The sequence below is a fragment of the Phocoena sinus genome, chromosome 4 (genome assembly GCF_008692025.1).
Source record: "Phocoena sinus isolate mPhoSin1 chromosome 4, mPhoSin1.pri, whole genome shotgun sequence".
Lineage (NCBI taxonomy): Eukaryota > Metazoa > Chordata > Mammalia > Artiodactyla > Phocoenidae > Phocoena > Phocoena sinus.
The window spans coordinates 54,663,422-54,951,779 of NC_045766.1; the positions used below are offsets into that span (position 1 = coordinate 54,663,422).

The 288,358-nt window shown below is 38.4% G+C and overlaps 1 protein-coding gene and 1 pseudogene across 7 annotated transcripts; both read right to left on the minus strand.

The window, feature by feature from the left end:
* Positions 1–34,115: 34,115 nt before the first annotated feature.
* Positions 34,116–222,902, minus strand: TBL1XR1 (TBL1X receptor 1). Of its 7 annotated transcripts, none has more exons than XM_032629510.1 (16): positions 222,469–222,902; positions 126,072–126,146; positions 76,621–76,723; positions 64,708–64,853; positions 62,366–62,588; positions 61,496–61,628; positions 60,990–61,131; positions 58,285–58,348; positions 58,088–58,185; positions 56,793–56,853; positions 47,583–47,704; positions 47,365–47,439; positions 43,731–43,858; positions 42,969–43,134; positions 39,888–39,989; positions 34,116–39,011 (listed from the first exon to the last, which is right to left on the minus strand). In XM_032629510.1, the coding sequence occupies exons 3-16, from the start codon at positions 76,676–76,678 to the stop codon at positions 38,985–38,987; spliced, it is 1,545 nt and encodes a 514-aa protein (XP_032485401.1). In that variant the 5' UTR covers positions 76,679–76,723; positions 126,072–126,146; positions 222,469–222,902; the 3' UTR covers positions 34,116–38,984. The 7 variants fall into 7 exon arrangements, with proteins under 7 accessions (XP_032485401.1, XP_032485402.1, XP_032485403.1 ...); XM_032629511.1 differs by lacking the exon at positions 222,469–222,902 and adding an exon at positions 221,681–221,807; XM_032629512.1 differs by lacking the exon at positions 222,469–222,902 and adding an exon at positions 125,436–125,504.
* On the minus strand, positions 95,691–100,645 carry LOC116752748 (annotated as a pseudogene).
* Positions 222,903–288,358: the final 65,456 nt, after the last annotated feature.

Sequence of the window (288,358 nt, forward strand, 5' to 3'; positions counted from 1 at the left end):
ACTGTACAGCATGCTTCTTTAGCTACCTATTGAACCCTCAGTAGATAATGTGAGGCTGTTCAAGTAGTTGCTGGATGTTATTCTCCTATTATACAATATCTGTTGAATGTCTATTGTAAGCAGCATAATAGAACACCTTCGACTTCCATTTCTAGGCCAGATGAGAAGACACAGAATCCACACAGGGAAAGATTCCTGCCATTTAGTGAAATGAAAATATGAGATAAAGCTAAGTGCAATCAGATTTCTAATGAGTCATTCAACACTGTGGTGGGGAAGCTTCAGAAAAGTGACATTTGATCAGGTTCTAGGAGGATAGGGGTTTGGGGAAGCAGAGATGAGAGAAAACAGCCTCAAATGTAGAGAAATTAACTTGTGAAGAATATCAGGAGGAGTAAAACAGAACAAGACACCATGTTGCACCCGGGGATGGACACGATTTTGGTTTGCTGCGGAGAAGTTACATATCGGTGAGCAGTGGGAAATGAGGCTATGAAAGCAGATGGGGCCAGGCTCTGGAATGATCGCACCTCTATCAAGTTTGAACACTACCCCGATGGTGATGGGACAGGAAAGGCAGAGTGAGACAGAGACCAGTTAGAAAACCAAACGTAAGACACTTTAAATAATATGAGTAGATGTATAGTTGTCCTACTCAAACTTAGAGGTACTTCCTTACATTGTAGGGGAGAAAAACTGTTCTTTTTCCTTCTAACCTTTTGAGGAGGGTTCTGGGCTGAGCAGTCTAACCAAAGACAGATTAACAAGAGAAAAGCACACAGATGTGTTTAATGTAAGTTTTAGGTGACATGAGAATCTTCATAAGGAAATGAAGACCTGAAGAAGCAGCTACACCTGTGTTGTTCTGTGGTTTAATGAAGAGTGTAAAGCTGTGGGAAAACGTGTTGGGACAAAAGGCTATGAGCTAAGGATGATAAACTGGGGGAAAGAGCAAGGCCTGTTCATTCAGGTTCCTCTGGGCATCCCTCATCTTGGAGATAGAATGCTTTTTTCCTGCAGGTACAGTGAGTGTGCCTCTCCAGTGAGGGTCTTCTGACCTGTTTCAGGGGAGACAAGGGAGGTCAGAGAGTCCTTCCAGCACCTCCCATTTCTCAAATTCCTTCAGCTTGAAACTTCAAATGCTAAGGTGCCAAAATTTGGTGTAGCACATTCGGAACCATGTCAATACCATCAGGATTCTTTTTTTTTTAGTATCTTTATTGGAGTGTAATTGCTTTACAATGGTGTCTTAGTTTCTGCTGTATAACAAAGTGAATCAGTTATACATACACATATGTTCCCATATCTCTTCCCTCTTGCGTCTCCCTCCCTCCCACCCTCCTTATCCCACCCCTCCAGGCCGTCACAAAGCACCGAGCTGATCTCCCTGTGCTATGTGGCTGCTTCCCACTAGCTATCTATTTTACGTTTGGTAGTGTATATATATATATGTCCATGCCACTCTCTCACTTCATCCGAGCTTATGCTTCCCCCTCCCCATATCCTCAAGTCCATTCTCTACCTCTGTGTCTTTATTCCTGTCCTGCCTCTAGGTTCTTCAGATCCATTTTTTTTTCTTAGATTCCATATATACGTGTTACCATACGGTATTTGTTTTTGGCTTTCTGACTTACTTCACTCTGTACGTCAGTCTCTAGGTCCATCCACCTCACTACTAATAACTCAGTTTCGTTTCCTCTTATGGCTGAGTAATGTTCCATTGTATACATGTGCCACATCTTTATCCATTTATCTGTCGGTGGACACTTAGGTTGCTTCCATGCCCTGGCTGTTGTAAATAGACCTGCAATGAACATTGTGGTACATGACTCTTTGAATTATGGTTTTCTCAGGGTATATGCCCTGGAGTGGGATTGTTAGGTCATATGGTAGTTCTACTTTTAAGTTTTTAAGGAAACTCCATACTGTTCTCCATAGTGGCTGTATCAATTTACATTCCCACCAACAGTGCAAAAGGGTTCCCTTTTCTCCACACCCTCTCCAGCATTTATTGTTTGTAGATATTTTGATGATGGCCACTCTGACTGGTGTGAGGTGATACCTCATTGTAGTTTTGATTTGCATTTCTCTAATAATTAGTGATGTTGAGCAACCTTTCGTGTGTTTGTTAACTCTGTATGTCTTCTTTAGAGAAATGTCTGTTTAGACCTTCTGACGATTTTTGGATTGGGTTGTTTGTTTAATATTGAGCTGCATGAGCTGCTTGTATATTTTGGAGATTAATCCTTTGTCAGTTGTTTCATTTGCAAATATTTTCTCCCATTCTGAGAGTTGTCTTTTCAGCTTGTTTATGGTTTCCATTGCTGTTCAAAAACTTTTAAGTTTTATTAGGCCTCATTTGTTTATTTTTGTTTTTATTTCCATTTCTCTAGAAGGTGGGTCAAAAAGGATCTTGCTGTGATTTATGTCATAGAGTGTTCTGCCTATCTTTTCCTATAAGAGTTTTATAGTGTGTGACTTAACATTTAGTTCTTTAATCCATTTTGAGTTTATTTTTGTGTATGGTGTTAGGGAGTGCTCTAATTTCATCCTTTTACATGTAGCTGTCCAGTATATCCAGCACCACTTATTAAAGAGGTTGTCTTTTCTTCATTGTATATTCTTGCCTCCTTTATCAAAGATAAGGTGACCATATGTGCGTGGGTTTATCTCTGGGCTTTCTATCCTGTTCCATTGATCTATATTTCTGTTTTTGTGCCAGTACCATATTGTCTTGATTACTATAGCTTTGTAGTATACTCTAAAGTCAGGGAGCCTGATTCCTCCAGTTCTATTTTTCTTTCTCAAGATTGCTTTGAGTATTCGGGGTCTTTTGTATTTCCATACAAATTGTGCACTTTTTTGTTCTACTTATGTGAAAAATGCCATTGGTAGTTTGATAGGGATTGCATTGGATCTGTAGATTGCTTTGGGTAGTAGAGTCACTTTCACATAGTTGATTCTTCCAATCCAAGAACATGGTATATCTCTCCATCTATTTATATTATCTTTAATTTCTTTCATCAGTGTCTTATAGTGTGCTGCATACAGGTCTTTTGTCTCCTTAGGTAGGTTTATTCCTTGGTATTTTAGTTTTTTGTTACAATGGTAAATGGGAGTGTTTCCTTAAATTCTTATTCAGATTCTTCATTGTTAGTGTATAGGAATGCAAGAGATTTCTATGCATTAATTTTGTATTCTGCTACTTTACCAAATTCATTGATTAGCTCTAGTAGTTTTCTGGGAGCATCTTTGGGATTCTCTATGTATGGTATCATGTCATCTGCAAACAGTGACAGTTGTACTCCTCTTCCGATTTGGATTCATTGTATTTCTTTTTCTTCTCTGATTGCTGTGCCTAAAACTTCCAGAACTGTGTTGAATAATAGTGGTGAGAGTGGGCAACCTTGTCTTGTTCCTGATCTTACAGGAAATGGTTTCAGTTTCTCACCATTGAAAATGATGTTGGCTGTGGGTTTGTTATATATGAGCTTTATTACGTTGAAGTAAGTTCCCTCTATGCCTACTTTCTGGAGGGTTTTTATTATAAATTGGTGTTGAATTTTGTCAAAAGCCTTTTCTGCATCGATTGAGATGATCATATGGTTTTTATCCTTCAGTTTGTTAATATGGTTTATCACATTGATTGGTTTGCGTATATTGAAGAATCCTTGCATTCCTGGGATAAACCGCATTTGATCATGGTGTTTGATCCTTTTAATGTGCTTTGGATTCTGTTTGCTAGTATTTTTGTGAGGATTTTGCATCTATGTTCATCAGGGATATTGGCCTGTAGTTTTCTCTTTTTGTGCCATCTTTATCTGGTTTTAGTATCAGGGTGATGGTGGCCTTGTAGAATGAGTTTGGGAGTGTCCTCCCTCTGCTATATTTTGGAAGAGTTTGAGAAGGATAGGTGTTAGGTGTTTTCTAAATGTTTGATAGAATTCGCCTGTGAAGCCATCTGGTCGTGGGCTTTTATTTGTTGCAAGATTTTTAATCACAGTTTCCATTTCAGTGCTTGTGATTGGTGTATTTATATTTTCTCTTTTTTCTGGGTTCAGTCTCGGAAGGTTGTGCTTTTCTAAGACTTTGTCCATTTCTTCCAGGTTGTCCATTTTATTGACATATAGTTGTTTGTAGTAATCTCTCATGATTCTTTGTATTTCTGCAGTGTCAGTTGTTACTTCTCCTTTTTCACTTCTAATTCTGTTGGTTTGAGTCTTCTCCCTTTTTCTCTTGATGAGTCTGGCTAATGGCTTATCAATTTTGTTCACCTTCTCAAAGAACCAGCTTTTAGTTTTATTGATCTTTGCTATAGATTCCTTCATTTCTTTCTCATTTATTTCTGATCTGATCTTTATGATTTCTTTCCTTCTGCTAACTTTCGGGCTTTTTTTTGTTCTTCTTTCTCTAATCGCTTTAGGTGTAAGGTTAGGTTGTTTATTTGAGATGTTTCTTGTTTCTTAAGGTAGGACTGTATTGCTATAAACTTCCCTCTTAGAACTGCTTTTGTGGCATCCCATAGGTTTTGTGTTGTCATGTTTTCGTTGTCATTTATTTCTATGTATTTTTTAATTTCTTCAATGCTCTCTTGGTTATTTAGTAGTGTATTGTTTAGTCTCCATGTGTTTCTATTTTCTACAGATTTTTTCCTGTACTTGATATCTAGTCTCATTGTGTTGTGGTTGGAAAAGGTACTTGATACGATTTCAATTTTCTTATATTTACCAAGGCTTGATTTGTGACCCAAGATATGATCTATCCTGGAGAATGTTCCATAAGCACTTGAGAAGAAAGTGTATTCTGTTGTTTTTGGATGGAGTGTCCTATAAATATCAATTAAGTCCATCTAGTTTAATGTATTATTTAAAGGTTGTGTTTCCTTATTTATGTTCATTTTGGATGATCTGTCCATTGGTGAAACTGGGGTGTTAGAGTCCCCTGCTATATTGTGTTACTGTTGATTTCCCCTTTAATGGCTGTTAGCATTTGTCTTATGTATTGAGTTGCTCCTATTTTGGATGCACAAATATTTGCAATTGTTATATCTTCTTCTTGGATTGATCCCTTGATCATTATGTAGTGTCCTTCTTTGTCTCTTGTAATAGTCTTTGTTTTAAAGTCTATTTTGTCTGATATGAGAATTGCTACTCCAGCTTTCTTTTGATTTCCATTTGCATGGAATATCTTTTTCCATTCCCTCACTTTCAGTCTGTATGTGTCCCTAGGTCTGAAGTGGGTCTCTTGTAGACAGCATATATATGGGTCCTGTTTTTGTGTCCATTCAGCCAGTCTATGTCTTTTGGTTGGAGCATTTAAGCCATTTACATTTAAGGTATTATCAGTATGTAGGTTCCTACTGCCATTTTCTTAATTGTTTTGGGTTTGTTTTTGCAGGTCTTTTCCTTCTCTTGTGTTTCCTGCCTAGAGAAGTTCCTTTAGCATTTGTTGTAAAGCTGGTTTGATGGTGCTGAATTCTCTTAGCTTTTGCTTGTCTGTAAAGGTTTTAATTTCTCTGTCAAATCTGAATGAGATCCTTGCTGGGTAATCTTGGTTGTAGGTTTTTCCCTTTCATCACTTTAAATATGTCCTGTCACTCCCTTCTGGCTTGCAGAGTTTCTGCTGAAAGATCAGCTGTTAACCTTATGGGGGATTCCCTTGTATGTTATTTGTTGCTTTCCCCTTGCTGCTTTTAATATTTTTTCTTTGTATTTAATTTTTGATAGTTTGATTAATGTGTCTTGGTGTGTTTCTCCTTGGATTTATCCTGTATGGGACTCTCTGAACTTCCTGGACTTGTTTGACTATTTCCTTTCCCATATTAGGGAATTTTCAACTGTAATCTCTTCAAATATTTTCTCAGTCCTTTTTTATCCCTCTTCATCTTCCGGGATCCGTATTATTAGAATGTTGGTGTATTTAATGTTGTCCCAGAGGTCTCTGAGACTGTCCTCAAGTCTTTTCATTCTTTTTTCTTTATTCTGCTCTGCGGTAGTTATTTCCACTATTTTATCTTCCAGGCCACTTATCCGTTCTTCTGCCTCAGTTATTCTGCTATTGATTCCTTCTAGCAAATTTTTAATTTCACTTATTGTGTTGTTCATCATTGTTTGTTTGCTCTTTCGTTCTTCTAGGTCCGTGTTAAACGTTCCTTGTATGTTCTCCATTCTATTCTCATGATTTTGGATCATCTTTACTATCATTATTCTGAATTCTTTTTCAGGTAGACTGCCTATTTTCTCTTCATTTTTTGGACTGGTGGATTTTTGCCTTGCTCCTTCATCTGTTGTGTATTTCTCTGTCTTCTCATTTTTTTTAACTTATTGTGTTTGGGGTCTCCTTTTTGCAGACTGCAGATTTGTAGTTCCCATTGTTTTTGGTGTCTGCCCCCAGTGGGTAACGTTGGTTCAGTGGGTTGTGTTGGCTTCCTGGTGGAGGGGACTGGTGCCTGTGTTCTGATGTTTGAGGCTGGATCTTGTCTTTCTGGTGGGAAGGACCACATCCAGTGGTGTGTTTTGGGGTGTCTGTCAACTTACTCTAATTTTAGGCAGCCTCTCTGCTAATGGGTGGAGTTGTGTTCCTGTCTTGCTAGTTGTTTGGCATGGAGTATCCATCACTGGAGCTTGCTGGTTGTTGCATGGAGCTGGGTATTAGCGTTGAGATGGAGATCTCTGGGAGAGCTTTCACCGTTTGGTATTACGTGGAGCCTGGAGGTCTCTGGTGGACCAATGTCCTGAACTCGGCTCTCCCACCTCAGAGGCTCAGGCCTGACACCCAGTCGGAGCACCAAGACCCTGTCAGCCACACGGCTTAGAAGAAAAGGGAGAGAAACAAAGAAAGAAAGAAAATTTAAAAAATAAAATAAAGTTAATAAGTAAAATGAAATTATTAAAATTAAAAAATATTATTAGAAACATTTTAAAGTAATAAAAAAAAGAAAGAAAGAAGAGAGCAACCAAATCAAAAAACAAATCCACCAAGGATAACAAGCACTAAAAACTATACTAAAAAAAACACAAAAAACAAAAACACGGACAGACAGAACCCTGGAGAAATGGTAAAAGCAAAGCTATACAGACAAAAATCACACAAAGAAGCATACACATACACACTCAGAAAAAGAGAAAAAGGAAAAAATATATACCTATATATGAAAAAAAAAAAGGAAGAGAGCAACCAAACCAATAAACAAATTTACCAATGATAATAAGCTCTGAATACTAAACTAAGATAAACATAAAGCCAGAAACAAATTAGGTGCAGAAAGCAAACCCCAAGTCTACAGTTGCCCCCAAAGTCCACTGCCTCAATTTTGGGATGATTCATTATCTATTCAGTTGTTCCCTGGATGCAGGGTACCTCAAGTTGATTGTGGAGATTTAATCCATTGCTCCTGAGGCTGCTGGGAGAGATTTCCCTTTCTCTTCTTTGTTTGCACAGCTCCCAGGGTTCAGCTTTGGATTTGGACCCGGCTCTGCATGTAGGTTGCCTGAGGGTGTCTGTTCCTGCTCAGACAGGATGGGGGGCTCCAGCTCACTCAGGCTGGGGGCGGAGGGAGGGGTACGGAGTGCGGGCGAGCCTGCGGTGGCAGAGGGTGGCATGACATTGCACCAGCCTGAGGTGCGCTGTGTGTTCTCCTGGGAAAGTTCTCCCTGATCATGGGACCCTGGCAGTGGCGGGCTGCTCAGGCTCCCAGGAGGGGAGGTGTGGATAGTGACTTGTGCTTGCACACAGGCTTCTTGGTGGCTGCACCAGCAGCCTTAGCGTTTCATGCCCGTCTCTGGTGTTCACACTGACAGCCACGGCTCGTGCCCTTCTCTGAAGCTCGTTTAGGCGGTGCTCTGAATCTCCTCTCCTCACGCACCGCGAAACAATGGTATCTTGACTCTTAGGCAGTTCCAGACTTTTTCCCAGACTCCCTCCAGGTTAGCTGTGGCTCACTAGCCCCCTTCAGGCTGTGTTCACGCAGCCAACCCCAGTCCTCTCCGTGGGATCTGACCTCCGAAGCCCGAGCCTCAGATCCCAGCCCCCACCCGCCCCGGCGGCTGAGCAGACAAGCCTCTCGGGCTGGCGAGTGCCGGTCGGCCCTGATCCTCTGTGCGGCAATCTCTCCGCTTTGACCACCGCACCCCTGTTGCTGTGCTCTCCTCCGGGGCTCCGAAGCCTTCCCCCTCCGCCACCTGCAGTCTCCGCCTGCAAAGGGGCTTCTAGTGTGTGGAAACCTTTCCTCCTTCACAGCTCCCTCCCACTGGTGCAGGTCCCGTCCCTATCCTTTTGTCTCTGTGTATTCTTTGTTCTTTTGCCCTACCCAGGTACGTGGGGAGTTTCTTGCCTTTTGGGAGGTCTGAGGTCTTCTGCCAGCGTTCAGTAGGTGTTCTGTAGGAGTTGTTCCACGTGTAGATGTATTTCTGATGTATTTGTGGGAATGTGATCTCCACATCTTACTCCTCTGCCATCTTGAAGGTTGCTCAGGATTTTATAGTATAAAATTATTTCCCAAATGTCAGTTCTTCTGTAAACATAGGCAAATTTCCAACAGTAGGGTTTTTGTTTTTATGCTGCAACTTTCTGGGGGAACTCTGGGATTTGATCCTTTACAATTAATATGAGACACACAGACACCTTCTAGAAAACATGCCCATTTTTAAATATTGGAAGTTAGGAAAAAGACTGTAAAATAAAGAGTGTATATGTATATATATATAAAACAATCACTTAGCTGTACAGTAGTAATTAACACATTGTAAATCAACTATACTTCAGTTAAAAGTAAATAAATATTGGAAGTTTAAGTAATATGATGTCAGCAAATTAAAATTTCTCAGTTAAAACATAAGTACCTATCAGGTGCCAAGCACAATGTTGGGCTCTGGGGCAGTAAAAACAAAACTAATGGGGCCCCTACACTGAGAGAGCTTCCATCCAGCAGGCAAACGACCCTGACAGAAGAAATCATTAGCAGGGCCATTAGTGCCATGACACACCAAGTACTGTGTGCTGCCAAATGTATACAAGGGCATCCAACCCCAACTGACAGGTCAGAGAAGTTGTCTGAAGGAAGCTGGATGTGTTTACATCACCATTAAAACAAATCACTACAAACTGGGTGGCTGAAAACACAAAAATGTATTCTCTCACAGTTCCAGAGGCCAGAAGTCCGAAATCAGTCTCACTGGGCTGAAATCAAGGTGTCAGCATCACTGCATTCCCTGTAGAGCCTCTAAAGGAAAACCCCGTCCCTGCTTCTTCCAGCTTGTGGTGGCTGCCAGCAGTCCTTGGCCTGTGGTCACATCACTCCATCTTCCCCCTCCATAGTCACACTGCCTTCCCCTCTTCTGTATCCAATCTCCTTCTGCCTGCCACTTATAAGGATACATGTATTGGCATTTTGTACTCACCTGGAGGATCCAGGATCGTCTTCCCATCTCAATATCCTTAATCATTTCTGCAAAGTTCTGTGTTCTTGTCATATAAGGTAATATCCACAAGTACCAAGGGTTAGGACATGGATGTCTTTTGGGGAGTCACTTTTTGGCCTACCACATAAGGTGCTTTTCTGGTAGGGCTTCAAAGATAATTAAAATTTAGCCTCTCTCTCTCTCTCTCTCTTTCCCTCTCTCATAGTAGTCCTAGAGGCTTGGTTTGAGTTAAGACACCTATATTTACAGAACACTTAACTGAGGTTAGGTGCATAGTATGTGAAAACTTGTAAATCCACTGCTTTAAACTAAACGTTTGTGTCTCCCCAAAATGCATATGTTGAAACCTAATCCCCAATGAGATGGTATTTGGCAGTGGGACCTTTGGGAGGTGATTAGGTCATGAAGGTAGAATCCTCATGAATGGGATTAGTGCCCTTATAAAAGAGACCCCAGACAATGCACAATTGTCTTGCAGCTTCCACCATGGGTGGACACAGCAAGAAGATGGTCATCTGTGAACCAGGAAGCAGGCCCTCACAAGACACTGGGTCTGCCAGCATCCTGACTTTGGATATCTCAGCCTCCAAAACTGTGAGAAATAAATGTTGTTTAAGTCACCCTGTCTATGGTATTTTTGTTATAGCAGCTGGAACAGACTAAGATAGCCACCTAGCCAGTATAAAAAGGAAACCCATGGGCTTAAATTATTGGTTCAATCCTCTGCTTAGGCAGGACCACAAAGCAAACACAACGAGGAGTGACAATCAAGATCACAGTGGTTCCAGACCCTTAAGCTGCTCCACCACAGTCACTGGGCTCTCACTCTTTTACCACCCAGGGGACTCGATAATTTAATATTCACCTCCACACAAGCATGCCCTGAAAACTCTATTTTCTAGCCAAGCTTTTACAATTATGAGGCCTGATGCTACCTCTTCCCATGTCCTCAACATTTTTCTCAGGCTTTGTAAATTTGAATCTTGTCTAATGAGTTTACATACTTCTTTTTACTGCACAATCTGAATTCAGATCCATCTTTCTGGCTTTTGATAGGAAACATGTTTGTCATCAATGTATCTTGTTTCCACTAAATACAAGATTCACTGTGGCAATTATCCAAAGCCATAATCAGCTGAAGTGGCAGCGAAGTGTTTAAGTTAAAATAGGAAAGTTGTAGAGTTTCATTAATACGCACATAAACACGATACAAATGCCTCCCCAGGAAATGCCATGCCTCAGACAGCTGCCAGAGCGAGACTGCATATATGAACAAATGAGCTACATTAAGTGATAATAACATTTTCTAAAGAAAAAAAAGGAACTTTGTATGCTGTAATATTGAACTTGATAATTAAAAACAACAAAACATATAATTTAAGAAATAAAAACTTTTAAATTCATGTATTTATTGCTGTTTATTTTCTCCTTTCTGGAAAACAGTAAAATAATGATACTAAAAAAAGAATGTGTGGAAAAAATATCCTTTTCCCCTAATACAAATTGAAATTATTCCATATCTTGATTTGTAATGGGGACATTTTTAATTTTTTTACAGAAAAGGTAAATCAACATATGCATAGTCTTTAGGAAGAGAGTTTTGGCTTGATTTCCTTCTCTCCATTATTTTTAATACCCCAATTTGGATATATGCTTTGTCCAAATAGATTAGCCTGGTGTGGGGATATTTAAAGGATCTTGGAGAAGGTAACAAGGGACATGAGCAGCCCCAAAATAAATGCTGGAGTAAAAGTAGTGAAATAATTCTGATAGTGTGTGATAAATTCTAGGATTTGGGTAAGTATAGGGTATGTTTTAATTGTACATTGTACTTAGCCTATGTCTCTATGCTCAGCAGTGAACAGCATACAGCTGTGGCTGGGTAATGTTTGGGGATATTAAGGGCTTTTTCTCCCCTCTGTTTTTTTTCTCTGCATTCAGCCTTCAGATAGGTAGTCAGGTGTGTACTCATTGCCTCAGAGGAGGATCCTTTGTTTTCCAAAAGACTTAAACCTGTCAGAGAATTTCCAGAGTTTACTAAGGATAAAAAGTAAAACAGAATGTCCAAGCTTAAATCGCTGGTGTTGGAGAAAGAGTGAGGGAGGAGGATAGGACGTCCCTCCAGATCTGCAGGAGCCCATCCTGGGCTGGAGGTGAAGAGATAGAGGGAAGTTCCTTGGTGACGGGAGCAGACACCCTTGCCCTGTTCCTCGGTGATGCAGGCGGAGTCAGCAGTGTGGAATGTCAAGGCGAGGAAGACCACGTCAGCCTTGCAAGGCTCCCATGTCCCTGGGGAGCATGTGAGGAGCAGGGAGAAGCTGGACCAGAAGGGACCGGAGAGGCAGGCACAGTGAGCACCTCCAGAACAGCCTGTGAGTACCAAGTGCCAAGGACTGCATGGTCCTCCTCATGCTTTGGATCCTGGAACTGTAGCTCAACCCTGGGCAGGGGACAGATTCTGGAAGCAAGTTCTGAAAAGATCTGAGCTTAAATTTTTCCTCTAGTTTGGTGGATACGGAGCGTGAAGCCAGACGCGAAGTTGAGTATTAGAAAATAAAGTCTTAGTGTACGTTAGTTGGGGGACAATATTCATACTTACTACATAATGAGACCTAAACAATGATTAGATTGATCAATTATTTAATTACTACAGTGAAAGCATATGGGAGAGACAACCAGCGAGGAGTGTGGCTTTCCTAGAAATTGATGTCAAGAGGTGGTCTGAAAGCTACTGAAGGCAGAAGTGGGGGTGAAGATGACATCCAAAGGAGAAAAAACAACAAAGGACCAAAGAACAAGCCTTGAGATAAAAAGACGGAACTCCTTTCACTGTGGCTGAAGCATAATCTATATGGGAAAGGGGGTGACCCTGGAGATGTGAACTCTGGCCAGATCCCCATAAGGCAATGAAAGGCCATTGGAAAGAATATGGATATTATCCTGAGGCCAGTGATGAGCTCTGCGCCTGTGCTAAACCTCTGCTGGCCCAGATTTCAGGGACATTTCAGAACATGGGCCCCACCCTCACCTTGGCTGGGACGTGAGGGTGACCTATAGCCTGGCTCTGACCTCATGGCCCCCAGCTTGGCCTGAGCTCGCAGCCCCGGGCCCACCCTCCCTTCACCTCCCCATCCCACCCCACTCCTGCCCCTGCACCCCAGCCCAGCCCCAGCTGAGGCCACCTTCCACTTGCTCTGGTCTCTAACCTCACTACTCTTGGGAAGACACTGGCACCCTGATAAAAGGGAAGCCCAGGAACTCCACACAGGTTACAGCACTCACTGCCCACAGGCTGGGGAGAGGGACCCTTTCAAACCGCCGTCATACACACCCAGGGGGACCACTTCACTTTAGGAAGGCTTGATCCTGCCCTCCTTTCCCAAAAACAGCCAGTGGGGTTTCAGCCAGTCTGCCATGGAAGGACCAAGGAGGCCCAGTAGGAACTTTAATTGCATCTCTGCAATTTTGAAGCAACAGCTGATTCAGTTGTCCATCCTCTTCTAAAGCAGGCATCTCTTTTATGGAAAGAAGGAAACAAACATTTATCTGCTCCTGTTGGCATTAAGCACTTCATATATACGTCATGCCGTTGAATCCTTACAGCAGCCCTAAAAGGTATTATTATCCCAACATTGTACGTGGGAGAAAAGGGAGCATTCAACAAATGAAGGAACTTGCTGAAGTTACACAGCTGGGAAGAGGTTATCTGCACTGCAAAACCAGAGGTAACGCAAAAGCAAAATGCAGACCCTTGCACTGAAGGACATTGTCTCCGTAAAGCGGAACTCAGAAGAGCCCTGGTCTTTAGATTCAGGGCCGCTATGACGGTTCTTCTTCAGAGAAAGGTGCAGCTGCTCCTCTCTGAGGGAGGGGCCATTCCTTCCTGTGTAAGGCTTTATGGCACGCTACAGGATGTCAGCACTAACACACATAGTGTCACCCAGTCACTGTGACAGCACTCTATCTTTTCCCCAGCGTCTCCAGGGGACAGTACAAGAGCTCCTCCTCTTGAAACTCACTCCAGTAAAAATGAAAAGGAGACAGAGGAAAAGATTCTGAGTTGATTGCTGCTCGAGTATCAGAATCAGTATGTTTTTAAACAGATCTTCCTTATAATCATTCAACCGGCACTGACCTCCATATTTGTGGATACTGAAATTCACCATTGTTGTGCAGGCTTTTTGGGGTGACCCCAGGAAAAGGAAATGCTAACAGTGTCCCAACAACGGGGAGCTCTAGGGTACGGGGGAAGGACCTCAGACAGCTGTCCCCGTGTCACTACGACTACCACCACCACATTAACTCATCATAAGGCCAAATGTTAAGATGCCTCCTAACATGTGTCAGTCCATTAGGGTCATGGTCACTTGGCCCAACACCTGAGCACCCTTATAAGCAGGGTGATGTTAATGGAAAAACTTCATTTGGACATGAATCAGTTCTTCTTTCCTAAGTGGTTCTGTACATAACCAGATAGGTGATGCCGATTATTTCCACTATATAGATTAAAAGAAAAAAAAAGCAACAACACAGAATTTTAAAGACCACACGATTTGCCTGAGGTTATTCAAATCATTACTTTCAGAACCAGGTTTCTACTATAACACCACAGTCTCAGGGAATAATTAATTGGAGGAAATATTAACCAGGACCAAATATTACTATGTGGCTCTTTCTCACTGATTCAACTTATGAAGCAACAAAACATTACTACGTATACCACAGGTCTAGCCCCTGCTCTCTAGAATTCATGTTCTGTCTTGTATCATTACCTCGATGTTTATTAACAGCTGTTATATATTTACTTTCCCCTGTTAAACTTTGGATAGGCCACTCACCCTCTGCTGGCCTCAGTCCTTCCATCTATTAAAAAAAACAAAAAACAAAACCAAAACCAAAAAAAAAACAGCAGTTACATTTAAAGGTTATCTCTATATTCCTTCCGAATTCTGAAATTCCTGTGTCAAGATAGAGTGTAACCTGTCATCTTAATCTTCTCAACAAAACACTTCTAATTTTTTTTTTTTTTTGCAGTACGTGGGCCTCTCACTGTTGTGGCCTCTTTCGCTGCAGAGCACAGGCTCCGGATGCGCAGGCTCAGCGGCCATGGCTCACGGGCCCAGCTGCTCCGCGGCATGTGGGATCTTCCTGGACCAGGGCACGACCCCACGTCCCCTGCATCGGCAGGCGGACTCTCAACCACTGCGCCACCAGGGAAGCCCTAACACTTCTAATTTTTTAACACTAACTCTTCTTAGGTCTTTAAACTCAATCTTGACGCTCCACGTAGGTTCAAATACTTATGCAAAATGTATTTTTAATTTCATCCTTAATGTATTGTCATTATTTTGTAATTTACCGTTCTCAATGTCTTAGTAAATGCACAGAGAAGCTACTAATGGAGACTGGTTTGAAGTCCCAGAAGTAATTAGGTTAACCTATCTTGATGATAACCATGCTTCACTTTTTTCCCATTATCAAAGTTTTTAAGAAGTTGGCTAAATGACTTTGAATAAGTGAAAGCTAGGGGTAATAAATGGAGACTGACAATAACAAAGTTTGATAGGAACACAAAATTCTGCTGAATTTGCATAACAGTAACCCCTAGAAAGTATAACCTAGTGAATACATCGACTGATCCAAATTAATTAAACATTAGTTTCAGAAACAAAACCATTAGGTACGCGCATACATATTTTAAAAAAGGTAAGCACTGCTATAATCCCAGAACCTTTGTCCTCCCCTGAGAAATAACAATATTTAGCATCTGCAGAGTGTGCCGAAACTTTGTATGATTTTTGGTTAATCCTCAGAGCAACCCTGTTAAATCCGCGCTGTGGTTCTCATGTTGCAAATGAGGGAGCGGTTTCTGAGAGGTTAGGTGAAATGCACAAGGCTCCACTCACTCACACCCAGACTCTCCTTCCTGTCTGCTCCATTCAAAGACCACAGCCCTGTAAACTGGTGGAGAGCTGGCCGAGCCGAGGCCCTCAGTTGGTGCAAGTGTGAACAGCTGATTGATCAGACAGGAAATCTCTACCGCGTGAAAATAGCAAACATTAGATCTCACTAATGACTAATCATGAGTTGCCACGTTTATTTCATTTATTCTTTCCTTCATGCAACTAAGAAGAGTTTTGAGTACCAACCACGTGCCACGTCCTCTCCTGTATGTGAGTGATACAAACTTAGTCCAAATGACCGATTCTTTCAATTATTCGGGCTGTCATTCATTCAAAACATGTGGTAGGTTCTGGAAATATAAAATGAAAAAGAATGGTCCTTGGTAGGGAGGAGCTTGTGGTTTTTATAATGGCTGCTTCCACAGTCGTCAGACTACTGTATGTAATGGGCCAGCATTCAAATGTTTCACTAAGAAGCACCTGTCTCCAGGCAGCACCTTCTTCACGAACTTACTTCCTTAGTACAGAGTGATGATGATGCAAGGATGCTCAAATCATTCCATTCAGATTTACTGAGATGTTTTCTATTTTCCCTCAGTTAAATCTGAGTATTCAAAAAGTAATCTTCATGCTAAAGAACTCTAATTTCATTTGGGAACACAGTATTGAAAGTGAAGCAACATCGTTTCAGGCTACTTGTCTAAAATGCTGTCATAACCTGTCAAGAAGCAATTTTAAAGAATTTCTTTTAAGGGAAAGTAAGGAATTTGTAAAAATGTTATCAAATTTCAAGAGACTTTAGAGCAGAAATTTTTAAGCTAGGTGAGATTAAAACCTTCCTGGATCTTTCTGACGACAACTGTTTACCGAAAATGTGTCAAAACCAACTGATGGCCACAGTATAATTTACATTTGGACTTTTATGATATTCTGCAGTTGAAGATTTTTAAGTAAGCTTCATTTGTCTTAGGATCGCTAAGAGAGATACACATTAAAAAAAAACAACAAACTCATCTTTACTCTTTCTCAACTCAGCTGAACGCGGAAACGGTTTACTTTGTGAACTCAGGCAGAATAAATGACTTTCAGGTAAATTAACTACAAAGCACCAGGCAGGAATGCCATTCGACAAAATTATAAACAGTAGAATTTTTAAAAACAAAACTTAATTTCTGACTCTGAGCCACCTTCCAGTCTACCCCACTCCACAGGGTCAAAGAAAAAAGTACCCTAGTACTTTATGAAGTTCTCACCACGCTCCTCTGGGTGGTACTACAGTTCCAGGCCCCTAGGATACGCCGAAGCATGGGGAGAGATGTGATTTTCAGATAATCCTTTGTTGGGGCAAAAGATGAGCACTTTTCCTTAAGTTTATAGTCTCTTTAGACCTAGAGATTCTCTGCTCCTTCTAGGCTCTTCTTGGACAGAAGATGGAAATCTGCTTGGCCACACAGATCCCATGTGCCTAGACATAGCTTAGTGCCAGTCCTCTCAGGATAACGTGGACCACACAGTAGTGTTGTCTGGAAGCAGGAAATGGTCCTCTCTGCTCTTGGAACACACAGACCTTTCATTCTTTTCGTCTCTCTCTCTCTCCCCCACCCTCCATACTCTTACTATGACTCCAAATCCACTAAGTTCTCCTAAGAGAACTCAGAAAGACTTGGAGAAAACTTGTTTTCTGCGCTGCTGTATACTTTCCCTGAGGCAATGAACACAGAGCTAGCTGTCTGCTGGAACCAAAGAAAGAGGTGGACATAGCTTAGTACGTCTAAATATTATCCAAAAATAACAATAGCTGCTTAGCAGCAGTAAGAGTGATTTCTAACCCTCTATTTAACATTTCATCTTCGTTAAAATATTTTTTTTAAGAGATACAGTGGGGTGTGGTAGGCAGAGTAATGACACCCAAAACATGTCCACATCCAAATCCCCAGAACCAGTGATGACAGTCTGCCACATGGCAAAGAGGAATTAAGGTTGCAGTCAGAATCAAAGCTGCTTATCAGCTGACTTTAGAATAGAGAGATTACCCTGGATTTTTCAAGTAGACCCAATGTAAATAAAGGGTCCTTTAAAAGTGGCAGATGAAACTTCTGGTTTCCAGTCCCATGTGTAAGGAGTTTGGAAGTTACTGCTCTGTCCTAACAAGTAAAAAGCTGAACAGACTGAAAGAACAGCTCTTCTTGGGCCCGTAAGAGAGAAGAGGAGACAGGTAAAATGTTTCCCTCCAAGATGGAGAGACAGACAGGATGAATAAGGTCATCACAGTTTACGGAAGCAGACACAAAGGAACAGAAACAGCCAGGGGATCCAGTGCCAGGGTAGGAAAACCTGAACTGTAATTGATGAATTGCTGGAGACTCAGTGAGGATAAGTTTGAGGTTTAAAAACTCCAGGGGGACCCAGTCATAGGGGACCTCCCCCCCGCACTTCTGTGTTTCATCTGAAGGAGCTCAACTAGGTTCTCACAGTAAAAATCTGAGAAAAACTCCCTTGTGCTGCTGGCAGTGGGAGGGGAAAAGGAACCATTTTGAAATACGCCAGAGCACTCTGTGCTTCTTAACAAGGCCTGCCCTCAGGAGAAACTAGTTAACCGGAGCCTAACCTTCTGCGGGGGGGAAATACCCAACTCAAGTCAGCTCTAGCCAACCTGTCCCACCTAAGTGGGGAGGAAAAAACTGAAAAACGCTTGTGAAGTTCACAGTCCAGAGAGACATGCTCATTAGAAGTCTGAGACCTAATCACAGGGTTATAGAACACTTCCTCTCCTCCCACACTTCACCCACGTTACTAAAGGCCTGTTTAGAGCAGTTCCTTTCACCCAGCACATCATGTCTGGCTATGAAGAAAAAAATCAAGGCATACTAAAAGGCAAAAAACACAATCTGAAGAGATAGAGCAAGCATCACATTCAGACATGGAGGGATTTTGGAACTGTCAGACTTGAGAATTTAAAGTAACTATGATTAAAATGGTAAGGAGTCTAATAGATAAAGTAGACAATATGCAAAGACAGGTAATATAAGGAGAGATGACAGAGATTCTCAAAAAGAAACAAAAAGACACGCTGGAGATCTAAAACACTGTAACAGAAATAAAGAATGTCTTTGATAGACTTAGTAGACTGGACATGCCCGAGGAAAGAGTCTCTGAGCTTGAAGGTATCTCAGTAAAAGTAAAAACCTACAAAACTGAAAAGCAAAGAGAACAAAGAATGAAAAAAAACAGAATATCCAAGGACTGTAGGACAACCACAAAAAGTGTAACATACATGTAATGGGAGCATCCGAGGAAGAAAGGTAGAAAGAAATAGAAGAAATATTTGAACCAATAATGACTGAGAGCTCCTCAAACTAGTATCAGACACCAAACCACAGATTCAGGAAATTCAGAAAACATGAAGCATAATAAATACAAATAAAACAAAACCAAACCAAAATCAAAACTGAAAAAAATCCTACATCTAGGTATATAATTTTCAAACAAGAGAAAATCAAAGATAAAGAAAAAATCCTGGGAGAAGCCAGAGGAAAATCACACCTTACCTACATAGGAAGAAAGGCAAGAATTAAATGCAACTTCTCAGAAACCATGCAAACAAGAAGAAAGTGGAATGAAATAGTTAGTGCTGAGAGAAAAAAAAAGACCCTAGAATTCTGTACCCTGCAAAATAATTTTTCAAAAGTGAAGTAGAAATAAAGACTTTGTCAGACAAACAAAATTTGAGGGATTTTGTTGCCAATAGACTTGACTTGCAAGAAATGTTTAAAAAAGTTATTTGGAGACAAGGAAAATGATATAGGTCAGAAATTCAGATTTACATAAAGAAAGGAAGAGTCTCAGAAAAGTGAAGGTCAAATAAAAACTTTTATTTTTCTTATTTTTAATTGGTGTAACAGATGTTAGTTCAAAATAACAGCAACAGTGTATTCAACTATATACACTTACATATATCATACATGCATACGCGCACACACACGCATGTGCGCACACATACACACACACACACAGAGTTGACCCTTAACATGGTTTTGAACTGCACAGGTCCACTTATACGTGGATTTTTTTTTTTTTTACTAAATAGATAATATGGTACTACATGATCTGAAGTTGGTTGAATCTGCAGACACAGAACCTCAGTTACGGAGGGCCAACTATAAAGTTATACATGGATTTTTAACTGTACAGAGGTCAGCACCCCTATCCCCTTTGTTGTTCAAGGGTCAACAGTGTGTGTATGTATGTCTAATGTATATATGCTTATATATAAGTAAAATGAATTACAGGAATGATACAAGGGACGGAAGGGAGGAATTAGGATTATTTTGTTCATGCCTGTAAACTGAGTAGTATAGTGTTATTTGAGGGTGGACTTGAATTTGTTGTACATGTATATTGCAAACTCCAGGGCAATCACTAAAAAAAAAAATTTTTTTAAGAAAAAAAGTACAGTTATCTCCCAGTATCTGCGAGAGATTTGTTCCAGGACCCGCTGAAGATACCAAAAATCCAAGGATGCTCAAGTCTCTCTTATAAAATGGTATAGTATTTGCATATAACCTATGCATATCCTCCTATATACTTTAAATTATTTCTAAATTACTTATCATACCAAATACCACGGAAATGCTACGTAAATGTTTGCCAGCACACAGCAAATTCAAGTTTTGCTTTTTGGAACTTTCTGGAATCTCTTTTTGAATAATTTTGACCCGAAGTTGGTTGAATCCTTGAATGTGAAAACCTTGGATAAGGAAGGGTGACTGTATAACTGATACGCTAATTAAAACTACAAAAGGCAAAATAGGAGTGGAAGACAAAAGTAGGAACAAAGACCAGTAACAGTAATGAATATGGTAGATAATCATCCAACTATATCAATAATCACTTTGAATGTTAAGGGTCTAAATGCACCAATTAAAAGACAGATTTTATATAAGCAACAAAAGCAAAAATAAACAAGTGGTACTACATCAAACTAAAAAGTTCTGCACAGCAAATGAAACAATCAGCAAAATGAAAAGGCAACTTATGGAATGGGAGAACATATTTGTAAACCATAATATCCAGTAAGGGATTAAATCCCCAATATGTAAGGAATATCAATAGCAAAAAAGAAAATAAAGTAATTTAAAAATGGGCAAAGGACTTGAACAGACATTTCTCCAAAGATGTACAAATGGCTAATGGGTATATGAAAAGATGCTCAGCATCACTAACCATCAAGGGAGTGCATATCAAAATCATGAGCTATCACTTCACACCTGTTAGGATGGCTATTATCAAAAAGTCAAAAAAATTAAAAATAGAAGTACCATATGATCCAGCAATTCCATTTCTGGATATATATCCAAGGGAAATAAGATCACTACCTCAAAAAGGTATTTGCACTCCCATGTTCATTGCTGCATTATTCACAGTAGCCAAGATATGGAAACGAGTGTCTGTTAATAGACAAACGAATAAAGAATATGTAATATATATTATATTTATGTGATCTCACTTATATATGGAATTTAAAAAATAATAAAGTCAAACTCATAGTAACAGAGAGTAGAATGATATTTACCAGGGGCTGGGGGATGGGGGGAAGGGGAAAAGTTGGTCAAAGGGTACATACTGGGACTTCCCTGGTGGTGCAGTGGCTGGGAGTCTGCCTGCCGATGCAGGGGACACGGGTTCGGGCCCTCGTCTGGGAAGATCCCACATGCCGCGGAGCACCTGGGCCCGTGTGCCACAACTACTGAGCCCACGTGCCACAACTACTGGAGCCCACATACCTAGAGCCTGTGCTCCACAGCAAGAGAAGCCACCACAATGAGAAGCCCCCGCAACACAACTAAGAGTAGCCCCTGCTCCCCGCAACTAGAGAAAGCCCATGCACAGCAACAAAGACCCAATGCAGCCGAAATAAATAAATAAAATAAATAATTTAAAAAAAAAAAAAAAGGGTACATACTTTCAGTTATAAAATGAATAAGTTCTGGAGATTTAATGTACAGCACGGTGATTATAGTTAATAATAATGTATTATATTTGAAATTTGCTAAGAGAGTAGATTTAAAGTGTTCTCACTACATATTCGGAAAAAGGTAACTGTCAAGTGATGGATAGATTAATTAGCTTGATCGTGGTAAATATTTCACAATGTACACACATATCAAAACATCACATATACCTTAAACATACACAATTTTTATTTGTCAGCAATACTTCCATAAAGCTGGGGGAAAATGAGAGATTGTCAGAGTGGATCAAAAAACAAGACCCAACTATATGTTGTCTACAAGAAAACCATTTTAATTATAAAGACATATAGATTAAAAGTAAGTGGATGGAGAAAAATATACCATGCTCACACTAATCAAAAGATAGCAGGAGTGGGCTGCCCTGGTGGCGCAGTTGTTGCGAGTCCGCCTGCTGATGCAGGAGACACGGGTTCGTGCCCCGGTCCGGGAGGATCCCACATGCCGCGGAGCGGCTGGGCCCGTGAGCCATGGCTGCTGAGCCTGCACGTCCGGAGCCTGTGCTCCACAACGGGAGAGGCCACAGCAGTGAGAGGCCCGCATACCGCAAAAAAAAAAAAAAAAAAAAAAACATAGCAGGGGTAACTATATTAACTTCAGACAAAGCAGACTTCAAAGCAAGGAAAGTTACCAGGAATAAAGAAGGGCATTACATAATAATAAAGGGGTCAATCTTTCAAGAATACATAACAATCCTTAACATGCATATGTCTAACAAGAGAGCATCAAACTATGTGAAGCAAAAACTGATAGAATTACAAGGAGAAACAGATGAATCTATTACCGTAGTTGGGCAAGTCCACACCTCCTCTTTCAGAAACGGACTCCACAACACCATCAAGCAACTAGATGTATAAACAACATCTGTAGAAAACTTCATCCAACAGCAGAATACACATTCTTCTCAAGCTCACATGGTACAGCCACTTTGGAAGACAGTTTGGTGGTGTATTACTAAACTAAATGTACCGTTACCATATGATTCAGTAATCACACTCTTTGGTATTTACCTAACGGATTTGAAAACATATGTCTATACAAAAATCTGCATATGAGTGTTTATAGCAGCCTTATTAATAACTGCCAAATTTGAAAGCAACCAAGATGGCTTTCAGCAGATGAATGGTTAATCTGTGGTACAGGGGCTTCCCTGGTAGCACAGTGGTTAAGAACCCTCCTGCCAATGCAGGGGACACGGGTTTGAGCCCTGCTCCGGGAAGATCCCACATGCTGCGGAGCAACTAAGCCCGTGTGTCACAACTACTGAGCCTACGCTCTAGAGCCCACGAGCCACAACTACTGAGTCCACGTGCTGCAACTACTGAAGTCCGCATGCCTAGAGCCCATGCTCCGCAAAAGGAGAAGCCACCGCAATGAGAAGCCCGTGCACCGCAATAAAGAGTAGCCCCTGCTCACCGCAACTAGAGAAAGCCCGCACACCGCAACAAAGACCCAACACAGCCAAATATAAAAATAAATTAATTAATTCTAAAAAATCTGTGGTATATCAATACAATGCAATTTTAGCACTAAAAAGAAATGAGCTATAAAGCCATGAAAAGATACGGAGGAAACTTAAATACATATTACTAAGTAAAAGAAGACTATGTGAAAAGGCTACTACATACCATGATTCCAACTATATGACATTCTTAGATACAACAACAAATAATAAGTGCTTAAAAAGTGATACAGTAGACACCATCAAAATTAAGAATATGTGCTTTTAGAAAGACACTGTTAAAGGAAAAAAAAAGTATCTGATAAAAGACTCATATCCAGGATATAAAAAACTATCAAAGCTCAAAAAAAAAAGGAAACGAGCATCCCAATGAAAAAATGGGCCAGCTTTGAACAGACACTGCCATAGAAGATATATGGCTGGCAAATAAGCACATGAAAAGATAGTCACTAGGGAAATGCAAGTTAAAACCACACTGAGATACCATTGCACAATTATTAGAATGGCTTTTCAAAAAAGCTTAATGGTTACAAATGCTGACATGGATGTGGAGCACCAAGAACTCATTCAATTGTGGTGGGAATAAAAAAGTGGTACAGCCACTTGGCAAAAACAGTTGACTGTTTCTTCCCACTTCTATGCATTTACCCAAGTGATTTGAAAACTTCTGTTTACACTAAAATCTGTATGTAAGTGTTTATAGCATCTTTAGCCACAATCACCAAAAACTGAAAACAACCAAAATGTCCAATGGGTGAATGAATTATAAAGCTGTGGTACATCCATACAATGGAACATTAGTCAGCAATTGAAAGGAATAAACTATTGATCTAACAAAATGGATGAATCACATATGCATTTAAAAATTTGAGAGAGGGCAGCCTTAAAAGGCTGCATGTATTACTGCATTTACATCACATTCTGAAAAAGGCCAAAACTACAGGTATGGAAAACAGATCAGTGATTGCTTGAAGGCTGAGGGAGGCGAGGGCAGTTGACTACAAAGTAGCTGTCCAGGGAAGTTTCAGGGTAATGGAACTGTTTCTCTGTGGTATTTTGGTGGTTGGTATATAAATGACTATGCATTTAACAAAACCCATATTTTATACCGTAAAAAGTGCATTTTACTGCATGCAAATTAAGAAATAGTTCAAGTAGGATGTCAGTATGAAATCCAGGCTGAAAAATAACTTCAATTATATTACAAATGCATAACTTCACTGAAGGGGTGGGAAAAAAAGGAACTTAACCTAACTTTGGATAACACTGCTTTGACTAGACACTGTAAATGTAAAGAATTGTACGAAACAACATTGTATTATGGCTCAGAAAATTTTTTTTACACAGGGGCACAGTTTAGTAATTCTGAAACTATATGTAGACTAGGGTTAAAGCAATATGCAAATAAATTATAGATAATGAGAGGCAGGTTACAGAGTGAAGTGACATGTAGGCAAGGGGGAAAACTAGAAGGAACCCAAGTGGTACTAGAAGAAAGTCAGATGTCAGTATAAACTCACATTTATTTTAATGCATGTAAAGTTAGAGAAATAAATCAAGATATATAAGTATACATGGGTTAACACACATCCATGTATTTGTGTACTAGCTCTGAGGGGGACTTAGAAGCAGCGACAGTAACAATGAAAACACCTACAGCCTAAATACCATTCTCCAGTAAAAGAAAACTGAGCTCTTTGAAGAAATGGCTTTTTCTATGGTGGGGGCAGGGAAAATACTAGATGAATCTGGGCAAACTTGAAGTGTCAAAAAGTAATAAAGTGCTTATAAAAAAAAAAAAGTGCTGGGGCATGTTGAAAGAGCACAGAAGCCGACCTGAAAGACCTCTCAATGGCCAAATAAGGACTGATGTGATCATCAAAATAGATAATGACAGCATTGGATTCTAACCTGAAGAATAAAATAAATATCTGCAAGTCAATACCAGTTGAGCAGTAAAGGATTAACCTTGCCTAAAGAGATTTGGCCTTTGCCTCTAGCTCCTGGGAGGTAATTTATAAGCTCTTCAGCGTCCTGCCTGATAAGAGTGTCTTTGTTGACCTGGAGGCATTGGGCCATGCCAGATGATCTATGCTAACAATGTGATTTATGGTTAGGGTGGGGGAGGAGGGGCTTGGGCCAGACAGTTATCAGCTCAGCCTTCAAAGGGGCTGGAAACTAAGGTCAACCACATGGGTGGTCAACTACGTGTTTGTGACCCAGCCACCGAGTAAGATCTGGACCACTGAAATCCAGCAGGACCCTGTGGGACTCCTGGGCATGGAAGCCTTTCTGTTCCCCGTCTCTGGTTTGTAGGTAACAGGCTTCAGCCTCCATGACCTTCCCTGAGTTCTAAAAGGCAGGTTCAAAGGGTTGTTAATCGAGGAAGGGAGGGGATGCGGAGGCAAGGAAGGCGCAGTCAAGCCAGGCTTGGGGCAGGATCCTGGTTCTGCCTCAAGGGATACACATGATAGTATCTTTGAGCTCTTCTGCAGCACGAAACCCCCCAACAAATGGAAGATGTCAGCATTCTTCATTGCAGAGAAGCTGATCACCAGGAGACCACCTGAGGCCAGATTAAAGGGGTGCAGGCCCTGCACGCACCCTGATCCTTATCAGCAACCCCGCCCTTGAACCATGGCTATAAAACTCCTCACCAAATCCTCCCGGGTTGGGACACAGTTTTTGAGGGCACGAGCCTGCTGTGTCCCGCTTTGTCCAGCAAAGCAATAAAACTATTCTCTTCTACTTCACCCCAAACTCTTGTCTCCAAGATTCAATTCGGCACCAGTGCACAGAGGCCGAGTTTTCGGCATTAACACCAGGGCTTGGACAAGTTTTCCTGGTTGGCGATACTCCATGCATGTTGCCACACATCTTTGCTGGGAGAAGATAACCTGAGAATGGTTGGGGTCAGGACAGGGATGGCTGAGAGGGATTCCCAAGGGGCAAAAGCAAACTTTGAAGGGGACAGATAGGTCCATTTTTTAAGTGTGATTATGTCACAGGTATATACATAGGTAGAAACACGTAAACCTGCACAATTTAAATATGTACTTTGGGGCTTCTGTGGTGGCGCAGTGGATAAGAATCCGCCTGCCAACGCAGGGGACACGGATTCAATCCCTGATCCGGAAAGGTCTCACATGCCGCGGAGCAGCTAAGCCCATGAGCCACAACTACTGAAGCCTGTGCGCCTAGAGCCCATGTTCCGCAACAAGAGAAGCCACCACAAGGAGAAGCCCACGCACAGCCACGAAGAGTAGCCCCTGCTCGCTGCAACTAAAGAAAGCCCGCACGCAGCAACGAAGACCCAACGCAGCCAAAAATAAAATTAAATCTTTAAAAATAAACAAATAAATATGTACTTTATGTCAATTAGAGCTCGATAAAGCTGTTCTGAAAAAGGACATGGAAAGACGTTTTAATATACTAAATGAAATAAAATTAAGCCACAGAATAACAAGTACAGCATAATCCCCTTTATGTTGAAACAAACCATTGGTTTATGTTTATAAACACGTAGGAAAGTGTCTAGAATATTATGTAGCTAACAGAGGCTACTATAGGAGAGAATGCCCAGGTGGGTCAGAGGTAGGGGTAAAAGAGTGAGTATGCTACAATAACAAACAACTCCAAAATCTCAGTAACCTGAAATAACAATTCATCTTTCTTACTCATGTGATGCGTCCCATGGAGGTCAGCAGGACGCCCTATTCTTCACTGAAATGGCAGAAAGGCCTATATTTAGCAGTACCTAAGCATCCTGCTTAAAGCTAGATAAAATTTACACTTGTGATTTTTCTCCTTATTTACACATATACCTCAACACTTTTTCTTAAAGATTTTCTACAATGAGCGCACATTACTACCATAAGGAAAAAAACAATTACGTAAATCAAAAGGTCTATGTCTGAAAAATGAAGGTGACCAAACACACAGAAGTAGAGTGCTATTTTGACCTTGATTCATGTTTCAAAATTGAAGTCTAAGTGAGATATATTGAAATCAAGGCAAAAGAAAGCGACATGTGAAATGCTACTCCTTTAGAACCTTGGTTCTTAATATTGATGCCATTTCCGATGTTTTTCTATAAATAATAGATCACAAAACGGATGTTTGGCACAGAGTTGCATTTAAAAGTGCATTCTCCAATTTTTGACAATGCCCCCCGCCCCCGCCAAAAAAAATTTAGTGGCGACTAAGGGCAAGACAGAAAAAAACACAGGCGAAGTAACACAAGGGAACTGATTACACAGACACACAGCCATCATCATCATCATGCAACTAGGCTGCATACAAAAAACAATTACGTATTTAAAAATGTACCATCATAACAAAATGCAACTGTAAATAACAGCTTGTTCAATAACTACTTCCACATTCATGTCCATAATAGTAGTGCTTCTGTAAATCTAATTACCACTAATTATTTTCAACAAATGATCCTGTCAAACAAATGTTTTCTCTGGCATGTTTATAACGGTAAAAATAGCAACAATAGTAATCATGCCATGTATATAAAAGCCTAATTTATGCCAGCCACTGTGCTAAACAAGTTACAAGACTGCTAATCCTTAAAACTACCTTGAAAGCAAGATATCTTACATGGATATTTCTCAGACATAAGAAATTGATGCTCAGATATAAAGAAACTTGTTCCAGCTCACATCCATAGGAAAAAGGTAATGCTTTTTTTCACTACAGTATGTGACCTTCTCATTTTCACAATTTACTCTCTGTGAGTGCCTTCCATCCCTTATCTCTCGAATTCATCAAACAGCTATTTCCCCCAGGCACTATCCTAGGTTCTGGGAATCCAGAGAGAAATACAATAGATAGGCTTTGCCCTTGGGGAACTCAGTTTAGTAGAGGCAGCCTAGGAAGCCATTCTATAACCAGAGCTGTGGACAGGGCACTGAGAGTGGCAGGGGCACCTACCCCAGAGCAGAAGTAGAGGCAGAAGGAAGGCGGTAGGCAACGGCCAGTCTTCCGAGAAGCACTTGGCTTGACTGAACCTGATAATTAGGAATTAGGCAAGGGAGAAGGCATTCCAGGTATAGGAATTACATGACTATATAGGGGAGAAGAAACCTTACAGGAGGTGCATCTATTTCAGTATGGCTAGATGACTGAATCCAAGAGACACAGCTGCCTCAGCCACCTAACTTCACGTTGCTAAACCGACCCTGCTCCCCTGCCCCGCCCCACACTTAGCCTCTATTCCACAGTCCCCTTCCCAGGCACTGCCGCGTATTCTCATTGACAGCTCTGAGCAACCATAATCTTCTAACCCATCTGACAAGCTCTTTCACGGCGGCAGAACTTCCACCATCTCCCAGGAAGCATGAACGCCAGGCATACTTAAGCCAGTTATCACCCTTGCCTTTAACCTGGGTCACGACGGTTCCTTCCAGACACATGGAAACCTTTCCAGTCTCCAGAAACCTGAGGTTTCTCACAAGTGCTACTCACTCTGTCCCAGGCATATCCTGACTAGAGGACCCCATGTCCTGGAAGTTCTTGGGAGTGCTAACCCTCTGGCAAGGTGTGAACTGTTGAAAGCTCCTTGACCCTGCTAGTCTCAATCACCACCTAAGACATCCTCTTCCCCAGGCCTGTTGAGCACATGGAGAAAAAGCACACAAGGGCATGTAGACTGGTGCCACTGGATAGTCATGATTGCTAACTTCAGCTGGGTCTGCCGCAAGGCTCAGCAAAATATCATGAAAAGGAAAAACAGACTCAACATTTTAATAAGGTTTTTGGAAGTAAAGAAAAACGTGACTGTGGGCTTACTGTGTTAACTAGGTTTTGCTGGGTTCCAGAACAGATTCAGAAGGGAGCAATACCTAGGCATATCCTGAGAAGTTACAGAATTTCAAGGACAAGGAATTCTCAGGAATCCAGGGGGAAAAAAATTACCTGAGACAAAAGCCACGGTGGTCTCGCACTTCAGCACAGCAGCGGTGATTGCCAGAAGACAGGCGAGTAGCACAGTGTGGTTCTCTAGGTTTCCTGTGCATTAGAAACTTCTGGAAACACAGATTGAGGATCCTCACTCTGCATGCAATCTGATTTAGCGGGTCCTGGGTGAAATACCACTTATTCTCACGTTGGGAGTTCTTGACTTCCACTTTAATGCTGATCAACTGAGATTTAAGAAAATGCGATGCAAGAATAATAGTATACTCTATCAAGTATTCATTTTTGTGTAGGACAGTACAGCAAGAGCCTCAAATGCACAAGGATTCAAGGAAGACAGAACTCACTAGGACTAAACGAAGATGAAATCCAACTAAATCCAACAACTAAAAACTGGGTCCAAATAAACTCAGGAACAAAGAAGCCACGGTCTCAAAGTGAGTGCTGAACTTACTGAGATATAAAACTGAATATAAACAGATGTGTATACAGAAGACAATACAAATCACATACATCTCAACATAAAGGTATAGGAGCTTCTGCTCCTCGCATCATCCTGGCACCCTCCGTCAGCACCACCACCAGAGGACAATAATGGTTATACTTTTCCTCATGCCTAACTATGAGCTGGGCATGGTGCTCAAAACTACATGCATCATCTCCTTTAATCCTTACAACCCAAGACAGGTGACTGTCATTTTCCAGTTTACAGGTAAGGACATAGGCAGAGAGAGGGTATCTTGCCCATGGTCTCCCAGTTGATGGTCAGAGCCTGAGATATTGGGATATTATTAAGTTTAGCAGGATTACTGTGTTTATTGAGAACCCTTTAATACAATACCCTAAAATTTTACCACTCCATGTCTTATCAGTAAGCTGTGTTTTAGAGTCCCTTTGGGGACCTCTACCCCTATCATGAACAGCAACTGTTATGGTGTCCCAACATACGCTGCTAGTCTCAAGGACTTCAGGATAGGCATGGGGAGGGGGAAAGTGGTACAAGGTCCTCTAGTTTGACTTCAGACCCTACAGTAATTCTCAAACCTTCATGTGCATGCAATTTACTTGGGTGTGTGTGGTGGGGGGAACCTTGTAACACTGCAGCTTCAGATTCATTAGGTCCTGGGGTGGGGCTTGGGACGACTTCTAACAAGTTTCCAGGTGAGGCCTATGGGCTACAGTTTTGAGTAGCAAAACCCTAAACCACAAACCTCAAAGCAGCCTCCCTCTAGAGCTGAATGGGTTGATACAAGTACAGCTCCTGTAGCTATTAAAAAAGAGGTACTTTGACTCATATACTGTTTGTGTGTAACTGCCTTTGGAAACCTGGTTAGGGGTGAGGTTTGAGACACAGATTGGCACACATTTCCAACATTTATGAGTTCCTGACTGTAACAGCAGTAACAGCAGTAACAGCAAAAATATGCCTATCACCTTTAACGAGTGAAAATCATAACAGAGCTCTTGAGGTGAGAAGAGATGAAGTGCCTAATTTCTCTGGCTTTCCAGGTAAGGAATCAATGGACACTGTTTTAAGTAATAAGTGGAGGTAAATACATACTATTTAAAATTTTAATAGCAGCATTAGAAGACTGACATAAAACAAGTAATTACACGTGCAACGTGGGTCACAGAGAGGGCCGTACTGGGACATACGTAGCCAGATGAGCTCACCTAGTCTAAGGGGCCAACAACCCAAACTGTTAGAAACCCCTTGCCATTTAGAAACAGTACCTCAAATTAAGCTGAACCTTTTAAAATTTCCAGTGTTTAGTAGTTTTTGACTTAGAAAAACAGCTTCAACCTAATTCCCTATTACAGCATTCAATTACAATACTTCACAAAGGCAGAGCCTATCTTTTCCTGCTCACCATTTGTACCACTATTGTAGTGGGAAAGGCACTTCCTGGGACATACTCGATTTTCAACAAATAAATATGTGCTGAAAAAGTAACAAAAGAAGACCCAAGACTCGAGAAGGTAAAATGTATAACGACAGAACTTTTTTTAAGTCCTATAATAAAGACATGCCTGCCATTCTAGCACATGGACTAGGAACTTGGCTCCCAGCATTATTAGTATATGTCACTAAATATTCTGGTAGTTCTGTAACTTTATAATTGGATTTAACCTACGTATCTTGCTCCGGGGCAGAAATACTCTTCCATGTTTAAACAAAGTCTTACTCATATCTTGAACATTTAATGACTAGTAACACAGGCTTAAAACATTAGTGGTTTTCTGCTAACTCCTGCCACGTGATTGTCCTTTATTGGTCTAAATTATTTTCTCTCTTGTTCCTGTATGTACACTGAGTAAACATCCAGAGCATTTTCCCCAAGAAATCGCCCTTCCACAGATTCCCAGGTGACTCTTTTCAAAATAACATATTCAGTTAATGCCAGAAAATGGGTGGGTAGCAAGTTTTATAGATTCTTTGAAAATGCCTATTAACCAGGAGTGTACATCAGAATCAACTGTCGAGTTTGCCCTACTGATTTGTTTACTGCATCACTGTTTGTAATAGGAAACAGTGAAGAAGTAAATATACATTATAGGGGGCTAACTAAAGTACGGTATACAATACAACCATTAAAAATCAAAATAAAGGTAGCATATAGTATGCTTTACACAAGCAGGCATGGTTCCCTAAGGGCTTTATATACGTTAACAATTTTAATCCTCATAACCAATCTGTGAGGTAGGTACTATTGCTAGCCCCATTTTACACATGGGAAAGCCAGGACAGTAACTCCTTAGGTCAAACAACTTAAGAGTGGAGCTGGGATTCAACACAGACAGTCAGGTAGTATTCATGCCCTAAATCTCTATGGTAGACTCCACATCTACAGCAGAGGGGTGTATATACACGGATGGCACAAAAGGCCCTGACCGGTTCAGCGAAAAAGCTAGTTTCTCAAATCCGTGAATATTACAACCCTGTTTTGTTCTTTACGCATGTATTAAAAATGTCTGGAAGGACACATAGCAAAGTGGTAACTGTGTAACCACAGAAGAACTGGTTGGATATTTGCAAACGGGAATTTTTCAATTTCTTTGTGAGTGGGTACTTATGACTATCATCTATGGCACACAAACATTAAAAAAAGGCACACACACCTAGTGCTATCAATATCAGCGAGTAGGTTAAGGTAGGGCCAGGCATATTACTTTAAAAAGGGTTTTAAGGGACTCTAAGTCAACATTGTTTTTAAAAATGTAAAATTTACTTACCTCTAATTTAGTCTTGATTATAGTAAGACTTCATTTATTTCAACACACTTGTCCAACTTCAAACTTGTTTATTTCAACCATTTCACGGGAGACATTCAAAAACATACCACACAGCTATAGTTTTATGTCATATTAAACTCAACTTGAGTTATCTGATGACTCTGGGCCTTCAGTATGACCCACGCCAGACGTGTAGGTCGCCATTCCTTGTCCTGAGGTATTCTGTTCCTCAGGTACCCGAGTTGGAAAATCAGACAATTCACCTGGTCAAGTAGTGTATATAAATTAAGTCAGTAAAAGCTTTTGTGGAGGAGGACCTGACAATATGCAGAGTTTTCAAAACCCCCTAAATTTGAATGTGTGAGATTCTGGAAGCTGATGTTTTCAAATGTCTGATCTCAGACTGAGTTCAGCGTGACTGGATTTTTAATGTAAGAAGAGTTGACTACTTGAGGTATCCATGCAGTGTTTAAATCCCTCCACAGCAGTCCAGGAGCCCTCCGACCTATGATTTTGGTATTTCTGGTAGTGCAGTAACTCTTAAAGCAGCCCATTCTGACACTCGATTGTATAACGTATTAAGATGGCTTGTTTTTTAACAGAATTGTGGTATATTTTTCCGTGTAGATTACACCCCACTGGTCCTAGTTCTTGAAGTGTGAATTGTTTGCACAATTGATCACACAAACCCAACAACCAAGAAACGTTAATAATTGTCTTCTTACTTTACTAAACACTTTGTGTTTAATATATTTTAAATTATAAAGAAATTACAAGGAACTCCTAAAAAAATTTAATACAAAAATATTACAAGTTAGGACAAGTAAGCATTGAGATATATGACATTTGAAGAGAAGAAACATGCAGAAAAAGTAGCATAGGGTTAACATTTCATTGTTGACAGAGCTTTGGTACAGCAGAGAAAAGCACCGTAAAACTACTGTCCATAGTGTCTTTTCCTCCACTGCATTTGCAAGCGTATATACTAGGGAAACAGTAAACTTTAATTTGACCTGCTATGTATTATAATAGGTAAGAAATCTGATCTACTGTAAAGTGTAAGAACTAGGAAATTTCAAATAACCCCTTCTGCACTTGTTTTACCTCAAACTTAGACAGATTATAAGCCTTAGCTGTCCAACACTTTCGGAAAAAGTGTAAAATGCAGAACGGTATTAACAATTTATGCCATGCAATAAAAGTTAACCCTTTGAAAATGAAAGGCTGCCAGAAAGTTCTAGTAACTGAAGTAGCTTATCATTTAATAAAACGTGACAAGGCTATATGCCCATAAGTAGTTTATACTTAAGGTAATGGAAGGGAAATGTAGAAGACCTGGAGATTACAAGTTTTTAAAAAAACAAAAAATTAAAAAATATGCTCAATGATTCTTTAAAAAAGTCTCTAGGTAACTCTACAGGAGTTGGGATTAATTAAAACTGGAAGGTGCCTAGTATCTTTCCTCACAGCTTATAAGGTTTGTTAGCAACATAAGCCACTAGCTAAGGAAAAAAAATTTTAAATTATAATAGGTTTCCATGAAGAAAAAAGGGCATTAAGGATGTTGAGCACACCCTGTCCTAAAAATCTTCAACAACATGTACACATTGTTTTGTGCTCAAATGGACTCTAAGCAAATGAATCTGTCTCTGTTTATGTGAAACAATGTCTTCTAAGTACAACGTTGATTTTTTAAAATAATTCAAAAGTTAATTGTTATTCCTTAGCTGATTAAATGCTCTATTAGTCTTTAATAAAAATAGTAAGTAATCCCTTCATTTAAAAAATCTTATCTCCTACGAGAAGTAATAAAATAGTAAAATTTGTAATTTTATCTATGGGCTTACTTTAAAGTGTCTATCTTGTAAAACAATATATTTATGAAATACAGTGGTTTGGGTTCTGATGGCAGTTGTTACAACTGGTAACACCAGTATGGGAGAAGAGACATGCTATATGTTATGAAGGCTAAGTCAGAGCAAAAAAGTTTATTCTACAAAAGAACACTGGAGGAGTAATTGCAATAAAATGTAAACAAGAAATTGTAAACAAGAAATAGCATCCCTCTCCCTTTACTTGACTAGTAAATAGTCTATACAAACTACATAGATATCAAAGGTTTTATATATGTACACAGCCAACATAATATCAAAATATATTTTATTCTGGACCTCTTTCAGATCTGATTCAAATTACAGTTGTCAAAGCAATACAATGCAAAGGGAAACTGCAACAACAACAACAACAAAAAATGTGCCTAGAAAGGAGAAAAGGGTCATTGGGGACAAATCATTGTGATGTGGAACCAAAATACATCATAAGTGTAATTAACATGGTCCAGGACAGCATAGAACATCTATATCAGTCTTCCTTACACAATAATCATGAAAACTGAACAATAAAGTTCTTTAACATGTACAAAAAACTGTCATGGGCTGGTTTACACTTGTACAACAGTTTTAAAGTTAACTGGATAACTAAAGAAATGATGCAGACATTTTAATCCAGTGCTATAAGTAGGCTCACAGAATTAGACCCAAAGGATTTGTAAAAATCAAAATTAGAACATTATAGCTACAATGTCAAAGTCAGGAAAGAAGAAAATTACTTCTGTATTTAGGGATTACAGAGCTACAGAATGCAGTCTGTCTGTTTTTGTTTTTAATGAGATGGAAAAGTACATTAGACTAGATACAACATGCAGAATGTTTTCTTGAACTTATCCAGAAACTCCAAAGAAAACATCATGAAACAGCTTACTAGAAAAAAAAAATATGCCCTAGTTATTCACCCTGCTTCAACACTGTCAACGTAAAGGCGGAAATAAAGAATGCTATTAATACTTCAGAACTACTGATATAAGACATCAAATTTCTAAATCAGTGTATTAAAAAAGTGAACACTTTCTCTTTTTTTTGCTCTCTCTTCTACATTTAGTTAGAATCACGTTTTTTTTTAAAAAAAAAAAAACTGATAATGAATGTGACGCGTCAGAGCTATTACAGGAAGGAGTAATTCATAACTTCCCTAACTCCCCTTCCATCCCTGCTGATTCAGAAGAAAACAAACAAACAAACAAACAAAAAACCAACCAGGGTCTCTTGTAGATTTGCTGCTATTCCCCAAAATGTTGGCATTTGCTGCCATGCCACAATGTTGGTCCACTGAAATAGGATTTCTGTGGAAACTGTCAACAGTAATTCACCAAATGCAAGTACCGTCCTTAGCATGTGAGAATAAATGCGGGTTCTATAGAAATGTACAATGTGCTTAAGAAAATGAGAACTGTTTGAAAAGAGTAAATAGCACTGCATTTGAGATTTATTTTTTCTACTTATCTAGTAAAACTTAACATTTTTGCTGACATAAGAATGGTCACTTGTGATTCCTTTAAACAGCAAAAATGCATACTCCTCTTCGGGCCTCTACTCAATAATAGTTTACATTACTCTTAACAAAATCATTCTACATAAACAGATAGCTCCTTAAAAATAGTACTCTCTCATTAAATCTAATTTGACAGAAATAAGTTTAAGGAAAAAAGGAGTGCTTTATAAGTTAAGTGAAAAAGTACAAATCTTTGGCCTTTCTCTTGACATTTTTATATGTCAAAAAGCAAAAAACCTTCATGTAATTCAATCTAATGATTACTTTTTGCACCATAATTTGTTTTTTACACCACAAAAGGAGGCACTTTCAGTATCTGTAAAAGGTGTTTAATCCTAAAACATACTTACCTAGAGAATAACTAATTAAAACAGAATTCAATACACTCTAAGACCTATTAGGAAATTAAAAGTTAACCACTTCTAAAAGTCACTTGAAAGTCAGTGATGGTACCTGATCAATGACAGGAAATTGGGAATGGAACAAATACTAAGAACTTAGGGGATTTCCTACATGGAGAAGAAAAAAGATATTCCCTTACGATGTTTAAGAGTGACAGCTGCTCTTTCCTTATTCTATTTTAATCAATGAGTATTCTATTCATTCAAGTTTTCCTTTCTATTTTTCCTTATAAGTTTCTTACAGTAGCCTATACAACAATGATATATAATGAATACCACAGAAAATCTACTGGAATCAGTAGATCTTCAGATAAGTTCTTAGAGAGAAAAAAAAAAGGAAGGAAAAATAAGCAAGAACCTCAAAAATAGAACTTTTACAGGCTGTGAAACTTGGTCTCTTATAATCATGTTACTGCTCAAATTAGAGGCAATCTTGTTTATGTCTACTGGAGCAGCATCGTGGCACATCAGCAGGCAATGATGACGGTGAGAACAGCAGCAAAAAGAAATAACTGTATGCTCACAAAGAACCCAAGCCTACAAAATGGATACCTTTCTGATAGTTTATACTTAAAAGACCCAAGACTTCAGGATAATAAAGCTCTGTATTTATAATCTTTTATATGTCCTATTGTGGCTATTATGCTTAAGTAAAATAGCTAAAGATAAAAAAAAACAACAACAACGACAAAAAAACCCCCCAAAAACAGAGAAGATGACAACACCATAAACATGTAGCTGTCTATTTTGGCAGCTATACCGCAGAACTTCATGACTATCTTTTAATCAGCTGGGGAAAAAAAGTCAATAACTGTATGCAAATGAATAAACTGTCCATATCAAAATACAAAAAGTACTATCAATAATCACCTCTGACTTTCAGATTTAAATTCAGTGCAATTGACAAATGCATCGCTAAAGGAAAATGCAGCTTAAACATACTCAAAACATTTGTGTCTATTCCTGGGAGCACATTTAAAAATTATTGCACAGATTTTTAAAATTTTATTTACTTTTTTAAAACAACAACAGAGGTCAACCACAGATGTGGACCTCCAGCAATAAAAGCAGGATTTCAAGTGCCAGATACTCAGCGTATTAGGTTTCCTACGTAAGTCACAGGGTAATAGTTCTAAATATCTATAATGTGATCGAAAACCCTAAAAACAGCTGGCACAAAACCATCATGAATGACTGCCTCTCTGGATGTAAATTTTAAAAAATATTATTACAGTATCATAGTCCCCACTAACAACAACTGGGGTACACATAAAACAATGTATTGTGAAATTAAGTGTATTTATTCTCTTTACCAATAGCAAATGCTATCCTACCTTAGTAAAACCAAGACTTGCTTCAATCAATGCTGTTTTGTAAAAATAGCAAAACAACAAATGCTGAAAATCAAAGCTGCATTACTTGGGTTAAATCAGTTTCTACTTAAACTTAAAACATAGGTTAAAATTTTAGCAGTAAAAGCTTCAAAATAATTAGTGACAGTGTTATAAATTTGCCAAGCTTGATAATAAATGATATTCCTTAATTAAAATCTTTGAGACATAAATTTGACAACTCTTCTCTTCAAAATCGACACTTCTGGATTATTACATTAATCATGACAAACCCTGTTAATCACACATATAAACATAGCCCCATGCTATCATTTGTAGATTCTGTATATTTTAGCTTTTAGTTGCATGAGCACAGGAGGTTTTTGATCTGATACCTATACCTTTAAGAAAATACGTAATATTATAAACAGAGTAAAAGACATGATATAGTAGTGATTACTGAAAAAACAAAACATAGCAGCTTAAATCTATCTATTATTTGAAAAAATGTAGTCACAAGTACCACAAATGCAGAATTAGAGCAGCAGGGAGGTTAGTGCAATTATACCTTTTTAAAAAATTTTGAATCACCGCTATGTGAAAACACCCTGAAGCAAGTCTTTTGTTTTAAAGATTGTTTTTAAACTAAGGTAGCAAACATTTTGCCATGTAATGGCAGTGTTAATATGTTGTTATCTTGCTTTGTAAAAAGAAAAATAACATGAGAGATTTTTAATACTGGAGTTTGGTTACATTACATATTTAAGCTTCTACACAGAATGATGGACACTTTGAGAAGCTAATCCTTATCCAGAAACATTTTAATCTCTTAAAAAACAAAGCAAAAGAAACAAATAAACAAACAACAACAAAAACTCAAACCTACTTTGCTCCTTTTCACAATAGTGCACATTTTAACCATAATTTAGTTATGGCTACAAGACATCAGAAGATTTTTTTTTATGCATCTTCTCTATGGTATTAAAAAATTTTTTGTGCCCTTCTAGTCTTTAATTGGCAGAAATATGTCCCAAAAAAGAAACTATTGCATTTAAGCCACATCACCAAAAAAACAAAACAAAAAAACCAAAGAGAAAAAAAAAAACAACCTCACAACAAAAAAAACAAAGCAAAAGCAAAAACAAAAAACAGAGCATAATACCCTTTTACTGATGTGTCTTACAGATTGACATGACCAAAGTCATATAGTTCCATTTAATTTCCAATTCCCCCTTCTACAACATGCACCAATCGAATATATGCTCTGGGAGCCATAAATGTACCAAACATCTATCTCTTCAAAAGAATGCATTAAAATATTTTTAAGAATTTTTTGTTTAAAAGGTGAAAAAAATATAAACAAGAAACTGATTCACTCCCTTACTTCATGCATCCATAAACTAAACCAAAAACAAAGTTTAAAAGCAAGAACAAACTACTGCTGCAAGTTTTTGTAAGTCCATTTTCTCTGTACATACAAACTGCTAAACTACTGAAGGGAAAAAAGAATATAATCCATGGTGTCTGCTGATTCAAAGGGGAGAAACAAGGCTGTCATTAGTATCCAAAAACTCGTACATGTATGGGCTGCTTTTATAACGCTTATTTTTTTCTCTCTTCTGTTTTTCATATCCAAAACTTCTAAATGCTATTTTAGGGGCACAGCAGATTAGATTCCAGCACTTGGTGAACAGAATTCACAAGCTGTGACAAAATTCTGTCATCTTCAGGGTGCAATTTTGTTTATATACACTGTATGTATATATTTCTCTTAGATTTGGCTGTAGTGGACTGGCCATGGTTCAAGTGGGACTATAGCAGTACTTGGGTCGGGGACAGTCATTTTGGCTATATACACATTCATAGTCGGTCCATGGCTTCCAACTAGTAGCGCTATTTCCGAAGGTCTAATACACAAACCTGTAAGAAATTAAAATAATCAACCAGTGTGTAAAGAATTTCATTGTACACTTTTATACAGTTTGGAATCTATTTCTTAGTTCCAAGTTCACGAAACTGGTAAAACAAAAGTAATCATAGCAATGGGCACCAACAGAAATCAGATAAATTGTCTGAAAGCAGATGGAGTTAACAACCATGGGTTAATACTACAGAGGAAGAACCATGGCTAACATGCTGAAGATTTACTCTCTGTTAATTAAAAAGTAGAAAAAATATACTCAAAATAGACCATTTTCTATCTCTTGGATCTTAATGAAAGATACTACAGATTGCATTAAGCTATTGCTTCAGTAAACAGCTAATAGCTATCCCCCTTTCCATCTTCCCTTGGCTTTCAGAACTTTAGAAGCCATAACTAGTATTTCTGTGAATACATGGCCAACCTCATCCTGAAAGTCTCTTGGTATCACACATTCCTCAGTGCAGACCCAACTGCCTGTATTTCCCCTTCCCTGGGCCACCAACACTCTTCTGCAAGGAAGAGAAGGCAAAAATAGGCATTAAAAATTCAAGTCTCTCTCACAGCGCTACACTTAATTTCAGTGATGAAGTTTTACACTAAAAATAACTGTCCATTTCTTGATTATGAAGGCACTCTTCTGGCAAAGATAGTCTAAATTCTGTTTACATTATCTGAATGAAATGAACATAAAAAGTATAGAGCCTTCAGTAAAAAAGGTCAATACCCATATCATAAAATTTATTTTTTAAAAAGAACCCTTTTGTAGTCACTACCACAACAAGCCACATTTATTCACTATGCTTTCTCTCTTTCTTACACACACACACACACACACACACACACCCTTTGGAAACACTTCATTATATACTTACTGAACCATCTGATGCACTGGCTCCAACCTTGTCTCCTGCTGCATTCCAACAAACTTCAAAAATTCCACCTGTTCCCCTATAGCTGTGAACTAGAGCACCTGTCTAAAATAATGAGAAGTGGAATCTTAAAAATAATATATTATTATATATGTTCAAATACTAAGGTAAAATATTATATGGCTTTATTTCTAGCAATCCAATGTAGGATTTAGCTTCAACTTCAACATAAACAAGTTCTGAAATACCAGAAACATAAAATGATGATCCTTTTACAAACAGACAGCACTAGCCTGCTCTCAACAGATCACACACACACACACACACACACACACACACACACACACACACACACACACACGGCTTCTCCAGTATTGATAACCATTCTTAGCTAAGGTATCTTTGCTCTCTTTGACCCTAGAAGTGCCCCTAAGCTAGGAGAATTATAAAAGAAGCTAAAAGCGCATATGTACATTATTATTGAAAGATGTTTTTAAGTTAAAAGAAAACAAAGTACAACCAGGAACACTACCAATTTCATCATCAATTTAGCCGACTCATAAATATAACTCAATTATTTTATTCCTTCGGCAATGGAAACCAAAATCATTCAGCTGCCATTCAATAACTGAAACTTAGTACAAAAATGTATTCCCCTAGGAAACCAGTTATTAAACAGGGCAAAGGTCAGAGGTTCTGCTGTGAGAAATGAAAAATATGCTTCCGGTGTTCTGTTCTGACAAACCAGAAAAGTATCTCACAGCTTCATGGTGAACTAAAAAACTCAAACTGGAAGTAGCAGAACTACCTAAACACAACATGGAACCAAGACATAACCTTCTGAGACAGCCAGCCCTAAGCTAATCACTAAGCTAGAAGATCACAAAATTTCTCACAATTTAAGAGATTAATGAAAAAGCATGAGTACAGGGGGCCTTAAGTATCTACAGCTAATTAGAAGAGAATGGAGTGGCGCCGACGAGATCTAAGATAGGCTGTTGTATAGAGAGTAAAATCTACAGGATTGTCAATTTTGGGGTTAAAAACCGACACTGTCTTTCAATAGTACTTACCAATTTCTAAGCTTGAATCAGGCTATAATTGAATCGAAACAGCATGGTCAACAAGCCAGAGCTATCACATTAACAAAAGCCAAAGGATCCTCAGCATCTACTCAAACCTCTGTTCTGACCAGACTGTAACAATTTAACTGTCAAATGCTTAGATAACATATCATCCAAGTAATGAAAGAAAAAAAATAGATGTACATATTGACAAAAAGACAATTACTTTCTCCTGCACTGAAAGCTCACAAGATGCATTTTGCTATTTTCAAACTTAAAAGAAAAAAAGTAAAATGACATTTTGATACACAATAGTGATACAACAAAACAGTATGGTTACCCAAATGCCCTCAGAAGTCTAGCAGTATCTTCCCTTAGAACTCTACAGTTCTATACCCAAATTTTATTTTAAATTAATTTACTCAAAATGGAGTGAATGAGTGATGGAAAATGTATACAACCGGCAGATTATCTAGAAAGCCTCTGCTATTCAATCAAAACAGAAAGATTGGGAATTCCCTGATGGCCCAGTGGTTAGGACTCTGTGCTTCCACTGCAGGGGGCATGGGTTCAATCCCTGGTCGGGGAACTAAGATCCTGCAAGCCGGTAAGTAATTAGAAGCAATGAGAGGGCTCAGCAGGTTTGATGGAGTCAACATCAACATGCCAAAATTTATAATGTTCCAAACATGAGCAACCACAAGTAAAAGGAATATTATTTTTTAAAACATGCTAAACACAGTAACAATAAAATCCATAAGGCATCTCAGAATACATTTTGTAAAAAAGAAGATCTTTATGAAGAAATTATAAAACTTTACTGAAGGAAAAAGAAAAAGACTTAATGAGGGGGAATAACAAAGTTACAGTCACTAAAATTAAACTAACAATGCAGGTACATACAAATGTATCAATCAATGGAATACAAGAGAATCTATGAACAAAACATACAAGAATGTAGTATATGAAAGAAGTGACATTCTGAAACAGTGAAGGGACAGTAAATAGTGCCAAGAAAACTGGTGATTCATAAAGAAAGACAGAATTAGAACTATACCTCACACCATATATAAAAACCAATTCTAAGGGAATATAATATAAATGAAAAAATAAAACAGTGGGAGTATAAAATGAAAGAATCATAATGCTTTTATTTACAAAAAACCTCAAGAAGAATGAAAGAGAAACCGATAAAAAAAGTTATCTGTAGAGGATCAAGAAAAAAATGGGAGCAAAACTTCTCAGTGTATACCTTTTTATAATGGGGGGAGGGTGTTGGAGACCATTTGAATGTATAACTTAATCAAAAATAATGTGGGAAAATGATGATTTATGCAAAATAGGCTGACCAACTATGGTGATCAGCAACACAAAGAGAAATAACCCACAATAACTTACTGTGCATATAATACAAGCAGTAAAGATCTGATTTTTGAACAGGGGGTGGGGCAGGGAGAGTCACATGACTGATATTAAAGAAAAAGTATTTGGCATGTAAAAACTAAAACACTGAAAAGATTAAAATAATGAAAGCAACAAAACTGTTTTCTCCATTTTTAAGAAAGGATCTCTGTAGCATTGTCCCTAAAAAGGTGGTACATAGTTTTAAGTTTGTTTCTGATAAATTATGTGCTCAATCATAAAACCTTGTCCTTTAACACATTTTTTAAACTGCTCATATATACCTTCTCTGAAGACAATTCTTTTAGAACATAAAGAAATGGTATCATTTATCTAAATAAATGCATCTTAAACTCTCACATTTCATGTCTGCAAAACTGTTGGAAAAAATAAAACAGAGACTCTAAATTTTGGTCCATATTATGAAAATCTCACTTCAGCTGGTTTCAATCTTTACTTAGCTGTAAATTCCCCCCAAAAAGTGCTCATATAAAAACGAACTGAATTAATGACACAAAAGGAATGACAACCAAAGCTAAAAAAAAAAAATTTTGTTTAGACAAATGCTTCTTATATTCTTATATAAGAATACTTGACTATTTAAATAACTCGGACATACCTGTGTGTTCCAGATGTGCACACATTTGTCAAAAGAACCACTCGCCAGATACCTGCCATCAGGACTGAAAGCTACACTGTACACAGGCTCTTGGTGTTTTGTCAGAGTATGGATGCAAATTCCTCGGTCTACATCCCATAATCTAACAGTAGAATCAAAGGATGCACTGACAAGGGAGAAAAAAAAAGATTTTATAAGTAATGAAATACTCTCAGCCCCACCCCCAATCTACAATATTCAGCCATTCCTAATAGCTAGCCATGAATTCCTCATGAGAAGCAGACGGTGCTGTTGGGAAGAAAGTGTTCTGGAAACAAAGCTAATCGGAGACATGACAGCTTCATTAAGGGCATCTCCAAGTCTGTAAACTGGAAAACATAAATGAGCTAATTCACTGTATTCCTTTTCTCTTTAAATAACTCCTTTATATTGACCCACAGTTTTGAGATGCTACATTAAATATGTTTTTAACTTATTTTTTTTTAATGCTGAAAAAACTTTATTGCATTATGCCTCAATTACTTGGGTTTTAATCAATATTTGATATTATCAGTAAATTATTTGCTATCTCCAGATACAAATATCCATTATGACCTGAAATAATAATAAAACTCTGTGTCTAAAGGTTCCCATTAAAAATATATATATATTCCTTATAGGATACATTCCCATTTCGTGGAATTTTTCCTAATTTTCTGTCATATTTATAAGAGGTTTTCTTTGTAAAAGACTCATAAAGGAAAAGCAAAACAGAAATGTTACCTTGCTAACATGAGGTTGGCATTTGGATTATTTGTCCCTGGCCCTGTTGGACTCCACTTGATAGTATAAATTTCTTTATTATGTGCTTGCAAATCATGGACACAGTTGTCTTGTTTCATACTCCATATCTAAGCAAAAAGGAAAAAGGCATGTAATTATTTTTCCATACAAAGGGTACTTTTATAATATCATCTTACCAGTCCAAAATATAGCGGTACACCAGAACAATAGAGATCAAGAGAATACATACAAATAAATTAAAATGTAGAATATATTTAATATTTATCTTTTAAAAATGACAAATTAGCTTCAAGTCCTTTCTAAATATTCACTATTGTGAGGCTTCAGGATTCAATTAACTGTAGTTCTAAGATTACTTTTGATAGCTTCAGATGGTACAAACTTCAAGATTCAGTAAGTTCCTCAGTTAATGATCCTACAACGTTTAAGGCATTAGTTTTTATGCTGTCCTTTAAAATAAAAGATCTACATTATAAATTCCTCTTAGAATTTAGAATCAGGAACTATTTTGCAATCAGGAAGAGAAAATAGATAAGCAACATACAGATAAATATAATATGATTCATGTTGACACCAAAGCATAGGCAATGAAAGCAAAAAAAAAAAAAAGCAAGCGGTACTACATACAATTTAAAAGTTTCTGCACAGCAAAGGAAACAATAAAGTAAAAAGGCAAACTATGGAATGAGAGAAAATACTGCAAACCATATATCCAATAAGGAGTTAATTTCCAAAATATGTAAAGAAACCCTACAACTCAACAGCAAAAACCCCAATAACCCAATTTAGAAATGGACAAAGGACTTAAATAGACATTTCTCCAGAGAAGATACACAAATGGCCAATAGGTGGTGTATGAAGAGATGCCCAATGTCACTGATCGTCAGTGAAATGAAAATCAAAACTGTGAGATACCACTTCACAACTGTTAGGATGGCTATTAAAATTTTAAAAAATCTTGTCAAGGTTGTGGAGAAATTGGAAACCTTGTAAACTATTGATAAATGATTGCAAAATGGTGTAGCCACTATGAATAATAGTATGGAGGTGCTCCCCCAAATTTTAACAACTACCACTATATATGATCAGCAATTCCACTTCTGGGTATTTATCAAAAAAAAAAAAAATCGAAATCAGCATCTTGAGGAGGCATCTGTATGCCCTTGTTCACTGCAGCATTATTCATAAAAGCCAAGATACGGAAACCTCCTAAGTGCCCATCAATGGATGAATGGATGAAGAAAATGCATATATATACAATGGAGTATTATTCAGCCTCAACATATGGGGAAATCCTGCAATATGTGACAACATGGATAAATTGTAAGGACGAATGTTGTATGATTCCATTTACATGATGTATCTAAGAGTCCAACTCATAAAAGCAAAGAAAAGAATGGTGGGGATAAACAGCAAGGTCCTATAGTATAGCACAGGAAACTGTATTCAGTATCCTATAGTAAACCATAAAGGACAGAAACTAACACACCATTCATTGTAAAGCAATTATACTCCAATAAAGATGTTACAAAAATAAAAAATAAATTATTGGTGTAAAAAGGAAAAAAAAACATTAATGGAAAAGAAAAAAAAAAAAGAATGGTGGTTGCCAGAGGTGGTGGGGTCACAGGGAGGGGCTGCTAATAAACAAGCATAAAATCTCAGCTCTAGAGATCACAATCTCAGCATTGTGCTTACGGACAATAACACTTGTTTTGTGCACTTAAAAATCTGTTAAGAGTAGATCTCATGTCAAGTATTCTTCCCATATAAAATTCAGAAATTGTAAATGATTCACATACAAGAAACCGTGAAAAGTAACAAAGCAGTAAAGTTAAAATGGTGAGTAGAGAATACACCTTTCTAGAGTTGAAAACATGCCTATGTATACAGGTTAAAAAATCATTCATATTATTTTTGAGCAAAAATTAAGAGAAACCTACACCAACAGTATTCTAACAAAATCATTCAGTAAAGACATGGGGGGAAACCTTGCCAAATACAAACACACATACACCAAACCGAAGTACTGACAAAGAAACAAAAATTAGCTGTGCTTCACACTTCTGCAATGAAACTAATGAGATAATGAAGCAATAACATCATGTTTTTGTATCCTAGGTATACATAACTCCATGTAAATAAATCCAAAAGGTATGTTTCCAAAACATATTGATACTTCATGTGAGCTTTCGATAGCACTGATAACACTGACCACTCTCACCCATCACCTCCCTTGAAGTACTCTTCTCTTTACACACTGTTTCCAGAGGTCATTCCAATTTCCTGTTGGAGTCTCATTCCTCTTGAGCTGCTAAATGCCAGAGTTTCTTAAGACTTTTTTAAGCTTTCCTCTTCTTTTACTCTGTACATTTCTACCTACACAATTTTGTCCATGGCCATGGCTTTGAATGACTACCCACCTATTGAGAAATCCCAAATTTTTTATGTCAGGCTTAGAATTGTTCTCTGAGCATCAGACCAACCTGGCACCTCCACTTGCATGACTCAAAGGCACTGTCCAAGCTGGACATAATCTTCTCACTCATCTGCTGTTCCTTGTTCTCAAAATATGGCTTCACTAGACAATATCCATCCTTCTAGCTTCTGCTTTAAAATTCTATGACCTTTTATTATTCTTAGAACTAAAAAAAGCTCTCTAACACTTTCTAACTTAAACTTCTCTCTCCAGCTGCAACTCAGTCCCTGACAGTAGGCTCTCTATAGCCACCGGCCTCCTTTCATTTCCTTGTATGTGCCATACTCTGTTCCAGAAGTTTTTCATTTTATAAGCATAAGGCATGTGCACGCAAAGTAATCTCACAAACAAGAGCGTGAAGAAAAGCATTTTTACCAGCAACGTTTACAAAGGAGTCCAGGCTTGAAAAAACTATCTAACTAAAAACACAGCAGGTATTTAAGGAAAAAAACCACCAGGTTACCAAGGTTACATTTAGTCTGTTCATGGGAAGAGGAAAAGCAGTTTTCCTTCATGATTATCCTATCTCTAAGGGGCATCACGTCTGCAGTCACTGGCACTGTAAAGTCAAAGATAAATTATTTCCATAGAGTAAACATGGTGAAGCATAGGGTGCAAGCTTCATTAATTTTGAAGATTAGTATTATGTTCTTTGTCTCAAACTGCCTTTCTTCTTTAATTTTGGTATGTCATATGCGTAGGTGCTAGGTGTTAGTTTTTGCTTTTAGTTATGCAACAAGAAAAACATAAATTCATATTGAGATGTGAATACTGACATGTCAGCTATACTCACTCACCAACTAAGCTATATATCTACTATATATCAGTTTCCCAGAAAGGGTGATATATACTCACACCACAGCAAAATCCAATTAACACAATTCTCAGAATTTCAGTCAAATCCATGAATCCTACAAAGATCTTTGCTACCTATGAGTCAGATCCTTACATGTGCAAATAACCTTTAATTGTAACAATATATGACTCCCTAAGAGTGAAGACAATTTATAATAGCACAAACCTCAGTATCATAATTCCCAACTATAAGAGAGACATTCTAAACAATCTTAAAACAGCCAGAGCAGCCACAGTGTGTAACTCCTCAACCCCATTTCTCCCCACTATCTGAATTACCTTTAAAGTCATGTCATCAGAACAGGATGCCAGGAGATTGCCAGTTGGGTCCCATTTGATAGCATTTACTTCATTCTAAAAATAACAGTGAACATTCACATTTTCGTTTCATAGACTTGGTTGTTTTTTGGGTATTAAACATGCATACTTCAAAACCACTCTGAAACATTACTTATTCATCATAATCACTTTAAAGGAGGGAAAAAAAGGTTTCTCACCGTGTGTCCCTGGAATGTTTTAATAGGTCTGTCTTGTCCTAACTTACAGACATGAATGCACATATCTGTACTACAAGAAGCAAAGGTGTTGTTGCTCTGCCAATCAACATCCAATGCTGGCGCTGAAAAGAAAAACAGGCAAGGTTTGCATTCATTCCACATGTACTGAAGCCTAGGAGCTTTAGTTTTAAACCATGGTTAGACATTAAGTATGCTATTAATAGGAACTTAAAATATTTTACTTTATACTTTTTATGGTATTAATAGAATTTTAAAAATTATGGTACTTAAATATTACAAATATTAATAGATTTCAGTTTGGTTGTCTCCATGTGAGACACAGCCTAATACAAAGTACACTGGTCTGGTCACCAGGAGATGAGGGTTCCTGAGAGCTTGCCCTGTAAATTACTAGCACTGGATTCTTGGCTCCTCATTTGCAAAATGATAAAATTAAATGTGATGCTACACTTCCTCTTGTTTCTGAAATTCTGTGAGTGTTCAATGGGTAAGAAGCCTTGTTTTGCTACTCCCTAACTAGTGGGCCCTAAGCAAGTCACCTCTCATGCTATTTTACTCTTCTGAAAAAAATGCGGGGACTTCCCTGGTGGCACAGTGGTTAAGAATCTGCCTGCCAATGCAGGAGACACTGGTCCGATCCCGTCCGGGGAGATCCCACATGCCACGGAGCAACTAAGCCCGTGCGCCACAACTACTGAGCCCGTGCGCCTAGAGCCTGTGCTCCGCAAGAGAAGCCACCGCAATGAGAAGCCCGCGCACCACATCAAAGAGTAGCCACCGCTCGCCACAACTAGGAAAAAAAAAAGCCCGTGGGCAGCAACGAAGACCCAACACAGCCATAAATAATAAATAAATAAATTTATAAAAATTAAAAAAATAATTTTAAAATGGGGATAAAACCTTTAAGCTTAGTACCCAAGAATATTGTGAAAATCAAGTTAGATTATGTGTATGGAAAATACTATGTAAATTACAAGTTAGACAAACGTTACACTGAATAAGTATCATTTCCACTGTCTACTCAACTGATAAATGGAATATTGCATGATTTGCAAATACATTTTTCTTCTAAGTGATTCTTGTCAAATACCTCTTAAAATCTACATCGTTGAATTTAAAACCTCAGAGGCCCAAAAGCTGGCTGGCATTTAATATTTATTTTAGATCTGATATGATTAAAGATTCTTTCCTTTCATTTTCCCCTGGTGCAAAGTGCAAAGCCTCTCTATAATTAGCAATGCAGATTAAGGTAATGTAGCAAGTAACTGGGTTAAGCAACAGAAGCATATCAAAAACACTGGATTTAGAGTAGGCAGTAGGTAGCTGGGGGTGAAGGTGAGATTCAAAAACCAAGCACCCTTGGCTCAAGATGAGGAAAACCCTGAGGTGCAACAAACACTCCAGAGCCCTGCCTGGATCAGGTTGAGCCTGGACCTTCTTTACCAGCAACTGCTCCCTTTCTCGGCTCCTTCCCGTGAGCCATGGCCGCTGGGCCTGCGCATCCAGAGCCTGTGCTCTGCAACGGGAGAGGCCACAACAGTGAGAGGCCCGTGTACCGCAAAAAACAACAACAAAAAAGTTTTTAAAAAAAGTATAACAAAATGCTATGAAGAAAGCCAAGTATCTGTCATGCTCCACCAGGGTGTTAATTTGGTAGAGTCATCTGCAAAATGTTAAATAGGAGGCTGAGAAAATTTGAAACAGCATTCAAACAAATATACCAATAGGTTCAGAACAAAACAAAAACAAACTATATAACCAGGTAAAGATAAGTGGAGGAAGCTGGGGAATGGTGCCATATGAGTTATATGATTAACACTTCTGTGATATGCCTGGCTCATAAGATATAATGATAACAGATTGGTATAATCTAAGAATCGATACCTCATTTCTTTATATTTATTCCTAAAATTTAAAAATGAGGTATCACCTCACACCGTTTAGAATGGGCATCATCAAAAAATCTACAAACAACAAATGCTGGAGAGGGTGCGGAGAAAAGAGAGCCTTCTTGCACTGTTGGTGGGAATGTAAACTGATACTGCCACTGTGGAAAACAGTATGGAGGTTCCTTAAAAAACTAAAAATAGAATTACTATATGACTCAGCAATCCCTCTACTGGGCAGATACCCAGAGAAAACCATAATTCAAAAAGACACATGCGGGGGCTTCCCTGGTGGTGCAGTGGTTGAGAGTCCGCCTGCCTATGCAGGGGACACGGGTTCCTGCCCCGGCCCGGGAAGATCCCACATGCCGTGGAGCGGCCGGGCCCGTGAGCCATGGCCACTGAGCCTGCGCGTCTGGAGCCTGTGCTCCACAACGGGAGAGGCCACAACAGTGAGAGGCCTGCGTACCGCCAAAAATAAATAAATAAATAAATAAATAAATGAGTCTAGGTAATACAAGTTCTTTAGGATAAAAACACATCTTTAACATAAAATGTATTTTTATGTAGGTAATATGTGAGAGGTGTGTTTACTATTACTAGTCTCATTTTACACATGATGAAAGAGGCTAAGAAAAGTTAATTTGCCTAGGGTTACAAAATCTTTTAAATTCCTGGAGCTGGAATTCCCTGGCGGTTCAGTGGTTAGGACTCCGTGCTTCCATTGCAAGGGGCACGGTTCGATCCCTGACTGGGGAACAAGGATCCCACAAGCCATGCAGTGCAGCCAAAAAAAAAAAAAAAAAAAAAAAAAAATTCCTGGAGCTAAGATTCAATTTCTGTGTCCTCCAATTCTGATTTATTTTTTGGTTAACCCATGCATCCTTCACAATTTAGAAAGGTAACAAACCTATGAGGGAAGGGAAAAAAGGCATTTAATATTCATTTATTATTTTTTTTAGAAGCTTCATTGAGATATAATTCATATACCATAAATTTCATCCATTTAAAGTGTGCAATTCAATGGTTTTTATATATTACATTAATACTTTTAAAATATTGTGGTCATACATAACATAAAACTTGTCATTTAATTAACTGTACAATCCAGTTGTATCAATTACATTCACAATGTTGTACAGTCATCACCACTATTTTCAAAAGTTCTTCATCATCAGGCTTCCCTGGTGGCGCAGTGGTTGGGAGTCCGCCTGCTGATGCAGGGGACACGGGTTCGTGCCCCGGTCCGTAAAGATCCCACATGCCGCAGAGCGGCTGGGCCCGTGAGCCGTGGCCACTGAGCCTGCGCGTCCGGAGCCTGTGCTCCGCAACGGGAGAGGCCACAACAGTGAGAGGCCCACACACCGCAAAAAAAAAAAAAAAAAGTTCTTCATCACCCCAAACAGAAACTCTGTAACTATTAAGCAGTAACTCTCCATTTCCCCCTCCTCCCAGCCTCTGTAACCTTGAATCTTTACATTCGTCTCTATGAATTTGCCTATTCTAGACATTTCATACTCTTGAAATATCTAGAATCATACTCTAGAATGATTCTAGATTCTACTCATGTAGAATCATACTCTTTGTCCTTTTATGTCTGGTTTATTTCACTTAGCATAACATGTACCAATTCTCTGGTGTTGTAGCATGTATCAGAACTTCATTCCTTTTTATGGCTGAATAATAATCTATTGTATATAGAGACCCGTTCTGTTTTTCCACTCATCTGCTAATGGACAGTGGGTTGTTCCTACCCTTTGGCTACTGTGAAAAATGCTGCTATGAACATTGACGGACATGAATTTGTTCAAGTCCCTGCGTTCAATTCAATTACCTAGGAGTAGAATTGCTGGGTCATATGGTAACTCTATTTAACGTTTTGAGGAACTGTCATCCTGTTTTCCACAACGACTGTACTATTTTACATACCTACTAGCAAAGTACAAGGATTCTAATTTCTCCGCATCATCGTGAACACCGTTATGTTTTATAGCCATCCTAATGAATATGAAGTGGTTAACTCATCTATAATCATGATTTATGCTTTATGTAAGAGTGTATATGGACAAAAATACAGTACAGGAATTAAAATATGGTAATTTAAAAAGCATGGTAGACTTTCATTCCTGATCAAGATGGAATAACAGGGACCAAATTTACCTCCTGCCCAAAACAACCAAAAAAATTACAGAATATATGAAATAATAGTTCAGAACTCTGGGCACCAGGCAATAAAGGACCGTGGTTCCTGAGAGAAAGGAAATCAACCAACAATGTGCCTCTATAACTGCTCAAACATATGATCTGGAAAAATGTCCAGATCTTGGCACAGGGAAGAGGAATCTCCCTAGGAAGAAATTAATGAAATTCCTGGGCGGAAGAGATAAAGCTCAAAATGTGGAAAACTGAAGGCAGCTAGAATTCCCAAAACTAGAAGGGACAGAGCTATGCAGAGAGAGAAAGAATTCTGAAGACCTGAAGTTAGCTGAGTACTAATCAACACAAGTATCTGAAGATACTAGCTGAGACCTGGGAAAGGACCACTCAAAAGAATTAGAAGAAACAATGCCCCATACTCAAGATTGGGAACAGTGTCTAAATCCACCAGACTAGAAAACCTTTTGATTCATGGAACACTGGTCAGAGTACATCTAGGTTCTTGCCTCATTACCAGGAAATAAATAGCCCTACGCCGAGCACTGTTTCACTGCCATTTAACAAATCTTACAAGCATGACCCAAAAGGATCAAACCATTTCCAAGTAATTTAACTATGTCCCAGAATAAATTCACAAATACTTATAAGAATACAGAAATATTCAGCAACTAACAACATAAAATTCAAAATGCCTCACTTCCAATCAAAAGTAACAAGGCACGAAAAGATGCAGGAAAATATGACCAAAATGAAGAGAAAAATCAAATCATAAAAACTGACCTAGACATTAAAGCACTTGCAACTATATATGGTTTGTTCAAATAGTTAAGTAGCAACACAGAAGATGTAAAAAAGACCTAAATCAAACTTCTAGAGATTAAAACTGAAACACGTGAGATAAAAAACGTACTGGATGGAATAAACTGTAGATTAGATGCTGCGGAAGAAAAGATGTGTGAGCTTGAAAACAGCAGAGATTATGAAAAAAAGAAAAAAGACTGGATTAAAAAAATGAATGGCACATCAGTGTATTACGGGACATCAAGCAGACTAATAAACATAATCAGAATTTCAAGTTAAAAATAAATGTTGGGAGGAGGTAGAATATTTTTTAAAGAATAATGGTCCAAAAAATTTCTAATTTGAAGAAAACTATGAACAAAGAAATCCAAGAAGCTCCAAGAACAAAAAACATAAAGAAAACTAAACCAAGGCCCAACATATGCAAATTGCACAAAATCAGTTATAAGGAGAAAAATCTTAAAAGCAGCCCGAGAAAACAAGACAAGAATAATAAGGATAAAAATGGTAGCAAGTTCAAATTGAAACAGTGTAAATAAGAAGAGGACAGAGCAACCTTTTCTTTAAAGTACTGAAAGAAAAAAACCCTACCCTGTCAACCCCAGAATTCTATACCCAACAAAAATATCTTTCAGTAGTGAAGGTGAAATGAAGACTTCTTAATACCTACAAAAGAATTCATCAACATAAGATTTACACTATAAGGAATGTTAAAGCAGTTCAAGCAGGAAATAAATGATACCAGATGAAACTATGTATCTGTGCAAAGGAATGAAGAGTTGGAAATGGTAACTATGGGTAAAAAATTGTATTATTTAACCCCTTTAAGATATCACTTGAAGGTAGATGGTGGTAAGTTAAAGATGTGTACTATAAATCCCAAGGCAACCATTATAATAAAAGATTTACAGTTAATAACCCACCAAAGGAGGAAAAATGTAATCACACAAATATTCAATTAATCCAAATGGAAGCAGAAAAATAGCAAAAGAAGATGAGATAAATAGAAATATGATTAATTTAAATGCAATCATTATCAATAATCACATTAAATGTAAATAGCCTAAATATTGCCATTAAAAGGCAGATGCTGATATTGAATGAACAAGCAATATATGATGCCTACATAAAATATACATCAAATATAACAAAATCAATAGATTAAAAGTATGGAGAAATATATACCATGCCAACACTAACCAAAAGAAAACTGGAAGGGCTACATTAATATGAGACAAAGTAGATTTCAGAGCACAAAAAATAAAATGGAAAAAAAAAAGAGGGCCGCTAACAAAATGATAAAAGGGTCAATTCAACATAAGGTTGCCACATTCCTAAACGTTCATGCCCCTAATAACATTGTTTCAAAACACATAAAGCAAAAATTGACAGAGCTTCAAAGAAAATAGAAATTACTGTATTTTCCAATTATTGTTGATGATTTCTATACCCCTCTCTCAGTAACAGATGGTCTAAGTACACAGAATAATCACTAAAGGCCATAAAAGATTTGAACATTATCAAACAACTTGACCTAAATGACATTTATGAGAACAATGGAATTAAATTAGAAAGCAATATTACAAAGATCTTTAAAATTTTTCCAAATACTCAGAAATTAACACACTTCTAAATAACCCATGGGTCAAAGAAGGAATCAAAATTACTCCAGAAAGTATTTTGAACTGAATGAAAACACATTTGAAAAATTGTGAGATGTCACTAAGTAGTAGTTAGAAGTAATTTATAGCACTGAATATCCCCATTAGAAAAGCAGAAAGGTCTCAAATCAGTGACCCCCAACTTCTACATCAAGCAAAAAGAAAAAGAGCATGTTAGATTGACACTGAAAGCACGATACATAAAAGAACAAATTAATAAATTAAGGAATTCATCAACATCAATAATATCTGATCTCTGAGGCACACTGCCAAAACAATGCAGAGACAATCCACAGACTATGAGACAATATTTGTAAATACTTGATCAGACTTGTATCCAGAATATATAAAGAGTTCACAAGACTCAACAAGAAAACAACAAAGTTAAATTAAAAATCCAAAGATCTGAACAGATACTTCACCAAAGGAGACATACAGATGGTAAATTAAACCATGACAAGATGCTCAATATCATTAGTCATTAGGAAATGAAAATGAAAACCACAGTGAGATACGACTACATGCTCATTAGGGTGGCTACAATGAAAAAGACTGACCACATACCAAGTGCTGACAAGGAAATGGAGGGACTGGAATACCCACTGCTGTTGAGAATGTAAACCAGTTTGGAAAACATAAACTTTGGAAAACAGTTGGGCATTAACAAGTTAAACACAGACCTACCATATATCTAGCCATAACTTTCCTAGGTCTTTACACAGAGAAATGAAAAACACAAGTTCATAAAGAGATAAGCACAGGAATGTTGATAGCAGTTTTATTTGTAATAGCTAAAACCTGGAAACAACTCAAATTTGCTTCAACAGGTAAATGGTTAAACAAACTGGTATATCAACATAACAGAATACTACTCATAAATCAAAAGAAATGCAAAATAATTATGCAGAGTGAAAGAAACCAGACACAAAAAGCATACATACTGTGTGATTCTATTTATATAATGTAAACTAGTTTCTGGTGACAGAAAGACTATCAGTGGCTACCTGGGGAAGGGCAAGGGAATGATTTCAAGGGGGTAGGAGGAAACTTCTGAAGCTAACAGATGTACTGTTTTGAGTGTGGTGATGGTTTCAGTGGTGTGTGTGTGTGTGTGTGTGTGTGTGTGTGTGTGTATACATGTCAAAATATATTACACTGTGCAATGTAAATATGTATAGATGATTTTACACCAATTATACCTCAATAAAGCCGTTTAAAAAACCAAAAAAGCATGACAGGAAAGAATACCATGGGTAAAAAGGTTATTTGTTTGTAAAATGACTTCAACACCATCTACCTCATTGGGCTGTAGCCAAGACTACATGGGATCGTGTATATAAAGAGCATCATCTCCAACACAAAGGTGGTACACATTATATAGCAGCTAGTAACAGTGCCACACACACACACTTATTTCAATTTTCCATCACTCCTAGGATGTAGGAGAAACTTTAGGCAGAACAGCCAGAGGACTAAGAGAATTCCGTCTGGGTGAGGACTAGAAGCAAAGGCAAAACGGGATTAAAACAGGTAAACAAAAACTGACATGTAAATGCTTATTAATGTGGTAAGTGTTAATCAAGCTGAAATGTTTAACATAATACTTGCAAAATTATGTTACTCAGATACTACTGAAAAATCATTTTTGTACCTTATTTGGCTTGCTTAATCACACTAAATAGAGAAATACAAAAAAGCAAAACGCCAGAAGTTGTATATTTCAATTTTAATGGTAACACTGTGCCATTGGCTGTTTGTAAAAAGTATGTTACCAAAGATTTGAAAATAACCAGAGTTACTTAAGTCAGGCTCCAATGCAAAACTCTACCCAACCACAACAAAATCTTGCAAAATGCAATTAAATCAGGCAGTACTAAAACTACTGTTCTAATAGTTATTAGGCATCTTGGTCCAGTTCAACATCAGTTCCCGTCCTCAGGAACCTCCCTGAAAGTAGGCACAAAAGTTCTAGGCTGCACAAGAGTGTAGGTACTAAAATCCAGGTGTCTCTACACATCAGGATGTATGCCCTGTTGCATGGCCGTATATCATGGAGAAAGAAGCACACTATCTTGGGGATCATATTTATCTGGTTTAACTATCAATTTCTTAAAAGAGAAAAACATCTAAAGCACCAAAGTTCCAACACTACCAGGAAAGCCTAATAATTTTTATTTTAGGTAAGCAGGTGGACTGATTTAGATACATAAATCCAAAATGAAAAATGACAATATCTAAATTTGCAGGAGTTTATGCAGTATTTTCATATATATGTCTTATGCTCTTAACAAATGGTATTGTTTTTAATCCCTCATTTTCAGATAGAGAAAGTAAGGCTCAGAAAGGTTCAATGACTCGCTCAATCTTAAAGCTTGTCAAGTGGGCTGGAATCGACATTCACACCTAGACCTCCTGACTCAAAAATCTATGTTCTTACCATTAAATATTACCAACTCTAATTGCACCAGGCTGCAAATGCTTTTTTATGGTACATTTCACAGAAAACATCTGATGATCCTCTGACAATTAACTATCTGAAAGTCAAAGAACATCAACTCCTCAAAGGACTAGTAACAAGACTGATATTGGATATTTCAAGATTTTAGATGAATTATACGCTATTAAAAGTTTAATTAGGAAAATAGAAGAAAGTTCTAATTCTCATGTAAATTGTGAAGATTTACCTGAATGAAAAGGAAATTGTTGTTTGGCTTCACCAGTATGTGCATCCCAAATAATTGTAGTCTGAGATAGAAAAGAAAAATATACTGCTAAGAAGCTAGAAAGAGTTTATCATAGACGCATAAATTAGATGCCTAATTATATTAAAGCAATATGAAATGTCACAGTACATTTAATTTTTTAACATTTACCTTTAGTACAACGAGGCTATATTCCACTTCGGGGGAAGGGGAGGAGAGGGATGACTATTAAGCTGTTTAATTTTTCCCTGGTGACTTTTTATCAGTCAACTTACTTCAGATAACAATTACTGTTGTCTAGAAAGTACCAGACATTATATTAGATTGCTTAAGAAACTCCATTGCAATAGTGTATTTAATGTAAGATTTTTATAGCTGCTTAGCTATAAGGAGGCAAAATTTTGGTTAATAAAGTTAATCAGTTAATTCCCAATATTAAGATTTTTAACATTCACATTTACCTATAAAGGCAGCTTGAATTCTGACAATAAGTAAAACAATGTCTTTTATATTACATCAAAGTATGACATATAAATCTGAACAGATATATTCACAATTCCTTTAATACCCTCCCATCACTAATTTCATAACTTTGGGGTCATAAAATATTGTAGACTGGCAGTAACTATTAATAGGGCGCTTCCCTCCCATTCCTGGCCTCCTTCATTTTTCTTCCTCTTTTTTCTACTTCCCTTTTTGACAATATACAGTTAACTCTGAGTGTGTACTTTCCTGTATTAGAATAATCTTAAATCTGTATTCATTTTGGGAGGTGTGGTAAAGGCAGTAACTTAAGAAAATGAAGGAGAAAGAAGGCCATGATTTCAACCTATCCATATTTACCAGTCTTGTTAGGTGAAAAGAGCTGGAAAGATCCGGCATTTCTTAGATTTTCAATTAAACATTAGGAGTTCAGCTAACAGACTGGTTCTAAGATTTCCCATGAAATCTCTCCAGAGCCATACTCACTGATGAGATTAACTAGAAACTGTAGAAGGGAGGCAAAAAGTATAGGATGTATGACATTCATTATGGCTCAAATTCCCAAAAAATGAGGAGTGGTCACACAGATAAAGAATAAAAGGCATCTGAATGAGCAGATTCAGGAATGAGTTGACAGAAAATCTAAGAAAGCATTACTATTCCTATCATGAATTTATATATGAATTTACCAAATATGAATGTTTTCTTGTTCATGTGATTAGTAGAGAAAAACATTACTTTCAATTATACTCTTTAACAAATTAACCTTTACAGAAGTTAAATATTCTTTTTACCTTGTCTACTCCAGCACTTAGGATGAAATTTCCTTTCTTATTCCATTTTAATGCAAATATAGGGCCTTTATGCTGCCCCAAGGTGCTAGCAAGGTTACCTAATATTCAAAAGGAAAAACATTAAAATTACTTTAAGCTTTATAACTTAGATCAACAATAACAACAAATGAAAGATAAAAAAAAAAAGCCTCATTTACCATCTTTAGTCCATATTCTGGCAAACCCATCGTAGGAACCAGTTGCTAGAAGTGTACCTTCACTCTGTCAGAGAAACACATTTCTTTCAATTATATAATCCAGAAAGGGTGTTTAATTTTTATTAAAATATATTATGTTTAAATCCTAAGTACAGCAGATCTGTGACATTCTCTGCTTCAAAATCTTCAGCTCTGTCTATTTGGAAGTGCCATAAAAGGCCTACAAAACACCCTTCACTGCTGTGAAGCTAGTAATTTTGGCAGCATTCAGTCAGTGTGCAAGCCTCGTACCCAAATCTCAAGAATGGCAGGAACTGCTCTGGAGCAGAATCAACATCACTCTTATGTATGCTAAGGTCTACTGCATTCTCATAAATGCACCATGACTGAAGATGGGGGTGGGGAGGTGGATTGGGAAGGACATCAAAATCATAATCTTATGATGATTTTATAAAAGTAAAAAGCAAAATCTTCCAGAATATTTCATTACGATTAGAAGTTTTTATATGATCCTCCCTCTAAATCTTTTACTGTCTAAACTGTGTGTGTGTGTGTGTGTGTGTGTGTGTGTATGTTCCAAACAATATTGTTGTTTCAGATGACTAGATTCTTAAGTATCACTAAATGTTTCTTTCCTTTGTTAATTCTTTCCCAATATGAAATCCTTACCAATAAAAATAGCAACACAAGAAAAACAGCCAGAAGAGTGTAGGCTGACTTTACAGTTAATGAAGTGAGTACCAACTGTCAGGAACTACTCTACTATGAGGAGAAATCCATACCATTTTCTCTAACCTTATATTCCTCTACTGTGCCTTGAATAATAGTACAACAGAAGGACTTGATAAGGCCTAACTTATTCTATGGCAATGCAAGTTACAGAGTACGTTACACAGACTACTGCTGGGGTGATTCAACACTACTGGAGAGACAGAAAGAAATCCTGCCTTACTCAGTACTTTTTGATGCTTTTTGGCAGGGCACCAAAAACAAGATCACCTTTTCCAGACCTCTCAAGCCATCTAGCTGTACAAGTTAAGTGACAAACAAATGCTGGTTCTAGGGGTTGTAGACTCAGTTTTGCTAGGATTTGGAAATCCCCTCTAGTTCTATCTCAGGAAGAGGGAGCAATGTCGAAGCCAACAGCAAAAGCTTATTTCCAGACTCTGCACAATGGAAAGTTTCCTTTAAATTAATGGTCCCCAAATGGTTTACATCACAGACCGCTAAGGTAGGAAAAGAATACTTTGAAGATCATACATCTCACAGGCTTTTGCTTTAATCATGGAAATGAGCCATTAATCAATAGTAACATTTTCCCCTTTTAGCAGAAGATTTAAGTTCATAGTGAATAATAAATCTTTGAAAAGTTCACACTTTTAAAAACTTTAACTTGCAGTTCAGAACCACCAAGCTCAACAAACCATTTGTTAACCATCCTTTTCAGTGTAAAAGTATAAATTTCATTAAATTAACACGGTCTCTGAGCCAAACAGCTTAAGAAGGCCGTAACGCCTTTGACCTACGAAACAGTAAGGTCCCATATTAAGAAGATAATTCTTAGTTCTGACCCTATAATCAAATAATACTGAAATGTGCTAAACCTCTTTTCATTTTTAGAATTCTCAACTTTATAGGAGGGGAAGGATAAATACATTGCTGGAAATTTAGAACTAAGAACACTAAAAAACCTTACCTATGAAATCTGGAAAGACTTCATAGAAACTGAGAACTTTAGCTAGTGTAATCATTTTTAAAGATAGATCTCATTTCCTGGAATGAGATTTGGAAGATTCTTTGGAAAGCCCCACAAAAAGTTGTTAAACAGAGGCCAGAGAAGGGTGTCCACTTGCTAAGGAAAGGACAGCTGACCCCTAAAATTCTTGGTAACACTGATACAGTCTAAGAGGCTTCTTAGAATTGGCGGCGGGGGGTGGGGGAGGGGTTAGGTGGTGCAGTGGGGGGTTGTTAAAAAATGGATACAAAGTTATAAGGAAGAAAAAAGGCAACATGGAATAAAGGAAAAAGTATAGAAACTTTAAAAATGCTAATTTCCACAAAGTAATCATGGGAATGGAAACAAACAAAGCTGTTAATCATGTATTTGAAACTGAAAGGGTGTAGCTTTATCAATAATGAAATCAAACTTCCTGGTAAGTCAGAGTAGTCAAAGATGTTGAATCAGAGAATTATAAGATTCCTACAGCTAGGATAAAGCTTGTAATCTAGACGAATGGTTCCTAAAAGGCAGCTGGCAATGAAGTTTTCATCAGTTCACAGCAAAATGAGAAAACAAGAATGTTTTTATTATATAGATTTCTCTTATACCCCCAACAAAGGACTTAGTAGTTAAGAACTCAGTATATGTGCCTGTTATTGGTTTTCATCTATTACTTCATTTACATAGGACCATTACACTTCTACTTTACATGTGATGAAAATGCAGTACAGAGTGAGCGACCACCAATTATACAAAGGTTCTACAGCTAGATAAACTGAGGAGCTGGAAGATGAACCTTGGTCTGAGTGCTCAAGGCCAGTCTTTGTTTTTAACACATTTGGGGGTGGGGACTTCTAGTCTGTTGTTCTTATTGGTGAAATCCAAAAATATCTGAACAAACTGACATACCCTGTGATTAGTCCGAGGCTCAGAGAGGTTAAGTATATTAGTAACTACATCCCATGGACAGTACAGTGATACTCACATTCCAATCTAGAGATGTCACATCCTTGTTGCTTGGGACATCTTGCCCTCCTTCTCGTATACAATGTCTAAGTACTAACTGTGTGGAGCCACTAGTGCTATTTTCACTAAGATTCCATATTCTTGCTGTTGAGTCTCCAGACCTATAAAGTATGCAACATATTGTAAATCCTCATGATATTCTCAAGTATCCCAGAATCAAGGCAACAAATTTACATTCTATATTAATAAGGCAAATAAAAACTAGACTATCAGGGATGGATTTCCATTTCCAGTGTTCATTTTGGGGGGGGTGGGGGTGGTGGTGGCAAACACTCCTGAGGTAGTAACTTTTAAGATTAAAACTTGTAAGATTACTTTATGAAGAAATAAAGGTTTACAGAGGCAAAATGACCACAAATAAGCAACAAAAAAACCTGAAAATGTACGTAATGTATTTATAAAATATGCAATATTTCAGTCAGATACTTTTAGAAATCCATTTTAGTTTCACTTTGAGAAACGTACCCTGATGCCAAGAGATCACTAACGGGGTTCCAGGCACAGATGAAAACTTCAGATTCATGGCCCCGTAACACAACTGCTTTATTAGGAGGGATTTCAACATCCCCATCCACTTCCATCATATCAGTATGATTATCTGCATCATGAGAAATAAATGGAAAATTCCAGTTAGGTAATATTACAACATCCTGGAGAAAAAAAAGAATTCTTAACTAGCAAATACCTCCTTCATAATATAGTGTAACTTTTTTTCTTCCACTATGTCAGGTAATGGTGAAAATGACTACACAGTATTTATCACTTGAAAAATAAATTCCTATCTTTAGTTAAGTACGATCATGCTTTTTTCAAAAAGAGATGTGCATCTAAGTTTGTGTTCAGATGGGGTTCGCAGGGAGCAGGAATAGAGGAAGACTACTGTGAAAGGAGGTTAGACCCAAACACAGCTAAAATGAGAAAATGTTTTGAATTAAGTATAATCCATGCCAACACTGCTCTGAGTTTCTGCCAGTAGGGGCTGCTGGTATCATTCATATAACATCATGGTTGCCTTTATATCTCCATGTCAAAGCTTCATTGTTTTTGTTAATGACTAGTGTTACAGATTATATTTAGAAATGAAATGCAGATATGAAATTCACTTAACAATAGAAAAGTGGTTTCTAAATATGTAAAAAAGAAAATAAAATCCATGAAAGTAAATCTAGCTTTATGGAGCTTTAGGCATTTAAAAATCTGAATTGTGTGATACAAGTTAGGGGAACAAGTTGCAAAAATGAAATAGATAATGTTATTTCAGCTAAAATGAGGCACCCCCATAAAGCAAGTATCTTTTCTGCGAAGGAACTTAAAAAAATTCTTCTCTCGGCTCACTTGCTATAGTATGTGCTCCATTCTCCTCCCCATTTGCCGTGTTTTCTCCATTTTTTGCAGATCCTTGTTGGTTTGTTGCAGCTGCGGCAGCTGCAGCAGCTGCTGCTTGTTGCTGTGCAAGTTTATCTCTGTAAGCTTGTTGTCTTGTTTGTACTACATCAGGCATTACGGCATCTATCAGTGACAGAGACTCTATTGGTCGACCATCAAACAAGGTACCATCCTGGATTTGAAAAATTGTGAGAAGAGAAAATCAAAGGTAACACATTTAGAGTAATTTGTATTCATAGAAGTCAACAGCAGAAATGGAAATCTTCATTCCAAGAAAAAACACTTTCAGATAATTTTCTGAATGCATGTAAGAAGGAAAGGAATCAGGAGGGAAGAAGGAACCTACAAGATGCACCGCAAACAGCTGCTTAAATCCTCCTCACAGAGTTCATATTGTTAGATGCTGCACAGACTAAAGCTGAAATTTTCAAAGGAATAAAAAAAGTAGGTCTGTATGATAAAAAAGGCTTATTAATTATATTCCAAAGTTCTGTTAGTCAAAAGCAATATGGAATAGTTCATACAATGATAAGAGATTTGGTGCCACGTTTTAGTAAATATTCAATACTTCTTTACAACTGAAAACTTTTAAAATAGTTTTGTTGAACTCAAAAGTTTCTTGTGATTTGATTAAAATATTAAAACAGAAATATACATCAGATATTATGTTATACAAGCATCTCATTTTACTAATGTTGAAATATGAGCACCACAAGGTTAAAGACTTGCAGTTCCACAGCTAGTCAATGGCAGCTGGAATCTGTTAACTGGTGCTATTGAAAGCACAATCAAAAGACCAACACTCCCACCATCGCCTGGTAACTTGTTATAAATGTAGATTCAAACCTACAGAATCAAAATCTCTGAAGGGCTCGGGAATCCCTGTTTTAACAAGCTCTCTGGGGGAGTCTTATGCATACTAACATTTGAGAAGTACCGCCATAACTCACAGGCTAATGCTCTTTAATTTTATCAAGTTGCTATAATTTTCCAAAGCTCCTCTCACTGATATTCGGAAGTTCAAAATGAGTTCTTCGGCAAGCACAAGAAGAGACACAGATACAGAGCAAGTCAGAAATAGAAACAGTGCATATTAGATAGGAATATGCACATGTGAAGCCTGGCTCACTTAAGCCAGTGAACATGCACTATTGATAATCTACAGCAGTGTGATGGGGTGCTCCGAGTTACAAAACACAGCACATCTTTCTGAACTGCCAATTGTAATGGAGTATTTGAGGAGCAGGAGAAAGTATTTAAACTTATAAGTAACTTAAAAATATTAAAACCAATACAGCTACATTGTGGAGTACTATATTAAACCTACAAAAAAATTTTTCAGAAAAAATGAGACTTCATCTCTGGCCACTGGTACAAACTGTTTATCATCCTCTGCAATAAACGATACTGTTGGGAGAGAAAGTGCTAAAAGACAATGAGGACACTTTTAATTTAGTATTAGTGGATTTTTCAGTTATAGACATGAGGAAACGAAAAAATAATCAATTTAACAGACTATATAATTATAGTAATAAATAGTGACGTAGAAACCATGGATGCTTCAGTTTTTAAAATACCTGCAAAAGGAAAGCGGGATATGTTCATCTCTGAAATGAAAGTAAGGCAAAAAAGCTCCACTTGTCATAAATCCTGACCACATGTGAAGATTTTCAGCTACACCAGGGTTTGCAAACTCCTTCTGTATAAGACTAGACAGTAAATATTCTGGGCTTTGCAGACCATAAGGTCTCTGTCACAACCGCTCAATGCTGCCACTGTGGCACAAAAGCAGCCAGATCCTATGAAAATGAAGGCGCATGGCTGCGTCCCAGGCAAACTTTACAGAAACGAGCAAGACAGGATTTGGCTCATGGGTCATAGTTGGCTGACACATGAGTTAAACTGCCTATACCATACAGACCTAGGTAACAGTAGCAAGAGTTGTCTTTAATTATAAACTTCCTTCCAAAATCTGTTATAACCAAACAACCTGAGAATTTCTAACTTCTCAATCAATTATGCTCTCAGTATGCCACAGCACAATTTTCTTATTTTAAAGAAAATTATTTCTTACTGTATACTTATAAAAACCATGTAAAGAGTAATGGCTCTTACAGTTGGGAGCCAACATGCCTTGGCTGTATGACCTGACCACCACATTAGGAATAATGCCCTTCAATCTTGTTTACCTGGTGAAGCTGAAGTCAGATAATGAATGAGTAAGCAAGATACCAGATACTGAAGGAAACATTTAGGAGTAAGAATCAGTATTTGAGCTAAGCCTTCCTTACCTCATTAATACTAACTTCTGCCTCTACATACTGGAGACCTTTCTGGATGATAGAAATCAATGCAGCAGGCGGGACGAGGGCACCATTTATGTTAGACTGACTGATATGGCTTTCTATACCAAAGGTGAACGCTGAATGAGAAAATCCTGAAAGCAAAAGAAAAGGTATAACAATTTATTCTCCAAGTGGCAACATGCTATGTGACACAAATGAAAGACCTCTACAGTCTTTCAAAATCACATTCCACCCATCTGAAATCCCAGACTGTTAGCTAAGGTTAAATATGTTTTTAAACAAAATAAGTATCAAAATCCAAACAAGTTAACCTTTATGTATTTTCCTTTTCACCTTAATTACATAATGGTGGCACATAATTTTCCTCAACAAATATAGTATCAAACTTTAAAACTGGAAAAAGGCCTTTGTAGACCATGTGACTCAACTGCTTCACTCAAGATAATTTAGCCCAAGGTATACTGACATTTAATATTTCTGTAGTATATTTAAATTTCTACATATAAATCATCACACACCTTATAAATTCAATATTTTGCAGGTTATTTTTAAAAACTACCTAGGAAATTAAAAGCAAACTAATATAAGGAATGAAAACTGAAATTTAATAAAGAATAATAATTTGTATGCTTAAATTTCATTGTATGTATGATTAAGTATTTAAAAAAGTTACTAATTCTTTGCTACTTAGTAATAACCCATCTAAATGAAAGCTTTAGAAAATGAAGAGTTGGCAAGTGAAAATCCAATTTGATTGTCCAACAATTCTTCAATTTTAATTGGAAATACTTAAACCAAAACATTCACATAACAAAAATCTCTTTACGCTGGCCTTGATTTTTTTTAACTAAAGTCAAGTCCTAATTCAAAAGTAAAATTCTAGTAAACTGATAGGCCCAAGGGTGGTTATTTTCTTTACCAACATTATCATCCTCCGCAGAGCTTATCATTAAATAGTAACTGTCATTAATGTATTTTAAATAATTCAATTCTACATCTGTACAGAATGTTAAGAAAGCTTCATACTAAATAAAGTAAACGAACATGGGCTTATTTGGGTCTTGGTTAAACTAATTTAATCCATATAATGTGTTATCTAGCCTGTCTATCCTAGCTGTTTAGTGCTTAATTAGTCCATGTCTTTTTCCATTTTGTGCTCCCACTCTCAGGCTCCTTGTGGCACTTACGAACAGTCTATAATAAAATACTGTGGGCTCACAAATAGCATGTGGCTAGGAGAAACTTTAATTGGTTAATAGAGAGCCAAAGTACACCAAGGTTGATTTTCCTTAGGGGTGCTCCTTCCTTACCTCTTTGGGACACCTAACCATTCCTGTAAATACCCATAGTGAGAAGTAAAAAGATGTTACCTTTAAGACTTGAATTTTGACTTCTTGATTTCGCCCACAGACAAGATCATTATTAAACGCATGTACAGTCTGCAACTTAACCTGAGCTCACAAGGAAGGCTAAGAAACATACAAATAAAAAATGCACCATTTTGCATTGTCCCTGTCAGGAAACCCACAACTACTTGAGCGTGAGCAGACTCCAGATCACCAGGATAGGAAGCTGAGAAAAAAGACTGGGAAGGATGGGGAGAAAGGGTGAGAGATACAGCAGTGAAATCCATGAGCAGTGAGGTTGGAGACTCCTGTTCTCAATTTCATATCCCTCCCCAAATAAATTCTGCAGTAGATCATAAATAGAAAAATAAAGCTAAACAGCCTAGTGGCTTAGGGATTTAAAAAGACTTCAAGATAGATGATATCACTTACAGAGGGCCTATACCATGCACACACATATACTTTTATTACTTTATTATCTGAATTAGCAGGTGTGAAAACAGTTACATAGACAATAAGGATTCATTCAGGGACCATGGCCGTCACCACGGCGTTCTCCCAGTCCTACTGAACGGTTAGAATATGGTCAAGGATAAAGTTAAGGCAGAGCGAGCTCCTGTTTATTACCAGAAAATAAAAGACTGCATCATTGTTCTTGTTTCATCTCAGGGTATTAGAAAGTGGCATCAGTAGTGCATGAAACATTAAGACACTTTATTAGCAAGTTATTTTGATCTTCATAAGCCTTCTAAATTGTAGCAGAGTCTATGATTTCTGTACTCCAACTCCTAAGTACAATTTAAATAATCATGAATTACACTTAACCCTGTTTAATTAGATGGTAGAGTCCAAACTTATGTCAAAGAATATCCTAAGAGTTGCAGGTAGAACGACGTCAATTTTTGGCTGGAATGTTGCCTATAACCCCAATTTTTTTTGTGAGGTCAGGTGCTCACTGCCATCTCAAGTTATTACGTATGTGCTTAGAGTGTTCTCAAATAGCAAGAAAACAACCCTAAAGCGGCCATTAGCACAGTTTTGGCACTTATTGCTAATGTTTACCCTAAAGAAGGTCCATACTTAAATGCTCTGCTGTAAATACATGCTGAACTCAGCTATAACTTTTTATTTCTAGTTACAGCATTACACGACAGCTTAAAATCAATATGTTCAAAACTACTCTTCTGGGCTTCCCTGGTGGCGCAGTGGTTGAGAGTCCGCCTGCCAATGCAGGGGACATGGGTTCGTACCCCGGTCCGGGAGGATCCCACATGCCGCGGAGCGGCTGGGCCCTTGAGCCATGGCCGCTGAGCCTGTGCTCCGCAGCGGGAGAGGCCACAGCAGTGAGAGGCCCACGTACCGCAAAAAAAAAAAAAAAAAAAAAAAAAAAAAACTACTCTTCTTCTTCCCCTCCCTAAAACTTCTTTTTCCTTAGAAATTTCTCACCTTACTTTGCTATACCTGAAGGTCATCCTAACTTCCACCTCAGCCCCTGGCATTCCACCATTTTGCCAAATCCTATCAATCCTCCCCTCTGGTCCCTGTCATCAGCTTTCCTTTTGTGCCAGAATGTGGAATTTAGTCCCCCATCATCCTCTGCCTGGACTACTGCTGTCATAGGTTCCTTTCCTCTGTTCCCCAGTCCAGTACGCTTGCTACACCATAGCCAGGCTACTACTTGTAAAACAAAAACTGATCATGCTGGGCTTCCCTGGTGGAGCAGTGGTTAAGAATCCACCTGCCAATGAAGGAGACACGGGTTCGATCCCTGGTCCGGGAAGATCCCACATGCCGCGGAGCAACTAAGTCCGTGTGCCACAACTCCTGAGCCTGCGCTCTAGAGCCTGTGAGCCACAACTACTGAAGCCCGCGTGCCTAGAGCCCGTGCTCTGCAACAAGAGAAGCCACCGCAATGAGAAGCCCACGCACCGCAAACAAGAGTAGCCCCTGCTCGCCGCAACTAGAGAAAGCCCAGGTGCAGCAACGAAGACCCAACACAGCCAAAAATAAATGAATAAATTTTAAAAAACAAAGTATGTTTAAAAACAAACCAAAAAAACTGATCATACCACTCCTTTCCTGAGTACTTTCAATGATCCTTTTGGCCTTCATAATCAAGGCCAAACTCCTAAGTGTGGCACACAGTTACTTTTGTAATCTTGACCCTACCCATCTCTCCAGGCTCATCTCCCCAATTCCACCCTCCCACTCTTCCCAACGCACATTAAATTCAAGTGACTGCCAACTACAAGGTAACACCTAGAATATATTGTGCTATCTCATGCCTTTGGGCCTATGCGTTCCTGTGCTCTTTTCACCTATGTGAATAGAGGTGAAGTCCTTCCTTCTGCTGCTCCAGGGCTGATCATTCTCTTCTAGGCTAATCCTATAACTTGTATATGTATAGCATCTACGGGTTGTGTGTATGTATATGACTAACAGACTGGGCTGCCTGAGGATGGGGTTTATGTCTAGTAATCTTTCAGTTCTGGGAAACTAGATGTCACCTAATTATACCAGTGCTCAAAAAACATTTGTTAAGTCAGAATGCAATTCTACTGTAATTTGTCTTAGCACATCAGGAAATCTATGCATCTAGGAAAAACATACGACTTACATCTCCCTTGAGAAACTAAAACCTGAACCAGGGTTATGCCAAAATATATTTATTTGCACTTATCTGTAAATATATATGCAGGCAATACTTTTTCAGGGACAACTTTTGATCTACATGGTAAAAGGCAAAAAGGATCAACTTAAATCTGTGAAATGCTGACGTCTAGCCTGCTTGCCTAATACAGCATCCCTTGTTTCCAGGGGTAGAAGCAAATGATATAAATAATACTCTGTATAAAGATTTTGTAATCAAATATTCTACACATTCACTAGCGTGACTAAGATTTGGAAGGTAGAAAAGGAATTCCAGAGAGGAGTAAGGCTGAAAACCACACAGTTCAGTATACAGTAATTCAGTGACATTCAGTGATAAAGACCAGCAGCGGTAGGGGGTCTATGTGGAGTTACCCTTGAGACCATGCACTGTTCCCATGTAAGAAATGAGGTCACAAGACAACCATTTTCTACATACTGCTTGTTTCAGGAATGCTTTCCCTTGGCATGACAGGGATTATATTCTCAAAGGGAAGTCAAGTCCTCTAGAGTCTGTCTCCTTTGCAAATTGAGAATACAGGACCATGAAACGGGGCCTTGAACACGGTTATGGTGTAGGGTGTCTGAACAAGGGGGTGTCTGGGGGGGGCGGGGAAATGCAAAGCTTAACTACTATCACAGCACAGCGCCCTGGTCTGGAAGCAAAATCTGATTTATCCAAGGTCCTTTTTAAGCTTCTGGTCAGAAAAGCCCAGAAAGTTATATCCCTGCTTCCATCACCATAACACTCCCTTGCCCCCAAATCTGTTTCCAATTCTGTCCTACAGACCCAGAGCTTTGCTTACTATAAAAAGTTCCCTACTTAAATGCTTAAAGGTTTTAGAAAAGATAAAAAGAAGTAGAGGAAAAAATGCTATAGGGGACCTTGTATGTTGAAGAGTTAGACCTAGCACTTAAAAAAAAGTGAAGAAGAAGAAAAAAAAATTACAATACCAAAACTCAAATACAACTGTTAAAAGTTTTTATTTCCAGGTTTCCCTGGTGGCGCAGTGGTTGGGAGTCCGCCTACCGATTCAGGGGATGTGGGTTCGTGCCGCGGTCCGGGAAGATCCCACATGCCGCGGAGCGGCTGGGCCCGTGACCCATGGCCGCTAAGCCTGCGCGTCCGGAGCCTGTGCTCCACAATGGGAGAGGCCGCGTTAGAGAGAGGCCCGCGTACCGCAAAAAAAAAAAAAAAAAAAGTTTTATTTCCGTCTTTCCAGCACAATACACTGGCTATACAGTTTTGTGCCCTTAAAGTATATATATAACTATGAACATCTGATATGAATTATATTTTCTGAAATAATTTTATTATCATAATATTCAGCCAATAAATGTACTTAGCTAGTAAATTATTCATCCTATGGCTGGTCACTTGGACTTTCCCAACATTCACTATTTAAAAAGACTCTTACCTCAAATATCTATGTGTATAGGCTTTTGCTATATATATATATATATATATATATATATATATATATATATATATGTTTTTCTCCTTAGGATGGAGTCCCTCAAAAGTAGAAGGGGACATCAACATTTTAAAGGAAGTTCATGATTGCCAAATTGCTTTTCCAAAAAATTGTACAAATTTATAATGCCATCAGCAATTTATATGTTTCCTTATACCCTTGCTACGCTGGCTATTCCTAAAAAAAACAAAAAGATTACTATTAAGATTGAACAAGTTCTCTGTTTGGCAACTATTAAAGGAGCTTTGTCTTTTAACAAGTATGTCAGTAGGAATGTGTAATAGGAATTTCCTTTATCAGCAAAAAAATAGTCAGCTTACAAAAAAGAGGAGAAAAACTGATTTGGAAGTATAAAAGTACAGTAATTACCAGCATTTATGACAACTGCTTGCTGTTTGTTGCTAAGGAGTCATGTGTAAAACAACTCCGTGTGTCAAATCAATGTTACTGCATATTTTATTTTATTATAAAGCAAAACTATATACCTACTTACACTCTTGTAACTGACCATCTACTCATAAAAACTGAAAGAAAGACTCACGGTGGATATACCAGATGCTGAGCTCCCCTCACTCCCATTCTTCACGGCTAGAGGCACATTACTGATAGCCAGTTTAACCTAACTCCATCCCGCCTGCTGTAAAAATCTGTTTATAAATGGCACCAGCAGGGCATATGTAGGAAGGAATGTTTATCTAGCCCAGTTCTCAGTCAAGAGAAACCACACTGTCATTTTACTGCTGATATTTTACTGCCCGTTGTCCGGGTTAATACAAAGTCACTAAATGAAAAAGACAAATGAATGGGCTCTTTGGTGTTGTAAGTCAGAACCTTAATGTTATATATAAACATTCAGATTATTTTGTGCCCACTATGATCATGTTTAGATTTCCAAATTAAGTGTGTGTTTGATGTGTGATCTTAAAAGCAAATATAACATTTTAAGTAAGCATCATGTCAGAAGAAGTGGTGTGGTACATGGCCTATTTCCTAGGAGACACAATATCCCTTTGAAACGATTAGGAAACAGTGGAGAGAAGTGGGGTGCAGTAGAGACGAGACGATCTTTCATGAAGCAAATGCTTTAAGCCTACATACATCATCACCTTCTTATAAATGGAGACTACGTGGCAAGATGAATCTTAGTTCTAAAAACATGAGGATTTTTAAAAATAACAGTACTCAGAATCACAATCTAGAAAATTACTCAGTAACAAGCACATGTTGTTTTTGCATTTTCCAGTTAGTTTTCAATCATAAGATGCAACCGTTTCATAGCATTCAACATTCAAGTTCACCATAAATATGTTACTGAGTTCCTAAACATGTAACAGATGACAGTTAAATCTAGAATCCAGAATTCTCCCCTAAACCAAATACATAATTTAAGCAAAATAAAATTTCATCTTAAACAAAGCAACAAGAAAGACGGGTGCCACAAAGTTCACAAGTAATTGCCAGGAACAATTTCTTTAGGAAAAAAACACAAAACCTGTGAATAACTACAGGAGAGTCAAGTGATACAAAGGGGGAGCAGATGGGGGGAAGGAAAACTTAGCAGATGCAAACCAGCTTAGCTCTTCTAAAATTAACACTGCATCAGGTTCTGTTATATACAACTAACTATAGTATGTACCACTTAGTACTTATTCTGCATATGGTTGCTAGATAGGAGTTGTTAGGGCAATCAAATTATTAATGGCCTTGGGTGAATACTAATTAAAGGGAGCATACCAAATCAAAGCCATCATTACTTACAGTACTACATGTCTAATACACTCAATTTCCAAGTCATCTCAAAAGAAAAAAAGAGTAACAAATTTTATTCCCCAGGAAATGTGTTAAATATGAAAAGTCTAGTTCATAATAGTGCAAAATGATGATGACCAGAGTAATATGTTTAGGGTGAACTTTCTAGAGATAAAAATAAGAAAGACAAAAGTTTCAACACAGTAAAACCATCCCACAATAAATAAACTTTCCTCTTAATTAATTTTAATGAATAGGGAAGGATGGTTTATTTCAAACAGACGTTTATAAAACATTTGAGGCTATCACGCTATAGTCCCTTTCCAACAAGTAACAAATTTTATGAATGAGAAAATGGGGAGCTCTGAGAAGTTATGTTTCCGGGGGCGGGGGGGTACTTTTAACAGGTAATATTTTCTAGTGCTGATAATATTCGTAATAGAAGATTTAGCACACAGTATAAAGTATTTAAGATTAAAACAATTTAAGTGATTTTATTTCCTCTGGAGATGGATACCACAGTCCAGTCAACATTAAACACTGCAGAGAATATGAGAAGCTCTTACTGAAAACATTATTTCTAAATCACACATTTATCAAAAAAGAACAAGACTTTCATAAGGTGTTTTTAGACTTTCTGAGAACTTTTCAGATAATGAGACAAGCAGGAAGGAAATTTTATTTTCCTTTGTGGCAGGTCTTTACAAACCAGCCCTTTGAATGTCTTGGCACAGATACTTTCTTTGCTGTAAATACTTCTTTTCTTCCTATCTCCTAATCCGATTCAGTACTCTTTTAGAGGGAAGGTAGCAATATTAAGATTCTTTCTTCTGCATTGTTTTACATCTTTCAAGCGAAATAACTATGGCCTGAAAGTAATTTACATCATTTTTTCTTAGCTATTTAACAACTAATTCTCCGTAAGAGTATGAAATTCTCGTAAGTTACGGTGATAAATAAATACTGAATCCCCAAAACAACCCAGAGAAGGAATTACTGGACTAGGTGATTCCAAAAACTACAATCCACTACAAAAGTGGCCGTTTTAATGTATAATTAGAGATCAGAATCATAAGTGGCAAGTGTTAAGATGGGTTAGATTCCGAGCTCTATCTGAAACCTGTCCTGAGTTGACGGATGTTTCTTAAACTCTTTCCTATCTCTTATCTCTGGAATTAATTTCAAATGAATGTCTCACAGTATCCTTTATGTCATAAACATGCCTCATCATTCTTGCTAAACCTTGCCTACAAATAAAAATACACCACTTTAGGGGCAGCTCCCTCTTTAGGAGATATTCTCACACTCCAAACCTCAGTATGTACATTTCAGGCTTTCTACTTTAGCTCAAATACTTACTAAATATAATTTTTCTTTCAAGATATTGTGGACATGCAACACTTTCTTGTCAAGTTCTAACTGTCCTACAACTAACACAGACCAGTGGCTTTCAAACTTATTAGTGCCTAAGAACCACCTGGAGCATGTCAACCCACCAGCAGATCAAAGTCAAAATGTCATCAGTGTTACCAGGTCCCCCTCCCTCTCCCTGGAACACACCCTCTATCTCTGACCTTCTTACTGCGTCCATCCTTTCTGTGGCGGGGCCAGAAAAGGAAACTGGAAGTACCACTATGCTGACTTCTCATTCTGTTCCCCAGCAGTCTTCAAAACACAAGCTCGTCTAAAAAGTACCTCTTTAAGTACCTCCTTCCTTTTCAAATGAGCACCAGATTCACCACATTACGCAGTATAAGATAATGTGTAATTTAATAAGGCAAAGTGGGAAATTTACTCAATTATTCCCATCAGAACCTATACGAAGGCTGCGTACTGCCCACGTTTACAGCAATTATGTTTTAAAAAATCATAAATCGGACATTATTTGGCATGAAAGAATACCACTTATGAGCTATTCACACCTAAAATTAGTCTGCAATAGCTGAGTTAAGGAATTTGGGACCTATCAATTTGAGTGGGCTTTTTTCCTCAGTAGTTTATCATTTTGGTTGTTGCAGTTTCAGAGTCTTTCTGAAGCAGAGATATGAGGGGGTAGAGGGGTGTCATTTCTCCCTTTGTGTGGAGAAAACAAAAAAATTAAAGACTTTTAAGAGACAACTGCCAGAGCAAATCTGATGGAAACCACTGCCTAACACAGAGTTCTGAGTGTTGAGAGTAACAAACATGTGCTTTTCCAATGTGTGTACTATACATTCAAGCTTATAAAGCAAATTTATGTTGTGACCTTTCCTGAACAAATTACACTTGAATGAGAAAACTTTGTATTAATAGTTCATGCAGGAGAAAACAGTTTCAACATAATCAAAGATTTCAAGATCTAGAATTAGATTTAGGGAAAAATGGCACAATCTTCGATTTTGAGTTTTTTAAGTGAGTTTGTAAATAATTAGCAACCATGTACTATTATCGAGTTGTTTTATATTTTAATTTTCTGGAAGACAATTTTATTTTACAATGTAAACCCATAATAAAGTCACTTCTGTATTTAAAAAAAAAATGTCATCAGTGTAGCCTGATTTTCCCCTATAAAACACAATGTAAACAGGAAGTTACCAATTTTATAAAGGGACTGGTGTTCACATTTTTAGAGATGTGGCTTAACATCATACTTCATCACCAGTACGACTGTAAAGTATGAAGTTTTCTAAAGAGTACACAAAGCACAACTAGGAACACAGTTAACAATTACACAGACTTAATACGATAAATATCAGTCTACCATACAAAGTTTTTTGTGAAAAAATATTATTCTTGCTTTATGTTTACTGCAATATAAAATACCTTAAAACATGAAATTTAGAAGCATTTCCTCTGAGAACGTAAGCAACTTTAAGACTTTTCATAATATTTAATCACTGGACACTCTTTCAGAAATTCATCCAGAGTATTATTTTACTGTCCCTTTCACTTGCTGTATTTTCTTACAGCGACATAAAACATCAATCTGTGGGTTTCTGTTTGGAAGTAAGATTTGAGCGCTCATTCATCTCTCTAACTTCACCTTCCCCTACTTCACCTCAGCGTAGGCTGAACCACAGGATGCTGCTGAGCATTACAACTGCTTCTCATCTCCAGAAACAGTAGTTTCATATGCTTGAACCTAAATAGCTGCCTTTGCAACACATCAACAAGCCATTACAATATACTTCCCGTGCACTAATGTTTCACACTATTTTTTGCTTTAGTGTCTAAGGCCTCAAAGCTCTAGCTTAACTGGTGGTCAGATTCAAAGGCAGAAAAACCAGAGTGCGTTTTGACCCAACGGATTCTTTCCAAATGGTCCAAAGTACTATATAACAATATCCAAACGTGAGCATACATGTTACATATGTAACAGTCATTAAATCACTACCTTTTCCACTTTATTAATCATTATATCTTATGCAAAATATTCTATAGATGTCCTCCTTGGATATGCCTTCAATACCAGTATACCAATTGAAAATAAAACAAAACAAGACAAGATCTATTAATTTCAAAGCTTCATAACAAGTTATTCTGCATTCTTGGTTACTTTACTTTCTTCTCCCTTTTTCCCTCCCTGCCATTGCTGGACATAATTTTCTCAGCTGTTCCAAGCCAGAGAGGAGAAGTGATGGTGCTTGGGAATAGAAAATCCCATGCCCAAGAGAAAAGCTCAGAACTGGAGTGCAGCTGGGAACATCTCAACAAGCAGAATCTAAGATCTAAGGCCTTGTTTACATTCGCTGCCTAAGAAAGAACAACTAACTAAGCCCTATAAGAAAAATAACTAGAGTTTCAAACCAAAATTGAAGGCTCAACATTCTACTCTATTCCTTCCATCCCCTCTCAAAAGTGACTACCAAAATTATCTTTTTATACCAAACCGTACCTTACTAAACATCTCAATAACTTTATAATTTCTAAAATTCAACCTCTCCAGCATTTTTTCAACCACCAAATGATTCAATCTCATGTTAACAACCTAACTTAACACTGCAGTCCATCTTTGCCACCATCCTATGTCCCATCCAACCCAAGTTTTTCCCTCTTCTACTTTTACATTTTTTTCCCCTAATCCATCCCACATCTTCCCTTGTAGTTTTCCTTCTGTTTTATGACAACACCTTTTCATCTATCTGGAAAACTGGGAGATCACTGACTTAATACTGATTACAAATGACTTTCAATGATTTATATTTACTAATCACCCCCCAATGAAATACATTAGTAAAATTCAGGTCAAAGACACATTTAATCAATTGGGATGACATTTATGAAAGCATTACGAAAAAATGTGGCTAATTTACCTTTTGAAATGCTAACTGCAATCAGGACCAGTAACATTAAGCTGAGGATTCTGAATATACATTATCAAATTGATGGTATCTGAGAATTTGTATGTTCCTACCAACCGTGTGCAATAATCTTACTTCATTACAGATTATAAAAATGGTCTTTGAACAGTGAAAGCCAAACCGCTTGTTACAAATATTTGCCTGAGATGATTCCAACATATTTGAAAGAGTCAGAGAGTTAAACCATGCAGTAACACATAGCTTTAAAATGGCAGTCCAGACATTAAGGAAACATACAAAGTTCAACAGTTTGGACTGGTACAAATTTCAAATGCATAAAAAGTTATTTTGAGAATATTAAAATAATTTGAGGCCTATTTACTTTATGAAAGTACTCACCTGACTCTTGCAAGTATCTATATACCAAGAAGTTGACCTCATCACTGCTTATACTCATCTTTATTCCCACTTAAACCATGAGGTCACAACACAGGATATAACCCTAAAAATAAAACAAAGTTAATTAAGTATTTTCTCAATAAAATATTTTAAACAAAATGTAAACAATGTCGTAAAAACCATTTGATTTTATTAAATAATGTAAAATGAAGGTTAGATATTGCCTATTAATAAACCCTAACAAATATAGTTACTTCCAATAATTAGTAATAGATTATACAACCAAAACACGGCTGGGTCTCTTTTTCTGCAACACATTGGTAAAAATGATTCAAAATTTACAAAAGGGCCTTTGGCATCATATTTTAATGATTATATCAAATAGCATAAAAAGTCATTCCTTTTTTCTCCTTAACTGTAAAAAAACAGTATATTTTAAGAATCAGAATATTATTTAGGAAAAGACTGATTTTAGACTACTGGAAGAGGGATGAGCCATCCATGCTGGTTTTGTCTACGTAATTCAGTAGAATGTGAAGTCTCTAACTTCTCAACATCTAATCTGCAATGTTCAAGTTTCAAAAAGCTCTAGGAATGCGTAAGGCAGAGAGGTTAGAGTACAGTTCTGAAAACTCAAATGATATTCTCAGAAGGAGGGAAAGAAGGAAACTGAGACATAACTTAAATATGTCCTAATTATATTTATCCGTTCTCATGCCACAGAAGGGATTTAAAGAAAAGGTCAGCAAACTTTCCTGTACAGAGCCCAACAGTAAATACGTTAGGCTTTGGCAGTCATATAGTCACTGTTACAACTACTCAATCTGCAGTTGTAGCGCAAAAGCAGAAACCATGTTCCAATAAAACTTAAGTTAGCAACACTAAAATTTGAATTTCATGTGACACTGTTGTGCCATAAAATACTTTTCTTTTGATTTCTTTTTCAGCACTTAAAAAATTTAAAAACCTTTTTTAGTTTGTGGTCCTTATAAAAGGTTAGTGGGCCAGATTTGGCCCACAGACTATAGCTTCTTGGTCCCTTGTTTAAAAAAAGGATATATTGACATCTATTCAGTATAAAAGGGTAACTAATCATTGGTCTATGCTGATTGTTCTGCCGCATCATGAATCTCTTACGATGCAGGGTTAAGAGTATATTTAAAAATCACAAATTAATAAGCACTTGAGCAGGCTACTATGTGACAGGAACTGCTACTGCTGTAAATTATGGAAAACCTGGTGACTAAACACTCATCGAGCTTATCTCAGAAAAAAAGAAAGACAAACAAGGAGGTAATAACAATTCCCCCTTGGAAATACACAGAGGAAGCCCTAACCAAGCTTAGTAGTCTGGAAATACATCTCCAGTACTAGAGTACAGTTCTGAAAACTCAAATGATATTCTCAGAAGGAGGGAAAGAAGGAAACTGAGACATAACTTAAATATGTCCTGATTATATTTATCCGTTCTCATGCCACAGAAGGGATTTAAAGAAAAGGTCAGCAAACTTGTCCTCTTCAGAGCCTAACAGCAGACCTGAAGGATAGATGGGAGGAGAATGAGAACATGAATATTTGGGGAGGAAGGCAAGGAACAGAAGCAATCCAGTGAGCAGCAACAGTCGGTGGAAGGGCTGGGGGAAGAAAAAGAAAGAAAACATGAAGCAAGGCTTGAGAGGGGCCTTGAAACCATCACTTAAGAGAAAATCAATGCCCTAAAAGGTTTTAAGCAGGGAGGGGGAATGACCACATTTACATTTTAAAAAGATCATCCAGAATTCTAATACGAAGAACAGACTAGAAGGAAACGTAGCCAAGTTAGGAGGGTGCTGGAGTAACCTAAAAACCTGGACTGTGGCATTAGAGCTGAAGAGAAATACTAGGATTCCAAAGATATTTAGGAAGCAGACTCAAGGGTGATTGACTGGACACAGAGTTCAGGAAAAGGGAAGAATCTTTTAGGACATCTGGATGAGTAGTACTTCATTTACTGAGATGAGAAACCATGGAGGAAAAGTAATGACCACCTTCACGTGAAGAAAAATGCACCTCACCCCCGCCCCGATTTAACTCAAATACTATAATTAATCACCTGAATGTGATACACATATGCATCACACTTAACAGAATGATAAAGGTAAATACTCCTATAATTGTGGCTCAAGACTCCTTGTCTAGATGTCCCTGTGGCACAGCAGATGATCTGTGCTCTCGAGGACACCTTGCTCAATTCTATCCTGACCCACAGTAATGTGTAATAATGTGCTCGGCACACGTAGTAGGTACTCAATAGTCAATTCTGAAAGCCTGTTGACTGAATGATTTAAAAAATAAAACCACACCACCCATTTTATCATTATAAGAAATTAAATCACAACTTGACCAATCATAGGTATCTGTTTGTCAGGGGAACAATGAGTCACTGCTTGATGAAGAGGATTTCCCAAAATGAGATTGGTTAAGTGGAATTCTAGTAAAAGACTGGTAAAGAAAACAGAGTATTCTTTTTCTCTAATATATCATTCAGTCCAATATTCAAACAATGAATAATGGCACTGAAGTACCTATGTAAAAATTTTCAACAAGGCCTGGTTCCAGTAAGCAAAGGTCACCAAAATGTCCCAACTTAAAGCAGTGATCATGGGTGCTTCTGCATCACCTAATATATTCCAGGGCAAAGAAAAACACAAGTCAAAATGATATAGATTATTATCTACAAAAATTCCCATAATAAATACATATTATTGGTGGTATATTTTTTAAAGTCAACAAGAAACACTAAACATGAAGAACAGGAAAGTTCTTATCTGTTCAAATTGCTATGAATGGGTTTATTACATTGATCATGGTACCAGATTAGTTTCTGTAACCAAAAGTTACAGAACCAAATTTTTTTTTAAAGGGAAAAGGGTAAATTGTTCAAATTTCAAAAGGGTTATTCTAGCTCTAGTCCTACTTCAGCTAGCTCTTATATTCCTGGAGAGAAAGAACATTATTGTTTTCCCTTATACCAAGTATATCCCTAGGATGGACAAAAGCACTGTGCTAAGAGCTAGGAATAGATAGACGTAATAAAGTTGTCCCAAGCCGTGCAGAATTGACAGTTTTTCAGTGAAGAGAAACATACAAACAAATGTGTCCTTGAAAAGAAAAAAAAAAAAAAAAAAAAAACCCAGCAAAGTCAATGTAATCCTGCATTAAAAGTTTCAGTCACAGTAGCAATAAAATTACATAGACTCTGTAAAGACCTGAGTTTATCCACTTTCAAAGACATTTAATTCTAGAATATGCTTCCGTATGAAACTGGTCTGTTTAAATTCTAACATCAAAAGGTCATCTGAAAAGAACAGGAAATTAGACAACATTTCAGAAACTAACACAACCCTGTAAAGCAATTATACTCCACTGAACAAACAAACATTAAGACATTCCCTGCTTGAAAACTTCAGTATTCACTTTCAAAACACCTTAAAAAACCTGTATGCCAGAGAGCAAAATTAAAGAAAATGCCACCACTTTCATTAACGGACTCACCATAGCTTTGCAGAACTGGTCCATTTTGATTTGTTTATACATCTATAATATGATGTAGTCTTCATCTGCCCCAGGTGAAGACCAGATACTCATACCAGCTATCACCAATTTTCAGGGTGCACATAAAAACCTTACCACTGTACTTCCTCCATCGTGGTATCTTTCAGAACTACCACCCTTAAACAAGGTCACAGAACATCAGTGAGACACTCATCCAATCTTCACCCTATACCAAAGAGGTCCAGCCCTCAATGTCACGCCTGGTAGAGGTTACTATGTGTAAAATAAGTCCTGCCCTCAAGGAGCTGATGGACTCTTAAACAAGATACCCAAAATAAACCAACACGTCCTAAAATCACAAAGCATTTTATTTGTATGTTCTGCTGGATCATACCTATTCATCCTTAAATAGTAAATGACTGAGTTCTAAAAAATAAATAAATAAATAAATACCTTTGTACTTCCCTAAGTCTCAGAAACAGCTTGTAAAATCATAAAAGCTTTTATTCAAAACTTCCATCAGTTACAGGCAATCAATTACTTAATTCAAGACCCACAGCTATATTAAAGTAGCCAGAAGTAAAACCAAAAATTACAATCTTAACCAATATTTAGCCAAGTGTTTATATTTAAAAGCACACTTAATATATTAAATGTTTAGTATGAAATATTTTACTTCAAGACTTTATAGACAACAATCTAGCAAATATTACAAAAACAGGACTGCTGATGCAATTCAGCTACGATTCCTTCAACTGAATATGTACGGCATTTTCAGCACCACAAAACTGAGTTCAGCATTCACAAACTGGATAATAACTGCTCCAAGTATTAACCATCTCCTCATTTGTTCTTCTACACATCTAGCACATTTCTGCCTTTGGCCTCAAATAGGACAGATACCATATTCTTTTCTGATACCATTTCTGGAGCATACCAGGGCCCAACTATTATCCTAAATCACATTATTTTAAATTTACAAGATTGAAAAAACAGTAAAACTTATGGACAGAGAGAAAAAAAAAACAATAAAGATATTCTTAAATCTCCTGCTTACAACACACTATTTAGAGGTCTGAAAACCTTTGCATTATCCAAAATCAAATGCATGATCAAAATTTCTTTATCTTACAAAAAAAATTTAGTCCAAAATGTACAGTGGTGGCATAGTATCCCATAACAGACACATTAGTTTCACTTTCGCTTTGTTCAACATTTAGATGATTCCAAATTTTCATTATTCTAAGACTCCTATAAGACTATTTATGCTTAAAGTTGTTTTTTCTTCCATTTCTTTTTGGTAGGTGTACATATATGAATAGTCCTCTAGATCAGGAAAAGTCCCTACAAGTAAATTACCGGACAAAGGGAATAGCTAAATAGCTATTGTGATTCTTTTTTTTTTTTTTTTTTTTTTTTTTAAATTTTATTTATTATTTATTTATTTGGGGCTGTGTTGGGTCTTCGTTTCTGTGCGAGGGCTTTCTCCAGTTGCGGCGAGCAGGGGCCACTCTTCATCGCGGTGCACGGGCCTCTCACTGTCGTGGCCTCTCTTGTTGCGGAGCACAAGCTCCAGATGTGCAGGCTCAGCAGTTGTGGCTCACGGGCCCAGTTGCTCCGCGGCATGTGGGACCCTCCCAGACCAGGGCTCGAACCCATGTCCCCTGCATCGGCAGGCAGGCTCTCAACCACTGCGCCACCAGGGAAGCCCGCTATTGTGATTCTTAATGAATACCAACAAATTAGATCCACTCAAAAGACAACCAATTCAGGACCCCTCAAGCTGAAACATTAGGAAAATGTTCAACTTAACCAATAATAAACAACAACAGCAACAACAAAAACATGTTGGCCATAACATTAGCAAACAGTTAAAAATAATACTCAATATTATCAAGATTGGTGACAAAAGAGAAACTGTATCTTTAAATACAGTATCTACAACTACTGGCCATAGCTGTTTAATAGTTGAAAAAAGAGCAACAATATTAAAAGCTGCTAAAAGAACTCTGATGTTAAAATAACAGTTGTTTTAATATTGACAAATAATTATCAAACAATGTAACCCTGGACATGTTGGGATACCCTTCCAAATAAACATTAATGACCCACAGGGGCCCAAGGTGATTGATATGTTGGGAGTCCATCTAGCAGAAAGAATGACTCAGGCTTCTCTGGAACTCAGCAGCTGAGACATGGGGTAACCATAATTCACAAGATGAAGAAAACTGTGGCTTGCCTCTTGCAGCATTCACTGACACTATCTGCGAAAGACAGTACTACTTTACTACTACTGCCTTCCATTTGGAGACCTATTCCATTCTCAGCCCTGTGGTTTAAATGGGATGGACCTCCTGGTCCAAAGGAAGGCATTTATTTGCTTAAGCCAACCAGCAAATCATATCTTTGGTTTAGGGCTGACATTCCTCCTCCACAGACTCACACCATACCCCACGTGTCCCAACTCAATCACTCCCAGTAAGTGAAACATTAGAAGACGTGTGCTGGTTTCTATGAAAGTCAACCTCCTCCTTTCACAGGAGTGGGCAGGCAACAAGGGCACTCTGTGAAGCCTGGGATGAATGTGCATCACTGAGGTTAGAACAGAGCTATCAGAGAGAAAGAGAAGGAGGGCAGAGCAGAGACAAGAGAAACTGTGTCCTTGATGACATTAAATATCTATTGTGCAACTGGATCAAATACTATCTGAAGTTAATTTACCACAGTATTTTGAAGAAGTCAAAAATGAATTTTACTGTATAATCCAGTGAAGATTTGTCAGTTGCAACCTAAAGAGAGCAGACAACCCAAGAAATGTTTTAAAACAAGAAAGTGACTAAAGTCAGTGACAGACTATATTTGGAGAGATAAGGAGTGGAGAGGGGGGTGGGAATCCAAAAATTCCCAGTTGCTTCCAGACTAGAAAGTGAAAAGACTTACTATAGAAATGGGCTGCCTAGAGAGCACAGGCCTCTGGGGAGTCACACTTTATATGTGTTAAACAGGACATCCCAGCAGAAATGCTTCAGAGTGTAATATTACAATTCACTGCTCATGGAAAGCGGTACCTCTGGTTCTGTTCCCTTCATACAGGAAGGTCAAACTTCCAGTTACTTGTATTACTTTGGGGTGACAAGCCAACCCAAACAAATGCTGACTAGACACATTTGTGAGGATGGGGCAATGACAAGTGAAAAGTAAACACTACAATGGTGATGAATTAACAAAGCCTATGGGGGGAAAATGCACTAAAGCACTACTTTTCTGACAGATTTATTTTATTCACTCGTTTAAAACTGGATGAGCACTTCCAATGTGCAAGGCACTATGACAGGTACTAGAGACATGGCTACCCAATGCCAGGACCAGATCTTGCTGGGAAGATAGAGAACAATTAACTCCAACTTAGATAAGAAAAAATTATGAAAGCATACACCCTGAGGCTGGGGGTGCAGACAGGTGAAGGATGTAAAATGTGGGTGGCTTACAGGTTTCTGTAATAGGCACAGTGTTAGAAGAACTAATTTTCCTTTTAATTCAAAATGTCTGCAGCACACCAAGTTGCCTTTGCTCCCATCTGTGTGTACACTGCTTCTCATTAATTTGATAAAGAAAATGAAACAGGAGACTATTTGCATTTACTGAGTAGCTGCTACATGCTATGTATGGGGCTAGGTCACATACACATTATATAATTTCCTCTTCAGTGTTATATTCCTCATTTTAACGCAATAGCACCGACACATGAGAATTACACGTCTATATACAGATCTGGGCATTCAGAAATGTTACTCAAATACTATACTGACTCTCCTCAGAGAAGAAAAAAAAAAAGTATGGAATGTATAATGTAAAAGAATGTACTAACTATAAAAAGAATCAAAATTCTTAGCACTAGGAGGTCCTAGGAAGTTGCTAATTCCAAGCCACGACATATGTTGCCAAGGATATATGTACGGCACAGGTTATCACTACACAGCTTACATGGACCTTGATATGACTGGCAGTCCTAAATGGTCAGCCACCACTACAGTCACAAACAAACTGCTTCTAATACCCTGCTAAATAACAGCTTCTAAACTCACAAAGAATCATGTATCAAAATCTGTTGTATATAAATTCTCAATCTGCCTGTGAAGTAAAGTAACAGTTCATCCACTGCCGCGCTATCTCCATGGGTCATCATAGGAAATTGTCAAAGTGTCTTGTTAAAACCATGACACACTGGTTTGGCAAAAATACCAAACTAGGACAACTAACAACAACAACAAAACAAAGTGTACGGAAGGGAAATGAAACAGAGTGAGGAAAGAAATTAAATCAATTTATCCATTAGCTAAGTTACTGGTGGTTATTACCATCTCACAGCTGAACTGTACCCCTCTAGAATTCACACGTTGAAGGCCAACCTCCAGTATCTTAGAATATGACTTTATTTGGAGATGGGGTCTTTTAAGAGGTGATTATGTTAAAATGAAGCCATTAGGGTAAACCTTTAATAATGTGAATATAACTCAACGTGACTGTTGTCCTTTTAAGAGGAGGAAGAGACACGAGGGATGCATGTGCACCGAGGAAAGGCCCTGTGAGGAGGCAAGGAGAAGGCGGCCGCCTGCAAGTCAAGGAGAGGCTTCACGAGACACCAAACCTGCCTGCACCTTGATCTTGGACGCCCAGCTTCCAGAACTGCGAGGAAATAAAATTCTGTTGTTTTATAAGCCACCCAGTATTGTGTTATGGTAGCCCTAGTAAACTGATACATACCTATCATCACAAATTCTGTAAAACTCTGATCATTCACTGGAGAACTTTAAAATTACCAATGTTAAGTTCACGATTGCCAGGCTCTGCCTTTCTGAAAATTTGCCTCTGTCTTTAGGAACCTATCCTGTCCTGTAATTGTCAAAGATGACGACATTAACAGGATGCATTAACACTTCATAATCCTCTTCCCCACAGTACCCGCTTGTCTCCTCCACCCACTCCTCATGCAACACTCTCATGAACAGCACAAAAAAACTGCATTATGCTTAATTCTCCACTACATTAAAAACAGTAATTAAAATCCTACTAATGTTAGGTAATAACACTTTTGTGTACATAAAATATGGTACAACGAAGGAAGGTGTATTCTGAGACTTAGTTCCGAAGTCTTTCGCAATACAGCTTAAAATGTGTAGAAGGTACATTCTGAACTTTTGCAATGTTAAATTAAGATTTCACAAAATTGTATTAGACTAAATGAAATCATGTTTACAAAACTTACTTTTGTAAATCATAAAATGCAACAAATCAGGATTTAGAAACACATAATCTCAAGAAAAAAACATTAAGCTCTAATTGAAATATGTATTTCAGCATATTTTAATACTAACCAAATTTAAAACAAAATATAAAACCCAGTACAATAAAACCAAATCATTTGACTGATTTCTTAAAGCATTAATGACAACAGCAGACATACATTTCATAGAGCATTAGCCCTGGACTACAACCATAGTTTATTTGTCAGACATTTTAAGGATGTCTTTTCATGGATGCCTGTAACGTTAAGTCCAAAGAGAAGCACAGTAGTGCATTTCCTTAAAACAAACAAAAATTCTACCACTCTTGACATTAAGATAAATGCTGAATTTAAACTATTATTTTTTTTTTTTTTTTTTTTTTTTTTTTGTGGTACGCGGGCCTCTCACTGTTGTGGCCTCTCCCGCTGCGGAGCAACAGGCTCCGGACGCGCAGGCTCAGCGGCCATGGCTCACGGGCCCAGCCGCTCCGCGGCACGTGGGACCTTCCCGGACCGGGGCACGAACCCGTGTCCCCTGCATCGGCAGGCGGACTCTCAACCACTGCGCCACCAGGGAAGCCCTAAACTATTATTTTTAAAGACTCAATCTTATGAGATAATTTTTACTCATACTATTAAAAAGGAGAAAATATCCTTTTAAAATAATTAGTTCTGTATCTCATTTTTTATGTAAGTTTTTAAAGGGTATCTTTAATAAGTAGAATATAATGTCCTAGTGAAAAAGTCTATAGTACCCACCCCCACCCAAGAGAAACAAATACAATTAAAAAAAAAAATAGGTAGACAAGATACTTTGTGAAGGGAAACCAGCAAGCACAAGCACTGACTTCTACCTTCCCATTTGGGCACATGAGCATCTTTCAGATAATTTTACTAAGAGTGTACCTGGCAATATGTGTATTTTACAGAAACGTTGATTTCTTTTTTTTTTTTTTAACACAGGCATACCTCGTTTTATTGTCCTGAAGTGTTTTTTTTTTGTTTTTTACAAACTGAAGGTCTGTGGCAACCCTGCATTGTCAAAATGATGGTATTTATTAGCAATATTTTTTAAATTAAGGTATATATCTGTTAAGACATAATGCTATTATCACACACTTAATGGACTAAGGTATTGTATAAAGGTAAATTTTATATGCACTGGGAAACCAAAAAATTCATGTGACTCGTTTTATTATAGTGGTCTGACCAAACCTGCAGTATCTCTGAGGTATGGCTGTAGTTGTAGGCAATTTTTGTGCTGTTAGAATTTTTTCTTTTGGTTGTTGTTGCTTTGTTTGTTTTGTTATCAGATTAATGGTCAACAAAGTGGGTGAATCTTAAGAATTTAAAGCATAACCGAGAAGGGATAAACTTCTAAATTGCTTTTCCTTTCCTTTTCCATTGGAATCCAGAGCTCTCGTGTAAATTAAAGATAACATGAGAGATAAATAAGATCTCAGGTATCCTGTATGATTTTAGACAAATCTTCTGGGCCTGTTTCCTCATCTAGAAAATGAGGAGAGTGAAGCAGACAGTAGTCTCTTTCACTTTTAAACTTCAATGATTTGAGTCAGTACAAGTACACAGAGTATTACATGTAAATCTCGCAGGCTAAGAGAGTACCAGATCACACAGTGATTTTTAATAAAGCATTTTTTAATAGGCTTACAAGTGCATGAGAGGATTTTTAAAACTGTCAGACCTCAGATGGACATCTCCAGGAATTAGGAAAAGGGAAAATAAATGAGTCCACCTCATTAAGAAATATTTAAGAACTTATTATGCATAATGCTTATTAGGACCAGCTATCCTTTATAAATACTGACTTATATAAAAGCATAGGCAAATGGTATATCAAACCAATTTTTCATTAGCAACTGAGACTTCTAATGTCAATCATTTGATTCAACTGTGATCTATACCAGGGGTTTACAAACTCTGGCCTGTGTGTAAATTCCAACCCATCGCCCATTTTTGTTCAGCCCACAATACCTTGTGGTTTTCACAAAACAATGAACTGTTTTTACAGAACATGTGTCCTTGATTTGATGATAGGGAACACTAACTTTGAATCCCAATTAAGCAATTTTAAGAGTCTCAGCAAACTCTCTAGACTGAGAAGAGTAAACTAGCATGCATTATGTGATGAGTCAACTTTAAAGTTCAACTGACATTTGCTACAGCTCTTCCTTTTTATACCCAAAAAGCCTCTGATGAGCTGCTTCACAGTCCACAAGTATGGATTTCAACTTCCCAAACATATAAAAAAAGTGGTTGTTCACACAGCTGTCTTCTAAAATCCTTTTAAAATATAAAACTATATGATTCAAGGATGGACTCAATAAACATGTGTTAAATGATTGAATAAATTATAGTCAAGGTATGCTGACAGGGGAATAAAGAAGGACAAGAAATTAAAACACTAAGGAAACAGAAGATAGGCCATAGTTCTGGTCTACCTTTTTCAACTATTGAGCAGTAATTGGTCATTCCCAGCCAGTCTGGGAAGGAAAAGTCTGGAAATGAAAAGTCAGGTAAGAAAATAAAAATCAAGACCCTAGTCCCCTCCCAGTAGCAAGAAAAGCTCTGAGTTTGTGGGAATGGGAACCAATATAAGAATGGTAACAGGATTTTCTCAGTTTAAAAACTTACTATTCTGGCTTTGGAACAGAAATGTTATAAGGACCTGTAAGACTGGAATGCAGCTAAAACTGAATGAATGGATACTTGGCTTAAAACTGAGATATCGCAGGCAAAATAAACAGAATAAGGTACCACGTGTAACAAACTCATAGAGATGTAAACAAATACTACCTATAATAGTATTTATGAAACAATTTATTGAATAAGGAATAGATTCTTTGGTTCCTCAAAAGAAAAAAAGACTAAGTAGATAAAAACTAAGACTACTAAGCCCTAAGCGAATCAAAACAAGTGTCCACGGACTGGTTATACTGATGCGTGGTAAATTCTTTGGGAGAGAAGTAGTAAAAATGTAGGGAAGATTGTTCTGGTAGCAGAGATGTATGATTAATATAGATCAGGTGTCCAAGTATGGGAAAAAGATGTAAAGAGATCCCATTCATCCCAATGGGCAATACATGCTTGTTCAAATCAAGAGAAGATGATGTAAAACCAAGTTTAAAACTCAGCAGACTGATACACACGCACCCCCCACAAGACACACACAACCCAGCTACGAGTAAATCTTGAAGACAAAAGGCAAAAGAAAATGGAGTAGAAATTGCTGATATATATGAATTGAGGTAGGCCTCCAAAGTTTTATTGAAAAAGGTGGAGTGAGAAGGGATTCCACCATGAAAACCTCATAGGTCAATTTCACAGGGTAAGAGAAAATAGTAGAACTATCCTGGAAGATTTTCTGTTTAAAAAACAGACAGACAAAAAACACAACAGAGAAACAAATCAAGTACATCACTCCATAACCACACGGGGAGAAGGGTCTCCCGTGTCCATCCTTTGTAAGTACTCTACCTAGTCAGGTTATATAGACTTTATAACTGCAAAGACAGACCTTTTAATAGTATCTCATTAAAAGATGCTTCCTTCTGTTTCATAGTACATGTACTTCAACGGCTAACACTATTCAAAGTGCTCAAAACTAAAACCCAGATTCATTATCTTTGTCATGCCCATGACAAAGTTTGATTATTTTATTTAGTACAGAAATGAGGTCTGTAGACCCCTGGGGTCCCAAGACTTTTTAAGGGGTCCTAAAGATCAAAATTATTTTTACAGTAATATAAAATACTGTTATAAAATATGCTTTCTTCATTGAATTTATTTTTACACTGATATTACAAACCAATAGTTGGTAAAACTGCTCACACCTTAGTAGGAATCAAGGCACTAACACCTTACAGTATTAGTAGTCATTATACTATTCACCACCAGGCACTTAAAAAAAAAACTCACAAAAATTCTTCACTGAGAGATTCCTTGATGAAGGAGGAAAAACACTTTATTAAAATCTTAACCCTGAAACACACCTTTTCAATATCCTCTGTAACAAAAAGTACACATACAGTATTTCTGTTGCATACCAAAATGATGGTTGTCTCAAAGAAAAGCACTGTGAAAATGTCTGAACTGCAAGCTGAACTAGCTACTTTTTTCATGGAACACCATTTTTACTTCAAACAACTCACAAAGTATGGTTTTTCAGATTGAGAATTTGGCAGACATTTTCTTGCAAATAAACAAAGTGAATCTGTCACTTTTAAGAAAACAACTAACAATATTTGTTGGCAAGAATAAAACTTAAGCTTTTAAGAGATAATTAGGATTTGGAAAATTTATCAGCCACCATGAGCTTGAGAGCTTCCTGATACTACTCCAAAATTTCTGTGATGAGATCAGTGGGGATGTTAATGACTCTGGTTTATTCTATTGTGTAATGAACATTTGGAAGATTTGTATAACTCAGTGAACAAATATTTTCCCAATGACTAGCATAAGGTTATGCATGAGGAAAACAACCCATTCAAAGTTCAAGAGAGACTAATGGATTTTAATATAACAGAATACAAAATGTTCACTGATACACTTTCAGAACTTGCACTGCACCTAACCCTTAAGGAACTACCCACTTGCTGAGATTTGGTGTAGTAGCAAAGAACATCCAAATTTATTTGAAAAATGAATTATTTTGATTTAAAAAAATTACATCTATCTATCCTTGAAAGGCCGTTTTTCCCATAAATTTCCACTGTAACAATGTATCTCAACATGTGAATGCAGAAGCAGATGTGAGAACCCAGATGTCTTCTATTAAACCAGAGATTAAACAGGGACTTCCAAAATTTTAAAACAACGCCATTCTTCTCATGGAAATTTTTTGTCTTGGAAGTTATTTTCCATAAAACATATTATGTGTGTTAACATGTTATAGATAGGTTTGTTACTGTTATGTTAAAATGCACTAGTACTATAAAACTTCACAGTGTTAAGTTCTGATGCCACATATACTGATAGCTATAACCCATTTAAAGAAAATTTTTCTAAAGTCATTAATAAATTAAGAATGTAATGAGGTACTATGTCTAAAATGTTTTAGACCTGCTAGTATAAAAATTGATTCCCTCTTGGCAATATTGGTGCTAATGTTTTCTGGAAGAATTCAAGAGTTTCCCTGGGGAAACAGACCTCTTATGCCACAATACTGTTCATACTATAATATGACCTAAATCATGACTGGTATGATTTCTGTTATGTTCATATTGAAATTACATTAGGTATCCTGTAAATTTATACCTAATAAAAAAAAAGGTACTTAAAAGCCATAAACATCTTCATGTAAAAGTTCTAGCTTTGATAAAACATATGGAATCTATTAACTAAAATATGGAGGAGTGAAAATTATACATTTTCTGAGACTACACCTATAAGTGAACTTCTTTCCAGATACACCTGCTTGTGTATAAATTTCAATAATTTGACTGAAATTCAGTTTCTCTCTCCTTCATTCAACAAACATTTACTGAGTGCTAATATAAGCCTGGCACTGTTCTAGGCCCTGAATGCTGCAATAGAGAAATCTATTAATACAAAGAATGATATTGTACAGAATAGTCTTCACAGCCAAATTCCAGGCTGCATCCCATATTTTTATCAAATTCCTTCACAAAAAGCAGTGAAACGGTGTGGAGGCTGTGGTAAAGGAGCACTGCCCCCGTGACAGTTTCTCCTCCAATGGTGTGGATTCCCACTATCCTGCACGTCTGCCCAGCCTCACATCTGTGTTAAGTGGTAGGTTCCAAAGGGCTTCAATCCCTTCTCCAACAACTGAAACATGAAGCTGGTCTCTGTCTTGCAGCCTTTGTTTCCTAAAGAGAATACATTCAACACTGCAAACAATGGCAGCCTTCTTCACCATATACATGGAAACAAATAATGCAGGGCCTTGGCACTACAGAATCAATTAAATCATATACTCCATCTGTTAGCTACATGAGAAATAAAAGGAGACAGCTAGCTGAGCAACAAATCTGCCATTATTTATAGTCAGATTTCCAGGCTATACATGGTACAAATTCCATACCTGCCCCTCTGCACTGTGAGGACACAAAAGAAAGACGCAGAGGAGATGTGGGGAGTGGAGATCCAGGAAACAGAGGCACATCTGTGTTTAATAATGGCAAGTAACTAATCCACACTCATTTTGCTACTCCTAACCATATCAATAACTGCCGTGGATATATCAGAAGAAATTCAAGCCTAAGCTAATCGGGTTTCCCTTCTTTTTGATATTGTATATAAGCTATTACCACCCTTTTGCCAGGCAGAGAAACCTAGGCCCAGGCAGAATTGCTGGGTAAACACAGCTGTCCCCAGGATCTCCCATCATCCTTTCCCCAGACTAGTCTCCTTTCCGAGCACTCTAATACTTAGCACTCCAGTACTTAGCACTACTCTACCAATGAAACTCTCTGCCTTGACAACTCCCTCCAGCTTCCCCCTGAGCCCCACCTCTGACCCGCTACAATCTAAAACCAGCTGAGCCCCTGCCCTCCTCAATCGGTAGTTGTACTCTAGGTTTTTTACACTAGGTCCCCGACCAACACAGCCAACAAATACATTTCATCCCTTAAAGTTAGGTAGATGACAATCTTAACAATCTGATGTAACAAAATGTCAATGAATAATAATGGCTTGATGTCCTGCTTTCCAAGGAACTTATAACAAATGCATAAATTACATTACCTTAACTCAGTGTTTCTCAAATTTGAGTAATACCAAGTACCTTCTATAAGAAAACAAAGTGACACACTAGTCCCAAGAGTTGGTTTGTATATTTTATTGTTACTAACATATAAATATAAATAAAAACACTAGGCATGGTCCTCATCTGAAAGCACTTCCAACTATAAAATGAAAAAAAAAAAAAAACTACCTATCAATACCAAGGTACTGGGCTTCCCTGGTGGCGCAGTGGTTAAGAATCCGCCTGCCAATACAGGGGACACACATTCAAGCCCTGGGGTTCGGGAAGATCCCACATGCCGCAGAGCAACTAAGCCCGTGCACCACAACTACTGAGCGCCTGCGCTCTAGAGCCCGTGAGCCACAACTACTGAAGCCCGCACACCTAGAGCCCGTGCTCTGCCACTGCAATGAGAAGCCTGCGCACTGCAACGAAAGAGTAGTCCCTGCTCGCCGCAACTAGAGAAAGCCCGCGTGCAGCAACAAAGACCCAACTCAGCCAAAATTAAAAAAGAAAATTAAAAAAATAAAATACCAAGGTACTTTATGTACAATGTCTACTACAGGATTAAAATAAACACAAATGGTCTTACTTTGTTACAAAGTGGCCACCCAGATGATCTAAAATGTGTTATGTATATTATTTTATTTTTAGACTACCACATGGACAAAAAAGTTTTTAATTTCTCATGGAGAAATTACTAACCCAGAATATATCTACAGATGTTAGATGTTACTCACTTTGTGATCTAACAACGTGAAAAAAAATGATATAAAGTGGGAGACCTGAAGACAAAAAGAAATATTCGAGAAGGTGGATGTTTTCAGGTCCTTCAATTTATCATTCCTAATATAATCTTGTAGGAAATGGTCAATAATGATTTGAATAATTATACTACTTGTATAATTCATGAAATACAGGTCTATTTCAACACAAATTAATTTTTTCATTTACTTGCAACTTATGTAACACTAATACAATTCAACCTTCAAAAGCAGATATACATATATGACTTAGAAAAATTTGAAATGTATTTGGTGTTTTAATACAAATAGACATCTTAGAACAACTTTATAAATAATTCATCATATATGAAGATGAATATAATCACATGCCTAACCAGCTGGCAAGAACAGAATAGAATACAACATTAAAAAAAAATCATGACAGGCCAAGGCACAAACAAATTTGGTGGGGGGAGGGGGAAGCGTATTACTTAGAGGCTAATCAAAACTAAATGAACACAAAACTGCATGCGCAGGGGGACCTGGGAGAATATCTGACTAAGCTAGAAGGTTTAGCCCCATGGTTCTTCAAAATTTGCTGCACATTAAATCATCTGGGGAACTTTTAAAAAGCCTGCTGTCCATGTAGCATCCCATACTAATTAAACCACAATCTCTGGAGGTGGGAGTCAGATAGCAATATTTTTAAAAGATCTCCAGGTGAATACAGGGCAGAGCAAAGTTTGGGAAGTCCTGTTTACCCAACTGAAAGCACTCTGATATCTTCCCTTGCCTCTTCCAGTTTTGGGTAGTAGCCCCAGCCATTCCTTGACCTGTGGCAACCCAATCCCTGTCTCCATCTTTGCATGGCCATCTTCCCACTGTGTCTGTGTCTTCACATACCACATGCCCTTCTCCTAGGTGCGTGTTCAAATTTCCCTCTTTTTATAAGAACATCAGTCACAGTGGAAAAAGGACCCACCCTAATGACCTCATCTTAATTACATCTGCAAAAATCTTATTTCCAGATAAGGTCACATTCACAAGTACCAAGGGTTACAACTTCAACATATCTTTGAGGGGACATAATTCAACACATACACTTAAGTTTCAAAACTCCCCTAACAAATCAACTATAAAATTTAGTGGTATGCAGTTAAACAAAGAACTCCAGCTTAGAGAGAACTAACTCAACTATGTTGCACCTTTTCAGAGCTTGAAAGGACAACAGATTTGAAGGTACTTTAAACAGAGCATCCTTCCTCTTTCATCTCCTCAGCAGCAAACTACTCCATTATTAAACTATAAAGGTTGAAAGAATAAACTACTCTCAAGCTAGTTTCTTCTAGCCTTGACTGCCAAACTTCTATTTTAAGGCACACCTTTAGCAAAGTCCAAAATTCTTTAGCCTGACAATAAAGCCCCTTCTGATATAGTAACCTAAAGGTATAGCTTATATTTCTTCCAATACCCTTACAATCAAGCCAAACTGGACAGCATTGTCAAACTACATCACTGTACTAGTTTCCTAGTGCTGCCATAACAAAGTACCACAGATAAGGTGGCGTACAGCAGAAATTTATTGCCTTACAGTTTTGGAAGTCAGAAGTCCAAACATCAAGGTGTTGGCAGGGCTCATTCTGAAGGTGCTGAGGAAGGATCTCTCCTAGCTTCCTTGGCTCCTTGGATGTATTACTCTAGCCACCTTGCCATATCTCCCTGTGGCTCTTCACACTGTTTTTCCTGTGTGTCTGTGTCCAAATTTCCTATTTTTATAAGGACAACAGTCATATTGGATTAGAGCCTACCCTAATAACCTCATTTTAACATAATTATCTCTGTAAAGACCCTATTTCCAAATAAGGTTATAGTCTGAGGTACTGGGGGTTTGCACTTCAACTAATGAATTTCAGAAGACACAATTCAACCTATAACAGTCATTAAGCAGAGAAAGCCCAGGATTAGTAAACAAAGATGCCATCATTTTACCCCTCCAAAAGTGTAGATGGCAGCTGTAAACGAAGGCTAACAAAAAAGCCTTTTCCCCTGACCTTCAGTTATCTCTCTAGCTTGGCTATCAGATAAAATCCCTTTAAAACAAAATTCAGACCAACACTAATTATGTTAACTATGATGGCATCAACATGCATGGAATAATTTAAGTAACTTTATGTCGTCAAATGTATTACTACTGTTCAGAATTTAATCACTCTTCTCTTTTCCTGCAATAGTTATTCATCCCCACCGTAACCCTTGGACCCTGGCTACGTGGCATAGTTTGGCCAACGGAAACTGAGTAGATGAGCTGTCCAATCACAGCTTTAAGAGGTATTAAAAATTATCTGCCAGGGACTTCCCTGGCAGTTCAGTGGTTAAGACTCTGCCTTCCAATGCAGGAGGTGCGGGTTCGATCCCTGGCTGGGGAGCTAAGATCCCACATGCCTCATGGCTAAAACACCAAAACAGAAACAATATTGTAACAAATTCAATAAAGACTTTAAAAGTGGTCCACATCAAAAAAATCTTAAAAAAAAAAAAAGTATCTGCCAGTGCTCTTACTCTTTTCTTCTGCCACATGAATGAGCGTGTTCTACATGGGGCCTGCTCTGAAAGCCTGGATCCCCAAATGAGAAGACACAGAACGGAGGCACAGCCAACCCACGTTATCTACATGCAAAGTATTTGGAAAATAAATCTTTATTTTTGTAAACCAGTGAAATTATTTATAATCATAAAGAAAACTAACATACTTTAAAGTAGTATTTTGACTGCATATATCCCTAGAGGATATAACCTAGGGACAAAAAAGAATCACAAAGAAAATTTAAACTTCTTTCTGTAGTCTTATTATAGTAATAATTCTTTAGCATTACTAATTTGAATATTTTTATAAATATATATAAAACAAATAAGAAATTACATTAAATCCATTACAAATCAAAATTTTCAGAAAGGAAAAAAATAGGTACGAATAGAGAAGCAGTAAAGATCTTTTCATTTTCTCTTCATGGTATAGTACTGTCTGTACTCCTCAAGCTGGCTACACCTGAAAGATATATAGCAATATGCTAGGGAGGATGAGAAGGCAGAGGATGAATGTGTCACATTATCTCAAGGAATAATTTTTCTTGATAATAAATAAGTTTGGTCGTTTTACTTTTATAAAAATCACTTATCTGATGGAACTGCATACAAAAAATTAAAATTATTTTCGTGTTTATAATACAGATGTATTTTCAATAAAATTCACACAACACAAATCAAGCTTTAAAACCCTATAGTAATCTTAAATTTGAATTGAAATATAAGCAGGAATTTGTGATTTATTTCTCTTACTAAATACGCATTTCCTTGTTCCAAAAAGGCCTAGCAACAATTAATGACAACCTAGTAGTAAAAAGCACTCCGTGCTTTCATTGTAGTCTCTAAATAAACACTTCTCATAAAAATAGGAATGCTTTGGAGGAAAGACCAATTTCACAGCTGAAGCAGAAAACCTGGAACATCTTGCCATGCAAGAAAGCAAGGAAACAACCGAAGGCCACGTGCATCACGTCAAAAGGAGACAGGAACCGCAATGGATTAAAACACCTCAAAAATACTTCTTAATCCATGAGATTATAAAAATTAAAAATAAACTTCACAGCACTGGTCACCTTGAGAGGGTACCACCAACTCATCAGTCTAAAAACTGACAACTAAAACAACTCAAGCACATACCCTGCTTTTGCTGTGCAAGTTCTATTTCAGTATCCCAATACTTGACAAGGAAGAGTCCTTCTTCACAGAATTCCAGCTAATCAATGCAAAAACAATGATATAATTAAAACAACAATTTTCTATCCCTAAGAAAATAAAGAATCTAGGCAACAATCATTAATGGACACTAAGACCACCAGGGGAATATCTGATGTGGAACTTTATAATGGATAGATCAGACTAACAACAACTAAATCCACTAATCAACATCAACACCACCGAAAGTGATACAACCAGATGGTGTATGCCCCATGGTGTGAGGCAGAAGGAAGAAAAGACTTCGTGATCAAAGAATTAAAAAGTGAATTTAATCATACCTCAACTAGCACTTTACAGAAGTTACAGGAGGACAGTAGAATGTATTAGTAATACCACAATGATGTGATTAGCCAAATCCAGAATATGGAGAATTTGACAGGACAATTTTTTTCTACCAACAGGTGGAAGAGACTGAAATTTAGCAACCAAAAGCAGTGTGCAGACCTTGTTTGGATTCTGTTTAAAAGTAACCATCTGAAAATGTCATTTGGAAGGCAAAAGAAAAATTTTAATTCTCTTTACCTCTTCCAGTTTCTCATAAGCCTTTCATCTTTTCTAGGCCACTGTAACATATGAAGCCTAGCCTTTTCTCCACAGTAATGAATGGGAAGGATAAGGAAATCTATAAGGATGAGGGTAGTGAGTGCAGAGACAATACAATGACTTATTTCATACTCAACATGTATCCTAGTTTTCTGATCCTGATTTGAATATGAAATCCTGGGCTTGACTCTTTCTATGGATAGTAAACAACTCCAGATAAGATGACTTGGTATAAATTCATCTAGACATATTCCAAGGGTTTTCACCAGACTTATCAAATTGCTGATCAATTTTCTGCTTCTCAAGTACAGGTATTAGAACAGCCTTTTTCCTTCAATATGATGCAAAGGCATGCTAGGTGCTCAATAGTTTAAAAAAAAAAAAAACTGCACACACACACAAAACAACTGAGAGAGTGAAAGTGCTTTTCTTCTCGTTGCTCTCAACCTCATCTCTTTTTTGGAGAAGGAAACACATTTAGGGAAAAGAGAATACTGTCTACACCCAGAGACAACTTCAGAATCAGTTTACTTCAAAAACATCAAGGAATTAGTAGTAAGTTTTCTTACTAGTATAGTAAAACCCCTTGATTACAATCAGATATTTAATCTTTTTTTTTTTTTAGTTTAAATGCATTTCATTTTTAGACAAACTACATGACGTATTTTTTTCTCGAAAGCAATGCCTCAGCTCCAAATAAATCACCGTCAAAACAAACGAAGAGCTCAAGATGACATCAGTCCCATTTCTCTAAGTCCTGGTGTCGAGTGGATGAAAAGGAGCAGCCAGCCAGTTATGATGACAGGTGACAGATCCAAAGTAACTGCCAAATTTGTTAACATTTTTCCATTTCTAGATCATCCTTAAAGAAAATCATATGTGGGGTCACAGCATCCGCACAATAGTCCAGCAGAGCTACCATGCCATCTAGATTCACGTTTTCACCAATAAAGAACGGACAGTCTTTGAAATTAGCAAGGATGTGTTTGATTTGTTCTGCAGCCCCTGTCACAGAAGGTTTTTTACTCTTTCTGGTCCCTGTCCTCCAAGTTTCCCTTTGGCTGACTTCATGTAATCTTTGATGTACTCCTTGTAGGCTTCTTTTTTGAAGCTGGTTTTCTGCAAGTGATGGTTCATGACAATATCGACACCAGTGATTACTGTGTTCAGTACCTTCACCCTCGGGTCCTTCAGCAGAGGCATTTCCACCAATAAGCGAGTCATCAATGTCACCCTCTGTCCTACTGACCATCATCCCCCTCCACCTCCAGACACAGCCTGTCAGCAACCTCCCAGATCTTGTAGATGTCGGAGAACATCTCACCACGGCTCATGAGGTCCCGGTAGATAATCATGATGGGGACTGGTGGACATGACGGCGGCACTAGCTTAGTAGGAGTCTGGAGCTCAGAGTGAGCACGGTGTGCTTCAGGGGCAAAGGAAAAGTTAATCTTTGTTTTTCATCTCAATTATGTAACTAAAAACTGCTTTTTGGAGCAGAATTTTCTTATACAATTCTCTGAACAAAAGGAAAAAGAAACATTCTTTCAAAAAAGTACGACGTTCTGTTTAGGCCACTGATCTCAAAAACACTCAACCTCAATTAAAATACCTATATAGTTATAAAAAGAGTAATTGTTATGATAAAAATGTTACATATAAAATGTTATAATGAAAATGAATATATAAGTTAGAAACAATGAGCATTTGAACTGTCATATAAATTTTTAAGAATTGTTCCCACAAATCATACCTATTTTCACTCTACAGAAAGGTTTCTCAGCATTTTATAAGTACTCTACTGAACTAAAAGCCCAAAACATAAATTATAATAAATGTAACACAAATCAGGAAAAAAGTACTATTTTCTTTGGTCCTGCTGGTATAAAATAACTGTTAACTGATACAACCTATAATATATAAAATATTAAGAATCATAGGCTTTAGAGCTGAAGGGAACAAGAGATTTTTTTCTCCTCCTGGTTTAGGTTGCCCCTATTAATTAAAACCTCAAAACATTTACATGTAAATATACACTCATTTTCTCCTTAAAACACTGGTTTAAAAAAACCTAAAATGGATGGCTACAGTACTAGATATGAGCAGTATGCAAAACTGAACCCATGAAAATAGTGATTGCAAAACAGACATGAGCGCAGAGCATCTGCTATTATCAAAACTTATACAGAGATTTGGGTTTGGAGAGGAAGAGTGAGAAGATGAAACAAAGAAGAATCTTCATCCCTTTTCTCAGTTTCTGGTTACTTGATCAGTTATCACAGGGTTACCTAATATAGGAAAGGTTTTCAACCTATTCACAGCCAGTAGGTAAGAGTCTGGAATTATTTTCCTTTCAATTGTTCTGTATTTAAGAAGCATATTGTGCCGAAACTCAAGACTGCCAGAACTGAAAGAATGCTCCTCCTTTCCATTATGTAATGGAAATGGGTTCACCTCTTTTTTCTGTCCCTCCTTATATTAGTGGTAAAGGAAACTTTCAGGGCAACAATAAAAAAGCATTTAGAGGTAATAGCAGCAAATGAAAACATACAAAATTAATTTTTTATTTACATAGACCACTACGCTAAAGAAACCATACTGGATCATACAATGTGTGGGATAGGTTAGATATTTCAAACACTGTGGTGATGCAATTAAATACTCTAGGAATGACAGCTTATCATGTTTATTAAAAAATGCAAGCTAAAAAAAAATGCAAGCTATGGGAAAGGACACACTTAATCCTTAATATTCACTAATTATGCCTGAAATATAGCCTGATTCATAAGAGGCACCCAATTATTATTTGTTGAAAATAAATGAATAATGGTTTTTTTCCCACTAGTCAGTAGTATTTAAAAAGACCAAAAAATAATCTTCAGTGATGACTACAACTCAATGTTCCTTCTCATCCACCCCTATATTGAGCTCTATTACCCTCTCAACTTCAATAACTTGTATCTCCATTTTTCTTTTTTTTTTTTTTTTTTGGAGAAAGGGGTGGAAGAAAGAAAAAGGCCACATTCCAGTTTCTAGCCCACTAGTGACTCTTGTTTAGTGTGGTATATCAAAATCACCTGTGGCAGCTTCTTCAAAGTAATGTCATAAACTTTGTGACAACTCGGAAAACTCTTAATTCAGGGTCAGCAAGTCAGAAGTACAGCCCAGGCATGTCGATCTTAACAAGTTCCTCGGGTCATACAAACCATGCCGACATCACACTACACACTTCAAAAACTTCTTTATCTTTAAATCCTGTAACTGTAAACAAAACAAAACACACACATCCTCTTTTTCACTGTAAACTCCTTATATCTTTGATCTACTCAGTTTCTTTCTTTTACACTTATTTTTCTGAGTTTTAAAAATTCTTATTAGTTATCTATTTTACACATATCAGTGTGTACATGTCAATCCCAATCTCCCAATTCATCCCACCACCACCCCCCTGCCACTTTCCCCCCTTGGTGTCCATACGTTTCTTCTCTACATCTGTGTCTCTATTTCTGTCCTGCAAACCGGTTCATTTGTACCATTTTTCCAGGTTCCACATATATGCGTTAATATACAATATTTGTTTTTCTCTTTCTGACTTACTTCACTCTGTACGACAGTCTCTAGATCCATCCACATCTCTACAATTTCATTCCTTTTTATGGCTGAGTAATATTCCATTGTATATATGTACCACATCTTTATCCATTCAAATGTCAATGGACATTTAGGTTGCTTCCATGACCTGGCTATTGTAAATAGTGATGCAATGAACATTGGGGTGCATGTGTCTTTTTGAATTATGGTTTACTCTGGATATATGCCCAGTAGTGGGATTGCTGGATCATATGGTAATTCTATTTTTACTTTTTTAAGGAACCTCCATACTGTTCTTCATAGTGGCTCTGTATCAATTTGCATGCCCACAAACAGTGCAAGAGGGTTCCCTATTCTCCACACCCTCTCCAGCATTTGTTGTTTGTAGATTTTCTGATGATGCCCATTCTAACTGGTGTGAGGTGATACCTCATTGTAGTTTTGATTTGCATTTCTCTAATAATTAGTGATGCTGAGCAGCTTTTCATGTGCTTCTTGGCCATCTGTATGCCTTCTTTGGAGGAATGTCTATTTAGGTCTTCTGCCCATTTTTGGATTGGGTTGTTTGTTATTTAATGTTCAGCTGCGTGAGCTATTTATATATTTTGCAGATTAATACTCTGTCCCTTAATTCATTTACAAACATTTTCTCCCATTCTGAGGGTTGCCTTTTTGTCTTGTTTGTAGTTTCCTTTGCTTTGCAAAAGCTTTTAAGTTTCATTAGGTCCCAATTGTTTATTTTGTTTTAAGTTCCATTACTCAAGGAGGTGGATCAGAAAAGATCTTGCTGTGATTTATGTCAAAGAGTGTTCTTCCTATGTTTCCTCTAAGAGTTTTATAGTGTCTGGTCTTACATTTAGGTCTTTAATCCATTTTGAGTTTCTTTTTGTGTATGATGTTAGGGAGTGTTCTCATTTCATCCTTTTACATGTAGCTGTCCAGTTTTCCCAGCACCACTTATTGAAGAGACTGTCTTTTCTCCATTGTATATCCTTGCCTCCTTTGTCATACATTAGTAGACCATAGGTGCGTGGGTTTATCTCAGGGCTTTCTATCCTGTTCCATTGATCTATATTTCTGTTTTTCTGCCAGTACCATACTGTCTTGATTACTGTAGCTTTATAGTATAGTCTGAAGTCAGGGAGTCTGATTCCTCCAGCTCTGTTTTTTTCCCTCAAGACTGCTTTGGCTATTCCGGGTCTTTTGTGGCTCCATACAAATTTTAAGATTTTTTGGTTCCAGTTCTATAAAAAATGCCACTGGTAATTTGATAGGGATTGCACTGAATCTGTAGATTGCTTTGGGTAGTATAGTCATTTTCACAAAATTGATTCTTCCAATCCAAGAACATGGTATACCTTTCCATCTGTTTGTGTCATCTTTGATTTCTTTCATCAGTGTCTTATAGTTTTCTGAGTACAGGTCTTTTACCTTCTTAGGTAGGTTTATTTCTAGGTATTTTATTCTTTTTGTTGCAGTGGTGAATGGGATTGTTTCCTTAAATTCCCATTCTGATCTTTCGTTGTTAATGTACAGGAATGCAAGAGATTTCTGTGCATTAATTTTGTATCCTGCAACATTACCAAATTCACTGATTAGCTCTAGTAGTTTTCTGATAACATCTTTAGGATTCTCTATGTATAATATCATGTCATCTGCAAACAGTGACAGTTTTACTTCTTCTTTTCCAATTTGTATTCCTTTTCTTTTTCTTCTCTGATTGCCATAGCTAGGACTTCCAAAACTATACTGAATAATAGTGGCAAGAGTGGACATCCTTGTCTTGTTCCTGTTCTTAGAGGAAATGCTTTCAGTTTTTCACCACTGAGAATGACATTTGTTGTGGGTTTGTTGTATATGACCTTTATTATATTGAGGTAGGTCCCCTCTATGCCCACTTCTGGAGTTTTTATCATAAAAAAACTGGGTGATGAATTTTGTCAAAAGCTTTTCCTGCATCTATTGAGATGATCATACGGTTTTTATTCTTCTATTTGTTAATATGGTGTATCACACTGATTGATTTGCATACATTGAAGAATCCTTGCATCCCTGGGATAAACCCCACTTAATCATGGTGTATGATCCTTTTTTTTTTTGGTATGATCCTTTTAAATGTGTTGTTGGATTCTGTTTGCTAGTATTCTGTTGAGGATTTTTGCATCTATATTCATCAGCGATAGTGGTCTGTAATTTCTTTTTGTAGTATGTGTGTCTGATTTTGGTATCAGGGTGATGGTGGCTTCATAGAATGAGTTTGGGAGTGTTCCTTCCTCTGCAGTTTTTTGGAAGAGTTTGAGAAGGATGCATGTTAGCTCTTCTCTAAATGTTTGACAGAATTCACCTGTGAAGCCATCTGGTCCTGGACTTCTGTTTGTTGGAAGATTTTTAATCACAGTTTCAATTTCATACTTGTGATTGGTCTGTTCATATTTTCTATTTCTTCCTGGTTCAGTCTTGGAAGGTTATACCTTTCTAAGAATTTGTGCATTTCTTCCACGTTGTCCATTTTATTGGCATAGAGTTGCTTGTAGTAATCTCTCAGGATGCTTTGTATTTCTGCTATGTCCTTTGTAACTTCTCCTTTTTCATTTCTAATTTTATTGATTTGAGTCCTCTCCCTCTTTTTCTTGATGAGTCTGGCTAATGGTTCATCAATTTTGTTTATCTTCTCAAAGAACCAGGTTTTATTTTCATTGATCTTTGCTATTGTTTTCTTTGTTTCTATTCCATTTATTTCTGTTCTGATTTTTAGGATTTCTTTCCTTCTACTAACTTTGGGTTTTGTTTGTTCTTCTTTCTCTAGTTCCTTTAGGTGTAGGGTTAGATTGTTTATTTGAGATTTTTCTTGTTTCTTGAGATGGCTTGTATTGCTATAAATTTCCCTCTCAGAACTGTTTTTGCTGCATCCCATAGGTTTTGGATCATCGTGTTTTCATTGTCATTTGTCTCTAGGTATTTTTTGATTTCTTCAGTGATCTCTTGGTTATTTAGTAACATGTTGTTTAGCCTCCATGTGTTTGCGATGTCTTTTTCCCCTGTAATTGATTTCTAATCTCATGGCGTTTTGGTCAGAAAAGATGCTTGATTTGCTTTTAATTTTCCTAAATTTACCAAGGCTTGATTTGTGACCCAAGATGTGATCAATCCTGGATAATGTTCCATGTGCATTTGACAAGAAAGTGTAATCCGCTGTTTTCGTATGGAATATCCTATAAGTATCTATCTGGTCTGTTGTGTCATTTAAAGCTTGTGTTTCCTTATTAATTTTCTGTCTGGATGATCTGTCCATTGGTGTAAGTGAGGTGTTTAAGTCCCTCACTATTACTGTGTTACTGTTGATTTCCTCTTTTATAGCTGTTAGCAGTTGCCTTATGCATTGAGGTGCTCCTAAGTCAGGTGCATATATAATTGTTATATCTTCTTCTCAGATTGATCCCTTGATCATTATGTAGTGTCCTTCCTTGTCTCTTGTAACATTCTTTATTTTAAAGTCTATCTTACCTGATACGAGTATTGCTACTCCAGCTTTCTTTTGATTTCCATTTGCATGGAATAATCTTTTTCCATCCCCTTTCAGTCTGTATGTGTCCCTAGGTCTGAAGTGGGTCTCTTGTAGACAGCATATATCCATTTTGTATCCATTCTATGAGCCTGTGTCTTTTGGGTGGAGCATTTAATCCATTCACATTTAAGGCAATGATAGAAATGTATGTTCCTATTACCATTTTCCTAATTGTTTTGGGTTTATTTTTGTAGATCCTTTTATTCTCTTGTGTTTCCCACTTAGAGAAGTTTCTTTAGCATTTGTTGTAGAGCTGGTTTGGTGGTGCTGAATTCTCTTATCTTTTGCTTGTCTGTAAAGCTTTTGATTTCTCTGTCGAATCCGAATGAGATACTTGCTGGGTAGAGTAATCTTGGTGTTAGGTTCTTCCCTTTCATCACTTTAAATATATCCCTTCTGGCTTGTTGAGTTTCTGCTGAGAAATCAGCTGTTAACCTTATGGAAGTCCCCTTGTCTGTTATCTGTCATTTTTCCCTTGTTGCTTTCAATAATTTGTCTTTAATTTCTGTCAATTTGATTATTATGTGTTTCTCTTGGGTTTATCCTGCCTGGGACTCTCTGTGCTTTCTGGACTTGGGTGGCTATTTGCTTTCCCATTTTAGGGAAGTTTTCAACTCTAATCTCTTCAAATATTTTCTCGGGTCCTTTCTCTCTCTCTTCTCCTTCTGGGACCCCTATAATGTGAATGTTGTTGCATTTAATGTTGTCCCAGAGGTCTCTTAGGCTGTCTTCATTTCTTTTCATTCTTTTTTCTTTACTCTGTTCCACAACAGTGAATTCCACCACTGTGTCTTCCAGGTCACTTATCCATTCTTCTGCGTCAGTTGTTCTGCTATTGATTCCTTCTAGTGTAGTTTTCATTCCAATTATCGTATTGTTCATCTCTGTTTGTTTGCTCTTTAATTCTTCTAGGTGTTTGTTCCTTAATTCTTCTAGGTCTTTGTAAAACATTTCTTGCATCTTCTCCATCTTTTCCTCCATTCTTTTTCTGAGGTCACGGATCATCTTCACTATCATTATTCTGAATTCTTTCCTGGAAGGTTGCCTATGTCCACACTTCATTTAGTTGTTTTTCTGGGGTTTTACCTTGTTCTTTCAACTGGTACAAAGTCCTCTGCCTTTTCACTTTTTCTATCTTTCTGTGAATGTGGTTTTCCTTCCACAGGCCGAAGAACTGTAGTTCTTCTTGCTTCTGCTGTCTGCCCTCTCTACTCAGTTTCTAATTGAACAGATTTTCAAGATAACGTCACGTTACTCATGCTTCTCAGTGTCTTCCAATCCCATATCATCCTCCTTAACTGTATCTGCATTCCCTCCATTTTCATGCAAACCTACTGATCAGACATTTCAAGAACTGTGACATTTAACTCACGTAGTCTTACCAATTCCAACTCAAAAGCACTGTAACTTATGTAAATCCCAAACCATGTTGTATCTAAAACCATTCTGCAACCTCTGAGCTATTTGACAATCATTTTATTAGGTTTTTAACTTCCTTATCAGATTTGCCATCATGGATTTTCAAAAATTTTAACTTCTCTTAGGGGCCCTATCTCACTAAAAGCCCCTCAATCTCAGATGGCTTTAATTCTTTGGTAAAAGTTATTAGAACTTCCTTGATTTTTTGCTCAATTCAAAAATCTTTATTTTTATTCATCCTATTATCTTGTGCTGCCTCTCTGAAGAAGTAGTAGAAAAAGATACAAAAGAGAAAAAATAGTCTCTAACATTGAATCTGTAATTTGTTGGGTCTCCTACATATACTATTTAACTAGTAAAATCACTAGCCCTTTGTAAAGGAATTTAATACAGTGGCTAACAAAAACAATAGCTTTTTTCTGCTCCAGTAGTAAGCACCTATACAGATGAGAAAATAAATATTCCACTTACAAGAGCAAAAAACTATTAAATATTTACAAAAGAAACTAACAAGAAAGGCACAGATTTATGTGACCAAACATAATAGTCAATTGAAAAATACAAAGATCTGAACAAAGGAAGAGGCTGCATTACTGTGCAGACTTGAGCTGTCACAAGTAACTATCCATCTGAAAGGAAATAAAAGTGGGCCCACATGTTTTACTCTAGACAAAACTTAATTCCAAAATATTTAAAGCACATAAATGTGTATGTTTGTGTATATATGTGTATGTGTGTACATATACACAGATACTTCACATATATCAACACATCTTAAAGAAACATCGAAGCTACATGTCCAATCTAGAGAGCAGGAAAAAAATCTTTTTAACCAAGACTGGAAACTCAAATACTATACAAGAAATGACAGCTATATCTGAGTACATAAAGATCCACTAGATATCAAGAAAATACATATCAAAGTAACATGGAGTAAAATTATACTCATTAAAATTGGTAAAAATTTAAAAGATCTAGAATGTTTATTTCTGGCAGGAAGGTGGGGACAGGTCACACAGTGCAAGAGGAAATGTGAAAAAAAACCCTTTGGAAAACAATCTGGCAACTTTTTAGTAGAAGTAAAAACACTAGACTGGAACATAAGAATTTCCCTTTTTTTGTTTGTTTGTTACAATGGTCACACAGCTGCAATGTCACGTAGTTCAACTAATACATATACTCTACAACACAGAGAAATAAAAGCACAAGTTCTTAAGGATGTTTATTTTAAGAACACTTTTTTTAGTGGCAAAGGTTGGCGGGGGGAGGAAATACAGTGAATGCCCATTAAAGGAGAGTATCAAAACAAGATCGTGGTACATTCACAATATTCATGGATTATAAAGTCATCAAAAAACAATAAACTGATGGAGGAGGGAGCAAAAGAAAAAAGTACACAACAAGAAGTATAAGCATATCCACACATTTAAGTAAAAGAATACATGTACACATATAAAGAAGAAAAACATTTGTTACTGTTCAAATTTTATGGATTCTAAATAACTTTTTTACTAATCAACTCGAAATTCAACAGGTCTTCATACGCTTTCATTACTTCACACTCCTTGCCATTTCCAGCATTTGAGAAGACTGAAATAAAAAATCTTTTAAACTTCCAGCATTTGACTTTCTGATTCTGTCCTCTTCTATCTCTTTTACTGATTTTTCTTCCTGCCCTACATGTGTACAGCTGACTTCTTTATTAGTCCTCTGATCTTCCCTCTACTACCCCAACTAAGGATCTCATCCACTCTGAAGAATTACAAAACCACCAACTCTCCCATTGCGTACCACTCTCTAACACGGCCCCTCATCTTTCCCATTCCAAACATTCCAGTTCCAGCTGACTGATGTGCAAATATCTACGGCCTTTCAGATATCATCACTCAGCATTATTAGCGGCAATTTATGCCCTATACTCCCAAACGTGTTTCTCCTCTTGCCTGTAACTATCACTAATTCCATCATTCACCAACACTTTAAATTTTAGTATTATACTGGATTCAATTTTCTATCTCAGCTTTTACCTGCAATCCTCTGGATTCCATCTTCTCTTACCTATACAACGCCACTTTCAACCATGCCTTCCTTTCTGCAGTACCTACCACCTGTATTACTACAATAACTTCAATGTCTCCTAGGTTTTTTCAAACTGTCTTCTAAAATCTATGCATAAAACATAACCCTGATTATGTCATATGTATTCATTGGTATCTATTAGCTTCCACATTTACTCTAAATTTTTTATCGAAGCATTTAAGTTCTCCTTCTCCTTATGGTCTCAAGGTATCCATCTGCCTGTACAGCACCTTCCTTGAATGTACTCTACCTTCAGGTGAATATATTTGTATCATTCTAACATCCCCCCAATTCCACATTTCTGCTTTTTAAGCTCTTTGTTCCAACTACAAGTGATGAAATTTTTCTATTCTTCAAATGTCATCTCCTTATGAAGCCTATTCAAACGCCAACCTTGAAAAAGATGCTTCCTCCTTTCCACCTGTACCCCAAAGCACAGTTTTTTGTTTTTTTGTTTCTTTGAAAAAAACAAAAAACCCTTTTCAAAACTGGTCAGTAGTTAAAAAACAACTGTTAGGTTAGAAATCAGAATGTTGCTATTTTCTTTCAAATGCTACTGTTTTTGACATTAAATCAAGTCATTTAACCTCCCTGAGCCCCAGTTTCCCATTCTGAAAAATAGAAATAAAATCTAATCTACGAACCTCACAGGTAGGTAGGAGTGCATGGAAAGCCAATTTATAACTTACATGTTAACATTGTTATTATATCACCTTTTATTGTACATATTTGATTTTTTAGTCACTACCAAATTAAAGCATTTAAAAGGCAGCCTGGGGCTTCCCTGGTGGCGCAGTGGTTGGGAGTCCGCCTGCTGATGCAGGGGACACAGGTTCGAGCCCTAGTCCAGGAAGATCCCACATGCCACGCAGCGGCTAGGCCCGTGAGCCATGGCCACTGAGCCTGCGCGTCCGGAGCCTGTGCTCCGCAACGGGAGAGGCCCGCGTACCGTAAAAAAAAAAAAAAAGAAAAAGAAAAAAAAGGCAGCCTGTACTTTATATTTTGGCATTCAACACATAATAGCTATAAAATATATATATATATATGCATCTTCATAAGTCATAAAATATAGCTCTCATGTGTAAGAAATATAATCAAAGCACAATTCATGTAAAACATCCTACAATCGTTCTCCCCACAGATATATTTTCAGAAAAACTACTGTCACGTAATATTTCTGGACCTCTGATTTAGTTCACCTGAAACACAAAACACAATTAGTTAACTGGCAGGTGGGTAGGGACCCTTTAAAATGGCTGATAAATAGCTAAACAGTCAAAGAATTGCAGTAACACATATATATAATACATATGTAAGTGATTAAGGTGTGACTATGATGGCAGTATTCTACCAATCCAACAAACTTATCCAGCATTCATAGTTGAGCATTAATTAGTGCTTTAGTTTACCCTAAAATTCTAGAGGTTAACGTTAGGGTTATTACAGTGACATGAAACAAGAGATTTTAAAAAATATATACAAGAGAAGCATGTTAATTTTGTCTAAGCTGAAAGATTTTGTCTTTTCCTAATTCCATAAAAAGCAAAATTAATGATGGACAGTGTTTATAAAAAACTTTTATGAAAATGGAAGAGTGGAAATGATACTTTGGTCCTAAAGAAACTTATAAATCTTGAACTTAATTACAAGAACTTAGAAGTCCTTGAGTTACCTTTGAAAACCATACAAACCTGTAATACCTTGTCAAACCAAAAAGCAAGACAGCTACCTAAAACTAAGGTCTTATCTAAAGGACATAGGAACCAACCTGAAGAGGCTCTCACTAGCCAAAAATGGGACAATATGTGCATCAATACAGAAAATAATTCAATAATCTAAAACACAATTGTGTTTAAAGCCATGAGTTCACAGGACAAGGCATTTTACTGCAACCATGCCACACTGTTGGCTAATATTTCTTGGCATTTTGTTATTTCACCAAAAAATTGCTTTCATATTTGGTACCACATCTGCATTTGACTTTCTGATTCTGTCCTCTTCTTTGCTTTCATATTTGGTACCGCATCTACTCTTAGGTCTCATATACACACTCTTGTACTTACCTACTTATATTTCACTTCTTAAATCTAAACCTAAGATTCCATAAATTGTTCCTGTTATGAATTTTAATCTACTGTTGCTATAGTGCCTGGTAAGGCTACCGTGGTTACTGATAAGAAACCTTGTTACTAAGAGTTTAGCTCTTAAAAATAATGGTCAAGGGCTTCCCTGGTGGCGCAGTGGTTGACAGTCCGCCTGCCGATGCAAGGGACGCGGGTTCGTGCCCCGGTCCAGGAAGATCCCACATGCCGCGGAGCGGCTGGGCCCGTGAGCCATGGCCGCTGAACCTGCGCATCTGGAGCCTGTGCTCCGCAACGGGAGAGGCCACAGCAGTGAGAGCCCCGCGTACCGTAAAAAAAAAAAAAAAATTAAAAATAAATAATGGTCAAATGCCAAGAAGAAGTAGCAGCAAAATAAAGTCATGAGTAATTGGGCTATATATTATGGATTAAAATAGGTATGGGTAAAAAAGGAAAATGAAAGTTAAGAATGATGAAGAGCAGCTGATGAGTATCTATTACTTTGTGTGTTCATTTGGGGGAAAAAAAAAAAAAAAAAAGCTCACCCTGTACGTGATGTTGCCGAGTTCCATAAACAAACATCAGGCAGCATGATGTAATAGAAAGAGTCCTGGACTGAGTCAGGAGACCTCTGTTCTAGTCCAAGCCCTCAGTTTCCTCATCTGTAAAATGAGGGTGCTGAATTAGATAATCTGAAAGGGCTCCTCTAGCTTTAACACTGAGGGATTCTACAGATGAATTTAGGAAGAAGCAATAAAATGCAGGATTTTTGTTAACAGTAAAGTTAACATTGCAAACAGCAGGTGGAACAGGGATGGAAACAATTTTCACAAATACTGAACTGCAAAAAGCAATTCTTTCATAACTTTTCACTACCAGAAAGGTTTTTACAATATACCAGCCTTAGTAAGTAACATTATCATCTAAACTAGATTAGCAGTGAGCGACCAAATTATGACCTCAAAAAACCTATTCAGCAGCCAGACTGCCCAAGTAAATCTTGGAAACACTACAGGAACACCTTTGGGCTAGTAATTACTTTAGGTGATAAAATGCCTCATAACTTTCCACAATTAAGTAACTGAACAAAGAGTAAAATGACACAAAAAATGATTAGAGTAAATTAAACAATTACTTTTAGTTGCAATAAAACAATAATTATGCTATGATATCCTTCTTTGTTAATGAGAGTATTTTCCCTAAGCATAATAATTTCTTTCCTGGTTAGCTCTCAAAATAGAACCTGGCTTCTTCTGACAACAAGGTAATTTGAAATAAATGACATTTTTTTCCACTGGTGACACAAAGAAATATAAAAAGAGAAGAGTATCTTTTGTTTAAGTTTTCTATACTGAAAGAAATCAAGCTTCTATAAGTAACAAATAATAGAAAGGCTCTGGTGCCTCAAAAACTTGTGGTTTCCTAACTGCAATTTCCTAAATATAGGTAATTAACTGATTAGTCCTAGCTAATCATCCAGGGTCTAATAAATTCAGTTTTAAGTTCATAGATCAGCTGATGTTATACTTTATTTTTTTATTTATGTGAATGCTATGATTTTCACCTGGCAGACTTCTAAAACTCTAGGTATATGAGAACCAATAAACATATCTCTACAAAAACGTATCTCTACTATCAAGAATCTATCAAGGGCTTCCCTGGTGGCACAGTGGTTGAGAGTCCGCCTGCCGATGCAGGGGACACGGGTTCGTGCCCCGGTCCGGGAAGATCCCACATGCTGCGGAGCGGCTGGGCCCGTGAGCCATTGCCGCTGAGCCTGCACGCCTGTAGCCTGGGCTCCGCAACGGGAGAGGCCACAACAGTGAGAGGCCCGCGTACCGCAAAAAAAAAAAAAACTATCAAAAATCTCTTTTAAAGGATGTGATCTATATCTTTTAAAGGATTTAAAGATAAAAATGAAACAGTCAATGAAAAACACTTGTTTTTACAGCTTACTTTATGCAAATTACATAGTGATTATAAAATAAATTGGCATACACATAATTCCATTAATTATTCACTTGAACATTTCACCCTGGCAATATAATACCTAGTATGTTATTCAGAATCACTAATAAAATTTCTTTCTGGCTGGTAGAAACAAAGACAAAAATAAAGCAGTCTTGATGGTAATGAAATTTGTTCTTGGCTAGTCTTAAAATAGTTGTGATATCCATGTATCTCTGAGACAAAAAAATCTGGGAAACAAAATTTTCCCTCACATGAAATATATTTTCGATTTTAATCTGGGCATTTTGATTTACAGCCCTAATGAGTTGATTAAAATAACCTTACACTTAGCTGCACACAGTAGAAATCAGTATGATATGTGAAGCATACTTTAGGGTGCTATTTCGAGCCTAAGCTGTTTTCAGCAATTACTCCAACTACCTCACCTCCCCCTCCCCCAATGACTTTTTCAGAGACACTTAAACATTATGCTTATTTACTAATAAAAATACAATTACTAATGATTACTATAAGCAGTATTGTTTTTCGCCAAAATCAAGCAGATGTAAACCAGCTCCTCAAAAATTCAGGACTGGTTGACTGTACTGGGTAAAGTATTATTCTCCTTTGAAAAGGCGTTGGTACCAAGATGAGCAGTTAAAGGAGAATTTGATGTTTAAATAACTAGTTGGTATGTGGCAAGAAGCCCACTGGATTGTTCCTCACTAAATTTCAATTTGTAGAACATAAGCACATTTGTTACTCTTCCTACCACTTACATAAGTCAGCATACAGTACAATTTTCCCAAAGACCAAAACGCCTCATTTAGAGATCAATAATACAAAATTCTAAAAACAGTTATAAATGGCTAGATGCTGCACACAAAACAGCAGCACATTTGCTTTTTGTTTGTTTGGGGGTTTTTTGCAGCACATTTGCTTTGAGAAAGCTTTAATAGAAATGGTCGTTCTTTTCATTATTGCAATATAATTGGAAAAATAAAAACACAAAAGACCAAAAATAAGTCCAAACCTGACTAATTTCTGCTCACTAGAAATTATCAAGCCATTTAAACATCAATTAATTACATATAACTTTTTATTTTCTAAAATGTATTTAATAACTGCCTAGTTTTGTTCAAAGTTCTCATATCAGGCTTGGGGAAGAAAAAAACTGCCAATAAAAAGAAATTGAGATAATCAAATTAATGGCTAAAAAAAAATCTCACATTTCATAATTACAATTTAGAGTTTAATATTTCAGTTTTCTCTCATCTTTATCCACTTATAATTTATTCCGATATATACATCTAAAAAATTCAGTCTATCAGAATAGCTTTCTGAAGAGTAAATTAGGATAAAAAATGAAATCGTATTGGGCTTCCCTGGTGGCGCAGTGGTTGAGAGTCCGCCTGCCGATGCAGGGGACATGGGTTCGTGCCCCGGTCCGGGAAGATCCCACATGCCGCGGAGCGGCTGGGCCCGTGAGCCATGGCCGCTGAGCCTGTGCGTCCGGAGCCTGTGCTCCGCAACGGGAGAGACCACAACAGTGAGAGGCCCGCGTACCACAAAAAAACAAAAACAAAAACAAAAACAAAACAGTATTTTAGAATGGTTATCCTTAATACTAGATATTGTCAATTTTTTTTAATAACACTATACTTATCTCTCAAAACTTTATAAAGTTACAAAATTCTGGAACAATGATCATTTGCTTTTTAACAGAACAGCTTATTAACATACAATTACCATATTCCTAAAATACAGATTATTTTTTAAAATAAATTCTCATCATTCAATCTAATAATTTTAGCATAAAAATCATGTAGCATTCCTCTTCTGAAGGATGAATACAACACAGTAAAAAATGTGTCCTAAACCATACTTTATAAACCACAATTGGCCAATTAAAAGAATGGAAAGGGAATCTAATAATTTCCTCTAATAGCATTTTCAAAACTTGTTCAAAATAAGCAACCCCAGGGATTCCATCTCCCACTAATTACATTTAACTCTGATCACACTCTAATTATGTATCCATTCCCTCAGAATTTATGTATTATAAATGATCTTAGTGAGATTTTGCTATATCACTCTGAAGTAATCAAATTATTGTGTGGATGTTTGTCTTCCCACTTTAGTTGTTTATTTCTACTTCTGTATCTTTCTACATCCTAAACAGTTCAGAGCTTAGTGCATAGGCAGAAAATTGTCAATGATAAACTCTTTAACCTATTTTTGAAATTCAGAGAAATATCAATTTTTATGAAAGCCACTAAAAACAACATACTAACAGCAGGAAACTAGTTTAGAGATATACTGCCTAGTAGTATCTTTTATTCAATATAATGTTTCATTTTGCAAATTTCACACATTTGCAAAGCACTGTACAAAGAATATTCACATAGCTATCACCAAGGCTTTAAAATTAACACCTCCTTCTACTTGTTTTACCACAATTATTAATCTTAATTTTTAAGCATTCCAAAAAAAGTTACAGATATCAGTAAACTTCCCCCATATATAACTTCATTATTGCCTATCATTAACTATAATAAAGTATTTAGTATGGTTTTTCTCTTAAAGTAAAAATTTCATGCAAACAAAATACAATGGATACTTACAAGGTGTACCGTTCAATGAGTTTTGACAAATGCATAAACTCAAGAAACTCTAATCCCTAACAGGACATAGGATACTACCATCACCCTAGAAAGTTCCCACATATCTTTTCCTACATAATCCCTGTCCCCAGCACCCATTCATCCATTTCTAAACCCTGCCAATGACTTTTCCCCCCAATACTGACTAGCTTTGCACCCTCCACCCCAATACACAATAGATATTTGCCTGTTTTCAGTACATCTTATAAACGGAACCATACATTATGTCCTGTTTTATGTAAGGCTACATTCACTCAGCATAATGTTTCAGAGATTAGTCAAAATTGCTTCAGGTACCAATAGTTTGCTCCTTTCTACTGATCAATAGTATTCTGTGATACAAATACAGCACGGCTTGTGTATCTATTCTCTTGTTGATAGATACCTGGACTGTTTCCAGTTTAGGGGTCAGCCCCCGTATTTGACAGTTTATACACAGAATTCGGTACTCGACCTCTGTGGTTCTTTCCTTCCTTAGGCTTCCCCCTCTTCCTCCTGTTGGGCTCCACTGCTCTGCAGCCGCTGTGGTAGTTCTGAACTGTGTGGCTCCTCAAGCCAGTAAGACTGCAAACCAGCCAACAGGAGCCTGCCCTCTGGCAAAACACCATCGCAATGGGAAGCTCACCCAAGGCCGTTCCCTTATTTTAAGATACCACTCCAGACCAGCTTCTTCTTGTTTCTGTTTGCTCTACAGTGTCCTCTCACTTTTTTTTTTTTTTCTTATGTTGTCCAGAGATTGCAGTCACTATTTGTGGGAGGATTTGTCCTATAGGAGTCACTACCCCATTTTTTTGAATTATAACCCCCTACTATTCTTAAGAACACACTTATTCAAGACTGTAATTGACATACCTCCTTCCCCATGTTTTTTCCCCTCGAGACCCTGATTGAGCCAGTCCCCCTGATTCAAAAGAGACAAACTAAACCAGGAAAAAGAGGCCTCTGGGAGCTGGATCCTGTAATTCTGTATACGCATCAACCCAGGTCCCAAGTTCATCCCAGGATGTGGATGCAGAACACACTCAAAAAGGCAAAGGCTTTGAGAACTGAAGATATGAGCCACCGTCAGCATCCCACACTAACACCGAGGGATGCACGGGAGGAGTACACCCAAAGCAGCGGAGCAAAGGCTTTGAACGCTGAACTCGCAGTGGAACCACTGTCCATGACACAAACAGAACTTCTAGCGAACGTGTCTGTTTTCAAACAGACAAAAAAATCATCATCATCATCGTCATCATCATCATCATCATCTCCTGAGAGGATACAATAAAAAATTACTCAACATACAAAGAATCAAGAAAATCTGATTCTCAAAGAGAAAGACAATAACAGATGCCAATCCTGAGATGATCTACATGTGAGAAATATCAAACAAAGATGTTAAGGCAGCCATTTTATCCATCCTCCATGGGCTAAAGGTAGGCACTTGAAATGATGGTAAAGACAGAACTTCTCAGAAGGAGAAAGTATAAAAAGAACCAAATGGAAACTGTATAACTGAAAAATCTAGGGGAAAAGTGATTTGACAAGAAAATAAGTGTAGACAAAGGAGAGCAAATACTGATCTTCCTGAGTAAGAGATTAACACAAACAGATGAGAATAAAAATCTTATTTTAATAAAGGAAAAATTTCCTCACAGTTTGTACCTTTAACTCTTACCTATAGTGGGAAAAAAAACCCTAGAGATCTCAAGCCAAGATGCCTTAATCCTTATTATTCTGTCTCCTCTTGAGGTCCTGTGAAAGCACTCACAATTCACCTTTGAAGAATATTCAAATTCTATACAGTTTGTATTAACACAGAATTTAAAAGAAAGCTGGACTACAAATTAGGGGGTCTGGTTCAAGTCCTGGTGCTCTACTGTAACAAAGTACGTGATCTGGCATCACTTCTCTAAGCCTTGGGTTCTCATTTTATAAATAATGACAACCTACTTAGCTTTGTAATGTAGTCCCATGATCTATTTTAGGAACTCTGAGGGTCAGTCCAGTTTCCCCAGATCTTAAGTTCTTTATCGCTCTAATTACTTGTTTCTGGCAGACAAGGAGAATCTTTAGGTCTGGTAGCTATGACCAGCAAGGTATAGAACAACACTGTCAACAGACATACAATGCAAGCCACAATGCAAACCACAGATTTAATTTTAAGTTTCTAGTAGCCACATGTAAAACTTAAAAAGAAACAGGTGGCAACTGATTCTAATAATGTATTTTTATTTAATCCAACATATCCAAATATTATAATTTCTTGAAATCCATATAAGATTGAGATTTCACTTTTTTAAAAAACTGTCTTCAAAATCCAGCATGCATTTTATATTTACAGTACATCTGAGTTACAACCAGTCGCTATTTCAAGTGCTCAACAGCTACACCTAGAGTGGCCACAACACTACCCAGTGCAGGTGCAGCTGTGGGGTGGAAGGGGAGGGGAAAGTGAGGCAAAGGCAAACAAGGCCCAAGGTGTCTCGATGACTTATCTGCCTTATATATACACACACAAAAACTGTATGCCACTGATGGTTATGAGATCTGCCATGGTACAGGCAGGAGGACAAATCAGAGAAAGCCTGGTTTTGAAATAAAGTTCCATCTCTACCATGGGTAGAACTGCAGTAAAAGAAAAAAAAAAATGGCTTATGTATATTTCATAATAAATGAATTAACAAGTACTGAATATTTACTTTTATGAAAGCCAGTGTTTATTCTATCCTATCCACAACTGAGGGCAAAGTATGTAAGAAATACATTAAAAGACTTTATAAAACAAATACATTTCTCAATTAAATGAATTAAAAGACTGGTGAAAGGGGTCTCCCTGGTGGCGCAGTGGTTGAGAGTCCACCTGCCGATGCAGGGGACATGGGTTCGTGCCCCGGTCTGGGAGGATCCCACGTGCCGCGGAGCGGCTGGGCCCGTGAGCCATGGCCGCTGAGCCTGTGCGTCCGGAGCCTGTGCTCTGCAACGGGAGAGGCCACAACAGTGAGAGGCCCACGTACCACAAAGAAAAAAAAAGACTGGTGAAGGATACACAAAATGTTTTAAAAGTACACAATATTCAATTCAGATGCTTTGCTGTGACTTATTTAGCTTCTGAAATTTCAGCCAAAATATTGAATCCCTCCTCTGAATGAAAATAACAAAAAGCTTAAGTAAATCTGCAAATGCTGAAACCCCTGCTTTTTTTTTCATGGATATAATTTTTTTAAAATTGACTCTACAACAGTTTCATTCCTTAATTGTTCCTCAGGTAAAACAAAGGGCAATAACCAATCTCTGTAAGAACCCAGAGTCCCACCCCAGTTCCATCATGTCACAGTTCCTATCATTTCCATATGAGAACAGAAATACATACGCATTCTCAGAAGAGATGACAGAACTGTGGAAACAGACTTGATTCAGACTTCAGACTCTACAATTTATTATCTAGGTGATTATAAACAAGAATGATGGTCTCCTCATCTATAAAACAGAAATATTAACAGCCTCACAGAGTTACAGAGACATTTAAATATGATATCTACTCTCTCTCTCAGAACACTCATCTTTCCATTTTTTGTCTGATTTTAATTTACTTTTTCATATATCAAAAAACTTTAAACTAATGAAAATGTCTCTTGGTGTCTCCTACCCATTTAATATGTTTCTATGTACTCTGTTCTAAACTCATAAACCCTTATGCTCTAAATCATTTTTTTTAAATATCAGATTACAATGAACTCAAAATGATTCCATTAAACTCTGACTGGAAATGAATGTCAAATCAAGATGGTCCTTAATATATATATACATATATATATATATATATATATATATATATATATATATAAATAAGAACGTTAGCATTTTTTAAAAAAAGATCCTCCTTACAGGAGGAAATAGTAATCATAGCGTAGGAGAAAAAAACAGGCATTATGAAGGAACTCTGTTAAAAAGAACCAAGAGAAAAATCAAAAGATATGACTGAAATTAACTGGCTTACAGAAAAGGACAGAACATGAAGAAGCAAACAAACAGTTAAATTTGGAAACTCCTGTCTTTTACACACCAAACTTCAGTATGTTAGTTTTTCTTTGGAGCAAAAACTTAAAACTCAAATTTTTTAAAAAAGCAATACTATCCCCTGGGAAGATGGATGGATTGATGAAAGAAAGCAAGGAGAAGACGACCCCAAATGGCTTCAATACACCTATGAAATATGGCCCGTAGTTTCAAATTTGGCTACACTGCTAATATTAGACAAGGCAGCTCAATCCTAAATGTGTCAGACTCTATTAAGACTGAATTGAACAGAGTGAGGTCAGTGTGAGAAGTTGCAAAAACTTAAAAAAATAAAGCCAGAAAATAATCAATGACAGGACACCTCTTGTTTTAACATTGTTCCATTAAATATTCATCCCTCTATGTAGGTGGAAGTCCTTGCTCACTTTATTTTGGGTTCCCTGAGACAAAAAGAGAGGTACATTTTATTTCTGGTTGCATGGTGCCTATATTAAGAACTTGTAGAACAGACACCAAGTTATCTGAAGCATGAAGATCCATTTTTAAATAGCAACATCAACTCACCATAACAAGTTCTACTATCGCATTTAATTTAAGGATTAAATCCATGAAAGAATCCACACCTTCTTCGCCTTCCAAATGAAACCACAGTCACTGAGGTTCCATTTCAGACAGCTGTATCAGCCTCACATCACACAACAAACATCCACTGGTAAAGATGAAGGCATTCAGTTAACTACAACTCCAATGTGCATGTGCTCTGCTCTTTTCAGCTTATCACTTGTTTTGTTTTTAATAGAAAATAAACCATACATTTTCAAAGGTATACTTGCTCAGACGTAAGCAAAGGCATAGACCCCTCTGAAAGAAATTCAGCCTGCAGCTATTTTCAGCTCCATCCATTAAAAGGAAAAAGGAAAAAAAAAATCCCCAAAACTAAGAGAGCTTTTCAATGTAACCCTCTTACTACTGACTTGAAAATTAGTTCTCCAGAGGCATAAATTCTCAACCAAAATAAGATAAATACTTCACACAATCTTGTCTATGTGGCAGTGCCATTCATGCTTCACATTTAGTAATACCACTTCAAAAGTACAGGACAGTGAAAGACAGATGATAAATAATGAACTTCTCTACAGTGAACAAAACAAATTATTTTACAGATGACACGCTTGAGAAGTGGAGAGTAAAAGGGAACAGATCACTAGCTCCTCAATACGAACCACACTGCTTCCTGGGAGTTACCTCTTGGTAGGGTTACAACTCTGGGGTCTTATCCTCAGTCTGGCAAGCCATAATTTACTTTTATCTGTTCTCTTGGGATAATCAAGTTCTAGGAGAACAGATGTTAACAAAATACACTAGAGCAATTTATGAATAAGAATGATTTACTAATTTACACTGAGAAATACAGTTGCCGGTAGACTAGAATATTCATCGATGCAACAGAGGCTGGCAGTGTCCAGCCCATAACCCCTGATCACTCAGTTTTCCTTAGGAACTAGGCAGCTTCTTACTGCAAACACCTGAGGGTCATCTCTGGCCACAGTTAGGTCAGAGGGGAAGTTTTAAGGAGCTGATGCCCTGCCCTTCCCAAAGCATAACTCAACCAATAAGGAATGGAGTTGGTGGACAAAGTACCCCAACTTTCTTGACGCATGAGTGGAACAGCTGAGAGGCATGTTCTACATGCTGGCTCCCAGAGGTCCCCACAAGAAGTGAGTCCCAACTGCCTAAAATATTAACTTACTCAAAGGCATCTTGTACTGGCCTCCTTATCTTCCTTTTCTCATTTCCCCACAGGAACTTCCTGGGTTCAGCCTTCAAATAAAATGGTTATAATCGAGGGTCTGATTCCACGGAAATCAAACCTAAAACAACTGGTCAGCGAGGTTCTATCCTTAGCAGGAAAATCTTGTTGTTAAACCAAATTAAGTTTTAGAAGCTGTGGGATAACTGTAGAATTAGAACAAGAGAAAAGAGGAGGCCTAAAGGGATTGGTCAACAAAGTTGATAGACATTTCTTGAAAATGAGAATCTATCTTTGGAACAGTTCAAAGAAAAAAAACATACAAATTGTTCTAAAACACATAAGATGCAAATTAGAGCTACACTGAGACACCATTTCTCAACTATCAGATTAAATATGTATATATCCAAAATGTTCTAACTATACACTGTTTACAAGTGGGAAAACAGACACCCTCATACATTACTGGAAAAAATATAAGATGGCATAAAACCTACAGAAAAGAATTTGGCAAACTGCCTCAAAATTACATGAACATTTATGCTCATACCTAAAACTGCCATTCGTGAAACAGCTAAGCTACATCTATGTAATGGACTACTCCACAGCTATTAAAAAGAATGAGGACTAACTCTATACACTACTATAAGGTGATCTCCAAAATGTTCAGTGTATATATACACACACATAGGTTTGCTTATTTTTAAAAGTAGCAACCTAGTTAAACGTGGTTACCTATAAGGGGAAGAAGAAACTAAGTACATACTTCACTTTGGAGTAATATCAATGTTTTCTATAAAATTATAAGATTAAATCAATATTTTAAAATCCTAAAAATTAAAAATACAATGAAACAAATGGACCTGATTCTGTACTAAGTTGGTAGAAAAATCATACAATTGGATTTACTTTGAGTACTTCAAAATACTGTGAATGTAAACCCCCAGTGGGTCATGGACCAAAGAAAAAGCAGTTTTCAGTAATCATATTGGTGGTACTGGTTTAAATATATAAAAATATATTTAGAAGGATACAAATTATATTATGTACAATAATTTCATATTTATTTTATAGATTTACATATTTATATCTTACATATTCTGTATTTTATACCTTTAAATAATATATTGTTTTATACATTTATATGTTAAATATATACAACATTATACATAATATAAATATACAAAAGAAACAAGTTTATGTAAATACCATTAGAAAAAGATTTTTCAGCATGAGAAAGGATGGAAATATTGAAATCAAAGAATTTAAGTTTGAAAAATTAAAATCCAACATTTTTATAAGATATATCACAGACATACCAGACATCCAGAAACAACGAATACCCTTAGCACTAGACTGTGGCTCTACATACTGCTTTCACTAAAAGGAACTGGACTTTCTGGAGACACAGCTGATTTGGGGACTAAGGAAGAACATGTGCAAGATGAGCTCAGGAACATCTTGTTATGTCAAAAAGCAAGGACGCTAGCAGAGACTACTAGAGTTGTGTCAAAAACATTCAGAAGTCAATTTAAAAAGGCTCCTTTGGCCAAGACAATCTGAGTATCCTAAGAATAAGAATAAAAACTACAATGTAATAACATATCAAATATTTAAATCCCCAAGCTCACAGAGACACTTTTTAAAAAGTCTTTGGTCTACTTTTCCCAGCATTCTAGGAAACAACTTAGCACTTTGAAAATTGGAAAATAAACTTATCTTCGAAACAGAAATAGAGTTACAGATGTAGAAAATTGGTAAATAAAGGGAAGAATCAAGAATTTGGTATGCCTTTCCAGTGCAAACTGTGCCACAGAGTAACCAAATATCTGATGAGGGAAGTTTCTCTTTATAGAAATATTACAGATAATAAATAATGAGAGATGATCTAGGCAATGATCGTCAATGGTCACCTAATATCACAAATAGAGACAAGCAAATATTATATGCCTCTTCATGGAATTACTTAGTACCACCTACAAAATATTCTGCCATCCTACCCCCACCCCAAAATAATGCAAAAAAAAAAAAAAATCCTGAATTAGATTAATCTTTTAAATTAAAAAATTCAAGGGAAAGAGAGTCATTTTACTACAGGGATGCAATTAACAAAATACAGAACGAGGAAACCCTGCAAGACAAATAAAAAGGAAAATATAATAAAGAGGTAAAGCATAAGCTGTACGTAGCACCCAAATGTAATGTATGGACTTTGCTGTCAAATCTGTAAAAGCTCAAACTAAAAGGATATATGGTGATATTAAGAAATTACTGTCATCACCTCACACCCATTATTAGAGTGCTCACTACCCCAAAATGAAACAAACCAACCCTCACAACAGCCAAAAACTCTCACAGAAAATAACAGGTACTGGCAAGAATGTAGAGAAATCAGAACCCTGTGCATTCGTGTTGGGAATGTAAAATGGTGCAGCCACTTTGGAAAAGCGTATGGAGCTTCCTCAAAAATTAAAACTAGAATTATCATATGACCCAGCAATCTCACTTCTAGATATTTATCCAAAAGAATTGAAAGCAGGATCTTAAAGAGATATTTGCACTTTCATGTTCACTGCAGCATTCGTCACCATAGCCAAAGCTGGAAGTAACCCAAATGTTCACTGATAGATGAATAAAGAAAATGATATATATGTACAAAAATTCCACCAGGGATATTAGCTCGGTGCTTTGTGACAGCCTGGAAGGGTGGGATGGGGAGAGTGGGAGGGAGGGAGACGCAAGAGGGAAGACATATGGGAACATATGTATATGTATAGCTGATTCACTTTGTTGTAAATCAGAAACTAACACACCATTGTAAAGCAATTATACCCCAATAAAGATGTTTAAAAAAAAAAAAAAAAAAAGGCAGAAAATCCTGTCATAAGATACAACACAGAGAAACCTAGAGAACATTAAGTTAAATAAGCCAGTCACAAAAGACAAATACAGTATAATTCCACTTATATAAGATACTTAAAGACGTCAAACTCATGAAAACAAAATGTAAAATGATTGTTGACAGCGGCTGGGGAGAGGAAGAAATAGGAGATTTTGTTCGAAGAGTAGAGAGTTTTGCAAGATAAAAAATTTTTAGAGATCTGTTGTACAACAATGTGAATATAGTTAACACTACACTTAAATGTACTAACTGTACACTTAAAATGGTTAACATGGTAAATTTTACATTATGTGTTTTTTACTATAATTTTTTAAAGTATATTTAAATGCCTTTTCAAATAAAAAAATTACTGTCAATTTTTAAAGTGGGATAATGGTACTGTAGTATATACTTTTAAAAAGCCCACATCTTCCATCGATACCTACTGAAATATTTCTTAATGTAATCATGTGCCATATGTATTGGCTCCAAAATAAATGGGGGTGGGGGTGGGGAAGAAAGAGGCATAACAACATGGGAGCGAAGCGGTTACAGGAAACAAAGCTGGTGATGCTGCAGCTGGGTGAGAGTTCATCATGCCATTCTCTCTAGTGTACATCTAAAATTTTTCACACTGAATAATAATATACACCTACTGGTCACTGGGTTCTATTAATGCAATAAGATAATCACAGAAAGTAGCATGAAACATTTATACTGAAAAGTAGCTGTAAATCATGGTGACTTAAGGTGCTATGAGAGTTAAAATAACTTGCACTTAGGCAAATGAAGAGGCAAAAAAAAGAATATTCATGGTTCTTATATGAAAAACAAAGTTGAAGTGGGTGTGGGGGGTGGCAGAGGTGACTTTTCACAAAGCACTCCTTTATGGCATTTCCAGAGAAAAACACGTGAGATAGTACACAGCACAGATTTAACCCCGAACACTACTACATTGCTCAGGCTCATGGGAAAACCACCATTTTGAACCGAGTATCTATAAACTTACTGGCACATCTTACAAATGTGTAGAAATGGCTTTGATGTCCACAGCTAGACTATAAGCAAATTTGTGTAATCTTGACCTTCTTCATCTTTCACGCTAACACGTATACAGAATTAACACTAACATAAACATTTGTGATGGCAAATGTGTTTGAGATAATCTGATTTAAAATACAGTCTACAAGCTGCTCCCCAAACAAAACAAAACGACACGCAGGCTATGTGAGTGGCACATTACAAAGTCACCTGAGGACAGGCACTTAGAAGAGAGAGCCAGTGGCATGGCACTTGGCTCTCAGACACCCAACAGGCCTGTGCAACTCACTTCTCAGGGGAAACGTGCCACAAATAGCTAAGACTCCAACAACCAAGAAAAATGCACAGGTTTCAAACGTGAACTTCAAAAAAGCCAGATACTCAAAATGCCTAAGATGAGCTGCTTACGTGAGGAAGTGTAGTGCTCCAGAAGAAACAGCAGATTTAATGATGGTTAATGAGTCACCCAGGTACCATAAAGAACCCAGCAAGTATTTTCATATATTAATGAAGAACGGTGTCATCCTTCGTGCTAGGTAAAGCCAGAACAAAAATCCTTATTTTCCCCAACATTCCCCATTAACTACTGGGGGGAAGGAGGAAGGGAGAAGAAAAGGAGGCTGGAGACGGGGAGAGGACGTTTTCTTTTCAGCAGTAAGAATTCAGAAGATAGTTTAGGCAGAGGACATCTTATTGACATACTGACAAGTTCATCTTTAAAATGAATCATTTCCTAGGAATATTTTCACAGATAACTTTCACATCTCACTCACTCATCCTGGTTCTAGTTAATTTTTACTATTTTTTATTTCAGACTGATGCATTATAATTTCCCACCAAATTCTATAAACCTTAGTTTCTATAGCTCCCTGATTTAATATTTAAAATAAAAATTTAAGTAAAAATAATTAAAATTTTTGACAATGCACTATAGAAAACACTGTTGTTAAGCAATTAATTCTTTAAAAAACACACAAAAAATAAAAACTCATTCTCCTGCTATTTACTGATGCCCCAAATACAGGGCCATACCATTTATATAAGGAATTACTTTTTGTAAGGTAAAAAACCATTCTGAATTCTAATGAACAGTGATGAGATAGATCATTTAGCCTATAGCTAGAATAAACATTAGAAATTTAGTCCAATTCTATCACCAAAGTTTACAAGAGTACTTGCCAAAAGTCATCCAAGACATATGCAGCAGAGAGCAACTCCCAACTCCCACAGAGTCCAGTGGTCTTGCTGCTATATAACAAAGTGGACATTTTCATTCCACAGAGAAAGGATTCTAAATGACCTTGTTAAATAAATAAGAATGGTTCTCCTGAAAATTATCCACTAACTAAAGACAGGTAGTACTTTAGCCATTTAACTGCCCATTAACTATAAATATTAGGAGAAATCCAATATGATTATTTTAGTAAGATGATGGACAAAAACACAAGAGCCATTACTGCCACTCTAACTTAAGTTTAATGAGAAAATTTTATTCACAAAATATAGTCCACATGTTAAAATATAAGATCTTAACTGTATAGTAACACTTTTCATTCTGATAACCATAGCCAAGATAATAGAAATCTTCAAATTAGAGGTTTTGCCTTTTTAAAAAAAAACACCAAATAATCAAACATTATTTTAAGTACCTTAAAAATTACTTTTTTTTTAAAACATTTCTTCAGTTTGAGAACACATGTATTTTGTCAAACTGTGAAAACCTTTCAAAATTCTTAACAGATTCTTAAAAATAAGAGAATAATAAAAACAGAAATTAAAACAAGCTCTGACAAAAAGAGTAGGAGGAATTCTTACCATTGGCAGTGCATTGATGTGGGGATGTACAACTGAATGTCTGGTACTGCCAATCACAAATTGCTGTTGCTGATGCTAAGAAAAAGGAAAGTAAAATATTCAGTGTGTCTTAAAACAAACCCAGTTTAAAAGATTTCCCATACCAAATTTTACATGTACGAAATACTATTTATGTCTTTAAGGTCCCAACCAGTGAGTATCTTTCTCCTCCTAAGCAACTGCTGTCATAAACAGCAGCAACTTTTGAGCGTGTAGTATGTGGCAAGCACTGAAACTTTACAACATTCCTAAAAGGTTGACACAATGAACAGAATGAGACTCAAAGGAGACGAATTTGCATAAAGGAGGCACTCACCCCCATTCAACTCAACTCATGCAAATACTACTGCAATAGGGCCCAGTATAGCAGGTTCATAATCTATCATCAGGAGCTGTAAAGAATGGTGTAAACTTATATGCTATATATTGTTTAATACAATAAAGAGAAATACCTAATTGGTTTTGAAACAATTTCAATCAAAACTTATTAAACCTTATCTCTTCAGAATTTATATTCTACGGAGTTTACCCAGTCTTCTCAATCGCTGAGTCACAGCACATTATTTTCCAAGAACCTTTTTTGCAAACATACAAGTGGTCTTTCACAACGCTGTCAGAGTGGTGACTCGGAACACTGACCAGGGCAGCTCCCACCGTGTGCAAGCGTAGAGTGCATTTTTCTGCAGGAGTACAAGCTGATGCCAAACAAAGAAATGCAAGAGCTTTTCTTCGTACACCAAAAAGGTGAATTAAGTCAGTAACACTAAAAAGATAACTAAGCAAATACACTGAATAAATACAGAAAGAATTTAATCCCTTGAAATTTGCTCCTCTCTGATTTTATCTTTAATTGACTGGAACCCTCATTTGTGCTCATTACCAACTCCAAGGCCACACTAAATAACTTCAGTGCTGCTATGTAACTTTCAGACAGCTGAGCTGTAGGAATTCAATAAAAGGAATTAAAATAATTCCTATTTTAATTCCTAGGAATTAAAATAATGTTTATTAAACACACCACATACTTATAACTGGAATTATAGACAGCTATATCAAGATACAATATTCCACCAGCCTTTTGGGGTTCAAGACAGGTAAGTGAGCACCAAGGCTTTCAGGCACAAAACATTTGTGAGCTAGTTAGTAGGTATTTTCTAGCACCTATTGAGGAAATGTCCTATAGACATCATGACTGAGTTCAAATAAAAACTAGATTACTGCTAGGCTCTGTCTAACTCAGGGTCATTTATTATGAACATCCATTATTTTACTATAAACTCTTCATGAATTTTTGAGCTCTAAGCTATGTAGTTTGGCATACATTCATTCTAATTATTTATAAATAATTAACATGTGCTACTGAATTTCATATATTTTAAAACACACAAAACCGAAGTAAAAAATAAAGATAAATTATTTACATATTTATGGTGATACAATCTTGTTTATAACATTCTAGGTCCTAAACTTTTAAATGTCTTCTTAATCATGATGATTTTATATCATTATTAACTACTATCTCAAGCCACAATTTAGTCTTAGAGTAAGGTTCATCAGTACTGATAGTGAACGTGTGCCTGTCTGTCAAGTATCTTTCTTGAGAATCTCCAATTTTTTCAGCCATCTTCTAAAATAATTATATCATGGCAGATGAAAAGCTTATTCTAATAGTTTAAGTAACACCTCTACCATTTTCTTGTTTCCTATTCTTATTCATGTTTCTTATATTCAGTTTCTTTGCAGGAATGTTTATATTATTAGTCTGTTTTGTGGGGTTTGGTTAAAACTGGATAATATAATCCACAAATCTGTATCATCAAACACAAGCAAACATACATTAATAAGCTCAAATGCATGGCAATTCCCAGAAATGGAATGAATGAATGGGAGTGCCACTGTTGCCCTACGGAACCCCCAACTCTTTTGAATACCATTATGTACCACATGTTATACACGACTCTCTGACATCACAGCCAAATGAGGGTACAAATTAACCGCAACATTCAATATTAATTATATTTAATTTTTAAAATCTCAAATGAACTGCGCACTGTGCCTCAATGGATATTTTTTTCACTACTATTGTTGTGTGTACACACACAACATACACAAACTTACACACATGTGCCTTAGGGAAATATTAAATCAGATCATTCCAGTTGCTAGTCTTTCTTTTACCTCCTCTCCCTGGTTCTCTCCTCTTACTTTTTTGTGGTGAGTTCTTCTCTCATCACCCTCACAGAGGTCTCTAATCTCAGTTTTCTCTAAACGTATTTTCTCTTCCCTTCTTTTCCTCATTCATTCATTCACTCATTCAGCGCTTCCTATTAGACTACAGCTCCTTATGGGAAAAGGCCACGAAGGTGATTTAATAAATATTGAAGGGGTTAAATATCTGATTCTAGGATCTGAAGGGTGAATAAATCTGTGGAAAATGGTGTATCAACAGGCCTGCCCATTTGCACATACAATAAAATCTGAAAAACTGAGAGTGTTTTTTCCCCCCTGCCACACCATGTGGCTTGCAGATCTTAGTTCCCCAACCAAGGATAGAAGCCATGCCCCCTGCAGTGGAAACGCGGAGTCCTAACCACTGGACCTCCAGGGAATTCCCAGGAAACTTTAAAAAACGTAGGCAGGGCTGTATTTTGGTTTCTGTATTAATGTTTTCCTAGTCGACCCATTTACCTATGCCCTGGCCATTGTGCAGTGCATTTCTAAAGCATACATCACAATTCTTCAGCTTTATAAAATGAGTATCTGAATTTTAAGATAAAATTATATATTCTACAAAGGAATTATAAAAATCTAAGGTGATTTAAGATAATCCAATAGAATATATTTTAAAGCTATTTGTACTAAAGTGATTCAAATTGTCCAAAAACCAAAACCATGTGTATCCTTAAACAACTGCCTTTATAATCTCACTTGCTCAACCTCCTGTACTCTCACTGCAGCATTATCACCCTCTCTGTTCTCTGCACTCTTAGGCTGCCATGACACTGCTCATTCCTCTGCCAGAAATGTCCTTCTACTGTGGCTCTGCCCACAAATCCAGCCCACCTCCTCTTTCAAGGTTCAGCCCAAATCAGCTTCCTCCCTTGATTACTTACCCACTGAGAGAGAAAGACCAGTCTCTCTTAACCACAGCTCTGAAATGCCTTATTCTCTCACCATGCCTCCCCTATCAAACCTCCCCAGGCCAGGGGCTAATCTGCTCATCTTGCTGTCCCATCACAGAAGAACAGTGCCCTGAGCATACACAGTTCTTGAGATACATTTATTGATAATATGATATAGTATCTAAATGTGTGGGAATAGGTACATACATATTCGAGAATAAAACACAGTAGATACTGAATTACAACACAAATAAATCACAATGATAAGGAGGAACTCAACAGTGAATCTTGTTTTGTTTTGTTTTTTTTTGTTTTGTTTTGTTTTTGCGGTACGCGGGGCTCCCACTGCTGTGGCCTCTCCCCTTGCGGAGCACAGGCTCCGGACGCGCAGGCCCAGCGGCCATGGCTCACGGGCCCAGCCGCTCCGCTGCACATGGGATCCTCCCAGACCAGGGCACGAACCCATGTCCCCTGCATCGGCAGGCGGACTCTCAACCACTGCGCCACCAGGAAAGTCCCTTGTTTTGTTTTTTTAAAATACTTAGGAGAGCCTGGCTATACCAATAATTTTAGTATCACTTCCAGAAAGTGGCCAATAAAGGTTGATCTTTTGCCATTAAAAAAAAAAAACTCTATGATAAGTCACATTATAAAATGTGTACAGCGAACAACTACTTGGTGTACTACATAAACTAAACCTATGTGCTTTACTTCTTGTGATGAAATAAATGTTTGTAGGCTTTAGTTCTGTCTCCAAACAAAACGCTTTGCTTTTAGAATCTGTATTTCAGAACATTTTATCTAAAATAAATGAAGTATTAATCTTTCAGTAAAGAAACTGACACTGCTATCTCAACAGACATCATCTTAAATCTACCACCTATACATAATTAGGATTTTTTTTAAGATGCAAAAATCCTATAAAACAGCACAACAGTATATTTTGACTGATCTTCAAACATACTACCCTGCAGTCTCCAAAGGCAAATTTACTTGATTCACAGATCTCTTTTAAAAGCTAACGGATTGGACTGGAAGAATCAATATTGTGAAAATGACTATACTACCCAAAGCAATCTACAGATTCAATGCAATCCCTATTAAAGTACCAATGGCATTTTTTTATAGACTTGGAACAAAAAATCTTAAAATTTGTATGGAGACACAAAAGACCCCAAACAGCCAAAACAATCCTAAGGGGAAAAAAGCAGAGCTGGAGGAATCAGACGCCCTGACTTCAGACTACACTACAAAGCTACAGTAATCAAGACAATATGGTACTCACACAAAAACAGAAATACAGATCAATGGAAAAGACAGAAAGCCCAGAGATAATCCCATGCACCTATAGTCAACTAATCTATGACAAAGGAGGCAAGGATATACAATGGAGAAAAGACAGTCTCTTCAATAAGTGGTGCTGGGAAAACTGGACAGCTACATGTAAAAGAATGAAATTAGAACACTCCCTCACACAATGCACAAAAATAAACTCAAAATGGATTAAAGATCTAAACGTAAGACCTGACACTATAAAACTCTTAGAGGAAAACACAGGAAGAACACTCTTGGAAGTAAATCACAGCAAGATCTTTCTTGACCCACCTCCTAGAGTAATGGAAATAAAAACAAAAATAAACAAATGGGACCTAATGAAACTTCAAAGCTTTTGCACAGCAAAGGAAACTATAAACAAGATGAAAAGACAACCCTCAGAATGGGAGAAAATGTTTGCAAACGAATCTATGTACAAAGGATTAATCTCCAAAATATATAAACAGCTCATGCAGCTCAATATTAAAAAAACAAACAACCCAATCAAAAAATGGGCAGAAGGGGGATTCCCTGGTGGTGCAGTGGTTGAGAGTCTGCCTGCCGATGCAGGGGAATGCGGGTTCGTGCCCCGGTCCAGGAGAATCCCACATGCCGCGGAGCAGCTGGGCCTGTGGGCCGTGGCTGCTGGGCCTGCGCGTCCAGAGCCTGTGCTCCGCAACGGGAGAGGCTGCAGCACTGAGAGGCCCATGTACCGCAAAAAAAAAAAAAAAAAAAAGGCAGAAGACCTAAACAGACATTTCTCCAAAGAAGGCATACAGATAGCCAAGAGGCACATGAAAAGATGCTCAACATCACTAATTATTAGAGGAATGCAAATCAAAACTACAATGAGGTATCACCTCACACCAGTTAGAATGGGTGTCATCAGAAAATCTACAAACAGCAAATGCTGGAGAGGGTGTAGAAGAAAGGGAACCCTCTTGCACTGTTGGTGGGAATGTAAATTGATACAGCCACTATGGAGAACAGTATGGAGGTTCCTTAAAAAATTAAAAATAGACTCACCCTTGGACCCATCAATCCTACTACTGGGCATATACCCAGAGAAAACCATAATTCAAAAAGACACATGCACCCCAATGTTCAATGCAGCACTATTCACAATAGGCAGGTCATGGAAGCAACCTAAATGTCCATCGACAGACGAATGGATAAAGAAGATGTGGTACATATATACAATGGAATATTACTCAGCCGTAAAAAGGAACTAAATTGGGTCATCTGTAGAGACGTGAATGGACCTAGAGACTGTCATACAGAGTGAATTAAGTCACAAAGAGAAAAACAAATATTGTATATTAACACATGTATGTGGAATCTAGAAAAATGGTATAGACAAACCAGTTTGCAAGGCAGAAATAGACACACAGATGTAGAGAACAAACGTATGGACACCAAGGGGGGAAAGCGGGTGGGGGGTGGTGTTGGTGGGATGAATTGGGAGATTGGGATTGATGGGTATACATTAATATGTATAAAATAGATACCTAATAAGAACCTGCTGTATAAAAAAATAAAATAAAATGCAAGAGGAAAAAAAAAGCTAATGGATTATGAGCCCCTTCCCTAGAAAAAAGTACAAAAAAAAATATTTGCTTATAATTTATAGTAGTGATATAATCTGATCTAGAACCTAGCGGTCAGTAACAAAGTCAAGAATGTGTACCTGGTATCCCTAAGGAACAGAAGTTACAAATGAATTTTTTTAATTTGGAGAATTGGGGGAAATCATCTCAAGAATTAAGAGAAAAACATAACAACGCTATCATAATTAACCTGCTTAGAAAGGTTTTTGTTAAGTGAACTTTTGGGCAAAAGAAAAGTCACTGATAAAGTTCAAATTAAATTGCTTAGCACAAGATTCAAAGCACAATAAATAAATGGTGATTACCTCCAACTGGAACTTTTTTATAAGGAATATATTTGTAAACCAAAGTTGCAAATGAATCTTCTCAATTCCACTGATCCATTTCACACAGAATGACTTTGTTAGTTGCCTTCTACAACATGGCAGTCTCAAGTAACGTACTACACGTTCATCAAAGCTCTAAAGCATTACATCCCACAGTCTCCTCACCCTACTCTCATTTCCCATGGAATCATATACACAGATAATATTCTGAGCAGCCAAAAGATGAGGTGAGTGAAAAGGGGGAAGGAGCTAGGACAGAGGGTTATCTTAAGAAAACTGACCCTGAGATCAGGCTCAGAGGCAGAACAGTCAGGTCAAACACAACTCTGCCATCACTGACTCTGATTTTCACTTCGCTTTGTTATTTAAGTGATTTAGAGACAACGAATTTAAAAGTTGTATATTATGATCCCAAATCTTCTAAAACTAAAAAATACACAAGACCACAAACGCACACAAAGAATAATTTAAACATGCACTGGTGTCTAGTCATCCAATTATTACTTCAGTTGAGTTAGTTTCACTGGTAGTATCACATGGGGTTGAATTTTATATTAAATTTATACCAAAAAAACACTATTGTGCAGAAAAAGACAAAAAACTATCAAGAACCCCAAAATCTGCCTGTCAGGAAGTAAGTAATGCAATTAAAAACAATAAAAACAATAAACTCTCTCATACAAAGCCACAGAGATTTTTAAATTAAAGGTTGGTTTGGGCAGTTTCAAGTGTTATTAAAAGTAAAATTTATTTTCAGGCACTAACATCCACCCATCAAAGGCTTCCAGTTCAGTAACTTTCAATGGTAGAGAACTTGAATATGAGAAAAGGCTCAGACTCAAACTTAAGTTGTGATGCTAGAAAGGTGATATAAAAATGTATGAAATGGAATATTACTCAGCCATAAAAAGGAATGAAATTGGATCATTTGTAGATATGTGGATGGACCTAGAGTCTGTCATACAGAGTGAAGTCAGAAAGAGAAAAACAAATATCGTATATTAACACATACATGTGGAATCTAGAAAAATGGTACAGATGAACCTATTAGCAGGGCAAGAATAGACACGCAAATGTAGAGAACAGACATGTTGACACAGTGGGGGAAGGGGAAGGTGGGAGATTAGGATTGACATATATACACCACCATGTGTAAAACAGATAGCTAGTGGGAACGTGCTGTATAGCACAGGGAGCTCAGCTAGGTACTCTGTGATGACCTAGATGGGTGAGGATGGTGGGGCGGGGGGGAGGTTCAAGAGAGAGGGGGTATATGTATACATATAGCTGATTCACTTTGTTGTACAGCAGAAACTAACACAACATTGTAAAGCAACTATACTCCAATTAAAAAAACATTTTTAGATGTATGAATAAATACAATATTATTATCATTTACTTTTTTAAAAGGTGAGAACATCAACATTGTGTAACTGTAACTAATTTCTTTTTTCCTCCTCCCCCCAAAAAAACTGTTACTAAATTAATGGTGCAACTTATAACTTAAGATGCCTTAGAAATATGACAGATCTGACATTGTTTTCTTCTTAAGGCAAAGCTGATAGGAACTAAATCTTTTTTTTTTTTTTAAGTAGTTTGGGAGGAAGAAACAAGTAAAAGGTAAAGGAGGCAATAGAAATTGCATAAGGATCTAAGAAATAAGGGGACTGAAAAAAAAAAATCAACTTTCCATATTCCAAATTTGCCTAAGACCACACAGGTAGGTACCTTGGCACTTAACAAGTTAGAAGAAAAAATTGACATAATTCCAAATCTTATTAGATTATTTACTCTTCCCAAGGGTTGAATAATTGATTCAAGATACCAAAAAATTTGAATAGTTAATTAGGCTGAGACAACACAAAAATTCTGCTGAACAATCCATTCCTGGAAGAAACGAGAACAGCTTTGTCAGGGATGTTGGGTCTTTGATTAACTCTGTCCTACAGAAGTACCTTTCCAGATTCTAACCTGTGACACAGTGGGTCCTTCACTTGGATTTAGTAGGTCTAAGGTAGAATCCGCACATCCGTTGAATTTAAAAGCTCCCACAGATGATTCCAGTGGGATTGAGAACCACTGGACTACGTGGCAGGAAAGGGCAGGATGGGGAGTTTTACTAGTCAGAGTCTAATTATTAATCTATGGGGCTGGGGGTGGGAGGGGGAAAGCAGAGGGATCACTTCTTTCAATAACATTAGCATTGCAGAGTGAGTCCTCTCATTCTCAGAACTAGAGTGGGAAACATACTACATTGAGTGAAAGTTTTATTAATTTGATTTTAAGATTAACAAAAGAAACAAATGATAAACTCAATCCTTCTCCCTAAAAATGAATTAGGAAAGGAAGGACAATAATAATGAGGACATCTCAAACAGAAAGAGAGCCAGACAGACCACAAAACAGGAATTATCTTTTAACAAGGCAAAAAAGGAACACTGCTGATACGTACATTTAGATAAAAAGACACAGAAAGACCAAATGAGACTCAGCTTTGTGTCACAAAATGCTAAGTACTAGATAGAGGTTATAGAAAGATATATTTTCTTCTCACTCTAATGAAAAACTGCTCTACAAATCAATGGAAATTTTTAAACAAAACCTGGATTCTCACTCAGCAAGGAAGTTATTACAGTGGGATATGATACAGGGTTGTATGTGTGCCCTGTCCAATTCCTTCCAACTCATTCAAGTATGCTATCAGGGCCACCAATAACCTCTGCAGCACCTTTGTGTAAATTAGACACCAACAGGACAAATTAGAAAAAGAGAGAAGGCATATTACAGTACGGAGAGTTTAGAGCCTGAACTGTGGAATCACACAGCTCTGAAATTACAGCTAGATGATCTAAGCCAAGGTACTTAACCTCTCAGTGCCTCAGTTTCCTCATCTGTAAAATAAACTGTTATGAGAATAGAAAAACTTAATATTTATAAAATGCTAAACAGTGCCTGGCACAGAATTCAAATCATTTAAAAATAATACATATAAGTAAAGAGGCCTTTCCTCTGAGAAGACACAGTCCCAATAACAGGGAAATGGCTTGGCTGACAGTGTGGCCTGAATGTCAGCACCCACTTGTCCCCTTGGCTGCGAACTTCTGTGCAGGACACCAACTGCCCATTCATATTCTGCTATGCTGTGTGCTATATGACTGTAGAGTCCAGCTTTGTCTTCTGTGAGCTGATAATAAGAGCATTACTATACGCACACACAAAAAAGAGTAATGATGGATAAAAGTCTTAAATTACAACAGATTTGCAGTGTGCATGAACATGACAGTTATCTTAACCAGTGTGACCACACGGAGTGACAATGAACGCACACTGAAGCAGAGCCTCTTCAAACTAAGTCTTCAACTTTCAGTTTGTAATAGAAAGGAATATGCTTCTTAACTTCTTTAAAAAATTAAGAACATGCCAGCAGATAATTACTGAAATGAAACTGTCATTCTGAAGTACTCTAGACACAAAAAGAAAAAATATATTTACATTAAATTAGATGTTAGGTTCAGAATTTTAAAATATTACATTTCTATCTCTACTCAGATTCAGAAGAGTCACTCTTCTGTGTCTTAAGAGTATTTCCTTACATATAGCTTAAGGTATAATCTAGACAGTACCAACAAATGTTTTGCCTTCAGTAAGTTAAAACAAATTGCTCATTTAACTACCATGTTTCTATCAGAATGGCAGTCAGAAATACACCCCTTTAAGAAATCAGGGCTGTCTTTTAACATAATTCATTCTGAGTATATTATAAAATAAATTACATATTCATAATTCTAAAATATGCCTAATTCCCATCTGATGTTGGCCTGCCAAACTGCTTTCAATTTCACCAAATTTAAAATGAAACATTTAAACCAGCAAATACACTGTGTTGTCTGCCTGATCCACTCAGGACACACAAACACAGGAATAGGGACACACATATACACTTTTCACACTCACTCTCTCCAAGGGGGTCATGAAAAGACAGAAGACCACCTTTCTTAGGTAATTCAATTTTACTTCAATACAAAATACTACTCCTCTCCCTGCCCACCACCCAAATTACAATAAAGCACCAACGGAGACTATATGAATACTACAAAGGTTCCACCTGACTTTCCACTCACTGTCATGCAATGGTACAGAGGTTGACACTATGGCCAGAAAGTAAATATTTTTGGTTTTGCGGACCACACAAGTCTCTCACAACCACTCAACTCTGCTATTATAGTGCAAAGCAGTCACAGGCAATATAGAAATGAATGGGTATTTCTGTTTACACAAAAACTATTCAAAACACACATACAAAAAAAAGGGCTACAGGCAACACTTTTTGCCCCTGAAGTAATGCCCAAGACCATCCAAAATTCTACTGATCGAGGACAGAGCGTAACACTTTTAGGTTAAACACAATTTAAAAAAAATTTTTTTAATCAAATAAAGTAAACAGACCAAGCAAAAATAAATTACTCAAGCATTCTCCACTAAAACTATGTAACCATTCTATGGGAAGGTAATTTTCCAATGCATTCAAACATATTATCTTATATGGCACTATACATAATAATGAAGTTCAATCAGAAAGGAAGAGTATTAAAACTCTAGTGATTTCTCTGCCATCTTCAGACTTAAAGGGCAGTGGAGGCAGAATGGAAAGAATGAAAGATTTCTACTCTTGCTGCTTAAAAACACAAGTCCTTCACGTCACACCCTTACAACCATGAGCAAGTCCTCAGCATCCTCATCTGCAGAATGAGGCTATTCTACAAGACTACACTCTGCTGAGACTGTGTGAGCACTAAAGAGCTTCACAGCAAGTGTGAACATATAGTTTGGGTTACTGTAAGAAAAAAACAACAACTGTGATTTAAAAACAAGAGAGGGTCCTATTCAATCTCTAAAGATGTTTTCACACAGAAATAATACTAATAAATATCAGCTACTTATAACTGCTTGTAGAGTGTAAAAAAAAAAGGGTTAAGAATAGTACTGAAAGATTAAAAATTCAGGTTCTAAATAAAAAAACTTTATGACTTACCATGAGATAAAAACAGCAATGGGAAATATTTTAAAAAACAACAACAACAAAGAAAGAGAACAATGAAGGCACAGAAATATCAAAGTGGTCCTGGAAATGAACTTTCTTGGCCAGAGCAAATGGAAGCAAGAAAAAATGTTGGCCATAAGTTTTGCTAATACTAGCTAATGTTCACCAAGTAATGAGTAAGCAGAATTATTTTGCATATTTTTTTTTTTTGCATATTTTTAATTAAGAGAAAATGATCTTGTATTTTACTTTTTTGACACGGTTAGTGATAACTGGACACCAAAAATCACTTCTATAATGTGAACTAAACTGTTACTGCACAAGATGTTTTCACATTTTCTAACACTCCTAAATCATAATATAATTCATAGATAAATCTGGGAAAGAAACAAGTAAATTGTGTATTTGTAATTATTTTTTTAAAAACAAGTTCATAAAATTATCTATAGACAGAATTATATTTAAAACAAAATGTCAGTTTTCTTATCTTCTCCCACTTCTCTAATATCAAAGCAACTAAAAATTCCATCAACAGCAAAGGATCCACATGCTATAAATGAACTCTCTCCATTAGAGATACATCAGTTAGTTACTCAAGAAAAGGCAAACTGAGAAGAAAGCCAGATTCTCCTTCAGAAGACCAGGATGCAATGTAATTTAAAACCCATGTTTATCTCTAAACCAAGTTAAACAGTAGGTTTTGAGGGGTTTTTTTGTTTTTTTTTTTAAGCTGACTCTAGGATGTATCCTGCAATAGACAACAGAACTGTGGAGAGAATGGAAAAGAGAGGGGGAGGGGAGAAAGAAGGGGAAGAAAAGTTTTATTAACATCTCTACCAGATATTGTTGACATTAATATTAACATATATACTAGACATCCATAATATTAACAATGGAACAAATACAAATATAATACATCAGTAAATAAAGATCCTTGCCCTCACAAAGTTCAAATTCCAGCAGAATTTAAAATTGTTATGTAAAAGGTGATAAATGCTATGAAAATGCTATGAAAAATGAAAAAGGGAATTCCCTGGTGGTCCAGAGGTTAGGAATCTATGCTCCCACTGCAGGGGGCACAGGTTCCATCCCTGGTAGGGGAACTAAGATCCGGCATGCCATGGCGCAGCAAAAAACAAATTTTAAAATATATAAAATAAATAAAAAGCAAACAACAAAAAAACACAAAACACATTTTTTTAAAAATGAAAAAGTCCAAATAGGGTGAAGAGAATTAGGAGTTTTCTGGGGGGGGGAAGGAGGAGCTGGTGCCCACACTGCAGTAGCAGTAGTATGGTCAGAACTGGTTTGTATTTCAATGGAGAGGTGGTGAGATCCTCAGGAAGCTATTGTACGTTCTATGTTTTGTATTCAGGCAATCATGTACGAAGATGTGCCTTATCTTGATGCTGTCAGCTTAGTGCTGGAAACAGAACCTCCATATTCACAAAATAGGTCATTTATATTTCAATTACTCTAATTTTTTCTCTGAAATGTCTGTTCTTACCTACATCTACTATGTATCATGAAGCTGTAATTCCTAGGATAGATACTAGGCATTATAAGTGACAGGTTTATTTAAATACTTAGCATTATAATATTATGGAGGCCATCATAAAAGTTATCAAATGCAATAGAAAAGACACGCTAAATAAGAGAACCTTCGTAACTGCTGCCCAGAGTCTGTTCAGTCAAATTATTTTTTCATACAGGCATTCTTACAAAGTTAACATCAAAGAGCTTCAAACTTATTCAAGGCACAGGATACTGAAAACAGAAAAATGTCACTGAAACGGAATGCCTGGTCACTTAAGTCCTACTACAGTTTAGAAAGAAGACTCAATTTTTTAATATCCACCAAATGCTTATATTGTGCCTAGTACTTCATACACTTACCTACCCAGCATCACCTTAAAATACTTAACTAGGGAAAAAGAACTAAACACAACTGTGGATGTAAACCAAGGTGTCCTCAAATGCTTAAGGGTCTCTGGTCTTGTTCACCCTCCTCCCACTGTGTTCCATACTCTTTAGTAGAACAACAATAACTTCAACTGCAAAATCCTGGAAAAAATAAGAGTATCTCTATAGCTTGTACCCACTACCATACCTAAAATGTAATTCTAGATTCCAGCGACGGGGATGGCAGTGCTGGTAAGATTTGTGGAGTGGCAACAAGATCTTACCTCTTCCTCGTAAGAAGGGAAATAAACCAGAAATTGTTTAAAGAATATTTTGAGGAACATCAAAGAGGATGAAAATCTGTTGTGGCTGTTCACAGCCTCTTGATCTCAAGTCAAGGCCAACCAATCAGATGAAAAGCACTACCCTGAGGAGCCGGCCACAGCTGTACCCTGTTCACTCAGCAGGCTGTAGGACAGGAAAGCCTATCAGGGTATCAGACAGCAGAACAGGCAATCCAGGAGCCGCTGTCTTTGCTCTTCTCCCTCCTACCACCACCACGTGGCTGCTCAGGTAAAAGGGTGCAAGAATTCATAGAGGGGTGTGGAAGCCACCCTGGCTTGGAAACCTTAAGCTCCACAGAGGAACCAATACCATCTTTTAAGAGTCTCATGGGTATAGCTGCCAGGGGACCCAACCCATCAAGGGACATGCTCAGTTAGAAGAATGTACCACGTCCTCCTACCAGGTATCCACTCCCACTCCAGATGCAACTCACAAGTCAGGGACCATTTTGCCATGCTCTCCACATTGGCTGGTAATATTGCTGACATTCCACCTTTATATGTCACATGAAACACAGCTAAAAATTAAACCAAGGTCATTTATCCACAGAAAGAGGAAGGTTCGGTGAATCCTTTCCTCACAACACACCTGGGTCCTTATCCCTACTCTGCCTCTAGGATGTCAGTGGTCTTGGGCCTGTAACTTAAAGCTTCTATGGGACTAATTCAGCTCCTATATAAGCAATGACTGAGTTGAACTGTGAAATCCTTTGATGTCTTTTAAAAAGTAAGAACTAGGCTCACAAAAAAAAAGAAAAAAAACAGGCTCTCTGATTTCTGAAAAATAAAGGCAACACAGACATAAAACCAAACTAACTAAAAAATACCTTATAGGGAATTCCCTGGAGGACAAGTAGTTAGGACTCGGCACTTTCACTACCACAGGCCAGGACAGGAAACTAAGATCCCATAAGCTTCATGGTGCAGCCAAAAAAATTAAAGTATCTTATAAATAGCATAGAGCATTTATTTTTGATGATATGAAGGTTAAAGAAAGTAAAGCAGTCTAGTTTATAAAGAAATTGAGGCCCAGAGGTTCAATATTTCTTACCAGAAGTAACAAAATGAATACTGAACTCTGCACTGCTTATGTACTCAGTATCATTTAAATCTCATAACCAACTTGTACAGTAGGTATCACTATCTCTGTTTCAGAAACAAGCTAACTGGGGCTCAAAGAAGTTATTAGACCAAGATCGACACTAATAAGCGGAAGAATAAGGGACATCAGATGAGGGGTTAAACTCTTATCACTCTCCTCCTCTAGGTGTCCTGAGTCCATTTTCAAAACCTTTGTTTCCAGAAAGAGTTTTCTTACTCCAACACGACAAATAATTTGTAATGAAAGTATCACTTTACTTAGGAGGAAGAGATCTATATCCAAATTCTTATTGCTGCAGGTAGGATGGAGTCAAGTACAGTATGGACCTCAGGTACCCCCACCATGGGACAGTGTAAGTCTACCCACCAATAAATACAACTTTTTTGCCACCCACACCTACACAGCTTCCAAATACTTTTGACCTAGAGTATTTCATACAACTAACTAGTTCTTGAAATGCTATGTGTATTTAGAAGTTAAAAAACAGGGGTTGGGGAGGGCAGCCATCAAGGCAAGGGAAGAGGCTAGGGAAGCGATTGCTTTCCTGAAAATAAACAACAGATGCAGCACTTCCTTCTGCTTTATTATTTAACAGAATGCCTCCTGAAGCAGTAGCCATTTTTCAAACGAGGCAATGAGCCTGATGAAATTCCTTCCACCAAGGACAATGGGATAAAAAAATAGCAACTTCTTGCCTATTTCTTTTAAATTTGTTTAAAATAGTACTTTCAGTTACCTGAAGCCAACTGGACATCACTCTCTCCCTAGATGTCCCCAAAGCATTTCAAACTTACTATATATAAACTTAATTCATCTCCCACCCCAAACTTGTTCCTCTTCTTATATTCTCTCCCTCTGTGTATGGCTCCATCCTCCAGTCACTCAAGCTAGAAATATGGCTCCTCCTCCTCCTTCATCTCCTACAGCTTAACCAATCAGCAAACACCACTTTCTATCTCTAGGGTGTTACTTCACAAATATGTTTTCAGTTCCTCAAACCTCCCACACCCTCATGACTTTGGATATGCTGTAACCTCTAGCTAAATTTTAGATCACCTACATCCCACCTAAGCTCTACCACCACTGTGGATACTTATTTTATATGCCTGTCTCCTTTCAATATAGGGTATGTTATCTTGAAAAATGCTTAGAACAAAGCATGGCAAATATGGTAAAATGTACCCCTCTCACAAAAGGGGGTTGGTGATTAAAATGAAGACCTTATCTGCACAGGTACCATAATCTATGACAATAACATCACTGTATTGTTTTTCACTCCCTCACAAAATCAATTTCAGGAAGAACGAAGACAAATGTTAGTCTAATGAAAACCATATGTGAAATTCAGAATCCTGGAAATATAATTTTTGTTCCAAGGCTAAAAAATAAGAACTATGACCACTTATTTAACAACCACACTTCACTCTAAAATACTGTATTACCCAAACACATGATCATAACTATCACAGCTTAGCAAACCATTTTAAAACCATTTCAATGCAGTGCCACTCTGTTAACAAATGCAGATGCAAATTTTAAAATATAATGGCTAGTCTTAAAAGGCATTTCCTAGTTTTGTTCTTTTTAGGGTTCACAGTTTGATTTTGATCCCGTTGACCCCTTTAGGCCAGATTAGAGGAACTGGGAAGGCAAAGGACAACTGCATAAAAAGAATTACCAACAGCTTAAAGTGAATGAATCGCTGACAAAGGTCTCAGGTTTGCTATTTTTCCCTTCGTTGTTCTACAGACAAAAACTGCACAGAATAGGCAGGGACTCCTTTCATCATCAGTTTCTAACCCCAAGATCCTGGAAAGAAAGACAAGGAAGGTAGACAAATTTGCTCTACTGGCATTCTAACATTGGAGGAAATAAAATCTGAAAGAATATGGATGTTCTTTACATGTTTACTATAATGAAGCTGTCTAGGCATTTTCAAAACTTCTAGGTTTATCCGTGGCCACTATGAAATTATATCCCTAGCTCATACCTATCACTTTTACTTCTTGCTTTCCCCTCTCAGAGTGATTTGAATATTTTATGTCCTTGCTCTCTTCTAACCACACCAAATTCCCTACTCTTTCCCAGATGTATTTAATAACCCCATGCCAAGCCATTTCTTTACAATACACGATTATAAAAAACAAATGTCTAGTTCTTTACCATTATTCAATTACATTAGTGCATTCATTCAATAAATATTCACACTGTCTTCTATTTCACAGCTTCACCCATTCTTCACCAAATTCTTGGATTTAAGGCAAAAGAAACTACCCACAGAACTAGAATAGAACTGCAAAAATACTGTGACTCTACCACTTACTAGGTATGATACATTAGGCTGGTTATTCAACCTCTCTAAATCTGTCTTCTCATCTGTAAAACTACATAGGGGTGTTGTTATGAGAACTAAAGAACTAAAAAAGAGAACGCGTATCAGGCATGTAACAGTACCTGAGATATAAAAAGCACTTAATTAATGACAGTACTGTTATTTTACTAGATTTTGTGTGTGATGAAACACTCTGAGTTGTCCTTTAATAGAAGATATTTGCTGGAATAAACTATCAGTTAATACACTCAATCTAAATATGCAGAAAACGTCGTGCTTTCATGAATGCTATGCACAGTTTATTTTATAAAAACAAAAATGGAACTCTTTTTTTTTTTTTTTTTTAAACAGACTGCTATTGGCATTCTGAAAATGGGGTATCACTTCTGGATTAAATATTGGATATAAAATGAGAGGAAAAAAACGAGGATTATCAAACAAGGAAGCAGGGGTGGTCAAGATTTTGGCCCCTAAGAAATAATACCCATTTTTAATTAACATCACTATCAATTATCTACAGTGGGTACTGGATTAATCAAATGTCCACATTTTAAAGAAATTCCTGCTCCCTGGCTTCCGAACAGTAGCTAAGAAGCAATGAGGCTACTACCTAAAACAGCAACACTTAATTCCAGGGAATTGCAACTTTCAGTGATAGCAAATAATGGGTAAGTTTAATAAGGCTTCCACTAAGCCTTCTCCATAATTAAACAGTATTTTAAAATAGTACCTTTGGGCTTCCCTGGTTGGCGCAGTGGTTGGGAGTCCGCCTGCCGATGCAGGGGACACGGGTTCGTGCCCCGGTCCGGCAAGATCCCACATGCCGCGGAGCGGCTGGGCCCGTGAGCCACGGCTGCTGAACCTGCGCGTCCGGAGTCTGTGCTCCGCAACGGGAGAGGCCGCGACAGTGAGAGGCCCACGTACCGCACACAAAAAAAAAATAGTGCCTTTATTTTGTTTTTGAATGTCATACAGATTACTGAATATCTGTGAAGTCTAAAATTATTTTCTTTCTAGATATAACATCAATAATAATTTACAAACATGAAAAGGAAATAACTTGTAGTTTCCCATTCCAGGAAGTTCCCTACAGGCAGTGTAAGCTCTCAGTTTTTCTGATGTCTGCTACCCTGGCCAATTTAATGCGCTCTATAAATTCCATTAATATGCATCTTCTCTAGTATAGTAATAATGATTTTAACAGTATGATTCACTCTAACTTCGAATGCCACTAGTAAGAGACTAATTTTCTGAATTGAAAGAAGTCAGCAAATCCCACTTGGAGCTTTAATAAATTCTGCTTGATTTCCGTGTCAATGATTGGGAGAAATATAGAGCAAAACTGGCTATTTCGTTCAAAGGACAGAAAAGCAGTACTGAAGAGCAGAATGGGTTCGCTAGTATAAGATGAATGTCAACCAAGAACCACTGAACATTATGACCCCATCAATTTGCTTTTTTAGACCATGCAAGGTAGGAAACAAAGTCTACTTTGCTATATAGCAGAAATAAACAAAACATTGTAATCAACTATACTTCAATAAAATAAATTTTAAAATAATAAGTCATCTAGGACCAATGGCCTTTTATACATCTCTTAAAGGTATATAAATTTTGACCTTTTTTTTTTCATTTCCTCACTTCCTTTATCCATTGTTCTCGGTCAGAAATTCAGGACATGATGAATACTCAGGCCATGACTACCGTTCAGCCACACTCTAAGAAACTTTTTCCATTCCAAGCCAATATAAAACATCTATTCTTTCAAAATCACTTATCTCTTCAAACTCTCAATGTCCTTCAACATTTATTCAGAGCCTATTTAAGCACCATGGACTTTACATCGTAAAGGGTTAAAGAACAGGCTAGTTATAACCATACGACACATGCAAAAGTAAACTTCTACAACTGCTTCAAACTCCCAGGTCCCCAAGGAATTCTGTGCATAAAGAATGACTTGGCAGACACTGCATCTCCCTGAAGTCCAATTACATCCAGATACGTATTCCTAGACTGACATTAAGTATACAAGGAGAACACAGAGAAACACCAGACTTTCGTTCAAAGTATATCTAGAATGACCTTACAGCTCATTTGATCCATTTGATACTGTGAAATAATAGAAAAAAATATATACATATATCTGCTCTCAGTTCCTGGCATAGAACTCCTAAAATCCTTGTAATTTCCTAATGATAAGAGCACTGGGAATATCTTTCGTTCTAATATTTGATGTTAGATCTTGATTTCTGACAGAGGTCCTAAATTCCTGGGAATTTGCTGGGTGATAGGAATGTCTTTTGTTCTAATGAGGAGAAAGTGAGCTCCCAGATAACTTCAGGATGGGGCTGGTCACGAAAAAGGCCAAGCCATGATTAGAAGCTTGGAGCTTTCCACTCCACCCCGTTATCCTCCAGCAAGGGGAAAGAGACTGGTGACTGAGTTAAGGACTGACCATGCCTGCATGATGAAGCCTCCATAAAATCCTCAAAAGGATGGGATTCAGAGAGCTACTGGACTGCTGAATGCATGAAGGTACTAGGAAGGTGGTGCACCTGTAGAGGGCATGGAAGCTCTTCACCTCTTCCCCCATACCTTGCCCTATGCATCTCTTCCATCTGGATGTTCATCTGTATCCTCTGTCAAATCCTTTCATAATACACCAGTAAACGTCAGTAAGTGGTTTCCTAAGTTCTATGAGCCATTATAGCAAATTATCAAACCCAGGAAGGGGGTCATGGGAACCCCAATTTATAGCCAGTTCGTCAGAAGCAACAACCTAGGACTTGTGTCTGGCATCTGAAATGGGGGCAGTCTGTGGGACTGACCCCTTAACTTGTGAGATGATGCTAACTCCAGGTACACAGTGTCAGAACTGAAATGAATTGTAGGACACTCAGCTGGTGTTGCAGAGAACTGGTGTGGAAAAAACTACCACACGTTTGGTGATCAGCAGTGTCAGAAGTATTGTGTGTGTGAGGAAAGAAAACCTCAGTAATGTTTTTCCTCGACAGTTCCCAATATTTCTCCTGCCTGATAAACCTCTTATTATTGTACATTCTCATGTTCTCTTTATGTCAATCTACAACAACTTTCTCTCCCCAAGGCATTATTCAAAGAACACATTTCACTACGACGTTATCAAGGACATTTCATTTAAAAGTTGAAGACAATAAATTGCATCTTTAGGTCACAGATCAAGAAAGACAAAAATAAATGTATAGGGGTTTCCCTGGTGGCGCAGTGGTTGAGAGTCAGCCTACCGACGCAGGGGACGCGGGTTCATGCCCTGGTCCAGGAAGATCCCACATGCCGCAGAGCGTCTGGTCCCGTGAGCCATGGCCGCTGAGCCTGCGCGTCCGGAGCCTGTGCTCCGCAATGGGAGAGGCCACAACAGTGAGAGGCCCGCGTACCGCAAAAAATATGAATGAATGAATAATGGCAACCACCAAAAGAACCAAAACAAAAGTTCTTAACATCGTTGTCTCCTGAGGATAGCGCGAGTAAAGAAGTCCTCTCCCCCTTTTATTTTTTATTTTATTACATGCATTCATTACTTCCACGGTATTTTTTTTTTTTTAAAGCACTGAAATTTCTGATTTTCTAGGTCATCCAAAGACAGGAAATAAAACTTCCTTTATGCAAATAACAAACATTAACTACTCTTGCCTTTTGCACACCCCGATCACTGGTAATTTAACGAGATTTAATATAATTTTTAGGTAGAAAATCTTTAGTATGGAGTTTTACCAAATATGTTTTAAATTTTAGATGATCATTAGTATAATATAAACTTTTAAATTGCTGGCTTTATTCTATCTATTAAAGGATGTTAAGTGTCCTTTCCAATTAAGGCTAAAAACCTGGTCAACATATTTTTATCCAAAGGCATAACGGGATTCCTAGACAAAATTAAAATGTGACCTGTCATATTCCCCTTTCACTGACCAAAGCAAAGCCCATAAACAAAGGAGGAACAAGAAAGGGAGTGAGTAGAAAGACTTTAGGGAAACTTTAAAAGAATCCTTTTGTGAATTCTCATTTTGGGGGCTTAATTCATAATTACTATTAGGATTAATTACATATTATGCTGTGAAATACCATATTTCTTCATTCATTTGATTACTATGTATTGAGTGCCTACTATATGCCAGGCATCATTTCAAATGATAAGTACAGAGCAGTAAAGAAAACTCCCTGCAGTTTATATTCTAGCAGAAGAGAACATACACACAAAATGAGTACACTATAATATACGGGGACTGGGATCCACACGTCCACACTGCTGTTTTTAAAACAGATAACCAACAAGGACCTACTGTATAACACAGGGAGCGTTGCTCAATGTTATGTGGCAGCCTGGATGGGAGGGGAGTTTGCGGGAGAATGGATACATGTATACATATGGACGAAAACCTTTGCTGTGCACCTGAAACTATCACAACATTGTTAATCGGCTATACCTCCAAAACCATTCATTGTTCCTGCAAGATCAACAGAAGCTCCAAAATCAACTGATACGCAGAAACACTCCAAAAACTCCTTAGGCCTATATTTCAATGTCACGCATTTTCTTCAAGGTCATTTTATTTGCAGTGCTGTCGTTGCCCTTTCCTTCCACTAAATCTTGGTATCTCTAACACCTAATTCCTGGAAGAAGAGAGTTGAGGTATCCTCCTCTCCAACAAAAAGCCCTTAGGCTCCCTCATCAAACTATCCGCAAACCATCATTCCAAAATGCCGCATAAAGTGAATCTAGTTATATTGCAATACGTGTCTCACCAAACTTTATCCAAATAACCAAGAGGGCCATTCTCCTACTCCACAACTCTAAATGCTATACCTAATCATAAAGATCCCACTTATAGAGCCTAGAATTGAAGCTTAGTTTCTCATTACTGTCCAACATGCATCCCTTCTTAACCTGTGATAGAGTAGGTTTAATTTCAATGGTGCCTTCTTTAATTTAGTATGCTTATTCTAATGGCTTTCCCTTTCCTTCACATTCTATCCAGAGCCTAACCATTTTTTGAGACTAAGTTCAATTCCTTCCTGCTAAGAATCTTTCCTTAATACTCCAACCTACCAGTGATGTTTCTCCTCTCTGCAGAACTCTGGCAATTTACAAGTCATGTTATAGGGCTGGAAAATACAGTCCAGAGAGCTTAAGTAATTTACCCCAATTCAAACAACTAGTCAATGACGAAGGCTGGAATATAATCCAGATCTTCATACTCAAAATTCAAGGTTTGGACTCACCTGGTGGCGCAGTGGTTAAGAATCTGCCTGCCAATGCAGGGGACACGGGTTCAAGCCCTGGTCCGGGAAGATCCCACAAGCCGCGGAGCAAGTAAGCCCGTGCGCCACGACTACTGAGCCTGCACTGTAGAGACGGCGAGTCACAACTACTGAGCCCACATGCTGCAACTACTGAAGCCCATGTGCCTAGAGCCTGTGCTCCTCAAAAAGAGAAGCCACCGCAATGAGAAGCCTGCTCACCGCAACAGAGTAGCCCCCGCTCAACGCAACCAGAGAAAACCCACACGTGGCAACGAAGACCCAACGAAGCCGAAAATAGATAGATTAATTTTTTAAAAATATCAAGGTTTATCTGTTCTTGCAATCTGATCACTCTAATCTTATTTCCCACACTAATCTGACCATATTGCTTTACCCTTAAAAATTTCCAATGGATTCTCCACGATATTTTATCCAAAGTCAACCCATCCTTCAGATCACAGTTCAAGTGCAATCTTCTCTATTCAAGTTTCTTTTTGACAGCTCTAACTCATATTAATTTCCCTCTTTTCCAAACCTACTACATTTAAATCAGTATCACACAATGTAGCACCTTTTTACTTTGCATGCGTTATCTCATTTACTCCCCAGAACAACTAAAGGCAGGAATATATTTGCCACATTTTACAAATGGCCCTAAGATGTTAAGTAATTTGCTTATGTTCAAACAATTATTCATAATAGTTACTCCACAAACAGCTGCTATTAAGAACTATGTCACCACCTCCAAAGTATATGCTCTTCAAATATAGTATACTTCAATTCTTTTTTTCTTCCTTCTCACCACACACACAGACACAGACACACACACACACACACACACACACACAATGGATAAGCAACTTTCTTTGTAACTAGAACTCAGGCTCATTCTTGATTTTTGGTCCAGAATTCCTGCAATTATAATCTATAGCTTTTTCTTGTTATAGGGTTCCATCCTTTTCTTTAAAACTACAGTTAACATAATCTGATCCTGTTCCTGAGGAAGCAAACTCAAACTGAGGAACATTCTTCAAAACTGTCATGTCAATGTAGTAAGACACAAAGAAAGCCTGAGGCCAGATTAAAGATTAGTCAATGTGTGCTCTTGGATTGGATCCTACATCAGGGCAAAACAATGGTTAGCAAGATCATTGGGACAATTAGCAAAATTTGAAATACATTAAATAATAGTATTGTATGAATACTGCATCAATATCCCTAAATTAGATCACCGCATTGAGGTTACTTATAACAAGAGAATGTCCTTGTTCTTAAGAGATACACACAAGGGTTTCCCTGCTGGCGCAGTGGTTAAGAATCCGCCTGCCAATGCAGGGGACACAGGTTTCAGGCCTGGTCCAGGAGGATCCCACATGCCGTGGAGCAACTACGCCCATGCGCTATAGCTAGTGAGCCTGCATGCCACAACTACTGGGCCCGTGTGCCACAACTACTGAAGCCCGTGTGCCTAGAGCACGTGCTCTACAACAAAAGAAACCACTGCAATGAGAAGGCTGCACACTACAACCGAGAGTAGCTCCCAGTCCCCGCAACTAGAGAAAGCCGGCGCAGCAACGAAGACCCAACGCAGCCATAAATTAAATATATAAATAAATATATAAATTTGTTTATTTTTTAAAAAAAGAGATACACACAAGTATTGAAAGGTAAAAAATCATGATATTTAGGACTTATTCTCAAATGGCTCAGCTAAAATAAGAATAATGAGATAAACAGAAATGATAAAAGAGATGATGAATAATAATATAAAGCAAATGTGCAAAAATGTCCAAACCTGGCAAATCTATTTGGAAGGTATGCGACAGTTCAAATTTACAGAAATGTTGAAAAAAGGTATTATTGAGAGAGGAATGGGTAGGCATATTCAAACATTTTCTGTGAAGGATCAAATAACACATATTTTAGGCTTTGGAGGCCATAGTCTCTGTCGCAACTACTCAATGCTGCCATTGGAACACAAAGACAGCCTACAAACAATAATAAAAACAAATGGACTTGGTTATGTTCCAACAAAACTTTATTTACAAAAAGCAGGCCTTAGTTTGCTGATCCCTGATACAGATGCAAAAGATTGGCCATTATTCTCATGTATTTTGACATTTTTCATAATAAAAGTTTAAAAACAAAGCCCTTCACTGAGAAATCTTCCCATATGTCAATCTCTTCCTTCCCTTCTACAGCCTACCTCCTCCAGAAAAACGTCACAATCTGATGCATTAATTTTCTCTTTAAACTCTAAACTCCTTGATAAAAAGGGTCTTATCTGGTGATTCACATAAATTTCATGGCCTAACAGGATGATGTAGCACCTTTCATCATTGGCTCTGAACTCAAGTCTCTCTTTGGCACATGGGAGAGGAAACCACAACCTCACTGAACCTGTTTCTGTGAGGTGTAAGGAAGGCAAGCCTGGTTTTGGTACAGAGTCCTTCATATGGGACTACTTTTAGATTTTGCAAGGTTTTTCTTAGCTAAAGAAGTAAAATCAATGGAAGTTGCAACTAATTAAGAAGCACAGATTACTAGAAACCTAGAATAAGATAGGGTTTGAAGTAATTACAAGAACCACCCTATCCCCTATCCCACAGATGAAGAAATGAGGCTAATTCCAGCATCCTAATTAATCAATGTGAAGTCAAAACCACGAAGCGTGTTGAAAAACTACAGTACTGTTAATAAGCGAACTTTTATTCTACTAAGAGAAGATATACGTAAATTACAATATATCTATACAATGTTGACATATTCACCAAAATTCTGCTTCTGAGCACTACTGTCAAATTTACTTATTCTGCAATATTGTGTCTATTAAGTAGATTCTATTAGGTGATACAGGGTATACAACAATTCAAAAATTTCCTCCTCTAAAATAAGACACGTGAAGACATAACTGCTATACAAGACACGTGGTGAACACTGTAAGCTTGTGTCCAAGCACCTACAACTGTAGATAAGAGTATCACTCCAAGTTGGGGTAAAAGAAGAGGTGAGATGACAGAATGGAGAGAAGAACATCAAAAAGTTCAGCATATCCCTTGAAAACTTCTAAGTACTAATCCAAATCCCTTAATATTATCATGAGATCAGCCTCTAACACTGATGTCAAATTTGGCTCTATACATTCTAATTTGAACTCTTGTGCACTTGAAGAAGACATGACCTCTGACCTGAAATGTCAGAACCTAAAATACTACAAGTCCACCAACAGTGAAGCCGCATGGTTGGAAATTCAATTTTGCTGGGCTAGCTTTCATATCGCTATTACAGTCAAGTTTGAGGAAAAGCAGAGCTTTTGGATCAATGGCTCCTGTCTAACAGAGCTAAATAGGCTGTTGCAAAGAGCAACAGGCTCTTTAAATAAGTGGTGGTAGTTTGAATCAAAGCACAGATCACATACATGCAGAAAAAACTGGTGGTCAGGTATCAGTCTTTTCAAGCTCTTTTGCAAATACCAAATAATTAGCATCCACAATGTCTTCATCTTCCAACTCCAACAGTGTTTCTCAAATTGCAATACAGCTAATTCTACTTGAATGCAGGGTACTCTTTAATACAGTGAATCCCTCTCTAATAAACGTAGCTAATAGGGCTAAGCAAAAGGCAACCACAGGAAAACATCACGCTGTGTAATACTTCCTCCACATTCTATCCTGTATTGCACACATATGTTTTATATCTACTAACTGAGAAAAAGTGAAGGCTTTTACTAACTTCTGGTGGGGTCACAGAGAGAGACCTGTGAACAGTAGGAACCTTTAGGTGGTCCATTCAAAAGCAGGCAAAGGAAATGAAAATCTTGACAGTATACTTTAACAGGTTTTTTTTTTTTTAATGTGTGAGTAGTTCAGGAGAAAACTCATATACATTAAAAACAGTATTCTTACTTTCTTAAGCATAAAAGAATACACAATTAACAAAAATTTTAAGTCTTAAATAGTCATATAAAATCTTTACTTTGCATTGAGGCATACATGTACCAACATCACAGAAAGAAAGCTTTTATTTTAAGCCAATTGTTACCAACCAAGATCCACGCTGTGCTCAAAATGAGATTTTGGCATAGTCTTTCAAATAAGGAAAAGCCTATAAAATGAGCAAACAAGATAAATGTTTAAAACACGGAACAGGCTAAGCTCAAAAGTTTTCCCCTATTTTAAAAACCCTTCCAAAAATCTCACTTCAAAGAAATAAAGACACCTAATTTTTTCAAGTTCCTAATTCTATTTTGAGTAACACAGTTTGAGAGTTTTATCACTAAAAAGTCCTTAAATCATTCTGCCTAAAAGCCAGGTATTTAAATTCATTTGCGTCAATCAGCTTATATAACAATCAGGTTTCTTCCACACCTTAAAACATAGGATTCAAATATACCTATCACAAAAGTACAATAGGTACCAGTACATGTTCTCCTTTTAACTATACTCTCTTCTAATGGATCATTTACAAAATAATAGCATAAATTCCTGAATCAGGAAAGGGAGCTTTTAGACTTTCCCGAAAAGATAACAGTGAAATTCCATTTACACTATCACAATCTACAGTTTCCTGAAATCCGTGCAAACTTCCTTCAATCAACAGTTGACAAATCACAACCATTCACAGATGTGATGTTAGACTAATGCTTTAATTTTTAGTTCTCACCAATTTTTCCCTCTTGCTACAGTGCCTCATCCCCACTGTTCACTGCGTTTTCCAACAGGATTAGAGAAGCCAGAAATGAAAAGATTTAGCTCAAGAAGGAGACCAGTTTTCAGGATAATGCATAATATCAGCCAATCAAAAACTGGAGTACAGTGCTTCCGTCATTTAATCCTTCAAAACATTAACCTCCTATTTTAACTCACTCTCATTTTGCTATTTGACAGAAGTCTGGAAGAGGATGAACCCTGAAGAGAAAAACCCTTCACAAATATGAAAGCAAAGTAGAATAGAAAAATGGAAACCCTTCAACAACCTTTGTTCCGTGCAGAAATCCATTCCGTCAATTTAATGACAAAATGACTCAACCTCTGCTTGAGCTCCTGGGTGTCCATTTTACTAAGTTATTAGACAGATCTCATTGTTTCAAAGTTCTTTCTTCTCTAGCATTCAAATGTATCTACCTGTAACTTCTATTTAGGGCCTGTAAAGCTACATAAAACAATCTTAACTCTGCTCCAAATGAAAATCTTTAAGTACTGAATGGAAGGACGTTCTCTCAGTCTCATTGCCAAACGTTGTTAATTCCCATTTTAAAAAACTGTGACATAGCAATTACAAAAGCTGCTCCAGTTTGTGCCCTTCTAAAAATATGACTCCTAAGATGGAACGCAGTGCTTTTATTCACAGCATTTTTTCTTTAATATTTAGTAAAATTATTCTTATTTTAGACAACAGGGTGGGAATAGTAAAAATCTCTTCAACTGCTAATAAGATCTAGGAAGTATAGATAAAAATTCACAAAAATCTCAATATTCTGTAATAACCTAAATGGGAAAAGAATTTGAATAAGAATAGATACATGTATATGTATAACTGAATCACTCTGCTGTACACCTGAAACTAACAACATTGTTAATCAACTATACTCCAATATAAAATAAAAAAATTTTTTTTAATTCATAAAAATCTGTCATTGTAACAAATGAGTGCTGGGACAACTGAACATCTACATGCAAAAGAATGAAGTTGAAACCCTACTTCATACCATATAAAAGATTAGTTAAAAATGGATCAGAACCTAAGTGACTCTGGATTTAAGCAATGGTTTCTTATGTATGACACCTAAAGCACAAGCAACAAAAGGAAAAAAAAAAAGATTAACTGCCATCAAGAAAATTTAAAACTTTTTTGCTTCAAAGGACACAATTAAGAAAAGTGAAAAGACAGCCCACAGAATGGAAGGTAACTTTTGCAAAACAAATGATTAGGGACTTGTGTCTAGAATATGTAAAGAAATATTACAACTCAATAATAAAAAGGCGAGCAACCCAATTTAAATTAAAAACAGGCAAAGTATCTGAATAGATATTCCACCAAAGGTATACAAATGGCTAATATGTTCAACATCATTAGCCATCACGGAAATGCAAATCAAAATCACAATGAGATACCACTTTACACCCACTAGGATGCGTATCAACATCAACAAAAAAACAATAATGGTTACTGAGGATGTGGAGAAACAGTAACCCTCATACACTGCTGGTGGGAATGTAAAATGCAGCCACTTTAGAAAATTCTGGCAGTTCCTCAATTATTACCATTTCATTTGAAAATTTCAAAAAATTATTTAGTGTAAAATTGACATGTGTCATTAAAAGATTTCATAAAAATGAAAAACTTTTATCAGGCCATGTTTCTATATGTTTTACCAATGACTACAATAACTCATTTTTAAATTCTAGATGGGAATAAAGCAGCCAGTATATCTTGATGTGCTGAGATGTGCTAGCAATTTTCTTTATACTTACCACTGACAGACAATTAAAACAGCTAACTTCTTCAATTTCTAGATTTTCAAATTTTTAAGAAAAAAAGAATTACCCTTCAAAGTGACAGAGATTTTATAATCAAATAAGTTGAAGAGCAATGACTCTTTTTTTTAATCTATTTATTTATCTAATTTTGGCTGCGTTGGGTCTTCGTTGCTGTGCACAGGCTTTCTCTAGTTGTGGCGAGCGGGGGCTACTCTTCCTTGCGGTGCACGGGCTTCTCATGGCGGTGGCTTCTCTTGTTGCAGAGCACAGGCTCTAAGCGTGCAGTGTGCAGGCTTCAGTAGTTGTGGGACACAGGCTCAGTAGTTGTGGCTCGCGGGCTCTAGACCACAGGCTCAGTAGTTGTGGCACACAGGCTTAGTTGCTTCGCAGCATGTGGGATCTTCCCGGACCAGGGCTTGCACCCGTATCCCCTGCACTGGCAGGTGGATTCTTCCACTGAGCCACCAGGGAAGTCCGTGGAGAGCAATGACTTTTAATCAAAGTTACAGAATGGGTGATTAATCATCATTAATAGCTTCTAGAGGAAGATCATGTACAAAAAAGTAAGTTCTATCAAATAAAGCTGATACAGATGCTGCATTTTTTCCAAAGATAATAATGGACTATAAATGCCTGGTTCTCTCAAAACAAGAAAATACTGTTAAAGCACAGACTGCTGGTTCCCCCTTCCTCACCCCCAACTTTCTGCTAGGTCTAGGATGGGACCAAGGATTTACATTTCTAACAAGTTATCAAAAGATGTTGATGCTGCCAGGGACCATACTTTGAGACCTACTATACTAAATGATCCTGAATCATATTAACAATATTCTACTGAGAACAAAAATTGGTAATATTTATGATCCGATGATCATTTGTCAAACATCATTTACCAAACAATTGGTACTTGCTTCTATTAACATGCCCATGAAGTATCTTTCAAGTCTTTGATCAGCTACTCTGCATCCATGAAGTCTTTGATTCCCCTGGCTGAAAATAACTGCTTACTCCTTTGAACCCAAGTCCTCACTTGTACCACCCATAAGATAATGACTGCCAGTCTGTATTATATTATTTGGTTTAGCTATTTGTATTCAAGACTTATGTCATCTATTAAACTAAAATTCATGGTAGCCAACAGCTAGACATTTTCATATCCCTCAGTTCTTAGCACAGGCTCTCCAAAAATACTGAATAAAAATGTGTTCAGTAAATAATCACAATCAATATCTTTGATTTCATCTCTGGAAAAAAAGGAAGGCATAGTAGGTCAAGCTTATACAGAGTAAGGAATTGAAAACCAAACACTTTTCAAATGACTATACATAATGCTAAATTATAATACTTAACAATTTAGGCACAAAAGTAGGAATAAGAACACTGGACCGGAGGCTCAAAACCTAGCTCCAACAGAAACTTAAAATATAACCCTCGAGTTGGTCAATTAACCTACTCTGCTCATAAAATGCATGCACAATCCAAAATCAGGATATTTGCTTTCAAGATTAATATGCCAAAGACAGATTACAATCAGTATGTACCTGCTGTCCAAGTACAAGTATTTCTATATTATTTATATCAAAAATACATCAGTTACGGCATATACTAGGTATGCTGCCACCCAACCTATATAAAGAGACTCAACTTGTATACACAGTTCCCACCAATTTCCTTGCAAACAAGAATCGTTCTTGTGGTACCTCCAACATCAGAGAACAACACAGAAAACAGCCAAGAATTCAGCAACACTTTTATAATGTTCTGTTATCTGAATTTTCAGTATCATGAACTATAATTCTCCTACCTTTCTACATTAACTCCATTATATTATCCTCCATCTGTTTGCCCAACTTTAGTAGACTATGAGTTCCTTCAAGAAAAAAAGAGAACCGAATTTTATTCATACCCCAATAACTAACACAGAACCTAGTAAATGACAGGTGCTCAAGAAATACACAAAACCACTGTATCTTTCATGATCTCACATACTCTTCTTCATATAAGTGCATAAGGCTGTTAGTATCTACATTTGGCAATTTAGGGAAGAAATGCAATCCAGAGCAGCTTCAACAACTCAAGTCCTAAGTGCAAGAAAAACAAACATACCGTATTTGGAATCCTATTTAATCTATGATGGACTCCCAGGTCAGAACAGACAATGAAGGGATCACTTTCTGAAAAATATCAGGTCAATTTAAGGAGTTTTAGAGGGAGAGGAAGAAGCATTGTTTAAACACACACAGAAGAGGATTCCCTGGTGGCACAGTGGTTAAGAATCCGCCTGCCGATGCAGGGTACACGGGTTTGAGCCCTGGTCCGGGAAGATGCCGCAGAGCAACTAAGCCCGTGCGCCACGACTACTGAGCCTGCGCTCTAAAGCCTGTGAGCCACAACTACTGAGCCCATGTGCCACAACTGCTGAAGCCCGCCCGCCTAGATCCCATGCGCCACAACAAGAGAAGCCACTGCAATGAGAAGCCCGCGCACTGCAATGAAGAGCAGCCCCTGCTCACCGCAAGTAAAGAAAGCCCACGCGCAGCAACTAAGACCCGATGCAGCCAAAAATAAATAAATAAATTTATTTAAAAAAAAAAAAGCCACCGCAGTGAGAAGCCCGCTCACCGCAACGAGAAGTAGCCCCCACTCTCCGCAACTAGAGAACGGCTGCGCGCAGCAACGAAGACCCAACGCAGCCAAAAATAAATAAATGAATAATTTTTTAAAAAACCACACACAGGCAGTCCTCATTTTGTACAGTGGTGTGGGACCATAAAAATGACCATGTTAGATGAAACCAAGCCAAGTAAACTTAATGGGGGAAATTGTTCCATGACCTTAAAAACTGTCAAAAGAGTAAAAACTGTCAGTTATAAATGTGTAAGAAGATAAAAATATAGTAAAACTAATATTCATTTTGTACACTGTAATTTAAGAAATGAGAACCACTGTGAACTAAAGTGCTTTATTTGCTTATAAATAAACTTATCCAGTAGTTTGAACAGCACTTGTCTCATCTAATGGTATAACTTACAGTACAGAGGGAGCATCTTTTATAAACCTTGGGTAATTGTCATATTCCTTTCTAAATTGTGACCAGCTTCTAACATTTTATCCCTTGCACTTTCAATGTGAAAAGAGTCCCATCAGTGTGAGTTTTTGCCAGCATCCCTTCCTCTGGACATCACCCATTTCAGCACAACCACTTTCCTCATTTATACATAAGCTTGCTTTCATTAAGTTCCTCTGGCTGCAAATCTAGAGTCTCCTGAACAGTGCCAACATTCTATTCTTCAGTAACTCCACTTATATCTGATTCAAATATCACTTTCAGAGTTATCACTTTTCATTTCCTTATTGCACTTTCATTTTTATTAATATTAAGATGTGGCTTAATAAAAGTTCTGTGATGTTCAAATGACCGTGAGTAGGCTTACTGAAGAAAACAAGTAAGGAATATTATGGGGGGAAAAGTTTAATGGCAACGAAAATTAATTCAGTTACATAATTTTTAAAAATCTTCACGTAGAAACCATCATATGCAAAATCAAAAGGCATGACTAACTGAAGGAAACAGTTACAACTCATATCCCAGATAAAGAATTAACTTCCTTTACATATAAAGTCATCCATAAGAAAATGATCCTCCATTCAGGATACAGGAAATAAATAGCTTACAGAAAATAAAAACTTTAAAGCCTGAAACATGAAAAGATGCTCGTAAAAATTTAAAGCTTGAAACACGAAAAGATTCTCTTCTTGTAAGAGAAATGTAATTAAGAGTTCACCAAGAACTTCTGATACAACCTGGTTAAACCTCAGATACAATGCTGAGCAAACCATAAATAAGTACACATACTGTATGATTTAAATGAAGTATGAAAATAATGAATTAATAATATAAGTCAGGATAATGTTTACCTTTCCAGAGGCTGGAGATGGAGCAATGACTGGGGTTAGTGATTACATGGGTGTACCCAATTTGTGAAATTCAGCAAGCTATATTTTGTGTCCTTTTATTATGTATTTTATAATAAGAAGCATGTCTTAAAAAAAAATACAAGACAGTACTATTCAGTTACCAGTTTGGTAAAGATAAAAAGGGCTATAACACTTTTGTAGCTTTACACGTAAACAATGCTGGTAGGAGTGTCCACTACTACAACCTCCATGAAGACAATGTGGCAGTGAAACTTAAAAATGCACATATCCGGGCTTCCCTGGTGGCGCAGTGGTTGAGAGTCCACCTGCCGATGCAGGGGACGCGGGTTCGTGCCCCAGTCCGGGAAGATCCCACGTGCCGCGGAGTGGCTGGGCCCGTGAGCCATGGCCGCTGAGCCTGCGCGTCCGGAGCCTGTGCTCCGCGACGGGAGAGGCCGCAACAGTGAGAGGCCCGCGTACCGGGGGGGAAAAAATGCACATATCCTTTGACACTAAAATCCCACTGTGGAGAATTTATCATTCAAAATATGCTTGCATATATGCAAAATAACCTATGTACAAAGTTACTCACTGCAGAATTAGCAAAAGAAATGAAACAACCTACTGTCCATCAACAGGGGCTTGGTAATACTGAAATATTATTCAGTCAAGAAAAGAGAATGAAGAAACTCCTCAGGTACAGATAAGGTCCTGATCACCAGGATATACTGTTAGGCAAAAAAGAGGAAGGGGGAAAAAAGGCAAAACAGTGTGTATAATACACAATATTTCAGGGGAAAGAAAGTTGAGAGAAAGCATATTATTTGTTTGTATATAACATCATCTCTGGAAAGACGTATAAGAAAATAATGCTGGCTGCTCCAGGGAGAACCAAGTGGTTGAGGGAAGATCTTGCCATGTATATACTTTTGTAAATTTTAAACTTTGAGCCGTGTATAAAATATTTACATGTTCAGAACGATGAAGCTAAAAAATAATTACCTGAAAGGGAAGCAAAAACAGGAACCCATAAAGAGATTATCAGAGTCTAGATTAAAACAATTAGTCATCACTTCTCAGAGAAAAGACTATCTAGAAATGTTTTAAAAAGAAAAGGCCACAATATTTTGGATTTAGATGTACTGGGAAATCAAATTACTGTAGCTTATTGCGAGGTCAGTGATACAATAGCAATGGGAAACTAAGTTTCAGAGAATATGATAAAGAGAACTTAGCAAATCAGGGAGGTCCAACCTCAACATACCTGACATGAATCCAAATAAGATAGATGAGACAGTTCTAAATACGTAACTATAAAAGGAAACAGAAACAGATGATAGAGCCCCCCAGAAATTATGTTTAATATGGAATCAGCAAGCTGTAAGGGGCAGAACTTTGAATTTTTTTAAATCTATATTCCCAGCATATGTTGAAAGGTTATGGTAGTGAGTATTCACTATAACGTTCTTGCCATCTTCTACTTCCTACTACATCATACAATGAGAAGAACTCTGGTTTTGGAGCCCCAATGATCTAGAAATCTATCTCTGCCAAGTAATTACTAAGAACAGCCTTGAGCATAGTACTTAACTTTTGAGTCTTATAAAATAGGGATATTACTACCCATGTTGTAGTATTCTCGTAAAGATTAGAGATAATGAATGTTTTTAAAAAAATCAAACAACAAACCTTGGTACAATGTCTGGTGAATAAAAGGCATTCCAAAAAAAAAAAAGCACCTATTTATTATTGCCTCCCCTGCCTGTAAATATGCTGTAATTCTTTTCATAGAAGACAGTTCAAATTTTTTGTATCTAACTCTCTAAGACACATAGCAACAAACAAAAAAGGGAAACTACCTTATTTGCCTAGACATGAAGACCCTTAAGGGCGTGGCTAGGGAAAGATGAAGGAATAACAGAAGGGGAAGACAATCACACTCACTTCTATACCCATTCCTTCTTATCACTCATTGCTTCCTGACCTCAATCCTGCATAAAGTGCCTGGTCCTTGCCAAAACACTAAGGTCCCAAATTTAAAAGTTTAAGGACAAAAAAAAAAAAAAACTAAATGGAAAAGATACTTTTGGTCATTCTGAATATCCACTGTCAAATCTTAAACACTTGAAAGAAATCACTGACATTTTCCAACACAGATTCCTGCTCTACTGGCCTTTATATTCTAGTGGAAGAGAAAGATAAGTAAACATATAAACAAAAAGCATTCCGAGGGTTAATTCCAGCAGGCCTGGAACTGGCCTGAGTATATTCCTCAGATAAGTCTCTTATATGGCACCCATGCCTGGTCAAAGCATAAAACATACTGATCAATAGAGCTGATTTGAAACTATGGGTCCAATGAGCTTTGGACTGTTTGTACCAGCTGGTCAGCAATGTTTATTGTTAACAGTGAGACTGATGGTTTACACCTGGTTTTGGTGAGACCTCCAGAGAGCTCTGCCATTGGGGTTACATAGCACAGGCACGCCTTTGTTGCCAGCAGGACATAAGAAGTCCCAGCTAAGACTCCACTATGGGCTCCCTGGCTGCTGGGTATTTCATGCACACCTCAGTGATCCTGAGCTGAGAGAGAAAGCATGTCCGGTATGATCCTACAGAGGCAGGACACTTGCAGTTCACACTCAGCCTCTTCAGGTCCACTACTGTGAGGCAAGCTGTGGTTGTGATGCGTAACCTTACTCCAATGCAGTTGCTGTACTACATCCTTTTTCAGCAATAAACCACAGATTAGCACTATCATTTCAGGTCCCTTGAGTCTTCTTTAGCAATCAAACCTTGACTAACTGCCACTATTAGCCGAACAGGTTAAAAAAAAAAAAGAAAGAAAGAAAGTAACAGAATGTAATAACTGTGATGAAAAAAATAAAACAATAATCTGATAGCGAAATGCCATAAGAGGTGTCGAGATTAGAGACTATAGCCAGGAGAGGAGGAAGGGAAGTATAAGCTGAATCCAAGCAAGTGCTAACCAAAGGTGGGAGAATTCCAATAAAGTGTACAGGTTCTGAGGTAAGAACAAGTTTGATTTGAGCAAAAGTATGGCTAGACAGTGGTAAGCAAAGGATAAATGGTGGAAAATTAAATCAGAACACAGAGGGCCTTATAAATGTGCATTTCAACTAACCAGACACCTTTCTCACTGGTCTTGCTACCTCTATCTGTTTAAACAGCCCTTCGCCCTCACTCCAACCTTTACAAGGCCTCCTGAGTAAACTTTCTAAAAGGTAAATATGATCATATAATTTGACAGCTTAAAATAAATGAATCTGCAATCCCAGGGATGACATTATCTTGCTTATTCTCTCTCCTCTCGTATCACACAGCTTCAAAATATATGCCCTAAGGCCAAGTCACCTACCTTCCCAAAGTTCTGTTCATTTTTTCAAACCACACAGCATGCCCAGTAAACATACTCTATACAGGATAATGATTAAGAACCGGACACATCTCTCCGGAGGCTGAATAATTATATATATATATATATATATATATATATATATATATACCCCTCCACAAACACACACACACAGTAACACTGTATTGGACATCTGTTGTTTTTGACTGCCAACGTCCAGTCTCCTTCTGGAACACCACTCCAATTTTGCTTTTAAAACACAATACAGCTTCTACTACACGGAGTCTTGGTTGGATTTTCATTCAGCGTGTCTTCTTCTCCCCTGGCCAAAGAATGGAAATCACTCAGGCTAGGTAAATCAGATTCTCTCCTAGATCTCTGAATGTGAAGAGAGAAAAACTACATAGAAAATAATTGCAGATCACTAATTACTGCCAAGCCAGCTCATTGATTCCTATGACCTAGATCTCTTGCTCTTCAGTTTTTCGTTGCTTCATTCAACTACCACATACCTTTCCTCCTTTTTGCTTCAATTACCTAAAATCTATTTCTGTTGCTTACAACCAAAAAAAAAAAAAAAAAAAAAAAAAAAACAGGAGTCAAGAAAGAAACCAAGAGTGTGACAAAGGTCCGAAGTCACACCACAGCAGAAATCATAAAGAACAGTAGAGGAGAAGCTGATCTAGTGGGAGACAAAACTGAGTCATAATGGTAGGATACTGGACTTGGAGGCCCAGGGTTGCTGCTACTGTAGGGAAACATGAGAATTCAGTCCCTAAGACTATTATATTCTAGAAGATGTGCCAATTATCCATGAAGTCAGAAAATGAAAACACTCCATTATGGTCAAAACAGCACTGCAAGTCTCTGAAATGCCTGGCTTTGCAGCTTTAAAACAACTGTTTTTCCTTACCTCCCTTATGTATCCTTGAAGTAAAAAAACCCCATTTACCTGGAACTAATTTGAGAGACCCTGTTCCTTGGGGGAAAAGCGGGGGTGGTGGGTAGGGAGGCATGCCTGTAATTTCCCAACATTGACTTCCTCCTTTAGTTTACTATACCTCTTTTTTTTAAAAAAGGTTTGCTTATTTATTTATTTATTCATTTATTTTTGGCTGCATTGGGTCCCCGTTGCTGCGTGCAGGCTTTCTCTAGTTGTGGCGAGCGGGGGCTACTCTTTGTTGCAGTGCACAGGCTTCTCACTGCAGTGGCTTCTCTTATTGCAGAGCACGGGCTCTAGGCACGCGGGCTTCAGTAGTTGTGGTTCGCAGGCTCTAGAGCGCAAGCTCAGTAGTTGTGGCACACGGGCTTAGTTATTCCACGGTACGTGGGATCCTCCCAGACCAGGGCTCGAACCCGTGTCCTCTGCATTGGCAGGCGGATTCTTAACCAGTGCGCCACCAGGGAAGCCCTAGTAACATCCTTCTCACTCTGTAGGACGGTTAGGTCTCTATATCAATAAAATGTTACCTAACTCCCTAAGAGCAAGAACGTTTGAATCTCAGTGCCTACTTAATAAGATAGATGGCATGCAATAAAAATAAAGAATAATAAACCTTCCAATTATTAACTACATCATTCCTAGCACTGCTGGCACTTTGCATTTTTTTCTAATTCTCACAATCAACATAACAAGATACTATTATTCCCCTTTACAGTTTCAAAGACGGATTCAAAGAAGGAAATTACCCAAAACCATTAAGCTAGAACCCCCTAGGTTTACCTGAATCCAAATCCCTCCATTTTCTCACTATTCCTACAGACCAGGATCTAAATCAGGGGTTTATCAAACTGCAGGTCACAACCATTAGATCATGAAATAAAGTTAATGGGTCATACTCTTTTTGTTAATGAAATAGACAATATGAGTACATCACATCAAGGGTAAATAGTGTTTAATGAAACTCTAATTCCAATGTTACACACACATACAAGGCAGCAATGTAAATGTACGTCTTACTGTGGACCACAGACCAAAAAATTCTGAAAGCCATGGACATGAGCATTGTCTTTATTACAGTTGTATGCACTGACACATCTTCTCAATTTTTCATCAAAAGCCTGATGTTTAAAAACATTTGGGCAGTAAAATCCGTCACCCAATATCCTAGACACTACCAAAAAAAGGGGAGGGTGGGGGAGGGTTACAAGGTGTTAAGTGAAAAGGTAGTATTTGGGACACAAGTACCATATTTTTCCCCTCCAGCAAAGTGTACGCTAAACTACACTGCACATCCATACAAGATGGCAAAGAACAAAAATGTTCTAGTTATTCTTTTACTCTCTTCCCCTAGACTTCTACTAAATCATTCTCAAAAATGGTTCCCTGCTTTGCTATGCTTCACTAGAGGTAACAACATAATTTTATCAGTTTTCTGACCATTTTCATGAGTAACTGGATATTCTCCAATTTATATTGTTTCTTTAAAAAAGATGATGACTTCACTCACATGTATAACCTTATACACACACACACACAAGCATTCAGAAGGTGATGGCCAGCAATGTCACTATGGTTATGCATGTTTTCTTCTACAAGAGGCCATATGCCCAAAGAACAGCAATGAACATTATGACTTAAACTGAAAATTAAAATGTCCTTTATTACTGGGGGAAAAAGATGATTTAGTAAATCTTCTAAGGCACAAAAGTCATGCACATTAAGAGAGAGATGTGTTTAAGAACTTATCTACCTTTTAAAAATCAGTCATAAATTAGTCAATTACAGTACAAGGCAGTGGACTGAATAAACGTATCCATCTCTCTTTCCTCCATCCCAAGGTCCCATTGAAATGGCAGGAAAAAGATATAAATTAAAATGAAATGATAGCAACTGTTGTAGAACAAGAAAAGACGTCACTCGATAATCATAAATTTTAAAGAATTTTAGGGGGACAGAAAGTAGAAAGACTGGATTAAAAGAGGAAAAAAGGATGAAACCACATGTAAGACACCAAAGTCTTTCCAAGGACATGCTAGAGAATAGAGAAGTTCAAGTTATAATCAAATTAATCACAACGACAAAGAGGAAGAAACAATTAGGGTACTTCAGCAGGGTGCTGCATTACCTTACTCTAGACACACAATCCCCCTTCCCCCCCTTCACTTTATGAACAGAGATACAGGTGGTGGCAGCTTCTGCCTTTAAGATAAAGCCAGGGAGCTGATCTCTATAAAAAAGGAATTTCTGCCTAGATTAGGCTTCCTGTGAACACAGCCAGACCTGAGAGAAAAGGAGAGCAGCAAGATGGTGGGAACATCAAACTTCCAACACAAAGAGAGAAATAAAGAGGGAGGAAGGGAAAACGCAAGGAAAAGAAGAGGGGGAGAGGGAGCAATCTCAATACCATTTGAGTGACATCTATCGAAGTACTACCCCCTACAGTACTTAAGGACACCACAGTTATCCAGGTGAGAAGGGTGCTGCCTCACCCACTCCTCACCCACCACCCTCCCTAGGAGGTCTGGTCTGCTGGTCCATACCTAAGAATCCATCATACCAAAACTACCATTCAAGACAGAGGCCTGGTAGAGAAAGAACTACACACTGAGGCAGACACAATTCAATTGCCAATATTAACCATGATCCATCAAACACTTGGGGAAACCTAACAGCATAAAAGAGGAACAAGATGAACAGAGAGAACAAAAATGCGGGGGTCAGAGTACACACGGACAGGCATGACTAAACACCAAATTATTTACCTATACTATAAGGTTGAAGTGATTTTCCCTTAAAGGGAAGGGAAATTTACCTTATTTTCAAGGTAAATGAAAACACAGATACAGACACACACAGACAGACAGACAGACACACATACACATACACACACACACAAAGATGCAAACTGTAAGAAAAAAGAAAATGTGAATTAAGATGTAAGGGGCCTGGTGGGACTTCCTGGTGGTGCAGTGGTTAAGAATCTGCCTGCTAATGCAGGGAATATGGGTTCGAGCCCTGGTCCAGGAAGATCCCACGTGCCTCGGAGCAACTAAGCCCATGAGCCACAACTACTGAGCCTGCGCTCTAAAGCCCACGAGCCACAACTCCTGAGCCCGCGTGCCACAACTACTGAAGCCCGTGTGCCTAAAGCCCTCCATGCTCTGCAACGAGAAGCCACCACAATGAGAAGCCCGCGCATCACAATGAAGAGTATCCCTTGCTCACTGCAACTAGAGAAAGCCCGCACGCAGCAACAAAGACCCAACACAGCCAATAAATAAATAAATTTATTTTAAAAAAAGAGATCTAAGGGGCCCAACATCCACTTACATAAGACATCTAAAAGTGGAGGGAAATTAATCCAAAAAGGGGGAAATATTAAACTTTCCAAGAGCTAAAGAAAGATTTGGTCATCAAACTGGAAAGACATACAACGGAACAAAAATAAGTGTGAAAAAAAAAAAAAAGAAAGAAAAAGACCCATATCCAGGATCATGCTGGAAAAATTTCAGAATGCTAAGAAAGCGTCCAGAAACTAGAATCACTCTAACATTCATCTTCTCATCAAAAATACAGGATGCTATAAGATAACAGAGCAGTATCCTCCAAATTCTAAGGGAAAGATATTTTGAAACCAGATTCCTATAGACCTTTACCAACATGTGTTACAAATAAATGGGTTACCAGGTAACCTGCACAGCCAGAGGCCTCTGCTGCAAACAATTTCACTCACCATACGAGTATTATCATTTTCTATATACATATTATGGTATGAAAAAAGTTGGAAAGCACTGCTCTCACAAGTCAGATTCTCCATCAAGAGTCAAAATAAAGACATTTTCAGACTTTCAAGAACTTAAATTTTACTTATGAAAAAAATCAAAAGATACAGCACCAAAGCAAAAAAGGAATCCAATAAAACACAACATGAGATGGAAGAAACAGTGGCAGCTGAATATGATCTAGAAATAATAACAAATGAATAAGAAAATAAAAGAGGATGCGCTTATCACTGACAGTGGGAGATTCTCCTTTAACAGCAAACGTTTAATAAGACAGTATTGTATCTTCCTCCTCATAAATATTACATAGTAAAAAACAGTTAAACAATTAGCAACTCTCTTTCGATTTCTAAAATCATAAGAAAAAAGGAGGCACAGAACTAAGTAGTTCCAAACTGCAATTTTTACTCTAAAAATATTAGGTTATCCAGTCAACAGAACAGTATGCACTGTCATCCCAACTGCTACTAAACTGTATGTAAATGAGTCATAGTAAATATTTTTCTCAATTATATATACATATAGATGATACATATATCAATGTATATATTTATATATATATATAAAAAATAGTCCTTAACTGTGCACAAAAACACATTTGAAAGAATATACACCAAACTCTTCAGCTGTCTCTAGTGAATAGAATGAGGTCAAACTAGAACTTTTACCTGTCACTTTATAATATACATCTGTTCTGTTTAGTTGGTTCACTCATTTTCATACGTATGCATGACATATCAAAGATAAACTCGTTTTAAAAAGCAGGGTCTTAAAGAGATATATGCACACCCATGTTCGTAGCAGCATTATTCACAACAGCCAAAAGATGGAAGCAATCAAAGTGAGTGCTGACGAATGAATGGATAATCAAAATGTGTTCTACGTACATACAATGGAATATTATTCAGCCTTAAAAAGGAAGAAAATTCTGACACATACTACAACATGGATGAACCTCGAAGACGTTATGCTAAGTGAAAGAAGCCAGTCACAAAAAGACAAATATCATATAGTGCCACTTAGGAGAGGTATCTAGTGTAATCAAACACATAGAAACAGAAAGTAGAAGGGTGGTTGCCAGAGGCTAGAGAGAAGGGGAAATAGGGAGCTGTTGTTTAATGGGTATAAAAATGAAAAGCATGCTGGAGATTAGTTAAGTACCTTCAAGTGCAATCAAACTATTACGTTATGTGTATTTTACCACAATTAAAAAATAAATAAGGTTCATGGGCTTCCCTGGTGGCGCAGTGGTTGAGAATCTGCCTGACAATGCAGGGGACACGGGTTCGAGCCCTGGTCTGGGAAGATCCCACATGCCATGGAGCAACTAGACCCGTGAGCCACAACTACTGAGCCTGCACTCTGCAACAAGAGAGGCCGCAACAGTGAGAGGCCCGCGCACCGTGATGAAGAGTGGCCCCCGCTTGCCGCAACTAGAGAAAGCCCTGGCACAGAAAGGAAGACCCAACACAGCAAAAAATAAAATTTAAATAGATAAATAAATAAGGTTCGAAAGCAAATGATAAAAACCCAAAATTAAAACAAATAAAAGATAAATTATAGGGCTTCCCTGGTGGCGCAGTGGTTGGGAGTCCACCTGCCAATGCAGGGGACACGGGTTCGTGCCCCGGTCCGGGAAGATCCCACATGCCGCGGAGCAGCTGGGCCCTTGAGCCATGGCCGCTGGGCCTGCGCGTCTGGAGCCTGTGCTCCGCCAACGGGAGAGGCCGCAGCAGTGAGAGGCCCACATACCAGGGGAAAAAAAAAAAAAAAAGATAAATTATAAATTGTGGCATCTGGGGAGATACAGTCAATCCTCATTATTCACTGATTTCATATTTGTGAGATCTGCCTTCTTGCTAAAAGTTATATACAACCCCAAATTAATACTTGTGACACTTCTGCAAGCTTCAGACACGCACAGAAGAGCAAAAAATCTGAGTTGCCTATAGTGCACGTGCCCAGCACTCTGCCTTATTGTTTCAGCTCTCATTCAGTAAACAAATGTCCTCTGTGTGGTCCATTTAGTGCCACATTTTTGTATTTTGGTGCTTTTTGTTGGTGATTTTGCTATTTAAAATATCCCCAGCATAGTGCTGAAAAGCTGCCTAGTGTTCCTAAGCACAAGGCAGCCCGATGTGCCTTATGGAGAAAACATGTGGTAGATGGGCTTCATTCATGCAGGAGTTAGAGTGCTGTTGCCCATGAGTGAATGCTAATGAATCAACAATATATATTCAATAAGGTGTCTTTTAAACAAACACACAAAACAAAGTTATTATTGATCCACTGACAAAACTGTTGTGACCAGAGGCTCACAGGAACCTAACTCTGTATTTCCCTTAGGAAGCAACAGTTCAATATTTGCTAATTCTGTGTTCACAACAACTTTATAAACTTAACTACTGTGAATAATGAGAACTGACTGTATTTATGTACAAGTTTTTTTATTTAAGGAGCAATATTATAAGCCAAAAAATTAAGTTACGTCAATCACTCCAACTTAACGTGATTTTTAAAAATATTTTAATGGTTAATGAAGTTTCTTATAATACATGAAGTATGGGGGGGTAATTTATTTCTAATTAAAAATAAATATCAGCTTGGGACTTCCCTGGTGGTCCAGTGGGTAAGACTCTGCGCTCCCAATGCAGGGAACCCGGGTTCAATCCCTGATCGGGGAACTAGATCCTGCAAGCGCATGCATGCCAAAACTAAGAGCTTGCATGCCGCAACGAAGATCCCGTGTGCTGCAACTAAGGCCCGGCACAGCAAAAATAAATAAATATTTTAAAAATATATGTATCAGCCAACCTTTATTGAATGCTTACATAGCACACAGTTAATTAAGCACTTTACTACTCATGGATACCCTTGCACATGGTAAAAATTCAATATAATATTGCCTAATATTATTTATAGCATTAAATTCCTACAATCACTCTGTGAGGTAGGTATATGAGCAAACCTTCAAGGTAATGGGAATCTGAGAATGTTATCTAATCTGGTTGGGTCTGAATGCAGTGTACACACAACTATATAAGACTGTCTCTGATAGTTCATTCAGGCTATGACAAAATTAAATTATCAACTGTGGTCGTCTGTAATGAAGAAGGCTTTGGGGACTAAGTGGAAGCAGTAGTACAAAACTATGAAGGGAATGACGCAGACATACAAGGAAAACAAAGTAGGACTATTGCTTCTAATAGCGTTGGAGAGTTCAAAAAAAAAGAAAGTGACACTCACAGTGTAAATTCTTGACTCAAAGCACTGACAAAAAACAAGGCAGTTACTAAGTACAACATAAAAGAATTCTTCTCCAAACTCTAGAGCAGCAATCAGCAAACGTTTTCAATAAAGGGCCAAAGAGTCATTTTTTTAAGGTCATGGAAGGTCTCTGTCACAACCACCAAACTGCTGTTGTGAAGTGAGAGCAGCCAGAAACTATACATAAATTAATGTGGCTGTGTTCCAATAAATCCTTATATATGAAATTTTGAATTTCATATAATTTTCACTTGTCATGAAATAGTATCACTCTTTTGATTTTTTTCCCAATTACCTTAAAATGTGAAAAACATTTTTAGCTGTGGGTCATACAAAAACAAGTGTAGGCCACATTTGACCTGCAGACCATAGTCTGCCAACCCCTGCTCCTGGATCTTGCAAGACCAAAATGCACAGTCTGATTTTGTTAACTGCCTAATTATAACATCAAGCAATGTTAAAGAAACAGAAACGTAGTGGTTATCAAACTGACTTATCTGCAAGAATCTTGCAAAGTCCCTAAGATCATGGTATTAGGAAATCCCACCATAATCTTATATCATTTGCACCAGAGGTGCAGAAACTACAAGCTACAGTCCAAATTTGACCCACAATGCTTTTGTAAGTAAAGTTTTCTGGGAACATAGACACATCCATTTACTTATGTATTATCTATGGCTACTTTAGCACTACAATAGCGGTGTTAGGTAGTTTTGTCACAGGCTGTCCAGCATACAAAGCCTAAGATACTTAGTATGTGGCCCCCTACAGAAAAGGTTTGCTGATCCCTAATCTATACAAACAACTCTAGATACAGCATACAGCTAGGCTTGACCAAGGGAGCATAAGCCACAGCCACTCCAAGTTCCCAGTCCCAGAGCCTCTCGAATAAGGGTAAGGCAAAGTACCCTTCAAAAAAGGCTCTATGACTGCATCACTAGCACTGTGATTTTTCTCTTGGCTTTCCACAAAAAATCAACAGCCACTTATCAGAGTAGCCATACACTTGGGAAAGAGAAATACCCCAACCTTTACGGGACTATAAAATCTAACTCTTAAACTAATCCTGAGTACCCAGATAGCACCATCGTGACATACGTGTCAGAATGAAAGATTACAGTAGCCAAATAATATATGAAGTTTTGGCCCAAGTCCATTTATCAGAGAGTGGATCAATCCTCCCATCTTAGGCTTATTTCTCCAGGTACTGAACATACAGCTGAAAAGGGTGGTCTCAGCTACCAACTGACAAAAGCCCACACTTATGCCAGGACAGGTGGAGTAGTGGGGTAGTAACATATCAGGAAAAATCAGAGAGAGACCCCTGGAGCTCTCCCGCCAATCAAAAACTGCATTCCTGGGGGAATTATCCAAGAATCAAAAGCAACAAGGGTTGGAATCCCTAGCAGATATTCACTTAGTACAACTGTCTGTCTAATGCAGAACACACAGATGTCCTTAGAGAAGAACAGTATTTTAAACTTAATGACTACAAGCAAAGTTGGTAATCCAAATTTGATCTCTCTAGTGCAGTACCTGGTATAAAGCTAGAGTTCTAGCAAATGGTGTCTCTGTCTCTACCATTTGCTTTCACTTCGCTTGGACAGCAGTACATATTCACTATATTGCCTCAGGTTAAGTCAAGTTTCTACTTTCATATGACCTTAGTTATCTAATGACACCATTCGGCATCACACTGGTCCACTACACTGATAAACTGAAGCCAAAAGGACCTTGTGAGGAAGAAACAGCAATACTCTACATGCCTTAAAAAGACAGGTATGCCAGAAGGCAGAAAATAAGTCCCAAGAAAATACAGTGTCCGGCCACCACTCTGAAGTTCTAGGAGCCAGTGGAGAGTGGCAACTCTGGATACTCCCTCAAAATAAAAAGCAAGTCATTTACCTTGTACCCCCTATAACAAAGAAAGAAGCAGAAAGCTTGCTGGGCCCGCTTTGGATACTGAAAACAACATATACCAATTTGTGTGTGCTGCTCTATTTACTGAATGACCTGAAATCCAGCAGTTTTAAGTTTATCCCAGAGGAAGAGAAAATGTCCTAGCCAATCCAGGTTGCAGTTCAAGTAGCTCTGTCACCTGACCATAATGACCCTCTGACTGCAATGGTGTTCCAAGGGTCAACGTATCAATGCCATAAGGAACTATTGGCAAATGCCTCTAGGAAAATCACAGCAAAGACCCCTAAGAGTTCTTAGGGCAAAGTCATACTTTCTTTATCAAAGTAAGACTCTTTTGAAAATAATTCTTGTACCTTTTGTACTGGTAGAGAATGAACACATGGCCACATATAAAACCTGAGTTGCCCGTTGGGAACTGTCATCATCTGATCTACCAAGTCAAAGCTGATGTGACAGAAACACTCCATCATCAAGCGGTTATGATACATGCAGAGCAGGATTCAGGCTGGGTTGTGAAGCACAAGAAGATAGCTCACATTTTCGGTGTGTCCATTCCTGATGCACTGCAACTTCCTCCTCACACAAGGCCTATTACGACATGGAGGATCCTCCAAGACTAGCTAGCTGAGAAAGAAAATATATGACCCTGGATTACATGACTCTGCACGACATGCTGGTATCACCCAGAAATTGATTCTTTCTATCCTACTGCTCCATCTAGAGTAACTGTTAAGTTAGAAAGAGAAATCCTCCCACTGGGCAGTACATCTCATGATCCACACTTTCAATAAAGGGAAACAGAGTGAGGTTCATATCCATTCTTAAAAGGGGAGCAATTCGGCTTCCCTGGTGGCGCAGTGGTGGAGAGTCCGCCTGCCGAGGCAGGAGACACAGGTTCGTGCCCCGGTCCCGGAAGATCCCACATGCCGCAGAGCAGCTGAGCCCGTGAGCCATGGCCGCTGAGCCTGCGTGTCCGGAGCCTGTGCTCCGCAACGGGAGAGGCCACAACAGTGAGAGGCCCGCGTACCGCAAAAAAAAAAAAAAAAAGGGGGGGGTGCAATCATGTTGCTAGTAGTGAATTGCATTCACTACTATCACTACCAAGCTCAGGTCCTCAAAAGACACAGGTATGGACAATGATTTAAGGAAGATATACATAGATGGACCTGTTAGAATTAACGAAGTGTGAAAATATTTCTGTCCCATGCAAAGGCTCGCCAAAAGTCCTAGCTGTGGCGGAGACTTCCATAAACATGTGGAATCATGAGGCAAGATAATCCATTCCTTGGAAGTCAGTCAACAACTTTCACCAGCAACTTCAGTGCCTAATCAATGGCCTCACAAAAAACAGCCACCGTCACAAAAGAGGCTCAAGAAATTGTACCAACTTGCACGTCACAAAAAGGTTGACTTAGCTACCCTGCCAATGTACCACCTTTCACTAGGTTATGATGTAGTAACAAACAATCCTAAAACCGTTAATAGTTTACAACAGTGGTTCTTAAATATCTGGGGCTGATAACCTCTTTATACTTTTAAAAATTGAGGCTATCTGTCATACAGAGTGAAATAAGTCAGAAAGAGAAAAGCAAATATCGTATAATAATGCATATATGTGGAATCTAGAAAAATGGTATAGGTAATCTTATATGCAAAGCAGAAATGGAGGCATAGACGTAGAGAATAAATGTATGGATACCAAGGGGGAAAGGGGTAGGGTGGGAGGAACTGGGAGACTGGGATTGACACATATACATTATTGATAACTATGTATAAAATAGACAACTGATGGGAACATACTGTATAGCACAGGGACTGTATGTGTATGCCCGATTCATTTTGTCGTACAGTGGAGACTAACAACATTGTAAAGCAACCATACTCCAATAAAAATTAATTTAAAAAAAAAACAACAAGGCTCTCGAACTTCTGTTTACATGAGCTTTAACAATATTTACTACATCAGAAATTAAACAATATTTAAAATGTGCATTTATTAATTTTAAAATAATAAACCAACTACATGTAAACACAAATAAAATTTTTATTTTAAAATAAGCTACATTTTCAAAAAAAACAAAACAATAAAGTTTTAAGAAGTGTTGTATTTTTAAAAATCTCTTTAAGGTCTGCCTTAACAGAAGACATCAGATTACCATATCTGCGTCTGCATCCAGTCAGCTGCAATATGTTGTTTTGGTTGAAATACATGAAAAAAAAAATACAAATTCACAGATGTGTAGTTGGAACAGGGAGGAATATTTGATGGCCTGTTTGAATATCTATGAATATTATTCTTTGATTCTATATCAAAACTCAACAAGCAATAGTGTCTTAAAGGTTCACTGAAGAAACTAACACATTATAAATCAACGGTATGTCAATTTAAAAATATATTTTAAAAGGTTCATTGAAATATAGAATCTTATCACTTAACTTTTGTACTGTTGCATTAAAATCCATCAGTCTGGCAACATGAATCAATCTTTTGTCCATGTATAATTTTGCAACATCATTCATCAGTCAGTCATAAATACTGGTCCACTGAGTTTGGTATAGCTCCCAAATGTTGGCATTTCATTATACAACATCAAATTAAAAAAAACTGCATTCACTACTATCACTACCAAGCTCAGCAGAAAAAGCCTAAGTACTGGGAAGCTGTCAAGCACACACTGCCTGATAATTTTCTAAAATTTTAATTTACACTTGAAACCTCAGATTTTATCACTGGCAACAAATACTGCCAGTTGCTTTCCTTGAAGTAAAGGCTCACTTCAGCTGACAAAATGTCTGTCAAATGCTCATGTCAAAATAACCCTAGTGAATTACTGTTTCAAGTGAAAATTATATTCCATAAAGAGGCTAGTTCAGCTCATAACTCAAATAATCACAAGTGCTCTTCCGTGTGACAACCACCATATTTCAGCATGCAGAAGTGCTTCATCAACACTTCCTGCTTCATGTAAAAAGACCTGAAAAAAGATGTGTACTCAAGATCAAGATTTTTTTAAATTAGTAAGTTTCATTGTTTCATCAAGTACATTCTCAGGTATAATATTTTTTGTTTACTATAAATATATGGTGACAAAGAGCACAGTTTGAAGCAACTGCACTGATTTTTCCTAAGGCACCAGCAGTTTTCCCCACCATAGCTTATGAACCATAGTGCAATTGTCAACACAATGAAAAAGGAACTCAGTATTATTATTAGAATGGCCGTAACCCTTAAAGGGTCTTGGGCTCAACATATAGCACTTTGAGCACTACTGTTTTACTAGAACAAAAATATATTTCTCATTTTTGTTATGTTGACTGTGGGTTGGTTACAGGTATCTTCTTCATTCTGGAATCCTGGCAAAAGAAAAAGCCTTTATCTGGCACCTGTTTTTCTTGTGGCAGAGGAAAATGAGCAAAATAAGTTCATGCAATGGCTTCCAAAGCTTCTTCTTAGACATGACCTATATCACGTCTCATCTTCCATTGACTTTGGTCAAGTCCCATGGCCAAGCTTGATGTCAATGGAAAGAAGGAAGTACTCCTCCCATAGGTAGGGACCCCGCAGAGAGAAGCCCAGTAAAGAAGGGAATCAAATTGTTTAGAATAATACAATCTACCATGAGCAGCAACTGAGTCCCTCTCACCTCCACACCAAACAGTACCATATTTCACTGTGGACAAAGAGCCACCTGGTAGCAAGCTGATAACACTCAGGATCTTTCCATCATGAAGGAACTTATCTCTGTGAAATAGACACTTGGCTTTTGTAAACAACCTTATGCTGACTACCCTGGAAACAAGTCCATTATTTATAACCTTCTTATTTTGAAGGGAGAATCCGTTTTAGGTTCTAGAAAACCAATTCACATACCAACTTTGAACAGAAACCTTTCATAAATTATAGTTTTTAGGTGAGAGCTTATTATAGTTGTTTGATGTCTAAATACAAAAAGGATGTTTTTGAGCTTATTATAGATGTTTGATGTCTAAATATACTAATAGGGACAGTTATGTGGACATCCATCATATTCATCACTACTAAAAATTTCAACACACTTTAATTTGTGGGTATTTCTACAAATTTTATGATCTACTGCCTAATATATTAATGTAATTTCTAATTTGCTCATATAATCTCTAATGTAGAAAATAGAAGTTAAAATTTCCAGCCTCCTTTACAGCTAAGGACATAGCACATTATTCGGTATTACATAAATCTCCAAGAGACTTTGATTTGGAAGTAAGCAACGAGTAGAACTTCCATTTTTGCTCAAGCCCAAGGCAAAAGATACATTTGACTTTTGATGGTGGTGGCAGCCATTTTCCAGTGGTTACAATATAGAGTTCCTGTCACTGAAAAAGCACCATAGCCAACAGTAGTACCATCTGCAATCAAGTTAAGTACCTGGCATTTAGTGGTCAGCAACAGTAGCTTTCTCAAACCTAGTTCTGCACTATGGTTTTGGGAAATGTTCCCAGAGGCTTGGACTAAAGTCCATATCTCTAGCACTCCCCAATATTCTTTAATAATTCCTTATTCTGTGAGCTACCCAATATTCTTTAATAATTCCCTGTTCTGATTACAATAGCCAGGGTGAGTTGTGTTTATTATAAAGAACTATGATTTATAATACTTGTGTTATTCCTATTTTACACATAAGAAAACTGAAAGATTAGATTGTTAGGTAATCTGCTGATATCTGGTTTCTCAGATTTGAAAGCGTAGACTTTGCTCTTTTATATTATACAAATTCTACAATTAATTACTTAAATAGTACAGGACAGTGACTGAAACAAATTTATCATCATTCTTCTAAAGCAGGAGTTGGCAAGCTATGGCTAATGGGCCAAATCTAACCTGCTTTAGTACAATCCACAAGCTAAGAATAGTTTTTACATTTTTAAATGAGGGTGGGGGAAAATATTAAAAATTACATGAACTTCAAATCTCAGTGTCTATAATAAATAAAAATTGTATTGGAACACAGGCCATGCCCATTCATTTACATATTGTCTATGGCTGCCTTCCCACTACAACAAGCAGACTTGAGTAGCTACCTAAAATATTTACTCCCTGGCGCTTTACAGAAACAGTATGCCGAACTCTGCTCTAAAATTCTTCTAAAATAACTGAGGAAATGCCAATGTAAACTAATGTTAAAGTAGATATATGTGTATTTCTATCATAGTTGATTACCTACTTTGAGAATATAATACATGGAACACTGCACAATTTAACTCACAGTTAAAGCTGAACCACGAAGTCCAATTTTTTTTCTGTCACTTACCTGCTTCTACAGCAAGGGCAAACACATCAAATTAAAAGATAGTGTCAAAAAACGTTATTTCCAGGACAACACCAAGTCACCAAGAGCCAAATGTACCTGCCTATTCATTTTCTGTAGAAACTGAGAAAGCCAGCAGTAAGGGAGATTTTTTTTTTAAAAAAAATAACTGGCATTAAGGTTTTTTATGGGGGGGAGGGGGGAGAATAGGTTTACAAGATTACAGAAAAGGAGCAAATAAGTGTAGTGTCCAAAGGGTTGACACTTTGCAGGGGATTAGAAAGTCCTCAATTCCTTAAAACTAAGCAAAATGAGCCCAAACAGGACTCCATGACTGGAACATGCAGCTGCTAAGAAATGCTCATAACAGGGTGCCTTCTGTGCATGCCAAAATCACCAGATCAGTACCCATCCCTGATTCTCTTCTCCTCTTTCAGCATCTATGAGCTGAGTTATCTAGCAAAAAAAAATCATTTGTCCCTTTGAAGTACTCAGATTCAAACACTCTTCCCGTCATGTAGTTTAATAACGTTTTAGAAAAAAAAATATTTCCCATCTGTTGGTAGTATTTCTAGCTCTATCTGACTATCTCCAGGCCCCAAAATGATGTTACTGTGTGGAATAAGTCATGTGTAAGCCTTTATTCATATGCCATTCAGAAGGCAACTAACAGAAATCAGTTATCTAAGGATTCTGTGACATAATCCAAATAGGCTCAGAATAAAGTAGAGGGAATTACTTCTAAATAAGGAGAAACAGTCACAAAGTTTTATACTTTACCTTCATTTAAAAATTAGGACACAAATTGGAACAGCTTTTGAGAATCTATGAGATTTGACCTCACCATATAAAATAAAATACAAATCTACCATTGATAAAAGGTTTGGAACGTGAGTTGGTTGTTCAGAACTATTCTCTCCAGTGAATAAGGTTATATATAATGTATTATACTTGTTTCTAAGATAGCTCAGGAAAACTAATAACCAATGCCCCCCAAAAAAGGATCACAGAATCAGATATAATGCTGACTAAAGATGTTGTTGAACTCCTTTATTTTATAGATATTGCAGCTCTGGTGAAGAGAAACTTGGGTCACTTGCCCAGTGTCACCGTGGTACAAATAAAATCAAAACTGGTAAGAGAGCCAGATCTATGACTCATTAAAGCCATATGTTTTCAGATTTCACCAGCTCTACACATCAAGTATTTTTTTAATGTATATACATCCCAGTATGGCATAACTTTATCAGTATGTATCAGAAGCAATATTTTAAAAACATTTGCATTAGATTGTATTAGTTGGTGTTGTTTCACATAGTAAAGTAGTATAAATAGGTTGAGTGAGAAACCAGCTGCACTCCAGAACACCTGTGGTATACTCCCTGCCTCACCTATAGCGAAATCTCAGATTAATTTTTCACCACCCAAGAGTAAAGGGAGTTTTCCCACTATATGTAGTCCTAGATACTCTTTCGTCCTAAATACCACTAAGTACAATTTGCTCCAAGTTGATTCAAATGGATAACTGTGAGGGAATTTCAGAAATAAATTAAATACAATTATAGCAAATTAAAAATTTTGTTAGATTACTCAAATTGGCCTGGCTGCATTGCAAAACTTCTTCCAAAAATACTCCCAGCAGTCAGACTTTTAAATTGCTATACTCACTCTGGATTAGGCATCTTACTTTTCACTCCCAGACCACTATCCTTCTCTTTCAGGTTTCTCCAGAGCCAAAGGATTGACTAATTTGAGCCCCACTCTATTCCATATTTATTTCCCTCACCTACTCAGGCAAAGCTGGCCCCAAGTTCTATATATTTCTACTTTTTTTCTATGTAGATCTCTCTAGTCCTCATTCATAGAACCTCCTCAGAGTTTGATATCCCATTTACTTTGCTCCCTAAATGAACTAATACTGCTTCCATTTCCCCCTGCTCTTTTTCCGTTTTCCACACAGCTCTCCTCAAAGTCTATTTAGCTCTTGCTCTTCACAATTCCTGCTCTCACATTCCTATTCAGCTGATGCTACCCCACTTGAAGACTGGTTTACAACCAACACATGTAACACTACTACCTGCTATGGACCCAGAGAAGGTAAACTGATCTGCCCAGTACCTCATATCTGAATAATGGCAAGGTCAAGATTTAATACAACAGAGAAATTCTTCACCAACCAAGCATACACCTTACCCAGAATTTTATCAAACACTGTTTCAAAAATAATTCAGGGGACTTTCCTGGCAGTGCAGTGGTTAAGACTTGCACTTCCAATGCAGGGGACATGGGTTCTATCCCTGGTCGGAAAACTAAGATCCTACATGACGTGTGGTGTGGCAAAAAAAAAAAAAAAAAACAAAAAAAAACAAAAAAAAACAAAGGGCCATAGAAGAATGAAGAGAACAATGTAAAAAAAATTTTTTTAATTTAACACTAATGCATAACACAAATAAGAACAGAAAAATAAATGGAAGTAGTAATGAAGCTATAGTACAAAAACACTTGTTAAATTCTTAAGCTTTCCCAAAGACGATATACAAATGACCAATAAGCACATGAAAAGATGCTCAACATCATTAGGTATTAGGCAATTCCAAATCAAAACCACGGTAAGATACCACCACATGCCCATTAGGGATAGCTATTACCAAATAAACAGAAAACAAATCTGTGCATCAAAGCACACAATCAACAGTTAAAAGGTAACCTAGAGAAAAAAATAAAATAGAGAAATTGTTCCTCAAAAAAAAAAAAAATGCAACCTAGGGAACGGAAGAAAACATCTGCAAGTTATATATCTATTAAGAGATTAATATCTATACTATATAAAAACTCCTACAGTTCAACAGTAAAAAAAAAACCAAAAAACTGATTTTAAAATAAGAAAGGATTTGAATAGACATTACTCCAAACAAGATGTACAAAAGACCAAAGCATATGAAAAGATGTTCAACATCACTGATCACTAGGGAACTGCAAATCAAAACAATGATATCATCTCACATCCATTATTATGGTTATTATTAAAAAGCCCACACCCACAGAAAATATGTGCTGGCAAGGAGATGGAAAAATTGGAACCTTTGTGCACTGTTGGAGAGTAAGTAAAATGGTGCAGCTTCTATGGAAAACAGTATGGCAGTTCCTCAAAAAATTAAAACTGAATTACTATATGACCCTGCAATTCCACTTCTGGGTATATACCCAAAAAACCTGAAAGCAGGGTCTGGAAGAGACAGCTGCACATCCATGTTCCTAACAGCATAATTCACCACAGCCAAAAGGTGGAAGCAACCCAAGTGTCCATCGATGGATGAATGGATAAACAAACTGTGGTCTATACATACAATGGAGTAATAGTCAACCTTAGAAAGGAAGGAAATTCTGATACATACTATTAAACACATTAACCTTGAGGAACATTAAGAAAGAAGCCAGTCTCAAAAAGATAAATACCATATGATGCCATTTATGAGGTATCTAGAGTAGTCAAGTTCATAAAAACAAGTAGATGTGAGGGTCTGGAAGAGGAGGGGGGATTAGTGAGTTGTTCAATGAGTACAGACTTTAAGTTTCACAGGATGAAAAGAGTTCTGGAGACTGACTGCACAACCACATGAATGTACTTACCATGACCGAAAAGTATACATAAGACGGTTAAGACAGTAAATTTTTTGTTGTGCCTTGCCACAATTAAAAATACTGTTAAAAGTTTAAAAAGACAGAAACTAACAAGTGTTGGAAAGGATTTGGATGAATTAGAACACTTGTACATTGAGAATGTAAAATGGTACAGCCACTGAGGAAACAATACAGAGCTCGTCAAAATATTAAACACAGAATTACCACTTGATCCAGCAATTCTGGGTATCTACTCAAAAGGAATTGAAATCAGTGACTCAAGATATTTGTATACCAATGTTCATAGAATTGTATACAATATTCACAATAACCAACAAAAGAAAGTAACCCAAGTGTTCATCAACAAATGAGTGGATAAACAAATTACGGTATATACATAAACAACAGAATATTATTCAGCCATAAAAAGAAGTAAAATTCTTTTTTACTGATAGTCAAGTACAAGATTCCAGTGATAAGATAAATTAAGTTCTGGGGATATAACATAGAACATGATGACTACAGTCAACAACACTATATTCCATATTTAAAAGCTGCTAAGAGGGTAAATCTTAAAAAATTCTCATCACGAGGAAAAGTAACATTGTGTGAGGAGACAAATGTTAACTAAACTTATCGTAGTAATCATTTCACAATAGATACATATACCAAATCACTATGTTAGATACCTTAAATTTATAAAATGTTCTGTCAATTATATTTTAATAAAACTGCAGGAGAATTTTTTTTTAAAGAAGTGAAATTCTGATATATGCTGTAACGCTTAACATTATACTAAGTGAAATAAGCCAGACACAAAAGAAGAAATATTTTGTGATTGAATTTACATGAGATACCTAGAATAGGCAAATTCTTAGAGACAGACAGTAGAATAAAGGTTACCAGGTGCTGGGAGAAGAGGGGAAGGAGGAGGTATTGTTTAATGGGTACAGAGTTTCTGTTTGGGATAATGAAAAAGCTCTAGAAATGGATAATAATGGTGATGATTCACAACATTGTGAATGTACTTCATGCCACTGAATTCTACACTTAAGATTGGTTAAAATGGTAAATTTTATATTCAGTGCATTTTACCACGGAAAATCCAGGTTTCTAGAAGCAAATGAAAAAGAAAAAAAAGAAGCTAAAACTGCTAAAAAATTCACAACTGTAATTTAAATTTAAAAAAAAGACTGTGTATCAGTCCCTTTACTCACACCACAAAGATATTTCTATCATAAATCCTCATGAAAAGGACATTGGTATATAAGGAAGAGCGTCTTCAATAATAAAACATTCTAGAGTAACAGGCCCTTAATATACATGAGTAGTGTATCTCAAGACCTTCACAGAACTTGTGAATATAGCCACAGGCCTACAGTTCCCAAACAGGCCACTGAGGCACCCTAGAGTGCCAGAATGAATTCACAGGGGCAATATAAAAGTTTTTAAATTTGAGGAGAAAACAGTAATACCCAGCATCTATCAGAAGCCACAACTATCCTGTAAGATTTAAACTGAGTTTTTAAAAGAATTTAAGGGTGTTTTTTTCATTAAAGAAAAGAAAAGCCGTAGTAATCTGTGTGACAAGCAGTCAAACAAAGGTATAACTGAAGTTGCAGAAGTAAGGTGGGAAAGAAAAAAATCTTAAGTTTTTCTGAATTCTATTAAAGTATAAATCTAGAAATCTAAGAAGCTTAGCAGAATCCAAGCAAAATTTAAAAACTACACAATAATAAACAGAAAATTGAACATATTATAATCAAACTGCTAAAAAATCAGTGCTAAAAAGAAAAATCATAAAAGCAGCCAGAAAAAAATAACAAATTAAATACATAGGAACAAAGAACTGTAGACTGCCCATCAGAAATAATGCAAGGAAGAAGATAATGGATGGACTTTAGGTACTCAGCTACAACAGTGACAACACATAATTCTATATCCAGTGAAAATGCCCTTCAAAAATGAAGGATAGGGGCTTCCCTGGTGGCGCAGTGGTTGGGAGTTCGCCTACCAATGCAGGGGACACGGGTTCATGCCCCGGTCCGGGAGGATCCCACATGCCGCGGAGCGGCTGGACCCGTGAGCCATGGCCGCTGAGCCTGCGCTCCGCAACGGGAGAGGCCGCAACAGTGAGAGGCCCGCATACCGCAAAAAAAAAAAAAAAAAAAAAAAAAGAAGGATAAATAAAGACTTTATTAGACAAACGAAAGTTAACCGAATTCCTCACCAGCAGTCCTGACTGATAAAAACATTAGAGAAAGTTCTTAAGCAGAAAGAAAACACCACAGATAAAAACTGTGATCCACTCAAAAGAATGAAGAGTGACAGAATTGGTAAACATGCATGCTAATATAAAAAAGTTTCATTTTTTAAATTCCTCTAAAAGGTAATTAACTGTTTAAAGCAAAAATAATAATATATCCTCAAGTTTATAACACCTACAGGAAGAAAATATAGAGCAAAAATAGTACAAAAACAGGAGAGAAACAGACTATCGTAAGTAACATTATATGTAAAGTGATACAATTTTACTTGAACATAGTCTGTGAATAAAAAAGTAAACGAAGATGTAGCTAAAAGCCAACATGGAAATAAAATGGAATGCTAAAAATGACTAAATCGACAAGGTAGCAAATTTTTAAAAAGAAGCAACGTATACCAAGGTAGTATACTTAAATTAAACCACATTAATAATTACATTAAATATAAATGATCTAAATCCAATTCAAAAACAAATTGTCAGCCCAAATATTTTTTTTAAAAGACACAACTATATGCTGTTTAAAAAAAGCCCACTTTATAAAAATATAGACAGACAGATCAAAAGTAAAAGAATGGAAAACACACCATGCAAAAATTAACCACAAGGAAACTGTGGTGGTTACATTAAAATCAAACATGGTACTTTCATGACAAGGACTAAGACAAACATTTCATAATGAGAAAATGGTTAACCCATCAAAAAAAGACATAAAAAACTTAAATGTGTGCACCTAGCAACATAACTTGTAAATATATATATTTGTATATACATATATATGCAAACTGATAGAACTTAAAGGAGAAATAGATCACATTTAGAGTTGGAGGTTAACACTCCTCTCTGCAAATGTTTTATTTTTAAACATAAAAATCATAAGAATATAGAATATCTGAACACTTCACCAACCTAACTCAAACTGATATTTATAGGAAACACCCCGACAAAAATAGAACACATTAAGCGCAAATACAACATCACCAAGGTAGTCCACATGCAGAGTTATAAAACAGATATAAATCTAAAATATTTAAATCACAGTTTTTCTGACCACAAAAGAGAGGCATGTACAAAGTTCTCAAATATTTGAAAACAGAACACACACCTTACAAAGGGTCAAAAAAGAAATCACAAGGAAAATTAGAATTTATTTTGAATTAAATGAAAATGAAAGGAGTTTATCATAATTTGTGGGATGCAGCTAAAACAGGACTTAAAGGGAAATTTGTAGCTCTAAATCGCTCTGTATTACTGGATACAAAAGAACTGAGCTTAGATGTCACTTACATAAGCTTAAGAAGCTAGAAAAAGAGCAAGTTAAATTTAGTAAATGGGAAAAGAAGAAAGTCAAAATCAGTGCAATAGGAAATAGACATACAATAGAGAAAAGGCAGTGAAAACAAAAGTCTATTTTTGAATAAATCAATGAAACTTATAGCCGTCTCTAACCTCATCAAGAAAGACATATTGCTAATTATGAGAAATAAAAAGGGTAATATAACCACAGATTCCACACTCATTAAGATAATAAAAATATTAAGGTAATAAATTCTACAATTAGAAGAAAAAAATTATTTTAAAAAACACTAATTACCAAAACTGGAGAAGAGATAGAAAATTTACACTGCCCCATGTCTATAAAAGAAATTTGATGTGTTATTTTAAACCCTTCCCACAAAGAAAACAAGGCCCAGATGACTTTTCTGGTGAACTGTATCAAACATTTAGAGAAAATACCAAACCTACACAAACTCTTTGGAAAAAAAAGAGAAGGCAAACATTTCTCAACTTATTTTCTGGAATTAGCTTTACACCAATACCAGAACCAGACAAAAAGAGTAGCAAAGAAACAAAAACTGTAGGTCAATGTCCCTTGTGAACACAGATGAAAACATCCTTAACAAAATATCAAGAAATCAAATCAACAATATAAAAAAGGGATAGTACATCATGACTCTGGATTCAAGCATGGATATCTTAACATTTGTAAGTATTAAATAATAAAGGAGAAAACACATATAAGCATCTCAGTAGATGCAGCAAAAACCTCTGATAAAATTCAACACCCATTCACAATAAATATTCTCCGCAAACTATGAATAGAAGAAAACATCCTCAAAATGATAAAGAGTATCTATGAAAGCCTGTAGCAAACATCATACCCAACGATGAAAGACAGAATGGTTTGACGTTAAAATTAGGAACAAGGCAAGAATGTCCCGTATCACCAACTGTAACACTGTATGTACTGGAGGCCCTAACCAGTTGAAATAAAGAAATGAAAGGAATACAAATCAGAAAGAATGAATTACCTTTATTCAGACAGTATGATCAGGTACATAGAATATCACAAGAAATCAACCCTCCCAAAACATGGTTTTTGACAAAGGATAGTCTTTTTCAACAAATGGTACTGAAAAAACTGGGTATTCACATGGTGGGGGGAAAAAAAATGAGCTTACCTCACAACATAAACAAAAATTAAATCAAAGTGATTTAATGTTTGATCACAGATCTACATGTAAAAGCTAAAAACTCTAAAACTTCTAAAAGACATAAGATAAATTTTTTTAGGACACAAAAAGCACAAATCATAAAACAAAAAATTTATAATCTAAACAACCAAAATTTAAAACTTTTGACTCTTAAAAAAAAGAACATGAAAGGAATGAAAATGCAAGCCATATACTGGAAAAAGTATTCTAAGTAATTCTGACAAAGGACTTATATCCAGAACACATAAAAATACTTTAACAATTATGTTAAGACATACAGCCCAAATAAATAATGAGCAAAATATTTAAACAGTTCATAAAAGATATATGAGTGTCATCAATGAAATGAAAACTAAAACACAAGGAGATACTACAAAACATCCACCAGAATGGCTAAGATTAAAAAAAAAAAGGCTAAAACTTCCAAGGTGGAGAAACTACTGGCAGGAATATGAACTGGAACGACTACTTTAGAAAACAATTTGGCAGTTCTTTGTAAAATTAAACTACCACTTGACCTAGCAATCCCACTCCTAGGTGGAAAGAAGTGAAAACATTATGTCCAAAGACCTGTCCACAAATATTCATTCACAGTAGCTTTACTTTTAGTAGTTCAAAACTGGAAACAATATAAACGTTCATCAACAGGTGAATGGATAAAAAATTGTGGTTCATCCATAGAATGGAATGGTACTATGAAATAAAAAGGAACTAATTACTGATAGAGACAATTAGCACTCTGAATCTTTGTTTTCTTTCCTGGCCACGCCACGCGGCATGCGGGATCTTAGTTCCCTGACCAGGGATCGAACCCGTGTCCCCTGCAGTGGAAGCAGATTCTTAACCACTGGACCGCCAGCGAAGTCCCAACATGATGAATCTTAAAACAGGAGAAGAAAAAAAAAAACAAAAAAAGCAGGCACAAAAGAAAAGTGTATGTACCACTTTCTATTGCTGCTGTAACAAATTACCCCAAATTTAATAGATTAAAACAGCACAAAAGTATTACCTTATAGTTCTGTAGGTTAGAAATCTGACACAGGTCTCACTGGGCTCAAATTAAGATGTAAGAGTAGGGCCACATTCCTCTATGGAGGCTTATAGGGGGAGATTGATTTCTTTGGCCTTTCCAGTTTCTAGAGGCAGCCCACATTCCTTGGTTCAAGGGTCCCCTTTCTCAATCTTCAAAGCCTACTTTGCTAAATTGTATCTCTGTGACCATTCTTCAGTAGTCATCTCTCAGACTAGTTTTTAAGGACTCAAGTAATTAGATTATACTCTCCTACATAATCCAGGATAATTCCCGCTTCTCAAGGCCCTTAATTACATCTGCAAAATCCCTTTTGCTATGTAAGGTAAAAAATACGTAAGTTCTGTGGATTAAAGTATGGACATCTTTTATTATGCCTACCAGGAAACAGAATGGAATTCCATTTATATAAAATTTTAAAAGAAGCAAAAGTAATCTGTAGTGTTAGAAAGCAGATCAGGGTGCAGAGTAGGACTGACTACAGTTGGGAACAGGGAACTTTCTCTGTAATGAACATGAGCCTTGGCCTGAATTGTGGTGGTTATACAGGTATACTTATTTGTCAAAATTCAGCGAACTATATAAATACTTCAAATGGATACCTTTTATTATATCTAAAGTATGCCTCAAGAATTTATTGTAAAAGTCATAAATACTATCTTTACTCGGTATTTTGTTCTAGTTGGTTCATAACCTCAATACTCCAACCTATCTTTCTCATATACTTTACGTTCCCACTATGGCAGTTTTCAGTAAAACTATTTATATGGCTAGGGAGTAAATAATATTTACCATTGGAGAACTATAAATACTTTTTATAACATTATTTCTAAAGAAAAACCTGTTGCAAATTCCAGTTCAAGTATAGGAATTTAGAATAAGTTACAACTCTGGCAGTGGTACATTCCTAAATTCCATATTGTATAATAAGAAATGAAAATCCTGCATGTTGCTGTGGTGTTGCTCCTAGGAGACAGTTCAGAAGCAGTAACTAAGAGGAGCTAAGAACCCAACAGACCTGGGTGTGGCTGTGACTGGGAAATCATCTGTGGCACCACTGGGCAACCACTAACAACATTAAGATTATATAAACCCAGAAAATTAACCTCACTTCCCTGCAGTAATACTAAACAAATATTCTTCTACACACATACAATAAGTCAAGAAACAGGAACGTCCATCCTATAGGCCACATTTAAACTACTGAGGCCACTAAGAGGACATCTCTCCTCACCTGCAAAACTAAAGGTATAAAAAAAATTTTTAAATCATTAGCTTTCAAAAAGCCTCAGTGTATAGAGGGGTGGGATACGGCTGGTGGGAGGGAGATACTACAGAGGGGATATGGGTATATATATGTATATGTATAGCTAATTCACTTTGTTATAAAGCAGAAACTAACACACCATTGTAAAGCAATTATACACCAATAAAGATGTTAAGAATAAATAAATTAGATATTCATTAAAAAAAAAAAAGAACAAGTGTACAAGGGAAAAAGGAAAGAACACTTTGAAGTGAATCCACTTAGGGGAAGGCAAAATTTCATGCAAAAAGTAAAAAGGTGTTATTGGCACTGTATGGTGACAAATGAAACAAAATATTGTGGAAAAAACCATTTATCCAATATTTACTAAAATTTAGGTTATAACTGCAAGATGTAATTCTTTTAGAACAAATATAAATCTTGTGTACTTTTCCATATGTACGTTGTAGTTAAATGAAAAGTTTGCTTAAAAACATTAAATCTAATGTTGACTTTTGGGAAAATATGTTTCCGATAAAACTGTCTGATAGCCCAAAAAAAAAAGCCTCAATGTAGAGATTTCCTGTTAGAATTTTAGACTTCCAGTTCTAAAATGTAAAAAGAACAGGAAGAATTCTTTTTAAATTCCTGTAGTGACAAGGGTATTTTTTACTTATGTGGCACCAGATGAATTTTCTCAATGGGAAAAAAGAAGAAATCCATTTCCATCATGGATTTAAAACATTGGGCCTGATTCCTGCTGCTGAGGAACTGCATGAACAAGCTTCCTGAAATTATATCAATTCTCTAATGTTAAAAAGATTCCTTCAAAAATGGTAAGTAAATTACCACTTACAGCACAATTTAAAGCATCACTTTTGAAAACAAAAACCCTATACTTGAAAATAGAGCACATTTGACACTGTTATGAGAATTGCATGTGTTATTAAAAAGAAAAACTATGTAAAAGTCAATGTATATAATTTACCCAAACATAAACGACAAGTCTAATCAAAATTACTTGAAAACACGAAGACAAAAAATCCTCATCACATTTTTAATAGCATGAGTTTATATCCAGTCTCTCTTCTTTCTTAATATAAGCATTTATAATACCCCTTCCAAGCACTAAAGGTGTGTCAGCCCTTAACATTCTAGTGGGAAACAGATGGAAGGGAAAAAGTCACCCAAATAAATGTATAATTACAATCAGCAGTAAATACTAAGAGAAGTATTTCTATGACACCAAGAAAGCCCTCTCTAAGCAAATAACATTACTGCAGCCACCTGGTACATGGGGCTTGGTAAAGACTGATGATGACCATTCATGTTTTTAAGACAAGCTATGCTAGCCCCAAACCCAGGTGGCTATGCTGCTGAGTTTCAAAGACACTAGTTATATACATCTTCACAAGGACTCAACATTTTATTTCAGTAAAATTTCACATGTTTTAATTTTAACATGCTAAATTTACCATGTTTAAAGTTTTCAACTGAGTCACTTTGCTGTACAGCAGAAATTAACACAATATTGTAAATCAACTATACTTCAATTTAAATTTTTTTTTCAGAAGTGTAATCAATGGGTCACGGTCACTGATACCACCATGTTCATGTATCTAACCTCAGAATTTTTATCTAATTTAACTTAATAACATTAAGTAGTGGTTAAGAGCATGGCTAGAGTCAGATTTCCATGTGATCCAAGAACATTACTTAATCTAAGAAAGAAAAAAGGATTGGGAAGGAACAAAAGTAGGAGTGCTTTTCTCTAGCTTAGCCAAATAATATAAATTAAAGAGCTACTGGAAGCTTTGTTTTGCTGATTTGTGGACCAGATAAGTAGAAGTATCTAGTTTGCAGAGAGAAAGAATCACATTATGTCCAGAATAGTTTCCACTGGGTCCTTCTCACTCTGTTCCCAATTCCACAACACATCCCCACACCAAATTTCATGAGATACCTTCCAATAAATTCTCCTTTTTCATCAAGCTCTCAATTATTGGGTTTTGTAATTTTAAACTCAGTCCTAAATCATAAAACAAAGTCTATAACTCTAGAAGCTTAAAAAATTATAAATGTATAATTAAGTACTAAACAATCAAACCCAGTTAAACAACAAACATATACATAAATGTGCACAAACACATTGGGTTTTAAAATTCAATAAATGTTTAACATCATAATTTTCCATTTCTGTTACTAAGTTATGCTTTGCTACTTTTCTGATAGTTCTGCCACCTACTATCTCAGATACCCAAGCCAGTTCTTGGTCTTTCTCACTTTTCATGTGGTTATTTTAGCTGGTCTATGTGCCCTTTAAGTTTTCTTTTTCCCAAAACCCTTATTAAAGAAAGATTTCTATAAGCAGTAGGTAAACAGATGATTTCCTACATCTACCTCACATTTTTATGTACCTTATGAACCACTTAGGTTAATTCCATTTTCAATTAGTAAAATGCAAGTCAGAGACTCTGACCTCAGCACTAAACATGTATAGTCCTACATAAAAGGTAATCATTGCAAAATGACCATCAGAGCACCAGACTGATTCCCCCAAGCAGCACTGGCCAAGGCTGTGAATATTCAAAAGGCAGTAAATGGTTCAGCAGCATATGTAGTAGGGTGTTTGGTGGGTTTTTTGGCCTTCCATGAACTAAATTTTATATATTCACATATATACACAAAAAATTAGTTACTGAACTAATTTTGATTAGTTCAGTAACAAACATTCTGATCTCTTTAACTTAGGGAAATAATTCAAACTGATCAATCTAGAAAAAATGTATTTCTTTGATTTCATGCTGTACTCATTAAATGTAAGACATGGAGTCTAAAATAAGGATTTTCTTACAACTAGTGCTGGCCAGCTAGCATCACGTCATATCTGTCCTTGCTTGTAATTACGCAACCAGCATCAACATTTGCAGAATGGAGGTCAGCAACTCAGGAAGCTGAAACAATAGTTGACCACTCTTTTAAGCCCTACGTATCAGAGTTAAGGTGAAGAGGTGCAGGAGCTGGAGAATAAGAAATGTTTACAACAGTTCCTAAAGCTAAAATAAAAAAATAAACTAGGTCTACCTAACTGCAAAGTCAGCTTAAGAGCAAAGCACCAATGGTTTTTAGTTCTTTTCTGGATTCTTTTAAGAAGTACTCCTACCACCACCCCCCCACCAACACTCTTCGTGGCACTGAAGACAATGGAGAAACATTAGTAAGTCAAAAAGTGACTTGGAAGTCCTACTGTAAAAGTGAAAAATTAGGGAAAATACTCTAACCAATTTATTTCATGTATATTTTCCTCTCATTTAACTGGAAGAGTAGTATAAAGCACAAAAAAAACACTATGAGATACAGATTCTGAGGTAAAGAAAAAAATTTTAGTTTAACAGCATTTTTCCTATTTTATGGGGATACGCAAAATAACAAAATATCATACAGCTGATGACACATTAAAATAGGGGCTTCCCTGGTGGCGCAAAGGTTGTGAGTCCGTCTGCCGATGCAGGGGATACGGGTTTGTGCCCTAGTCCGGGAAGATCTCACATGCCGTGGAGCGGCTGGGCCCGTGAGCCATGGCTGCTGAGCCTGTGCGTCCAGAGCCTGTGCTCCTCAACGGAAGAAGCCACAACAGTGAGAGGCCCGCGTACCAGAAAAAAATAAAAATCATAAAAATATGGTAACTTCATAATGAAGAAAGCTTTTCAAAAGTATACCACAAAACTGAGAGGCAATTTTGAAACAATGAAAATTTTGATCAAAATAAAGTCTGCTTTATTTAAAGTCTGCCCCCTGTGATTTCTGCCAGGCAAGCAAAAGTAAAAGACACATTACAAACCAACAAAAAAAAGTATTTGCAAACTCAACACAATGGGCTTATCACACTACATACAAAACTCCACGGCTTCCCTGGTGGCACAGTGGTTAAGAATCCACCTGCCAATGCAGGGGACACAGGTTTGTGCCCTGGTACAGGAAGATCCCACACGCTGCAGAGCAGCTAAGTGGGTGTGCCACAACTACTCAGCCTGCGCTCTAGAGCCCGCGAACCACAACTACTGAGCCTGAGCACCTAGAGCCCGTGCTCTGCAACAAGAGAAGCCCGCGCACTGCAACAAAGGGTAGCCCCTGCTCGCCACAACCAGAGAAAGCCTGCGCGCAGCAAAGAAGACCCAACGCAGCCAAAAATAAATAAAATAAGTAAATTTTTTTAAAAACTCCTACAAGTCATTCCAAGACCCATCACCCAGTTAAAAAACGTGTCAACAATAAGCACATGAAAAGACACTCAACATGATTTGTCACCATGGAAATTCAGATTATAATCACAATAAGATACCACTGGAATGACTGAAACTAAAAGGACAAATATTAAGTTTTAGCAAAGATACAGGCAACCAGAACTCTCAGACATTGCTACTGGAAATGTAAATGTACAACCATTTTGAGGAGCTGTTTGACAGTATCTACTAAAGTTAAATAGACATATATCTATAACTAACTTATAGCCCACCTATTACATTTCTAATATACCAAGAAAACGTTAAGTACTTAGATCTGCCAAAATACATATATGTGAATATTCACCGCAGTTTTATTCAAATAGCCCAAAGTTGAAAAAACCAAATATCTGTCCATCCAAAATAAAATTAATAATAGTGTTATATTCCCATACATAGCAATGAGAAAAACCAAAAACACTGACACAACATAGTGGTGACTCATAGATTTACTAAATGAATCTATAATGGACACAGGTCAGTGTAGTACTTCCCTTTGCTGGGAGAGATAACTGACTACAGGGGGAGTACAAGGGAACCTGCTGGATGGCAGGAAATGTTCTCTATCTTGATCTTAGTAGTTACATGGGTTTATAACATGTTAAAAATTAATGGACACAACTAAGTTGATGGTAAGAGAAATTAGAAAGTGACTGCCTGAGGTAGGGAGAAAGGAAAACTGAATGGAAAGGAAGCCTGAAGGAACTTTTTCCTGGGTGATGGAAATGCCCTAAATCTAGGAGGGGTTGGTTATATGGTCATATAAAGCTGTCAGAACCCATCAAAACTGTACACTTAAGATCTGTTCATTTTACAGGAAATTATACCTCAACTGAAACAAAGTTTACTGAGTTTAAAATGTGTGTACTCTACCTTATGCAATTTATACCACAATAAAAAAAATGGTGGAGGAGTCCAAAATACAACAGTTCATCAAAAAAATTACCCAGATATATAAAAAGATGCTCAACTTCACTCAAAGTAAAAAACAAATTAGAAGGATATTAAATACGATCTTTACTATCATATTAGAAAAAGCAAAACTGTTTTATTTGGTTAACACTATGTTGACAAGAGTGTGGGCAAAGAGACTCACATTGGGAGCACCAGTGTGAACTGGGGCAGCCTCTGGAGTAAGTCTGGCAGTAGCTACAGCACTTGCAGACACGCGTATCCTTTGACCCAGCAGTTCCAGTTCAAGTAATGCATTACACAGATATCCTCACATACATAAGACAGATAAAGCAAGGTTATTTACTGCAACATTGTTTGAATAGCAGCAGACTGAAGCAACCTAAATATCCATCAACTGTGGGAACAAGTTAAATAAATTAAGGTATATTAATACAATAAAACACCTTACCACCATTAAAAAAGAGGAGGGGAGGCCAGTGTCTTTGTCCTCACGGTGAGACAGAGCCAACTCCCGCCTCTGCAGGACACCCTCCAACACTAGCAGTCGGGGTCGGAGGAAGATGGTGGAAGACTAAAACACGGAGATCACCTTCCTCCCCACAGATACACCAGAAATACATCTACACGTGGAACAACTCCTACAGAACACCTACTGAACGCTGGCAGAAGACCTCAGACCTCCCAAAAGGCAAGAAACTCCCCACGTACCTGGGTAGGGCAAAAGAAAAAAGAATAAACAGAGACAAAAGGATAGGGACGGGACCCACACCAGTGGGAGGGAGCTGTGAAGGAGGAAACGTTTCCACACACTAGGAGCCCCTTCGCGGGCGGAGGCTGCGGGTGGCGATGGGGGAAAGCTTCGGAGCCACGGAGGAGAGCACAGCAAAAGGGGTGCGCAAGGCAAAGAGGAGATATTCCCGCACAGAGGATCGGTGCTGACCGGCACTCATCGGCACTCACCAGTCCGAGAGGCTTGTCTGCTCACCCGCCGGGGCGGGCGGGGCTGGGAGCCGAGGCTCGGGCTTCGGTCCTATCGCAGGGAGGACTGGCGGCGTGAACACAGCCTGAAGGGGGCTAGTGCACCACGGCTAGCTGGGAGGGAGTCCGGGAAAAGTCTGTACCTGCCGAAGAGGCAAGAGACTTTTTCTTCCCTCTTTGTTTCCTGGTGCACGAGGAGAGGGGATTAAGAGCGCTGCTTAAAGGAGCTCCAGAGACGGGTGCGAGCCATGGCTAACAGCTCAGACCCCACAGACGGGCATGAGACGCTAAGGCTGCTGCTGCCGCCACCAAGAAGCCTGCGTGCGAGCACAGGTAACTATCCACACCTCCCTTCCGGGGAGCCTGTGCAACCCGCCACTGCCAGGGTCCCGGACAACTTCCCTGGGAGAACGCACGGCGCGCCTCAGGCTGGTGCAATATCCCGCAGGCCTCTGCCACCGCACGCTCACCCCGCATCCGAACCCCTCCCTCCCCCCAGCCTGAGTGAGCCAGAGCCCCCGAGTCCACTGCTCCTTTAACCCCGTCTTGTCTGAGCGAAGAACAGACACCCTACGGCGACCTACATGCAGAGGCGGGGCCAAATCCAAAGCTGAGCCCCGGGAGCTGTGTGAACAAAGAGGAGAAAGGGAAATCTCTCCCAGCAGCCTCAGGAACAGCAGATTAAAGCTCCACAAACAACTTGATGTCCCCTGCATCTGTGGAATACATGAATAGACAGCTAATCATCCCAAATTGAGGAGGTGGACTTTGAGAGCAAGATTTATTATTTTTTCCGCTTTTCCTCTTGCGAGTCTGTATGCGTATGCTTCGGTGTGAGATTTTGTCTGTACAGCTTTATTTTCACCATTTATCCTAGGGTTCTATCCATCCGTTTTTTGTTTTTTTTTTTTACTTTTTAAAAAAACTTCTTTCTTAATAATTATTTTTTATTTGAATAACTTTATTTTATCTTACTTTATTTTATTTTTCTTTCTCCCTTCCTTCCTTTCTTTCTCTCTCTCTTTCCCTCTCTATTTCCTTCTTTCTTTCTTCTTTTTCTCCCTTTTATTCTGAGCCATGTGGATGAAAGGCTCTTGGTGCTGCAGCCAGGAGTCAGTGCTGTGCCTCTGAGGTGGGAGAGCCAAATTCAGGACACTGGTCTACAAGAGACCTCCCAGCTCCACATAACATCAAACAGCGAAAATCTCCCAGAGATATCCATCTCAACACCAGCACCCAGCTTCACTCAACGACCAGCAAGCTACAGTGCTGGACACCCTATGCCAAACAACTAGCGAGACAGGAATACAACACAACCCATTAGCAGAGAGGCTGCCTAAAATCATAATAAGTCCACAGACACTCCAAAACACACCACCAGACATGGACCTGCCCACCAGAAAGACAAGATCCAGCCTCATCCACCAGAACACAGGCACTAGTCCCCTCCACCAGGAAGCCTACACAACCCACTGAACCAACTTTAGCCACTGGGGACAGACACCAAAAACAATGGGAACTACGAACCTGCAGCCTGCAAAAAGGAGACCACAAACACAGTAACATAAGCAAAATGAGAAGACAGAAAAACACACAGCAGATGAAGGAGCAAGGTAAAAACCCACCAGACCTCACAAATGAAGAGGAAATAGGCAGTCTACCTGAAAAAGAATTCAGAACAATGATAGTAAAGATGATCCAAAATCTTGGGAATACAATAGAGAAAATGCAAGAAACATTTAACAAGCACCTAGAAGAACTAAAGATGAAACAAGCAACGATGAACAACACAATAAATGAAATTGAAAACACTCTAGATGGGATCAATAGCAGAATAACGGAGGCAGAAGAACGGATAAGTGACCTGGAAGATAAAATAGTGGAAATAACTACTGCAGAGCAGAATAAAGAGAAAAGAATGAAAAAAACTGAGGACAGTCTCAGAGACCCCTGGGACAACATTAAACACACCAACATTCGAATTATAGGGGTTCCAGAAGAAGAAGAGAAAAAGACACGGACTGAGAAAATATCTGAAGAGATTATAGTTGAAAACTTCCCTAATATGGGAAAGGAAATAGTTAATCAAGTCTAGGAAGCACAGAGAGTTGCATACAGGATAAATCCAAGGAGAAACACACCAAGACACATATTAATCAAACTGTCAAACATTAAATACAAAGAAAACATACTAAAAGCAGCAAGGGAAAAGCAACAAATAACACACAAGGGAATCCCCATAAGGTTAACAGCTGATCTTTCAGCACAAACTCTGCAAGCCAGAAGGCACTGGCAGGACATATTTAAAGTGATGAAGGAGAAAAACCTACAACCAAGATTACTCTACCCAGCAAGGATCTCATTTAGATTTGATGGAGAAATTAAAACCCTTACAAACAAGCAAAAGCTGAGAGAGTTCAGTACCACCAAACCAGCTTTACAACAAATGCTAAAGGAACTTCTCTAAGCAAGAAACACAAGAAAAGGAAAAGACCTAGAATAACCAATCCAAAACAATTAAGAAAATGGGAATAGGAACATATATATCGATAATTACCTTAAATGTAAATGGATTAAATGCTCCCACCAAAAGACACCGACTGGCTGAATGGATACAAAAACAAGACCCATATATATATGCTGTCTACAAGAGACCCACTTCAGACCTAGAGACACATACAGACTGAACGTAAGGGGATGGAAAAAGATATTTCATGCAAATGGAAACCAAAAGAAAGCTGGAGTAGCAATTCTCATATCAGACAAAATAGACTTTAAAATAAAGACTATTAGAAGAGACACAGAAGGACACTACATAATGAACAAAAGATCGATCCAAGAAGAAGATATAACAACTGTAAATATTTATGCATCCAACATAGGAGCAACTCAATACATAAGGCAAATACTAACAGCCATAAAAGGGGAAATCGACAGTAACACATTCATAGTACGGGACTTTAAAACCCCACTTTCACCAATGGACAGATCATCCAAAATGAAAATAAGGAAACACAAGCTTTAAATGATACATTAAACAAGATGGACTTAACTGATATTTATAGGACATTCCATCCAAAAACAACAAAATACACATTTTTCTCAAGTGCTCATGGAACATTCTCCAGAATAGATCATATCTTGGGTCACAAATCAAGCCTTGGTAAATTTAAGAAAATTGAAATTGTATCAAGTATCTTTTCCAACCACAATGCTATGAGACTAGATATCAATTACAGGAAAAGATCTGTAAAAAATACAAACACATGGAGGCTAAACAATACACTACTTAATAACTAAGTGATCACTGAAGAAATCAAAGGGGAAATCAAAAAATACGCAGAAACAAATGACAATGAAGACACGACGACCCAAAACCTACGGGATGCACCAAAAGCAGTTCTAAGAGGGAAGTTTATAGCAATACAATCCTACCTTAAGAAACAGGAAACATCTCGAATAAACAACCTAACCTTGCACATAAAGCAATTCGAGAAAGAAGAACAAAAAATCCCCAAAGTTAGCAGAAGGAAAGAAATCATAAAGATCAGATCAGAAATAAATGAAAAACAAATGAAGGAAACGATAGCAAAGATCAGTAAAACTAAAAGCTGTTTCTTTGAGAAGATAAACAAAATTGATAAACCATTAGCCAGACTCATCAAGAAAAAAAGGGAGAAGACTCAAATCAATAGAATTAGAAATGAAAAAGGAGAAGTAACAACTGACACTGTAGAAATACAAAAGATCATGAGAGACTACCACAAGCAACTCTATGCCAATAAAATGGACAACCTGGAAGAAATGGACAAATTCTTAGAAATGCACAACCTGCCAAGACTGAATCAGGAAGAAATAGAAAATATGAACAGACCAATAACAAGCACTGAAATTGAAACTGTGATTAAAAATCTTCCAACAAACAAAAGCCCAGGACCAGATGGCTTCAGAGGCGAATTGTTTCAAACATTTAGAGAAGAGCTAACACCCATCCTTCTCAAACTCTTCCAAAATATAGGAGAGGGAGGAACACTCCCAAACTCATTCTACGAGGCCACCATCACCCTGATACCAAAACCAGACAAGGATGTCACAAAGAAAGAAAACTACAGGCCAATATCACTGATGAACATAGATGCAAAAATCCTCAACAAAATACTAGCAAACAGAATCCAACAGCACATTAAAAGGATCATACACCATGATCAAGTGGGGTTTATACCAAAAATGCAAGGATTCTTCAATATAGGCAAATCAATCAACGTGATACACCATATTAACAAATTGAAGGAGAAAAACCATATGATCATCACAATAGGTGCAGAGAAAGCTTTGACAAAATTCAACACCCATTTATGATAAAAACCCTGCAGAAAGTAGGCATAGCGGGAATTTTCCTCAACATAATTAAGGCCATATATGACAAACCCACAGCCAACATCATCCTCAATGGTGAAAAATTGAAACCATTTCCACTAAGATCAGGAACAAGACAAGGTTGCCCACTCTCACCACTCTTAATCAACACAGTTTTGGAAGTTTTGGCCACAGCAATCAGAGAAGAAAAGGGAATAAAAGGAATCCAAATCGGAAAAGAAGTAAAGCTGTCACTGTTTGCAGATGACATGATACTACAGAGAATCCTAAAGATGCTACCAGAAAACTACTAGAGCTAATCAATGAATTTGGGAAAGTAGCAGGATACAAAATTAATGCACAGAAATCTCTGGCATTTCTATACACTAATGATGAAAAATCTGAAAGTGAAATCAAGAAAACACTCCCATTTACCACTGCAACAAAAAGAATAAAACATCTAGAAATAAACCTACCTAAGGAGACAAAACACCTGTATGCAGAAAATTATAAGACACTGATGAAAGAAATTAAAGATGATACAAATAGATGGAGAGATATACCCTGTTCTTGGATTGGAAGAATCAACATTGTGAAAATGACTCTACTACCCAAGCAATCTACAGATTCAATGCAATCCCTATCAAACTACCACTGGCATTTTTCACAGAACTAGAACAAAAAATTTCACAATTTGTATGGAAACACAAAAGACCCCAAATAGTCAAAGCAATCTTGAGAATGAAAAATGGAGCTGGAGGAATCAGGCTCCCTGACTTCAGACTACAGTACAAAGCTACAGTAATCAAGACAGTATGGTACTGGCACAAAAACAGAAATATAGATCAATGGAACAGGATAGAAAGCCCAGAGATAAACGCATGCACATATGGTCACCTTATCTTTGATAAAGGAGGCAGGAATGTACAGTGGAGAAAGAACAGCCTCTTCAATAAGTGATGCTGGGAAAACTGGACAGGTACATTTAAAAGTATGAGATTAGATCACTCCTTAACACCATACACAAAAATCAACTCAAAATGGATTACAGACCTAAATGTAAGGCCAGAAACTATCAAACTCTTAGAGAAAACATAGGCAGAACTCTATGACATAAATCACAGCAAGATCCTTTCTGACCCACCTCCTAGAGTAATGGAAATAAAAACAAAAATAAACAAATGGGACCTAATGAAACTTCAAAGCTTTTGCACAGCAAGGGAAACCATAAACAAAAGCAAAAGACAACCCTCAGAATGGGAGAAAATATTTGCAAATGAAGCAACTGACAAAGGATGTACAAGCAGCTCGTGCAGCTCAGTAACAAAAAAACAAACAACACAACCCAAAAATGGGCAGAAGACCTAAACAGACATTTCTCCAAAGGAGATATACAGATTGCCAACAAACACATGAAAGAATGCTCGACATCATTAATCATTAGAGAAATGCAAATCAAAACTACAATGAGATATCATGTCACACCAGTCAGAATGGCCATCATCAAAAAATCTAGAAATAATAAATGCTGGAGAGGGTGTGGAGAAAAGGGAACACTCTTGCACTGCTGGTGGGAATGTGAATTGTTACAGCCCCTATGGCGAACAGTATGGAGGTTCCTTAAAAAACTACAAATAGAACTACCATATGACCCAGCAATCCCACTACTGGGCATATACCCTGAGAAAACCGTAATTCAAAAAGAGTCGTGTACCAAAATGTTCATTGCAGGTCTATTTACAATAGCCAGGAGATGGAAACAACCTAAGTGTCCATCATCGGACGAATGGATAAAGAAGATGTGGCACATATATACAATGGAATATTACTCAGCCATAAAAAGAAACGAAATTGAGTTATTTGTAGTGAGGTGGATGCACCCAGAGTCTGTCACAGAGTGAAGTAAGTCAGAAAGAGAAAGACAAATACCGTATGCTAACACATATATATGGAATCTACGAAAAAAAAAATGTCATGAAGAACCTAGGGGTAAGACGGGAATAAAGACACAGACCTACTAGAGAATGGATTTGAGGATACGGGGAGGGGGAAGGGTAAGCTGTGACAAAGTGAGAGAGTGGCAATGACATATATACACTACCAAACGTAAAATAGATAGCTAGCGGGAAGCAGCCTCATAGCACAGGGAGATCAGCTCGGTGCTTTGTGACCACCTAGAGGGGTGGGATAGGGAGGGTCGGAGGGAGGGCGATGCAAGAGGGAGGAGATATGGGAACATATGCGTATGTATAACTGATTCACTTTGTTATAAAGCAGAAACTAGCACACCATTGTATAGCAATTATACTCCAATCAAGATGTTAAAAAAAAAAAAAAAAAGGAGGGGAGCTCCTCAGGTGTTGATGAGAGATCTAAAATACATTAGTGAAAAAAGTAAAATACGGCAAAGTGACTAGTATCCTACCATTTGTGTTTAAAACAATACCGAAGAGAGTGTAAATTATGCACTTATTGGCTTTTACATATACGGTATTTCTCTGGAAGGATACAGAGGAAACTGATAACACTGCTTGGTTCCAGGAGAGTAACCGGTGGCTTGGAGGACTGTAGAAGCACAGGAAAAAGAACACTTTTGAATTTTGAACAATGTGAATAAATTACCTAGTCAAATCACTTTCAAAGCAGTTATCAGCTTCACTTCCTATACACACAGAGATATACTTGTATAAACACATAAAATAAATAATGGTCACAAATTCCCCCTAAATAAGTCTGGTTTAAAGTTTTGTTTTATTTTTAATCCTTAAGGAGTATCAAGAGTCTGAACTGAACTTATTACAATTGAACAGAAAATAATCAGTACTACTTTGTCCAAGGAAATGCGAATTCTCAGCCCCATCCCAGACCTACTGAATCAGAAACTGCGGGTGGGGCTGAGAGATGTTAAAACATGTTTTAACAAGTTCTCCAGGTGACCCACACTGAAGTCTGAGAACTACCAACACAGTTCTTAGTTAAGACTTTCACCTCACACCTCTATCATGGCAAGACCCTCAAGAAAGCCAACATACCCTCCAAGGTGCCAGCAGGATGATCTGATCACATTACCCTCCAACTCAAACTCCTTGAAAAGATCCCTCAACTTTCCAAAGCTTGGCTTACCCACAAGACCTTCATGACCAAGATCCTGCCGCCACCTGCTCCCATCTTCTCCAACACCACCATCCCACACAGGGATCTCTGGCCCTACCTCACATACCATCATCCCCAGTGGTCTTGGCACTGCTCTTCCTCCTCTTGGAATAGCTTCCCTTGCCCTACTTCTCCACTCAATTCCACATTTGGCTAATATCTAGTCATTTTTCAAGACTTGTTCCACATTCCACCTGGCCCAACACTGTGTTAAGAATCCCTCCCATGTGTTCCTAAAAGAAACCTACACTATCCTGCTCCAGTTCTTAGTATTTCCTGTTCACTTGTAGCAGAGTACCTGGCACATAAGAGGCACTCAATAAAATATGTTAGAAGAAAAAAAAAAGATCTGCTTTCTCGTATCTAGACTCCTTGGGATCAATGTCCATGTCTTATTTGACCCTGGATCCCCAGTAAGAATGCTGGCACATAAACACTTTTTAAATGTTTGCTGAGTGAATAAACGTGGTTCAGAAACCATAAGAAAAATCTGTTGTAGAATCACAAGCCAATACTGACACTCTGTAAGATCCGTATAAAGACATTACTTCCAAAATTAGAATAAAATTTTGTTGTGATTCCAATAAAAGGTAGCCAGGGTTTCTTGGAGAAATGGCTGATTCCAGGGCTAGGAAAGGGAAAATACAAGATGAACCTGGAGCATCTTGTATGTCAGGAAGCAAGTGATTAAAAAAACAAAGGATGGGTCATGTTGAAAGGGTGCAGGAGGCAACCTGGACGAGTTCCCAGTGGCCAAAGCTGGAACAAGCTGAGCAACAAGTTAAAGAGAAATGATATTAATTTATAACCCAAATAACAAAATAAATATCTACGGATCCACATGCACATACTCGACTGAAAAAATAAATGAGAGAAAAGGAACACATTTGTACAGAAAAATCCAATTAATACATGTAGAAGGTATGAGAGAATTAGAAAGTCACCATTAGAACACCACAGTAATCGCTGCTGCAAACAATGTCCCGCTGATGGATGCTAAAATTATTGGGCAAAACTTTAAGGAAAAAAAAGGCTACACATCCTCGGAGTACCTCCCCAAAATATTTCTTAGTAACTGTAGTAACTTCAACACATGTCCACAAATTCTTTGATACCGTCCCCTCTAGCAGGTGGAACTTAATGTCCTTCACACTTCAAATGAGGACTGAACTTAGTGACTTACTTCTAATGAATGGAGTATGGAAAGCAGAACAACAGTAATTTCATAATGAGTAAACCTGCTGAAATGATAATAACATAGTTATATTAGGTTTAATAAAACATTTGTTAAAAATTAATTTCACTTGTTTCTTATCACTTTTTTCAACGTGGTTACTAAAAACTCTAAATTATGTGTGGTACACAGTATACGTAATTGGATAGTGCCAGTCTAAACAATACTAGATAAAAGGTTAACGGTCTTGACCAAGGTTAACATCACCAGTAATAATTACCTTAACCAAGTGATCAAGGTTAACATCACCAGTAACAATTGATAGTATTATTGTATGCAAACACTGACATGTACCCCTGATACAAGACAGGTACATCACCTCTGTGGTATTCTTCCCTAAGTATCCATAACCTCAGCCCCATACTCTTCTGTGCATCTAAAACTATTTCAAAATAATAAGTTTTTTAAAAAACAACATTTATGTAATGTTAAACAGTATTTAATTCAGATTAACTTTCTAGTTATCAAGCTGAGAGTCTAATGACTTTTATACTAATATAAATTCTTTTTAAAAGCTTTGAAAATATATGAAAATGTCACTAACCTAGAATTCAATAAAAATTACACCCACTAGACTCTTCATGAACTAGTAGTACTATACCAACCTATTTTTTTGTGACTATTCTCAAATAAGTACCTAATTTAGTTATCCCTCAGTTAAGATATCATGATGACAAGGGCAATTTCCCCCTCCTTGCATTGTCCCTATTTTGTCCATTAACCGTTTGGATATCAAATTAATCCCCCATCCCCACAAGCCCCTAGTCTTCATACCCCTGTTCCCCACAAAAAGAGCTGTAACAAGCCAGAGAGAAGAAAACCTGGATGCTCCATTCTCTCCTGAATTTCCAATTGCCTTTTTTTTTCCCCCCAGAATTCAGAAATGTGGACCAGTTTGCAAGACTCTCAGAAATATGTGGTGTCACTTTCACCAATAATACTACCAGCTCAACTTTCTCCCTTCAGTCCACAGCTAGGCCCCTTTCCCACTGAAACCATCATGTTATCCTTCGTGCACTATATCCAGGGATAAAATATAATCCTGCAGTTATGCTTAAAGTCCTTCACTAGTTTCCTGTCACAGAAGAATGTCCAAAATCCTTATCACAGCAAAGAAGTGATTTCATGATATGATCCCTACTTACCTACCCTGTGCATTCCCATCACTCTCCAGCTTTCAAATCATGTGCTACACATAAACAAAACCGTTTGCCAGAAAAGATCAACATGTTTGGCATCTTTATGCCCTAACATATGTCCTCCCCTTTCGTTATACCACTCACATATCTATTTTCGTTGTAAATTATTTTAATATACATAGATTCTCAGTAGTTAATATGGGCAACACTTGAAACTTATTTTAGTATTTAAAAAATTATGAACGTGAACAGCATTTTCTCACAGTACTTAAGACATATACTTTTGGTACAACTTCTAAAATGTGTAGTACACAGAGCAAAGTAAAACCTGAACTGCTGAAAAATTATTGGCTTTGACAGTCAGCAATCACACAATTAAGGGCATTAAAGAAAAATCATTCTCAAAAATGTGTTTGGTGCTATTTCTTTTAATTTACTCTACAGTGAAATCGGATGTAACAAATACACCTGAACTCAAAGACTACTGGATTAAACAACAGAAGTTTCTTCTTCAGACATCTAAAAAATATTTTCTTTATAGCTAACTTTTCCAAAATTGAGAAGGTGTCAGAGAAATGCAAGTATTTTCTTTAGCAAAAGCTGTTCAGGTAATGATTGACCTGAAGAGATCATTTTCCATTTAATTTGGCTGAACACAGACCTAATTTTTTAATTATATGTGCAATCACAGGGTCAAAGAGCATTAACTCCAGAAGAGACCTCAGAGACCTGGTTCAATGTTTTAAAGATGAAGCAACTGAAGTCCAGAAAGACGACTATCTTTTGGGTCACAAAAGGCTTTTCCTACATGGCCAACCATTTTCTTATTTTAGTGAACTGCTGAAATATTGCTCAAAATAATTGTTGGGAACATGTAATTTGTTAATGTTGTTACACGCTAAAATTATTTAACTACCTGATTAGGATAAAGGTGGTTATCTTCCTCAGAGATTAAAATATCCCCTAAATATGTATAATTCACCTGTTGATAATTTTCTAACAGCTGCCCTCAAATATTGGCTTCTATTAGCTGTTAAATTAGCAGAAGTAATGTTAAAAACAAAGCCAACATAAACTGCATCAAGTTGTTTACTATGTAACTCATTTTGAGAAAACAAATTCATTTGAATACTGATATTAGCCAGAGACAGAGTTCATAAAATTACGATTGCTACCACAGGAGGGACCTCAATTTTTCGTTAAAAAAAAAAAGGATCTGTATTTGAAAAGGTTGGAAACCACAGAGCAAAAAAACCCAAAAAAGTGCCAGTTCTGGTTAAAGGAAAATTTCATCTGACAATCCATGGTGGATTAAAGACACAACCTCCCCAACTATAAATGGACACACATTTTGTGAGGGGTGAAACAGGCGGGGGAGGCAGGAGGGGAAGAGGCTGTCTGCCCAGAACTCCTGTCTTCACTCAATTCTCATTCCCCCCACTCCCACCGAGTACTTGGGACGGCCATAGTTTTTATATGGCCTATGGCCATGGTGGGCCCCTTCCCAAATCAAACTTGCCAGTGCTTCAAGAATTTTCCAAATGAAAAAGAGAAAGAGGTAGTCCTTACTCTACAGCAGGAGAAAACAGGATAAAAACTGGCAATGGCAAGTTATATTTTCCTCCTGGTAAAGAAAGCAAATCTACTGTAAGAAAATGAAACGAATCTACAAACAAACAAAAAAAGCAAGGTTGTTAGCAAAGATTTCTGGTAGCTTTCAAATGGGTCTGGTTCTAGCTGTCCCCTAAAGCCCAGCTGGCTCAATGTTTTTCCTTATAATTGAGTTATTCAATCCATTTTGGATTCCATATACTAATAAATCTCCCTTTTTTGGCTTAACATAGTCTGAACTGGGTATCTATCGTACAACTAAAAGAGCTCTGAGTCATATACCAACCTTGGGAAGCTGACCATGATTACTCAAGACAGAAAATCACAGGTAAATGTAACTAAAGGTAAATTACAAAATCTCCTGAACCTGCACAAAACTTAAACGGTGGTATCTAGCCCTCATCATTTTTCTTGAATGAAATATGTATGTTAAAGTGAAGTACTAACCTACTAAAATCTAACATTATTCACACATACACATACTCAAATTGGTTCATCAATTATCCATCTATATTTTTTTTTCCTGATTCAAATACCATCTATAAGTATGTTCCTCCAAGAAAAGTGGACAGCACTCACATACGTCCCTGGGCTTCCAAACGTAGATACCAAGGTATCAATAGTAAAAGCCTCTTACAACACTCCTTTAAATGCTGACCTTTTAATGAATTATTTCCAGTATTCTACTAAGGACAAACTAATTTAAGCCTATCAGCTGGTCATGAAAACATCCCCGAGAAAACAATTCACTCAAATATTTACTGAACACCTACCAGGTCCTGTTTTAGGTCCCGAGTGACAAGACAGAGCCCATCCCTGTTCTCAGGGAGGTTAAATTACAGAGGTGACTTCAAAAAAAAATAATCAACAATTAAGGCTATCAGAGAGAGAGATAAGTGCTATGTGACAGAAAATGGCTAGAGACTGGGCAGCTACTTCACTGTGACCCCTCTATGTGACCTCTCTGAGGTGGTGGCATTGGAACTGAAATCTGAATGACATAAAAGAATTAGCCATATGACAATCTCAGGGCAAAGCCTGAGGCAGAGAGTAAAGCAATTAAGGCGTTGAGACAGGAACAAGCTTGTTCTGTGGGTGTGGAGCTTGTATGGCTGGGCACAGTGAACAAGGGGAAGGGTGCCATGAAATAGGATACGATTTGTGAGGTGGCCAAAGGGCAGAGTGGTGGTGGGACCCTCACAGGCTAAGGAAAAACATTTGTATTTTATACTGAGTGTGACAGAAAACCCACAGAGAAAAGGGAAGGAAACTAACACTTATTACATATGCCTACAAAATAGTATGTACAAATGTTTCTGCCATGCATTCTGTAATACCATATATGCATTCCTGTAAATTATACCATGTGTATTTATCACAATATTTATCAAAGATCATTAGTATGCTGTTATGCACAATCTCAAAAAAAAAAAAACTTTTCCTGTTACTACCAGTTCTCACTTATAGGAAGTCACTTCTACATTTATTTGTCAGACCAAATGAACCAACCAACCAATGTTATCTACTAGCAAAACATACATGAAGAAAATGCAAGAAAGGCAAACGAGACTGGATAAAAGAAGGCAGCCAGCTATTCACAAGAGTATATGATCCCAAAAAGGAACAAACCAAGTAGAGAAGCAAGAAATTAGAAAACATACCTAATACAACAAGCAAAGAGCGCAGGGATATGAAAGATTAGTTATCTACTTAAACAAAAGTACTCTCAGGCAGACAAGTAAGCAAAGGGTAAAAAAACACAAAAGCTTATTCTAAGATAAATTCTCTGTTCATTCCATTTAATAGTACCTTGCCAGTTTCAACAACGTTCAGAGGAAAGTGAAAATGTTAATCTTTTAAATGTACTATCCTTAGTAATTTTTTAAAATCTGCTGATGAATTTTAAACTTTTATGTATTGACTACAAATTTCTTGAAACACCATTGTAGTTCAAAGTTTAAAACTGAAAATCTTGGGCTTCCCTGGTGGCGCAGTGGTTGTGAGTCCGCCTACCGATGCAGGGGACACAGGTTCGTGCCCCGGTCCAGGAGGATCCCACATGCCAGGGAGCCATGGCCACTGAGCCTACACGTCCGGAGCCTGTGTTCCGCCAACGGGAGAGGCCACAACAGTGAGAGGCCCGCGTACCAAAAAAAAAAAAAAAAAAACTGAAAATCTTATCTTCCCTGGTTTCCAGAAAGCGACTCAACCATCTCCTTCTGACAAAAGGATCATCTTTTATACCTCAATAAAGCTGGGGGTGGGGGAGGAAGGGGGTGTCACTTTGGAAGGCTCCAAATGGTAACAGAATCACAGCTACTAAGACCACTTATCTCCAACCTCCACTCCAAACACCCAATATCTCAGATTATCCTGGATATTTTCAACAGTAGCTAGAAGTAGAGGATGTTGCCTCAGCTCTGACCCTCCTCTATCTTCCACCTCTGTCTCATCATGACTTAATATCATTAAATGAAAATGTAACGCCACTGCCAGCCTACACTCAATAGCAGAAACCCAGAAAGTATAGGATATCCCTATGCTAAAATGTGGGTAGCTACAGATCAGGAGAAGAGGAGGTCAGAATTAAGACCCAATCTGGGCCACAGAATCACTTGTACAGCAACGGTTGGTTTAAAGAGACGAAGGGCAAGGAGTGCGCATCTCCTCTAAGCCCTAAGGGAAGGCCACGGTCAAAGGAGAGAGCACCAGTAGATGCACAGACTGAACACACACGCTAAGATCAAGAACCAGGAGCCAACCAAGAAAGGCATTATCAGTATCAGGTAACTAGGGGAAAAAAAAAAAAAGACCAAGGGGGAATACACTAGAAGAAGTGCATGAGTATCAGGAACACACGGACAAGTCCACACAACACCCCAAAATCAAATTTAATTGCTAACGTCAGGACAAGGTCTTTGTTTCTTTTAACCCAGGTTTTGAACATATTCATTGTCTCTACAGACACCAAAAACAGGATGCTAGGTTATCAAGCAGACCCTCACAAGTCTTACAGTAAGAAGATGAATCCAAGGGTCAATGAATTTGTGAAAATGGAGGGATCCCTTTTCTACTTTTGTATATTTGAATCACCTCAAAGAAGTAAGGGTCTATACTAGGAAACTGTACCTCATTCAGAGAGCCTCAAGGATTCAACTCAATATGAATGCAAAGTCTACAGCGTGCCAGGAATTGGACCAGATGCTGAGGATAAAGATGGGTGAAATGCAACTGGCCTCAAGGAAGGCCCTGCCTATTGAGACAGAGTCAACAAATAACAATCAAGTAGAGGTCTGTGCTGCAAACAGATGGTCAGTGGACATAGGCCAGGATGTTAATTTAAAGATGTCATAGAAAGATGCTTAATATTCAATCAAATCGTGTAACCTCAGGCAGCCAATATGTTATGTATGTTAGTTCTTAAGTAGTACAAAACAACTATCCAAATTTCTTTCCTAATGAGATATAAGAAACTTAGAATGATGGTCATTCCTTTGTTAATAATTACTGCTCTTTTGTGGCCTCTCCCGTTGCGGAGCACAGGCTCCGGACGCGCAGGCTCAGCGGCCATGGCTCACGGGCCCAGCCGTTCCGCGGCATGTGGGATCTTCCCGGCCCGGGGCACGAACCCGTGTCCCCTGCATCGGCAGGCGGACTCTCAACCACTGCGCCACCAGGGAAGCCCAATAATTACTGCTCTTTATGAGAGACAACCAAGGTTCTTAATCCAGAGCTGTTTGCAGATTACCCCTCCAAAAAAGTCATTTATATTCAAATTTATTAGCAACCAAATTCCTTACCCTTTGTACATATACTTTACAAAATTTGGGGCATAAGAACTTCAGAATCCTAACAGAGCCTCAGAATACTACCTAAAGACATTAGCACCAATAAATGTAACTTACCTATGCGCTATCATTCAGAATAATACTTTGTTTTTAACTTTGAGTACTAATTCTAAATCCATAAAGACCACACTCCTCTGAACCAGTCTTTTCTAAATCCAGTGAATAATGAAATCATTATTACCTCTAAAATAACAGAATCAGTTTACAAGTTTATAGAAGCATGTTTATAAATAGGAGTATAGAAAATGAGTGTGTACCACATATTAAAATAAGCATAATTTCCTGAAAACTTACTTCAGTATTTTTACACATATACATACCCTATGTTATGTCATATGTATTTCTTAGTGAAAGTCCAATTCAAACTTTTCAGAATGTGTATTTGAAATGATCATCCAAGCAGTGTCCACTGACAGTCAGAACAGTGCTGGATCTCCCAGAAACTGCAGAAAAGGAAGAGCGGTTCCATTCCAAAAAGCAAAAGACTTTTTTTTTTAAAGGTAATAACTGTTTTTTTCTTGAAACATCTTATCAAGATGTGACCAAATTCAACACAAAACATCACTGTAAAACAACATATGTATCAGAGACAACACAGCAAAGCTCCACAGTACACATCCTCATTTTAGAGTGAGCAACAAAAGCTCAGTAGTCAAATGCAGTTGCAGCCCTCTGAATTGGGAATGTTAACCATCCCGTTCCCTGCAGTTGCCACAGAAAGCCATGATAGTTTGCAGGAGCAGTGTCACTTTTCTGCCTCTCTCCTCAGCTGTTGCTGCTGCAGCTAACAAAAGCACCAAGTACTAGCATTTATTGAGTACTTCCTGTGCGCTGGCCCTATGACAACTGCCTTACATGCATTCACATTTCAATCCTCACAACTGCTCTACAGAGAAAAATTCCCATTTGTCAGAGTGGAAACCAACTGGAGTGGTTACACAATTTCCCAAAGCCATACAACTGATAAGCTGGGGTGACAGGATTCACATTAGGTATGCCTGGCTCCAGAGGCTGAGCTCTTTGCCACAGTAACACCCTACAGGAAGACTTTACTGCCAAAGGTCAGGCACAGACCCTACTTAGCCCTCTAATCACTGGAGAGGCACTGCCCTCAGGAAAGGCTAGCGTCAGGTCTGTGCAGCAGAATTAGATGCACAGAAACAGGCGCTCTCTCCCCCGGAGGTTGTTCTAGCTTAAGTCGAAAACTTAAGTTACAAGTGACACAATTACTAGTGACACCAACTGCAACCCAAAATGGAATCAAAATCTAATATATCTGTCTCCTTGAAGTCAGTAACACATACATCCAAATTCACAAGTCATGTTAGGATGCATGCAATATCAGAATCTACATTTCAACGAATCCCATTATACCAAAGACTACCATAATTATTAAAATTAACTACTAAACTACGAGAACCCCCATTTTCACCCAATTTCCAAACCCTTGGCAAAACAACACTTTTGAAATCAGGCAACACCTATTTACTTCTGAACAACCAACATCACTTTTTAAAGTTTGCATTGAGTTCATTTCTAATTAGCAACCTTGGATAGAACTCGAAAATCATCAGTTCATTATCACTAAATAATTCCACTGGTCTGATGACCCACTCATGACACAGAAACAACACGTTTTAATCATATTTAGTGGCTCTAATTCTGCCAACAAATCTGAGAAATAAAAATAAGTGTTTGCAAAAATATACACAGTGCCAGCTCTTTAAGAACTGGCTGGAAAGCATGGGAGAAATTTACATAGTTTTCTCTCTTCTTTTGACTATCCAAAGCGAAAGAACTAGAAAGATTAAGAATTCTTAATGATTGCTCTTTCACAATCATTACTTTTTTTGAAATGGTAATACTAACATAGTAAGATTCAAACAGTTCAAAAGATTATATGTGAAAATAAATTTTTCCCACGTCTGGCCTCAGGATCTCCCCACCTCAACCCCACCCCCCAAACCACTGTTACTGGTCTCCTGTGTATCTTCCTGGAGTCACATTGAGCATATAAACATACATACACAAACACACACACACTCCATCCTGTGTGTCCTCCTTTCCATTCCTCCCCCTCTTTTTGCGCTAAAATGGCAGAAGACTATATAAGATCTTCTGCCTCCATTTTTTTTCATTTAAATGTACCTTTGAGAAGATCCTATAAATACTAACAAGAAAGTCATAAACATCAAATCTAAACAAAACCTGTAAAGAAACAATTCACACAAAACATCTTTCACCAGATGTTAAAACTGGTGACCTCTGCTGGCAGGACATATGGAAGTCCAAGGGCTAAGAAGTAATCCCCTTGAGGGTCTATGAGATTTTGCACAAGAATAAAAAACTATTTCCCTGATACAGAAACAGACTTCACTCCTAACCCCAGTCTAGGATCTCACAAATGTATATTGCTGGGCTTCCCTGGTGGTGCAGTGGTTGAGAGTCTGCCTGCCAATGCAGGGGACACGGGTTCATGCCCTGGTCTGGGAAGATCCCACATGCCGCGGAGCGGCTGGGCCCGTGAGCCATGGCCGCTGAGCCTGCGCGTCCGGAGCCTGTGCTCGGCAACGGGAGAGGCCACAGCAGTGAGAGGCCCGCGTACCGCAAAAAAAAAAAAAAAAAAAAAAAAATGTATATTGCTTACTAAGGAAAACACAGAAAGGTGATTTAGGGAAAATCCATCACTTTAGTGGGTGAAAAAATTTTAAGTACATAGAGTATTACATTTTAAAATAAAAAGATGCCCCCAAAATATCGCTATAACTACAAACAGCATCTAAAAATTCACACACGTATGATAAATTTTATCCCATAAAAGAACAAGTATATGGAAAAAGAAAAAAATATTAAGGAAATTCATTCATTATCTATTCCCATTACCTTACTTCAGAAACCCAAAGCAGATGACCCAATTGCCTTACACTGTCAGTTAATGACATCTGATAGCCACAAAATAGAAACAGAACAAAATTAGTATGCAGTCTACCCAATTAGCCCTTTTAAATTAAGCGGAAAGCATAAAACACTTCTTCCTAACCCATAAGCTGTGTTCTACTAACAGTTGAAGGTAACCACCAAAATATGCTATTAACTAAAACTTTTCTGACGAGGTGTTTGCTTATGCTAATATCAAGTAGTTCCTGACTATTATTCTATAAGGTGTCGATTTTCAGGCCTTAAATACGCTAAGAAAATTTAGAACTCTCTCAAAAAAAAAAAAAAAACAAATCACAAATTTAAATGACAAAAATCTCAGAATTTTAATACAGGAACTGACTGTATAAGTACTGGTAGAATGAAAGAGCAAACTTTAGGTAGCATTTCATCTGATCCTCTTACACATTTCTAGAAGCTAAATGACTTACCCATGTAACTATGGCTTTGCAAATCATGGCAAAAATTCATTTTCTTAATACTGAATTCACGTTAAAATGCTAGCCACCGTTCAAGTAGATAAGCAGTAAGAACAAACATCCACTTAACAATCAAGTCGTTGCCCACTCACCTATGGTCAACTAATCTATGACAAAAGAAGCAAGGATATACAATGGAGAAAAGACAGTCTCTTCAATAAGTGGTGCTGGGAGAACTGGACAGCTACATGTAAAAGGATGAAATGAGAACACTCCCTAACACCATACACAAAAATAAACTCAAAATGGATTACAGACCTAAATATAAGACCGGACTCTTTAAAACTCTTAGAGAAAAACACAGGAAGAACACTCTTGGACGTAAATCACAGCAAGATCTCTTTTGATCCACCTCCTAGAGTAATGGAAATAAAAACAAAAATAAACACATGGGACCTAATGAAACTTACAAGTTTCTGCACAGCAAAGGAAACTACAAACAAGACAAAAAGACAACCCTCAGAATGGGAGAAAATATTTGCAAACGAATCAACGGACAAAGTATTAATCTCCAAAATATATAAACAGCTCATGCAGCTCAATATTAAAAAACCAAACAACCCAGTCCAAAACTGGGCAGAAGACCTAAATAGACATTTCTCCAAAAAAGACACACAGATGGCCAAGAGGGCATGAAAAGCTGCTCAACCTCACTAATTATTATAGAAATACAAATCAAAACTACAATGAGGTATCACCTCACACCAGTTAGAATGGGCATCATCAGAAAATCTACAAACACCAAATGCTGGAGAGGGTATGGAGAAAAGGGAATCCTCTTGCACTGTTGGTGGGAATGTAAACTGATACTGCCACTATGAAAAACAGTATAGAGGCTCCTTAAAAAACTAAAAACAGAATTACCATATGACCCAGCAATCCCACTACTGAGCATGTATCCAGAGAAAACCACAATTCAAAAAGACACATGCACCCCAATGTTCATCGCAGCACTATTTACAATAGCCAGGTCATGGAAGCAACCTAAATGCCCATCGACAGACAAATGGATAAAGATGTGGTACATATGTACAATGGATTATTACTCAGCCATAAAAAGGAATGAAATTGGGTCATTTGTAGAGACGTGGATGCATCTAGCGACTGTCATACAGAGTGAAGTAAGTCAGAAAGAGAAAAACAAATATCGTATATTAATGCATATATGTGGAGCCTAGAAAAAAGGTACAGATGAACCGGTTTGCAGGGCAGAAATTGAGACACAGATGTAGAGAACAAATGTATGGACACAAAGGGGGGAAAGTGGCAGGGGGTAGTGGTGGTGGTGTGATGAATTGGGAGATTGGGATTGACGTGTACACACTGATGTATATAAAATGGATAACTAATAAGAACCTGCTGTATAAAAAAATAAAATTAAAAAAAAAACCAATCAAGTCGCTGATCACCTAGTTATGATGCCTATCATTCAGTATGCTAAAAAAGACACAATGCGGGAGGGAGGGAGGGAGGGAGGGAAGAGAGGAAAGCACTGGTACCATCTTTGATCTCAGACAAAATAAAGATACCAAGATGTAGGTTGATATCTAGTTCTTAGAAAGTAAAAATTCTTCATTCTGTTTAAGTAGTTAAAAACTTAAAACATCTCCTTTGTTTAAAAAAAATGTTTGAGAGTCCAGAGTACAATTTCACACAAAGAAGAATATAAAAAAGACACTGAATGACCATCTCTGACCCTTGGCCCCCATGTTTTCTTCTGTATTTTAAATTCTACCTCCTGAAAGAAACTTCCAATAAAAGGAAAACAGGTGGCAAACTTCCAGGTTTAAACATTCAATACTTATATTCTTCCTCATTCATTCCTCAAACTGTTCATTTCGCATAAATATCTTACTTAATCTGGACACTCTTTCTGCTTACTGAAATTTAATTTTTGATCTTTCAGCATGACCCTTATAGTTTGATTGTATTATTTCTGAGTTATGAATCTAAGCTCTCAAAAAGCAGGGTAACATCCAACTCATTGTTTGACACTGAAACCCTCGTATTTTAAAACTCTAAATATTAAAAATTTCAAAAGGACATAATACCAAAATAGTTGCCTTTAGAATAAATTACCCAGGTTGTTTGGCACATCTTTACCACAGAAAACTATTAAAGAGGGACTTCCCTGGTGGTCCAGTGGTTAAGACCCCCCACTTCCACTGCAGGTGGCACAGGTTCGATCCCTGCTCAGGGAACTAAGATCCCCCGTGCCACGTGCCACGTGCCCCCCCCTCAAAAATACAAACTATTGAAGAGAGATGGTTACAACATTCTTCTGGTAGACTAAACCCACTGACACTACATGATAGATACATGTTAATACATTCATAGTAACGGCTCAAATGGGACTCCAATGTGGTCAGAATGCTGTCACACATACTGAGAGCTAAAAACATTATCTTATTTAGACATAATACTAAGAAAATAACAAGCAAAAAAAGCCTGAGGATTAAAAAAATAAAATCCGAAATCTTAAGTTTCATAACAACTAACACAAATATAACCAGATAAAGCCAATTTAGTGAGACATGATTCCCAACTAGACTAGGTTTTTCACCAGGACTGTGGCTACTATTCCAGGATTAAGAGGATAAAACTATCCATTTCCATTTCACTCTAAATGTTGACTAGATTATTTTTTCCCCTTCCTTGTCACCACTGCCAACATGAAAATTCAAATTAATGTGACTACAGTACCACTGAACTTTGAAGGTCTAACTCAAAAAGAAGCTTTTGCCACATCAACAAGAGTGAAACAGGACTGTCACCGTTCTTATTTTAACATGGGCCCTTGTAGAAGCAATCCATTTTATTACGAAGATAGTATAATACAAAACTCAAGAGTTTTGCTACATACTATAAGGAAAGTGGCCCTTTCCTTCAAGAAATGTAACATTTGGTTGAGGCAATGTGACACATACTCACAAAACAATAAATAATTATGGAGTTTGTGATACTCATTAAATGTGATGAAATCTCAAAGAAATATCCTGAGTCAGGATGGCCAGAAAAAACTTCATGAAAGTGGGACTGAAACTAGGCTATTAAAAGGATAAAGGGAAGGAACAGCATGCACAAAGGCAGAGGAGTAATGAGTATGCCAAAACTGCAGTATTTGATAGACAGGCAAGAATCCCAGTTGGAGAAGAGTAGGAAATACGGCTGAATAGGTTAGAATGGAGCCTTAAAAGCCAGACTTGAAGCATATGAACTACATCCAGTTGGCAAAGGGAAGCCATTATGGTTCTTCTGCAGGCGAACTGACGTCATGAAACCAATATTTAAATAAATTACACTGTTGGTGATTAGAGAAGACAGAATGGAGAAGAAGATATCGAGCAACCTACTTGAAAAGTAATGCAATAACCCAGAAACCTAAAACCATTCATTCATTCTCTCCTTCACTCACTGAGAAAACAGACTGCTAGTTAAGAACACTGGCCTAGGGACTTCCCTGGCGGTCCAGTGGTTAACAACCCGCCTTCCAATGCAGGGGACGTGGGTTCGATCCCTGGTCGGGAAACTAAGATCCCACACGCCGAGGGGCAACTAAGCCCTCACACGTGCGTGCGCTCTAGAGCCTGCGCGTGCCACAACTAGAGAGAAGCCTGTGCGCCGCAACAGAACAGCCCGCACGCCGCAACTAAGACCCAATGCAGTCAAATAAATAAAAATTTAAATAAATAAGAACACTGGCCTAGAAGTCAGACACACTGGACCTAAACCCCTCTCTGCACACCTTACTACCTGAGCCTTGGTCTCCACGCTGTTAGTAATAAGGATACCAGTTGCTTAGATTGTCACAAGTACCTATCAAAGCATCTTCGTGATCCTGACACATAGAACTCTAGTAGTCGTTAACATTACTGGTGAATTAAGAACGATAAAAAATGGGAAGGGAAAATAAGACAAGATTCAAATATATTTCAGAGGAACACACCTTCAAGCAGAACTGTCTTGACAGCAGCTGAAAATGTAGAACAAGAACACAGATGAAAGGCTGAGGCTGGAGAAAACAATAACCTACTTAAAAAATAACCACTCCAATTTTAAAAAGCAGATCCTAGGTACTGCCAGATCCAGCCTCGAACAATAAAATCACTTTTTATTTAAAAAGAGTTAGAAAGGGCTTCCCTGGTGGCGCAGTGGTTGAGAGTCTGCCTGCCGATGCAGGGGACACGGGTTCGTGCCCCGGTCTGGGACGATCCCACATGCCGCGGAGTGACTAGGCCCATGAGCCATGGCCGCTGAGCCTGCGCGTCTGGAGCCTGTGCTCCGCAACGGGAGAGGCCACAACAGTGAGAGGCCCGCGTACCACACACAAAAAAAAAAAAAAGTTAGAAAATGTTTTCAAATGCTCCGAGCAGATTTAAAAATTCCAAGCCCAAGTGACAGAAGAACGGCAACAAAAACACACAAAAGACCCACCACTACCTACACCAACTATGGAACTTGGTATTGTTTCCCTTAGTGTTAAAATCCAACCTAGGGCTTTCCTGGTGGCGCAGTGGTTAAGAATCTGCCTGCCAATGCTGGGGACACGGGTTCGAGTCCTGGTCCGGGAAGATCCCACATGCCGCAGAGCAACTAAGCCCGTGAGCCACAACTACTGAGCCAGCGTGCCACAACTACTGAAGCCCACGTGCCTAGAGCCCATGCTCCACAACAAGACAAGCCACTACAACGAGAAGCCCACATACCACGACGAAGAGTTACCCCCGCTCTCCACAACTAGAGAAAGCCCACATGCAACAACGAAGACCCAATGCAGCCAAAAATAAATAAATTAAAATTTTAAAACAAAATGAAATAAAACCCAACCTAATTCTTCAAGTAAGCCTTAAATCACAACTTCAGGAGTAAATAAATTATGCCAAGCTTATTTCGACTATTTTGCCCAAAAATTCAGGAAATAAAACTGCCAAATACTTTCTATGACATTATGCCCCTACTTAAAAAACAAGCAAATAAAATGTAATACAAAGAAACAAACTTCAAATCCAAACCCATTATCATCCTCAACAACTTACATTTTCAAGATGCTTGTTTGTCAGCTACTGTTCTCAGCAACTTACACATACGATTTTTTTCATTATAGTTTGACTTACAACGTTGTGCTAATAATTTCTGCTGTACAGCAAGTGACTTAGTTATACACATATATACATTCTTTTTTAATATATATATCTTTTTCCATTATGGTTTACCCCCAGGGGATTAGCTATAGTTCCCTGTGCTATACATTAGGACCTTGCTGTTTACCCATTCTAAATGTAATAGTTTGCATCTACCAACTCCCAAGTCCCAGTCCATCCCTCTCCCTCTCCCACACCACCTTGGCAACCACAAGTCTATTCCCTATGCCTGTGAGTCTCTTTCTGTTTTGAAGATAGGTTCACTTGTACTGCATTTCAGATTCCACATATAAGTGATATCATATGGTACTTGTCTTTTTCTTTCTGACTTACTTCACTTAGTATGATAATCTCCAGCTGCATCACACATACAACTCTCTTAATCCTCTCAACTCTTTGAAGTTGACCGTCCCATTACACAGAGGAGAAAACTGAGACATAGCAGAGTTACTCCCCCAAGGTGACATAATTAGTAAGGGATGGTGCCTGAATTTGAAGCTGGGCAGTTCATCTTGAGAACCCCTGATAGAATCAGTATGCTGCACAAACAGACTTTTATGATTTTTCTTACACACGTTTTCAGAAATACGTGAGATACTCTTACTTGCTTTTCCTTCTTAATTAATTGTAGGTATGGAACCACATTTCCTTATTTCTGCTGGCAGTGTGTGGAGAGGCTACGTCACCGCTGTGAATCTAAAGGTAGGAAATACAGCAGTTGACAAGAAGATGGCATCTTATTAAACAGTTCTAGAGAGTTAAGCCAATGGTATTTGAGCCCTATGAATTTCATTTATCCATGCAATCACTTGACCCAGTTAGTAGAGATCCCAGTTCCCAAGTACAGAATTATAAACTTGATTGGGAACACTAGTTTTTGCAAGGGTATCTAAAGACTGATGAAACAGCTGAAACTCTGGCACAGCTACAGTCATCTAGAAAGAACATGGACTAGAGCTCAGACAGACCGAGGTTTAAATCCTAGTGCATCATTTGATCCTTCTGTGGCCTTGAACAAGTAAATTAACTTATCTTGACCTTGCTGTTTTATCATCCACAAAAAGAGCCCAACACTACCCACCTCAGTATTAGCCTGGGATATAAATGACATAGAAAGCACCTCACACCTTTCCTATAGTATAGCCCAAGCTGAGTCCCTTTCCTTGGACTCTTGCAAACAGGGCAGTTAACTGTACTCTTAGGGAGTCCAATCCCAGAGAAGGTGAACAGCAAACCTCTCCAGCATAAGCTCTCTCACACAGGCTTTTTTTTTTAATTCAAGTATCTATTGGTGATAGAGCAGGAGATCCCACCATGGGGTCTCCAAACCAAACTATACTCTTACCAATTCTTTACTACTCAGCCCTGGGGTCCTAGCCCTTCTGTACTATGGGGATGTATAACGTCTCAATGTTAGCTGCTTTCTCTTTTTGCACGTCAATGACTTATACTATAAACACCATTTGAAATGAGTCAAATTCTATGTACTAGAAAAATACAAAGTCCCAAACAGTGCCAATATTTCTGCCACTCTCTCTCCCCGACTTACTACTATTCACATTCTTCTCAATTCTTTTTATACAAATAACACAGAAAATGAACAAACCCAACAAACTATTTCTTCATCAAAATGTGTCAAATCAGAAATTCTTTGTAGTAATAACTGCTGTAGTATATTGGAGAAGAACTCCTTTATTAGCTACTCATTTGACAAGGTCGTACTTATATTTCATTGTTATATATGAACAGATGTATTCGTTCAACAGGTTGTCATTTAAAAGGTCCATTAGTCACATCTCTTTATCAGTAACCCCTATGTTTATAGTAAGCTCCTGCCCTTTCTACATATTAGCTTGAAACTCTCCCAGTACAAAGGAAGCAGTTACTTCTCGTTCTCTTGATAGGCATGTATCATGGTAATCATGATAAATCTTATGGTGTGAACACAGGTAACAAAGACTCCTAAACACGCCTAAAAACGTATTAAAATATTTGCCTCTTTGAAGCAACCAGTGAAAAACTACAACCTTCACAAAGGGCCATTCCATTTACCACGGGTACCTCCCATATTAATAACCAAAGCTGGTACACGTTGAAATAAAAACATCTTATAAACTGATGGTGAGCTCTGCGACAATCTTTATGCCATTAACAAGTACCTTAATTAAGTTCCTTAACAGTAAGAAAAACTTTCTCCACGTCCATATTGTTTTCATCCCCCATACAGTTTAGTATTTTGCCCTCTAGTTCTGATTCTAACAACTCAAGTGACAAAAAGTAGTAGTTACTTATGGACTTAATGGTTGTGATTACATATATCACATGGTGCATAACAGGACTGGAAGAAAAAAATTCATATTCCAAAGAAGCAGGAAAACCTCGATTTAAGAGCAAAAAGTATAAACACGAATCACTCGCCTAACCACTTTCAGGCATATTTTCTTTCTGCTGTTCCTCCTCCACAGGTAAACACTAACTATTTCTAGAACGCGCTCAAGGATAATTTCCGAGGCTTGCTTGCCATGAATTCCCATGATACAACTCAGCACACACACTGTTTTCATGGAGACAAAGGTGCCCTATTTCCCTAGACTACAAACTTATTAAAATGGTGAGAACATACAGTTCCAGGAAGTCAAGATTACTAAAATACACCAATGCAGCATGGGTCTTATTTAACAAAAAATGAAAATAAACCACACTGGGAAAACCAAAAAGTCACTCACTCTATCTTCAACGTGTAACCAGGATATTTATTACAATTTTTTTTAAGGTAAGTAGATGAAAACACCACCAGGGCTTATATTATCCAACCTGATAAAGGAGTCTTTAGGGAAAAAAAGGGGGGGAAAGAGAAACGATTACTTAATTATATGGGGGAGGAAGAATCAAACCATTTAGACTAAAAATAACCCACATTTCACCCACCAAATTTTATTAACAAGCTTGTTGAGATCAGCATAAGGGTCTTGTTTAGAAAACAAGAAAGCCAAAAGTCAACCTCCCTCTGTCAACTATAATCACGTAAGTACTAAAACTCTTCACCTTGGTGCCCACAGAGTCCACGGTTTTAAGGTAAACTCCAGACACTGAGGAAAAAACCTAGTTTTTAACTAGGTTCCAACACTTTTGTCATTTGTAATCACCCAATTATTTCCGAGAATATTATTAGATAACCTAACAATGGGAGCGTCTTTTAAGAGCCATTACAACCCCAATTTTACATGAAACACACCATTTTCACAACCTAAATTTATTTTCGGTTGCCACTGCAAAGTGCTGCCTGTTCCAGCAAATTAGGAACTTCCAAAAATACTGAACACGCTAACACACGCATGTCTTCCCTCGAGCTGCCATTTCAGATTAATATTTCACTTATAAAAGTCTGCTTCTGTTCAAAAAATGACATCGGTTGCAAAGAGGAAGTTACCGATAAACCACTCTCACAACGTGGCCTTTACACTGTCAGAAAATAATGACTCTGAGCCACCCAAAACTTACCAGGAAGCTGGCAATAACTTTGCCAATTCTACACTTCTGAACCCAACTTCAAAGAGGCTCTATCAAATACCTCCTCAAGACGATAAAAAGCACTAAGTTACAAATAAACACGTCCCGGAGCGCGGCCGCGCGCCCCTCCCCCGCCCGCGCCCCCGCCCCCGCCCGAGACGCGCGGCCCCAACAGCCGCCCGCAGCCCCCAGCACGCCGGCCAGGGTCGCCGCGCCGGGCCCGGGGCCGCGCCGCGGGACGGGAGCGGATTTCCATTGCTGCCTGAGGTTTAACAAAATAACGTGCACAGAAGACATCCCTCTCCCCTGCTAAAAATAGGCTATAAAGGAGTCGGCCTCATGATGGCTCCTTGATTCAATTTGCTGCAAATTCTTTCCTGAAAGCCTCCCGCACATACACACATACACACACACACACACACACAAAATGGGGGTGTAAATGCACGAAGGGTGGAAAGGGGGGAGAAGGCCGAGGTGCACATTTTCGGGGACAACATAAGGGTGAGGATCCCCCGGGACCAGGAAAGGGTAGGGGGTGGGCAGGCACGTGAGCATTTCAAAGAAGCCTGAGAGCAAAAAGGGGGGATGGGGCACCCTAAATGCCTTCCCTCCCCTCCCCCGCCAAACCCCCAGCTCCCCGAAGGGCCAAGTTGAAAAATGCATGTTCCACTTGCGCCCATCCCCCCCCGGCGGCCCGGCGCCCCCCGGCCGCCTCCGCCCGCGCCCCCCGCCCAGGCCCGCGGCCGCCCCCACCCCGGGGTCCGGCCCCCGGCACTTACCTGGAAACCGTGGCCTCCGACGCCGCTCCCCCCTCCCGGGAATGGAGACACAAGGAAATTCCCCTCCTCGCCGCCGCCGCCGCCGCCACCTCCAACCACCCCCAAAATAACCCCTCCGGGGGGTGAGAGGCAATTATAACCCCGGCGAGCGGAGGGCGCGGGGGATGGGCGCCGGGCGGGCGGGGGCGGGGAGCGCGGCGCGGGTCCCCAGGTGGCGAGCGGAGGTGCTCCCGCCGCGGGGGGAGGGGCGGGGGCGCACGCGGCCGGCGGCGGGGGGAGGCGGCGCGCGGGGGAAGGGCGCGAGCGGGGAGAGGAATTGAGGCAGAAGGTAAAAGCTGTTACTAAGGGAAAGAGCCAAACGGTTCGGAGCAGCCAACGGCTCAGACACTCAACACTAGGGAGAGAGGAATGGGGACCAGCCAGGCACAAATGAGCTCGCGAGGCCCGCGGCGGCGGCGGCGGCGGCGGCCGCGCAGCAAAACAAACCCAAGCGGCCTGCGCCGGGCGGGCGGGCGGGTGCGCGGGGGAGGGGCCGGCGGGGGAGGGGCGCCGCGGACGCGGGGAGGAGGCGGCGGCGGCGGCGGCGCGGCGGGGTGGGGGGTGGGGGGTGGGTACTGCCGGCCCGGATCTTCTCCCTCCCGCCCGCCGCGGCGGCGCAGGCTTTTAAAAAGAAAGACAGACCCGCAGGCGCTCCGAGGTGTCGCCCGGCCCCCGGCCGCCCCGCCCCCACCGCCGTGCGCGGCCGGGTGCGGGGCATCCTGGGTGTTGGCTGCGCGGCCCCGGGCCGGGTGGGGGCGGGAAGGCTTGTGCCGCCTCGGGTGGGGAAACGCCGGTTAGCTTTTATGGGTAGGCCGGCGGGGCTCCCGCGTGTTCGGGGACGGCCTGGCCCCGCGGGCACCCGGGCTGCGCGGCGCGGCCTGTGGGCCACACGCACGCGGTGAGCATGTGAGGGGAGCGCGGCGCAGGCATCATATGGACGTTTGTTTGTGAAAAGATCTGCACGCACCTTTGTGTGCGTAAATACATATGTTTCTCAGAAGCGTACCTGGAAAGGTGCTTTATCTGTAATAAGCGATATTCAAAATGTAATCCAGAGCACGGGATCTGTGGAGAAAACAGACTAACACAAGAAAAGGGTTTTGATACTAAACACAAAGCTGTAATTGAAGTGTTTATGCCCAAATGTACTGTGAATTAAACATATGGTGGTATTTATCGTCTGGTGGGTCTGTTTGAAAGGTTTGGTCGATCAGTTCGCATTTCACAAAAATAAAATAATGTAACTAAATGTTTACTAAACATATATACCTCAACGGCAGCAAAGACAGTAGAAGTATATCCACTTTGTATACTTCTTGCATGTGTGTAGCACATCAAGGCGGTTTATAGAGTACAACTTAGATGAGTGATAATGTGACAATATGATGAGTGCAGCGGGTTGTTTTTAAAAAGGGAGGTGCCTCACAGTTTTTAAAACAAATGTGTTCATCCAAGGTCCTCAAAAAGCAGGTCTTGGAGCCTACTCAGACCTTTGTATAAGCCTAGGGTAAAGAAAGCAGCTTACCCTTTTAATTTTAAGATTTGGCCTCAGGGAAACCTTTTTGTTGTTATTTTCAGTTATTGCTGTCTTCAAAGTAAAATAACAATTTTTGCAGCCATTTTAGGTAAGGGGTTCTGCTTTCTTACTTTCGTACTTTCATAACAATATTTGGAAATTGGTGTAGTCATTATTTTGAAGCAATAGCCTTTTCCTCTCAATATCAGACACCTAAATTTTCACACCAAAAAAAAAGTTCATTAGAAGTAACTTTTACACGTCTGGACTCCGGGTGGCCTAATAAGCTCAGTGATGAGACAGGTGCTTTTTTTGGCCAAGGTCAAAGGCCCTTGCCCCTGATGAGCTCTTGGAGGGGGGTGGGGAGGAGCAGCTGAAGGCCTTTCCAGACCTTTGGGGGAGGGGCGGGGCAGGAGGGGCAGGAAAACCATCAGAGGAAAGGGAGTGAGATTGGAAACTCCCTCTGAACCACCAGAAAGAGAGTTCAAAGCATCTCGGTGGTTTGTCCTTAGAGCTATTTTCATATATGAAAGAGGGAATGTTAGATTAAACAATGTCACCTGATGGGAATTCAGATAACTGCAGGTTTCCAAAACACTTGTGTTGAGTGTACAGGGAAACAGCACAAAGAGAGCTAGTTTTGCATTTCAGTAAGATTCTAAAGCTTAGGCTTATTTACTGGAGAACTAGTACCTTTGCAAAGATGCTTTCCAGAAGCACTGAGAATATATCTTTCTTCTTTTATTTTTCAATATTTTTAGTGACATACGTATGTATGTCACTAAGCATAATCCTCTCTTCAATTAGTAAGCTATCTCAGTACAGCTAGGGTTCGTTATCTGAGCCACCCAATGAAACACATCTACTGGCCTAGCTTGTTTATGAAGTTTCATTGTGCCACCACTGTGCGTGGGTCCCGTCCAGGCAGCAGCTACTATAAAATCAAACCACTCATCCAGTGAATGACGACTTCCCAACTACACCGTTTCTTAATAGGGTCATCTCCAAACCTGGGACCCCAGACTTATCTTCCTTCAAAATGACCTCATTCCCTCCCTCAGTTTCATGGGGTCCCGGGCTTCTAGCCTGAAATTCTTATACCCTACCCCAAGCTCCCTCCTTTCCTAACAGAAATTCCTAAATCGTTATTATCACAATGATAATAATAATCAATGCATTTGTTTACAAGGTATTTCTGTGCATAATTGACTTCGTTTGAATATCATAATAAAAGTCACCTAAGGGGACCTGTGCCATAAGCTTGTTCCAGTAAAGTGAACTTCCTCCGCTATGTTCACTGAAGACAGACTTGAAGCACCCTTCGGACAAAAACAGTACCAAATGTGGAAAAGCCTTGATTCTCTCAGCGAAGGGGTTTTTAAAGGAGGCCATATTTTGATCACTTGGATTTCTATATTCCAGAACCTATCTGATATGACATTGTGGCTTCAACATGAAATACTCAGATAAAAGAGCCACCATACAAAGGTCACATGTATTGTTACTCCACCCACTAGTCATTCCAACACATCCAGTATACCAGATCAGAGGCCTCACCAAAATGCAAGCAATAATTAGGCACAAAAGTGAGGTAACAACCAATTTCCAGTACTTTGTCCTAATCTAAAAGCCGTCCTTATGTTTTGAATATAAATGTTAATATGTTTCTAGAAAGGAGAAATTACTGTTACTAAGAAATTTTAAAGCAAAGAGGCACATTATGAAGAAAGTTCTCTTGAACTTTCTAGCTATCTTCTCAAGGAAGAGAAACTTCTTACCAGTAACTGTTACCAGAAGCTACATGTGTATTATAAAATGACTAAACAAATCTTGACTTGTTTTATTTCAGTAATATTACACCCAGGTTATGTGGTATGGCAAGATAGCCTATACCTTTGCAAATTTTATCACTCAGGAAATAGAAGACTTTAAAATTAAGGTGGTTTAATCCCAGACCTCAGGATCTCATTACTATATTTTTAAAGTCACCATGATGTTTTAAGTTGTATATATTAGCTGATCTATGTAATTAAAATATTCAAAACAAACTTAATAGCATGAAAATGGTATTTGATACCAAAAATATTATCTTGGCACTGTTAACTCTTTTTCGTATTGTTACTCACCCATGAAATCAGTGGCTTTATGTCTGCAGCATTTACCCCCAAGCTTCTTGCTAGCACCCTGTGACATGTTTCTGTTTCATTTTGACTCCGTTTGTGCAATTCTTTGTCTGTGGTTCTTCCAGCTATCAGCTTTTGCCACCCACACTGATACACATCTCAGCCACACATCTCAAGATCTCAGCACACAAGCTCCTTTTCTCCATCTGTGCTTAGCATGCGATGTGTGACCTTTCCTCATCAGCGTGAACCTTGTCACAGTTTTCCATGACTCTGTGACCCGATTTCATTACAACAATGAACTTTACTTGGGAGTCTTCATTTAAATTACAAAAGCAACACACAACCATCTTGCAAGTATTTATGCCTCTCAGATAATGGAAATAGCAGGTTGTATCCTGCCTTTGTGATTAGTCAGAATAGAAAACCAGCCACACAGAGCGTACTGCTGTACCAATCACTTACTTATACTGACCAGCCATGGTCTTCCTCAGGCAGTGCTCAAGGCCTCACATTATGTTGATGGTTTTGCTGTTCATTCATTCAACAAACTTTTCCTGAATGCTTAGCATACCAGGCCCTGTTCAAGAAGCTGTTTACAGTAAACCAAACACAGTCCCTACTTGCACGGAATTTATGGTCTAATCCAGTCAGGTGGGGGTTAGGAGAACAGACAGACTTTCAAAAAATATGTCTGCATTAGGCTATCGTTTGACTTCTGTAACAAAGGCAATATAAAAAATGGCTTAAACAAAATAAAAGCTTATTCTCTAACATGGCCATTCAAATGTAAACATTCCAGAACGGATAAGGTATCAAGGACCCAGATTGTTCTACTAGCTCAACACATTATCTCCTACCTAGTGGTCTAAGGTGCCTTTTCTAGCTCCCGCAATCACATTCAAATTCCAGCCACTGGGCCAGAAAGAAGGAGAAATAGAGGACTTATGTCTTCTCTTTCAGGACTCGTCCTGGCAGTTGTTCTTATCACTTCTACTCGTACTTAACTGGCCAGAACTTGGGCATATGACCATACCTAGCTGCTAGTAAGTCAGGGAAATAACAGGTAGCAAGCTTAAGTAAAATAAGGTGGGGAGAGGGTTGGGAGCATATGTTAGTTTAGATGGGGCTTTTAGAAGAGGCTGCTCAGTTAAGGTGACCTGTGAGCAGGAAACGAAATGAAGTTGGGGGATGAGTGGCAAATAGAAGAAGGCAGAGGGAATGTCAAATACATAAGAACAGAGGCCAAAGCAAGCGTGCTGTATTCGAGGAATAAAAATGATGCCAGTTGACAGGCACAAAGTCAGCCAAGGCGTGGCGGGAGAGGGAGCCAGGGACCACATGTGAAGGCCTTTTTCTTTTCATGAGATAGAAAGCCATTGAAAGGTTTCGAGTGGAGAAGTGACTTGACGCGACTTCTGTTTTACTATGCAGAGTGTTAAGTGCAATCGTGCAACAGTGGAAAGGGGACAACCAGTTAGGGGCTAGTGCAGAAATCCCAATGAGAGGTTGGCAGCATGGAGGATGGTGGCAAGAGCTGGTTAAAAGAAGCTAAACTCTGTGTACATTTTAAACAAGGATCAGGAAATATATTTGTGGCATGCGAGCGAAACACAAGACTCAAAGATGATTCTGAGATTTTAGACCAAGCAAGTAGAAGAATGGACTGTCCATTTATCAAGATGGGAGAGTCTGGGAGAGGAGAAAGTTTATGAGGGAAAAATCAAGAGTTTTGTTTTAGAGTTTGATGTGACAATCAGACATCCCCGTGAAGATGTCAAATACGGAGCCAGATATGCATATCTGGTGTTCAGAGGAGGTATCAGAGCTGAAAATATAACGTTGGGACTCATCAGTTAAGTAAGGATATTTGAAATCACAGTTCTGGATACAAGTGGCTAGAGAGTGAGTGTAGGTAAAGAAGAGTTCTCTATTCCCTTCAGCTGTCTCCTGCCCCAAATGTCTCCCCTGCTCTTGATGGGCTCAGAAGCCTAAACATGTTTTATCACGGGTGGATATAAGGTGACATTCTATCTGTGCAAGGACATTGACGGAAAGAAACCATAGGTCATATTAATGGCTACCAGTTGTTGAAGCTTATTTCTTGTTACCAAGCACTTTTATCTTTGCTGTCCCTAATTTTCTCGAAAACCTGTAGAGGTAAATAATACTGTTATCTCAGTTTGATTCATGAGGAAACTAAAGTAACAAGACCAAATAGCTTATCTATGTTCACGTGGCAAATGGCAAAACAAGAATTTGCACTCAAGGCTGTCTGAGAGCCTTGTCTGCTTTTCCACTGAGTGCAACAAAGCAGGCCAAGTCAAGAAAGTGCAAGTGTTTGTTGCTGCAAAGTCCTTCCATGAACAGAGGAGAGAAATGCAAAGTGGAAAAAAGGAGAAACTGCTTCAGGGGAGGAACCGCATCTTAATCTCATTTATACGACCCACATCTGCTAGACCAGAATCTCAAAAAATGCTTATTGAATGCAGTGGTTATAATAAACCAGCTGCATTCAGTCACTTGCACTCTGAGCTATTAGTGCATCTACACAAGGAAGAAATGATTACACGAGGAAGACCTTTGCCCCACTCACTCCCTACCTCTCACCACCTCCAGGGCTCCCACGTGGCAGTTTGGGTGTGGCATGTTCTCGAAGACAGGTTTTGTGGGCAAAGAAGGCAACATGGTGTAATTCAGTTTTATTTATTACAAATTTGAAAACCTAGTTTTCCTTTAAGCTTTCAAGCTCCATATCTAAGTCTCTCTTTTAAGTGAATGCTTACAATCTGGTTAATTAAATTCCTTTGAATTCTTAAACTTCATTTATACATTTAATGTACTCAATCTTCTTTTTAAAATACTTCATTGGACTGCCCTGGTGGCGCAGTGGTTAAGAATCCACCTGCCAATGCAGGGGACATGGATTCGATCCCTGGTCCGGGAAGATCCTACATGCCGCGGAGCAACTAAGCCCGTGCACCACAACTACTGAGCCTGCGCTCTAGAGCCCGTGAGCCACAAGAGAAGCCACCACAATGAGAAGCCCGCGCACTGCAACAAAGAGTAGCCCCCGTTCGCGGTACCTAGAGAAAGCCGGCGCGCGGCAACAAAGACCCAATGCAGACAAAAAATATAAATAAATAAAATAAAATAAATGATAAAATACTTCATTGCTCAACAAACAAAAGAATCACAAGTAATGCTCATAAATACGATAAACTAATTATAAAATATGATGAATCTTAAGTTCTTTTGAATATAACAAAAACACAGATTTAATAAAATTCTCATACCTTTTCACTGGAAATCACAAATCTAAATCAATTACAGAGTTCACATAGATGGTTTAAATCGGCATCACAAGGACAACCTGTCAGGCATTCTAAAACGTCAAATTGTCTTAAACATTACAAATGTTTAAAACATCAAATACAAATATGCACAAGTTATTTCTAAGCATAGAATAGAAAATTTACTTTAGTAGACTTAAAAAGTTTAAGTACATAAGCTTTAAGTAAGTATTGATATACTTATCTCTTTATTTAACTTTATGCTTTACTGAGGCTAAAAGAAACATGCTTTAAATAAAAAATTCTACTGGCCCAGGTGAGTTAGGGTAAGTGGCGAATTGTCCTGAGAGGTCTGGCTGGAGATGCAGACTTCGAAGTAGCATTTCTCACAGCTGATAAGACATACTGAACCCTCCTTAATGCTGCCAATGGGAACCCCAAATTCTTGCCTTCAGGTGGGTAGTGGTCTTGCCACCGTTCCTGCTCACAGATTCTGGCTGAACCGACTTCTTCCAAGTGATTGGTATTTGTACCCCTACTGCTAGATGGCTGACACACATAGCGGAATTCAACCAATTTATAAACTATTTCATTTTATTCTGAATTGTTTGTATTTTATTCTTCTCTGATGGGACTACAATTCTTACAGAAATTAACTGTGCACATTCTCACGTCTGTGGCTGGCTCTGCAGTTCTGAACACTACACACACACACACACACGCCCTTATCATGGTCACTGGAAAGTGAGCAGACTTCACTTTATAAGAATACGCCAAATGCCCTTACGTTAAGATTTCTTAAATTGTGTTCCACTCATCATGGGCACATAGCCTGCACTTTGGGGAGTAAAAGGTTCAACATTAAAGAAGTCTGGGAAATCTCACATGTTAAATCCACCTTCTAGAGATTTGCAATGTTCATTAGCATGTTAAAGACTGAGAAACCTTGCAGTATGAAAATCTTATAAACCCTTTTAACCCCCTTTTTAAAGACATACCTTTCAAAATCTTGCAAAGCTAGGATTCTGTGGAACGCATTTGGTAGATTGTGTTCAAATTTGGTTAAATGTCTTTATTTTAGTTCTTGATCTTTTATTTTTCTACTTTTTGGAGATCAAAGCTTAGTTATACAACTAAATGGGCTTCCTAATACTTGCCTTCCCCTAAACTTATCCCACCCAGCCACAGACAGAACTGAATAGTCACAGCCCTTCCCCACAGGGGAAACTGCTCTCCCAGGGGCAAATGGTGAGAGAAATTATGTGTCCCGTGGCAAGTCCCCTCCAATAAGAGAGGGGAAGTCACTGAGCACCTGTGCTCACTTCCGTCCGACACTCTTGAAAGTCACTGTCCTTTGCAGAGACTCAGAGAACTCCTCATGGGGCACAGGACCTCCCTCCCTTTCTACAGCTTTTGATGTGATCTTCCTTGAGCAACACAAAGGAAAGACTGTGTATGCCAGTACCCAGGTTATCACTGAATCAAATAAAATGAACTTGATTTTAGACACATTTAGTGATAGGTATAACAACCACGGGGCTAGTGTAGAGGTCAGAGGAACTGGGTTCTAGATGCAGCTCTATCCGAGTTGTGTGTCATCTTAGACAAAGCAACAAGCAGCTCAGAAACTCAGCTTCCTCATGAATAAAGTAGGGAGCACATTAACAAGATTGCTCCAAAGTGGCCAGTTCTGCATGGCCACACCACATCATCCTGCTAACTGGCAGGCTCACAGCCCATCTCCATCACTCAGTCAGCGTCTGTGGGTGACGACCACGTGCCAGCTATTTCACAGGGCTGTCCCATGCCTCTAATGAAATAATGTTTGTGAAAGTAGATCACAACCTCCTTTCAAAAGCAAGGTATTTTTAGTCATTATTCTGCATAATAAAAGGTGTAAAGAATAAGAGCTATGGGAAGCCTCTTAAACACATTTCACCTGTTTGGAAGTCTTGCCTACCCCCCGGGGGTGGCCTGACTAACTTTGAGAGCAGAAGTCACTTTGAGCTACAGCCAGAGGAAGTAGAGACCTAGGTCAAGACCAGCTCATGACACAGCTAACCTCAGAACATCAAATAGTAGTAAGAGCGAGCGTGTTATTGAGTACTTACCATGTGTTAGGGCTTTTGTTCAAAACCATTTGATGTAGATTAACATTAATCCTCGCCACAGCCAGATGAACGAGGAACTATTATCATCCCCTGTCCACAGATGAGGAAACCAAATCACAGGCTGGTTAAATGACTTGCCTGAGGTTCCCTAGCTAAAAATGTCAGAGCTGGATTTTCATCTAGGCAGGTGAGTTCATACCCTTAACCACTACTCCACACAGCAAGCAGATCTGAGCCTGGCAGGGGTGGGGGTGGGGACAGAACTGCTGCAGCCAGAGAGCATTCTGGGTCACAAGCCAGCCCGGAGGTCCTGGGAGGCCTCTCTTAGGACCACAGGTGTTAGAACCCGAGGAAGTCTCAAGGAGCAGACCTCTTCACTTCTCTAGCAAGGGATGCATGAGACCCTCGGTCTCCAGAAGCTCCTGGCTGGCAGAAACCCTTGCCCCCAGGTGTTGAGAACTGGGGCACCCACAGCCTGAGGAAGGGTAGCTCCAGACCATAGCAGGAGGTGGAAGCCAGGGGAAGGGGGCAGGAGGAAAGGAGGAGTAGAAGCAGACTGCAGTCCTCCCTCCAGCTGGAAAAAGGCAGCCAGGTCAATGGGTTTGCCTTTGGGCAGAAGGATTAGTTCTCTTGAGTAAGTACACCTGGAAATGAGAGCTGGGCCAGGCTTCCTTCTAATGAGGAGTCAGAAAGGAGCTACAGAGGAGTGAGGGCAGAGAAAGGGACATGGCGGGCTCAGGAGCTGGGGGACAAACTTTTACTGTAAAGGGCTAGATAGTAACTACTTTAGGCTTTGCAGGCCATGTTCTTCTTTGTTTTGTTTGTTTGTTTGTTTTCACCTCCAACCTTTTAAAAAGTATAAGCCATCCCTAGCTCCAGGCTGCTGCTGTCTTTGGTCTGCGGGTTATAGTTTGCCGACTCCCGATCTAGAGAAATCATTGGTAAACCTCACCATTTTACCTGAGTCTGACCCTGCCCTCCTCTCCAAAACTGGCCATTTACCTCAAACTAGGGCCCTCCAAGGAATTGGAGGATCACTGTGATGAGGAAAAGGGCGTAATGTTCTGACCCTGGTGATGCATCTTGAAATCTGAGTGAGGTATGTTCCACTGGGGTGCTACAGGACTAACTCTTTTTGGCAACCCCAAAGTTTGCTCTGGGGATTATCATGCCATGCACAGCTGCACACATGAGCAACTCTGCAAGACTTATGTTCCATGCCACATTCCATTTGGGAACTGATGCCCAAGACAGTATTGCAGAGCAATGATACTCAGCATTACTCTATTTCAGAGAAAGTGGAGTAGCAAACTTTTCTCTCAGTACCCAAAAGTGGAATGTCCCAATGTCTTTGACAAGAGCCTGACCTCAGGAGGAAGAAACTGTACCTTTAAGTAAACTTGACTTTCAGTCATAATGTCTCCTTTGAAGAGCCCAGATATGCAATAAGGAAGCTCAGCTGTAAAAAAAAAGCAGCTTTACAAATTTTGCTATTAGAGGAGCAGCTCATTGTCCTACCATCTGCCCCAAGTTATCTGTCTCATAGCTAGACACAAAACAGTTCTTCTCTTCCCACCTTGAACTTGAACTGCTATTTACTAGAGCTATTCTTAACACAAAGGCATAGTTTTAAGGCAGGGAGGTGGGAAAAGGGGAGGGAACTTATAAAGCTTTTTTTTTTAACCTAAAAATTTACAGGAGATCATGGCATCCAAATAATTATTAGAACGTTCCAATACACTTCACATGAATTTAAAGTGTCAGAGAGACTATGTATAATGGGATACAGGGAAAGGTTATTGATATGGGGCAAAGGACAGAAAAAGTTTTCAGTAGGAACATGAAGTTTGGGAAGAAAAAAATGAGAGAGGTCAAGAGAAACATCCGGTTGAGAAGCTTTGGTCCACCATGGCTTAGAGGTCTGAAAGTGGCCACTGGCTGGGGCAGAAAGGTCTTAGAAACAATTTCCCCTAGTTCACAAATCCTGCCTGGGACCTGCTTAAAGGGAACACTAGGAAGCACTTACTGAATTCATTACATTTCCCCTTGCCTGGGTGGCCCATTGCAATCTCCCTGACAACGGTTCCTGTGTTGACCAAGGCAGGCCGAGTAGACTGCCTAATTAACCAAGAAACAGTAATAAGAGAACTGCCCCACAGTAAATTTTAGGAAAATGTTCTGTGGAGGTTTAAAATTACAAATAATTATCTACTTGGAGTAGTCTAGGTAAATTAATACTTGGAAAGTTTGAAATACATTTTATCTTAGAGATCCCTTTATATCCTATGAATTCTATATATCTCTATATATTTGGTACTTAGACCAAGGAGCAGTGGCTCTCATCTGCAATAACCTCCTAGTCTTTGCTTCCTTTCCGGCTTTCCTCCAAAACACTTGCATGAAGCAGCTTAAAACCTCTAATGCCCAAACTTCTCTGAAGCCCCACCTGCATGTGCCCCTCTGCCCCGGGCTGTGTTGTGGTCACGCTGAGTTTTTCCAGTTCAGTGCATGGACTGTGCTCTCTCCCACCGCAAAGCCTTTGCCATTGCAGTAACAGCTGCCTGGGCCACCTGCTCTCCCCGTGCTAACCTCCACACCCTCCTTCTTCCTAGTTAACCTCACACTTTCACTCCTACCCCCTGGTCTCAATTCAAGCATCACTTCCTTGGGAAGACTTTCCTGACCCCTGACAAGATCAAATGTCCCATTATTCATATGATCTCTTTCTAACAGGACTCTGCTCCTTCACAGTGCTTATCACAGTGGCCATTTCATGTGCATTTGTCTAATTATTTGGTTTACAGTCTGTCTCGTCCACTGGACCATGAACTTTTTAAAATTAATTTTTATTGGAGTATAGTTGCTTCACAACGTTATGTTAGTTTCTTGCTGTACAGCAAAGTGAATCAGTCATATGTGTACATATATCCATGCTTTTTTCGATTTCCTTCACATTTAGGTCACCACAGAGCACTGAGTAGAGTTCCCTGTGCTATACAGTAGGTTCTCATTAGTTATCTATTTTATACATAGTAGTGTATATATGTCAGTACCAATCTCCCAATTCATCCCACTCCCTCCTTCCCCCCTTGGTAACCATAAATTTGTTCTCTATATCTGTGCCTCTATTTCTGCTTTGCAAATATGTTCATCTCTACCATTTTTCTAGATTTCACATATAGGCAATATTATATGATATTTGTTTTTCTCTTTCTTACTTCACTCTGTATGACAGTCCCTAGGTCCATCCACGTCTCTGCAGATGTCACTATTTTGTTTTTTATGGCTGAATAATATTTCATTGTATATATGTACCACATCTTCTTTATCCATTCCTCTGTCAGTGGGCATTTAGGTTGCTTCCATGTCCTGGCTATTGTAAATAGTGCTGCAGTGAACGTCAGGCTGCATGCATCTTTTTTGAATTATGGTTTTCTCTGGATATATGCCTAGGAGTGGGGTTGCTATGTCATATGGTAGCTCTATTTTTAGTTTTTTTTAAGGAAACTCTGTACTGTTCTCCATAGTGGCTGTACCAATTTACATTCCCACCAACAGTGTAGGAGGGTTCCCTAAACCATGAACTTCTTAATGGCAAAGATTATGCTTGTTTTATTTATTAATGTACAAGGCACAGAGAAAGCACTCAAGGTGAGCTGTTATTATTATATACGTCTGGAACAGTAGATCAGCTTTTCATTTGGGGTCTTTTAGAACGCTGTGTACAAGTTTACCACTTACAGAATTGACTAGGAACAAAACAAAACAAAACAAAACCTATGTGTAAGCATGATGCCAAACTATTCCATCTGATAAATTAGTAGGAACATGAGAAACAATGCTTTTAGATAACAGAGTATACTGTTCTGAAGGGTTGGTTTATTCATGGGTGTATTGTGTGTGTGTGTGTGGGTATTTTTATAGCGTAACCAAGAGAAATTATGGCGTTTTCAAATAAAAGAAATTCTAAAGACCTTTTGATCTGTAGGCAGCAAATGTAGGGCCCCCCTCAGACTCCCCACCCCCATCCTTCACCCCAGTCAGCCTACTGGGGCACACATTCTACCATTAAGTGTAGCAAGATGAGAACTTTGAGAAGTGCTTAAATAAGAGGATTACAAAATGCACCCAAAATATAGAAAAAGGATTCCTTTCTCTCTAATCTTTTAAAAATATGAGATCAGGATAGTAGTAATAAGTAAGATCCATACCCACACCCTCACAATTTCTTAAGCCTAGATCAGTTGTGGTAAAACATTGTTTTCTAAAGCATATAATCTCATATATCTATACCTATAGATATATAGGTATAAATATATCCCTGATTTATAGAGGAAATATTTGAGCTAATATAGTGTTATAGAAATCCCAGTATTGTCTCAGATCAGGTTTGCATTTGGTAAATATGTTAAATGCTCCAGCTTGATTTAATGTAAAACAGGTACATAATAACACATAAGCAAAAGTGTACAAAAGGCCCACTATAACCAAAATGTTTAATAAATGGTGGTATGTCATTATTTTTCACAGATATTTGCCAAAGAAACTGGAAAGTGCCAAGAAAAGTAGGAACGGTATTTAGGGCTCTGGCCAGTTTTGGACTTGAATTCAAGTTTTTGACCTGAAAGCTCCTCAAAATGTGTGCTTTAAAGATGATGCTGATATCTAGAACAGATGTTCCAATCAACACACACCACATACACACACACACACACACACAAGGGAGGGAAGAAAAGAAGTGTTTAGGGAGCAGATCAAGGAGTCTTATATGTGAAGATTATTTCCTTTAACCATGGTCCTGTTATTCAGCATTCATAAAATAAATCATTTACAATTTGAGCAAACTAACATCAGGCTCCTGCAGGGCTATAGAAAATGACTTGTGGGAGCTAACAAGAAACAGGGGCTGGAACAAGTGAATGGAGCTTTTGTTCTGTTCCAAGGGGTTGACAGTCCTTAGAAGGCTTACAAGCCACTAGTTATGACTTACCCTTCCACCCACACTTCCTCTCCAAGCTCTTAATACCACTTAGGGCTTCTTGTGTTATCCTAGGGTTTTAATTCCACTGCTTCCTACTGTTCTCCAATCAGCTGCCTTCTCTGTTTGTGGGGACCCTGAGAAGGACTGTCTAAGGCACGGTGGACCAGGGCGCTTTTCACCCAAACTGACTTAGATTCTTCTCCTAAGTGACTGATTACTTGGTTGTCATTGAGGTACGAGTTCCCTCCACAGGCCTTGTGTGCCCCAACCTTGCCCGGTCTCAGCTACCGCAAAACAAGCTTCTAGCTAGATGCAGGCCTTGTTCTCTCTTCCAGACAATCAGGGCACAACAGAATTTGAAAACTGTCTTGGTTTTTCCCAGTCCAAATACTTTCTCAGATCTAACCAGTGGCACCTACTTCATCCGGTTGCATTTCATCCCAGGCCCCTGGCAGGGAGGAGGCCAGGCCACCAACATGCCTTCCTTCAGCCTAGGTCCTCTGCTCACAGCACTCCTAGCCCAGGGCACAGGGTGGATGGAAGCCCTGTCATGTATCCCAATCATTAGGCTGAAACTTACTTCTCAACTCCATCTTGCCAACCCATTTTCCTGGAGGCTCAGTTCTGTTTCATCCCTTCCAGTGCCAGATATCTCAGCAGGCCTACTTTTTCTGACCTGCACTTCCTCACTTCAATCCTTATTCCGCCTCCAACTCTGCCCTCCCACTTCCTGTCCTAGGCTTTCATTGAATTTGAGTTCCTTTGGGCATCTGCTTTGATTTTCAGCCCTGATTTGGATCACTTGGTTGAGTCTGCTTTGGCCTGAGAGGTTGCTAGCATCCTTCTAATCCTTCTTTTATTCACCTCCTGTCACTCCAGGTTTGCACCTCCACAAACCCTTTCATTTGCACATGTGTGTGTGCACACACACACACACTGCAAAGGAAACATTCATCTCATTTGTAGCATGGCTAGGGTATACGCATTCCTTTCCTGTTAACAGGAACTAACACTGATGACCACGGAATATTAATGGGGAATACTAATGGCAATTTTATCATCATAGTCAGCTCCAGGGAAGGATGTAAACAGCTGGGTAGCCAGTGGCAGACTTGCCTTCCTCCATCATAGAGCTCTCCCCAGCTCCACAGCTTCCTGACTTCTACCCATCCCAAATCCTTAACACTGGGCAGTTCTGCTAGCAAGTGTGAACAATGCCACTTCCTCTGCGCTGCAAAGAAACCTAATCTCTGCCCTTTTTCTTCCTCATATGACTACCTTCCCCACCAGCACCCACCCATTCCCCCAGGATAGTTCCTAGTCATTCAAGTGACTGGCTCCAAGGCCTTAGAAGAAGTTCAGCATTTACTCTGCAACATTCCCAAATGCCACCTTCTTGGGAAGGATCTTCCAGCAGACACTAAGCTTTATTAGACACTGAAATGAGTTATGGAAGAAGGTTTAGATTCTCACTCCCTGTAGGTCTTTCAAAGCAGGATGGATTCTTGTCTGTCTGGGATGATTATGTGGGATCCTCCTAAGAGGCCAGGGGACAGAGTGGCTCATCGTCAACAAATAACACTTATTATACTCCTAGGCATTCATAATAATGTGCTAGAATCCATATATATTAGAAGATCATGTAAAAGACACAGTCCCTACTCTCAAAGAAGTTTTTAACTAAGGAAATAAAAGGTTTGCATGGCATACAAATAATATAATGAATGTCATCAATGCTTTAAAATTTCAAAACATGTAGGTTTCTCATTTTCTTTCTTTCTCTTCTCATACTCCTTAGTTTTGGGTTGAGACTAGGCAGAGCAAGATTTGCAGTGAGCAAATTATTCTAACTCATATTTTCCAAAAGCTGTGAATGATATAAAATATGAGTGGATGGGCTTCCCTGGTGGCGCAGTGGTTGAGAGTCCGCCTGCCGATGCAGGGGACACGGGTTCGTGCCCCGGTCCGGGAGGATCCCACATGCCGCGGAGCGGCTGGGCCCGTGAGCCATGGCCGCTGGGCCTGCGCGTCCGGAGCCTGTGCTCCGCGACGGGAGAGGCCGCAACAGTGAGAGGCCCGCGTACCGCAAAAAAAAAAAAAAAAAAAAAAAAAAATATGAGTGGATATCAGAAGAATTAAGTGGGGGCAGAAAGGGCAAAGTGGCTTCAGTTCTATCATGCAGAAAGCAAGAGGTGGCCGGGTTTGGTCTCAAAGGATTCTCAATCTCTAACACCCTGGGATTCTAGGTCAAGGAGTACCTAGGGTCAAGGGGGAAGAAAACAACTATAAGGAGGTGGGAAGAGAGCAAGTTATTGAGTATTTTTCCCATTAGAGCCATAAAGTAGTATTGACCAGGGGTCTATGGTTTTCAGCATACAAATAAGGTGATATTCTTTGAGAGCCAGGCCAGTCATATTAACAACTTCTAGCAAAGAAGTGCATGTTTTGTGCAGGAATAGGTCCATCCCACTCCCTCTAGCAAAGCACCAAGTATGTGGCCCTATACTCTGCAGCCTCAGATCCTTGCTGTCCAGAATGCACAGAGCTCAGGAGGGCCAGTTGATACAATCATTCCTATGCCCACATGAGAAATTCTCTTTCTGGGTTACTTCCTTTGTCCTTCTTACTCATGAGACCAGGGCCATGGAGGGCCTCAGCTAGCAAACCCAGGTCTTTGTATCTCTTCTGGGTAGACCAATTAGAACTAGATACACCTTCCTCCGCTGGGACCTACCACTGGCCAGGGCCCAGGGTGTGGCCAGAGGGAGCAGGTTGGATGCTAAGCCCCAATTTTGCCACTTTATTCCAGGCCTTACCTAACAATGAGGGGATTTTGACAATTCTATACATGTATGTCTCTGTACAAAGCAAATAACTGATTAAATGTGCTTTGTGATTTTCTCTGATTTCTCTACATATAGAGAGATGTGAATGAACCAAATTGCATCATAATTTACTTCTAAACATAGTCCTTTTTGGCTACTAAAAGAAAAACGTGAACAACTTTCCCCCAACTTTCAGGAAAGCTGGTATTGTGTACACTAAAAGTGTTATAATGTAATCTCCATGTTCAGTTTATTGGATATTTTCCCCTTCCAGGAATATACAGGAAATAGGGGGTGTGGTTAGTTGTGTGGCTCTTTCACTTCAGTGAAGTTCTTTGGCTGAACCTTCCTCTTGTTGCTGTCCTCTTAAGCAGAGTCAGTGAACCTCTGAAGACACAATTCCTAGACTTCTCACCTCTAGTGGCCTCATTAGCTTTCTTATTTTTTTTTTTATTAAAACATGTAAGTTGAATTTCCATAGCTAAATAATAGGAGTGTAAATTTAATTTTTCAATAATTCAGTCAAGAATTAACTGCTAAAGTGAAGAAAGTGAGTGTTTAGCTTGTTTTACTCACATTTAAAAAAAAAAAAGATACATGTATATGCCAAACTTGATCAATATACAACTGGTCAAGACTTCCATTTTATTTAGTCAACAATGATTTATTATATAATTCATTAAATGTTTCGAGTAAAACTCTTATGTTATAATTTTATCCACATCTTAACATTTTAGGCTTCTGAACACATTGCACAATATGTTATTTTCAACATTAAAGAGTCGATTTATTTTTTAAAATATATAACTTCTCTTAGAATGCTAAATCTTTTTTACATATTCTGTCATTAAGCAGTTTTTTTGTGGTACGCGGGCCTCTCACTGTTGTGGCCTCTCCCGTTGCGGAGCACAGGCTCCGGACGCGCAGGCTCAGCGGCCATGGCTCACGGGCCCAGCCGCTCCGCGGCATGTGGGATCTTCCCGGACCGGGGCACAAACCTGTGTCCCCCGCATTGGCAGGCGGACACTCAACCACTGTGCCACCAGGGAAGCCCCTAAGCAGTTGTTTTTTAAGTGCTGATTTACCTACGCTCCTGAGAGTTCAGGAGAAAGATTTTCAATATAGAAGGATTGATAATGGTAAGTCTTCGCTCAAGGAATGAATTCTCCCACAAGGAGTTTAGCAGATATTCCAGTTACAAAGATGGAACTAATTTTACTCCTTTGCAGTCAATTGTTAAAAGCTTCTACTTTTAGGGGCCAAATCCATGCCAATGAACTCTTGGTGTTCTTGAAGATACATGGGAGAAAGTAGGAGGGAACAGAGTGTCCTTTTGCTCCTTTTGCTTTACGAGGCCCCTGGGATCAAGCTGATCCAATAAATGCAAGAAGAGGGGGGCTGTGCTCATTTCCTCATGAGCTGTGAGGCTTTGAGCAATTTATTCAACCATTCTAAACATTTAGTCTCTTTGTTAACTGAGGATAATATCTATCTTGCAAAGCATTTGTAAATATTTTACATATTATATATAAATTTTTAATCATATTGTTTTTCAAAGTAGATGTTCAATAAATGGTAGCTGTGCATTTGAGTGCTTGTCTCCTTTTCTTCCCTCCACGGACAATTAATTCCTTGAGAGTAAGAATTTTATAGCTACTGGTACAGATTGTCCCATGTTGCTGGTGATCATTAAATATTTGTTGACTTGAAATTTTCATTTTTGAAAGACTTTCAAAATAATCTTTCCTTTAGAGTTTTAGGCATTGAATCTGACTCATCTTTCCCTTCAACTTCCTAAAATCTAATTTCCTGGTGTCTAAGAGCACTTTTGACATTGTTGGGTATCATACCATCTAAGGTGACCTGCGTGCTTTCTCCTCAGACTCCACATCCATTCCACAAACAGTTCTCTCTCTCTCTCTTTTTTTTTTTAATTTGGTTAGAATTAAATACAAAGTAGCAGTTCTTCTGGGTGTTTCCTTTACCCTTTACCAGATGAAATTATCAGAAAAACAAGTTACCAATTTATCAGATGCATTGCTTTTAGCACAATGAGACAGATGACCTGATAGCTGCATCCCCCTTTACTACTCACTATACATTGCTTGTGCCAATTTTGCATTTTGTTGAGGGAATGTGAAGTTACAACATATCCTTTTAAGGCAAATTAGTTTTGCCTAATCCTGGGCAAATATCCTATTATTTAGGATAGCCCAGGCATGACTATCAACTTTCTCTGTTGTATTCCCTTCTAGAACTCTCCCTCAGACTCAAATTCTAGGGTTCAATCCTTGTACTCTTGTCCTCATCTATCCCCTAATGAGAAGGTGAGCCCATCCTTTCATGCACGTGTGTTTCTAAAGATAAGGGGGTCTTTTCTTGCTTCAGGCCTGGGCTTACCCCACTTCTCCTTTGATTTAGTTAGGAATGTTTTCAGTTGCAAGGAATAGAAAACCAACTTTTAAAATGGCTTTTAGATGGGCTTCCCTGGTGGCGCAGTGGTTGAGAGTCTGCTTGCCGATGCAGGGGACACGGGTTCGTGCCTCAGTCCAGGAGGATCCCACACGCCGCGGAGCGGCTGGGCCTGCGAGCCATGGCCGCTGAGCCTGCGCGTCTGGAGCCTGTGCTCCGCAACGGGAGAGGCCACAACAGTGAGAGACCCGCGTACCAGAAAATAAGTAAATAAAAATGGCTTTTAGAAATAGAAATTCTCTCCACCTCCTCCTTCTTTACCACAACAAGCAATCTGGACCCACAATGTTAGGGTCATTGTCTCTCTTGTCCTCCCTGCTCATTCCCTTCAATCCCATTGGCTGCTATGACTACAGAGGCATCATACCTGGATTTGACCAGGAAGAAAGTGTGGGGTGGTACCTCATGTCTGCCTGTTATACCAAGAAAACAAAAGCATTTTCAGAAGCCCCCAGGAAACCTCAACTTATATCTAATTGGTCAATATGAGTCACATGGACCTGCCTAGTAGCAAGGGTACATGGGAAAGTGCATTGCTCTTCTGGACTTTATAGTGAAAATGGCAGGAAGGTTGAGAACGACTCTTGGTCGGCCAATCAACAGTATCTACCACAGCTTTCCAGTATAAACTGGCAGAGAGTTGGCATACCAGCTTTGCCAGCATTATCCTACACCTAGGCCATTGTTAGTTATGGTTCTTCTCAAAGCTAATGACAACCAAGAAGTATTGTAGATAGTAAAATCTGATACCCACTGCCACGGGCTTTGCCAAGCTGTGTTTTCCAAACGTACCAAATCAAATGAATCACTTAGAATACATATTAAACAGAAACATAGTGATTTCTCTGGTGGTGCAGTGATCAGGAATCCACCTGCCAATGCAGGGGACACGGGTTCGAGCCCTGGTACAGGAAGATCCCACATGCTGCGGAGCAACTAAGCCCATGCGCCACAACTACTGAAGCCTGAGCGCCTAGAGCCTGTGCTCCGCAAAAAGAGAAGTCACCGCAGTGAGAAGCCCATGCACAACAACGAAGAGGAGCCCACGCTCGCCGCAACTAGAGAAAGCCCACGCGCAACGAAGACCCAGTGCAGCCATAAATAAATAAATAAATAAAAATAAACAGAAATGTACATTCCTTGTGATTTCCCTAGAAGAGTCTAATTCATTTGATCTAGGGATAGAGTTAGGAATTTATAATTTGGAAAAACATGCAGTGGACTTTTCTTATCAGACAAACTTGAAGATTATTGGTCCAGAGGATATCTCTGATTAGCCTTGCTCTGGTTATAAATATTCAGCTTCTTAGGACATTATCATGAACAGAGTTATATTAACACATATTTTTCCTTCAGATGCTGCTCCACCTATTCTTTTTCTTTTTTTCTGTTTTAAGATTTATTTATTATTTATTTATTTTATTTATTTTTGGTTGCGTCGGGTCTTAGTTGCAGCATGCAGGATCTTTCATTGTGACGCTTGGGCTTCTAGCTGTGGCATGAGGGTTTTCTCTCTCTAGTTGTGGCACATGGGTTCCAGAGTGCGTGGGCTCTGTAGTTTGCAGCACGCGGGCTCTAGTTGAGGCTCGAGAGCTCAGTAGTCGTGGCACGCTGGCTTAGTTGCCCCACGGCATGTGGGATCTTAGTTCCCTCACCAGGGATTGAACCTGCATCACTTGCATTGTAAGGCGGATACTCTACTACTGGACCACCAGGGAAGTCCCTACCTATTATTTTTCCATGTCCTCATATTTTTTCTCTTACATATTTCTCTTACAGCGTTCCTCTTAAAATGTTCTATGCCAGAAAAATTCCTTCTACCCTTTTTCTTCTGCTGTCCCATGGCTTCACTACAAAGACCTCTTCATTTCTTGTAAATCTATTCCAGTCCAGCCTGGACCCCACCCCTCCCTTTTATTGCCTAACCTCCAATTTCCGACACAGGTCAGTATGTCTTTTTCTTCCAAGTTTTACTTCATTATTTCAGATGCATCAATTAGTCTCTTATAAAACAGTATCATCTTTCTACAGAAATCACACTGAACATTTAAAAGAAAAATTCTCAAGCTCCTATGTTTACGTACAACCACATCTCTTCCTAGAACATTTTTTCAAAAGTGAGGAGTGTTGTGTGCATGAATAGTACCCAAAGACTTGAGCAGGTGATAAGAAGCATTGAACAAGATGAGGCTGTTGTGGGCTGACATGGTTAGGCAAGGCACAGAGTAGAAAGAAAATTTACTTTGAATCTTGAAAAGTAGTCTCAGTTTAGAAAGGCAGCAGCAAAAAAAAAAAAGAATTCTATAATGGTGGGCATTGCACTACTTCTCTTCTTTGCACTTAAGTTCTAACATACTCTATACTTCTTGTTTGCCTCTCCCTACTAGGATGTATGCTCCATAATGCAGGAATTTTTATTGTTGTTGTTATTTTAACTTTTAAATCCTCAGCAGGGCCGACACAGAGTAGCTACTCGATGAATAGTGGCTGACTGAAGCGTGTGTGCGTGACTGAATGAAGGAATGGTCAGATCAGGTCGGCCTGATAGAAGCAGTGTTCCAGTGGGGTTGGAGTAGAAAGTGCAGTTCATGAGCTGTAGGAATGATGAATTTGAGGCAAGTTCTCCCTTAGGTGACGGGAGAGGGAGGGAACACGATGGAACTCCTCGGCTCATCTTGCCTCATTTCTATATTTAGTGTAATTGCTCCAAAGGCATTCGAGAAGGAGATAAAAACACAGAAGCAAAGCTGGATTCTTTCTTAGAAAAAGATGACTGCTGACCCTCTGGTTGCTGAGGCTGTTAGGTTGCTGTGGGCTGGTAGTTCCCCAGGAGACAGGGGCTGGAGGGACAGACCAGTCACGTGGTGGGCTGCTGCTGCTGGACGCTAGAATATTCTTGGGGACAAGGTTCTCTTTCTGGATACAGGGACCATGTCTCTCACATGTGCCCTTTTGCCTCCATTCTTGCCACTTTTATCCTAATCTGTAGCCTCTGTATTCTCACTTGTGGATTCTTCAAAGTGCCCCTTAGGACAAGTAAGTTTTCCTGACTTCAAGTCTCTCCACTCCCACACCACACACACACACACACACACACACACACACACACACACACACACACACACACACAAAGTCCTCTGTAGCATATCAGCAGTATCACTGCCCTAAAGGACTGCTTTCATGATGTAACTTTCCTGGTTAAGGACCACTGCAGATCTCTAGCAAACATCACTTTAACCCATTCCATCTTTTTTTTTAAATATAAATTTATTTATTTTTATTTATTTATTATTTTTGGCAGTGTTGGGTCTTCGTTGTTGCACGCAGGCTTTCTCTAGTTGCGGCGAGAAGGGGCTACTCTTCATTGCGGTGCACAGGCTTCTCATTGCCGTGGCTTCTCTTGTTGTGGAGCACAGGCTCTAGAGCACGCGGGCTTCAGTAGATGCAGCGCGTGGGCTCAGTAGTTGTGGCTTGTGGGCTCCAGAGCTCAGGCTCAGTAGTTGTGGCTCGTGGGCTTAGCTGCTCTGCGGCATGTGGGATCTTCCCGGACCAGGGCTCGAACCCGTGTCACCAGCATTGGCAGGCGGATTCTTAACTACTGTTCCACCAGGGGAGCCCCCCATTCCATCTTTAGGTCTAGCTTTCTCTCCTTTTCCTTCCTCCTGTCCAACTCTCTCCAATCAGTCTTCTCTATACACATTTAATGCTGCTTCTACTCAAACATGGCTACTCATATTAATGTGGTAATACACAAATGGGTCAGATATTGTCCATGAGTATCTGGCCCCTTTACACTCATCTCTCCTGTTTTGCGGTGTCTAGAAACCCGAGAACAACATTTCACATATTTCATTGCCAGGAGGGTTTCAGATACCATTTGGGCTCTGCCAATCAGATGCATTGGTGAGAGATTTGGAACGCAGAAGGGAGAAGGCAGCCATCATCGGCTTTTTCCTCTGTTGATGGTGATGGGCAGCCTTTGTCATCTCACCCCACTGGGGCTCAAGGCTCTGAAGTCAGCAGAGTTCCAGCAGCCTCCAGACTCTAGAAGGTACAAGCTCTTTTTTTTTGCCGTATGCGGGCCTCTCACTGTTGTGGCCTCTCCCGTTGCGGAGCACAGGCTCCGGACGCGCAGGCTCAGCGGCCATGGCTCACGGGCCCAGCCGCTCCGCGGCATGTGGGATCTTCCCGGACCGGGACACGAACCTGTGTCCCCTGCATCGGCAGGCGGACTCTCAACCACTGCGCCACCAGGGAAGACCCTGCAGAAGCTCTTTGATGCTTTGTGTAAGGATATGGCAGGCACCATCCTGCTGATTAGGGAAGATACAGAGGGAACAAATAATAAGTCAGAGTAGAAATAGCTCTTATTAACACACTTTTATGCCTCAACTTCCCCATTCATTTTAACATGAGATTGGAAGCTACATAGCTCAGGAACTTGGAGGAAAGCAAGGTGTTTTTAAACAGTAAACAGATGTTGACCAGGAGTACATTTTTCTAATACCACCACTTTTGTCTATGACCCAAGACAGCTGGTGTTTCAGTAACGTAATAGTGTATTATAATTGGGGCTTAAGAAATAATTATATTGGATAATTAAATGCTTTTAAAATCATCTTAGGGTGATGTTTCTGCTCTATTTTTCTCATTTGGTATTATATTACTATAATATTAATAGAACTTTCAAATATGTTATTTAATACACATTGATCTGAAAGGGAAAATTAAAGAGGAACACTTTGAATTCCTTATATGAATATACTAGGAAACATTTTAAAAATGTATTGAATTATAAGAATGATTCTACTCTGCACACTAAAGGGAAAAATAGAAAGATTTTCCCAGTTAATTGGATAAAAAATACACTCACAGATATATCTAGATATTTAAACTAGATCTTTGAGGGCTTTCAAAAAATTATTCTCACACTTTGTTTTCTTTTTCTTAAAAAATTGAATTAAAAAATTTAAATTTATTAAGTGCACAAAGAATATATGAGTATATTCACACTACAAAATTTGAAACTATTCAGGCCAAGCAAAACTCACCCTGACAGTGTTTCTCCCTCCTCTGAGAGATAAGAATGTTACCAACTTAATAACCTATATAGGAAAAGAATCTGAAAAAGAATGGATGTATATGTATCAGTTATATATATATAACTGATTCACTTTGCTGTACACCTGAAACTAACACAACATTGTAAATCAACTGTACTCCAAGAAAAATGTTTTTAACAAAAGGGGTTGTTAGACACTGACCCTTGCCATCATGCTTCCCAGCCCCTTCCACCAACCATATTATGCCACTGTTAACTTTTGTTGTAACATTGTTATGGTTGGTAACAATTTTTGGTAACTTTTTGAAACTTTAATAATCTTAATTAGGTCTTTTGCTTTCTAGGTTGATTCTAAAAGATGAAAAGTAATAAACAGTACTTACATTATCATGACTGTAAATATTGTGCACTACAGAGATAAACAATGTGATGTATTTCCTTCTCTGCCATTCCAACGTCACACACTGTTGATAGTCAATATTACAATGAATTCTCCCTATTCCAGTGTACTAATTGCTCAAAATCATGCTGTATTAAAAAAACTAACACCACACCTTTTATTATGGAGTTTTGCTTTTATTTTTCCTGCTGTTTCTAATTACTTTCGTCTTACTCTTTTTACTGTGAAGTGTAATAGTCTATGACATAGATACACTATAATTTACTTCATCCTCCAATATTGTTGAAAATTTGTTTTCTTTTTTTTCCTACTCTGCATAATGTTTTAACAAATGTCTTGCCCATGCGTTTTTGCGTACATACAAATTTCTGCAGGATAAAATTCTAGAGGTGGAACTGCTGGGTTGAACAGAATGTGTATTGTAATAACTACTGCCAAATAGCCTTCAGAAAGGTATCACCATCTATATTCCCATTAACATTATAAAGGAAGGTATAACTCTATCAATGTTTCTGAGACTCTTACTAACCATGTTGATTTTTGCCAATCTCATGAGTTAAAATTTGCTTTTTCTTGATTATTAGTGAGGGAAGCATATTTTCAAAAGATAATTGTTACGTGGTATTTCCTCTTCAAAGGATTGTTTTCTTTTTGTTTTTTTTTTCTGTTTAGGATTCCCTTTATATTTTGATTGTTCATTCTTTTTCCTGTTGGACTGGTTGAAAATATATTCTCCTAGTATGTCGACTTTCTTTCAACTTGGTTTGCAGCGTCTTCTGTCAAAGAGAAGTTTTAGTTTTCCTGTAGTTAAAAATCAGTCTTTTTCCTCCATAGGTTTTATACTGTCTTCCTTAAGATGGGCTTCTCTAGCCTAAGGAGATAAAGACACTCTCCTATATGTTTATAGATTTTTTTTTTAACATTTAACTCTTTAACTCATTGAAAATGTTTTGTTTGTATATGGTTAGGTAATTTTCTTCATTCTGTACGTGCATATGACAAACTGTACAAATTCTCCAACTCCTGCGCAGAAAGGAGACATGATAACATCCTTTCCCTGTGCCTTTTTAAAATAACTTTTTAAATTAATTAATTAATTTTTGGCTGTGTCGGGTCTTCGTTGCTGTGCGCAGGCTTTCTCTAGTTGCAGAGAGCGGGGGCTGCTCTTTGTTGCGGTGTGCGGGCTTCTCATTGCGGTGGCTTCTCTTGCTGTGGAGCACCGGCTCTAGGTATGCAGGCTGGGGGCTCTAGAGCACAGGCTCAGTAGTTGTGGCTCACGGGCTTAGTTGCTCTGCGGCATATGGGATCTTCCCAGACCAGGACTCGAACCTGTGTCCCCTGCATTGGCAGGTGGACTCTTAACCACTGTGCCACCAGGGAAGTCCCTCCCTGTGCCTTTTTAATTATGCCATCACACTTCTTATTTCTCTCCTACCCCTAAGGCAAAACTGGTCAGTAAGGCACATTTTAACAGCTCTTTCTAATGTTATAAGAAATTCCAGCACCTACTAAATGCCCACTCCTTTCTCTCTATGGAAGACTCCCTAGGGCTTACCTATATCCAGTTTTCTGCTCGGAACACAGAAGACACACTGATCAGCTCCCATGTGATTAGTTGGGGCTGTGTAACTAGTTTTGGTCAATAACTTCTGAGTGGAAGTGACAGGTCATTTACATGTCATTTCAGGCTGAGGTGCATACTGCTTGGCCTTGCAGCTTCTTTTCTGAGCCCTACATTGGCATGGTGGGGCACATGGAAGCAGCCTGTGTACTGAGGCATTCTATGGAGAACAGCTGCCCTGCCAACTTGCTCAGCCTACGGTGGACATGTTGTAATGTGTTAGGTCACTGAGATATTTGAGCTTGTTTATTACAATATCAAAAGTCAGATCAGGGAGTTCCCTGATGGTCCAGTGGTTAAGAATCTGCCTTCCAATGCAGGGGATGTGAGTTCGATCCCTGGCCGGGGAACTAAGATCCCACATGCTGCAGGGTAACTAAGCCCGTATGCTGCAACTAGTGAGCCTGCATGCTCTAGAGCCTGCACATCACAAACTAGAGAGAAGCCTGTGCACCACAGTGAAGAGCCTGCTTGCCACAACGAAAGATCTCACATGCCACAAAGACCCAATGCAGCCAAATAAATAAATAAATAATTTTTAAAAAGGCAGATCAGTAAAGAATACCACTCCCCAGTCAACCTTGATTCTGCTCTATGGTTTTTTTTTTAAGTTGACACTGCAAAGTTTTGGTACTTTATCATTCAAAACAAATCATTTGCAAAATACCTTGCAACTGATTTGAAGAATACCAATATCATTTATTCATTATTTAGGTATAGTTATTTAATACATACTCAGAACCAGATTCTGTGAATAAAATAAAAATACAAGAGTCCTAGCTCCTCTCCTCATGGAACTTTGCAGTCATCCTATCAAGGAGGCTGTGCAGAGGATTGTTAAGGGTATGATTCTAGCATCAATGTTTTAAGTTTGAGTCCTGGCTCTGCCTCTCACTAGCTGAGTAACCTTAGGCAAGTTAATTAACTATTCAGTACCTCATTTCCTCATCAATAAAATTAAGAGTAAATGAGTTAATGCATGTAAAATATTTTTTACAAACAATAGCATTGAATGAATAATAGTTATTACCACTGTTGGGACCATGAGCCTGGAATACACCAGATACCTTAAGGGTATGTAGAGCTATATACTCTCAAAACACGGAGCCAGCATAACCAAATCACATTTCCAGCCCAGCCATTTGCCTTGTGCTTCAGCATGATGTACTCCCCACTAGAAAACTAGCAGAAAAGTCCTAAGGCAGTAAGAAGCCGGGATTATGAAAAGTACCTTGTGCTGTCATCCCTCTATTTTTTTTTTTTTTTTTTGCGGTACGCGGGCCTCTCACTGTTTTGGCCTCTCCCGTTGCGGGGCACAGGCTCCGGACGCGCAGGCCCAGCGGCCGTGGCTCACGGGCCCAGCCGCTCCGCGGCATGTGGGATATCTCCGGACTGGGGCACGAACCCGTGTCCCCTGCATCGGCAGGCGGACTCTCAACCACTGCACCACCAGGGAAGACCAAAAGATATCTATTTTTAGATGGCCTATAAAAGAATGATAAGTCTAGTTTATGGACTGAAATTCTTAGCTTAAGACTATATAGTATAAGAACTTTGTATGTATAGCTTATGGATACATATCACATACATAAACATATACTTACAATTGTGTAGATAGACACACATTTAAGTCGGGCACATTCTATGGAGTGTGTCAGATTTGTTTTGAACCCTGAACTTAACATTTATCGGTTACCCAAGATCACACTAGTCAGTAGCAGAGACAAGATTAGAATCATGAAATCAGCGAATGCTCTTTCCATAACAACCCTGTCTTGTAGAGGAAGTAACCACCTTTGACCCACTAGAGCTGCAGTCAACACAGAAAAGGTAGTAATATATTACGTATGCACACATTTTTATTGCCAACCAGTAGAACCTTATCTTCAACTGAGGTTTCAATATTTTCTCTGTAAATACACACCACTTCCTTTGTACACCACTATAGCTAAATTATTAATAAACACAGTAGAAGGCAAGGTCTTTGGTGTAACTGTAGATCTAATATTAGGCCAATTACAGAATCTAAATCCTTTCCTGCTATAAAAAACCTGCTATACATGTATTAGTATAGCCCCTTCTAAACTACCAATCAAATCCCTAAGGGAAAGGGAAAGTAACATTTATTGTGATGCTAACATTTATATGCTAGGAACTATGGAAGAGTCTTAAACACAAACACAGACCATCAACAAATACAGTTTATTTAAATATATACATTATGCATAATTTTATTTCAGTTTTATAGGACACACAAAAAAAGAGCCCAGAGAAAAGTGTCTCAAGGAAAAAACCTGCAACCTTCTCATTTTTACTCTTGCTGGTCTGAACTTTGGTTCAACAGAAACATTGAACTATATAGCATGTTGCCTCCAAAGCCATACAACCTCTGGATTTGTATGTGAGTGTTTTGTGTATATATGTTGATTACAACCAATATGTGATTGTTGTCAAAATATGTGACATGTGATCAGCAAACTTTTGAAAAAATTTCCATGATCTTACTGCTACCGTGTGAGAAAACCACTCAGTAAGAAAACCACTAACACTTTGAGGTACATCCTTCAGAATTTTTTCTGTGTATATATATATTGTGAATATATTTCCATGTCCAAAGTATATGTCTACACCATCTTTGTTAAAGGCCACAGATTTTCCCTTGTACCATAACTATCTACTATAATTTATGTATCAAATATCTTATTTTTGGTCAATTAAGTTGTTTCTAATTTTCCACTATCATAATTAGTCTAAGTGGAACTGCCGAATCAAATTCATCTGAACAGATACCAGGACTATCTAAGGTAAAAAGCATGTAGCCAGGCCTTTTGTTCTCAGCATTCAGCCATTGGTCCCTTCATTCTTCTCTTCCTCAAACACAGTAATATGAAAGGAACAGGGATATGGGAATGTATAGGATATGAATTCCAATCTCAATTCTGGTTACTGATTAGCATAATTACTTATTATCCATGGGATATGGATAGTTGGATTTAAATCTCAATTCTGATTGCTCGTTAATCTTGTGGAAGCCATGTTCAGATACTCGAAAATGGGAAACTAGACTAAAATGGTCAACTGATCACCTGAGAAATTTAACATATATTTCTGGGTCTTGACATAACTACTGAATCTAGATCTCTAGGGCAAGACTTGGGAATCTGCATTTTCAAAAACTCCCTAAGAGCTTCTGATGCATTGCAGGTTGGGACCCACTAGACCAGGTTATCATCTCTCAGGGCCTCTCTCCTTCATCCTTTTTGCTCCCCTTCTCATCACCCCAGGCCCTATGCAGTTTTCACTGCAGCCCCAAGAATTTTGTGTGTAACAGCATGAGGTTAAGCTTAAGTTAGTTAAAAAAAGCAAAGCTCTTGAGTCATTTTTTAAAAGCAAATTAAAACCAGTCTCACTTCTGTTACTTATTAGCTCACTTCTTATTCAATTTATTTAAATGTTGATTTTGAAAAATAAGATTTTATTATTTTTTCAAGCCTAATTAAGATTTTTCTTGGTGTTCAAACAGATGCCGTCTGACAAATGGCAAGTGGGCTGTTTAGATTATAATTGAAGAGTCCAAAGTCACTTGAGGTTCTGAAAATCTATGATTTTATTTCAGATAGACTTACAGATGCTAGAAAAAATATACATGCAGTTGGCAGGTCCAACTCTCTATCTCCGTGGGGAACATGCTAACATAAAAGTTTTATTGAGATTCAGCCTGTTTCTGGGAGAGTGAAACATAATATACTGATTCAAAGGTACAGCCAGTCGACCAATAATAATTTAGAACACAGGGTTCATCTAAGACCTGTTTTCAGCTGTTTTTGAACATCAATTCAATGGAGCTAATATGGAAGGCTTAGAAATCATATGTAGTATTTTCATTTTTCATTCTTTTTTTTTTTTTTGGCTGCACCTTGCATCTTGTGGGATTTTAGTTCCCCGACCAGAGATCGAACCTGGGCCCTTGGCAGTGGCAGTGCAGAGTCCTAACCACTGGACTGCCAGGGAATTCCCTCATTTTTCATTCCTAAATAAATGTAGACAAAATATTTCTAACTCACCTCAATTTCTCATTAAGCTTTACACCTCCTGCATAAAAGGAATAAAGCCAGTGATTCAGAGAAGGAACGTAGAGTTTTAAAAGTAAATAGTTAATGGAATTTGACTTTTCTTTATGACTATAGTAAAATGAAAATTATATCTATTAATGTTTAAAGAACAAAAGAGAAAACAAGTGTTTTGAGACCTAAAAATGTATTGTCTTAAGTGAACAAAGTTTTATTATTTTATCAGTTAAGACAGGTTTAGCCATGAGATTCTAATAATAATACCAGCCTTTTATTCAAGGATCATATACTACTATGATAGTACCTATTTCATACTACTATGATATGATAGCATTTTCAGTGGACACTTAACAAGGAAAATGAATTAGTGCTTTCTATCAAACATCAGCCCTGTAATGGATGATTATAATTGCTCAGTATTTTCTTCTGCACTCCTATTTATATCATTTGATACAATAAACCATTTGGCTCAGAATCAGTAATATGATGAAATCAAACTATTCCAGAAGACTTTTAAGGTGCTGAGCTGTCTTCTGCCTTGTGCTTTATTTAAAATGTAATATCCCAGAACTGAAGCACCAAAGCTTACTATTACTGAGAGTCATTTATCTATAGCTTCAATAACAAGACTAGTATCAAATATAAAACCATTCGTAATATTCTTCAGCAACAAAGTATCATTAAAATAACCCCAGGGCTCCAATTTAAGCTCACATAACAAAAAGAAACCTTGACTTAGAATCGTCTTTGTAGCCTCCATTTACTATTTGAGGGGTTAGCACAGAGAGTTAGGATTTAATTCTGTCTCCACAGGAGAGAGAAGACTGTCATGAAGCTAAAAAGGTGTAGACCAAAGGTCTTTCCCCTTTCGTGAGGGAAAGCAATTTTTAATTCCCCGAAAGCTGAGAGATGTTTGTTAGTGACAGTGTGGAGAGGAACCATGCCAGATTTGCTCCTTTCCCCCAGAATCCTGTGGGGTGTGAACGAAGTAGCCTGGTTGGTGAGGTGTCATATGATACTCTGATTTATAATTGTTTGTATATTTGTCTTATCTTTTCCACGAGACTATAAATCTCCCTTGGGAGCGATTGTGTATTTTTTGTGTCTCTGTGAAAGGATCCTGAAACACGGAGCACCCTTTTGCACTGAAGATGACCTTAATGGGTTTGGCATCACAAAGATGGGCCTAGAATAAGTTAAGGTTTAGAAATGAATTTTATTAAATCAAAACTGCTGAAGTACATATGCAGGGGAGAAAAATGTGATGTTCTCAAATTAGGGGCAGGCTAAGGCAGAGAGTTGAGAAGAAAAAAAGATTGCAGGTGCAGCTCTATTTACAATAGCCAGGACATGGAAACAACCTAAGCGCCCATCATCGGATGAATGGATAAAGAAGATGTGGCACATATACACAATGGAATATTACTCAGCCTTAAAAAGAAATGAAATTGAGCTATTTGTAATGAGATGGATAGACCTAGAGTCTGTCATACAGAGTGAAGTAAGTCAGAAAGAAAAAGACAAATACCGTATGCTAACACATATATATGGAATTTAAGGGAAAAAAATGTCATGAAGAACCTAGGGGTAAGATAGGAATAAAGACGCAGACCTACTGGAGAACGGACTTGAGGGTATGGGGAGGGGGAAGGGTGAGTTTTGACAGGGCGAGAGAGAGTCATGGACATATACACAGTAACAAACGTAGTAAGGTAGATAGCTGGGGGGAAGCAGCCGCAAGGCACAGGGATATTAGCTCGGTGCTTTGTGACAGCCTGGAAGGGTGGGATGGGGAGAGTGGGAGGGAGGGAGACGCAAGAGGGAAGACATATGGGAACATATGTATATGTATAGCTGATTCACTTTGTTATAAAGCAGAAACTAACACACCATTGTAAAGCAATTATACCCCAATAAAGATGTTTAAAAAAAAAAAAAAAAAGATTGCAGGGAGGTGGAAGATTATGTCTTGTAGTTTTATGGGGTGGAGTAGAGTTGAAAGACTGAGGAAAAAAGGCCCGCTGTTCTCTTTGAGTTTCCGTGGAAGGTGCAAGGTGAATGCCTGCCCTGTCTCACTGTACTCGCACCTTCAGTAAAGTCAACCGAATGACAAAAGTACTATGAGAGTGGAATTTGCAGGGGGAGGGAGGTGGAAGTTGAGCCAAGGTTGCATTTCATGTTTAGTTGATGCTGCTGGGGATAAAGAAAGCGCTTGAGAAATAGCATGAGTAAGTTCTTCTAATTCTGCAGAACCAACAGATCAGTGCCAGAGATGAGCAGAATAATACAACTTCCCAGACATTACAGTAATCTTGGGGAAGGCCATTCCCACCATTCCCAAGGGAAGAAGGCCTCCACCATTCTCAGTACATATTCGCTAGTTTAAATGAACTACTTCTCGGACTTCCCTGGTGGCGCAGTGGTTGAGAGTCCACTTGCCGATGCAGGGGACACGGGTTCGTGCCCCGGTCTGGGAAGATCCCACGTGCTGCGGAGCGGCTGGGCCCGTGAGCCATGGCCGCTGAGCCTGCGCGTCCGGAACCTGTGCTCCGCAACGGGAGAGGCCACGACAGTGAGGGGCCCGTGTACCGTAAAATAAATAAATGAACGACTTCTCTCCCACCTCTGTTTATTAAAATGAATCATCTCAGGCCCTGCACTTGGACCTTGCTAAGATTGGCTGTGGTGAAATAGCTCCCTGTTTATATATGACAACTGTATACACTTGAACAGCATATCTGGATTACAATGGACGTGGAAATCTCAATCGAATTTGAGTTACATAATCAGAGTGCCGGGCCCAGTCTTTGGGTGTTGGTCAGAGTAGGCTAACTGCTGTAACAAACGGCCCCCAGGTCTCAGTGGCTTATAAATAAAATAAACAATAAAAGTTTATTTTTTGCTCACATGACAGTCTAATAGCAATCTATAGTTTCAATAGCAAGGCTAGTTTTTTGGGGGGTTTTTTGTTGTTTTTTTTTGCGGTACGCGGGCCTCTCACTGTCGTGGCCTCTCCCGTTGCGCAGCACAGGCTCCAGACGCGCAGGCTCAGCCGCCATGGCTCACGGGCCCAGCCGCTCCGCGGCATGTGGGATCTTCCCGGATCGGGGCACGAACCTGGGTCTCCTGCATCGGCGAGCGGACTCTCAACCACTGCGCCACCAGGGAAGCCCGCAAGGCTACTTTTAAATATAAAGTCATTCATCAAGCTTCTCCGTAATGAGGTCCCATTGAAATAACTAAGGCTCCAATTTAAACTCCCATCACAAAGAGAAACCTTGAATTGGAATTAGGGGAGGTGCTCTGCCCCACGCAGGAAGTCTAGTACTCCAGCACATCCTCAGAGAGCTGGTACAGGAGAGTGGAACACCTGCTTTTATTGCCAGGGCCCAAAAGTGCCACCCCTCACTCTGCCCACAGTCTACTGAGGAGAGCTCTTCACGGTCACCTTCTAGGTGCAGTGGGCCTGCACCGTGCAGACTAGCCACACACCAAGGAGGCCAAGAGCATGCGTAAAGGAGAACAGCTGGCCAGCCTCCACCATTCTCAGTAAATATTCGCTAGTTGAAGTGAACTACTTCTCTCCCACCTCTGTTTATCAAAATGAATCATCTTAGGCCTTGCACTTGGACCTTGCTAAGACTGGCTGTGGTGAAATAGCTCCCTGTTTATATATGACGACTGTATACAACAAGAAGTGCCTGAGGGGCACAATTCCTTAACCCAAAGCAGTGTGCTGAGGGTGGTGAGAAGGGGGTAGACCTGATCTATATCTTCTGAAGTTGCATTTATTTATACTTGACTGTTGTGACTAGTGAGTTGTTTTTACCTATCTGGGAGCAGTATCTCCCATGTAACATGTTTTACTTACAAACACATATAAAAACACTTGTCCTCTGTCCTTCTTCTAAGTGCTTTATTAATACTGAATCCTTTTAATCCTATGAGGCACACAATATTTAGCTCCATTTTATAGATGAGAAAACTGAGGCACGGAGAGGACAGAAAACTGCCTATGAGTAATAGCTCATAAGTGATGGGACAGAGATTCAAAACCAGAGAGTTGGGCTGGAAAGTCTGAGCTCCTAAGTACCACACCATGCTACCTCCCCTCCAGCAAGCCTCTCTCTCCCCTTTCCACACTTGAGTTTGCAACCCCAGAACATTATGTACACAGTAGGCATTTCCACAGGGGCGTTGTTCTTTCACACTGCTTCTGGTTGGTATTTATAGATGGAAATAGAGCCTGATAAGCATATATTTCAGGCTCAACAATCAAATCCTAGAAACCCTTAATCCATGCTAGATTAAAGCAATAAAAAGAATTCCAGGCCCTAATAGCAAGCTGTTAGAAAAGACAGGCAGGAGTGACTTTACCCTTACCTACAGATCATATCCTATTCATTCATTCATTTTATTCAACCAATATTTATTAAGTCCCCTCAAAAGTCATGAGATATAACCGTGTGCCAAATAGACATGGTACTTGCTCTCATGAACCTTGTAGCCAATAAAGGAGAGATACTTGAATCAAATATGCTTATTTGTACATCTGAAACTAACATAGCATTGTAAATCAACTATATTTCAATAAAAAATTAAAAATAAAAATTAAGGGAATTCCCTGGCCGTCCAGTGGTTAGGACTCTGCGCTTCCACTGCAGGCGACACAGGTCTGATCCCTGGTCGGGGAACTAGGATCCCGCAAGCCACGTGGCACAGCCAGAGAAACAAAAAACCAAATACGCTTACACATAGATTAATTACAACTGTATAAGTTCTATGAAAAAGTAGAAGAGTATACATGTATAGGATGGGGAATGTGAGTAAGTCTGAAGATTCAGGCAGGCTTGCTTCCCCCAAAATGTGACATTTGAGTAGTAGTTAAATAAGTTGAGGGAGGCATGATAGGGGAAAGAATATTCCAGGCCAAAGGAACGTCCTGAGTAGAGGGAAGGAGGCAGGGCTTTGGAGTGAACTGAAGAAAGGCAAATGGGGCTGTCACTCAGAGAGCAGGGGAGAGGGAGGTATGAGAAGAACATAACAGAGGATCCTGAAGAGGCTCGCAAGCCTCAGTGAGGATTTTGGTGTTTATCCCAAGAACAATGGAAATCCAAAGAAGGATTTTGAGCAGGGAAAGTGACATGATCAGATTTTCATTTTAGACAGATTGTTTTGGCAGACAGATTTGAGGGGTTCATAGTGGAAGCAGGTAGATCAATTAAGAGGCCACTGCAATTGTCCACAGATATTTACACCTATACAACTGACTGCCACATCTGTGTGAGCTGTCCTTGCCAATGGCCCTTGAAACTCAAGATACAATAAGACCTTTCTACACGGACTTGAATTTTGCTTATTTCGGCACGGATATCCTATCTCTCCCTGAGGTGAGGACACTTTTAGGACTCCAAATATAACTCGTAAGAAGGTATTTTGCAGTTACATCTTCTTTCCCCATTATAATTTAAGATCGATAATGTGGAAGCAGTGGGTCTTATAGAGGGCATCTAGATAACTGGATAATAAAAAATTGAAAGATTATATAAGAGGGCATCTAGATAACTGGATAATAAAAAATTGAAAGATATGTATATATATATATATATATACAACTATATTTCAATAAAAAATTAAAAATAAAAATTAAGGGAATTCCCTGGCCGTCCAGTGGTTAGGACTCTGCGCTTCCACTGCAGGCGACACAGGTCTGATCCCTGGTCGGGGAACTAGGATCCCGCAAGCCACGTGGCACAGCCAGAGAAACAAAAAACCAAATACGCTTACACATAGATTAATTACAACTGTATAAGTTCTATGAAAAAGTAGAAGAGTATACATGTATAGGATGGGGAATGTGAGTAAGTCTGAAGATTCAGGCAGGCTTGCTTCCCCCAAAATGTGACATTTGAGTAGTAGTTAAATAAGTTGAGGGAGGCATGATAGGGGAAAGAATATTCCAGGCCAAAGGAACGTCCTGAGTAGAGGGAAGGAGGCAGGGCTTTGGAGTGAACTGAAGAAAGGCAAATGGGGCTGTCACTCAGAGAGCAGGGGAGAGGGAGGTATGAGAAGAACATAACAGAGGATCCTGAAGAGGCTCGCAAGCCTCAGTGAGGATTTTGGTGTTTATCCCAAGAACAATGGAAATCCAAAGAAGGATTTTGAGCAGGGAAAGTGACATGATCAGATTTTCATTTTAGACAGATTGTTTTGGCAGACAGATTTGAGGGGTTCATAGTGGAAGCAGGTAGATCAATTAAGAGGCCACTGCAATTGTCCACAGATATTTACACCTATACAACTGACTGCCACATCTGTGTGAGCTGTCCTTGCCAATGGCCCTTGAAACTCAAGATACAATAAGACCTTTCTACACGGACTTGAATTTTGCTTATTTCGGCACGGATATCCTATCTCTCCCTGAGGTGAGGACACTTTTAGGACTCCAAATATAACTCGTAAGAAGGTATTTTGCAGTTACATCTTCTTTCCCCATTATAATTTAAGATCGATAATGTGGAAGCAGTGGGTCTTATAGAGGGCATCTAGATAACTGGATAATAAAAAATTGAAAGATTATATAAGTAGATCATTGAATATAATAAATATTTATGGTACCTGTGAGTGAAAGGAAAAAGCATATAAGAAATCGTAAGTGAAACAAGAGGCAATTTTAGAGTTGTTTCTTTGGCGGAAGGATTTCTCAGGAAGGAGGCTAGGGTCTGACAATTGAATCTGGAGTATTTTTCTTTTTTCATTCATGTGACATTTTAAGAACATTATTCCAGGACTGGTATGAGGTGGCCCTCCTGGAGTCAGGGATACTTGTTTGTGCCTTACTGATCCTCTGTCCCTGAGGTTTTGACTGCAGTAAGATTTATGATGGCTTACGAGCAAGCAGAAAGGTGAAATGAGGGCATGAGGATCAAACCTGTTTCCTTTAAGAGCACAACCCACAAGCTGTGCTTATACCCCAGTAGCCAGAACTTAGCCACACAGCCAGGGGAGACTGGAAAATCTTGTCTGTTACCAGGGAAGTGAGGAACAAACATTAGGGACAGACAACATTCTCACTCACAGAGCTGTGGGTGGAATGAGACTGTCTATTGGGAAAAAAGACATTAAATAATTATACAGATTATACAAAATAATTATACAAAGTTATGGCTGTATAATACAATTACTGTAATTATAAGTAAAATTACAGGTGCTGTTAGGGTCAATAACGGAGGAGTCAAACCTAATCTGATGGAAGAACAGGGATGAGAGTGGGGCCCCATGGAACACTTTTCTAAGTAAATGATATCAAGACTAAGAAAGACCTGAAGGAAGATGAGGAATGAGCCAGGGGAAGAGCATTCTCAGTAGAGGCAATCAGAAGGAACATGGTACATTCTAGAGACCCAAGACTTTAGCCCAGGGAGAAATGGGAGAGAAGGCAGGACTCTCAGGAGACCTGGAGTAGCTGGAAGGAAAGGAAAGTGGCTGGAGATGAGTGTGGAGAAAAAATTCAGTGAAGGGCTTTACGATAGGAGTAAATGATGAGATCTGCCTTTTAAACATTACCCCAGCTGCAAAAATAAACAGGTATGGGATGGGGCAAGACCAGAGGCAGAGAGAGGAGGTAGCAGTAAGCCAAGCTGAGATGGAAAGAAGTGAAAAGATCCAAGGTATTTCAGGAAAAGTCTTGGGAGGATGAATTTTCTGAGTTCTTGTGCGTCTGAAAATATCTTTATTCTACTCTCAGAAGTAGATGCTAGCTTGACTTCGTTCAAAATTTTAGACTATAAATCATTTTTGTTCTCGGAATATGAAAGCAAGTGCTATTATTACCTTCTAACAATCGGTGTTTCCAATGTAAAAATCTGATTCCAATCAATCCTTGTTCCTTTGTAGATTGTTCTGTATTTAAAATTTTTAGAATTTTCTTGTTTTCCTGAGAATACTAAAATTTTACCAGTATTTGTGTTGGTATTAAAACAATTTTTTTTTCATTTGTCCTGATTTTTCTGCAGCCAGTGGTACTCATAGTGTGAAGCCCTTTGACTTTCGTCAGCTCTGGGAAATTGTATTTTTCTCCTAGAAAATTCCCCATTCTTCCTCTCTATTTCCTCTTTATATAACTCCTGTTAATGATCGCTAGAACTTTTTAATTATCTGAAATATCAAACTATTCTATAATACATAATATTGCCATGTCCTTTTGGGTTAAGAAACATGGCTTTTGATCTTTAAGCTCACTGATTTGATCTTCAATTGAGTATATTACATATTTATCCCACCTTTTGAACTTAATTTCAGAGACACGCTTTTTCATTTATGAATACAGATTTTATTTTTATTTTATTTTTTATTTATTTATTTATTTTTTGTGGTACGCGGGCCTCTCACTGTTGTGGCCTCTCCAGTTGTGGAGCACAGGCTCCGGACGCGCAGGCTCAGTGGCCATGGCTCACGGGCCCAGCCGCTCCGCGGCATGTGGGATCTACCAGACCAGGGCACGAACCCGTGTCCCCTGCATCGGCAGGCGGACTCTCAACCACTGTGCCACCAGGGAAGCCCCAGATTTTATTTTTAAAAAATGAACTTTATTTAGAGGTATAATGTACATACAACAAAATAGTCATATTTTAGGTAGTTAGATGGATTTTGACAAATGCATATAATCATGTGTATAGAATATATACTATTACAATCAAGATATAGAACATTTTCATCACCTCCAAATTTCCTTGTGCCTTGGAGCTGTCAATACTCCCCCATTTTCCTCACACCAGGCAACCATTGGTCTGAAATTTATCACTGTAGATTAGTTTTGCATGTTCTATAACTTCACATAAATAGAATCATATAATATATGATCTTTTATATTTAGTTTTTCTGTTAGCCATAATGTTTGTGTGATTCATCCATGTTGTTACATATGGCTATAGTTCGTTCTTTTTATTTTTGAGTAGTATTCCATTATTTGGGTGTGTTACAAGTTGTTTAATTGCCTTACCAGTTGATGGCCATTTGGGTTCTTTCCTGTTTGAGGCTATGAAGCTACTATGAACATTCACTTGCAAGTCTTTGTGTGGACATATGCTTTTATGTCTCTTAGGTAAATACCAAGGAGTGGCATTGCTAGGTTTATGATAAATATATGTTTAACTTCATCAGATTCTGCCAAATGGTACTCTGAAGTAGATGTACTATTTTGCATTCTTACCAGCAATGTATGAGTGTTCCATTTGCTCTACACCCTCATCAACATTTGTTATTGTCAGGCTTACATTTTAGCCCTTCTAATGGGGGTATAGTAGTATTTAATTATGGATTTAATATGCATTTCCCTAATGTATAATGGTGTTGTGCATCTTTCCATGGACTTTGGGGCCATTCACATATCTTCCCTGGGATACCTTTTACCCATTTTTAAATGGAATCATTTGTCTTCTTACTGACTTGTAGACCTTCTGGTTAAAAGTCCTTCATATGTGTTACAGAAAGTTTTTTCCTGTCTCTGCTTAACTTTTTATTAACAGTGTTTTTTGAAAAGCAGTGCCTTTTGAAGAATAGAAAATTTTAATTTTGTAGAAGTATAATTTATAATTTTCCTTCTATAGTTAGCACTTTTTGTATATGATGCAAGGAGTTATCCAAACTTCTTTTATTTTCCCCCAATTGGAAACATGGATGTCCAGTTGTTTTAGCAAGTTTTTTGAAAAGACTATCCTTTCTCTATGGGATTTTTTGGGCACCTTTGTAAAAAATGAGCTGACCACATATGTTTAGGTCTATTTCTGGGTTTTTTATTGTTTCTTTAATCCCAATGTCTATCTTCATACCAACATCATATTTTTGCTTTATAGTAAGTCTTAAAATCAGGTAGTGTATGTCCTCTAATTTTAATTTTCAAAATCCCTTTGGTTATTCTTGGTCTTTTGCATTTCCATGTAAGTTTAGAATTGGTATGTCAATTTATGCAAAAAAAGCTGCTGAATTTTTTATTGAGATTGCATTAAATCTACAAATAACTTTGGGGAGCATTTACATTGTAACAGTATTTAGTCTCTTAAGAATGTACATGGTATATCTCTCCATTGATTTAGGACTTCTCTAATTTCTCTTAGCAATGTTTTCTAGTTTTCAGGATGTAGGTCTTGCATATACTTTGTTAAGTATTTTACTTGTTTTGACTACCTTAAATCGTATTACTTACATTTTATTTTCTAATTACTTGTTGCTAGTACATATAAATACAAGTGAATTTTGTATACTGACCTTGCATTTTATAACTATGCTAAATTAACTTATTAGTCTTATTTTTTTGAAATTCCTTCAGATTTTTTTTTTTTTTTTTTTTTGTGGTACATGGGCCTCTCACTGCTGTGGCCTCTCCCGTTGTGGAGCACAGGCTCCGGACGCGCAGCCCCAGCGGCCACGGCTCACGGGCCCAGCCACTCTGTGGCATGTGGGACCCTCCCGGACCGGGGCACAAACCCACGTCCCCTGCATCGGCAGGCGGACTCTCAACCACTGCGCCACCAGGGAAGCCCCAGATTTTTTATATACCTGATTACATCATCTGCACATAGCGGAAATTTTACTTGTTCCTTGCTAATCTATATGCTTTTTATTCTCTAGCCTTACTGTACCAAGCTAGAATCCCCTAGTACACTGTTGAATAGAAGTTATAAGAGCAGTCATCTTAGCTTTGTTTTTTTAAACAAACTTGGAGAAAACATTAAACCTTTTTAAAAATTTTATTTATTTTAATTAGTTATTTTTGGCTGCATTGGGTCTTCATTGCTGTGCGTGGGCTTTCTCTAGTTGTGGTGAGCGGGGGTTACTCTTCATTGTAGTGAGTAGGCTTCTCATTGCAGTGGCTTCTCTTGTTGTGGAGCATGGGCTCTAGGTGTGCGGGCTTCAGTAGTTGTGGCACGTGGGCTCAGTAGTTGTGGCTCGTGGGCTCTAGAGTGCAGGCTCAGTAGTTGTGGTGCATGGACTTAGTCGTTCCACGGCATGTGGGATCTTCCCGGACCAGGGCTCGAACCCGTGTCCCCTGCATTGGCAGGCAGATTCTTAACCACTGTACCAGCAGGGACGCCCAACATTAAATCTTTTATCACTAAGTATAATACTGCCTGCAGCTTTTTATAAATATCCTTAGCAAATTGAGGAAGTTTCCTTCTGTCTAACTTTGAAATTCTAGTTTATTGAATTATTATTTTTTTTTTTTCTTGCGGTATGCGGGCCTCTCACTGTTCTGGCCTCTCCCGTTGCGGAGCACAGGCTCCGGACGCGCAGGCTCAGCGCCCATGGCTCATAGGCCCAGCCACTCCGCGGCATGTGGGATCCTCCCGAACCAGGGCACGAACCCGTGTCCCCTGTATCGGCAGGTGGACTCTCAACCACTGCACCACCAGGGAAGCCCTGAATTATTATTTTAAAATTATGAATAGGTGTTAGATTTTATCAAATTCTTTTTTTGCATATATTGGTATGATCATACAGCTTTTCTCAGATATTTTGTAATCACATATTCAATTGTTAAACATATTCATGGTATAAACCCCACATGTATTTCTTTGCAATTATGAAATGTACTTCTTTATGAGTTTTGTATCTATGTTCATGAGGGATATCGGTCTGTTTTCTTTTTGAGTGATATTCTTTTTTTTTTTTTAATTAATTAATTTATTTAATTTGGCTGCATTGGATCTTCATTGCTGCGCACAGGCTTTCTCTAGTTGTGGCGAGCAGGGGCTAGTCTTCGTTGTGGTGCGCAGGCTTCTCATCGTGCTGGCTTCTCTTGTCGCGGAGCACAGGTTCTAGGCACGAGGGTTTCAGTAGTTGTGGCATGTGGGCTCAGTAGTTGTGGCTTGTGGGCTCTTGAGCTCAGGCTCAATAGTTGTGGTGCACAGGTTTAGTTGATTCTCAGCATGTGGGATCTTCTCAGACCAGGGATTGAACCCGTGTCCCCTGCATTGGCAGGTGGATTCTTTTTTTTTCTTTTTTTGAATTTTATTTAATTTATTTTTTTATACAACAGGTTCTTATTAGTCATCAATTTTAAACACATCAGTGTATACATGTCAATCCCAATTGCCCAATTCATCACACCACCACCACCACTACCACCACCACTTTCCCCCCTTGGTGTCCATACATTTGTTCTCTACATCTGTGTCTCAATTTCTGCCTTGCAAACTGGTTCATCTATGCCATTTTCCTAGATTCCACATATATGCGTTAATATACGATATTTGTTTTTCTCTTTCTGACTTACTTCACTCTGTATGACAGTCTCTAGATCCATCCACGTCTCAACAAATGACCCAATTTCGTTCCTTTTTATGGCTGAGTAATATTCCATTGTATATATGTACCACATCTTCTTTATCCATTCGTCTGTCGATGGGCATTTAGGTTGCTTCCATGACCTGGCTATTGTAAATAGTGCTGTGATGAACATTGGGGTGCATGTGTCTTTTTGAATTATGGTTTTCTCTGGGTATATGCCCAGTAGTGGGATTGCTGGATCCTATGGTAATTCTATTTTTAGTTTTTTAAGGAACCTCCATACTGTTCTCCATAGTGGCTGTATCAATTTACATTCCCACCAACAGTGCAAGAGGGTTCCCTTTTCTCCACACCCTCTCCAGCATTTGTTGTTTGCAGATTTTCTGATGATGCTATTCTAACTGGTGTGAGGTGCTACCTCATTGTAGTTTTGATTTGCATTTCTCTAATAATTTGTGATGTCGAGCAGCTTTTCATGTGCTTCTTGGCCATCTGTATGTCTTCTTTGGAGAAATGTCTGTTTAGGTCTTCTGCCCATTTTTGGATTGGGTTGTTTGTTTCTTTAATATTGAGCTGCATGAGCTGCTTGTATATTTTGGAGATTAATCCTTTGTTGATTCATTTGCAAATATTTTCTCCAATTCTGAGGGTTATCTTTTCATCTTGTTTATGGTTTCCTTTGCTGTGCAAAAGCTTTGAAGTTTCATTAGGTCCCATTTGTTTATTTTTGTTTTTATTTCCATTACTCTAGGAGGTGGATCAAAAAAGATCTTGCTGTGATTTATGTCCAAGAGTGTTCTTCCTATGTTTTCCTCTAAGAGTTTTATAGTGTCCGGTTTTACATTTAGGTCTCTACTCCATTTTGAGTTTATTTTTGTGTGTGGTGTCAGGGAGTGTTCTAATTTCATTCTTTTACATGTAGCTGTCCAGTTTTCCCAGCACCACTTATTGAAGAGACTGTCTTTTCTCCATTGTATATCCTTGCCTCCTTTGTCATAGATTAGTTGACCATAGGTGCATGGGTTTATCTCTGGGCTTTCTATCTTGTTCCATTGATCTATGTTTCTGTTTTTGTGCCAGTACTATATTGTCTTGATTACTGTCACTTTGTAGTATAGTCTGAAATCAGGGAGTCTGATTCCTCCAGCTCCATTTTTTTCCCTCAAGACTGCTTTGGCTATTTGGGGTCTTTTGTGTCTCCATACAAATTTTAAGATTTTTTGTTCTAGTTCTGTAAAAATGCCATTGGTAATTTGTTAGGGATTGCATAGGAACCTGTGTCCCCTGCATTGGCAGCTGGATTCTTAACCCCTTAACCACCAGGGAAGTCCTTGAGTGATATTCTTATCTGGTTTTGATATAGCATAATACTTATGAGTGGGAATTTTTGTGGCTTATAAACAACAATAGACATTAAAAGAAATATTTCTCACAGTTTCTGTGGGTCAGGAAACTGCAAGTGACTTAACTGAGCATTTCTGCCTTGGGGCCTCTCCTGAGGCTGCAGTCAAAATATCATCTCAGTCTCCGAAGGCTGTTTTAGGGCTGGAGAAGATGCTTCCATGGTGGCTCACTCACATAGCTGGCAAGATGGTGTTGATTGTTGTGGGTAGACTTAGTTCTTTTCCAGAGGGGTTACTCTGCATGGCTGACTGAGTGTCCCATGTTATGGAAAACCTTCCCTCAGAACAAGTATAACAAGCTGGAAACCACAATGCCTTCCATCATTTAACTTCAAAAATGACACAAATTGTTGGTCACGCAGGTCACTTGGTTCAGAGTGAGAGGGTGCCACACAATCACACGAATATCAGAAGGTGAAGACAACTGAGAGGCATCTTGGAAGCTGGCCGCCACATATTACACAAATCTTATAACCATACACTTCTATTGCTTCTCTCCTGTCCTTTGTGCTATTGTTGTCATACATTCTACATGTTTTAAACCCAGAGTACAATGTTATTATTTTTCCTTTAATCAGTTATCACAGAAATAAACTAAAAACAAGAAGAAAACAAGAGTTTTACATAGTATCTATCCTCTTATTTATCATTTCTCCCACTCTTCAAGCCTTTCCATCTGGTATTATCTTGTTTCCACTTAAAGAACTTCCTTTGTCATTTTTTTTGCCGTGTAGGTCTGCTGGTGTACCTCTTCTGCTTTTCTGAATAAGTCTTTATTTTGCCTTAATTTTGGAAGGATATTCTCACTGCATATAGAATTTTCGTTTGAACATTTTTTTTTCTTTAAATACTTTAAGGGTGTTGCTCCATTGTCTTCTGGCTGGCATTTTTAAAAAAATATATAATTGACATATTAGTTTCAGGTATACAACATGATGATTTGATAGTTGTATGGCTTGAATTTTTTTTTAGTGAGAAATCAGTAGACTTTTAAAAATTATGTATGTAATGTGTCTTTTATCTGTTTGCTTTTAGGAATTTTTCTTTACCTTTGGATTATAGCCATTTGATTATGATGTGCCTTGTCATTTCAGGTTGGATTCTCGGGGAAGCAGATTCTGAGGTAGGCTTTAGGGTTTAGACTGTTTATGAGGGAGTGCCCATGGGCTCCACACCTGTGGAAGGATGGCAGGTTAAGTAGGAATTGGGCAGAGAGGGACATCAGGCTATGATGAATGCCCAGCTTTCCTCACCAGGAGCTCTGGACACCTCCGCCTAGGTCAATCATCAAATATGGGCTCCCAGCTGAAGGATGTAACCTGGAGTGAGGCAGCTCTCTGCAGCTGAAGCAATCCCTGCAGGGACTGAAAGCTAAATGCTGTTTGCTAACAGCACTCTCACAGATGGGACAACAAATCTTTCCTTGAAGGTGGATCTGAGTGGTGTATTTCCATGTGTAAAATACTTGATGTGATTTTCTGTATGTCATTATGTTTGGTGTTTATTGAGCTTTGTGGATATAAGGGTTTATAGTTTTCATCAAATGTGGAAAAAAATGTTTGGCCAAATTTTTAAAAATTAATTTTTAATAGTTTTAATTGGAGTATAATGAACTTTCAATAATCTGCCTATATTTATGAGTACAGTTTGATAAGTTTTGCAACATGTATACAGTCATGAAACCATTACTACTATCAAGAAAGTCAGTATATCCATCACTCATAGATTCCTCATGCACCTTTGAAATCCCTTCTTCCCACTGCATGTTCCAGTTCACATGCAACCACTGATTTTCTTTCTCCGAATATAAATACGTTTAGATTGCATAGACTTTTCTGTAATTTGATTCAATCCATGAACACATTATATCTCTCCATTTACTTAAGCCCTCTTTAATTTGTCTCAAGAATGTTTTGTAGTTTTTAGGTATAATTTCTTCTGCAGTTTCTAATCTTAAAAGCTCATCCAGTGGCACTTTCACTTTTTTTTTTTTTTTTGGTGTGAAGTGTGCATTTTTTAAATTAATTGATTAATTACTTAATTTTTGGCTGTGTTGGGTCTTCATTGCTGTGCGCGGGCTTTCTCTAGTTGTGGCGAGCTGCTCTTCGTTGCAGTGCACAGGCTTCTCATAGCAGTGGCTTCTCTTATGGTGGAGCACGGACTCTAGGCGTGTGGGCTTCAGTAGTTGTGGCACGTGGGCTCAGTAGTTGCGGCTCATGGGCTCTAGAGCGCTGGCTCAGTAGTTGTGGCACACAGGCTTCGTTGGTCCACGGCATGTGGGATCTTCCCGGACCAGGGCTGGAACCCATATCCGCTGCACTGGCAGGCAGATTCTTAACCACTGCACCACCAGGGAAGCCCTGAAGTGTGCATATTATTCATCCCTTGGGCAACTTGAAATTGCCATTGCCCCCTCGGCCCCATCATTGATTTCAAAGTGACAAAGGGGGCTTCCCTGGTGGCGCAGTGGTTGAGAGCCTGCCTGCCGATGCAGGGAACACGGGTTCGTGCCCCGATCTGGGAAGATCCCACATGCCGCAGAGCGGCTGGGTCCGTGAGCCATGGCCGCTGAGCCTGCGCATCCGGAGCCTGTGCTCCGCAACGGGAGAGGTCACAACAGTGAGATGCCCGCGTACCGCAAAAAAAAAAAACAAAAACAAGGTGACAAAGGAACTGGTGATAAGTCTGAACTGTTTTGCCTCTTAAATACATCACAGACCACAGTTGCCAAATCATTTATTGAAGAAAATGAGGTCACATCATTCACTGCCTGGTGGATCACTCTTCTCCAGGTAGATGGTTCGCTGCCGTCCTCCCAGCAGGAAGCTGTCCTCTGCGGGTGCTGGGCTGTCCCCTCCACGACTCTCCCCCGGGAATGCTCTTTCAGCCCGAGCGGCGTTGCGTTGGGTGTCCCTCCTCGGTGCTCAGGGTCATTACCAGCCGTCACATATATTTTTGCTCAGAAGTTCAGTTCAGTTCTCTTTCATAGTTTCCATTTCTCTCTTCATTATGTTAATATTTTCCTTAAAGTCCTTGAAAATATTTATGATATCTGTGTTAAATTCTCTGTCCATCATCTCTGTAATTTTTGGGTCTGTCATTTCTAGTGACTCTATTCCCCTCCTATTTGTATGGGTTACATTTTCTTGCTTCTTGCATGTTTAGAAAATTTGTAGTTGAATTTGGACATTGTGATTACATTTAAAAATAGGCTGAATTTTCTTGATTTTCTTTAATTTTGTTGTTTCATTTAAAGACTCTAGAGATCTTTTTACTGATTGGTAGAATTGATATTGCAATTGGTATTTAATGCCATATCAGCTTCACCAATTAGAAGCTTGTTTTAAAACTTTGTTAGTTCAGGTCTAAAGTAGTCTTACTCTAATCAGGGTTTCTCAGTATCAAGACTATTGGCATTTGGAAACAGATAATTCTTTTTTTTTTTTTTTCTTTTTTAGTAGGATTGTCCCGTGCATTGTAGCATTTTTAGTAGCACCCTTGGCCTCTATCCACTGGATGCAAACTCTCCCAATGGTTTAACAACCAAAACTATCTCTATATATTACTAAATGTCCCCTGGCAGGCAAAATCACCCCCAGTTGAGAACCACTGCTGTAAGGCTAATTTAGCCCTACTCATGAGGCATGGCCCCCCGGGGACCTCTACCAAATGCTTTGGGTACTTTTGCAACTGGTCAAAGACCTTTCTGCTTTGTACTTGCTCAGTAGTTGTTTATCCTACTGCTGTTGTACTTTTCTCATAATTTTAGTTTGTTCATTATGGTGGATTCCTATCCTCTGAAGTTAGGATTCAGCCAATGTTTCAACGGCCCCTTAAGCATATTTCTGGGACTATTTGTCTGCGTTGTTTCCTCCTTTCTTTTGTACTTGCTCTGCAATTTTCAGTCACCTTGGCCTTCCCGCAATTCAATCTCTGTCTACTCAGCTCATCAACATCACTGTGCTCTGCTAAGGTTTTCTCTCCTCAAACTGATTTCTGGGAAGTGCCTCTAGGCAGCAAGCCAGGTGACTGTTGAGGTCACTTCATTTATTTCTCTTTTCTCAGAGATCATACTCTTTCATGCTTTTTGTCCAATACCTGAAAACAGCTGTTTCATACATTTTCCCTGTTTTCTAGCTGCTTACTGCAGGAGTTTTCTAGTTGTTTATTGGTACTAGTTATTCCATCATGTTCATAAGTGGAAACTGTCCATCTATGGTAGATTCAACGTGATCACAATATTTTTGCTATTCCTCTCAGTGAGAGATAGAATCTAATTCTCTACTTTTGAGTCAGGCTTTGCCCTAGTTTTTCTTGATCATTAGAATGTGGGCAGAAGTGATATTCTTGAATTTCCAAGACTAGGTCCTAAGACTCCTTGCAGCTTCGACTCAGGTTTCTTGGAATCTTTGCTCTGGGGAAGCCAGCCACCAGGTAAGAAGTTTGACTACCCTGAGACTGTCATGTTTAGAAGCAACTTACAGGTGCTCTGGTTGGCAGTTCCAACTAAGTCCGTTCTTGTAGGCTTCCCCACCAAGGCAGCAAGCATGTGAATCAGTCTGTCTTGCAAACTCTAGATGAGTTTATCTGTCAGCTGTGTATAACCAAGAGACCTCAGTCAATGGCATAAAATAGAAAAATTACCCAACTGAGACCTATCCAATTCCTTGACTCCAAAATGGTGAAATATGGTAAAATAGTTCTGTTTAGCTGCAAGGTTGGTGATTTGTTATGCAGCAATAGATACCTGGAACATTGCTAAAGACATATTTTAACTTACAAGATTGCTTATTTGTTTGATTAGTAATTTTCCTTAGGTTGATTTTTGCTAATTGTTTTCACAAATGTTTAGTGATTCTCAGTGCTCTTTAGGGATTGAATAGGACATGTAACTACGTAAGTCTGTGAACAGCTTGATTTTGGATGTGGTGGCAGGGTTCCCTATCATTCTTTGGATCTTAAATTATCTGGCATTCTTCACTGCTTTTCTGGTCCCAATTAGATTTTCTTGTGTCAGAAAACCCACCTTAGAGAACAATATCTTAAAAATTGCCCTGGAGACAAGTGCCTGATTTATCTCTTCGCTTTGCTTTTTTCTTTTCTCTCCTATCAATATGGAGGTTTGCAGTTACCTCACTGCTCTTCTTTCTCCAGTTTAAAAACTTATCACACTCACACTGCAAGCATATTATTTGCTTTTGGGGGGAAACAGCAGTAGCTACCCTTTACTACTTTCAGGGGAAGAGAAAAAGCTCTGACTTATGTAGCTTATCCAAAGATCACAGTTTAATGAATTGCTCTGACAACTGTGCCAAGGCTACTCTACTCTACTTTTCATTTTTGTTGCCTTTAACCTTAGAGTATGTCTGAAATGGCTCTTATTTTTATGGTAGAGTTATGTTATATTCATACTTAATTTTCCATAATTCAATTACATTATAGGGGAAACATAAGGAAAAATGAAAGTTTAAATATGGCAGATGATTTTGCCTGTCATTCTGTTCAATCAGTTTTGTCCCAGAAGGAGCAAATCTCGGTGGGAGATGTAAATCTGCTGTTCTTTCCATAAGAGTTAGCATCCATGTGCCTCTTGTAGTAAGAGCATTCACCACATTTAGTATGACAATGATGATTAAAGATATAGCTTTGTACCTTATAGCATGGTTTCTAAATGTAAGCCAAGCATTTTTTCAGGTGTTTAACCAAAGAAATATTAGTTTTTTCCAATGTTTAGGAAAATCACTTGTGCTGGATGCTTAAGAGATACTTTGTTTGTCTGCAGTGTGGCCTTTTCAATGTGGCCTTTTCAAGGATAACTTTTATTCTTTTTTTTTTTTTGCAGTACATGGGCCTCTCACTGTTGTGGCCTCTCCCGCTGCAGAGCACAGGATCCGGACGCGCAGGCTCAGCGGCCATGGCTCACGGGCCCAGCCGCTAACGCAAAAAAAAAAAGAAGTCTTTCTTGCTATTGCTCGGAGGTTTTTACTCACTCTTGATCACTCTTAACTGTTCTGGAGATTTTGGTTATGTTTCTAATGTTCACCAGATGCAAACTAACTCATGACCACCCTGGCACATTCCTGAGCGCTTACTGTAAGAATGGATGAATTGGAGATCAATTGCCCAGGGCTGTTTTCTCAGGTGTCCTACCCTGCTAGCAGACCCTGGCCTCCTGAAACTATTCAACTAATACAGGCACAATGCACATTGTAAATATGTAACAGGGTGCAGTAAAAATATAGCCCCTTTTAATGGTAATTTTGATTATAAACAATTTTTGCTTATGAAATATGAATTTACTCAAGTACTTTTCACCTGTTTGTGTTTTAGGCTGGGTGGGGGTTTTATTTGTTCTTTGTGGTACGCGGGCCTCTCACTGCTGTGGCCTCTCCTGTTGCGGAGCACAGGCTCCGGACGCACAGGCTCAGCGGCCATGGCTCACAGGCCCAGCCGCTCCGTGGCACATGGGATCTTCCTGGACCGGGGTGCGAGCCCGCGCCCCCTGCATCGGCAGGCGGACTCTCAACCACTGCGCCACCAGGGAAGCCCCTATTTGTTCTTATTTTATTGTCTCTTATTTCCCTTCAATTTCCCATCCACTTTGTTTCTTCCTCAGATTTCTGGTCAGGTGATGGTACATTTTTTGTTTGTTTGTTTTTCAGCACTATTATTCTTTATAAGTAAAAATTGAAAAAAATGTTTGGTAGGCTATGGAATTTGAGAGAGAAAGGGTAGGTGAATGTATGTGTTCAATCTCATGTCTTTCTTTAAACATCCACCTTGTCTTTGGTGCTGATGATTTGGTGTCTGGACTCCTAATTTCTGGCTTTCCCACAAGGACTTTGGCTTGGGTTTCTCTCTTGATATCCTTGCTTTTTACAGTTTCAGGTAGATTTTCTGCACTAGCTATCCTCTCAGAACCCAATTTCTGTTCTTGGTATTCTGTTGCAAGCTGTTACTGACCTGCCAGCTCTCCAGAGTTGGGGAGAGGACTCGGCAAGGCCTCCTTCCCATGCATGTCCACGGGGCCCTGGGGTAGTGCCGGCTACCTCCAAGAGTCCACGGTGGTCTCACTCTCCTTGCTGTCAGCTCCAGTTGTACAGGTCTCCTTCCAGTGCTTTGAACTGAAACTCATGCCCAGTTTTGCTTCATAGACCTTTACACGCTTTTCTCTATGTCTAGAACAGCCTCTTCTCCTACACTAACTCCCACCCTTAGTTATTGTTTTGTCATTTTCAGGTGTCCATTCAAATTCCACCTGACCCAATAGATCTCCCCTGACTCGCTGCATAACTTATGGCCCAGAATGCTGTATGCATTTCCTGCGTAGTGCTCACTACAGTTTGTAACCATATATTTCTTTGTATTACAGTTTGATGACTGCATTTCCGTTTTGAGACCCGGGTCATGTCTTTTTTGCTCATCACTGTATTCTTAGCTACCAGCCCAGTGCCTATATGAATTGCTGAGCGAATAAGTAAAGTGCCAGTAACTGTTCACTTAGGGATCCAACTGTTTGAATGAAGACACTGGAATGATGCATGAGACTGTATTTGTTTCTTCCTGGGTTTCTGGCCTTAGTAGCATTTAGTGCAAACATTCATAGCATGGAACAAAATGCATATAGCTATATGCATTAAAGCTTTCTTACAGTATAATCTTAAATTACTTAAAGCGTTTTTAAAGTATATGTTCTGTCCTAGTAATAATGCATTTAACAACCTTGACTCTCCTGTATGTCAGTGAATCACTGTTTATAATAAAAACATCACGACGAGATATAGTTGGCCCTTTGTATTTCTTCGTATCCCTGGATTCGGCATCTGGGGATTCAACCAACCGCCGATTGAAAATATTTGGAAAAAATTTCCGGGAAGTTCCAAAAAGCAAAAATTGAATTAGCCATGTGCACTCAACTATTTACAGAGTACTTACATTGTATTAAGTATTATAGTGAGTAATCCAGCCATGATTTAAAGTATATGGGAGGATGTGCCATAGGCGATATGCAAACCCTAAGCCACTTTACATAAGGGTCGTGAGCGTCTGTGGATTTGGTACCTGTGGAGGTCCTTGGAACCAATCCCTTGCAGACACCAAACGGCGACTGTATTTTGTTTCCACTCCCTACGCTTCATTAACCACATATAACATCAGTGTCAGTCATGGTTCTTTAGGCAACAAGCATATGGCTACATTAAGTCAACTGATATTGATATAATAGATTCTATGAATTTGAATTAATCTGAATTTGCTTTAGAATAGAATTGTAGAATAGAATATTCTCCCCTGTGTTACAGGCACAATATAGTACAAAGGGTCTACTTATATTGTTAACTAATTTTATAATCCTAAAAATTTAATGGTATTTTGGTTAGCGTTCTTAGTAAAAAACAAGTAAGTCTATTCTAATTTAAGCAGCAAAATGTATTAAGTAAATCACAGTATTAGAGTTACTATCTGTCCCATCTGTTCAGTACAGTTCTAGTTTATCCTTGACATTATCCATAGCATCCCCTTTTATTCCCAAATGTGTCTTAGTTCAAATGGCACACTATATGATCCCCTATACAGGATCATTGGGAGAGTTGGAGAACAGATAAAGCTTTCAGGAATGACACCTTGAGGCACACACAGAACTGCACTAAGGAGGGAGCTGTCATTTGTCACCACCACAGACTCTAGTTAGTGCCACTGGCACTAACTCCAAAACCATATGTCATGGGTTAGAGAGGAAGCCTCCATCACTCCCTCTACCTCTGGTGCCATTCACACCACCAAAAAATGAATTACTTACGCAGATCCTATTTTCCCTCATGGCTGAAATCAGAAAACTGTTTGCACTATTTGTAAGAGAGTCTGTAAAGATGTAGTTTGGGGGATTTCACGTGGGGAAAACATGATTTACAAAATAGGAAACAAAAGCAAGAAGAGTATTTAAAATATTTTGAGCAGCCGCAAGAGAGAGACATCACCCCTTATCTGGACATACATCCGTTTTCTAAACATAAAACAACAATAGCAACAAAAACTATATTCCCACCTAATAAGGTGACTATCTCTGATACAAATAAACTCATTCTCTCCCCAGATGTGGAGACTATTTAGTATAATCTTTTAATACAATCTTTTCTAAGTCTAATGCATGTAGTGATGATTATGTTTCCTCGATCCTACCTTGTTTTTTTTAATATGTGGACTAAATTATTAAGTAAATAGTATCAAAACATACTAAATAAAGCAAGGGTAAAACAGAAAATTAGTTACATTTTCTGCAAATGATCTTTAGTTGATGTGGATAACTTTCTTCATCAACAACTAACCATTCCATATTACTTTTATCTTTAGGTCAGTAGTGACTCAGTTAACTGGATTTCTTTATCTATTATTTATCAACTCCCAAACTTCCATTTTTGGGGAGTTGAGCCCTTGTGGTTCTGACTGTATGAGGTTGCTATAGTTTTCCATTAGTATTCACTAATAGACATGGAAATACTAAGGAATGCCCTATTGGAATTCTTGTGTTAAAGAAATATTCTTCTATATTTACATTGCTTAACAGTAATTATTCCTTTTTAATCATGCTCAATCCCAAAGCCAACATAGTAATCCCCGTGTCTGCTCTGTCAAGTGCTTTGAGACACTGTTGTGCTCGTGGTGGAAGTATTCCTCCTTTGAGTACCAAGATCCTTAAACCAAAGCAGTTGAAAGTGGTAAGGATGTGAAGTAAAATTTACATTAGTGAGCCATTAAGGGGATAGTGAGAAGGGCCACTCCCATTTCATTTCTTGGTTCCAAAGCTCATATGTTCCGGCATGGCTGAAAACACGCTGTGTATTGGATGCTGTTTTATAGCATAGGCTGTATTCTACAAGATGTCATCCTAATTTTGTAAGACATCTTCCAGTAGGTACCAAAACGAAATCTTCAATAAGTCATTTCACTTCTTTATACAGCCAACAGCTTCTAGTTAGAAATCTTAATGCCTCTTAAATGCATCAATCTGTTGTCCTAATCATCCTGCTGTAAAATAAGATCTCTAGTCAGAACCAATGTTATGTGAATTACAGTGACAGCGAGTGAGGCATTTGGTGAGTCCACAGATGATGCTGCTCGCAGAAACTTGGTAGGCAAGATAGATAAATCCATGTGTAGAACATAGCAATTTCATAGAGCACAGATTCCAACACTCATCATGTTGGAAGAAGCCCTATGTAATTAACCTGCCATCAGGTGGCTGGTTATTCCTTTTGGGGTATGGTACCATACGGCAGGACTCATGTTTGTTCACTGTTGCTTTCAAACTGGGCACTCAGCAGAAGTATTATCCAGACACTGGGGGAGAAGAAGTCTAGGTTGTTAAGCCCATGCATACTCTGTCTGAAACCATGATCACTTTTCTATTTTTCATGAGACCATTTAATAATTACTGGGTGACTGTTGAAAGAGGTTAACAAATCCACATGGCAGGTCACCTTGTCCAATCATCTACTGAAGCTCTATATAGTGTCCGTCTTTTTCCATATTTACATGGGACACAAATGTTCTCAAACTCTAGAAAAGGGATTTCCCTGGTGGCGCAGTGGTTAAGGATCTGCCTGCCAATACAGGGGACACGGGTTCGATCCCTGGTCTGGGAAGATCCCACATGCCACAGAGCAACTAAGCCCGAGTGCCACAACTACTGAGCCTGAGCTCTGGAGCCTGCGAGCCACAACTACTGAGCCCACGCACCACAACTACTGAAGCCCACTCACCCTAGAGCTGGTGCTCCGCAACAAGAGAAGCCACCACGATGAGAAGCCCATGCACCGCAACAAAGAGTAGCCCCCGCTCGCCCCAACTACAGAAAGCCTGCGCGCAGCAACGAGGAACCAATGCAGCCAAAAAAAAAAAAAAACAAAAATTAATTAATTAAAAAAAAAAAACTCTAGAAGAGTTTAAAAGTCTAGATTGGTCTTTGCTCTAATCTTCCTTACCACCAATCCTCTAATCTTATTCCTCCCACATCCCTGACTATCCAATGAAAATATTAGCTATTGCCTATAAATTAACAGAGACCTGTAGCTTATCTCACTTTCCAGATAAATGGATCATAAGATGCCCTGTTTGAAGCTCTGCCCATTGAGAATATTAGTTTTCTACACAAACTGTCAGGTCACCCCTGAGTGGGATTTACATGATGTAGCAGTCCACTTCTATAGGTGGGGTGATTGAGCTGCATTAAAAGGGACAAAGAAATACTGCCATGTGACATGGACCAGAAGAATTCTTCTCTAACATAGAGGTTCCTATAGGGTGCTTCTTAGTATTGTCATTTCCAGCGGAACTAACAGTAAACTGGAATATTTTTTTCTCAGTCACCTGGTCCTAGAGATCTCTTATGAGGCTAGAGGTGTGGTTTGAGAGAACAATGGCAGCATGGCAGGAGAAGATGCACTCAGAGTATGAGTCATCTGCTTTTGCAACTTCTGTTTTTAGGACCTACTTGAACCAATTCAAATATAAGTGATTTCCCAGGGATGATGGATGCTGCAAGGAATATCTGACTTTATAGCTCAGTAGATGAGATAAAATACACTTCGTGGTGGGATGCTTAATTTCCATAGCCACATGGTGTACTGCTCTCAAACATTCAGTCTCTGCCAGGATCCAGCAACAAGGGAAGACTTTCTCGAACGGAGATACTGTACTTTGAAATTTGAAGTTATGCACTGTCATCTAGATCTTCCAGAGAGTCTTCTATTGCTTTGTGCACACTGAAAGCTAGACGACTTTCTGTGACCTGTTAATTATTTGGAGAAGCATAGCCAAATGTCACATATATTTTCTACAAAATACGAAGTTTGAGCAAGCATTGTTTGCCTCTCTTATGACAGGGGATATATAGTGTAATACTTTTTTTTTCATGCTGGAGGAGACATTTTGAGAAGTCTGAGAACAATGGTGTCCAGAAATTTCACTCATCTGACAGGTCTCTGTATTTTTCATATCTTTTGATATGTATATATGTTTATGAACATATCTGGGTACATACTCATCCTGTGCACTGGGTTGCACTGGCGTAAGGTCATTGGTTTACAGACCAATATGATGTTCTGTGGACTAAATTATAGCACAGTCAGTGAGTTCCTATTGTTCTTTGGCACTGAAGCCAGTGAAGGTGTGCATATGTCCCTGCCAGGTGGAAACAAACTGCATCCAGTGTTCTCATTTATTGGGACAGAGAAAAAGGTATTGTTCAGACCAAAAGGTACAGTCTAGCTACAATGCAGGGGCTGGATTCATTTTCTCTACTAAGCATCCTTATGACGTGACAGTCCAATTAAGTGTAAAAGAATCCTTTGTCATTCTGGAAGACCTCTCTCTCTTCTGCAATGGTCAGATAGGTAAATTAGATGAGAATATGATAATAATCACCAGCTGTGCATCTTTTAAGTCTCCATGATTATGACAGGAATATGGTTCTGCATTTGATTTAACATTTTGGGAGGGCAGGTAGCTCTAGGGACTTACATTTAGTCATTTCTACAATAATTTAAGCATTTATTCTAGGGGTCAAGAGCCAATATGGGGATTTTGCCAGTTCCTGAGTATTTCTATTCAAACTCTATTTTGAGAACTGGGAAAATATCAACAAGATGGTTTTGTGGAAGCACTGGGTCCACTTTAAGACTGAGTAGGTCCACACAATTCACATATCACCTGGCCCCATTAGCTCACATTCTGACCGGTGGGTAATAGTTAAAGCCTAGGTTCCCATAGATTAATTGTAACTCAGACTCAATGCAATAATCCCCCAAAGTGTCTTCCTTTCTCTAGTAGTACACAGTCATCCTCGCAAAATGGTTGCAAATCCCATTGGGAAAGGCCAGAAGAAAGATTTATACATCACTTACACGTGATGTCAGCTAGGGTCTTTTTTTTCTTTTAAAAAAATTGAAAAACTTTGTTATACAATTTTTTTAAAACATCTTTATTGGAGTATAATTGCTTTACAATGGTGTGTTACTTTCTGCTTTATAACAAAGTGAATCAGCTCTACATATACATATATCCCCATATCTCTTCCCTCTTGCGTCTCCCTCCCTCCCACCCTCCCTATCCCACCCCTCTAGGTGGTCTCAAAGCACGGAGCTGATCTCCCTGTGCTATGCGGCTGCTTCCCACTAGTTCGGTTTTACATTTGGTAGTGTATATATGTATACATGCCACTCCTTTGTCCCAGCATACCCTTCCCCCTCCCCGTGTCCACAAGTCCATTCTCTACATCTGCGTCTTTATTCCTGTCCTGCTCTTAGGTTCTTCAGAACCTTTTTTTTTTTTTAGATTCCATATATATGTGTTAGCATATGATATTTGTTTTTCACTTTCTGACTTACTTCACTCTGTATGACAGACTCTAGGTCCATCCACCTCACTACAAATAACTCCATTTCGTTTCTTTTTATGGCTGAGTAATATTCCATTGTATATATGTGCCACATCTTCTTTATCCATTCATCTGTCGTTGGACACTTAGGTTGCTTCCATGTCCTGGCTATTGTAAATAGAGCTGCAGTGAACATTGTGGTACATGACTCTTGTTGAATTATGGTTTTCTCAGGGTATATGCCCAGTAGTGGGATTGCTGGGTTGTATGGTACTCCTATTTCGAGTTTTTTAAGGAACCTCCATGCTGTTCTCCATAGTGACTGTATCAGCTTACATTCCCACCAACTGTGCAAGAGGGTTCCCTTTTATCCACACCTTCTCCAGCATTTATTGTTTGTAGATTTTTTGATGATGGCCACGCTGACTGGTGTGAGGTGATACCTCATTGTAGTTTTGATTTGCATTTCTCTAATGATTAATGATGTTTAGCGTTCTTTCATGTATTTGTTGGCAATCTGTATATCTTGTTTGGAGAAATGTCTATTTAGGTCTTCTGCCCATTTTTGGATTGGGTTGTTTTTTTTTGATATTGAGCTGCATGAGCTGCTTGTAAATTTTGGAGGTTAATCCTTTGTCAGTTGCTTCATTTGCAAATATTTTCTCCCATTCTGACGGTTGTCTTTTCATCTTGTTTATGGTTTCCTTTGCTGTGCAAAAGCTTTGAAGTTTCATTATATACCATTTGTTTATTTTTGTTTTTATTTCCATTTCTCTAGGAGGTGGGTCAAAAAGGATCTTGCTGTGATTTATGTCAAAGAGAGTTCTGCCTATGTTTTCCTCTAATAATAGTTTTATAGTGTCTGGCCTTACATTTAGATCTTTAATCCATTTTCAGTTTATTTTTGTGTATGGTGTTAGTTACTGTTCTAATTTCATTCTTTTATGTGTAGCTGTCCAGTTTTCCCAGCACCACTTATTGAAGAGGCTGCCCTTTCTCCATTGTTATCTTTGCCTCCTTTATGAAAAATAAGGTGACCATATGTGCGTGGGTTTATCTCTGGGCTTTCTATCCTGTTCCATTGATCTATATTTCTGTTTTTGTGCCAGTACCATACTGTCTTGATTACTGTGGCTTTGTAGTGTTGTCTGAAGTCAGGGAGCCTGATTCCATGAGCTCCGTTTTTCTTTCTCAAGATTGCTTTGGCTATTCGGCATCTTCTGTGTTTCCACACAAATTGTGTAATTTTTTGTTCTAGTTCTGTGAAAAATACCAGTGGTAGTTTCATAGGGATTGCATTGATCTGTAAATTGCTTTGTGTAGTATAGTCATTTTCACAATGTTGATTCTTCCAATCTAAGAATAGGGTATATCTCTCCATCTGTTTTTATCATCTTTAATTTATCACTATCTTATACTTTTCTGCATACAGGTCTTTTGTCTCCTTAGGTAGGTTTATTCCTAGGTATTTTATTCTTTTTGTTGCAATAGTAAATGTGAGTGTATCCTTAAATTCACTTTCAGATTTTTCATCATTAGTGTATAGGAATGCAAGAGATTTCTGTGCATTAATTTTGTATCTTGCTACTTTCCCAAATTCATTGATTAGCTCTAGTAGTTTTCTGGTAACATCTTTAGGATCCTCTATGTATAGTATCATGTCATCTGCAAACAGTGACAGCTTTACTTCTTCTTTTCCAATTTGGATTCCTTTTATTTCTTTTCCTTCTCTGATTGCTGTGGATAAAACTTGCAAAACAATGCTGAATAATAGTGGTGAGAGTGGGCAACATTGTCTTGTTCCTGATCTTAGTGGAAATGGTTTCAGTTTTTCACCATTGAGGACGATGCTGGATTTGGCTTTGTCATATACGGCTGTTATTATGTTGAGGTAAGTTCCCTCTATGCCTACTCACTGGAGGGTTTATATCATAAATGGGTGTCGAATTTTGTCAAAAGATTTTTCTGCATCTATTGAGATGATCATATGGTTTTTCTCCTTCAATATGTTAATGTGGTTTATCACATTGATTGATTTGCATATATTGAAGAATCCTTGCATTTTTGGTATAAACCCCACTTGATCATGGTGTATGATCCTTTTAGTGTGCTGTTGGATTCTGTTTGCTAGTATTTTGTTGAGGATTTCTGCATCTATGTTCATCATTGATATTGGCCTGTAGTTTTCTTTCTTTGTGACATCTTTGTCTGGTTTTGGTATCAGGGTGATGGCGGCCTTGTAGAATGAGTTTGGGAGTGTTCCTCCCTATGCTATATTTTGGAAGAGTTTGAGAAAGATAGGTGTTAGCTCTTCTCTGAATGTTTGATAGAATTCGCCTGTGAAGCCATCTGGTCCATGGCTTTTGTTTGTTGGAAGATTTTCAATCACAGTTTCAATTTCAGTGCTTGTGACTGGTCTATTACATTTTTTGTTTCTTCCTGGTTCAGTCTCAGAAGGTTGTGCTTTTCTAAGAATTTGTCCGTTTCTTCCAGGTTGTCTATTTTATTGGCATATAGTTGTTTGTAATAATCTCTCATGATCCTTAGTATTTCTGCAGTGTCAGTTGTTACTTCTCCTTTTTTACTTCTAATTCTGTTGATTTGAGTCTTCTCCCTTTTTTTCTTGATGAGCCTGGCTAACGGTTTATCAATTTAGTTTATCTTCTCAAAGAACCAGCTTTTAGTTTCATTGATCTTTGCTATCGTTTCCTTCATTTCTTTTTCATTTATTTCTGATCTGATCTTTATGATTTCTTTCCTTCTGCTAACTTTGGGGTTTTTCGGTTCTTCTTTCTCTAATTGCTTTACGTGTAAGGTTAGGTTGTTTATTTGAGAAGTTTGTTATTTCTTAAGGTAGGATTGTATTGCTATACACTTCCTTCTTAGAACTGCTTTTGCTGCATCCCATAGATTTTGGGTCGTCGTGTTTTCAGTGTCATTTGTTTCTAGGTATTTTTTGATTTCCTCTTTGATTTCTACAGTGATCTCTTGGTTATTTAGTAGTGTATTGTTTAGCCTCCATGTGTTTGTATTTTCTAGAGATATTTTTCTGTAGTCAATATCTAGTCTCATTGCGTTGTGGTTGGAAAAGATACTTGACACGACTTCAATTTTCTTAAATTTACCAAGGCTTGATTTGTGAGCCAAGATATGATTTATCCTGGACAATGTTCCATGAGCCCTTGAGAAGAACGTGTATCCTGTTGTTTTTGGATGGAATATCCTATAAATATCAATTAAATCCATCTTGTTTAATGTATCAATTAAAGCTTCTGTTTCCTTATTTATTTTCGGTTTGGATGATCTGTCCATTGGTAGAAGTGGGGTGTTAAATTCCTCTACTATGATTGTGTTACTGTCCATTTCCCCTTTTATGGCTGTTAGCATATGCCTTATGCATTGAGGTGCTCCTGTGTTGGGTGCATAAATATTTACTATTGCTGTATCTTCTTCTTGGATTGATCCCTTGATCATTAGTTAGTGTCCTTCTTTGTCTCTTGTAATAGTCTTTATTTTAAAGTCATTTTTTCTGATATGAGAATTGCTACTCCAGTTTTCTTTTGATTTCCATTTGCATGGAATATCTTTTTCCATCCCTTCACTTTCAGTCTGTATGTGTCCCTAGGTCTGAAGTGGGTCTCTTGTAGACAGCATATATACAGGTCTTGTTTTTGTATCCATTCACGCAGTCTATGTCTTTTGGTTGGAGCATTTAATCCATTTACGTTCAAGGTAGTTATTGATATGTATGTTCCTATTACCGTTTTCTTAATTGTTTTGGGTTTGTTATTGTATGTCATTTCCTTCTCTTGTGTTTCCTGCCTGGAGAAGTTCCTTCAGCATTTGTTGTAAACCTGGCTTTGTGGTACTGAATTCTCTTAGCTTTTACTTCTCTGTAAAGGTTTTAATTTCTCCGTCAAATCTGAATGAGATCCTTGCTGGGTAGAGTAATCTTGGTTGTCGGTTTTTCCCTTTCATCACTTTAAATATGTCCTGTCACTCCCTTCTGGCTTGCAGAGTTTGTGCTTAAAGATCAGCTGTTAACCTTATGGGGATTCCCTTGTGTGTTATTTGTTTTTTTTCCCTTGCTGCTTGTAATATTTTTTTCTTTGTATTTAATTTTTGATAGTTTGATTAATATGTGGCTTTTCATGTTTCTCCTTGGATTTATCCTGTATGGGACTCTCTGAGCTCCTGGAGTTGATTGCCTATTTCCTTTCCCATATTATGGAAGTTTTCAACTAAAGTCTCTTCAAATATTTTCTCAGTCCCTTTCTTTTTCTCTTCTTCTTCTGGGACCCCTATAATTCGAATGTTTGTGCATTTAATGTTGTCCCAGAGGTCTCTGAGACTGTCTGCAATTCTTTTCATTCTTTTTTCTTTATTCTGCTCTGTGGTAGTTATTTCCACTATTTTATCTTCCAGGTCACTTATCCATTCTTCTGCCTCCGTTATTCTGTTATTGATTCCTTCTAGAGAATTTTAAATTTCAATTATTGTGTTTTTCATCGTTGTTTGTTTGCTCTTTAGTTCTTCTAAGCCCTTGTTAAACATTCCTTGTATTTTTTCCATTCTATTTCCAAGATTTTGGATCATCTTTACTATCATTACTCCGAATTCTTTTTCAGGTAGACTGTCTATTTCCTCTTCATTTGTTTGGTCTGGTGGGTTTTTACCTTGCTTCTTCATCTGCTGTGTGTTTCTCTGTCTTCTCATTTTGCTTAACTTATTGTGTTTGGGGTTTCTTTTTTGCAAGTTGCAGGTTTGTATTTCCCATTGTTTTTGGTGTCTGCCCCCAGTGGCTTAGGTTGGTTCAGTGGGTTGTGTAGGCTTCCTGGTGGAAGGGACTAGTGCCTGTTTTCTGGTGGATGAGGCTGGATCTTGTCTTTCTGGTGGGCAGGTCCATGTCTGGTGGTGTGTTTTGGGGTGTCTGTGGACTTATTATGATTTTAGGCAGCCTCTCTGCTAATGGGTGGGGTTGTGTTCCTGTCTCGCTAGTTGTTTGGCATAGGGTGTCCAGCACTGTAGCTTGCTGGTCGTTGAGTGGAGCTGGGTCTTGGCATTGAGATGGAGATCTCTGGGAGATTTTCGCCATTTGATATTATGTGGAGCTGGGAGGTCTCTGGTGGACCAGTGTCCTGAACTCAGGACAGAGGCACCTCAGAGGCACAGGCCTGATGCCCGGACAGGGCACCATTACCCTGTCAGCCACATGGCTCAGAATAAAAGGGAGAAAAAGAGAAAGAAAGAAAGAAAAAATGAAGTTAGTAAAATTAAAAAATGATTAAAAATAAGGTTAAAAAAGTAATAAAAAACAAAGAAAGAAAGAAGAGAGCAACCAAACCAAAAAAGAAATCCACCAATGATAGCAAGCTCTAAAAACTATACTAAAACAAAACAAAACAAAATAAATGTACCAATAGAACTCTAGGACAAATGGTAAAAGCAAAGCTATACAGACAAAATCACATACAGAAGCATACACATACACACTCACAAAAATAGAAAAAGGAGAAAAATATATATCATTGGCCCCAATGTCCACCTCCTCAATTTGGGATGATTTGTTGTCTATCCAGGTATTCCACAGATGCAGGGTACATCAAGTTGACTTTGGAGTTTTAATCCGCTGCTCCTGTGGCTGCTGGGAGAAATTTCCTTTTATCTTCTTCGTTTGCACAGCTCCCATGGTTCAGCTTTGGATTTGGCCCCACCTCTGCGTTTCGGTCGCCTGAGGGCGTCTGTTATTCACTCAGACAGGATGGGGTTAAAGGAGCAGCTGATTTGGGGGTTCTGGCTCTCTCAGGCCGGGGGAAGGGAAGGGTACAGAGTTTGGGGCGAGCCTGTGGTGGCAGAGGTCGGCGCAATGTTGCACCAGCCTGAGGCGCGCCGTGCGTTCTCCTGGGGAAGTTGTCCCTGGATCACGGGACCCTGGGAGTGGTGGGCTGCATAGGCTCCTGGGAGGGTAGGTGTGGATAGTGACCTGTGCTTGCACACAGGCTTCTTGGTGGCTGCAGCAGCAGCCTTAGTGTCTCATGCCCGTCTCTGGGGTCCGCGCTGATAGCCGCGGCTCGAGCCCATATCTGGAGCTCCTTTAAGCGGCGCTCTTAATCCCCTCTCCTTGCGCACCAGGAAACACAGAGGCAAAAATGTCTCTTGCCTCTTAGGCAGGTCCAGACTTTTTTCCGGTCTCCCTCCCAGCTAACTGTGGCGCACTAGCCCTGTTAAGGCTGTGTTCACGCAGCCAACCCCAGTCCTCTTCCTGGGATCCAACCAGAGGCCCGAGCCTCAGCTCCCAGCCCCTGCCTGCCCCGGTGGGTGAGCAGACAAGCCTCTCGGGCTGGTGAGTGCTGGTCGGCACAGATCCTCTGTGCGGGAATCTCCCCGCTTTGCCCTCCGCACCCCTGTTGCTGTGCTCTCCTCCATGGCTCCGAAGATTCCCCCTCCGCCACCTGCAGTCTCTGCCCGTGAAGGGGCTTCCTAGTGTGTGGAAACCTTTCCTCCTTCACAGCTCCCTCCCAGAGGTGCAAGTCCTGTCCCTGTTCTTTTGTCTTTGTTTATTCTTTTTTCTTTTGCCCTACCCAGGTACGTGGGGAGTTTCTTGCCTTTTGGGAAATCTGAGGTCTTCTGCCAGCGTTCAGTAGGTGTTCTGTAGGAGTTGTTCCACATGTAGATGTATTTCTGATGTATTTTTGGGGAGCAAGGTGATCTCCACTTCTTACTTCCGCCATCTTGAAGCTCCTCTGTTATACAGTTTTTAATGGTTGCTTTTGATTTACAGTTTTTACAAAATATTGGCTATATTCCCTGTGTTGTATAATACATCTCTGAGCCTGTCTTACACCTAATGGTTTGTGTCTCCCACTCTGCAAACCCGATATTGCCCCTCCCCACCCTCCCCACTGATAACCACAAGTTTGTTCTCTATATCTGTGAGTCTGCTTCCTTTTTGTTATACTCTTCTGTTTTATTTTTTAGACTCCACATATGTGATATCATACATTATTTGTCTTTCGCTGACTTATTTTACTTAGCATGATGCCCTCCAAGTCCATCCATTTTGCTGCAAATGGCAAAATTTTACTCTTTTTCATAGCTGAGTGGTATATATATACCACGTCTTCTTTACTTATATGTTGATGGACACTTAGATTGCTTCCATATCTTGGCAATTGTAAATAATATTGCTATGAACACATTAGGGTGCATGTATCTTTTCAAATTAGCGTTTTTGTTTGTTTGTTTTTGGATATATACACAGGAGTGGAATTGGGTCATATGGTAGTTCTATTTTTAGTTTTTTGAAAAACCTCCATACTGTTTTCCACAGTAGCTGTACCAATTTACATTTCCACCAGCAGTGTATGAGTGTTCCCTTTTCTCCATATCCTTGCCAACATTTGTTATTTGTGTTCTTTTTTTTAAAAAAAATAGCTCATATTTTGTGGGGTGATAGGGATTTAATGCATTTACTATTTGAAGTGCCTCACATAAATGAGGGTGATTTTTTTTTATTAATGTATTTATTTTTATTATTTTTATTTTTGGCTGCATTGGGTCTTCATTGTGGTGTGCGGGCTTCTCATTGCAGTGGCTTCTCTTGTTGTGGAGCATTGGCTCTAGGTGCAAGCTCTAGGGCTTCAGTAGTTGTGGCTTGTGAGCTCTAGAGTGCAGGCTCAGTAGTTGTGGCACACGGGCTTAGTTGCTCCGCGGCATGTGGGATCTTTCCAGACCAGGGCTTGAACCCGTGTCCCCTGCATTGGCAAGTGGATTCTTAACCACTTCACCACCAGGGAAGTCCTTTGTGTTCTTTTTGGTGATAGCCATTCTGACAGGTGGGAGGTGATATCTCATTGTGGTTTTGATTTGCATTTCCCTGATGATTACCTATGTTGAGTATCTTTTCATGTGCCTGTTGGCCATCTGCATTTTCTCTTTGGAAAATTGTCTGTTCAGTTCTTCTGCCCATTTTTAAATTGGGTTGTTTCTGTTTTTGATGTTTAGTTGTATGAGCTGTTTATGTATGTGGGATATTAATCCCTTCTCAGTCATATCATTTCCAAACATTTTCTCCCATTCAGTAGGTTGTCTGTTTGTCTTGTTGATGGTTTTCTTTGTTGTGTAAAAGCTTTTAAGTTTAATTAGGTCCCATTTGTTTATGTTTGCTTTTATTTCCTTTTCTTTAGAAGACAGGTCTAAAAAAATATTGCTGTGATTTATATCAAAGAGTGTTCTGCCTATTTTTTCCTCTAGGAGTTTTATGGTATATGGTCTTATACTTAGGTCTTCAATCCATTTTGAGTTTATTTTGTTT

What these genes read in the sequence shown, in the direction of transcription:
- TBL1XR1 (XM_032629510.1), bottom strand. Translation starts at nt 76,678, where the DNA reads ATGAGTATAAGCAGTGATGAGGTCAACTTCTTGGTATATAGATACTTG. An exon ending in CAGAAGTTAGTATTAATGAG is followed by an intron (nt 62,589 to 64,707) that starts GTAAGGAAGGCT and finishes TTTCAAATCCAG; the next exon opens with GATGGTACCTTGTTTGATGG. An exon ending in AGTGATCTCTTGGCATCAGG is followed by an intron (nt 61,132 to 61,495) that starts GTACGTTTCTCA and finishes CATACTTTATAG; the next exon opens with GTCTGGAGACTCAACAGCAA.